This window comes from Triplophysa dalaica, chromosome 1, assembly GCF_015846415.1.
Source record: "Triplophysa dalaica isolate WHDGS20190420 chromosome 1, ASM1584641v1, whole genome shotgun sequence".
NCBI lineage: Eukaryota > Metazoa > Chordata > Actinopteri > Cypriniformes > Nemacheilidae > Triplophysa > Triplophysa dalaica.
The window spans coordinates 31,051,674-31,340,031 of NC_079542.1; the positions used below are offsets into that span (position 1 = coordinate 31,051,674).

At 37.6% G+C, this 288,358-nt stretch overlaps 12 protein-coding genes across 27 annotated transcripts in view; 5 read left to right on the forward strand and 7 right to left on the reverse strand.

The window, feature by feature from the left end:
- Nucleotides 1-6,906: 6,906 nt before the first annotated feature.
- immp1l (inner mitochondrial membrane peptidase subunit 1) lies at nt 6,907-17,034 on the reverse strand. Its single transcript, XM_056749493.1, has 6 exons — nt 16,940-17,034; nt 11,061-11,191; nt 10,556-10,644; nt 10,061-10,187; nt 7,888-7,998; nt 6,907-7,424 (listed from the first exon to the last, which is right to left on the reverse strand). The coding sequence occupies exons 2-6, from the start codon at nt 11,163-11,165 to the stop codon at nt 7,362-7,364; spliced, it is 495 nt and encodes a 164-aa protein (XP_056605471.1). The 5' UTR covers nt 11,166-11,191; nt 16,940-17,034; the 3' UTR covers nt 6,907-7,361.
- Nucleotides 17,035-17,095: 61 nt separating this feature from the next.
- Nucleotides 17,096-71,779, forward strand: elp4 (elongator acetyltransferase complex subunit 4). The gene is made up of 10 exons (XM_056749492.1): nt 17,096-17,301; nt 17,700-17,735; nt 21,464-21,585; nt 23,861-23,992; nt 25,639-25,772; nt 30,298-30,382; nt 36,833-37,021; nt 42,602-42,710; nt 45,251-45,357; nt 70,943-71,779. The coding sequence occupies exons 1-10, from the start codon at nt 17,133-17,135 to the stop codon at nt 71,051-71,053; spliced, it is 1,194 nt and encodes a 397-aa protein (XP_056605470.1). The 5' UTR covers nt 17,096-17,132; the 3' UTR covers nt 71,054-71,779.
- Nucleotides 71,780-73,064: 1,285 nt separating this feature from the next.
- On the reverse strand, nt 73,065-86,095 carry pax6b (paired box 6b). 2 transcript variants are annotated; one of them, XM_056756107.1, is made up of 13 exons: nt 85,976-86,095; nt 85,662-85,798; nt 82,826-82,879; nt 79,717-79,847; nt 79,357-79,395; nt 79,052-79,267; nt 78,666-78,831; nt 76,375-76,533; nt 76,163-76,245; nt 75,929-76,079; nt 75,452-75,564; nt 75,184-75,325; nt 73,065-74,504 (listed from the first exon to the last, which is right to left on the reverse strand). In XM_056756107.1, the coding sequence occupies exons 2-13, from the start codon at nt 85,672-85,674 to the stop codon at nt 74,419-74,421; spliced, it is 1,353 nt and encodes a 450-aa protein (XP_056612085.1). In that variant the 5' UTR covers nt 85,675-85,798; nt 85,976-86,095; the 3' UTR covers nt 73,065-74,418. The 2 variants fall into 2 exon arrangements, with proteins under 2 accessions (XP_056612085.1, XP_056612088.1); XM_056756110.1 differs by lacking the exons at nt 79,357-79,395; nt 85,976-86,095 and having other exon boundaries at nt 85,662-85,869.
- A 24,418-nt stretch (nt 86,096-110,513) lies between these two features.
- Nucleotides 110,514-115,729, forward strand: rcn1 (reticulocalbin 1, EF-hand calcium binding domain). 3 transcript variants are annotated; one of them, XR_008906911.1, is made up of 7 exons: nt 110,514-110,962; nt 113,261-113,454; nt 114,039-114,217; nt 114,308-114,368; nt 114,485-114,684; nt 114,817-114,976; nt 115,054-115,729. XR_008906911.1 is itself a non-coding variant. In XM_056749522.1 (6 exons), the coding sequence occupies exons 1-6, from the start codon at nt 110,742-110,744 to the stop codon at nt 114,922-114,924; spliced, it is 963 nt and encodes a 320-aa protein (XP_056605500.1). In that variant the 5' UTR covers nt 110,514-110,741; the 3' UTR covers nt 114,925-115,729. The 3 variants fall into 3 exon arrangements, 2 of the variants coding, with proteins under 2 accessions (XP_056605500.1, XP_056605501.1); XM_056749522.1 differs by having other exon boundaries at nt 114,817-115,729; XM_056749523.1 differs by lacking the exon at nt 110,514-110,962 and adding an exon at nt 111,929-112,363 and having other exon boundaries at nt 114,817-115,729.
- Nucleotides 115,674-133,455, reverse strand: fancd2 (FA complementation group D2). 4 transcript variants are annotated; one of them, XM_056749520.1, is made up of 44 exons: nt 133,348-133,455; nt 133,065-133,134; nt 132,591-132,725; nt 132,421-132,488; nt 132,219-132,322; nt 132,059-132,116; nt 131,912-131,964; nt 131,679-131,757; nt 131,432-131,556; nt 131,184-131,271; nt 129,949-130,053; nt 129,701-129,792; nt 129,485-129,587; nt 129,366-129,401; nt 129,123-129,269; nt 128,761-128,895; nt 128,169-128,300; nt 127,828-127,935; nt 127,636-127,745; nt 127,494-127,548; nt 127,306-127,425; nt 126,866-126,939; nt 125,365-125,511; nt 125,113-125,213; nt 124,857-124,972; nt 124,614-124,722; nt 124,321-124,422; nt 124,110-124,201; nt 120,853-121,020; nt 120,646-120,762; nt 120,355-120,483; nt 119,858-119,976; nt 119,510-119,620; nt 119,294-119,427; nt 118,415-118,514; nt 118,114-118,236; nt 117,938-118,031; nt 117,787-117,858; nt 117,478-117,516; nt 117,296-117,370; nt 117,050-117,124; nt 116,813-116,959; nt 116,638-116,715; nt 115,674-116,077 (listed from the first exon to the last, which is right to left on the reverse strand). In XM_056749520.1, the coding sequence occupies exons 2-44, from the start codon at nt 133,126-133,128 to the stop codon at nt 116,006-116,008; spliced, it is 4,311 nt and encodes a 1,436-aa protein (XP_056605498.1). In that variant the 5' UTR covers nt 133,129-133,134; nt 133,348-133,455; the 3' UTR covers nt 115,674-116,005. The 4 variants fall into 4 exon arrangements, with proteins under 4 accessions (XP_056605498.1, XP_056605497.1, XP_056605499.1 ...); XM_056749519.1 differs by having other exon boundaries at nt 133,065-133,224; nt 133,348-133,441; XM_056749521.1 differs by having other exon boundaries at nt 133,065-133,128; nt 133,348-133,433.
- An 877-nt stretch (nt 133,456-134,332) lies between these two features.
- Nucleotides 134,333-140,319, forward strand: LOC130420374 (E3 ubiquitin-protein ligase TRIM39-like). 2 transcript variants are annotated; one of them, XM_056747625.1, is made up of 7 exons: nt 134,333-134,455; nt 134,561-135,111; nt 135,199-135,294; nt 135,379-135,612; nt 135,732-135,870; nt 138,973-138,999; nt 139,128-140,319. In XM_056747625.1, exons 1-7 carry the CDS (start codon nt 134,440-134,442, stop codon nt 139,673-139,675), a joined length of 1,611 nt encoding a protein of 536 aa, XP_056603603.1. In that variant the 5' UTR covers nt 134,333-134,439; the 3' UTR covers nt 139,676-140,319. The 2 variants fall into 2 exon arrangements, with proteins under 2 accessions (XP_056603603.1, XP_056603607.1); XM_056747629.1 differs by having other exon boundaries at nt 134,386-134,437.
- A 225-nt stretch (nt 140,320-140,544) lies between these two features.
- On the reverse strand, nt 140,545-163,447 carry mctp2b (multiple C2 domains, transmembrane 2b). Of its 5 annotated transcripts, none has more exons than XM_056749486.1 (22): nt 163,317-163,447; nt 157,855-158,382; nt 155,794-155,847; nt 155,274-155,394; nt 152,684-152,826; nt 148,639-148,715; nt 148,448-148,559; nt 147,508-147,675; nt 147,294-147,424; nt 146,372-146,558; nt 145,923-146,016; nt 145,447-145,549; nt 145,258-145,360; nt 145,050-145,151; nt 144,832-144,906; nt 144,493-144,612; nt 143,020-143,133; nt 142,836-142,877; nt 142,601-142,710; nt 142,263-142,372; nt 141,900-141,997; nt 140,545-141,267 (listed from the first exon to the last, which is right to left on the reverse strand). In XM_056749486.1, exons 2-22 carry the CDS (start codon nt 158,302-158,304, stop codon nt 141,190-141,192), a joined length of 2,592 nt encoding a protein of 863 aa, XP_056605464.1. In that variant the 5' UTR covers nt 158,305-158,382; nt 163,317-163,447; the 3' UTR covers nt 140,545-141,189. The 5 variants fall into 5 exon arrangements, with proteins under 5 accessions (XP_056605464.1, XP_056605463.1, XP_056605465.1 ...); XM_056749485.1 differs by having other exon boundaries at nt 145,923-146,019; XM_056749487.1 differs by lacking the exon at nt 155,794-155,847 and having other exon boundaries at nt 145,923-146,019.
- Nucleotides 163,448-166,333: 2,886 nt separating this feature from the next.
- mef2ab (myocyte enhancer factor 2ab) lies at nt 166,334-180,783 on the reverse strand. Its single transcript, XM_056743106.1, has 11 exons — nt 180,682-180,783; nt 175,613-175,718; nt 174,848-175,029; nt 172,083-172,286; nt 169,246-169,380; nt 168,992-169,169; nt 168,856-168,914; nt 168,619-168,780; nt 167,846-167,963; nt 167,632-167,758; nt 166,334-167,344 (listed from the first exon to the last, which is right to left on the reverse strand). The coding sequence occupies exons 3-11, from the start codon at nt 174,899-174,901 to the stop codon at nt 167,020-167,022; spliced, it is 1,362 nt and encodes a 453-aa protein (XP_056599084.1). The 5' UTR covers nt 174,902-175,029; nt 175,613-175,718; nt 180,682-180,783; the 3' UTR covers nt 166,334-167,019.
- A 3,409-nt stretch (nt 180,784-184,192) lies between these two features.
- lrrc28 (leucine rich repeat containing 28) lies at nt 184,193-192,464 on the reverse strand. Of its 2 annotated transcripts, none has more exons than XM_056756145.1 (10): nt 192,362-192,464; nt 191,660-191,848; nt 191,542-191,582; nt 191,263-191,300; nt 191,031-191,168; nt 189,232-189,438; nt 186,398-186,500; nt 185,972-186,147; nt 185,598-185,745; nt 184,193-185,129 (listed from the first exon to the last, which is right to left on the reverse strand). In XM_056756145.1, the coding sequence occupies exons 2-10, from the start codon at nt 191,825-191,827 to the stop codon at nt 185,060-185,062; spliced, it is 1,089 nt and encodes a 362-aa protein (XP_056612123.1). In that variant the 5' UTR covers nt 191,828-191,848; nt 192,362-192,464; the 3' UTR covers nt 184,193-185,059. The 2 variants fall into 2 exon arrangements, with proteins under 2 accessions (XP_056612123.1, XP_056612113.1); XM_056756135.1 differs by having other exon boundaries at nt 185,598-185,748.
- A 398-nt stretch (nt 192,465-192,862) lies between these two features.
- LOC130420612 (apolipoprotein L3-like) lies at nt 192,863-213,713 on the forward strand. Of its 4 annotated transcripts, XM_056748039.1 has the most exons (6): nt 192,863-193,283; nt 193,440-193,505; nt 209,140-209,613; nt 210,414-210,440; nt 210,545-210,643; nt 210,749-213,713. In XM_056748039.1, exons 3-6 carry the CDS (start codon nt 209,264-209,266, stop codon nt 211,656-211,658), a joined length of 1,386 nt encoding a protein of 461 aa, XP_056604017.1. In that variant the 5' UTR covers nt 192,863-193,283; nt 193,440-193,505; nt 209,140-209,263; the 3' UTR covers nt 211,659-213,713. The 4 variants fall into 4 exon arrangements, with proteins under 4 accessions (XP_056604017.1, XP_056603998.1, XP_056604026.1 ...); XM_056748020.1 differs by having other exon boundaries at nt 192,863-193,505; XM_056748048.1 differs by lacking the exon at nt 193,440-193,505.
- Nucleotides 213,714-214,730: 1,017 nt separating this feature from the next.
- On the forward strand, nt 214,731-215,842 carry LOC130417514 (erythroid membrane-associated protein-like). Its single transcript, XM_056743117.1, has 4 exons — nt 214,731-214,784; nt 214,883-215,021; nt 215,130-215,156; nt 215,286-215,842. Exons 1-4 carry the CDS (start codon nt 214,731-214,733, stop codon nt 215,840-215,842), a joined length of 777 nt encoding a protein of 258 aa, XP_056599095.1.
- A 231-nt stretch (nt 215,843-216,073) lies between these two features.
- Nucleotides 216,074-288,358, reverse strand: part of igf1rb (insulin-like growth factor 1b receptor) — a 73,350-nt gene continuing 1,065 nt past the window's right edge. Inside the window, exons 2-21 of the mRNA XM_056743750.1 lie at nt 284,280-284,840; nt 235,422-235,725; nt 235,084-235,220; nt 234,849-234,993; nt 233,782-233,990; nt 233,572-233,698; nt 232,967-233,211; nt 232,092-232,259; nt 231,603-231,807; nt 228,288-228,568; nt 228,077-228,210; nt 227,817-227,982; nt 227,521-227,620; nt 227,272-227,342; nt 226,294-226,523; nt 226,103-226,210; nt 225,607-225,766; nt 225,123-225,252; nt 222,967-223,101; nt 216,074-219,620 (exon numbers count right to left, since the gene is read on the reverse strand). Of these exons, the coding sequence (XP_056599728.1) occupies nt 219,176-219,620; nt 222,967-223,101; nt 225,123-225,252; nt 225,607-225,766; nt 226,103-226,210; nt 226,294-226,523; nt 227,272-227,342; nt 227,521-227,620; nt 227,817-227,982; nt 228,077-228,210; nt 228,288-228,568; nt 231,603-231,807; nt 232,092-232,259; nt 232,967-233,211; nt 233,572-233,698; nt 233,782-233,990; nt 234,849-234,993; nt 235,084-235,220; nt 235,422-235,725; nt 284,280-284,840 (4,061 nt within the window). The 3' untranslated portion in view covers nt 216,074-219,175. The remainder of the gene's footprint in view (nt 219,621-222,966; nt 223,102-225,122; nt 225,253-225,606; nt 225,767-226,102; nt 226,211-226,293; nt 226,524-227,271; nt 227,343-227,520; nt 227,621-227,816; nt 227,983-228,076; nt 228,211-228,287; nt 228,569-231,602; nt 231,808-232,091; nt 232,260-232,966; nt 233,212-233,571; nt 233,699-233,781; nt 233,991-234,848; nt 234,994-235,083; nt 235,221-235,421; nt 235,726-284,279; nt 284,841-288,358) is intronic.

A 288,358-nucleotide genomic window follows, 5' to 3' on the forward strand; every position in this document is an offset into this window, starting at 1 on the left:
CGATGAGCATGTTCGAGAGCGTCTATGTGAGCCTCAGGGCTGTTTATGGAAATATTGAATTTAATAAGCTCATCTCGACACCTTGTCACTGATGTATTTGTGTGTGCGCGCGCGCATTAAGAACGCTCCACTGGATCAGTCCATTATGGATGACCCGAGTCTGCATGTCTGCATTCTTCAAATACTACAGAATTATTTGCATTTCTAACAAGATTTGTCACAACATCTGACTGTGTGTGCTTATGTCATTCACGCTGGAAAACTTGAAGAGGAAATGTCTGTTTGGTCGTTGAAAATATATTTTTTAAATAACATTAACAAAGATGCATAAATGCTGTAAAAATATGTCATTTCATGTGAGCTAACGCAGTAACCATAAATAATTTAAATAAAAAAGAGCTTATTGAAAACTGAGTTACCAAATAAAACAGAAGGATGTTTGCACATTGTTTGAATAAAGTTTTTTAATCTTATAATTGGCAATAACAACTAAATAAGCACGAAATTTCAAATTGTGTAAACCAGTGGATCTCAAACTTTTTTGTTGTATGGCCCCCATTGCCCCAAATACAGACTTCTAATCTTAAACTTAGAATTTTATTTAAACCAAAAACCATATTCAGTTATTCAATGTTGGAACATCAATTCTTTTGGTTGGTGGTCTTATTTTTTATGTTTGATTGCATAGAATCTATGATGAATTTTTATATTTCATAAAATGCCAAAAAATCTGTGGCCCCCCAGATCCATCTTCGGGTCCCCAAGGGGGCCACTGACCCCATTTTGAGAACCACTGGTGTAAACTATGTCACAAAAATTTGTCACTAAGAAAACTGCCTAATACTGTGTGACGAAGGAATGAATAATAATAACAACATTATTAATAAAAAAGAAATACACATAAAATAAAGTCAAATAATGAAAAAAGTTATCTTAACATTTTATTAGCCAATTGAGCTACCTAAAATATATCAAATGACTAATTTTATTCCTTAAAAAATCACACTTGTGGTCCAAAATGACAACCATATGAAATGAAAGGGACGTTATGTCTGATTACTTAATCAAAATGGAACAAACTTTGTGACTTTTGTGGCACTCGTGAACATCAAAATCAATAATGGAGGTGATTTGTAAAGACTACTTTTCAAATCATTCCTGAGCATCACAGCAGATGAATGGCAATAGATCCATGTGAATGGAGAGAATATATCATAATTGTCACATAAATATTGCAAAAAACACACAATTCCATACAAATCTGAAATATCAAAAATACTGTATATTAGGCCTACATTGATTTAACAAAACGTTTTAGTCATTCGATCACTTTCTATTTCACTGACTTCTTAAATAACATGTACATTCTTGAGAACAAGCTATGATTGAGATTTGATTTTGTTTCTATTCATTTTTTCTCTCTCGCTGTTCTTATCCTGTCACTCTTTTGGCTTACTCATCTCTCACACCCATCTGCCGTCCAGATAAAACCAGAGTAGACTCAGAACCAACCGATGGTCCCTGGTGGCTTCATTCAATGGGCTTCGCCGGAGCCCACTGCAGTCTTTTGGAAGATTGATGATGGGCCTGTAACCAGCCACAGCACCAGTTTTTCAGAAGGTCTGGATTCATTGGTCTGGTAAAGAAAGGGCAGCCCAATTCATGGACTGAGCCTGCTGGAAACACAGTCATGCATGTTGGCCCAAACAACTGCTGCCCAGAAGAACCAGATGATGAATTTCATCACCCTTCAGTTAACCTGTCTGTGGCATCTGACACTTCAGTTTGTGTTAAACTCTTTAAAACACATTATCACTACTTTCTCAATATTCCAATGATTTACACTAACTAGGAACGTTAAATAAAGTCCAGTGTATAATTTTTTTGAGTCTCTATTGAAAGAAATTAAATATAATATACAAAGACCTTAAATAATGAAGCGCTATGTTTAATTACCTCAGAATGAGCTATCTCTATCAACATACACCGTAGTACTGTGTAGCCATCGTAGTGCTACGAAAAGATGGGAAAAAGGTGGAGTGAGCCGTTGGTTGCAATTCATAACCTCACCGCTAGATGCGGCTTAATTTTTATACACTGGACCTTTAAGTCTTACACCTTGCAATATAGAAAATACATTTTACTGAAACTAAACATAGTTCATTTCGAAATGTGGAGAGTTGCTGCTTTATTGTGCTCAAAAGAAAATAGCATCAACTTTGTGCTCTCTCTCTCTCTCTCTCTCTCTCTCTCATACACAAACAGAAAAAGGAACTGTTAAATGCTCTGTCAAAATAAAGTAATCACATCAGATTCTAGTAACAGACACTAACATTTTAGACTGGGTTTGGCAACTAGGTAATGGCAACACCTGTAATTAAAGTGTGTCCGGTGTTCAGCATCTGTCAGGTGAGTGACAGGTGAAGCTGTGGGTGGCATGTTGTGATACCATCTTAAATAATATACAAGCACTCCCCTGTACATATTCTGTGCTTGGAGACTGTTCACATGACACCATTTTCAACTAAAAGTAGCACACTTTTTATACCTTGCCTGATGTTAAACACAACAATAGCATGTTGAAAATAATTTGAGTAATTGTATAATGTCAAATGTCTATCAATTCAATAATCAGGGATTACAAATAAAGAGTTGTTTTGGTCAATGTTTCTGTGGTGGGAAATGGATCACAAGTGGTACAATTCTGCATCATAAAAACAGACAGACATGTAAATTGAATTACATATTTATATAAGACCATTTATGGCCAGGACTAGTGGTTGGAATTTATAGGCGGAGAGATCAGGTGACATCATGAGTCCATGTTTTCTGAGACAGATATGTTTTTTTATTCAACGTTATCATTTTGTTTTACATCATACAATATCAATGAACTAAAATGATTTTTCACTGCTTGCTGTACTTATACCTCAGGGATTCTAGAGGACTTAACACAGGAAGCCGTGTTAACGTGTGTGTAGTCTTAACTTGAAACTTCTCAGGTAGTCAATGCAATCCTCTCCACCATGTCTGTGAAGGCGTATCGGTGTCTGCGCGGCTTTTAAGGAAATTGAATCAATGAATGAACATCAAAGTTGTGTTAAATGTGCCAGAAGGTCTAATGCCGTCCTTAATTAAACGCCGGATCGGTGACCTTCTGTGAAAAGTCTGCTGAAGTCTGATAGCGGTCACTCTCTATTAAAAGTTTTGTTTAACAGAGTTTTTGACCTTTTTTGGCTTTCTACTCTTAAGGGTTTGTAATGGCAATCATTTAAGAAATATGTGAGTCATAGTGTCCAGACATTATTTCAACATACTGTGCATTTCATTAGGGAAATAAACCCCGGCATCACCATGCTCTTGCTACTGACCAACTACGCACAGTACATGCATTAAAGGACAACATTTTTGAAAACAAACAAGTGGAACCCAAATAAGAAAAAGTGCATGTTTTCATGGCATCTCGATTTTAGATTTCTTTCAAAACTGTTTTTTTTGGGCAAGTGTAGGCAGACCCACAGGGGGTATGTAGGTCAGGACTGTCAGCTACCGCCCGCTTTTACACAAAGTGATGGTTTCTTTTGCCCCCCGACCTTCCCCCCCATCTCTAGCCCATCTCTTCTGGCCTTGGGGAGAATGTAGAATGGCGTCCATTAGAAGTCTTCAGTGTTTATTCTTTAGTATTCCTGCACTATTAGTTGAGGAGAGCGACAGTAATGGTGTTGAGTGCCTGTGGCGTGAGGACAGTGACCGTCCCGCACTGCAGCTTCACACAGACCTCAGAACGTTAGATCTGCCTCAGATCTGGACATTTTTTATTACGTTTTTAAAAGGTGTCTAATTCGTACAATTTTGTTGGCCCCATAGCTTAGTGTCTCTCTTCACTGCCATGCCAATTTAAAGCAGTAAATGCCAAATAAATAACTAGCACATCAGGTTGGATATTTAAGAAATTTTACACAGATTTGAGCTGTCTGACATTGTGCTGTAAGAATTTATGAATGGATGATGAAAAAGAAAACAGAATTTTATTGTTATATTTTACCAACCTGATCTCATATGAATTTGTAAGCTGTGAATTGTACACAAACTTACTAGAACAAAGTAATACTGAAGGTAATACTGGCGCCAAAGCAAAGCGTACTGAAATGTACTAATGAAATTGTACATGTTAGCTAAAATTAGCCACCTTGTAGAATTGTTACGTGAGATTTTGTTCATTTTACAGAAATATACTGCGAATTTAGATCTTTCTAGTTGGGTGTAAAATAACGTGAAAAACATGTCAAATTATTTTACAGAAAATGTTATTACTGTATGTTTTTTTCTGATGCCCCAACCGCCTTTAATTTTAAGCCTAGTTCACATTCAATCCAATGGCTTTGATCAGTAGGTTTTATCTATTGATTATCCTCACAGCTCTGATCACAACAGACGTAACACTCGGTGCAGCAGCCAATAGTCTGTCTACCCCACAATGCCATCTGTCTGGTATGGATCCACTGGGGGGAAAATCCAATGTTGGCAGAGGCTTCCCTTTTGCACTGATCTTACAGCAACCTCAGTCTACTTACTTATAACAACAAACAAAAGAACAAATGACCTCAGATCAGCACTCGAAAGCGAGTTTTATCCAAATGAAGAGGCTGGTTTCTTAGAAGAAATGGGGAGCAACATCTCACATGTGTTTGATGTCAGCCAGGCCTCTTACAAAGACAGACACATCCCGGACTCAGATCAAATGACGCTGTGAAGTTTTAATTAAAACCTTGATTAAAGACGGACAGATTCTGTATTGGATAACACGAGAAGTCAATTCCTCATTACTTTAAATGCACATCCAGACAAGCAAACACAGAGAGAGAACGATCTACTCAGGGAGTTAAGTCTTTGAAGAGGGAGGTTGGAAGACTCTTTCGAGTGAAATTATAATTAAGATTATTCATCTTCTCAGGTGTGATTAGATCCAAACTTCGAGGTTTACAACATCAACTACAACCTGTAAAGTTACACAGAGGACATTGGGATGCAGCAGAGGAGTCAAGCATCTGGTTTCTCCACTTTGTAGTGTGCAAAAAGTATACCAAATGGATGGCACCCACGAACATGCAGTATTCAGGAAACAATATCTGAATAAGCTTCTGCATTTTCAAAGATTCTGAAGTGTGCAACCACTAGATACTTTGGCTATCCCCTAAAGCCGTGGTAGGTTTTGAGTTGTCTGCTTTTAACACTTGAAAAAGAAAATGCAGGTGCAATGTGAGATGAGCTCTTAGGGGTCAAATGCATTAGGTGGAAGGCTTTTCTCATGGCTAAACTGTTCCCTAATTGATCACATCTCTGTGTCTAGTTAGGACAAGGCATTTGTGACCCGCACCACAAAACCAGGCATAAATAGCACGGGTATATTTGTGGCAATATCCCAAAAATACATTGTAAGGGTCAAAATGATCAATTTCGCCTTTATGCCAAAAATCATTCCAATATAAAGTAAATATAATGTTCCATGAATAAATTTTGTCAATTTCCTACTGTAAATATATCAAAACTAAAATTTGAATATAGTTTTGATTTAGAACAATAATATTTTTTGTGAGTGGATCGCTACGAAAATTGCCTACAAAACTTTGCTCTTTTTGTATTGTATTACATGTTTGCTGTTAGTATGTCATACAGCAGGTACATTTTTTTACAAAAATAGTTTTAATGGCTGAGATCAAAAACAGTACATACACTGAAAGTATGTGCGGACCATTCCGCTAGTGCCAAGAGCCACAATCCAAACTCTTTTTGGATGAAGGAACATTTAAATGGCTTAGTTGACTTTATTTTGACATTGAACAAAGCTAAACACTTTATTTCAAATGATGCAGAAGCCAAAACTTCTGTCCAATAAATTCTCGGTTACAATACACATTACGTTGAATCTACAGTATTTTGGCCAAAAGTGATGTCCAGGGGGTATATTTGTGCAAATATTTACTTTTAATATTCCTCGGGTTAGATTAAACAATATATCAAAATATAAGGTGTATGGCACAAAATGGACAAAAAACAAACCTAGAGAACATGGGTTTATACCTATAGTACATACAAAAATGTATCATAATTATTTATATTCACATCATCTGAAAGCTTAATAAATAAGCTGTGATGTATGGTTTATTAGGATAGGACAATCTGGGCGTGATGCAAACTATTTAAAAATCTGAAGGTGCAAAAAAATCCAAACATTGACAAAATTGTCTTAAATGTAGTCCATCAGAGGCATTGTAGGAGACCGTTGCCAAGAAGAAACAGGTTTGTGTTAACGCTCTCAATTGGCTTACTGCTGTAATGAAGTTTTGGAGAGTAGATAAATCTGAAATTCTAAGCTTTACATAGATTTCAAACTTGAGTGGATAATTCTCAAAGAGCGGCAGCAGCAAGCAATGTTTGTAGCTGTGTTTCTGGCACATTTTGTTTGCGATCTTGCTGCATCCACATACAAAAATAAAGTTTAGATATGCAGTATTTTCAGCAGGAAGTTTACCAAATACCTTCATTGAACATCATCTTACTTAATATCCTAATGAGTTTTGGCATTTAAGAAAAATCTGTAATTCTGACCTATTCAATGTATTGTTGGCTATTGCTACAATACTGTATAACCCTGCACGGTTTTGTTCTCCAAGAACACATGTTGGTGAAAGATGTGACTTACGGGTCACCATCTTTTATACAGAACTTGTGACATGTTATTATCACGATAATATGTTATTATCACGTATTAATCATATTAATTATGTTATTGTTATAGAATTCACTGCAGTCAGCAACATGTAAAAATCACTGAATTCATTATTTGAGTCTTAATATGAAAAATGATGATAAACATAAAACTGTAAATAATGAAAAAGACATGAATTATCATAAATATGAATTTATTAAAAATAATGCAAAAATATTATCACAGCAGGGCTCTAGACTGCTTTTTCCCACTGGTCGCACTAGTGCGACACACTCTCTCAGTTGGTCACCTTACAATTTGGTCGCACCCTTTTTAATAGTAATCATAAAGACCTTGCATAATGACCTTAGTTGTTCAATCATTCCGTTAATTTGTCACTCTGTATTTTAAAATAGTCGGCTATAGACCACTTCATATTTGAACTTCAACACTTGCGAGCCCAATAAATCCAAAATAAATGCAAAGAAACTGTCTAATATAACACCTAGGTCTTCAACTGTTTTAATTTTACGCACTCGCGCCAATTCAACCCTGTGATATGTTACATCGCACGTTATAAAAAAACGGTTACATATGCAAGCATTTTGGTCGCAGTCTAGAGCCCTGCACATACAACACAAAGACATTTTCTTCATAAAATGCGTCCGTCATTAGGACTATCAGCCAATCCACCGAAGCATTGTGGTGGCCACAACTGCAAAATAGAAAGAGAAATGAATAATGATGAATGACTTATTTAAAAAAAAAACTTATAGTAATTTCTAACATTTTGGTGTCATGAGACTTATTAATTTATAAATAAATAAAAATTTGCAAGACCATGTGTTATTTGCCGCTGAATTTTCCATTCAGAGGCTTACAGAAGGTGAGGGACCTCTTAACAGGGTCACGGGCACATGACAATTTATAAGATGACAATAGAAAACAGTTTCAAATGCAAACAGTTCCTCAGCTACTTACTGGATCAACTTAGTTTAAACCTATTCAAATTAATGTGTGATAAAAAAAGTAAATTTTATATTTATATATACCAAATCTTTAAAAGCAAGTGTTTCATCTTAAAAAACCCTGTACATGAACAGGCCAACAGATTAAGAAGCTTGTAGTTATACTTCAGGCTTAAGTGAATAGGTCAGATGGGACCTTATCCTTGATACCTTTAAGCAAACGCGTCCTCGGATCAAGGCGTAGGGAATGGGGCCATAGCTTCGGGAATCTGTGGAATTCCGAAGGTTATCGCCTTCAAGCCAAACATGCCCTCTTGGTACCTAAATTATGGCAAAATGGAGGAAATGTCTAATAAATGATGTGTAACATTTATCCCGACTGTGATCACCCCAAAACTAAGAGTGCGCTCATTGCATCAACAATAAAAGTGCTTTAAAAGATGACACACTGTCTTGTTCCAACATTTCTTGTTTCTTTTACAACACAAAATAAAGACGAAACTCCTAACACTGAGAAAGTTCACAAGACTTATTTATTTCTCTGAAATGGGATCGTCTTTACTGAACACTGACACCCCCCCACACCGCCTTATTCTTTCGGTTAGGGGTGAAGCCACACCTCCCTGAGCTGCACCATGGGTCTAGACCACGGACAGACCTGCCAGGCTGAGCGGGCAACGGAGCGGAGTCTGATCCATACTGACATCAATTAGGAATAATCTCATCACATGGGGAGAGTGGGGCTGTCAAGTCCCTAATTAAGTCCCCTCCACCCCCTCTATATGTGAAGCTGGAGTAAAGAACACATCGTGTTGTCATTATAAACATAACAGTACCAAGATACCAATAATTTCTCTGCTTTGTTCAGAGTTTTCCAAACAGAATTCTGCAGAATTCCTTGGATCCGCTGCATCCCAATTTGCCAACTAATACTATGGCCTATAAGTATATAGTGTTTTTTTGTGTGACTATATACATTTGAGTGTGTAGCAAAAGAGTATGCAAGTACTGAGACATATTGTGGCACAGTACATCACAAAGCAAAACAAATCTGATATGTATTGAGAAGCTTTTTTTATGATATGAATCTAATGTTATTAATCTACCAACAAATGACCTGCTTCAACATATACACTGTTTTTATGTTTTGTTTATGTATGTTTTGTTGATTTCTCATTAAAGCATTAAAAGAAACCGTACAGTGTGTAACTAAACAATCACACCTGATATCACATGAAACAATTTCATACATTAACGTGTGAAAATGACCAAATGTGACCCAAACGATGATATCCTGACCTTATGTATTGCATACAAAAGAGTCTCTGACGATGCAAAATAGCTTCGATTGTAAACATATGTCAGCATGTAGTCTTCTCCTAGATGACTCTCATTAGCATGTTAACATATGTCAGATCCCATCCGCGAAAAATCTCAGACCGCCATCATCTGCTGTTCAGAAGTGATGCTTTTGTCCTCACAGCCTCGGTGTCGGTGAGAAATCACACGTACTGTCACCAGATACAAGCCTTCATTTAATCTTACAAATATATTTCTAAAAATATACTTCTCCATATTTGAGTAAATATTAAAAAACAGCTCAAAGCTTTTTCTTGTATTAACAAACCTTGAGTCTTCTTGAAATAAGTTGGTATAAAGCGTCTGCTAAATGCAAATGTATAATGGGTAAATATATGCAAGTATGTCTGCAAATACCCATTTAAAATAAAAAATACTGGCATTAGTATGACAACAACTTTTGATAATTTGAATACTCAACATACTGTCGACGTGAGTCAATTGTAATGTCTTCAAATGTAAAAATAATAATAAGCAGCACACCTACAGCTCAAATCATCCAAAAAACAAAATGTGAATCCATATATAAAGAGGTTTGGGCTGAATAAACTTCAGAAAGTTGTGGAGCCTTCATCTGGCTGAGGGTTTGAATGTCCGTACCTTACTCGACATCTTTCGTCTCCTCTTTCTCTCCATCACTTGCTCTACTCAACTGGCACTAACACTAACAGCCTCTGCAAAAATTACAGTCCAGAACCGCAATAGCCAAGGTGAAGAGTGAAAAAACAAGTGATACAAAAGAGCAATAGCAGCTATTTCAGTGACAGGGTGGCTGCACTCTTTCTAGGCCAATAATAACTGAGAAACAAGCATTTGTAGTTGGCAAAGGTAAATATTTTACCCGTCATAAGTGAATTCATGGGAATTTCAAACACACACTGTGAGGGTGACCGCATAGGGCGATGCGTTGCAGACTTACCATAGTATAAAAGTGATGCTTAAAATGAACAGAAAAATGGGCAGAACTGAAAGGACGTAGGTGAAATATCTGGAAAATGTCTGTGGGTTAATGGAGTAGACTTACAAAAGTGTGTGTTTTAAAGATGTCAGATGGTCCGCTGGTACAGATTTTGTCCCCCTCAAGTCCGATCACTCGTTTACAAATGTTCATCTTTGGATCAAAGTGGCTTTTGGCTATGACTATGTCACCTCTGGAAAAACATAAAAGGTAAAGAAACAATGTCCTTTTAGAGATTGACAGAAACTTCCTGGCACACAAAAACACAGATTTTTTTGACACCTTAAAGTTAACATTTCAAATACCAGGGGGGGCGCTTGGTGTGGGATAAGGGGTCGAAACCCAGAATGTTTTAATAACCAAATACGAATAACTTAAGGGACGTTCACAATTGTCATCTTTTGCTGCACAAGATCGTTAAGTCGAGTGGCAAGCGTGGTAAAATAGAGAGCAGCTGCGCGTGTTTTTCGATGTGTAATGCGCATTGTAACACATGGATGTCTCTGGGCTAAGCCCCAGATAACTGCTCACCCTAGAACCGCCCCTGGCGAACACACTTACTTCTGAATTTGATAGAGGTGACGACTTATTTTCTCTGAGAAAACCACATCGTGGTTAGTGATGGTCGGCTCCATGGAAGGTCCTGAACACTGTATCAAATTAATTTTAAGTAAAAAAAAAATGTAGTTGTGAATTCTTTATTTCAAGTATTTCTCTTTATTTAATCAAGGATGTGTTTTGAGTACATCCAAAAATTAAAGAATCTGTCGTCATCTCTACACCCTCTTTTTGTTTAAAACCTATTTATGACTCTTTCTTCTGTTAAACACAAAATAAGATATTTTGAGAAATGTCTCAGTGGCTTTATGTCTGTATAATGGAAGTCAATGGGGGCCAATGTTGTTTGGTTGCCACTGTTTTCTTTCATATATTTTTTCGTGTTCTACTGAAGAATGAAAGTCATACAGGTTTGGAATGACATTAGGGTGAGTAAATAATGAAACAATATTAATTTTTGAGTGAACTATCGCTTCAACCTAACAACTACATTGTCTGGGAAACTTACCGACACAAATTCCCCAATATACTCAAAGGCACAATGAGCGATGCAGCCATACTGGACGGTGTAACCAACAAAGCATAGAGCTTTCACAGCAAAACCACGGAACATCCTGTAACATCCACTTCTTACAAATGCTGCAAAAAGAAACAAAAAGACAGTCAAGGTTCACCATGAGATTTGTGTGTGAGTGCACATACTATAACATACAACGAAATTGGTGGAAAGAGAAACTAGGCAAGAAATCGCAAACATGTTGCAGGCCAGACTCAAACCTACATAACCCACATAAGCAACATGCTTGTAACATTTGCTAACGACAGTTCCAAAACAATTTGGAAATATGTATGTTTTTTATTTACAGAAAATTCTGAGCCACAGACTCTCTACTCACAGCTTGTGTCAAAGGGCAGAGCTTGTTTCGAAACACTTCGTCAGGTGATATTGTTGCACCTCACACATTTAATGGCTAACGGTTAAAACTGTGAAACCAAAGTGATCATTGAGATGGCACCATCTCTGGTGTTTCATTCTCAGGAACGAGACGCAATGACCGACCCGTAGGCGTCTGACCCCGTCTGAGACAACCAAATCTACACCTGTGTGAGCAGGTGACGGTAACGCTATCGCCATAGCAACAGAACGCCAGGTTCTTTGTTTGTCCTCACCCTGGCACTTTAACTGATAAAGCTGCAACGCGTTGTCTGAATAAACAGTCCATCCCCTCTCAAACTATTGACTTTTCCTTGGTCATCAAGCCAGCAGATGAGCAGGGCGCGCGAGTCAATAAAGGTCGTGTTTGTACACATCCATGAAACCTCCGATAGAAGGCAAAAAGCCCACAATAAAACAAACACTTCATGGACGTGCAGTTTGTCGGTCTTTCAAACACTTTCTAAAAACTCAAACGTATCTTCAAAACAACCCCTGCTGGATGTCCAGCCAAGGAGAAACCTTTCATTCTCCTTCAATTTCAACTCCTGATACAAACCAAAGGAACTACGAAGATCCAGCGGAGCAGAAACTGAACGAAACCAAACCCTAACCAAAGCCCTATTGCCTTGGGAATGACATCTCCAATACGGGTCGGAATTAATCCTACATCCCTACTTCCTCATCCCAGGCCAGGTGTATCCCTGTGCCACTGAAAGTGGAAGATCTAATCTCATTACCCAACTACCATCCCCTCGTCCCGTATCTTCATCCGTTCCAGGCAGCCATTGAATCTACACCTTTAAATCCTCATAATTACATCCAATACCCAAACACATTTCAGGAGACTTTGCCATCTATCCGAAGACCTGAAGACGTTTCTGCCTGACTTGATATAGATGTATTTTGTGACGGGCTGCAGAAGTCCAGTGTGGGGCTTCGACCAAGCTACCTTTGCTGCCTTGTTGTCCTTCCTCTGCAATCTATTATTTTAGTGTTATAAAGCATTTCATGTTTTTGTTGAATTGTTAAAGGGACAGTACACCCCCCAAACAATCTGTAATTTTCCACTCTTGGTGGTTTTCTTTTTTGAAGCATTTCATAGAAAATTATTTACATCTGTAATTGTTTCTAAACAATAAAAAATGATTTTTACTAATTTCTATAATTAATAAGCTAATAAGGACTGGGGTCTTAAAGATCTAATACTACAAATAAATCGAAAAAATTTGACAAAACCGGTTTACAAGGAACTTTTTGTGTTGGCTTTGGAAGGGTGACTTTGTAGGAATTTCTTTAACATAAGGACGACATTTTGGAGCGGCATACACCTCGTAATCCAAGAACAACAAATCCAGGAAGATGTTTATTCTACAATCGACATTATTCCTCAACTTCTCTCTGTATCTCTCGTTCACTCTCTTTCTGTGTTCGAGACACGGATCATGCCTACATCACAGACATATCTTGGCAGAATGTGTGGCGGGGGCTGGAGAACACAGGAGCCCAACAACCGTATCCGACATCCGTTGTCCAATCACCAGCATAGTCACTGTTGTGGATGTCCAGCATAGGTGAGGATTAAGGATTTATCATAATAAGATTACATGGCCAGTGAATGATATCAAGAGACAGTCCATATGCGGCCGCCTGGTTTTCCACTGGCACGCTGTGTGTGTGTGAGCGAGAGGCTGGGTGAGTCAGCTGCTTGGAATCAAATGGAGTTTAGCCAAAACCAGAACAGACAATTGAGATTAAATCTCTATTTCTGACAATTCCCCTGTGCATTTGAAACAAGCAGTAGACTTTCTGCCCTGATTCCCTGGATGGGCAGGTGAGGGACTAGCATGATTTTTGTATAACAATTGGATAATTAACTCAAAGTCTCGCTTAATCCAGGATTACACAGTGCACTGTATATGAATTTGCTACACAGGGTCACACAGGGTCTCTCTGGAGAGCCATCTGTGGCCATGGACCCCCAAAACCCACAAATTTGCAACAGAAGAGAGAAAGGGTTCTTAGAGAGCTTAGAAAGCAGGTGGCATTAAAATGCTCTTTTAATCTTTTAAAACAAAACAAACTACTGATGAAGGCTGGATCTAAATCAGTTTTCAATTTGCACAACTGCTCATAGTAAAAGATAGTTTACAGACTAAAAGTCATCCATAGAGAGTCATCCACAATAAATCATAACAAATCAAGAAGTGAAAATATGTCCTAAAAAACTGTATAACGATAAAATAACGTATCAAAACACCAATAGTCTAAACAGAAAAATAATTCACCTGTTGTCCCATTTATGCCATTAAAGGCAGGTCAATGATGGCAATTGATCTAACACCGTGTCTACACATGACGCGACCAAAACACTCGAATCGAAACGTGTTAGAACTCATTATCATTTTTATTTTGTCCACACTGAATGCGGCGCATCCGGTGAAGAAAATTAGATAACACACTGCAAAAAGGTTCAATTATGCATATTTCTGCATTCTCATTCTCACAGTTTTGTTATGAAATACAATAAAACAAATTCAAATCAAAACCATCCCTTTCCTGGTAATAAATAATTAACAAAAAAAGTTAAGTCATTAAAACATTTTTTATCAACAGATTTGAATGTTATTAACAAGCCAAATATGTCAGTCCATCATACACGTGTAATTTATGCCATGAAAAAACTATAGCATGTGTTTTTATAATTACACAAAAATCCAACTTAATTTACCTCTTAAGGACATTATCACGTCAAAACCTTAAACTGACTGTCCGTTGGAATAATCACTGAACAAATCCCTATCATATGAATATCATGACACCCATGTCTGTCAAAAAAATAACATGCATAATACACACAGACGTATTTATGGGATTTCACATTTCATGAAAAACTTCTACGCTGTTTAAAAGCCTAACTGATCAAAGCTTAAATAATTGTGGCTTCATTTTTTTATTACTGGTAACTTTTACATAATTTGTAACACTTAACTACCCATTAGCAGATTTTAACTCTAAAATGTAATGCTAATGTAAAACCAAATTCTAAATATATATACATTTACTAAGTATTGCTCAAAACACAAACTAATAATAATGACATAGCATTTAAATTAATTAATGCAAAAATTCATTGCTGTCTATTGATATGCGTTAGATCCTGAATGTGTTATTCAACAAAGGATCTCATCAGTGAAGATACAAACACCTGGATACAAAGAAAAATGACGAACAGCCATTCAGGTGTTGAGACTGATGCTGGAAATGTGTGAAGGTCAATACAACCAATATCATGTGACAGTCCCCTGACCTTCTGAGATCTGAGCTGAGAACATCAACACAAACCCAGACGTCACTGCCATTCCGTAGCAGAACGACTGCGGATCGTTTAGAACAATAAAAACAAAAGATCTTTTTTTTTTTTTTTTTAAAGGGGTCCATATTTCTGTTAGCAGTAACAAACCAGAAGACAGGTGACTGATCCCATTAGCTATGAGTTTGGAGAAGAGGAACAGAATCCAAAGGCCTGCTTCACAGCTTCTTATCACAGCATATCTAAATTGTAACAACACAAGAAGCTCCAGTCTGGCGGTTCTGCGGGATGTAAGAAGATTACAAAGATCCAAATAGTGTTAACTAAGATGGCTTTCCCTGGAGAACCCAGATGGAAGGATGCTGTATTGGGGAGGGGTTTGGGCTCTCTTATGTTCTTGTTCTGTGTGGCAGAAGGCAGCTGAGGGGCGCTGTGATCACCATCTTTGTTCTCATTGGTCCTTCATGTCGCGTGAAAGAGATCAGAGAACTTTGGTAGACGATGTGAAGACTATCAGGGTAGCTATCAAAATCTGGCTGCTGGATGGTGACACCTGGTTGGTTGATGAAGGACAGATGTCGGAACACACGACATCACATCTCCATCACTTCACTTTTACAATAGTCCAATGGAAATCCAATGAATTTTAAAAGGCGGATAATGATGAAAGCCAATTATATAGTCGAGCCCAGCAAATGTGAACAAAAGGGAAACGTTTCCAAAGGAAGCTGAGCTCGTGTTGTTACAATGATGTGATATAAATAGACTAATCTTTATTGAAATGACCTTTGACTGCAGCCTGAACCAAAGATGGAGCTGAAAGTCAAACAGATCTTATCGCATGTGCCGAGAGTCTGAGGCCTTCTGTTTGGGCTAAAAGCAAAACAAAACAATTCTCCATTGAGTCTGTTCCCATCCGTATCAATTGCTTTTTTAAATGAGTCTGCTTTGTTTTTGCGTGACAGACATCCTTCATACAGAATATGAATAAAATACAGATTAATGCTGTTTTTGGAAGGAGAGGAAAGAAATAAAATGACCTTCCTGCAGATCAGAAATAATAGCCACCACCACAACCCTATAATTGTCCTTGGATCCAAGATTATTACTTTCCTTTCAACAACTCTCTGCAGATGACAATCTAACTTCCCTTCTGGGCAACACGACTATATTCATAACCTCAGATTGTAGTAGCAAAGAGAATCACATTGGGGAAAACCAAACATGCGGCTCAGGAAACAACTGACATGTTATGACTGTTAGCATTAGCACTTTGTGGAACAATCAGATACCACAAGTCAATAAAGGTGACATCATAAAAATAACACGAGCTTATCTGTAAAAAACAAAAAGAGTGCTGTTTCAATGAGCCTAAATTAGGATGTTTGATGGCAAATAAAGTGAAAAGAAAGTAAAAAGGCTTTCTTGAAACTACAGATATATCGTGTCTATTAAAGGGATAATTGCACACCAAAATAACATTTTTGTCATCATTTATTCACCCTCATTTTGTTTGAAACCCGTATATGACTGAAGAAGATATTTTGTGAAAAGTGTCCACTGAAGTCAACAGTGTTGTTACCAACTTTCTACAAAACATCTAAACATTTAAATGATGAACAAATTTTATTTTTTGGGTAACGTAATCTATCCCTTCAATCATACCAAATGGACACATTACTATCTGTTTGTTTTTATACCGGTTCAAGTTCAACACAAATAATAAAGAAAACTTTGTTTTTGAATGGTTACAGCTAAAAAAGACAAGAATCAGTTGGCACTGTATGTCTCGGGCTCATCTGTATATACAGTATAAAATCATGTGTATTGAGTTTCTAATAAGTGCTAATGCGGAAAATATTTATAGGCAAGACATCATGTGTCTCTGCATCTAACATGACCGCACACAGTGTTGTTTACAACATAAATAAATTGAAAACCATTTGACCCTGAGCGGTTTATAGTGGTTACAAGACCGACGTTCGGGGTTCAAGGAGACTTTAGCGTTGTATGACGCGTGACGCATCTACAGAAGGGATCTAGATACGAGATCTAGCGTATGAATAGTCTATACATATCGTTAACGGAACAGCTCTGAGCCATAATGAAAACGAAACTGTCATTTTAACTGTAATCTTACCTCATTCATGTCCACTGACAGCGTGCTGTTTGTATTCATAAATTATATGTCGACAACCCAGCCGCAGACACCCTTGACCTCCACACGTCACGACCCCTGAGTATACAGCGTTACGATTGGCTCAGACGCAGCAATCCAGTCGGCCATTGGCTGAGGCACCTTGCGTCACCGTCTCCGCTGTCAACACAGGAAAATGATGGCGGCTCCTGGGAAAGGCATGGCCGGACCTGCCGGTGTAAACACAACGAGTTTTCAGAAAAAATCCCGCAGCAAACTAGTGTCTATTCCTGGAACCAGACCGTCTGTACAAAACGGGCAGCTCATTGTTTCTACGGGGGTCACCTCGCTTGACTACGTGATCGGTTAGTGCAGTTAACCTGGTTCAGTCTCACTGCCAAGTGCACGCGCACTATAAACTGTGTAGGCACTCAAACATATTCAACTGTTGCATTTTCTGGATAGATAATAAGTCCAGCATTTACATACGTTGTCTGCGCCGTTGTCACGCTTGCGGAACGTATACGGAAAGCTTCACATCTCATCAATAATATATAAACGAGGTTTAACTCATTTAACAGTATAAGTAACGTTTCTATGGTATAGTAACTCTTTAAGAAAACAGGAGTTACGTATACGATCAATTTATAGATGTGTTGCGTGTTATGTTGGTATGTTATTTTGTTATGTATTCGTTGAATACGATTCTTCTTCAAAGGTCTTTTTATAAAACACATTCTTATGCACTTTCTCTCTTTCATAGGTGGTGGGCTGGCAGTGGGAACGCTGCTGCTTGTGGGTAAGCATTGATGCACTGTTTTATTTATGTTTTGTGGACTTCATGTGGACCTGTGCAGAACAATCGGATTATGACACCGAAGTATCGCGAGAGTAATTCGAAAGTCTACCGAGTTGTCCGCTCTCGCGGTATTTTATTTTGTATAATGCAAAGCACAGTATAATGTTGAAAACACCTAATGAGGTTGTTTAGGACATTCGCCTGCATCGTTTGATTAGACTGTAATGTTTCACATATATTACTATATAAATGTCGGTCTTAAGAAAACTAACATTCTATTGAAGAATTGCATCACATAATAAAGAAGAGCAGCAAACAACAGCCCAGAAAAGATGGAAATTTGGAAATGTGGGAAAATATTAGTTAAGAATTAGTGACCCAAACCTTATGCACCTGTAAGATAAGTTTGTCATAAAAGGATAAACATGTTCAGATTCATATATACAACATTCACTCAGATTTCACAAATAAAAATGATGGCATGGTGTATCTGTTAATGTGTTAAAAATAAAATAAAATCGATTGTTTCTTCATAATGGCCCTATGAGCTCTTTGTTAGCTCTGATCATACGATAGATTCTGCTGAATTGGCAGGTGTTTTTCTTATGTTATTGTGGCTGATTTTCTAACCCTCACTCTTATCACATTTTGAAGTGAAATGTGTATGACTTCCATCAATTCTTTGGGAATGACTAAGTTACTTTGGCAAACCCTCAACACAATAACATCTATCTCACTGTGGCCCGTTATTTTCAAAACATATATTCATGAGGATTTTATATCTTTAACTCCTAATTTCTATTCTTTTGTTCCCTTTACACTTCATTGTAAGTGGATTGTTCACGGTCTTTTATGATGTTTCGAGTGCTGTCTAGCTCAATTATCTCCAAACAGGGGCCCATAAAAAATATATTAGTGCAATAGTAATGTAATGCAAAAAGAAATGCTAGATGTTATGGCTCAAGAGGTTGCACATTTAATTCCGGTTTGTACCACTGGTGCCATTGTGAGTCATTGGAACTTAGACGGCAAACATATGGAACCAGGAGGGCAGAAGTGTTGACCCAAATTTCCCCTGCAGCTTTGAATGACTGACTTACTGTGTCACAATCACGGGGTCCTACTGTCTTACAAACACGCTACTTAAACGATTCTCCCACAAAAAGAGCAAAGAGACTGTCGGCAGGAAAAAGAGAGGAAATCTCTTGACGTCCCACCTCTAGATGTTCTTGAGTGACTGATATGTGCCAAAGTCTCTATAGCGGAGATATTCACCCCCAACACATCCCATCCCACCCCTCAAACACCCCCGCTAGGCTAATAGCACCCGCAGGTTTCATTTGTAAGGCGCCATAGAAACGGCACCACAATAGGCCCCATCTCGAGTGGGCCCATCTGGGTGTCTTTGTCGGGGCCGCCGAAAGCCACAAAGGCTTGCTGACCTAGAAACACATCAATAAGAGTGAGGGGAGTTCTTCCAATGACAAATTGAAGAGCTGAGGAATTTTTCCCTTTTTTGCTGGAGATGGAATATGAGAGGCATCCAGGTTTGTAGGCGAAACCAGGAAGCGGACGTGATGGCCATCATTCTCTCCTGCTGTCAGAGGAATCTTTGAGAGGTCAGGCAGGTGTGGACCTTTGAGGGTGTTCGTCCAAAAGAATGAGAAGATAGAACTGTCATTGTGTGTGTGCTGGGGAGGAAGAGGATGAATGTCAGTTTCCAAGTGGCCCATATATGTAAATTCATGACAGGAAGTAAGAGCTGAAGTGTCGGCTGGAAAAGAAGGATTTTATATAGGAGAGTATTAAAAGCCTCTTCTTGTTGGTAGCAAGTGCCCAAATTTGCCACCATGTGTGGACAAAATAAATGACGTACAAAGACCATCAATTTGCAGTCTTTACAATTAATGTTTCATTTACTTCAATGATAAATGGTTCTATGGAAGCTTGTTTAACATCTCAGAGTCTCCGAGGGTCGTAATATGTTACATTTTACTTCAATTCTCTTCAATTATTGAGCCCCGGTTTCACAGACAAGGCTTAAGGCTTGTGCCAGACTAAAAGGAATTTTGAGCTGTAAAATATCTTGCCATGACGTATCTTAAAATATGTCTTTGCCATTGTTTTTTCTCAAGATGCACATTGGTAATGTTCTTTCTAAGGCATTTTAATAAAAGCGACCATATCCTTTTTTGGTTTGGTTTCTTAAAATAATTTATTACCATAGACCGTATAAAATATGGACGTAGTGTCCGTGACTTCATCTGTAGGTTTGTGAAGAGTAAAAATTAAGCCTAAAATAGGCAGAGGTGATTGCGCCATCTTGGCATCACGTCATCACGCGTCACTCCGGGATAATTGAAAATGGGCAAAATGGCGGCACGTGGTTAGAGCTGAGGCGCCTGGTTTGCTGAAACCACTTGTCACTCCAGTGGCAATGCACCTAATTTTAAGACTTAATATAAGTTAAATGGGTGAAGTATAAAAAAATTACCTTCCTCACAGTTATAATAATAGTCAAAATAATATTTTGGACCATGCTGTAAACTTGTGTTTAACATATTTAACCATTTTAACATGGAACTCAAGGAGATTGTGCTCTCTTTTGCAATTAAAGTCACTTCCGTGTTGGCTTCACGAGAGAGATCGGAAGGTTGCTCTTCGGTTATTACACAAGTGCACTAAAATCCAGAATTGACAAATGTCTCATGGCAGTTCATGACATAATTTTTCACAAGATGCCTAAAAGCACCCCCACGCAAACACTAAAATCACAGCCGCAAAGCCTAATTTTGCTAAAACTACGCATTTTACGAGGTGGCTTAGCAACGATAAAGGCCCACCCTAACCCTGCCCTAAACCTATCGTCAGGGGCTAAGTGAAAACATAATAAAACGTAAGAATGAGACCGCAGGAATTTACCATATGTGCCACCTTTTAAAATAGGTACGAATTACCATCAGATTGCGTTGATATATATAGCGCATATTAAAATACATGAAATTAAAGCCGTGTCCATGAACACAAATTAATAGGTGCTACATTTCGTGACTATGTCACGAATTGCCTTGAGACTGTGTTGGCAAATAATAATGATTTATACAGTAAGTTAAGCTATTGGATGCGATTTTGCTGGAAATGTCAGCTCAACATCATTTGACTTCAGTCCCCCTAAAGAACGTTAACTAACCTGCAATTTTAGTTTTCAAACAGTGATGGCGATATATCTAGACTAAGAAGTTCCACATTGCAGCTTTAACTTTCAGTATAATGTTGATCATTCATACCGGAATATCTTTAAGAAGACAAACATGAACTGTTGTTTACTGCTCTTTCCCGCAGTTGAGCTCTGAAACTGACATATACTTTTCATCCAAACGAGTGTTTTTCGACTTTATACGTGTTGCGTTCACTCATTGTGATGTAGCCGGCACTCACCTTCCCATCAGCCCCTGTGATGATGGAGTGAGCATTAAATCCATTACACTTCAGCTTCAGACATACCGTCCTCCCCAATCTTACTGTCAGTTATGACGGAGGCTGAAGCGTTTGGCATTACTAGCAACCAGACTGAGTAGTTTCTCTTATTTCATCTGAAGTCGTTCGCAGTCTCTCCGTTGGGTTTCTGGTCTGATCACAGCTCTCTGACCATTCGTCTGTCAGGAGAAACGTCTGGAGATCCTAATGCTCTGTGTTTTAAAGCAATTGTGCTTGATATGTTTTTGCAGAAGAGGACCGCTATGACAGCTACTCACGCATGCTGCTGAAGTACTTCCTGGCAGAGGGCGTTGTGTGCGGACATGAAGTCTTTCTGGCATCTGCCCGGGATCACCCTGATGAGATCATGCAGGTAAGAACAAAGCACGCTTTACTTCTAACGATGAAATCGAGTATTCACATTTGGTGCGTTTGATGCAATGATCCAAGTTCTGGAAAAGTTTGGACGTATTGCAACTTACGACCCGCTGTTTACATTTGAATGAGTCTTCAAAAGAATAAAACATGATACATCTTATCTTCAGATTTACCAAAGAGTAGTCAGGTGTCGCAGAGGATCACACAATGCATATATGAATTATTCCAGTTCAAGACAACTGACAAATTTGGTTTTGTATGTTTTATTTCTGTATTTATTTTGTAAGTCTATGAGTGCTTTAAAGCAACTACCTTTACTTTTATGTCCTAATTGTCCATAAAAACATGCTTTACTACACAAACTCATGTCTGTAGCATTTGTATTAAAAGTATTGCATGTATATTTTGTGGCATGCACATGTTTTGTATGCATCGAGAATCCCAATGTCCCTAATACTTTTGCCAAAATCAGCAGAAAACAGACAGATCACACTGTGCTTGTATTTATCCCATAATGCAATACCCTCAAGTTGACCTTCCATTTCCAATGTGACAAGACAAACAATCCATAAGCAATATCCGCTGGGATTTTTTACTCATACGATCGGATAAGACATTTCACTGGTACATAACCACTAAATTTCCTTTTGTTGCGTAGTTCACACTTGTTTTCAATTTTTTTTCTGGTCATATTTAAAGGGATACTCAACCCCAAAATGAAAATTTTGTCATGAATTACTTACCCTCGGTGTTGCTCCAAACCTGTGAACATTTCTTTGTTCGTTTGAACACAAAGACAGATATTTGGAACAGTGTTAGCAACTGACACCTCTGGGGTACAATTGACTACCATAGAAGGCAAAATTAGTTTAATATTATTTTGTTCTGTTCAACACAAATGAAGACTTTTTGAGGAATCTAGGAAAGTAAACAGTTCTGGGGCACGACTAGCATTATATTTTTTTCTACTATGGTAGTCAATGATGTCCCAGAATTATCAGTTACCCTTTAAGAATTATTTACTGTATACTACAAAGTGTGCACTGTGCAGTAAGTTGTGCGCTAATAGTATTTTGCATATAAAAGATAGCCAGGGTTCTCTCTCTCTCTCTCTCTACCTCAATCTCTCTCTCTGCTTTACCTGTTTTTGTGGGTGTTCAGGGAGTTACCTCCAAGTGTTAACGAGTTTCACCTTAATGACTGTGGACAGGAGTGTCTCTGTCTTTCTCTCTGGCCCCTGATTGGCTCCCAGTAAACATGAGTTTAATGAGGTCCTGTTGTTGCCCTTCACACTGTACCTGCATTGACCTGTTGTTTGTGAAACAGTCTCTGCATTCTGTTTTTGCAAGTCTGTATGTAAATTCCCCTAAGTGAGGCAGACCCCACCTTCATTCTGACATTTCTTGCCACTACTGACTTCAGCATCAACTCTGTTGTTGAAAAAACAAGACTTGCCCTTTAATATAATTTTGAAACGACTGTAGAAATCAATCATAAATGTATTTATTCAAAAATAAAAATGTGCCACATATAAACCACTTTTCAAAATGACAGATTAATAGACATTATTTTATAAATCATTATTTTTTTTAATCTCTTTGCCAGTAAAGGGAAGAAAATGCTAGAAGCCAGTTCACACATGGGAGCATCAAACTGTATTCCTAAATAACATAACATATTAATGTATTATTTAAAAGTTAATAATTAAGTAAATTTACATCACTCATGTCTTTCAATATTGTTACAATATCTTGAAGCATTTCCAATATTAGCAACATTAATTGCATGGTTCTCTTAATACATAGCAAAAAATATTTTTTGAATATAAAATACAGGGTTTGTAAAGCATGCAGACATAAAAACTTTAATTTAAATGATGTCTTTGTGATGTCTGCTAAATGTTATTTAACAAAATATAGTTATGCAGTATAGTTAAGTAAAGTTTACTAAGAACATGAGAAAAGATAATCTTTATGTACGCTACATTAAATCATGCAAAGAACATTTTCTGAAAATAATATCTTTAATATTGTCTGAGTAAGACAGTAAGAAATTTATATCATAGTGAAATTAATTGTTAAAATTTAAACTTGGATTCTTGTCATCTCATAAGACGATATCATGTATTCTATGCCTAGAATTAAAATGTTATGCACATTTTGTTGTTGTCATTAAAATTCAAGTAAAACCTTTTTTTAACTAAAGATTGTAATACTGTATTCTGGATATGCATTAAGTAAATTGTTATCTATTTATGTTTTAATCTGTAGGAACTTCCTTCCCCAATTGTGGATGAAGTTGGCAGTGTAAAGACGAAAGAAGGTCAAGCTCAACAATGTGACCAAGAGAACCAGGACACCATGACTATCGCCTGGCGGTACCAAAACCAACCCAAAGTTCAGGTGTGTCCCATTATACCGTGCCACACATTGACAAATGAACTCTTCTCTTGAAATGAAAAAGGGCTCTAGTCAATGATGGCAATAATGGTAAAGACATCAGGATTTAGGTATTTGCACTTTCAACAGTTCAATCTACTGTGAATTATTACTAAACATGCACAAGATTTGAATGAGCTCTTAAGAATTTTCTGGTAAAGTCTGGAGGCACAAAATTCAAATTAGGGTTCTGAATTTGGTGTTGTTGTAGAATTTATCATTGATAATTTCAATGTGAAATTGATGAATTGGATTTTCATTGTTTTCCAAGGACCAGTTCTATCCAACACTTTGTTTTGGTTCCCTACTTTTCCGAGTCTGTCTTTAAGCATCGTCTCCATCACAGACGCTATTTTATTCAGGCTGGCCTGGGAAAAATAGCATGCTGTAATAAATATATCAATTCCTTCCCACCCATCGCTTTGAATGGGCATTGCCTGCTTTCATTCACAGTTTAGGTGGATTACTCACGCTTAGCTGGTTATAGGTGGATTTAAAACCGGAGCAGACAAGAGAACATGGAGGTTCTATTCAACGCCAAAGCCTTTACAATGAACCAGCAGCCTCCAGCACCCCCAAATCCCTTCACAGCCCTCGCCGTTGCGTTCGCGCGCCCCCTCTTTCTAGCCGCTTTGAGAAAAGACCCATAATCATGATTGCTATGGAGATTAGGGGGACCCCAGTCAGTCCCCGAAAATTTCTTGTTTTTTGACGACTTTCACAATTTCTGCCACATCTCTTGTCAGTTTTTTTTTTCACTCTTATATGATGTTTTCCAACTTATTTCCTGTTTCTCAGTCAGCCATTCCTCCTCCGTCTCAGAGGACATACTTACCCTGCTTAACCTTTCTCATTCCACAGTCTTCTTCACAAAGCACCAGTAAATCTAGTAAGGGATTTGCATCCCAAATATAAAGCTCCCCCTCCTTTCTCTTCCTCAATGCAGACACCAGATCAAAGTTCAGGCAGTCAAAACCCGTCCCGTAACGTTAAAGGGGTCGACCCGACCCGCCCGCTAAACGAGGATGAGCGCCAAGCTGTCAGACTCCGAAGGAGGCGCTGGGACACAGAAGAGTCGCTGATCCAGATCAGGAGAAGATTAGAGTCTCACCTCACACCTCCCCGCTCATTAGAAACTCTGGAGGAGAATCCAGACCCCCTCAGAACTTCAGGAAAACATCTGCCAGCGTGCAAGTGTGTTTTTCTAAGCCAGAGCGGTCAGTCTCGTCCCAAAGTGATTATGTTCTCAATGGCTTAGTGAATCAACAGGGTTTCTTACAGACCAACAATGGTTGAACCATCAGTGGTGCCACAGTTACAGTCTTTGGTATTTTCATTGACTTTATTTATCTTTAGCTGTTGGTTTAGTACGTACTTCTCCATGCACTGTATGTGATACTTGTAGTAGTCGGTTCAATGTTTGTTCTTTCCAGTTTTCCTTTTTTTTTTTTCATTTGGTACTTTCAGAGAACTTTCAATTTGGATTATATTTATGACAGGAAATGTTTTATTTTAAAGTCTAATTAAAAATAATTGAATTGGCGCATTGATTATTTTCAATGTTAAATTGATGCAAGTATGCACTCTTTTTCCTGTCATCGCTTACTAAGAATGCACTGGCTTCATCGGTGAGGTTTGGACATTACTATGACGTGTCAAAGACAATGGAGCCCGAGGTTCGACAGGCAGTCAAGTGTCACAGTTTTTATGCACTACAGGAATCACCAACAACCACAGAATCAAGGTGAGTAACACTAAAGGTTTGTACTCACATCCATATTAAGTACAGGTGGACAACATTCCTTTAACCGCGAATTTTAATGTTATTCAATATATATCTCATTGTTTTAGCTGTGGCAAATTAAACATGCAGATTTTCCCCCATTTAAAAACTGGGATATGGATAGAACAAGCAAAAGGTTTCGTGCAAAACAAGGTTCTTTTAGTTAAATAAAATTAACTTTGAAAACATTTCTGTCGTTGAAATTAAATTAAATATTGACCTAATCATTGGAAAAACTTCTAAAATCTAAAATGTTGCCTAAAAACTTAACTGAAATAAGTTTGAAGCACTAATATTTTTATAATTTATAATAATAAACAACAACTATAATAGAACTAAAATAAAAATGTATTAATATTATAAAGCAACATAAAAATAGCAAATAAATCATAAAATGGAAAAAGCATAAACCAAAATTGCTAAGACTTTAAATAAAATTACCATAAAAACTCAAATCTAAAAACAAAAGCTAATTTTAAATATTAATAAAACTAAAACTTATAAAAAGTTTTAGTACTTGGCACTCCAAAAATATTCAGCTAACAATTAAACCAGTCAAGCCAGCTTAATACCAGGCCTGCTTGCATTATAACATTAACACACTTAAAATCTGTAAATAATAAATTAACTTACTCAAAATGAAGAAAGATATTATGAAGAAAATGCATTTTTTAGAAATTAGAAAATTTTGTAAATTACAGATGTAATCACTATATGGTGACCTTAACAGAAAACACTGTCTTAAGTACTTGAAGTGAAGGAAAGTAAAATTGCCTTTTTGTGCCGTCTTTGGTACACGAGTCTTCGTTTTCAACAATATTCTAAATGTACTATATTCTGTAATCTTGTATCTTAATTGCAAATATTAAATTAATATCTAGAATCAAATATATTGCTGATCCCAACAATAAAGATTACTAGTTCTGCAATATTTGTATTATATGATATTGTATTGCTCCTGTATGACCTATCGCTTATTGCTCCCTGAACTCTCTGTAAGTCGCTTTGGATCTGCTAAATGTAAATGTATGCCTTAAATCTAGGGTGCTGGATCTACTGACACTTAGTAAAGCTTGAAGTTACACCAAGTTTTAAGGTCTTCGCACATACTGTCCGAAGTTTTCGTATGCGTTTTTTTTAATAAATATTCGTCAGGCGCAGAAGCTTTGCACACTGAGTCCGATGCGTATTATCAAATCCGTTGTGAAAAATATTGCAAAACAATAAATCCTGATGCTGCTGTCGCTCTTCCTCATCTCTCCTTTCATCCCTTGCTTCTCTCCATTGACAGTTACTCACTAGGTCGGCTATCCTCACTCGCTCTCTGCCTACGTTTTCTTGCATTCCTGTCAACACTCACGTGTTTTTTTCAAGCCACCATCCAACCGTTTTATCATTTCTCCTGTTAAACTCCAGTATTTCAGCTTCTCCAGTGAACGCAATCGTGAATGGACCGAAGGACCCCGTGTGTCTCCTGGATTTTGGTCACGTTACCAAAATGTTGAGGTATGGTCTTCTTGGGTTTGGTAGCGTGGCTAGAAAATCAGTACATACTACCTTGTTATCAAGCTGTTCTGCGATCATCTTCCACAACCTCTTTGAATTCTATCCCTCATATAGTGCTGCGAGACGAAGTGGACTCCGACACCATCCTCAATTTAGCGGTCGCTTGTACAGTGGCTCTGAATTGTCAAAACATTTGGGACTGTGTGTGCAAAGACCTTTAAGGACTGTAATTCAACTCAGAGAGTTAGAATTTCCAAATTCCTACTTCGAAAAGTTTAGTTGATGTAAAACATCCATCTTAGAAACTCAAACTTCAGCATTGTAAGATGTAGGTGTGTGACATGAAGCTACTTGTGAGACATACCTAGTAAATAATAAAACTTACGTTTGTACTAATAAAGTATATTATTGAGCTCAAACAGTCAGAAAGTATGTTTAGAGAAGTTTCAAGAAGAAAATGTTCCCCTTCTCATGTTTCTCAGGAATATCTCTGCTATCTCATTTTATGGTAGGTCTCCGACCTAATAAATGTTTTGTAAAAACATCCCTGAACCTTCACGTGTTTTCCGAATATGGGGTTGGTTTTTGAGCGATGTTTGTGCTGCGTTTTTTATGGTTGCGAGGTTGCTCGTGGAGAGCGGGCAGAAGTTTGGTTACATTAAAGTCTTCGGCAGAGCAGCAGTGCAAACAAATCAATCTGGAGCCCTTGCTACTCTCTGCTTTTTATGTCTACAAACAAAGAGGTCTTCTAACTGTTTATCTGTTCCTGAGCCGTGTTTACTCGTGTCGTAAGTGTGTTCCTGTGTGCCGAGACCATCGGTGCAACAGCTTGCCCCATGACGGCTTCTACGGTTTACATAAATGCCGCTTTTGCAATTTTAGCATTAGTTCTTCCTCTGCGTTTCCTTGCATCATTTTATGACGTGTTATAAAAGCTTTTAGCCATTAGCTCTGTCAGCGTGGCCTTTAGAGACATAATGCTGAAGAACTCATCTCAGCAATGTCGCCGTGTAGCTGAAATCCAGGCAGGAGTCAAAACCACCTTGAAAAATCAATTAATCAGCAGGGATAAATAACAGCCAAATGTCTTGAGATGCAAAGAAAACCTCATTGTCTTTCCGCGTTACACAGTTCAAAGAATAAAAGCCCCATGCCGTTTCCAGACTGTTAAATCGCTCCGTTTCACTACGTACCGTAATTGGCACAAATTGCTCTCTAGGTGAAAGCGAAGCCTGTTGTTTAAGACGGATACCCGCCCCCCTCGTGCTGGAAGCGCTGTGATCTTAATTAGCTCACCTGCCGGCCATTACCCTCTACGGACGCCACCTTAAGCGATCACGCTTCGCTGGACTGCTGTTCACCCGGCCTCTCATATCCAATGGGGGCGTGGCCGTTTGATTTCTGCCGGCCCTCCACCCCTCGAGTTTTTATTTATAAAAGGTAAACACACGTTTCTCCCCATTACAGGGACAGTTCACCCCAAAATGATCATCGTTCATCATTTAATCACCATCATGTCATTCATAACATGTATGACTGTCTTTCTTCCTATGAACACAAAAGAATATATTTGATCGTTGGTTACCCGTTGACTTTTATTATGGACACAAATTAAAAAATGGTTGTGAGCAAGGGCCAGAAGTGGGTGTGAGGTTTTGAGTTTCATATTCACCTCTGGATCTCCGCGAAATTGATGGCTATCTATATTACATGCAGAGCGGCTCAGTGAGGTCATTACAGCATGTCGTGAGCCACAATGAGAGAGAAGACCTCACAAGTCCCATTGTCGTGCCATTGGCAAATGAATCGTTTCGTAGCAAGCCAATGGCTGCTCATAAGTGTCATAATATTGTGCTGAAATGTAGAAGATTCTCATATATTAGAGTGTGCTAACAGGTCAAGTGCTTTGAGCGGTCTTGTTAGGAAGTCACATCTCACCCCTGATTGAACAAAGAAACGCTGTGTCAGTACCATGAGAGTCAATGTCCCGTTAATACACGCTCAAACTCACCGCAGACCTCAAGGGCCTGCCGAAGCTGACGGAGGTGAACGAGTCTTTCGTTAATTTCATTTCATTTGATTTAATTAGTGCCGTATTTCCCCGCGTCCACATATAGGGGACGGTTGCCAGGGTTACCGCCTGAGTCAACAGGCTTTTGTGATATCCAAGCAATTCTCACTTAATGTCACTGGCATGTGCCCATAAATTGAAGCGTGTGCTGATATCATCAGGGTTCGACCTGCGTTGAGTCATTACGGTTCCTTAAATGGACCCCTTGTGTTAAAATCAAAATAAATATAGTACGAATAAACATTGTCATCATTTATTTACCCTCATGTACAAAAGTGGCCAAAAGTGATGTCCATATTTGGACAATTGACGTCTTCTGTCTTTGTTAAAATATAAAATGCATGAAATGTTGCATAGTTGTTTCTGGAGTGTAAACTAAAGCTTTGGGAAACATTTAAGGAGGCTTTTGTAAAAAAAACAATAAAAATAGTTATAACAGATAATTATATTAAACGTTTTCTTAAAGGGACAGTTCATTTAATAATTTTAGTTTTGTCTTGGTTTACTCACCATAGAGTTCACCATGTTAACTGTGGTAGTCAATGGTGTCCAAGAAGTGTTTGGTTAAAAGCATTCTTCCAAATATCTTACTTGAGAAATTTATACAGATTTGGAACAACTTGAGTAAATGAAGACAGAATTTGTCAAATAAACCACATTTTCCTTAATATTCTTTAGTTAGCTTTTATGTCAAATCATTTTGTCCTATAAATACCTCAAGTTTTGAGGTTTGTCCATTTTGTGCCATACACCTCATCCTCTAGATGACACTCTTTGCCTCCTTCTTTTTGTTTCTTTTATCTGCTAAATGAATGCGTCTAAATTTTACTCTTTGTCATATTGTATTTACACACTCAGTTGCCATCTTGTGTGTAATTTGTATGTTTTGTTCCTCTCTGCTGTTCTCAGCCTGTTATCATCACCCTATCATGCTCTCCTCCAGTCCATCCAGTCGGTCATCCGGAAGGAAGGCTTTGACGGATCCACACCGCAGGTTGGTCCACTCGTTTTATTTTGCTGTTTGTTCTTTTCTCCCGTTCTGAGTAAGCTGCTCGTCAGCTGTCGGCTCATACTGAGAAATTTGAACCCTGAAGCTATTAAAAGAGCTACAATAAAACGCACAATTAACAGGGTCTTAGGCCTTCACACCTCTGAAACAATGGTGACATTATGCCTCAGGCTGTGTTTTTACAAGACCTTTCATTTGTCGTTCTATTGATTGGTCTCAGTTGGCGGAACATCTCTTTAATGCGGCTGATTTGTAATCATTAGCAAAATACAAGTAATTCAAGCGCAGCTATAAAAAGATTTTCCACCTTGATTCCTCTGTTTTCTCATCCTCCTGTCACTTTCACCATGTTGTGCTGGGATTGCTCTCAGGAGGGAGACGGGGTCCCTTGGGTTCCTGTTCTTTAAAGCTGAGTCCTATTAGTTTTGTGGTAAACAGGCCAAGACAGACACTGGGCAATATGCCCTCTGTCTGTTCATATTCATTAGCTCCTGCTGAGAAGCAGGGGAGCTCGGCCCCTCTGGGGACCCCTCTCATAAAACGGCCCCATGATAGAGCCTGTCTTGACTTCCACATCAGCACTGCATCTGCTGAACTGCTCCTGGGACCGGGCCGCTGGAGGTTACACTCGCTAGTTTTAATCAGTTTCCAACTTTATGTAGCTCTCATGTGACTTTGGTCACGTGCTGAACTCAAGACATCTTCTTTTGACCAAATTATGTTATTACTATGGCAGTGATGTTTGCTTGAGGGAGCGTCTTAAAATGTTCTTTATTGTTTAAAAATGTTTAATGCAGTTCAAGTTTCTGTTTGTCAGTCTGTCTGTCTGTCTATATATATATACAGTATGTTTATATAAATATATACACGCACATATATGTGTGTGTTTGTGTGTGAACTACTAGCAATATTTTTATCGAATTTCAAATAAATGTGTATTTACCAAAAGTTCAAAAATTGTTTTTTAATGTGAGAACCTCGATTTTTATCACAGTTTTCATGTGTCTTGTCATTCTGTCAGTCTTTCAAATTGCTGTTTGATGACTTTGTCATTCCTGAGGTTTGATTTTGTTGAAATTGAACAAAAACTGGAGTGGGATGGCCGAAATGCTGATTTGAAATTAAAATTTGGAATGGTCTCTTCAGTTTTTCAGTGGCTAAAATCATTGACATATATTAAAATACATAAAACATGAAAAAAAAAAAACCTTGTAATGTTAAATACACGAAACATAGGATATTTCGCTGCTGTCCTTCTGAAAGGAACGCTGCCGTCCTTCGCCATATTTCGTTATTTTCATTTTTTGACATAAATCAATGTTATCAGTCATCATTTTTTGTCACTGGAGAAAATATCTAACCAATAAAAAGTATTGAAAAGTGCTTGTTAACATTGACAACAGAGAATGTAATCATTTAAAATGTACAGCGTTTATTCCATTTCCTAAAAAACAGCAAATTTTCAGAAGGACAGCGACGATACTGTAGTATTTCTTTTTTTAAAGTGTGCCTCAGCCTGAAAGTCCTCAATCACTTGTCTATTTGTCGACTGATGAGTCGCTGACAGTGTTTGTAGTAATGCGTTACAAAAGTGATGTATTACAGTCACATATTACGTTTTGCTGTAACGCAGTTGTGTATGGCATTTCTGATCAATTTTCAGTAATATTTAACTTATTACATGTTCAGTAACACTTGCGTAACAACACACCCGCGTGACATTAACAAGTAAGTTCTATTTCCTGTTCGTGAATAGACGCGTGTGGTGTCATTCATCTCCCTCTGGCTGACATGATTTCAGTCTCTGAGCTTAACAGTCCGAGGCTATTGGCCTCGCCTGGTGCGCTGTAAACCTAGTGCCAGTGTTGCCAGGGTTGAAGGTTTTTGGGCTACTTTCATAATATAAAAATACCAAAATGTTTATTTATATTCTGAGGATAAATGTTAACTGATGAGATTCTTAATGTGTATTCATACTCTGATGAATACCTGGCAACTCCAGGACCGGCCCGTACTCAAAAGTGTGGGGAATGAGACAGACAGGCAGGCTACAGTACAGGGAGGGACCCGGGAGCTCAGCTCAACCAAAGAGAAAAATATAGCGGTGGTATAAGACAATGCATCCTAATGATGTTTTTACAAATGTTTCGTCAAGTGAATGTCACGTTGCTCAATGAAAGAAATGACTCGTGAGTGTACAACACTTGATCCTCCTGGCTGTAAATAACACGTTTGAGCAGAGCTATACGCAGTCTAGAACAACTAAAACATTGACGTGCTTGTGTACATCATACATATGCAATACATTTAACCATGCTTATTTCTTAAGCAAGTTTTTCTATGTCTTATGAATAGAAGACATGTTTCTCGTTCATTTCCGTGCATGGCCTTGAGCACACATGGATCTTTCTTAAAAGGACACCCAACCCAAAAATGAAAATTCTCATATGGATTCCTCACCCTCTAGTTGTTCCAAACCTGTATAAATGACTTTGTTCGGTTGAACACAAATACATTTGGTAGAATGTTAGGAACTGAATATTGTTTGGCATCATTGACTACCATAGCAGAAAAGATCATACTAGTAGTCAAAGGTGACCCAGAAGTGTTTGTTTTCCTAAATCCCCCAAAACATCTTTTGAGTTCAACAGAACAAAAATATATACAACACCTAGAAAACTATTCAGATAAGCAAATACAGCAATATAAACGTCTTTTGGCTGTTCTTAACTTGGATTTGACACCAGAAAATAATTGGGCTAGTTTTCATTCCCTTTGGATGGGTTTTGAGGGGACATTTCAGGAATCTAGTTAGCAAGATCCCTATGACCAGCAGCAATGACAAGGTAAGCTAACGTTTACATGATGACCAGCTAGAATTCTATATAATCCAGTTCAGTGATGGGACTATTTTGTGTTTAAATACCTATAAAAAAAACATATTTAAATGTGTTTAATCTTAGTATTTTTAAACTAAAATACTTTTTGCCAATCAACCTTCTTATTAGATTGCAGTGTTTCAAATACATCCATTTGAAATACAAAATACTATTAATTTAAACAGAATTTTGTATTTAACTGCGTTTAATCTTAGTATTTTATTTTTATTTTTTTCGTGCAGCCTAGTTGATAAAAAAAACAGCAGTCTAATAAAGAGGTTGACTGGCAAAATATATTTTGTATTTTGAAAATACAAAAATACAAAGATTTTTTTAGAATGTTAAGTCCTACTTCTGTAGTTATTTTGGTGAGAGTAACTCAAAAGTAATACAGTAGTGATGTAACGCATTACAATTCTGAGACATTAATGTAAGGGATTACTTTTAAATAACAGTAACTAGTAACCTGTAATGTATTACGGTTTGGAAGTAACTTGCACAACACTGGTCGCTAACATCATCAAACAGCGCTGTGGTGTTGGCAGAGGTCACAGAATGTGATAAGGTTGAGAGCACATGGGCACAAATGCAAGAATGCTTAGAATGAGCTCGCAGGGAAACAACACGACTGACTAAACGTTTGTCAGACTGGTGACTCAATTCACTGAAATTTTGCAGTGTAACGTATGGACTAACAAGTAATGTATAAATGAACCTCAAGTAAAAAAAACATTTTATTTGTTAAAGGAACAGTTCATCCCAAAACGGAAAATCTCATAATTTACTCACCCTTATGCCATTCTAGATGTGCTGTATGACTTCCTTTCTACTGCTGAACACACAGTTTTTAATAAAATATCCATCACTTTACATGCAAATAAACTCTAGGTCTAAATGTTGGAGCTCAAGAATGAAATGAAAGGTGCGAGAGAGAAATCAATTGATATTGTTATTAAAAATCGAAACCAAAAAAGCTGCAGTAAATTCAAATTTGGCGATAATTAGAGGTAATGGCTGAGATTTATGGGGGGACTTTAGTTGGGGGCATATTTTATATTTTTACACCATAGATACAAAAAATGGCAATGTTTCTGTAGCATTTGGAGGCAATTTTAGGATAAAAGGGGTTTGCCTCAAATTTTCCTTGCAACCACCCCCCTCCCATTCCCCCATTTCCAGCCCGGTAGATAACTTCAAATCTCATTGTTTCTTGTGTGTCTTGTAAAAAAATATCATTCAACAAATAATCTAGAGACATGCAAGAACCCATGAGTTTTGAAATGAGTGATTCAATTTAACGTTCTTATGCGATAGTATTAGTTTCATTTTTATACATTTGCGATGGTTTTCTCCAACACACCCGTCATCTTGCTTCAGAATTCATTATATCTCTGGAGTCAATTTGGATAAATTTTTTGATCCTGGATGAAGAAAAAGAATGGAGGTCATTCACATCTTCAGTGAGTGTGAGAAAATGATGAGAGACTATCGGTTAACTATTAGTGTAAGACTGGTAAAATCAGTACTTTTTTATTTAGATTTCTAGTTTGAGATTTTTCCATGTTGTGAGTACAACATACACATGACAGAAGGAGTGTGATTACAAGTTAGCTTAAAGAAAAGAGGAAGCAGGTTCCTCAGGAACACCCTCCTCTGGAAACGTCAAGCTCAACCTTACAGAATCTTTGGAATCACAGTCAAACAATAACGTTTATTTATCTTAAGATGTTTGTGATTGTTGAATGGCGTGTAGGGTGTTAACTTTAGTGGACAGATGCTTGGCAGTGGACAGTTCCAAACAATGATCATTTTCAGCTGGATTCCAGTTCATATTTATTTATAACCATTACCAAGATATCTCCAACGTATGCCTTTGTTAAATAAAAATGTACATATTAAATCATATTACTGTATGTAGAAATCCAAAAAAAACGAATTTTGTCGCCAAACTTCCCTGAACGTTTTGTTTCCATACAAAGAAAATGTATTTAGAAAGTGTGAGTCTGTAGAAGTTTCCATCTTCTGCAACCTCGTAAATATGACCTTATTTTTGAGAAATTTAAACCTGTCTATGCCATTGTGTCACCGTTGAACTTCTGAGACAGGTGTACTCTCTCTACTATAACCCAGATGAAGAATCTGTGAATAAAGCCTAAGTCTCCGTCACTTTGTCCCAGGCTTTGTACTGTAGAGAGGACACAACGCTTACCCATGGCCCCTCGGCTTGGCTAGTGTTGGTGAATAATGTGCCAAGAATTTGTTGGCACTTGTTGGAAGCAGACATTTTGGCTCTCAGGTTGACAGGCACATTGTGGTCGTGTCAGGCAACTGTCCTGATTGGAAGATGCCGTCCAATCACTTTTTAGCTAGTGTTCTGTCTGACCGTGCGTTGAGCACTCTTGGCCGGGCTGTTTGTTTCATTGGTTCGAGGTACATGACCCCTCACTCCTGCAGACAAAAGACTTTTCACTACAGACAGGATTCCACTGCTGACTTAGTTACACAAGTCATTGCACACTTATGTTTGACATACTATTTGTGTGCTGTTCTGTTTGCTTTTCACCTCTCTCACTCTCTCTCTATCTTTCTCTCGAGATCTGTAACTAAGCATCAAATAGTGAAATTGTCTAATCATTTCTTGTCGAGAGGCTCTAATTGACTGATTTCTTGGGTAAAGTCCACATGATAACAAAGTGAGACCCTTTTGGTCTCATTGTGCATGATTCATTGATGTGTTTGTGTTGCCTATTAAAATAAAATCTTTTATTTAATAATTTTTTTTTCAAAACAGTCATCCACCTGTTGCTTTTCTAACTAATGTGACCTATTATAGGCATCACAAGCGTTGAATAAACTCAATTTTGGCAAACTACAATTTGGCCCTTATACAGTCACTTTGTATGATTCTAACATTTCCTGAGAAAAAAGTAATGCGCCAAAATTGTTTTATTGTTTAATATCTTATTTAACACCAAAATTACAGCGTTTTTTAAACCTTAAACCATGTATACACATCTAAAACAAATGATAATATTCGGTTTGGCCGTGTCATTTGACCCTTTTAAAAATCCTTAGAATACATTCAGTTGAATTCAATGTTTCTTCTAAAGCACTTTTGACAATATTGCATCATTGCAAAGCAGCAGTAAATAAATATTAGTATAGACTGTAGAGACATAACAATGAAACAGTCTAGAAATAAGGAAAAACTGAAATCATTAAAAACATTCTGTAACAACTGTAACAATATAAAAAGCACTACTATCTGTCAGATTATTGTTATATATATTTATGATATTCATGTAAGTGGTATATTAGAGATAAAAATGCTTTTTGAATGGAATGTAAATAGACAACATTTCTAATACCCGTTTATAATATGCCTTCTAGCTTTTGGAAACAATAAACTTTACATTTAGGCATTTAGCACACACTTTCATTCAAAGCTGCATTGATTTTTTTTATCCTAAGCGATTTCAGATCTTGTTTTTTACAATATGTGATGTGAAACGTTTTTATCACTAATCTATTTTTTTTATCTCCCTCACTTCTATAGTCTAAGGTTCGAAATGTCCTCCGTCTGGGTCTCCACTCTCTAGGATCTCCATTATGGGGAGACGATCTGTGCTGCACGGATAACCCCGCCCACTGCCACGCCCTCACCACCTTCCTCTACGCCCTCCGAGGACTCTTACGCACCTCACTTTCAGTCGCTGTGGTGACCGTACCCTCCCACCTCATGCAGGTTTGACCCAACAAACAGTTTCTCAGTTTGTATGTTGATAAGTTTCTTTGCTCGGGTTTCTATGAAGAGTGATTGGATGACCCTTAAACGTGCAGTGTGTAATAAAAGGAACTACCGACAGAGATGCAATATAATTAATATAGCTGTGTTCAGAGGGATATAAAGACATTCCACCGTTATGTTTTTATTACCTGAGAATGAGCTATTTCTATCTACATACACAGCGGGTCCCCTTACATGCAATTCACCATGTTGTTTCTACAGTAGCCCTAAACGGACAAACTGCTCTAGGGGATGCCTTTCGTAAAAACGTTATGTCCTTTAACAAAGTAGCAAAAACATGATAATATCTAAGTTCTGTGTCAGCCACCGTAGTGGTGGAATGAGCAGTTGCTTGCAATTCGCAACTTCATCGCTAGATGCCGCTAAATTTCATACACTTTCAGACACTTTTTATTAGTGGTGTTTGACAAATACGAACAATTATATTCGTTTTATGTTCTCCTAAATCCCTATGATTCAATATAAAACCTAAAAGGGACATTTTTACTGTATGTACTTGGAACACTCAACCAGCCATCATGGTGGTAAGTTTTTCACAAGCAAGAAAACATTTATTTTGTTAATATGACTAAAGAGTAATAGTTCCCATCAATACTTGCAAATACACAATACATATTCAAGACAACAGAGTTTCTTTCATGAACAACTTCCAGAAGGAATCCCATAGATGAGTCATATATTCTCAGTGTTTTTTTAAACTTGACTGTCAGTCACATGGACCGGCATTGAGGTCACCATAAGTCCGTCCACCCTGGCACACCATAGTCACCCCATGAGCTGGAGTCAAAGAGTCGCCCCCCTCTATTCTGTGAATGAGGTTCCGCTTGGCTGGGGTTCAGGGGGCCTGCGTGTGTATCTGTTTGACTACATGTATGTTTGGCCTTCAGAAGAGCGTCTTCATTGGGGCGTGAACTCGCATCTTTTGTTCGAGGCCCTCAACTTTGCATTCAGCCAGCCAATGGTCAGTCTTGAATCTTTCTGGGCGCTTCGCTCATTCAGAGCCTCTCGGTTCCTGAGAGGCCCTTTTCTTTGTGCCTCCATTAGCCAACGAGAGTCAGACTCCGGCCGCTGTGCTTTAAGAGTGCTTCAAAAGACAAGATCTCGCTGGTCTTTGTCCGATTGGAGACAAAGTGCTAAAACCCCTCTTGGGAAGACTGGGGGGCACCCTGCGTATTTTATTTTACAATAAAAGGGAGGATGTGATTGGTTCGAGAGTGGTTTTGTGTGACAGGTGTGTTGTGAACATGTAGACATTTTAGTAAGTGTAGTAAATCTTCAAGAAACACAAACATTTACAGATGAGGCCTTATGGATAAACAGTCAAAATTCACAGACATGCAGAATGTGATGAACTTCAAATGAATGTTCTCAACATGTTCCCATTGCCTTATAGTGTGTTTGTCTACTGTGCCCTGCTGGACCATAGGTTACCAAGCCCTAAAATGTTTTCAACACCCACCTATAGGGCTATATACATTGCATATGCGGTAGGCCCATTATATATTAGGATTACTCAATAATAAGTCCCATATTCTGGTTGGGATGCACAGGTTATAGAAGGTTTCAGCGGCAATAAAGAATATTAAACTGTTGAGTAGTTTTAATTTAATTTAATACAATTGACGTGCAGCGAAATATCAGCCAATAATATGTATTGTCGATAAAACCGATTTTTCACATTATGCTGCCTATCAGCTGATAATATAATAACAGCTATATCCTGTCAATCAAATGAGGACAGAAAAATGCAATTAATTTGTGCCCGGTGAATATAAAATGTTTAGAAACATCCCCAATTACGTGTTTAATATTGGTTGTCATTATATGAATTAAAGGCAGGGCATGCAGTGTCTGGTAGCTGATGAGGAGGTCTCAAATCACTAAAACAAACACTATCCCAAAAGCAGGGCTGTACTTTTTTTTTCACATAGCACCGGTGCTACAGAGGTTTCAAGTTTTGTATCACAGGCCAAGTGCAGGCCATCACATAAATAGACAGGTAACTTAAAAAGGACAGTAACGTTATACAAATGGATAAATTAGGGCCTCTTAGTTTGCCTCAATTTCGTTTTTAAGTTCTGTATTTTCATCTAAAATAAACTGCAGTGAAATTCTTGTGGAATATAGTATATTTGAACCTTACTGTAGTAAATTATTTTATCATCTGGTTCAAATTTCACAGTTCAACTTCAAACAATCACCAGCATGTTTTTGAGTTAACTAAACAATCACAGACGGAAGTGAAAAATTGAAAAAGTTTTATAAGTTTTGTAAATTTCTTACATATTTGGGCCAAAAACTGTGAAGTCCAGTCAACAAAATAATCCTTGTTAGAAACAAGTTTGGTCTCCTTTTGTCAGTGTTGGGTGTAACTAGTTACTGAGTAATTAGTTACTGTATTTTACTTACTTTTCCCTTGAAAAAGTAAAGTAAGGGATTACTCATATGTTTTCTGTAATTTAATTACAGTTACTTTTGATGTACTTAAACTAAATACTTTGTGAAATATATGCGTGTGCTATAGTGTAATTGACATCAAAATTCAAACTCTTACTTTAAAATCTGTGCTCACATTTGTAATACTTTGGTCAGTTAGTAATATTATTTATTTGAATGAATTAAATAAGCCGTTTCATGTCTATCCTTGAATCACTTAACTAATCAAGGTCAATGTAGGATATAGAAAGTAATTAGTAATGAGTAACTAAATACTTTTTGGACAGAGTAATTTGGACAGTAATCTAATTACACCATTGAATATGTAATGAGTAATTGGTAATTAATTACTTTCTCAGAGTATCTAACCCTACACTGCTTTTTGTTTACTATATGCAAAACAATCATTTTACTCCTTTAACTAAAATTGTATGTTCAATTACTTATTTATCTTTGTAGGGTTAGGGGTTTTGCAAGTTTGAATTTTTACAGTGACAAGCAGACTTTTATTTTTGGTGGGCCGTTGCAAAGACGCTTGAGTTTCAGTGTGTTTGACAGTAACTTCACTCACAGTGAAAAGCTTAATAAATTTACAACAGCTCTGTGGATGAAGTTTATTTGTTCTTGTCCTTGTTTAGTGAGATGCAGGCAAATCCAGCAGTGTCACGCTTGTAACATGTTAAAGTGTACAACTCATTCACTCATAGACATGCAGAACAAGCAGAGGACATAATTAAATAGAAGTATTCCACTTTTGTAATTCCTTTCTATGTATTCCCACATCACGCACATTAGGGTTCCTAATCAATTGACTCGATGCAGCCGGATTTTATTTTTTTACAAAAATAAACGAAAATAAATAGTGGAGCACCATTAGTTAACCCCACACACAAGCCAGCACAATGACAGACGCACTTCACACAAACAGCGTCTTTTTCTAAGTTCAGGCCAGCATTAAGAGTGCTTGTTATAAAGCTACTTTATTTGCATGATTTTATTTCACTCATCATTTAAAGTTCATCAGAACAGAATCTCTCAAACTCATCATGTATTTTTCATGTGGCCTCAGCCCAACTGAATCTTTAATTAGTCTAAATCAAATTAAATATGATTTGGTAACACTTCACAATAAGGTTGTATTCGTTAACATGTAAATGTGTTAACTAACATGAACTTACAATGAACAAACTGGTTTTTATGTTAATATAAGTGCAGACAATTGTTCTTGTCAGTTCATTGTGCATTTACTAATTTTACAGTTATAATGTTTGATTTTAAAATTGTATTACAAAATTCTGAAATTCATATGAACTAAGATTAATAAATGCTGTGTTTATTTTTTTATCTGTTGCAGAATGACATTGTTCTTTTATTGAGATTTTCAATCTCAAGTGTCCCTCTATGTTTTCTAGCCTTAATAATGAATTATAAATAACATTAAAAATAAAAAAGATAAAGAATCTCTTCCTGTAGCTTGAATTAATCTATTTTCTAAACACCGTTCTGTATTGTGACCTTTGATAGTGTATGTTAACGTAATCATTGTGTTGTTTTATTGCATTGTTGAACATGAATGTGTTATCTGTGTTGAAGATTTAGCAATGTGATAATGTGACGTTACTAGAGACCGTCGCCAGAACAGTAGCTTGGGTTTAAATGTTTTATGCGATGTTTGGGGGTCACAGCTGGGCACACGTCTTCATACACACATGCTCTCAGGGTACACTGTACTGTAAATGAGAGAAGGAGAAGACTGAATGAAGGAAGGAGGGAAAAGAGGACAGAACACAGATGCATGAGAACTGCATTAGCTGCTACAGAGAGAGAGAGAGAGAGAACGTATGAAATATTCAAGAGCGGTGTAGAGATACATTTTTCAAAACTCTTTTCTTACGATCGCCCACTCCTCTCTCACTTCTCTGTTTAGTATTTGGCCAGGAGGAGGAGCTCTCTGTGGACATCTTGCTCGCTGTTATCATTGCATCTGTGTTATTTTCCCCATCACTTTAAACTCTGTGTCAGCGTTTTTTGTTTGTCCAGATTTATCCATTTGTATGTCACCTTTTAATAGTCCAGCTTGGTGTTTTTAAAGGGATAGTTCGCCCAAAAATGTTTTTGTTGTTGTACACTAAAGAAGATATTTTCTAGAAGTGAACTGTTCTAGAGCACCTTTGACAACCTTTTAAAAATGTTCTACTATTCTACAAGTCAATTCTACTACTAGTCAATGGTGTCACAGAAATGTCATTTGCTAGCATTCTTCCAAATATCTTCCTTTGTGTTAATAAGTAATTTATACAGATTTAGAACAACTTGAGGGTGAGTAAATGATGCCAGAATTTTCACTGTTGCGTCAACTTAACCTTCTTTTCACAGATTTGGTGAAAAAAATATGAAGGACACGCATCACTAATCTTGCTGCCTTGTTGTGAGCTGATTCAATGCGATGAACCGAAATAGTAGCCCCAAGCAGAAAGACATATTTAAAATGCTTAAGATAACATTTTTTTCGCCATTTAAACAACAGATATTTATGATATGTATGAGTTATACCTGCTAAACAGAGAAATGGGATCCATCTCTGCCCTGATTTAGATTAACTTTGGATCTTTCTTACGTTTGTCCAGATTTGTGCCGTATGGCGACACTGCATGAGTCGCTCAGCCACAGAAAGAGAGACAGACAGATTTTGAGAGCATGTGTTTCAGAGAATCAAATGCACAAATGTGTCCGAGTGCCAAGCGTATGTTCTTCTCTGATCTGATTGATTTCATGTTACATGAAGTAAAGAAGTTACGTGTTGAAGATGAAATGCTAGAATAGTCTAGAAATGTTTCGATGTGATGAAGAGGCTGATCCACGTTTTATTAACCGTGAGTGGTACTTGTTTGTGCAGAAGTGGCAGACACAATGTAAAGGGGATTTGGGACAATATACGTACAGTTCTTTAACCATTATTCAGTATAAGATGGTTTGTCTCCAGAATGTTTTTAAAATGATACCGATGGTGCATATTTTATTGGACTCTTCCCATGTAATTCCTGTTTCACTCACGTATTTCCCTGTGTCTCTCACCCACAGAACAAATCCGTAATGGGGCAAATAATTCGGCTGAGTGACACAGCCATCGCTCTGGAATCATTCAGAGGTTCAGAGAAAGAGACCAATCCACTTTACAAAGATTACCACGGTGAGCTACACAGTACATGGGCAATTCTAGCATTATGGATGTGACGTTTTAAGTCAAAACTTGAAATATACACTCTCAGAGAATGTCTTTATAACCAGTAGCCTATATTGAACCATCTGTTTATATATTCCTAAGAATCTACTGACTTAATGAAAATAATAAGTCTATGCACAAGTCTTCTATAAAAGAAAAGAAACATGTGTTATGGATGTGCTAAGAGAAATGCACGTAGAGACAACATACTTTTTAGGATTTTTGTGAATTAAAATGTACAATCAAAAAACAATAAAACCCAACAAATGGAGAAGGGATTGTTCTTCATAGAACATAGAATCATTGTAATGTTCCCATTTATGAGGAATAGAGACTGTATGACCTGTATGACTTTCTTCCTTCCGCAGAACACAAAAGTAGATACTTGGAAGAATGTTGTTAACATCCCCCCATTCACTTGCTTTAGTTACAATAGAAGTGAATGGGGGGCTGTGCTGTTCTGACACCAACATTCTTCAAAATATCTTCTTTTGTGATATCTAGAAGTCAAACAGGAGCTTGAAGGTGAACTACTCCTTTAAAACCAATCAGGTCACCATAGCAGCTGCAAAATAACGGCATGAGGGTGGCGAGTTTTGTGTTGAAAATCTAGTTCAAAAGCTGTTTTATTGCTCTTTGGTTTTTATGCTTTTTGCATCATCCGTCACACGTGTGTGTGTGCGCAGTAAAGTGCATTAGTAGAGTGGGGCAGGCAGGGTGGACCTCTCTCCGACTGTCAGCTCGTGTTAGTGTGACTCTGTTCAATCAGACGTGCTCCTTGGCAGACAGGCCGGGGGGGGATTCAGCTGCCATGACACACACACACACATAGAGAACACAGACCCCCCCTCCTCAACACAAGCACCCAGTTCGGCCCTCAGGGGCCACAGAGTTGCAGAATCAATATTTTCATACTGGATAAAATCTCTCTGTGACCAGAGTACAGATGAGAGAGATCTTTCCGACTCGAACTTTCTGTCTTCTGTCCTTTTTCACCTGTTTTTCCTCTTTATTTACCTGTTTTCATCACACGGTCGATCTTTCTTCGTGCTGCATGCGATATATTTTCAGCCCTCTTCGTTCGGTAAAGGTCAGTTTGTTTACAGACGATCCTCTCTCTCTCTTCTACTTCTTCACGTCCTCCGCCCTGTTTCTTTCCCATGCACGAGGAGGTGTGGCTTACAAATACTAATGACCTCATAATTTATCTTTAATTGAAAAAGTTTTAAGGCCACTATTACAAAAACACAGTTTTCAAATTAATATACAATATTACAAAATAATTTCGAATAATTTACAAAAATGTGCATTTTCATCTGGATGACGTTATTTTGAGAACATTTGTTTATTATCAGTACGCCTGATTACAACGGAATATATAACCGAAACATTCCTTGTAAAACGTATAACAACATTCAGATGTTTTTCTCATTGTCAATGATTTTGTTATGTTTTTCATATTTTTTTCAAAAACGAATGCAACTTATATATGAGAATAACATGTTTTTTTTGGATTGTGTTTTGACCTATATGTGCTTTTTTAATGTCTTTCAGTATTTCAGATTTTAAACAAACAGTAAACACCACCAAGTCCTACACATTCACAGATCTCTGACATGTATTTGCAGAATTATTTTAATAGTTTGAATTGTTTTTTTTGCCATTAAAATGGATTTTTACCACATTTCGTGAACTATTGCTTCGCAATAAGGTCTTAAAGACACATTAGTGAATATGAAGATGTACACAAGGCTTCTCTTTCTTCGGTGTGGTGCGTTCAGAGCACAAAGCATGTTGGGAGTCCTGTCACAGCGAATCAACTCAAGCAGAATCAGCCTAGCGCACGGGTCCCTTTGCAAGCAGGCCTTCACACACACACACACACACACTCATCCTGGTCCTCTGTGCCTCTTAATTTATGTCATCTTTCTACAAGTCGCTTTAACTGAGAGAAAAAGAAAATGTGGGAGGAATTTAAGAGAGAGGGAGAGCGTAAAAGGTTTTTCTCTTTCCAACACGCCCCTGTGCCGAGTGACCTTGTTTTACCCCCACCCTCGTCTCACCTCCCTCTCTTTCTTTCCATCAAAAACCTGTTTCTCTCTTCCTTCCCTTATACTCCATCTCTCTGATGTTTTGGTTTCTGCCCATTGGTGCAGCTAATAAAATAATGGTTGATACAATGCTATAGTGACCAGTGTGAAAGGCGATAGCGCACTGCAAAACTCTCAAGTCAATGAAAGACTGTACAAACACTTAGCAGGCAAAACAAAACCTGGTCAGCAATATTTTATGCAGAATGTTTTTATTTCCCTCTGGTGCATTAGGTCATATATGGTATAGATGTAATAGAAGGGATATTTCTGGTCCTGGATGCTGATCGGTTATTACAGTTACATTATATGATATAGTTACACCTTCTTTGTCATGACTCGTGAAAAACCTGATCTATATTGTGTGTATCATTACAGTAAGCTATTTAATTGGCGATCGATGTTATCTGTGTTTAGGTCTCTTACATGTTCGCCAAGTGCCCCGTCTGAACTGCCTAGTGTGTGAGGTCCCAGATACAAAAGACTTGGCTTTCAAACTCAAGAGAAAGCAGTTTACAATCGAGGTGAGTGAACAGTCATGATGTCATAATAGAAAAGTCACATTTTATTCATGAGGAATTTTTTGTGATATTCTCCATTATCATAAAAATCCTAAATGCACATTTTTGTAAATTCATTTGTACTGTAAATAAAAACATAATTGTTGATAATGATTTTAAGTTAAAAGTATATTTCCACCCAAAATTCTTAAAATTCATAAAGCGTCTGAAGTGATTTAATTATGTGCTAATTAGTCCATTTAATTGCTAATTTTAACCCCCCCACACACACACATCTCTCGAACCAGTGCACATATTAAGTGGTCATGAGTATGAATTGACGTTTTCATTTGCTACACTTCACTAGTTCCTGTTTGTTATTCTGAGCTATTGAGTGTCCGTTGGAAAGGTTGAAATGATTGATTTGAACTGAAGCTGTTACCGCTCAGCTCAGAATAACTTCAACAGCTTTCAATGTTTCTCTGAAGGTACATTAATGATTGGAGAGTCTTTAGTGCTTAACTTATCTTCGCTGGAATATTGCGGTGCTCAAATATGTCCAACCCCAAATCATTTGCACACAACGTTCTCATGAGGAAATGTTTTTTGGGATAAGTTGCTGTCGAAATTACTGTTTTCTAACGATCTATCAAAACTTTTGTAAAGAATCCTAAAATCCATATTTTTTCAACTATATGTACCTGTAAAAAAGTCAAAAAGGCAAAATTCCGGCAGATTGGGCGCCAAAAAATTACCATAACAAAGCATTTTTAATGTAAAATAAATGTGATACACATGGTTTTCATGTTGTTATGCATGTCAAACTTTAGTCTAATTCTGTACATTTCATGTACATTCTGTGTATTGCAGCACATGTGTAAAAAATTGCCATGAAAGCATTTGAGCTTTTTCCCACAGAACACATGTAATGATGCGTCTTGAAAATATTGGTCATTGTTTAGTAAAATTATTTTAAAAAATTGTTGTAAGAATTTATTGTAAAGGCATTTTTAGGTCAAGAACATTAACTTAATTTAATAATTTTCAGTAGGGATGAACTGAATGTTCGTCAACCGAAATTATTCGGCCGAAAATAGCAAAATAAGTGAAATATGGCCGAATACATTTTACCAAAATAATGTCCGATGCGATCAAGCCAGCAACCAGTGCGGAGAGAGAGACGCGCAAAACATGTCGACAGCAAACATTTCGGCAGTGTGTGGAACCATTTTTAAGTGTCAGAGAAATACATGGGACTTGCCGTGCGTTTTTTTACACTTTTAAATGAACTACTTTGTTGTAGGCGAACAGAGTACATTACATTCTTTATGCAGTCAGTTAGTCCATTAAATAAGTAGAGGGCTCAATATTTGTATTTACTTGGTAGGCTCAATTTAATATTTTCAGTTCAATTATATTGAAAAGCAAGACAAAACATTAAAAGCACATTTTGTTCATTAACTTCATCCAATAGTGAAAAAATTGGCTAAAATATAGAGGAAATGCAAAAAAAAACATCTTCTGCATTCAGCCAAGTGTTTCATTTTTATTCGGCCAAGAATTTAGATTAACTGTCTGTGTTTTATTGTTTCTTAGCCAGAAATTAAACGTGCAACAACGCATCTTCCAGGCAAGTTGAAAAAAATCTACTTTAGCGATAAATTTGCGTAAAGAGCTGATTGCCACCTACTGTTTTAGGTAAAGAACGTTAACATTAGAAAGGTTAGACCCTATCTCACTGAGAATGGTGCACAACTCCTTGTCCAAGCCCTGGCGATCTCAAGGTTGGACATGCAATGCTCTCCTTGCTGGTCTTTCTGCAAAGGCTATCAAACAGCTCCAGCTGGTTCAGAACGCAGCAGCACGAGTCATCTTCCAACAGCCAAAAAGGGCTCATGTGACACCCCTTTCTACTCTCTCCACTGGCTACCGGTTGAAGCCCGTATCAGATTCAAGTCACTATTGCTTGCCTACAAGAATATCTGTGGATCTACACCGGGATACCCTCCTGCACTCCTACACACCATCATGATCACTGCGTTCAGCAAACCAGCGGTGTCTTGTATTGCCTTCTCATAAGGGCAGTAAATCGCTTTCCAGCTCATTCTCATTCACAACTCCTTCCTGGTGGACATTCTTCCTAACTTGGTCTGGGCAACCACATCTCTCACAACATTGAAAAAACTTCTTAAAACCCATCTCTTCTGTGAATACTTGACAGACTATTAAAAAAAAAAAACTCTCTCTCTTTCTCTCAACAGGTAGTGGTCTTGCTTTTGTTGAAACCAGTAACTTTGTAGTGGTACCTATTCCATTATTGCTCCTGTATGACATATCGCTTATTGGTCCTTAAACTCTTTGTAATTCTCTTTGATTTGTTTATTTGATGAGGTAAGACCAGAAGGTTTATTTTATTTTGCAGTCTTACTTGCAGTTAGTGTTCAGTTTGACCCTTAGTTGTATGTTTACTATCAATACAATCTCTTCAGTACACACACACAAAGGTTATTTTAGTTAAGTAATTTTTTTTTACTTAAAAGTATTGGACAATATTTAACTTAAGGAAAAATTGAAGTGTTGCCTCACAAATAAACGGATATAAGTTTGAAGCACTAATATTATAATAATAAACAAAAAATAAATTAAAACAAAATTGTAAATACATTTATTTTATAAAGCAACATAACAATTCAACAAATAAATTATAAAATGACAAAAGTATACAGCACATTTGCTAAACCTTTCACAAAAATTAACATTTAAACTGAAAATCTAAAAATAAAAGCTAATAATAACAAAAAACTATAATAACTATGACACACACATACACAGAGTCCGGCCAATAAGAGTCTGTCCAACAAGTGGTGAATGAAAGGGTTCAAGCTCTTTCTAAAGACCCATCGTTGGCCCGTCATTAAGCAATCACTGTTAAAACTGTTAATAGTTAATCAGGAAGTGTATTGTCTTTGAAGAACCAAAAGTCTTTTTGTTTTGAATGCTGTGTAGACCGAGACCTCTCATCCACTCCTTGGTTTATAGAGTCAATAAAGTCAAGATGCTTTCCCTCAATAGCTTTTTACTGAGCTGACCGATTGGCGTTTGTGGACGGCCTTAAATGAAGGGCTGTGTTTTAGCTGCCTTGAATAATTTGTTTGCTGGTGTCCTTTTGAGTGTATGTGTCCTTTTGAAAAGAGAGTTCATTCGATTAAAATATATAAAATGTATGAAGAGTTTGGTTCCAAAATGAGATAACAAAAATGTTTTTATTGTGCATTCCAATTAAATTTAATCAAACCGCAGTTGGTTTGTTTTGATTTAAGCCATAATAACTCAAAATTACAGTTAACTAGCAAAATAAAACACAATATAAAACGGGATAACATAAAAACATGATTTTTGAAAGCCATAATAACAAAACAATTACAGCTAACTAACAAAATAAAACACAATAAAACATGATAACATAATAAAAAACATGATTTTTGAAATTTCTCTAATTTTGGAACCAAACTCTTCATTTATACACATTTGAACATCAGTCTGCTGTTAAAATAATAATTATATAGTTAATAGAAATTTCCAGTAAATTGTTTGAGCATTTCCCTTTTTGATTTTAACACCCGGATCTAGGATATAACCAACAAACAGGTCTTCGAAAAATACTGTACAGCAGTTTTTCACATACAAAACAAATATGCTGTGAAGCGACATCGGGTGAAAATAAATGTGTGTCTACGACTTTGCCCAGAGGGGTTCCAGGTAGCATGTGTGTTTTGTCTGCATCGTCCCGGAACTCATTTGTGTTTATTACACAGCTTTGATTATTTTACTTTAATAAACAATGTCAGGAATCTTTGTTCTGAGATAACACTTAATGAAAACATGCTGTAGCGTAGATAAATCAAAACTTTGATTGAAATTCACTCAGTAAAAACTGTATAAATGCAGTTATACACGAATACGGACAAAGATGCATATCATTTAGAGGAATCTCAACCTCAGAAAGCATGGATTGTTGTGTTATAATAATACACAAGAGCTGGGATCATGATTTCTGTGAGCCGTGCCATCATTACAACCTTTATTCCCGCAAAGAACGACACATTTTTCTTCACCGATGAGTCGGTGTGAATCACAGGTCATGTGCGTTCCGTGGTTGTGTTTGAAGGGTGATTGACACGCCAAGTGTGTGTCAGTCAGGTCGTTTAAAGTGCATGTGTCAATCAGAGATCGACCACGTCATGGCAACCTCACGGCAGAAAGATGGGTTTGCGCAAAACTTTGCAATTCTTACACAATACTCAACCAACTCAAGCATGTTTGTTCTGAAACATAGAAAACGGTATACTGTATGATAACTCGTTGTTGTGGCTGTTGAATATCATAGAAATGAAATCGAATGCCACTAAACATGCTTCATGAGCTCTGACTGTCTGCCGAAGCAAGTGTCTGCGTTGTAATGTAATTAATACAGGCTTGTCTACATGCTGTCACTCATCTACCAAGAGGTGCAATCGTCTGCTTGTCTTTGACTGACTGGTAAGTTCAGTTGGCGGTTGATGAGTAGTCAATTACCCAGAATGCCTTGTGGCCGGAATTAACCCCTGTCCCTGCAGGTAGAGGCAGGGGGGGGTTACGAGGAAGAGCGTGATTAGCAAACGCTCACGCATATGCACGCATGCCGGTCGATCGCTCGACAACGAGTGGGGTGATCGGGTAAGAATTGAGGCGGGAATGTTGGAGTTATGTCATTTAACTGTACTTACCCCTGAATGACCTCTGACCCAGACTTGGGCCAAACACACCTTGAGGGTTGTTAGGGGTCGTGATGGTGATCTTCAACGCAGGATTTGGGTAAAATTTGTCGTGGCTTACGGATCTTGAGATAAGGGGTGTTTTTTATGGCAGTAGCTCTATTGTTTAACTTCTATAATATATATTGAACTCTCAGGAGGCGTGGGCATATTTCAGACTTGTGTAGGCATATTCGAGACAGTGTGTCACGAAACATCAGTTTTGTAATTCTAAACACACAAGCATTCCTTTAGTAATTGTTTTTTTGTTGTCCTGTCATAGTTTAAATGTTCAGCTCCCGGGGCGAGATCTTGATTGATTAGCTGTGGGTTTGGGTGGATTTTTTGGGCCAAGGCCCTGCTGCTCATTGTCCTAAAAGTCTTGTCGATTTGGTGTGAAGTTCTGAACATGGCACGAAATATCGTGAAAAACATTTAATAGAGCCATGGTGATTTTTTTCTATGATGCTTGATTTATCCTATTGGTTAAGCTGCCATCATGTGACCTGCGCTAACATATACAGTATATACAGACGTGTAATTTTTTTTGAGACCATTTCAAAATTATTTTCAGTTCTTCTGAATTTACAATTTATAGGTATGTGTAAAATTATTATTTCGGTTTCATTATGCGAACCACTTACAAAATGTGGGTGTTTCTCCCAATTTTTAAAATAAAAATGTTGTTTCTATGTGCATTTTTTGCAGAAAATGGTCAAAACTAGCATTGCAGTTCGGAATCAGAACTGAAAGGTTAGGAATCGGATCGGAATTGAAAGGAATAGGAATCGGATACTTGAAATTAAAATGTCAATTCCTCTTATCAATTCCTGTGAGCATATTTTCAGATTGTGCATGTTAACTTGTAACTAAGCACAGGAACCACACATTTACCATAGTTTCATAATAGTAACTACAGTTTAACTATGATGTAGTTAAGCTATGGGAATGCAAATTGGAATAAATCAGACAAAACGTGGTTGCTTCATGTTAATTTTTTGCAAACCAGTCAATAAGCAGGCTAAATGACCATACAGGTTGATATATCTAAAAGTTTTACTTCAACTGTGGAATTGAAACTGGGAGTTGATAAGGATGGGAATCGATAAAATTCAACAATACCAAACCCTAGTCAAAACAACATAACTGATGATCTGTATTTTTTAAGAACTCAAATATTGCACATATTTACTTTAAAGCAATACAACAGTAATATTTGTCCATGTATTTAGTAGAAGTTCAAAAGTTGTTTTTATGTGATAACTTTTTATCACAGTCTTCATGTGTCTTGTCATGCTGTCTTTTACATTGCTGTTGGATGACTTAATGTCACTCCTGAGGTTTGATTTTTGTCGTAATTCAACATACGACAAAAATCTGGAACTGGAAGGAACACAATACATCTAGATATGCTGATTAAATGAAAATTTGGAGTGATCTCTTGATTTTTTCCATGGCTGTATATGTGTAACTTTTATGTGGAATTTTTAAGAGTACTAAGGTTCGCTTTCCTTGTTCCTATTAAGTATAACTTAATACTAAAATTTTGTTTAATTTTTCAGTGACAGACCTATTTAATTTCTATGTATTTATCCATTATATGGAAGGTTCAGTTTAACCCTAAATGTTTCAACAACAAATTTTATTTTGGGGGATTTTTTTACTGTTATTTAAAAAGCAGTGTATTATACAATCTACAGTAAACAATTGACACACATGATACCAAATGTCACAAAATGTGACGTACATACATTTGCTAAAATTATTTGAACTTTTCTTTTAAAACTCTTCTTTAAAACTCTCAACACATTGATTTCTTTTATATATGTGACCGAATGAAATATGGATTAAATAATGTAATCGTCGATTATGATAAAGTCACTGTCATAATAATTGGGACTGGATGTTAATAATTCATCCAGTGTGAATATATGTGACAGTGGATTTATTTCGCATATGTTTCTAGTTTGGACCTGACTGAGCTGTAGGATTGGTCTGCACAAGCTCTGTCATCTGTGTAATGCTCTATTCATTAGATCTCTATATAATTCATTTGACAGCACAGATACTTACATACTAAGTGCCAGACTGAAATCTTGATCAGAATTTCTACATGTACTCTACAGTGTATAATTGCCAAGCTCATCAGAAACTAGCTACAACATTACATATCTGTCAGAGTAACGGTGTGCATATCAAACTATAGACTGTTTTACTGCGCATGCACACTTTTGTGACCCTAACTGAACATCCTATAGACATTCACAAACAACAGAGTGCCTGTAGATTATTTCTGATAGCAATCAAAAGAAACCGAGAAGAACTGTAACTTGGCTAAACTTGTCTCTCCAATAGTTAGAATTTAGACTGCGATACCAAGCTCAACCTCTAGATGTTAATGTACCATATGGTTTGTTTAAATGAGACCGAACTACAGGACCCATTCAAAAAATTGTTTATTTAATACCATTATTAGACAGTAAAATAATCATACAAATTAATATTAACATAAATTAAATAAGATATAATTTTTTTATATTATTAGACACTAGCCAAACACAACCTGGAAGTTAACTGGTGGTCAGGCATGCGTGCGTCCGATGAAACGGCCTATAGTTTACTGTACATGTCATGTGACCTCACTACATTAATTTCAAGTGGCATCCAGTTAGCATTTTAGAAATAGATCTAGTTATTTTTATGTCAAATTTTTGGGGAAAATATTCCACATCCAAATATTTGATTATCATTTGTATTTGATTATTTTTTAATCCTTCTGACAGCTTACGTTCATTATATTTGTGTGTGAGTGTGTGTATATATTCTACAAAATATACAACTCTGGGAAAAATTAAGAGTCCACTCCAATATTATTTTTTAGCTTTTCTGAATTTACCATTTATATTCTTTGAACTAGTGACAACATTTCAGCTACATTTTTAATCAGAATAATGTTGTTTTATTTGCCATTTAATTTAATGATTAGAAAATTAAAACACGACGAAATGGTGAAAATAGATCAAATGCAGTTCAGATTCAGACCTTGAATATGTCAATGAAATTTTTACTGCAAATCGTATTCATTTTTAGACAGCAACACAGTTTTTCAAGTGTTTAAGAAAAGTCTAGGAATCCTGTGTGTGATGGGATAACCCATTTTTAGTCAAAGATTTATTTTACAAAGACACTTTGGATGACTTTATGTGACTCCTGAGGTTGGTGAAAGGGACACAATATATGAAAAATAGTGGTTAAAGACAAATTTGGAGTGTTATACTATTTTTGTGGAATTTCTTTTTTATATTGTTATATTGTTTAGTTAAATACTACTGATCTAGTCTGTGCTCATTGAAAAACTCTCAATGTGACACAGTTTGAGCAAAACTTGCCATCATCAGCACAGCTCGACCAGTGTCAGTCACATCAAAGGTGGAATTTTGATCCCGAGCAGGAGATGTCCGTGTAGAAGTGCTCAGGCCTTCACTGTTGGTTCTGGCATGACTGCTAAAAATAACTTTCCCACACTCTTGAAATGCTCCAAGGGCTTTTGGAGAACCTGCTTTCAACTGTCAGCTGCTTTCAAAACTGAGTAAGCATAGCTTTGCGCATCATAAATGTTAAAAGCGGTTTTGCAGGTAAAATCTTTTGTATTATTGTATTATTTGTATTGTTAGGGATAATGAAATATCTGCAGCATGTCCTGCTTGTCGCTACATATGGTTTTGGCACCTGGCACCGATAACAATACAGCATTTAAAAAAGTTGCATTATGCTTCTTTGACTTGAATTTGGATGAAAAGAGTTCCTTGAATGGTCACGTAAATCAAAACGCAGTCTTTAAACAGTCATAGTCAGTGAGCCACTAGCTATAAAACCTTTTTAAATTTTATGGCCAGCTTTACCCCGACACCTAAAGCTGGTCGGCTTTTCAATGCAACCCAAACAAATGACCGGGGTCATTGGAAATGCATATTGATGAGAACTCAATGCACTTTAATGTAGATTTAATAGATTATTCATGAGTTACGAGTGGGAGGATCCCCAATCCAAATTAAAGAATGTTGATAAGACCAGAGCCCAGACCTTTGGTGGCCGAGGTTGTGTGACCTTAGCTTTGTGAAATATAGCTTAGCTTGGTTATTTCTGCTTTAGACAAACTTTCCCATTGCAGTCGATGAGGGGGGTCATGCTGTGTTAATGGGGGATATTTGGAGGGGGGCGGAGCTTCAGTGTGTCAATGCCAATCATGTCACTTCTGCAATGACACTTACAATTCAAGTTTATTGTCAAAACATCACAAAAGAACTATAATGAAACTTTAATGTTTATATTAATAATTTAATCCAAATTATTGGTCATTTGCGATCATTAGCAAAACTAAGAACAATTTATATGATTTCAAGGTTGTAATTTATAATCATAAAACTCATCCTCATCCATTTTTCTCCCCAGTCACTCTGCATACCTTGACAGCTGGTCATTTTTGAGTTTTACGTGTTTGTATTGACGTGAATTCCCTTTGACAAAAACTATTGAGATAAAAGGTGTTGGCGTAAAAGTTTTTCCCATGAGGCAACAGCCATATGTCGTTTCAGAGAGCTGGTAGAAAAAGTTTCCCATCGCATTCTCGCCCTAAAAGTCTCCACCCACTTCCCCCACCCACGCTCTTTCCTCGTTTCGCCACAGCGATGATGTTAATAACCAGTGACAGCTCACCTATCCCTGGCATCCCTCCAGTTCGCAGAGAGGCTCGCATGCACACTGCTGTAATCACGCACATTTTCGGTGAAATCTGGAGAACAATTTGCTTTGATCAGACAAACTTTTGTATACATGTGTGAAGAAATCGAGTAGTTTTATTTTATTAAATTGTCCAATCAGATTCAATTTGTTATATGCTCTTAAATGTTAATGATTGCTTTAATTTAAAAATATGAAGTTAAAATATAAAAAAGATCTGGTGCAAAGGTACCAGAAAGTTATTTTTTGACTTGGCTAATATTTAAATAATAAACCAAGCAAGAAAATGACAGCCAATCAAAGTGTGTGATTTTAATGAATATAATATAAATTATGTAAAATATGGCTCTATAGAGTGTGATTGATGCTGTGTTCACAACGGACTATTTGTTCTATAGACCACTTTTGGAAGACGTAAACAAAGCTGGTCCAACGCTGGTCCAGAGCGACTTCCTGTTTCAGTTTTCTTAACAACTTTAACTATGTATTTAAAATAAAATGGTAAAATAAAAATGAAACCAGAAGTGCTTTTGGTTCAGTGTTTACGTTTTGCGAAGAAGTCTATTGACTTGAATAGTAAATGCAAGCTTGCTGCCTTCCAAAGGTCAAGTTTGGTGAACTCTGACCTACGGATATTATCATGTGACGACTTGTGATCAACAGAAGATCGATATGCCAACGTAACATTTTCAGAAAATGCTGATAATAAATTTCCACATCCAGTTTTGTAATATGCAGCTTTAACATTACAAAGACAATAATAACAGTACGAATATGTCGGAATTAGGGCGGTGAAATGATTAATCACGATTAGTCGCATCCAAAATGAAAGTTTCTCTTTGCATAATATATGTCTGTATACTGTGCATATTAATTTTGTATTTATAAACACATACATGTAGATGCATATATTTAAGAAAAATATTGAAAATTAAAGTTAATAAAATGTAATATGTAATTTCAATTATTGCTAAATATAAATACATATTTCCTAAATACGTATGTGTATATGCACAGTACACAGACATATATTATGTTAACAAAAGCGTTTATTCAGGATGCGATTGCTCTTGTCGGAATTCATGACGCGTACATGAAACAACTGTTTTTGTCAAAGATTTTTCTGGTAACTTTGGTTGCTACTCATTTATGCAGGGCTGTGCATAGAAATTTTGCGTTATAAAGTTTAGTATGACTTTGACATTAGATCTTAGTTCACACTGGGCGGGACTTCCTGGTGTGATGTGAATATGGATACTAACAAAATGTCAAGCTCTTTTAATCAGCCAATGAAAGTGTACCTTACGAATGAGACCATTTTTTTTATTCATTTAGCATTGTCAAAATGTTTGAATTTTATTGACTTTATTTAAGGTATTATTTCATGACGGCTGGCTGGATCTCTGTTTCCGCCTGAAGTGGCACAGCAAAACGCTGAGCACAGAGCACTGAACACAAATACCTGATTAAGATGTAAATTTCCCCATAATTGGAATGTAAATTCTTACATTTGGATGAAGACGTCAACTGTCATGGTGCCATATCATTATTTCCCCTTTCCCACTCTTTTATAGCCAGCCTTCGAACAAATTAGGATCCCTCTGTGACGTTTCAGAGATGATTTTTCGATCTGGTTTAATATTTCCGGTGTACCTTTTGTTTGGTTTCGCGTTCTTATGTCACCCGTGTATGATGAGGTTGCTCCCGTGAGAATTTGTGGGGAAATTTGCGCTCGTTTGATTGTGCATCCATTACTTCTGCTGAATATTCCTCAATGCAAATAAGCCCGGACTCACCGAGAGCTACGTGTATCTGCTATGATTCATTTCCCTTTGAAAGCAGGAAACCCTGCCTGGAACAAGCAAAAAAAATTGTTTCATTAAGGGGTTTTAGCAGGGGGCAAATTAATAGTTTTTGCCCCAAACAATATGGCCACATAGGGGGCTATCTGCAGTGCTTTTGGCTTTGGTCGACTGCTAATCAATTAAGGATGCAGACTGGCTTTAGCATGCAAATGTCATCGTTACTGTGGGTCAGGCTGGCTAGACTGATGCCATAGTCTCACTTCTGCACATGTTTATGCTTTTATTGACTGGGTGTGGTCTGTTGTTAAATTTGATGAGGCTGTTGTTCGTGTAAAGAGAGTCAATTATTTTTCCCAAACGCGTTTTAATGTCTTTCAGCTGCCTGTACTTGGGTGAATTTCATCAAGAATCATCCAGGGTCATTTCACCTCAATTTTAAAATTATATTTTGCATAAACGCTATTTTGAGGACAATTACGGTTTTGTGCGTTTTTATCATTTTCATGGCACATTAATGTAATGCAAAAACATCTCACTGTCATTAATGAGATGGATAATCATCCTGTCTAGACGCAAATATTTTGTTTGAAAATTAATATTGGCATAAAAAAAGCATTAGGTTAAAAGCAGTATGAATACTTGTGTAATCACGTTTACATTTTTACATTGAGACACCCAGTTGTGCAATACACAAATTAATTTCCTTTAGTATTTCGTAAAATATCCAGGTTTAGTATTTTTCCTGTCACGTTATTCTATCATATTTCCTCTTACTTGAAAAATCTTGCCTGTGCATGCATTGATGCTGATCACTAATTGATGTCTGTGTCGATCTTCGTGCATGTTTACACGCACAGCCGCCCCAAGCGCATAGGAAAGATGACACAGTTCTTAGTTGCCATTCTGAACTTAGGTTCCTGAGAAACTTTCACAGACAAAAATTATTTTTTCCTTGATTGTTGGTTCACACACTGTCGTCTGTGAGTTGAGTCCGTTTTAAAAATGCGTGAGACCTTAATTAATTAATAAAATTATATTTTTTTAAAACAATATTTTATTCACCACTCATAAGCATTATAATCAATTCTTAACTTAATATTAACTGTTAACATTTGAAACGGATTTCATTTATATAATCATATCTCCATGACAATTTACAGGAAATAAAATGCACTGCATTTGCACAATAATGTAACATTATGTTGACAAAGTTCACAAGCTCTTTTCAATACTTTTGACTTTTCAAAACCATACAGACAAACATGAAGCTGAACACAAAAGACCTTAAAAAATAAAAATCTAGAAGAATAAAAAATGAAGGAGATTCAAGGTTTTAGTCCGACATCGATGATTTTAAAAAGAGACAATGCGTGAGATATGTGTGTTTTTTTTGTCCTCATAGCAAACATATGGAAACGTAGAGGCCTAGTCAATTTCAATGAAGTAAGATCCATTTGAATCATATGGAAAAATTATGTTTTTTTAGTGGTGAAGCTAGTTAGCCTACATATATAGTTTATAAACTGAGGGTAATTTGATTCAATTGCTATATGCAATTGTTTTGATGTATGTGGGGTGATACTCTACGTGGTCAACAGTTTTTGTTTTACTTGTTAACTTTAAGAAACATTGTACTGATAAAAATTGCTTATGAAAAGCCTGTTTCTAGAAATCTTGTCTTTAAAAAACCTGACTATAAGAAGTCTGGCTATATTACACATAGCTGTGAGAGGCCAGACTATAAGAAACTTGGATATGTGAAGCCTAGCTATAAGAAAAGTCTGGCTATAAGAAGCCTGACTATATGAAGACTGACTAAAAGAGGCCAGACTATAAAAACCTGACTAGCTATAAGAAGTCTGACTATAAGTGGTCAAATTTATAAAACCTAGCATTATTACGCCTTGCTATAAGTGGCCAGACTATAAAATGCCTGGATAAAGGAAGCCTAGCTATATGAAAAGTCTGGCTATAAGAAGCCTGACTATATGAAGTCTATAAAACCTGGCTAGCTACACGTAAAAAGGCTGGATGTAAGAAGGCTGGCGATATGTATACTGACTATAAGAGGTCAGATTTTATAAAACCTTGCATTATTATGCCTAGGTACAAGAGGCCAGATTATAAAAAGCCTGGCTATATGAAAACTGACAATAAGAAGCCAGAATAATAAAAACCTGGCTATAGGAAGCCTAGCTATAAAAAAAAGTCTGAATATAAGAAGCCTTGCTTTATGAAGTCTGACAGTAAGAAACCCGGCTATACTGTAAGTGCACTGACCATAAACCTGTGAAAATATGTCTGTGGATCTCTACTCCGTGAGAACTGCTCATGGAATGCCATAGTGACAGGCACTTGTTGTATGCCCAAAGCCAAGGGTGGTGCTCATCCACAGGTGTGCGTTTTTTAAAGGTGTTCCTTGAGGCGTGGCATAATTCTGACAATACCCGAGATGCTTTGCAATTAGTTGTCAATGGTACAGGAGATTTGATGAGCCCGTTCCATTTTTGTTGTCAGTTCACATCTGTCAGCGTCGCTCAGCCGCACAGGACGTGCTCCTCGTCAAAATCATTAGCTCGGCCACGAGCAGCCGCGCGCCTCCCACCTGGTGAATGGTCGCGATCATTCATGCTCCCGTGAGTGTGATTGGTCTCTCGCTGAGCGGGATTTAAAAAGCGGTGAAGTGGGAACGGGCTTTTGGCAGGTGCGCTGACTGCTCATGTGCTGCGGTGTTAGCATGATTATGATCCATTTAGATCGAAGATAGATAAATGCCCCTTCTGTTCCACAACCAAAGAAACATGCTGATTCCTCGCCTCACTTCCTGGTACTTCTGTGGAACACGAAAGAAGATATTTTGAGAAATGTTGCGGTGGTTTTGTGTCCATTCAATGAAAGTCAATGGGAGAATTGTTGTTTGGTTACAAACGTTCTTGAAAATAGCTTCTTTTCTGTTCTGCAGAAGAAACGACATGGTTGAGTAAATAATGAAAGAATAAAATATTTTAGGTGAACTGCCCCTTTAACTACATTCATCTAAGGTGTTTGTTAAATAATAAATGAAAAGATGTTCACATTTCAATCTACAAACAGATACTCATGCGCGTCAAATCCGCTCTTACTTCATTGTCCGCTCGGGCTTTATGTCATTGTTGTTGCCAGTAGGCTGTGTGTATTTATTTAGGGGTAATTGGAGGGAGAATCTAGTGGGTAATGAAGTGTATCCACTCATGTCTGCTCCCCTGCGCGGAGGGCTCAGCGCCTCAGCAAGCCAGCGGTACGTCGCCAGAATGCTTATTTTATACCCAGGTGGACAAACACAATTACGGGGCTCGTCCTCATTGTAGCGGCCCAGGGTTCGAAGCAATGGTTCGTGCGCGCGTGCGAGCGCCAGATTGGCTGTTCAGCGGAGCTCGAGAAAGACCTTTGAGTGTCCCCGCTGTTCTCTTGCCTGGCCCTCCGGAGCGGCCGTATGATTTCTCTAACACCTCCAGTCTTTAACTCTGTCGTGGAAAAGCAAGCCGGACGCTGTTCATGATTTACATGTCATTTGGTGCCTCATATTGTGTGAAATTCAATTGCACAGAGCAAACTGTAGCCAAGCACTCGCACTTTCTCTGTCTCGCCGCTTCTCTTTATATCTCATTTGCTTCTTTTCTTCTCTTTTTTTGTCTCAAAAGGAGGTGGTTGCTTACATCTCTCTTATGAGACTGTTTTAATGCTTTTGATTTCAAAAGAAAAGTTTTCAGTCGGTTAGATGATTTTAAATTATGAGTTTTTCATAAATTTTTAATAACCTTTCTGTTTTTCTGTACAGTCAAAAAGTCTAAACACACACTTTTTATTACTGCTTCCCACATATTCACACACATTTGACATATTGTTTATAATTTTGAAATGAGAGAGTGTAGAAGAAAGGTTTAACCAACCAAAACATACATACTCCCCCAAAATAAAAGATTTCTGCAGTTTTGCTTTTATTCGGAGTTGCTGCATGTATTGTGGCAGTTTCAGTCCAGTGTGTTGAATTTCATCAAAAACAAACCTCACAGTAGTGTGAAAGACTGAGAGAATGTAAAGATGCTAAAGTTGTGTACTTTGGTGCAGATTTTCGAGATTTGCAAACATTGCATCTTTTTTCATTTTCACCAATTGGTCACGTTCGGTTTTCTGCAAATAAATGCATAAAAACATTATTGTCATTAGGAACATGGGAGAAATGTTGTCACATGTTCACAGAATGGAACAAAAATTCTCTAAATTTCGAAAAAACTTAAAATATTTAACTTAAAATGACTCTAATGTTCTTATATCTTAGTTTCTCAATACTTAAAAAAAATCTTTGCACAAGGTTCCAAAATAAAAGCTTCTCACACTTAATATCCATTACAGGATATTCTTCACAGTCTCTTGTTTCTCAAGTAACTATATCAGGTGCATTCTGGGAAATGTTCAAAACAAATGGTTTTTAAAATGTTCCCATGTTTACTGGAAACTTGTTGGATTCTTTTACTTTAGTCCTTTAGTGTTTATGAACTTAACATAGACGTAGCATCGGACGCACGCGCCTGGCAGAAGTTAACTTTTTGTCTGTGTTTGTTTAAAATATATCAGTTTATTTTAGATTAATTTATAATACTTTATATTCATGTTTTGTGGAATATTCTTTGTTTTAAATTAAATTAATTATTTGCGGAGGTCTACCGGAAGTTCAGCTTGGACCACATAATGTTTCTTTATGTTGTTGGTGCTGTCAGGGATTGTATACAAAACTATATGCTCTTTTCTATATGCATGCTGGTTGATGACTTGTTCGCTAAAATCTTAGCTGGTGAAGCCAATTCTGCTCTCATAGGGCTGAGGTAATTTGTCAACAAGGATGTTTACTATAAATGCATTAAAATTTCAGCGAACCGACAGCACTACAGCTGAGAATTGTTGAGAGCCTCTATGATCATGCCTCGAGTTTACTTCGTTTCTTATAATATTTGTGCACGTAGCTTGAAATGTATAGCTTGAAGCCTTTCCCCTTTTTTGGTTGTCGGTGTATGATATAGTGTTTGATGAAGTGTTTGAATAAATTGACGTTGTTGACCGCAAACGGCCGTTCACATTATAACGATAAATATAAATAAATAAAAATTAAAGATCGTTCTTCATTTAGGAGGACAGCGGTGTTCACATCACAACTCTAGAGATAAAGAGAACGATATTGTTGGGATCACTTTCAGAACAATTTTTTCCAGCTTACATACTGTCTAAAAATATCTGCCAGGTGATCACAACGAGGGATTTATGTCCGAGTTAAAGACTGTTGTGGTCAGAAAGTGTGTATAGGTATAGTTATCATTATAATGTGAACGGCCCTTAATCCCAGCTGCATCTTGAGTGAAAACGTTGCTGACTGACACAAAACAAGTGTGAATAGAGTCTATTGCAAATATTTAAGCACAAGCCAAGAAAGTTATAAATCATTTGATAGTGAATGAAGGGGCCAAGCAGTTTGGTTATAAGCATTCTTCCAAATATATTTCTCTGTGTTTATCAAAACAAAGAAATTTATGCAGATTTGGAGCAACTCGAAAGTGAGTAAATGATGAAAGGACTTTCAATTTTGGGAGAACTTGCCATTCAAGCTGCACTTTATTAGCCCTCTTAATAGCTGCTTCAGATGCATAAGATAGTGATGTGAGGTCCAGGCCCCACACAAGTGTGACCGCAAACAACTCGAGGGCCACTCGAGAGCCTCTTCACTCTGAATAAACCTGCTGTGATGTGACAGACAGAGAACTTGAGCATCCATGTCAACACACAGGATTGAAGTTTTAAACTACCCTCATGGGTAACACAGACAGACAACAAGCACCTTTTGGCCAGGAGTCACCATCCCAGTCGGCTTGGTGTTGTTGGTTAAGGACATACTTATGACTTTTGATGTGCAGATTTTGGTTCTATGGGAAGGGGGTTACTAACGGCAACACCTCTTCGGGCCTGCAGTATGAAGTCTTCAGTATACCCCTCTTTGTCCCCACAAGTGCTGTCCTTTCGGCTAAAGGGACTCTTTCTTGTGAAGAGTTACAACCTGTGATGGATTACCCCCCCAATTCATTAACACACTATGAAGCACTTAAACACACTCTCTCCCTCTCACACTCGCTCATACCCAAAGTTCTCCTTTTGTTTAATCTACACCCTTTCCCCGTCAGTCTCGCGAAAGCCAAGTCATCCACACAAACCTCTTCTTTATCTGCCGTTTTCCTAAAAGAAATATTTTCCTTCTGTCGTTATCTCCCGACTTTCTCTCTTTCCTGCCCTTGCTAATGTGCCTCCTCCCGTGTCGTCCAGATAGTTGAAAATACCTGCCGGCTCATTAGCTCCTTCCTCACGGCTCTGCACACGAATAAAGGACGGGGACGGCTGACAGCAGAAGCCTTTAGCTCGCTGTCACACTCGCACAAATGCTCACACTTCTCCTAAGCTTCTGGGATGCTCTTACTGGGCCGAGTGATTGAGTCCAACACCTCTGTTTGTAGCTGCATCAATTCCTTTTTTGTATTCTATTAGATGTAGGGAAAAAACGTGACACCTACTGTCTCTCACACAAACTAGCATGAACAACACGTGCAGCTTGGAGTGCGAGGAAGGGGTGCCCGCCGCCTGCCCGGCCGGTCAGGCCAGCAGAGGAGGTGGCACAGTAACCCACAGCCGACCTTTTTGCTACTGCAAGTAATGTGTTTAAACTGTGTGTGAACCCCTCTTCTGGTTTGGGGGAAGGGAGGGAATGGGGGGCTTGTTTTTGTTGTGGAGGAGGAGAACAGAATGGAAGGGTCCCTCCCTGCTTCTCAAATTGGGCTTTATGCGAGATGGCTTTTGGGTTGGTGTAAACTCCTGAGAGAAAAACGTAGAAATGTGCTTGCATGTTTTGGTTTTGTTGACGGTGGTGCACCGTATACCCTTTGAGACAAAGAGAAATTTAATGGTTTGCGAAATGGATACAGAGAGTATTAGCAGCATAACTATTTTATAAGTTAAGTTATACAATTTGATTTTGATTATTCGGAAAAAAAACTCTTAACAGTTACTGAGGTAAAAGAAAATTGTACAAAAATAAACAAAGTAGATATGTGGGTCAATGACAAATAAGAAAATGTCAGGTGGTGCGACCATATATTAATTTAAAATAATATACATTTAATGTATTTAGCACTGAGTATTTTTCCCCTCATATATAAGAAATTTAACATTAAATCATGCCAAAATATTTTATTAAGAATTTTATGGAGAAAATTAACATTTATTTCTCAGTTTTGTTCTCTGTTTGTATGTTCGGACGGTCGCACCACCTGACATTTTTGGTCTTTCAAACACCAAAACTCAAAAAATCTATTGAATTTTAATAAAATGAAAAGGGTTTCTTATAAAGGACATATTGTAGATCCATTTGATATATGACATGTATTTATTCAAATTCTTTTTAGGAAAATAATGAATTTGGACACAAAAAATACATGTCACGTCATTGACCCATGTATGAATGAGCACAGATTTGCAACCTCATGCAATATACAATGCTTTATTATGTAAGGTCTTTATACACGTCTAAAGTCGCCTACTTCTAGTAGGTGAAAATGAGTATGAGTCATGAATAGGATGTCTGAAACCTCAGTATGCCAAAAACAGTAGGCGATTGTCTACAACTTAGCCGAGATTCGTGAGTGTAGATCGGATGGACTCTTCTCTATCCCGTGATGCAACAGGAGCTGAGCAATGGTCAAATTTCAAAAGTAAATCAAATAAATATAGCGGAAAACTTTAAGACGGACATCCGTTTTTAATGTAAGTGCCAATAAATGAATTTTATCGAGACTAAATTATGTTTTTATTTACGCTCACGTGTAGGTTGTTAATAATACGTCATGTCTGAAATGTATTCATACTACTCCCACTCATACTATATAGAATGTACTGTTTTAAAGGCCAATAGTTACTTATTTAAATTCAGTACGTACTGTAACAGTATGCGATTTCGTACGCAGTCAAAGTTATGTATTATATTACATTTTGGCAATAGATCCTCCAAAAAATGACATACAGCACCTTCCTGTTGGTTTCCTGTCCTCTGCTAAAGGGTTCAATGAGGATTTGTGAATGCTAGAGAAAGCAGAGGTGGTGAATAATGTCATATCGTATGCACCCTTCATCTCTCAGCTCAGCCAATCGCATTCGAAAGCAGCACTTACATGTGTTTGTCCTCTGCGCCTTATGTACTACAGTTCACCTCAAGGGCACCTGCCCAGCATTCACATCCCATCCAGCCAGTTCCCAAGGGCTCTTTAGACCCCCGGCCTACACCCGATGCCCATCCAACAAGACCCGGGGTCCATTCGTGTGTCACCTCTCCAAATACGAGTTAACAGAGAGCAGTGAAAATTACCCCCAGACTCACCCCCCTCATTTCTGACCTCTGCGGTCACTTGCCTAGAGATGGAGAGCTCAGTGGACACAGCTGACCAGAGGGGGAAAGGCATCGAGAGTGATAGTCGTTGCAGGTTTTGGGATGTTTTTGTTACCTTCGCGTGTCCCGTTTGGATTTTAAATGACAAGCAAAAGGATTATGGTGCCGTAATGTGATAATTAGAGCGCGAGTGCCATATATTATCACTTCACATTATTTCATTTCCGAATGGTTGGAATATCGTTGGCTTCCAACTGGGGGTTATGAAATAGAGCTGTATTTAATTACGCTTGTTCTTGGTACTTGTTTAAACACGCTTAATAAAAAGTGCTGAAGTCACAAAAGGAAGATTTGAACGTTTTTTGTGTGTGTGTGCGTTGTAACTTATGTGTTTAAGTATAGTCTGCTTTTGAGCAGTCTGATTTTATGTTTTTGTATGATTCCAATTTAGTTTTTTAAGGACTGAAGACTAAATGACCCCGATTCATCCGTTGAATCTTGAGATCAGATTGTGTTTGGTGCGAAGTGTCTTTTTGAAGTCTCCATCAGTTCCTGTTCTTTGGGTTGTAATGCTCTTAAAACACAGCTGATGACTAATAGCACATAATGTTAGACTAGAAGCAGATACCCTCTATACAGAATCATGTTACACTGTTTGAGAGGTAAATGAAGGTGCACTTTGTTGGAGGTAATGATGGTCGCCAAGTTAATCTTCAGCGTCTTCTCCAGTTTCATCCGAAGAAGGTTTACCACAGCGTTTCCAGTTTAAATTTAAAAGGTTTTGCTTTGCAACGTGTTTCCCAAGAAAAAAGTGGTTAGGCGTGTGCAACGTTGTTGCATGGAAAGTTTTGAGCAAGTTTAAACCAAGTATTTCATGCTTTCATTGTTAATTTAACAATTTTTACCTGGAATCCAAGGCTCGGTGAGAAATATAGAAATGCTGATGAAGAGAAATCAAAGATTATACAGCACATGTCTTAACACTATTTTTGCAGTTGGAATAGTATATGAATTTGATAAAGATAGTTCTACAATCTGAATAAATAATACAATAATATAAAAAACAATAAATAACTAAAAATTACCATATTACTGTACCATTACAATGTGATAATTTTATATGTTTTGTTATCCTTTTTTATTTTGAATATAAATTACATATTATAGGAAAATTAACTTTTTTCTTGACATTGTGCTTACTTTTTTACCATTCATATTCTTATCCTCACATTTGTACTTTCCGTTAATACATTTTCTTTTAAACTCATTTTGGCACGTAGGATTTCACTCAAATCATACTTCCTATGACCACATAAATACATTTCCATTTAGTCATTTAGCTTTTATCCAAAGCGACTTACAAATGAGGTAATCAATGGAAGCAATTGGAACAACATAAGGAGAACAAAAAGCATAAGTACAATAAAACTGGTCTCAAATAGTCTACCACAGTATATACAAAGCTAAGGTAAATTTTTTGAGGGGGATAGAAAGAGTAGAAAAGAGATTGAAGTCAGATCTGAATGGTCAAGTGCTGGCAGGATAGATGTGTTTTCAGAAGATTCTTAAAGATGGCTACAGAATCTGCAGATTTTGTAGCAGTGGGTAGATCATCCACAAATGTGGAACCGATCCAGAGAAGGTATGTGAGAGAGATTTTTTTCCCCCTTTTTAGAATGGCACTACAAGACGTTGTTCATTTGCAGTGCGTAGGGATCTGGCGGGTACATAACTATAAGGGGTGCCCTACCAGTGGTGGTCTTGTAGGCCATGAGCAGAGTCTTGAATTTGATGAAAGAGCCAATGTAACTTAATGAAGAGAGGAGTGATGTGTCCTCTCTTATGTTCATTGAAGACCACTCTTGCCGCTGCATTCTGGATCATCTGTAGAGGTTTGGTTGTGCAAGCTGGAAGTCCAGGCAGAAGCGCATTGCAATAGTCCAGTATGGACAGAACAAGAGCCTGGACTAGGAATTGCGTAGCCCACTTACCATCTTATCCGAAAAGTGTTTCAACACAAAATCTCCTCTAAGTCCTGATGTGATTCTTCACAAGTGCTGTTAAGAGCATCAGGAAGTAGCTGCAGGGCTTTGGAGCTGCTACCGGTGTAAGGTTTTGTTCTGTGTGGAGTGTTATTAGTAACCCTCTTAAGAAAAGCCCTCTTAAGATTCCTTTCAAGAGCCTCTTGAAGTGGTTTAAACTAATTTTTAACAAGCGAGATGTCGGCGGAAACGGTCGCTGGCAGATAAACGAAACACTTCATAACAATGATTGTCTCTTAATAATCCACTCACACAGTGAATGGTTACATAGATACAATGGCAAATGCATTATGGGAGTACAGTCGCTGTATCGGGCTCAGCGTGATCAAGTGTGTCATGCTCAAGTCCTCTTAGTCATCTCGTATTGATTGGTCCAGCTTGTGTCTGGGTTTAATGTTGTTTGTAAGGGGCTGATGAGGACATTTTTTGTTCCCACGCTTTTGTGTTGACGGTGTGAGCCACTAAAGAAAAATGTTTCATTTGCTTTCCTACTCAGAGTTAACATTTAATGCTGGAGTCTTGAGTTTTGATCAGTGTTCAGGATTTTCTGTTTGAATGTTGCATGGCTTTTGGTTGGAGACAGGAGAATAAAATGGAAAACAACGTAATGAAAATTTGTTGTATTTTGAAAATAAAAGAGGAAAAATGAGAATAGTCACAATAATATGAGATTAAAGTAGTAGCAATACAAGTTTAAATTTTTTAGATTTTTGGAATAAAGTCAAAATTACGATAATTAAATCTAAGCAAAATTAAATTAAGGTCATAGTATTTTTAGAATGAAGTAAAAATTGTGGTTAAAATTGTAATATTTTGCGAATAAAGTTAAAAGTACTGTAATGAAGTCACAGCAAAATGAAATAAAGGTAGTAATATTTTGAGAAAATGTCAAAATTAAGAGATTAAGGTCGTAATATTTGGAGAATACAGTACAGTCGAAATGAGAGTAAAATCGTAGTATATTTAGAATAAAGTGAAAATTACGAGAATAACATCAAACCAATTTTAGATATACTGTAATTCTTCATATTTTGAGAATAAAATCAAAATTACGAGATTAAATTCGTAACATTCTGAGAATAAAATCAAAATTATGTAAACAAAGTTGTAGGAATATTATAATAAACTTTTCAGAATATTACTCCAACCACATTCACGTGAATATTAGGGCTTTATTCTCAAAATATTGAGTTTTTATTGTATTGCAGTGACTTTCCTCAATCTCAAAATATTGGATCTTCAATCTTGTAAAAAAATAAAATAACGTAGCCCTAATCACTTTTGTATTTTGGTGCTTGTCCATTTATTTTATTCCTCAGGAAATTGAAACAGCACTCTGTAACTCTATAAATAAAGTCTCTGATTGAAACATAAAAGCAGGTTACTTTGCGTACATATTGTTAGACGGGGTGAAGTCAAATGATGCAAACTGACATTTGGGGCCAAATAGTACTCTGTATCTTTACCTATAAATCATTAATATAGGTTAAGATGGCAAATCAGGTTAAGGTAAGAAGATAGTTTTTATCACAAATTTTCTTGCTAAGAAAGGCAAAAGCTATTTTGCAAATCTGGTCCTTTCTTTTGCCAACTTTTCTCAATAGCCAAAAAGAATTTCCCCTTTTTCTGACTGCAACGATCATCCTGGTCCCTCTTTGACTTGCCCGCTCTGATTTAAGCCCAAATCTGTACTTCGCTTCTCATGTTCTTCAGAATACCTGATAAGCTCAGAGATCTTGATCCTGGGTGCAACCTGAACGGGCTCCATCCTGCCTTGAGGGCTTTGAGATCTGAGTCTTCTGAAGGCGTGTGGAAAAGGCTCACAGAAATTACAGATTCTCTTGAGCTTTCAGGAAAACAGCTTACCTCCTGTTCCACAAACAATAGGTGCTTTGGAAGAACATTGTCCGCTAGGAGATAAACATCAACCCAGAGACAATGGTCGAGGCTGTTGCGGGGTGAGAGAATCCAGCGGAAGATGAGGAAGATGAATTTGCAAACTTATTGAGCTTGTGACTAGTTGCCAAACAGTGAGCCAAAAATAAAAATTCTGTCCTTTCAATACATATTCTGACATGTCATTCAAGAACTCTTTCGTATGTGGAACACAAAAGAAGATATGTTGAGAAATGTGATTTTGTGTCCATAAAGTCAATGAGGTCCCAGATTGTTTGGTCACTTACGTTCTTCACAATATCTTTTTTTGTGGTATGCAGAAGAAAGAAAGTCAGACAGGATTGCAATGACATGAGGCTGAGTAAATGATGACAAAATGTGTATTTTAATAACACACTTGGTTTGGTAGAGATTAGATTAAAAAAATGTTCGATTCTGATGCGCAGCTGTAGCTCTACACACATACTCATCTGCCAAAAAAGCCGAGCCTCCCTGAAGGGTTTCACTAACAGTTACACTTCTCGGACCATTTAAGGTGCATGACCGAGCGTCTAACGTGATTTGTGTTCACACACTCGGTTTCGTCTGGCAGTAAACATGCAATGTTCTCCACCGTCTTGAGTCTGCAGGTCTTCACTGCAGATGCTGGCAGGTAAATCAGGCATCTCTAGCTGAAATTATGAGACAGATCTGAGATCAGCGCTTACAGTGTTAAATGGATATTTCACCCAAAATAATAATTTCCTCACATTTTAATTACCCTCAAGGCATCAAATGACTCTCTTCTTTCAGAACAATGCAATCAGAGTTTATATACCATGTATCTTTTTACTTCCAATCTTTAGATTTTGAAGCTCCAAAAAGTGTATCCATCGATCGAAAAACTGCTCCACGGGGATGTGGTTTTAATTAAGGCCTTATGATGCGAATCGATCAGTATGTTTAAGAGAAATACCCACATTGACAATGTTATTAACGATAATATCGAACTTTCGTTATTCCTTACCTGCGCGTGAACCAGAGGCTTGTTTTTCCAGCAAATGACGCAAGCGTGTGTCGTAAATTCCGGCGACGAAAACAGCATCTTTTCGTTTTGTTTGGCGGCCACCTCTATGCTGCCTTTTTATTTGGACGCATCGATTCGCATCAGAAGACCTTTATTAACCCCACGGAGCCGCGTGGAACAGTTTTTCAACCGATGGATGCACTTTTTGGGAGCTTGAAAATCTCACTCCCATTGGAAGTAGAAAGATGTGTGGTATTACAACTACGGCTGCACTATTCTGAAAGAAGATGATCATATAAAAAAAGTTGAAAAATCCAAGTCAATAAAATGAGAATGTAGCTGTTTTACCAAATTTTTGCGTATGCAATTTGTTTATTTTTTTACTATTTTATGCTAACTAGAGAATTGTGTTAAGAAAACTTAAGAAAATGTAGTAACCATGTGTAACTATATTTATACTACAAATAAAATATAAAATAACGAAATTAATAAATAAATTAAGTATTTTTTGTTTTCCAAAAAAATCTATAAACCAATTTAATTAAATTAATAAAATTATGAATTTACTACAAAATAAAAATCCTCACTAATTCTTATTACCGAAACCTACCATGATATTACACAATATCATAAATAATGGTGGATATGAATTCCTACATTTCAAACATGGCGGGACTTTGCACTGTATTCCAATCTACGATTGTTAAACAAAAACCATAATATACAGTTTTCATAGCACCACAACACATTTTTTTCGTGAAGCCTGATTTCCTTTGGTTGTTTTATCACTTGCCATAGAGATTATTTAAAGCCTCTTCATTTACATTCTCTCTCTCTCTCTCTCTCTCTCTCTCTCTCACTACTTCTTACAGAGACTCCATTTGCCTCCAGATCTGTCAGAGACAGTGAGTCGGGTGAGTAAAATAGAACTGGCAGGAGGATGTGGCACCACTGCCACAGGCAACAAGCACCTAGATTTCTAGCGTATTCCCAGACGTCCTGTACCACCCCCTCCAGTGTGATGTTGAAGGGCAGGAGTGTTGGAGCTTCACTCCATCGGCGCTGGGTCACACCTGTACACTCATAGTTACATGAGGATGGTACTGCATTAAGTGACCACACAACAAGGAGAAGAGATGAAATGATATCCATTGCTCCAGTGATGCCATGTAGATGCAGAACTACAAGAAATCATTTCAGTTCTTTTACACATTTCTGAGCGAGACACGTTTGGCTTATCGATGTTAATCTCTGTTAGATGGCCAAAAAATATCTGCTCAATAAATTTTGTTACAAAAATGTCATGTGTGTTTCTTAATTATAAATCTGTGTGACCGTCTTTTAGTTCATAATCTTCCTCCATCCGGGACGTAATTAATTAAAGCATAAAATGTTTTTTTTTGAAAGCATTCACTATACTTTAGATCTTTTGTGTCTATTTTGCTTCTTTTCACGGGCCAGATGAAGAATGCGTGTGCTCACATTGTTCTCGGTCGCTCAACAGATGGACACCAGTGAGTGAGACATTAGTGCAAATCTAGGAGCTCATCAGTGCCACCAGCAACACTCTTTGTGTTTTTATGACAGGTCCGTGAATTAGGTCAGAGGTTGTCATGGAAATAGATTCAGATACAGAACTGGGGACATTGTTTCTCTCTTTTGCGTCGGTGAGGTCATTTTTTAGCACTCTGCATTTCAGAGTTGCCTCAAAACTTTGTTTTTCATAGTTTTCTTCCATTCATCATATCATTTTCTTGTGTGTATTTTTTTGTATTAAATATACATATCACACAGCTATATTCATGAAGTATTTCCACAGAGGAATTATTTACCTGTTTCATATATAATAAATATTTACTTTATAGTTTTGGCTCCTTATTTTTGCGTAAAGAACTTTTTTTTCAGACAATTAAGAAATGTTTTACATTTTTAATAGTTTTATATTATAATATCTATTTTGTAGATTTTTTTATGTCTTTTACATAGAGCGTGTTCTGTTCGATGTAATACAGATACATATCTGTGTTTCAATTTTTACTTTTTTAATTTTTTTAAAAAGGTTTTATGTAAGCAAGAAAGTATGTTTATTAAGTTTTTTCATACTTTTACATTTAGAATTTTTTAAGGCTTTTGTATGCAGGACTTTTTCAGTACACTTAAACAATCATAACAAAGGTTTTTCGGGCCTTAACACCATGTTTTTTTGTCTTGTGCTTTTTCTATTTATATAAAATCTAAATCCAGAAATGCAGAATACCAATACATTTACAAAAATAAAAGTGTAGTGAAATGAAAGGGTAACACACATTTTTCCGATCTGTCCCTGCACAGCTTCAAAAAATATTTTTTATACTTTTAAAATGTCAACATCGCTTGCATTTCTATCAAGTGGAAGTGTGTGTTTGTGTTGTGAGCGACATTTCCGATTGTCCTTTTCCTTAAATCCCACAGACCACCACCTGACCCTGCTAGTCACAAGGACCAGCCTCACCCCTGAAACACTTCCACACGGACACTTTCCCCCATCCCGTCCCACCCCTCTAGCTCCCCGCTGAGATAGCAAGTGAGGCAAAATAACTAATTCTGCCACACAATCGCTTCATCTCACTCTCTGCTCACCCCGGGCTCGCTCGGGCCACTTTATTCTCCTGGTTTCTTCGTGCTCTCTCTCTCTCTCTCTGTCCTCCCCCCACGCTCACTCGCTTTTTCCTTCCTTTTAGACCATCGTAACTCTACCAAAACAAGAGCTGGCAGTTGTGAATGGTGTAGGCCGTTTCTATTGTGTTGTGTTTTTGTGATGTCTGAGTTGTGTGGAGTCGGCTGGTGTCTTTGTTCACCAGCTCTTTGGTGGTTATGAGGTATGTGGGAGAAAAGAGAAGTTTTCGCACGTTGCTGCGCCTTTAAATGTAGTTTGTGGTCATTTGCTTGGTGGAAATATATTTTAGTTGAACTTTATGGATGAGCCCAAGAAGAGTGTGACAAGAACTACTGTACAAAATTGTTTTTAATAGTTCTCACAAAATACATTTAGAAAGCTTTTAAATAAAGTTAAAATTGAAATATCTGCAAGACAGGGGAAGACCTTTTCGTTTTCCAGAGCGTCTCCCCGCCACAAAACCTTTACAAGTGTTGATGTTTTAGGTACACAACAAAACGCAGAATGTCAACAGCTTTTCTAAAACCACAAATGGTCGTCGATCATAAATAAAGGACCGCGTGATTAATCCGCAGTCAAATATACTTGAAGCCGGTGTACTAGAATGTAAAATATTTTGTTTTACAAAATCTCGCAACACAAGACTAACAATAAAAAAGAGGAAACTGTCGTGTGATCGATGAAATATGAAGGCTTTGGTCTGTTTTACAATCAACAATGGTTAAAATCTGATATGTACTTGTAAACAACTGCCAAACACGTACGTTTTAAAACTCTGTCAAGCTTTTTTTAATCAATTATTTGAATTAAATATTTCTAGTCTCACAAAATGATGTAAAGGAGTACACTATAATACAACTATACCTAATAGACCATATGTACCTGACCTAAATGCTTTTCCTTTTTACTGACGTATGAAAATCAGTGTAAAACATTTATAGTTTTTACGGGCATTAAAAATTAGAATATATTGAAGTTCGCAAGTCTATGTGATTTTTGAGGACAAAGAAGTCTCAAACAAGTCATTTTTGTGGTACAGCCTGCAGATTTCTTGCTTTTTCTTTACAGTTATAAATTATCAAACACAAAACAGCCTCCGAATCAGTTTACCCAGCAAAGGTTTTGGTCAAAACCCTCAAACACAGAACTGCAACGTGTTCACATAATGGCTGTTGTTCCTTTATAGATACAATATTGTGCACTGTCAATTGAATCCTTTGTGGGTACGTTGACTTGAGCCTTGTCCTTATAGAGGGTAACTCTAAAAAAGTGAAAAATCAAGTGGGCAAACAGAGGTGCTCTCTCCATGGTGGCATACTGTATGGATTCTGACCCATAATCCTGATATGAGGTCATCAGAAAACAGTCGCATTGACTTGTGTTCTTCCATTTAGATTAAATGAAAGACCCTCATATATTTTTTGGCTGTCTAGTGTCTCTCATCGTCTTTACATACGAATGCCCATGTACAAATACAACAAAACTGGATATTAAACATGTGGATGTAGCAGTGGTTTGTTGTTTTTGTTCCATTAAAGTTTTTTGAAACCGGGATCCGCTGTTGTGTCACTGTAACCGTCGCGTTTTCTTCTTAAAGGTACTGCCTCAAGTTTTCAGTGTGTGTTTGTGGAATACTGCTTGTCTTTCTTAGTCTCTCAGTGAGGAAGTCACAGGGCGAAGTAACTCTTTTCTTTACTGTAATCTTGACCAGTACTGAGACATGTCGGGTTCAGTTCCAGGAACTTGAACGGGGACTGAGACTCCGGGGGAGATGAGTCCTGAACACAAAAAAAGACAGACACACAACTTAAATCATCGCTGTTATAGGAGAATTTTTGAAAGAACAATCACTTGAATTTGACAAGGATTTTTTTATACAGTGCTTCATTATAATGTTGAATATTAGCTGTGATGTATTGCATCACATTATCACATCATCACTATTAAAAATTATGACATGTATTATAAGTACACTCTTAAAAATGCTGGGATATGTCAACCCAACGTTGAGTCAAAAATGGACTACCCAACTGTTGGGTTATAAATGAACCTATACTTGTTTGTTTTAACTAAAAATTCTGGGTTGTTTTAACCCATTGTGGGGTCAAATATAACCATATTCTGGTTTAATTTAACCCGACTGTTGGGTCTGTCCATATTTGACCCAACGATGGGTAGAAATAACACAACATTTTCAGTGTAGAATGAATAAAGAAAAACATGATTGAAAGAACAAAAGTGTTACAAATAAAACATTGTGTGAAACAAAAGAGAACCACAATTAAAAATACAATAAAATCATGCACATAAAATTTAATGGTTGAGCATCTTTTGTGCATATGAATATACGGTATGAACAAAAATAACAGTAAAGGTTTAAATTAATACCTACAAAAATCTACCAAGTGATCTAAGATGAGCGTCACCAAGCCGTACACAATGAACTATTCTGCCTACCTGTTGAGGCGGTACCAGAAGTTGCCATTGATTGGCTGTTCATGTGTGCCTGCATATGAGGGGGGGTGTAAGTGTCGTAGCTCCGCCCATTCACTGACGGACTGGTGGGCAGCATGCAGGAATAGGAAGATGTCTGGCTTGGCTATAAGAAAGAGAATAGAAATGTATATATTGTTCCTTTGAACATATGGAAATAGTTGATGAGGGGCAGGGGCGGGGTTTAAGGAAGCATCACACGGCACCTGCAGTAGTGTGGGATGTTACTTACTTGCATAGGAAGGTTGTTGGCCATCGTGAAGCTTGGCATTGGAGGCAGACCGGCGTATGCGTTGGTTAGGGCGGTGTCTGGTCTGCCAAGCATTGATCCTGCTGTAAAGGATACTGGTGGGAGAAGATTCGTGCTTTAGTGTTGACTAAATGTTTTGTTTTATTGTTTAATAAATAATAATAATTAAAAATATTTTTTAAATACAGTTTTGGTCAGAAACCTCTGCTAAGGTGTAATTTAAAAAATATTTGGAAGGATGTGTGCAACCAAACAGTGCCGGGGCACCAATCATTACTATCGTAGAAAATAAAACTACTGGGGTACTCAATGTTGCCCCTGAACTGTTTGTTTTCCACATTCTTCAAAATTGTATTTTGTGTTCAGCAGAACCAGGAAATTTAAACACATTTGGAACACCTTTATAATCACAATATGACAGCTGCGTTATAGTTAAAGTGTGTTTCTGAAAGCATTTACCAGGAGTGCTGGGTTGTGGGATGCCCTGATAGATGCTGGTGTTGAAGCTGCTGCTGATGGGAATGTGGCTGGAGGAGTTGCTGGCTTGTCTTCGCTGGTTCCGCAGTTTCTCTTCTCGCCTCCATTTGGCTCTTCTGTTGGAGAACCACACCTGCAGGCACAGAGAAGGTCAGTCACAAAAGCTGTCTCAACAAACTTCTTCACACCATTATCAAAGCAAAGATATCAGCTCACCTGTATTCTTGCTTCTGGGAGGTCGATTTTCGCTGCAAGTCTTTCTCTCGCAAAAACATCGGGATAGTGGGTTCTTTCAAACTCTGAAACCAATGTGAACATGACAAGTTATTTTCTGGCCCTCAACCAGATGAGATACATGGAATCAGTTTGTGTTTCTAGTTATCGAACCAATAACCTCGGCATCGCTGATTCTTTAGCAGGACGCTCACCTTTTTCAAGAGCTTCGATCTGCTCCTGCGTGAACGATGTTCTGTTTCTTTGCAGCTTTCTTTTCAGTTGCAGTCGCATTTGAGTCTCATCTGAATCTTCTCCGTTCGAGCTAATAGAGTTTGTGTTCTCGCCACCGTTGTCCTGCTGTTGGCTGCCATCTGTAAATAACACACTATTGCGGTAAATCTTTCCTTTTTGAGGGCAAATGGCTTTTCACACACATGTTTAATGCAAATAAATGACATCATATCAGGCATTGTGTTTTGCACCAAATCTGTTCACTTCAAATCATAAATGAAGGACTTTAAAGAAGAGATGTGGCCAATGCAACCAATCAGTCGCATATCACCGCATCCATAACAAAGTTCCCAAAAGAATCTGTTAAATGAACCCCAACCCCGCTGGACTGTTTAATACCTCAACATTCTCCAGCACGTATAATGCATAGAAAGTCTTTAGGGCTATTCACCGTATGGGAGTCTGGGGACCCATTGACGTGACCACCAACCCTTGAATAGAGAGGCGCTTTTCTCTATGACACAATACCGGTAGAATAAGGGAAACCATTAAACTGCGCAGACAGGGATGAGCTGCCAGCCCTTTTTGCGACGGCCCGAATTCTCCCGCTGGCACAATTGGACGGGGAACAACAAAAAGAGGCGTGCAGTGCTCAGCATTGTACGACACAAGGATCTAGTCAACAGAGCTTTCAGTTCAGTATGTTAACCTCTATACACCCTGTCATTAATCAAAGAAGCCCAGGTCGGCACTGTTAAATGCCCGTTAGGGTTATACGTTCAACATGAGATGACCTCGCTTGCTTTAAGAGGGCACGGAGAGGCTCTCCAATCAGATTCCTGCTGATCTGACTGGCTGTGTTCAGCAAGAAATGCAACAATACGATATTGCAAGCAAATGTGCTGATATTGTGTTGTTTGATGTGGAGAAATCTGAAAGAAATTCTTCAGGGACGACATGGTGGTCAAAGACTAAATATATTTGCTGAGACTTTTGGGATCATGAGATCGTAAAGAGAAACTAAGATAATCTTTCCCTTCATTGCAGCTCTTGCAGAACTTTACATGAACTATTTTGTAAAAGTATTTCGTTTTCATTTTTACCATGTGGATCGTACAAAAATATTTGTAACGATTGCTAAAACAGGAAAAATAGTCAAATCATACTAAAATAACCGAAAAATAGTCTATGAACTACAACGAAAAATCCATCTTGTGTAATGAATTATGAATTGCCAAAAGATTGCATGATCTATAAATACAGAATTTATTTGGGGGTACAATATAGTTTTAAACTAGATTTTAAAAATGTTTCGAGCGTTTTTATTACTTTTTTAGTAGCAAATGGTATTTCGGATCAAAGATTTATTTTTGTGATCATTCAAACACAAGATTATGTGAAGGCTTAAATCAACCTAATTAAAAACAAACTATTCATTCAGATTTACTTTTTTCCTGTAACCAAAAGCCTGTGCATGTTCTTTCCAAAAAAAGACAAAACGACCTCTAATGAGCAATTACAGAGGACAGAGCTCTGCCTGTCACAAATTCCTGCATGTGACAGAAACATCTTTTGTCTGAGGACCCGTAGCGCTTTTCTCTCGCTCCCCATGGGGTGCAAATGATGTGGAGGTTACTAGAAGGGGGTGGGGGCAGGTGGAGCCTCGTGGACACCTCCGCCGAAAACTCTCTTCCTAGTCACGCAGGTCCAGGGCCCAGACAGAGGCCATATTGAAATGTCTGATGAATTACTGTTTAATTGGCACTAACTCTTTGGTTAATGAGTGTCCATTTCTCTTCAGGGCTTGTCAATGGCACGCAATCCCTGACTATAGATTTTCTGATGTAAACCTCATACGGTTTCTCCTTAATGATTTACATTTAGACCAAATGGCTTCTGTGGATTTGCAAACGTTCACATTCTTTCATTCCCCCCCAAAATTTAATGCCAGATCTACAATATATAATTATATATAAATTGATTAAATATTAAATTATACACTTTATTGTACTACTTAAATTATTTTTATTAAAACTTTTTATTATTGAAGTAACAAATTCTTTATTCATTATAATTGCATTATTTATTATTACATTAATATTACAAATTTATAATAAAATATTTATAATTTAAATAATCAACCAATAATCCTACTAGTGATTCCTGTTGTTGATGTGCCTTTGTGATCATTATTTTGCTTATTGTTTCTATATTGCTGCTGATAACCGTGATGATGCTGTTACGTTTTATTATCACTAATAGACTGTCTCACCTTGATTCGGTTGCCCTGGCACAGATGTGCCGGGGTACCATCCCGGGCGCGTCCCCCACGTGCCGGTCTGCCCGTTGAGCATCCTCAGCTTGTCGTACATACCATCTGCCCCCATCTGTTGCTTTTCGCTCGCCAGGTTGCGCAGGACTCGGTTTATTGACGATACCTGAACGGTGTAAAAAGGATTGTCAGTCGATGCTGTTTGCAATGGAATTCAAGCTTTCAAAAGGACTTTTTCCGACTACAGCTTCAATTGTTAACTTATAATTGAGAAACAAAGATCTGCTCATAAGTATTGTCTGATGTATTAATTGTCAAAAAGTTAAATGTGTAAATTAGTAATAAGTACATTTTTATTCATGAAAGTGGCACATTTTTGCACTTACGCTGGGTATGTTATCGTTGGTGCAAACCACCTCGGACAGTAGTCTGTCCCGAATTTCCCAGGCAAAGATAGATGGGCACTCCCTCTTATACAGTGCTATTCTGCTGACCACTTCGGGCGTCGCTACCCTCGGCTTGCTGCCTCCAATAGCTCGTGGTCGTATGGAGCCGGTCTCATAATATCTCCCCAGAATCTTACTCACGCAGCCGTTCGACACCTGAATGGACAACAATGTGCACAATTCACATACATTATTGACGACTAAAGGGAAATAATGTAATGTACTTCAAACGATTATACGCTTACGTTCTTATTGTCCAGTTGGACTTTTGCATCATCATGGGTCTATGAACACAGAAAATATGCCTTAAAAATGCTAGGATGATTTCGAAGGAAATGTTCGATGCCTGTCTGCCAGCCTGTTATTAGTGATAACTGCAGAGTAACTCTTGACATTAGTATAATAGACATACGATATTATATTGTGGTACTGCAGGGAAATTTGTTTGTGTTATTTCGACTGTAATTCATTTATAATTAAGTTGTACTGTGGTCATTATATGTGGCCATGATAGATAAATAAAATCACTGAGAATGACTTGAAACCATAACTATTGACAAAGACCTGCAAAGCTTGTAGACGTTCAGATGATTCTAAATGGTCACCTGTAAAATCCTGGATATGTCGCAGGGTCGCGCTCCGCTGTGAGCGAGTTCAACGATTTTCTGTCTGGTGGAGTCCGGTAAGGGTCTGCCGTTCACAAAGACCCCGCCGAGCTGGTTGACGCCGCTGTGACCTGTGGCACGTGGAGACATAACAAATTGGCTCGTCTTTCGCCTCGAAAACCTTTTTCAATAGGTGTCCCATTGTCAGGAGTAAAATGTCACGTCTTAAAGCTGACTGTGTCAGATTACAGGGAAAAACAGAGTAACACTTCATATAATAGTGCTCATATTATTTGTAAGATGTTATGTAGGTAACTACAGTATTAAAACTGTAATAATAATGTAATAATTCTGTAAAAACAATATAGGATGCATGTTCATAATGTGGAACAAAATAATGCCATATCAAGTACATTAAGTAAGTATTCTGAATTTATATACACATTGCAAATACACAACATAAACACAAACGTCAGCCACGTCAACCTTTACGTTTTGTAACCTATTAATTTTAAATGCTGTTAGACACGGGTCAGTATGCCCTACATAGTCGACCATCTGAATGCCATTTACTGGACTCGATCAATACAAGCAGAGAATCGACTGACCTCTAAGTCAAAACAACTCCATTCAAGTGCATTGAAATTTTTATAATCACATAAAGAGAGCGGGTGTGGAAAACACCATGTGCCAAGTGTTAAGACACTGCACCTGATTAACAAATCCCTAATAAGGACACTAATGTTAAAAACAAACAGAGCTATCAATGAACCACAAAACACACTATAAAGAGACTAATTATGACAAAGCATATGTCAGTATCCATGTAACCATCATTACAATAGCAATCTGTACAATGCATTGTTAATACATTGTTATGTACCCATCAGCTTCAGAAGGGTAACAAATGCACATACCAAGTGAAGAGAAAGTCCAATGAATGTCAATTCAGAACCACCAAAAAACCCGAACTGGATGCTGAACTACGGAAAGCCTCCCTGGAGTGTGTTTGTGTGTGTGTGTGTTCTAGCCCCGCTCTCCTCTCTTCTGACTGCAGGAGCCCGAGCTCCTAAGCAATAAATAAGCTCCAAATATAGCAGTGGAAGAGGGGGGAAAATATGATGAGACTCTCTGACATTTGTCTTTAGAATAAAGCTAGCTGCACGTCAAGTTTGAGCTTAATTTCTGGAAATAGGCGGAGGTCGCCTCGGATCACGCATGCAGGCTCATTGAAAAGATCAGCTGAAGCGCTTGTGGCAGGACTGTCACATTATATGACACCGCTCTGCCTTTGAAAAACGCATCGTCCAGACAAATAGTAGCATGATAAAACGACCCTTTCTGTCTGCATTTGGATATCAGACCAAACTGGACTCTGCTCGTGCTGCCTAGGAGGAGGACTTTGTTTTATGTGTAGCTGTAGGGGCATCGCGCCGGCCCGAGAAAGGGAGTGTGAAGGTTTCTAAACATATTAAAACTGACAAACCTTTTTTTTACCCATCAGACTGTTTGGATTTTGTAACAAACCCCATATCTAGTCCTGTTGTGCTAAATTGGAGAAATCCACAATCCTGAAGATGCTTTAATTTGATCAAAGTACACTGTAAAATTGTAATAGTAAGTACTTTTTTCTAAGAATTTGAAGTTGCTTCATAGATATATTATGATGACTAATGTAGGCTAAGTTAATTTAGATGTTACAGCATGAACCAAGTTGTACTATACACCCCTAAAGTACAATATTTATGGACAAATTATATTAAGCGTTATTTAAGCAATGACAGCTTTACTGTTATGTACAACAAAGGTGTGGTAATCTGGCCAAATCTAGTGGAATAATCCAGTGTCATCATCTCCATCTTTAAATCATTCCTGGATTAGTTGGATTTAAAAGATTTGAGATTGTAAGAAGGCGTGCAGGTTTATCAAACGTGTCCATTTGATCGATGTCACATCACATAGAAGATTGACCTGGCGTATCATTTTAGGTTCAGGGGTTAAATCTTAATAATGATGCAATTCCCCACAGTACAGAACTGTAGATGTGACCCGATGGCGCTCATAACGAGATGAGTGTTTTATTGCTTGTCTACTAATGGGGAAGCATATGTTGTAAATTACGATGCTCCTAAGGCTAAAGGCGAATCCAGACGAGATCCAAACGAAATCTAAAGATTTAAACCGAAATATCCTGGTTAAATAAATTGCATAAAATTAATAAATAATTTATCTTTTAGCTGCGACTCTTCGTTTTCATAAAATTATAATTTAACTCGCATCGAATCTCAGGATTCTCAACAATCTTTCATAACTAGCTATTTAAAAACAAACAAATTCTACCAATCTTGTTTTGATCCCCTGAACATTATTTTTCCGTTCTATAGAAACGTGTTATTATTTATTATTTAACTTTTTACTGACAAAAAAACCATACTTTTGCCAATACATCCAAATATTATAACAGAAAGAATAATAATACCATTAGCATGTTTAATATACGAGACGTTTTTTCTTTCAAGTGACAAATGTCATTTATTCAGTTTCCAGAATAACACAATTGTTTTTGTCTCATGAAATGAACAGGGAACTCATGAATAGCCTATATGTTTTGTATTAGTTTGGACGGCACTGTCAGGTCCTTTATGTAACATTTTTAGTAATCATTCAGACAGAACTGCAATTATTTGTTACCGATAACAGTTGTAATAAATGTGTGATCACCATCAACATTTAGTTTATTTGTACGCTATGATATTATACTAATAATATAATCGTGTTAATTAATGTAATTTGTTAGGGTATTCATCTAAATATAAATGTATGCGCAAAAATATTTGTAATTGAAAATTCTTTATTAAATGTATGTAAAATGTAAAATGCATCCTATTCCATTTTTTTTAATAATTTATGTTTGCACTTCATAGGTCGACCAGTTTCTCCCCTCTTAAAAAAGCAATGCAGTTCAGATTTGGGTGGACCTGCAAAGGCGAAGAACTATTCTTAAACTATTCTTGGAAAGCATGTGTTATTATTTCCAAGAGACAAAGTAATTTATTAAATCTCACAGTCTGAATGTACACACGAGTGGCTTAATAAGAAATACACTTACTGTTTTGCATCATGGAGGCCACTCCAGATTCCCACGTGGTTTGGTTATGGTATTCTATTTATGAAAAAGAAAATAAATAGGGTTAGTTTGAAATCAGTTTATTAGCAGATTGTAGATTGCAGATGCGTTGGTGCACCTCAAAATTACGCTGTTGGTTCTCTGGTAGATTACGTGTTTAGGAAAAATAATTTCTGCAGAATTTCAACTTTCAAAACAATTCTACTAACACGATTGACGGTCAGTTTAAAACAATTTAGGCTTTATGCAACAATTAAGGTCTTTCCTAAAGCAAAAAGTAATATTACATTATTAGCAGTATGGCTTCATATAATAAAACATCTACATAGCTGGTTTGTATAATATTTATTTTGACTGGATTGATTGTCTTCAGCAAAGTATTTATCAAATGTGCACGCAGCCCCTTCATTCAGCACCTGCCAATTTGTAACGTATTTTTTCTTTCGTTATAAATGTTGTTTGTTGTTGTGCGCATACGTGCGCAATCTTGAGTTGAGCAATGTAATATAATGTAGGCGGATGAGAGTCTCTCGGTGGTCTGTAAAAATATTTTCGTCCTCTTTAGATCTTCTCGTCAAAAGTGTACAGTGACACACGCTGTCTACTTCGCATCACTGCTCTGAAAAGTGAGATCGGGAGGGGGTGAGAGTCCTAACAAAGCCTGCTGGAGCTCAACAATGCGCTTCTTTTTACCTTCTATACCCAAACCCTGCGAGCACAACTCGGCCTCTGCAACTAGCAACACAGCCTCCCACTAAACGTATACCAATACTTGCCCGAATACAAAGAGCCGAGGGCACCCTACCCCCCAACCGAACGCGCGCACACACACATATACACCCACGACCACCACTGTCACTTTCCTGATGTTCGTGACCCCGGTGCCCGAACCCCAATGTGTGTTTCGTTTGGGGAAATGGAAAAGTAATTTCGCGTTATAAATATCTGAAGGTGATTGTGTAACGGGTGTGGGTTGTTAGGGGTTGTAAAAGGATGCAACAGCCCTGTAGGGTGCTCAATTGGAAAAAAACAATTGCAATAAAGGATCTATTCAGTCAGATTGCTAAAAAGGGGCCCGGCGAAGGAAAGTCTTTCGTTTCGTTTTCTCCCCCGAAGCTGCAATAACAAAACTGCTGTGTCTGTTTTCATTCGCTCTCTTCCCAGGACTCGAGAGCAAGTGTCGGCCGACAACCTTCCAAACTTTTACAATTTAATCTAAAAGTGTTAGAAACTCGTGTGAACTGTAGCCATATAGCCACAAACAGGAAACAAAATAAATGTTTACACAATTCATACTGGTTGTGTTTTATTGTGAATCTTTATAAATATCAAGTAAATAAACTCGTGCTTTTAAAAGACAATACCTGTACGTAATATATCTATTATCAAATTAGATTAAGCTGCTTTTGAAATGTTTTTGTTTACATTTTTACAATAGTAATAGTTTAAAGGTCTATATTTCTGAAAACATTTAAAGAAGCTGCGAACAAGAAACAAAGTTATAACCTTTACAGCTATCAGTGACATATTACGATCAAGGCCTTTGTTGCGAACACAAGTTGCTTTTGAAATGTTTTTTTTTACATTTTTACAATAGTTATGGTTTTAAACGCTAGTTCTGAAAACATTTAAAGAAACTGCGAACAGGCAACAAAGTTATAACTCTCACATCTAACGGAGAAATATCACGATTAAGGGCTTTAAAGAGAATTGTTAATTGTATTGTGCACTTTAATTTGCAAGCTCTGTAAGTGCTTTTAGGCGCTGTTAATTATTTATCTAAGATTGTATGAGCGGTTGTTGCTGTTTATGAGGTTAACTAGGACCCAATCTGCATTTCTTTCGTTTGTGTAATCCTTAACTACAATTGCTTTAATTAAACATGCTTATTCAGGAAACGGGGTTCTTCATAAACATCATTCACATGCAGACATGCATCTGTATCGCCACAAAGGCGCAGTGGGAAGTTTTTAAGGATCTGACATTAACATGCTGTAATCATCTTATAGTGCTATAGATGAAAAACCTTTTGTCCTTGGAGCTACATTTATTTAGCGAAGGTTTATGGGGCTTGAGCGTCCTTATCGCTAATGTTACAGATGCAAACTTATTGTTGTGTAGCTTAAAAAATAGCTTAAAATAACTTTTAAAAAAACTAGGCCTGGTAGACTAAATATTTGCTGAATGCTCAAATAACTGCGACAGTTAATATAAAGTTTTCAAAGTGAACGATTTTAAATTTTATGGTTTTATTTATTTAAATGCTTCGGTAATTATGATTTTTGGTTTATATTATTTTATTATTATTTCCGTCACTTAACATTTCACTTAAGTATTACAAATAATATTTTTAAAAAAAGTAAAATGCGTAAAATATCAATTTTTACCGTACAAATGCCCAAAAAGCTGGCCCGCATGTTCTTCAGATGTAAGTGAAACTTGGTCAAATAAATTGACACCTTGTCTCAACGGATCAGTGCATTTCCACACACTCATAAGAACATAGTTCAGGCCTAATGTGACTCCAAACTTGTTCTTGTTATAGATAAACATTTTACTTTTCTCAGACATAAAGACTATTCTGCAAAAAATAAAAATGGCAAACAAATAATGGCACGCGTTCGCATAATCTGACAGCAAAGCTCCATTTTAATGTTACAAACATATTTACCCATTTAATTTTTCTGATTTAGGCAAGAACAATCATTTCAATAATAAGAGTGAGGAAAAAATGTTTTTGTCCCTATAGTAATAGATTTAAGAAAAACGGGAAATCGCAAACCAACTTTTATTTTTGGGATTAAGCAAACGCACTCACCTTTTTGAGGCATTCTGCCCCACCGCCAAGGCCCTTCCAGGCGAAACAGCAAAACTAAATAATAAACAATTGATGTCCAACCGTGTCTTCTCAAAACGTATACTTTTCCAGCGTGAATCTCTCTGAAAGGGAATCCCCTGCGAAGGAGACACAGATTGACAGTGAGCTGAGATGTCAAGGCTGAGCAGGAGCCGAGAGTGTGTGTGCTCCCTCGTTAGTGTGTGAGTGAGTGAATGAGCGAGAGAGGGAGTGAGAAAGTGAAGGCGCACGACAGAGAGAGGGAGAGGGTCGTAGGGAGACGGGGTTGAACACACCTATGCTGATTGGTGATAGTAATGATGCATTAGTCTGTCTTTTCCCGGTCGCAGCTCTTAACCGGCCCATTAGAGAAGCGCTGACCCGCTGTCAGCACAAAACAGGCCCTTAGTGCGTAAAACAGTGCGCGTTTGAATCAACTCATCAGTCCGAAAATATAAATGCCGAGCGCCCCCTCTCATGCGCACTCAATATTGCTTAATGCAATGTTGAAGTATTCAGTTCGTTCCTAAAGATGCAATGCCTAAATCACACCATATTAAATAAACGGGACGTGTGTGCTTTAACCCATTGTTTCTTTTATCCTTTTTGTTTTCTATTGTTAGCCGGGTGCGAAATTTGAAACATGGCATAAATCATATATCACTCTTTACATTTAAATGTTTATTTTATAATATGTTTATACAAACAGGGTTGCTGAATAACACAATAAATGTGAAATGTTTGCATATCTTATAAGATATTTTATAAGTGTTCCCGGAATGTTGTAATTACACAGACGTGTTCCCAGTTTCCCCACAACAGGGTGTTCAGTTCTACGAAAATTAAAATCCCTCTATTCCGAATATTTCGAGATTTACTGAGTAAATAGTTGGGTGCACGAGACTTTTTTTAAGTCCTGAGAGATCGGGTCCTCCATGACACTGATAAAAGAAAGCAACCTGTTGACAGCTGTGGATTCAAAAGGAGAACCTGTTTGCTCTGTGCATTAAGTGCACTTGCAAATGGTCCCAGTAAAACAAACGCAAACACTCTCCACGTGCTTTTGTTGACACTCTCGCACGCACACATCGCTTTGCCACCTTATCTGAGCGTGGAGGTTACCCCCGTGTTCACGAGCCGCACTTTTGCCATTATTTCACCGTCCACTAGTTTTACAGCCTTTATCGGTGCAGTCGCAAATCATGACCATGATGTGACTGTTTCTGTTCTCAGTTTCAAAACTGCGCAATGTATGTATTTATGCGAGGATATGGGCTGGATGTACATGAAATTTGAAAACGGTGGCATTGCATTTGTTTTTTTCCCGAAACGTGGAAAGTTAAGCAAAGCCGGAGCTCATCCATAAACGATATAGAGGTGAATGAGAGCCCCTGGGAGCCATTGCGTCCCTGACTGTGTCACGACACTGCCGAGGAGTAAAAAGAAGTCTCAATGGAAAAGGATAATGAACAACACTGTCCCGATGGACCCTGCGGAGTCTCACTGCAGAAGGTGCTTTGACAAATTAGCTCTTATCCATGGTTGAGTCTTTTTTTGTTGTGGAAGTATGAAAACCCTACTTTTCTTTCATGTGATTCAGCAGTGACCACCACTATGACACGACCGGATAGACAAACAAAGTTTCTAAAGCTTTCTTTAGTTGAAACATACACACAACATTTGTTTTACAAAATAAAATAATAAAATAGAGAGCTTCATTTAGTCTATTTATTTTTAGACTCACTTTGTCATAGGCCTATTTGGACTACTCATGTGTATTAGATGTTTAATTGTGGCTAATTAATTATATTTAGAAACTTTATACGCAAAATGTAAAAGGGATTTACGAATCCTGCTTTAATGTTAATGTAAAACATAATTCCCTTTGTAATTTAGCGGGAAACAATTCACCCTGTTGATTTCTTTTTAGATAACTTGTAAATCCTCAGTGCGTTAATGAGGTGTAATTAGGATGAGGGGGCATCACCCTCAAGGCCATACAAACACACCACATCACATAAAGGCTGGAGATTGCAATTTTACACGCAACGCAATTAGCCTTATTGGGATTAGTAAATGCTAATAACAATTCGTGAAAGGTAATCCCTAATGTTGTCGCTGTGTCGCTCTTGGCCAAAGTGGTCACACTGTATCTCCTCTGTAACACGTAAAAAGGAGGGGAAGGAATGGGGGTGACGTCATTAACAATGGTGTGAGTCAATAAAAGGATAAAATAAAAACGTGATCAGAAATAGCGATATCATTTCATATCATTTTTCTCTTGATGTGTGGCAATTACTCAGGCTTAGTTTATACATATTGACAATTGTGAAGGTTTTTACTGTGTTGAAGACATTTTTGTGTTTTTTTTTTCATTTATTTTCCTTGTGTAGCCTATGCCTACATTTGATACTTTATTAGGGGCCTATCTGTTTCACAATAAATCCATCTTGCATATCCTGAACTGAAACAAGAAAATCACAAGCTTTCTTAAAAAATTGGCGAGAGCAAAGTTTTTATTAAATCACTTTGTATTTGTTTTAAATTACTGTAAATTACGACACAGTGGACAATACTAAATCTCCTAGAAAAAAATAAAAAATATGGGCTACTTTTGTTAACTGCTACAGCAATTTTATTTGTTTTTGCACGAGGACAAAGTGGTGATGCCAGAGGACGTTCGACATAACAATAGAACGTATGCTTCATTAAATGAAGTTAAATAAGATTAAAAATAAGAGTTGTTTTAGGTACAACAACAAAATGGGTAGCATTAGCCTTTAGCCTAAACGTTCTTTTCCAATTCCTGAGCAGAAATCAATGATTTGGTTAATATGAATGTAACATGAGTTTTTTTACTTAATAGTCTTGAGATTCCTGGCTTGTGACAGATGTTAAAAATAAAAAATACAACCGAAAAAATTATTCTAAAGGTGTTTTCATTATTAGGATACAAACGTCGCTTACAGTTTCAACGAGCTATGAAACATGATTTTTTTTAACTCATTAAACTAAGACGTAGAGGAACGTATAGTGTCCAGTTATGTAAACAATTTTAAACCCTTACTGTCATTGACATATAATATCCTAACCGTCAGAAAAAGTATAAAAATAGATGTATTTTCTGGTACTGAAGACAGGCTATAGTTAATAGTTAATTGAATTCCTTCATAAATATGCACTACTACCATATGCATTACAATACAATACAGGGAGAAACATATTTAAAGAAACTTACTGGGATATTCCTGGCTTCGTATCAATATCCAGCTGGTAAAGCCCTTTCTGTGCCACTCATGAAGAAACACGCTTGAATAAATTAAAAAGATCTCTAGGGTCCAGATTTTTGTCACGTTTGAATCCCTGACGAGGTGGAAATGTCACTGGGAATGAAAAAAAAAACGCTGTAACCCTCACTCACTGTAAACTTTCTCTTAATATCAGCTTAAGGTCGGCGCTGATTGGTCAGATAATTCACTACGTCACAGAAAAATAGCTCTCATATAACTATACACGTAACACATAAGCTCGTGCAATTGTTTTTATACACCTGGCATGATTATTAAATATCAGGTGAAGAATTTGGAGTTTTAAGTTCTCTGTTAAGTCATGATATATGTAAATAAATACTTTTAAGTAAAAATTTACAAATGTAAAGCTTTTTCATACTCTTTAGAAAAGTGATCAATCTAGCCTTACTGTTAGTGTGTGTTATAACAATGACGCGATGCGATGATAATACACTTAAATGTAACAAAATAGTATTGCATCATTATATATATGTTAGCAATTTTAAACAAAAATATTTTTTATGGAGCATATATTTTTAATATAATTTCAAGAATGTTGCACATAAATTCAGATTTGGTTCTGCCACCTTTGTTATTTAAGAAAGACGCATATTTTAACATAGAGAAATGTTACTAAGGACCAAATCAAAGTTGGAATCAAATTTCTTTTTGAAACTTAAGCGAAATGTCAAGCGTGGTTTGTCTGAATCTCTCTTGTTTTATCACAGGCTGCTTTCCCTGCGTTAAGCAAATATTAGCCAAGGCGTCACGGAGATCTTATTTACCGAACTCATTCAGCTGGAAAATCAAATGGTTAACCTGTACAACAGCACGTTTTGTCATAGTGTTCGTATCCATCACTGCTTGTGTGATGCATTCATTAATGTTATGTAATGTTATTTATTTAACGTTCCCTATCATGAAATTACATAAACTTTATTCACTTCAAAGTAAGACCTCATTAAAGCAAGGCCTTGCAGCACAAATCTTTTAAAACATGTGGTGAATGTCAGCAAACCCATACATGTCATTGTCCTTATGGAGAGCATGCAAATGCGCAACCGCATCAGGGGAAAAATGAATGTTGGTTCTTCAGAGGGTTGAAGCATTTTTTAGCCTTTTGTTTGACGTAACCACAATTAAGAGGCAGAGAAACCGTGCAACGCTGCAGGGTTCTCCAGGAGATGCTGGAAACCGCACGCCTTATCTTGCTGTCAATAAAGAAGACGCTGCGCAGCGGCCGGGCCAGGTGCATCCGTTCCCTGTTTCACTACGCGCTGCTCTCCAGAACCCGACCAGGCGTGAAGAGAAATCTGTTCAGCCGGCCTCTCTCTCTTTCTCGTTCTCTCTCTATCTCTCTCTCTCTCTCCATTCAATTTGTCAAGATTTGGTTTGTGCAGGTCCTTTAAAAATAATAATCAACTAATAATATCCTTAAAACATCTTGTTTTTATAGTAAATAACCGTTGTTTGCTTACATTGATTTACCATTTGTAAACTATTTGTGCACCATAGATTTACTACAATTACAATGGTTAGTGGTATTATAGTGAGACCGTTTAGTAAATTGGTGGTTACTATGGTTTTACGAATAAAATGTAAATACTAAATGTAAAATATATTTTAGTGCATTTTTTTATAATTCTTCGAAATACTATTTAATTGTTTTGTTAATATAAAATGTTAATTATAGAACTTCAAGTCTGAATCAGAAAGAGAAATATGCTGCACTCGTCTTGCTTTGAGAAATGCCTTCTGCTTGTTCTGCTAGATTTCAAATAACTTCTGAAATGCGTTAACTCTCTATCCATGCAGAAGAAGCACATGAGCATGTCATGCATCTTCTGTTTACTGCTGCCGCATGCACACAAGTTGGGAAGCGATTGTCAGGATTACGTGTCTTCAACGTTTTTTAGGTTGTGAATGCAAAGCTGCGATCAGGTAAACGTCCGCTTTTTTAACGATTACGCATGTAAAACTAATGCATGATGGCATATACGCTATCACCTTGTTTTCTTGTCAAAGCCGCTTTAAACTGTTTGCAATTCAGAGTATTTTGTCTGTCCAAATTTCCAATTTCAAAAAAAGATTAAATTGTATTTCGTTTGAGCCCTCTTACCTTTAGGTCCCTGAAGTTTCCTCGGAGATGCTGTAATGATCTAATGTCTATTTTGGGTTTTCAGCTATATTTGATAATATCTTATTTGATTAATTTAACCACCCCGTCGCTCTAGGCGGAGACATCATCTGAATCCCTCAAGATGATCGGGATGAATTTGTCCGGCATATCAGAGCCCTGGATGTTGGTACACTTTGTCATAATGTCACAAGCTTGAATACAACCCACAATAATAATTACACGTTTTATACAAACTTAACATGAAAAATGTAAGACTTTAATGGTCAAATAACAGATAGATATCTCGTGACAATGTCATGTAGTCCGCTTTTTGACAAGCAAAAAGTTTCCAAATACTAAACAACGTCATTTGTAAAAGTTTCCAAGTATTGTATTCCTTTCAAACAAATGGTTTACTATTTTGTTATATTATTTGATGCAACGAGATTCATGATTCATGCCTTTCTAAGTCCGAGTACCATTTTAGTGCAACTGTAAAATATTAAATGATTAAAAATGTATGATTGACAGCTGCCAGCGGTGATGTCGTGCTGGCAACAATAAGACGGTAAATGACAAGCGGGGGACTCGGTGTCCTGACAGGGCAAAATAGGAGCTAACGAGGCTTTCAGATGATCTGACACGACAAATAAAACCTCGTCACTCTCACGATGTACTTTAAATGGAAACGTATATTACACGAGCCATACCGAATTTCTCGTCTATGAATTTTAGTCATATATTTTTTATTGTGATTGAATATGTTATTGAATTAATACATTTTGAATATAATTTTTGTTTATCTACATGTCATGCTCATGAAATGCATTGTGGCAGATTCAATCTTTTTAAGATCTTTCATTGTCATCATTAAAGTATACTTTTTGATAGGCTAAAATGATTTAATTTCGTTTTTAAAGATCATTTATACAATTCCAGGTTCAGTTCATGTCCTCACTTTGTATTTGGCATCTCTGCACTGTTGTGACTTTTCTCCCTGTCGATTCTTACAGTAACAGGAAACTTTTTTGACCTGACAATGAGCTGAACACAGTCATTCATAAATTATATCTATTTTTACTCCCTTGTCCACGTGTGGAGCAAAAAATCATTTTTACGCTCAATTGTGTTTAACAAATGATGGTATCATGGCAGATTAGAGTTAAACAAAAGAACCTTTAATGACCATGATGACCTGAAAAATGAACAGAAACATGCATGTGGTCAGTCAAGTGTTTAAAAAGGAGAAAGGTTGTGTGTGTGCGTCTTGTGTCTTTAGTCATTATTTTACATTGTGGGGATAAAGACTTTTGCTATAACACCTTTTTCCCCTCAAAACGTCAAATTGAGTCAATTATTGTGTTACATTTTAATACAGTTCTGGTGTTAAATTATTTCTCCTTTGGATTGGCACACAGAATCCCAACTGTGTTTATGTTTGTGTTCTAATCTTGTGCTCTTAATGTAAAACTGAGGTGTGAATGTCGAGGCAAAGAACACGTGAAGGCCTCTTGGTAATAAACTATTAAAGAAACGTGGCAAAGTGACCGCCGCGTTTAAGTGCGTCACAAGCTGGAGTATGGTCATTAAAGCATGCAACAGCAAATGTTCGCTCTGGGCAACAGCGTGTGCAGAACTGCACCTAACAAGATATATTCGACGTACGTTACATTTAAGTAGATCCTGTGTTGCTAACCCTTCCGTGTTCGACAGCTCGCACTAAATCAGGCAATAACAAGAGCAAACCGTCTGGAAAATAGACTCGGCACAGACCCCACTCATCGCCTTTTACATCTGCCTGACACGTTCTAGTGTAGTGTGTATTTTTAAGACAATCACACTGATTGCTGGGTACGAATTACACCCTTGAACAAGTGAAGCAAGGGGAACGAACAGGCCTTGCATCTTTTCACATGTATCTCATTTTAATGAGAACGTAAAGCATCAATGAGTTGCAGAGTGGATTGTGAAATGCATGATGAGAAAGTAAAATCAGGACAGATCTAGATCTTTAATGTCTTATTTTGAGACACATTTAAATGGATCATATGCGTGATGTTCAGTATTGGAATTTAGTTTTCAATTGATCTTTTTTAGTTTTTCAGTTTTATAAACACGTTATATGATCTTCTGCAGTGATTTCTGGCAATAATATCACATTTATTGGTTCCAAAGTCCTAAAGTTTAACAAGTGTGAGATCGTGGTCTAGTAGGTTAAACCACTGAACTGGTAAATCAAAGGTTGCTGGTTCGATCCCAGCACAAGTGTGTCCTTGAGCAAGACACTTTACTCCATGTTGCTCCAGGGGGATTTGCACTGTAAGTCGCTTTGGATAAAAGCGTCTGCCAAATGACTAAAAATGAAAATAAATAAAATAAAAAATAAAATGTTGTTGTGCTTATTTTGTATTTCCTTTGAAGCTGAAGTCCGTAACTTTTTACCTTTTTTCCACCATCTCTGTTTGAAGCATAAAATTGCAGGTTATCTGTGGGAAAATCGTGGTCTTGGCAACCCTGACGACATTATTGTTACCTTACCGCTGTGAATCGGTCGGAAGTAAATACATTTCCAACAATGATTGTTCATTTTCTTTTTTCACAACTGAATTTAGTTTACTTTTAACAAACATAATCCCTCTATGAGACATTGCCAGATCTGCATAACAGAATCTAGCCCAAATTTGCCCAAAGCCCCAGACCAAATATCAAAACTCAAAATACTATAATACCGTCGCTAGAGGGGTGAAAGGTGGTGACAATTCTACGGGGCTCCCCTGCCCAGAGGTCTCACAAAATCCAACAGTAATATTATAAAGTCACCTGTTTTGTAAATATTTTAAAAATAATTTTAATACATGAATTATATACAGTGGGGGGCATGGTGGTTTAGTGGTTAGCACGTTCGCCTCACACCTCCAGGGTTTGGGGTTCGATTCCCGCTTCCGACTTGTGTGTGTGTGTGGAGTTTGCATGTTCTCCCCGTGCCTCGGGGGTTTCCTCCGGGTACTCCGGTTTCCTCCCCTGGTCCAAAGACATGCATGGTAGGTTGATTGGCATCTCTGGAAAAAATTGTCCGTAGGGTGTGAGTGCGTGAGTGAATGAGTGAGTGTGTGTGCCCTGCGATGGGTTGGCACTCCATCCAGGGTGTATCCTGCCTTGATGCCCGATGACTCCTGAGATAGGCGCAGGCTCCCCGTGACCCGAGGTAGTTCGGATAAGCGGTAGAAAATGGAATGGAATGGAATTATATACATGAGATTTAATTGATGTTTTCTTAACAAAGTTTGGGAGGAGCATGCGCAAATAATTATGCAGCTGCCCGGCATTAGCAATCACGCAGCTGCCCAGCATTAGCAATCTCGCCACCTATCCTACCAAACCAGAGCGAGCTCTATAAATAGTGAAATTGCCATACCTCCTCCACTCAACATTTTTCGCAGCATCTAGCAAACATGTCTGAGAACGAGATCTACAACAGCGACAACAACAACGACGATTCCTCGGCCGCCCAGGGTCCCTCAGAGAGCCCGGCCGCTAGGCGAAGTATCAGCGCCGGACAAGAAGCCCCCACGGCTAAAATGGCAGAGACCCCAAGAGGCCGCCGGCCCTCCCGCACCGTCTGCCGCACCCCGAAACGACGAAGCAAAGTGATGTCATCTCCTCGCCCAGGCAGGGCTTCGGCAGCTTCTTCTGCTTCCTCCTACACCTCAGACCAACGCTCGATTCCGGAGGTAAAGAAGTGGACCGTCCTAGGCTTAAGGCTGGACTTAGAAAACCCAGACGTCCCCTTTTCCCGGAAGGCAACCAAAGCCGAGTTGTACAATCTATATACTTCCAGCCAGCTTGGAGTTCCCATAACCGCTCCCATTACGAAGGCAAAAGCTGCCCATCCTAGCCACTGCGAGGAAGAGGCACCGTTCACAAAGCCAAAGAGGACAGCCCTCGGCCAGTGTAGGCCGCGCCCCAGACCACGCAGACACCAGCAACCAGCCTTCTACAGGATCGTCAGAGTCTAGCACCTATGCCGTCTCTACGCCGGTCCATAACCGCCTTGGCAGCGCGGGCACGCGCCCACCAGCGGTAACACTGCCTATCCAACCTTCTGACTATCAACTTTCTAATTTTCCCTCTGGTCACTGGCCTGGCCTGTCAATTGATAGCGTGAGGCTGCCTCCGTTACAGGCACAGACGCAGGCCATTTCTCTCCATTTCCTATCGTGAGGCTGCCTCCGTACGCGGCTCCAGCAGCCGCCCCTTTCTTCCCACACACCCTATCCAGCTCCCATGCCGCCTTCACCCTCTACTCCGGTCACCAATGGCCATTCCCCCGAATGCTCCAGCCTTGGAACCTCCTCCAGTAGCCAGCAACATCTGGGACCAGATCCTAGCAGGTGCGGACATCGACCTCTTTACCCTCATATCTCCTATCCCTCGGCCCCCCACCGACTGCCAAATTAATTGCAGCGACTTCTCCGTCACATTAAAAAACACTGCACAGAACCGCTCACGTTTATTATCATTCACGGAGTTCACAATTGCATTCACAAGATACACAGAAATAATATCCACCATCTTCCCACACAGGAGACGCGAACTTAGCCCTTGCGAACTACCTCGCAATAGTCGCTGAGCTCGCGTTGTCATACGGAGGCATCCACTTTTACACATACCACGAATTATTTTCAGCCAAATGCGCAATCAGGGTCGCCCAGTGGAACCAATGCCACTACTGGGGGGCCCTAGACACAGAACTTCACAACAGAATATTCCTAGGCTGCCACAACAGCTCCTGCGCGGTCCGCAGATCCCTCACCCATTCAACGTCAGCATGCCCCGCAATTAACCCCTCCATTCCTCCATGTCCAGAACCCAGCGGGAAAAATCCACCAGCTACGTCCCTCACCCGATCACCCGTGCCGCACCACAGGCCAACTACCACCACCGCACCAAGAACCAGGTTTGCCTGAATTTCCACCATAGCACGTGCACCAGGCAGCGTTGCAAATTCATGCACATTTGCGACAGCGCTCACGCCCGCTTCATATGCCCTGTAAAGAAGTCTGCAAAGAAAAATTGTAGAGATTACCCTTTGACTTCAGTGAATGTTTCTAACCTTTCTCTAGAATTGTCACAACACCCTGAAACCAATTTCACAGAGTTCCTACTGTCTGGCCTCAAAAACGGCTTTAACCCCGGCGTTGAAAGTCTCCCATCCGACAGCATCATCTGCACTAACCTCCAGTCCGCTATCGCCGAACCTAAAACAGTCAATCGTCTAATCAAAAGCGAAGTCGATGCAAACTTCATGATAGGCCCATTCCACGAACCCCCCTTCTGCGTTTTCCGCATCAGTCCCATAGGCATCGCAACCATTAAAAAATTCGGTAAAAATCGCTTAATAATCGACCTCTCATCACCACACAACTCCGCATTCCCAAACATCAACAGCCTCATACCGCTCGACGAATTTTCCCTCCATTACCATGACATCGAACAAGCCATTACCCTGATTAAAAAAGCAGGTTGCAGCGCTTGGCTAGCCAAAGTTGATATGACATCCGCCTTCAAAATTATGCAGATTCACCCAGATTTCTGGCACTTATTTGGCATTTGCTGGAACCAAAAGTTTTATTTCTCCGTTCGCTTGACCTTCGGATGCTGAATCAGCCCAAAAATCTTCGACATGCTGTCAGAAGCAATCTGTTGGATTTTATCCAACAACTACGCAATCCCACTCATCATCCACCTAGTAGACGATTTCCTAATAATATCTCCCCACAACTCCGTCCCAGCCACTGACCTCTGAACGGTCCAAAAGCTTTCCACCAAGCTTGGGATCCCCCTCGCACAAGAGAAAACCGCAGGACCAATCACATCAGTAGAATTTCTAGACATTCATTTAGATTCATCAAAATTCCAGGCTTCCTTACCCAAAGAAAAAATCAACAGGATTATCCTGGTCGCCACCTCTCTCGTAGACAATGCTAACTGCTCTAAATGCGAACTGCTATCTATCCTTGGCCACCTAAATTTCGCCATACGGATCATCCCGCAGGGTCGCCCTTTCATCTCCCACCTCCTCTCTCTCTCGTCCTCCGTCCTAGCACTCGAGGACCAGTGATCCCTGACCAATGCCTGCCGCAACAAGCTGAGTTTGTGGATATCCTTCCTAAAACAATGGAACGGACTCTCTTTTTTCTACAATGATATGATTTTGCACCCGGACGATATCCAATTATTTACCGACACAGCCCCATCCGTCGGTTTCGGAGGGTATTACCAAGGTCGCTGGTTCGTATCCACATGGCCATCCCAGCTGCTAAATCTCCCCCAGTCTTCCTCGTCCTCGGCGCTGTTCGAGCTATACCCATTAGTCATCGCAGCTTTTCTGTGGGGAAAAGAATGGTCAACCAAACAGTATCTCAGTCTACTGTGACAACGAAGCAGCCGTGCAATGCATCAACAAAGGCCGTTCCCATTCCCCCGCACTAACACCTTTGATAAGAAGACTAATTTGGATATCAGCGTGCGACCAATTTATCTTAACCGCAAAACCCATTCCCGGGTCAAAAAAACAAATAGCTGACTCTCTCTCCCGCTTTGTTTTTCAGAAGTTCAGGCAGCTGGCACCAGAAGTGGACCAACCCCCCACCCCAGTACCTCCCTATTCGGAACTAATATTACCCTAGACCACCCACTGAAGCCCCTCCTCGACGTCTCTCTCAGCCACATCATCCTCTCAGTCTCCCCCAAGACCCTTCAATCTTACCTCACAGCTTGGAAATGCTTCAAATCGTTCCATGCAAGATACATCCTAATATTCCCAGACTTCGCATTGCTAGCCATCACCTCATTCATCTCCCACCTAAACACCTAAAAAAACTTCCAAGCCAGTTCCATTAAAGGATACCTAAGCGGATTACAATTTTTCCACAAACTCCTATTCGGATCACCTTCACCCCAAATAGCCAGCTCACAGACCTCCATGCTAATTAAAGGCATCCAAAGAGCCCACCCCTTCCGCCCGGACCCCAGAAAACCCTTAACACTAGAAATAGTGCATAAATACTCTCCACCAAGGCTACCACTCCACCCACACTGCCCGCACACTGGATGCAATGTTCATATTAGCTTTTTTCGGTTTTCTCAGATGTTCAGAACTCACCCTCACATCCAAATTCAATCCAGATATCCACCCCACCATCTCAGATCTCTCCGTAATGGACCACGACACAATATCCTACTTCATTAAACAGAGTAAGACAGACCAAACAAAGAGAGGCCATCTAATATACATTATTAATCTCCTACCATCAGCTCTCCAACCATACCAAACCCTCCAAGCCTACCTCCAGCTCAGAAGCGCACAAACCCTAATCCCCTCGGACCCTCTCTTCGTAGACGACTCCAAACACCCCACCACGCGTTTCTGGTTCCAGAAACACCTCAAGTTAGTCCTGATCCAATCAGGCATCCCAGCCGATAACTTTTCCAGCCACTCCTTCAGAATCGGAGCAGCCACAACAGCGGCCCAAAAAGGACTCTCTCAGCACCAAATACAAACACTCGGCCGCTGGTCTTCAGAAGCCTTCAAAAGCTACATTCGTTCCGATCGTTCCCACATTAAAGAAGCACACCGAACCCCTTCTCAACCCTCCTCAAGCAGGAGCCTTAATCGTATCTCCCACCGCCGCAGTAGCGTCGACCCAGCAGAGGCCTTTACCCATATTATCCATTTCCACAGCGGTGTCGCTCCAGCAGGGGCCTCTATTCGTTTTTCCCACTACCGCAGCAGTGCCACCCCAGCAGGGGTCTTTATCCTGTTTCCCACCACCGAAGCAGTGCCGCCCCAGCAGGGGCCTTTATCTATATTTCACACTGCCGCTGCAGTGCCGCTCCAGCAAAGGCCTTTACCTGTATTTCACACTACCGCAGCAGTAACACCCCAGCAGGGGCCTTTACCTGTTTTTTTCCCATTGCCGCAGCAGTGCCGCCCCAGCAGGGGTCCTTATCTGTATTTCCCACTGCCGCAGCAGTCCCACCACAGCAGGGGCCTTTACCTGTATTTCACATTGCCGCAGCAGCACCGCCCCAGCAGGGGCCTTTTTCTGTATTTCACACTGCTAATGCAGTGAAGCCCCAGCAGGGGCCTTCATCTGTATTTCACACCGCCGCAACAGTGCCGCCCCAGCAGGGGCCTTTTCCCGTATTTCACACTGCCACAGCAGGACTGCCCCAACAGGAGCCTTTATCCGTATTTTACAAAGCCGCAGCAGTAACACCTCAGCAAGGGCCTTTATCCGAATTCCCACCGCTACAGCAGTACCGTTGCCCCAGAAGGGGCTTCCATATGCGTTTTTAAACCGCGGCAGCAGCGTCTCCCGAACAGGGGCCTCCATCCGCATTTCCCACGACCACACCAGTATCCATACCCCAAAGATGCCCACAGAAACCAACCCCCCCAGAGGCCCCCTGCCGGGACCCTACTCCAAACGAAGGCCAGCAACCCACCGCTTTAAGCTTTGCTATATTTGGGGGGCCAATAACACCCAGCCTTGGCTGCTGCCCTGCGCTAGTTGCATTTTTTGGGGGGAAGCGCTCGGGGCACGGGCAAACACAGAGATCAGAGCCCTCGCCCCGAACCAAGGGGGAGTGCTCCGGGGTCGGGAGAGAATTGCGACCCGGAGCCCTCTCCCCGGACAGCTCGCCAAATACGCATACTAAATACTCAGCTTAACTACGCTGCCACCCATTTATTATTTACTAAGGTAACCTCGTGAAATGAAATCCACAAAAGAATGCAATTTGAAAAGGTTTTCTTAAAAATTGGGATTCCCCTCCCCAAAAATGGTTAATGGTTTAGTCTGAAAGTCTGACACAGCTCATGTACAAAACCAATCAAAGGTGAGACGGCAGGCTTCTCAGTTGAACTTATAGACCAAGGCTGCGTTCAGCCCCAACAAAACGTTGCAAAAGTTTTTTAAACGGAAACGGTTGAGTTGTTGAACACCGTAGAGCAGGGGTGTCCAATGTCCGTCGTGGAGGGCCACAGTCCTGCAGAGTTTAGCTCCAACTTGGCTCAACACACCTGTTTGGAAGTTTCTAGTCTGCTTTTTGAGACCTTGATTAGGTGTTCAGGTGTGTTTGATTTGGGTTGAAGCTAAACTTTGCAGTACAGCGGCCCACCAGGACTGACTTTGGACACCCCTTCCGTAGAGCTTGTTAATCGACGTCACGCCGAGTTAAATGTAGCGCCATCTTGGGAGGTTGGCTGCTAGCAGTGTTAGGTTTAATCAGTTACTAAGCAATTAGTTACTGTCATTATATTACCTTTCTCTTAAAAACGTAAAGTATGGGATTACTCTTATTTTTTCTGTAATTTAATGAGAGTTACTTCTGATATAAATGAACTAAATTATGTCTAATATATTCAATAGTGGAAATGCCATAAAAATTATAAGTCTAACTTTAAAATGTATGCTTTAATGTATCCTTCTCACATTTGTGTACTGTGGTCAGTTATTAAAAATTGTATTATACGGTTTATTTTGTGGGGCTTTAGAATAAATACATTTATTGGCTTTATTTAATTATATATTAAGCAAAACCATATTATTTTCATCAAACGTTAAGACTTTAGAAACATTTAAGTGGTCTATTTATTTATTTACATGACTGCATTCTTCAAAATGTTTTCATGTTAACTTCAGTTATTTGATAACAGAATGATTGAAAAGACTATTAGCCTATACAGTACTGCTGGTCATTTTTACAGTTTTATTTATTATTATTTAATAATGTATTGTCTTATTATTCGTTTATTAGTTTCTTAAAAGTCTTCATGCATTTCTTTAAGACAATGTTTCATAAGTTCATATAACACTTATAAACGTTTAACTTTTAAAAAGGGCTTACAACAACACTATACCAATCTTCTGTTATATGTAAATAGTCTTCGTCAAAGTGCATAAGATATAAAACTTGATATAAAATGTCCCTTTAAACGTCTATCTTTTACTTGGAAGGCGTTGGGGGCCCACATCATTGTTTTGTAATATTTCCCGCCAGATCTGCATAACAAAATCTAGGCCAATTCTAGCCCAATAACCCCAGCCCCAGCACCAAAACTTAAAATATGTAAGTCCTCATCCCAAAAATATATATATCGCATATGTACTCTTATGCACGTCCACAGTTTAAAAGTAGCCCAATTCTGCATGAAAACTATGGATTTACTAACTCTGCCGACAACTCAAATTATTAAACCTTACTGCAGTTTATGGTGTAAAGACAGTTTTTACCACTGATTATTTTTGCACTTTTCAATAAATGATTTTTATTTTATTTTAACAAAGTGAAAAGCGTCTAAAAAGCCATTTAATTGTGGCTTAATAACATGAAACATGAGATACGAGATATGACCTGAACAGCATCATAATACAGCCATGATGTGTCACCCTACCATCTGGTCCGGTCTGATCTTTGCATGAATCACTGTTGTAATTAAAGACTGCAAACCATAAAGGCCAATCATTGAGAATTACACTCCCCGAAGCCCAAGCAGATGTACGGGGCTCCGTCCACAGAAAGACTGATATAATGGGGGTTTGAGGGGTAACTGAAGTTTGCATTGGATTAATCCTGCAGTCTTGAGAACGAGAGCACATTTGCCGTTTAGTAGCAAGTGGGCCGCTGGGCTTCGCTGTGTTTGGCCTAATACTTCGCTGACATCTATTGATTCAGGGACAGCTGTAGGGCTCTGTCGCAGGGGCCACCGGCAGTCACAATACATTATCCTGATGGCATAACTCGACCTCTAACAGGTCCAGATACTGAGAAACGGGAAAGTATATGACCCAAATAATCCAGCATTTCTTAATGTCATAACCAAACAAAAAGGTCATTCGTCAAGTGAAGTTTTAAGACTTTTAAACTATACAACCCTACAATTAAACGTATAGCCTAATACATTTACACCCAGTATTGGTTTTATTGTCTAAGTCAGATAAAGATCAGTGCTGTGTTGCAGGCAAATAACTTTTTCAAATATATATTGTGTATTCTTGTTGTCATTACGATATAATAACAGTGTAAATAGCAGCATAGTATTATTATACATTACAGTTTACAACATAGAATATGATATGGCACAACATTGTGTTTAAGACGTGGCTTTTTGACAACATTATGTTGCTTTATATGCTCTTTATCTTCGATTTTTAATCAAATATCATGATCATTGTGATGCTGTTTATCTTGAAAGAACGAAAGTGAATAACACTGAGGCTCTTTTAACATTTGAAGAGAGGAGTCTGATCCCTTTTGTTGATGTTGTGTTACTGCGCCCTCTGGTGGTTATGTGAAAGAATTCGAGCGTTTTAATTCGATCTGTTTGAATGATTTCAAGGTAAACTTATCATATTGAATTTTTCATTTGTTTTTGATAGATATATTAAATAATGTAGCTTTGAGGGATATAAACCAACCACTAATGGATGCAATGTGTCGGGAGAAAAGATTGTGTCAGGAGAAATAATATTTTTTATCTGTAAAGAATGTTGATATGATATCTGTTTTTGACATCATTATTATTCATTTTGTAATGAAGGTACCAAAGCACACACATATATATATATATCACTGTTAAACCAAATGCCATTTTAATGTTTTTTAAATGTCGATGAACATCATGTTCTAATGAAGGACCCTGATTATTCCAGTGATTACTGTGAGAATAAATCCATAATGCTATATCTAGAGAGGTGTGTGCTCTCGACTTTGTTGCAAATGTTTCCACTGCATGGTTTCTGAATTCATGTTTCAGCATATAGTGTAAAGTGTGTTACTGCAGCAAAGAAAGACTTACTCGCTGTAATGAAATATTGAACTCAGTAAATTAGATAGGTAATACCTCTTAATTGCAGGAATCAAGATATCACAGCAAGAATTTACTTTGATCGCAAAATGAATTCATAGGAGCACCTGACTGAAGTGAGACACCTCTTATCTGAAACCACAAGAAGCTGATCAAACATAGATTACAAAAATCCAGCAGCGTGGGGAAATGTCAGTGCCACCAGAGAGCTTCATCTTCATTTTCCAGTCCACCGTGCACATAAGACCTAGCCTAGCGTGGTATTCACTTAACACCATCACTGAGCTCGGGATGAAGCTGCTTTCTTTCTTATTGTAGTGAAGATGACTTTATAATTGAACACAGAAGGGCGTGACAAAATCTAACTGGCATCAACATTGCATTTCTATTTGGATACCTGATGCTATCAAAAATGTTTCATTTTTTAAGATTGAAATGATAAACATATATTTTTTTATTTAGTAACACTTTCTAATAACTTTTATTAATAGCACCCTTAAACATTTTTTTTATATTTCCTATCACCTATCCTTTCTTCTTAATCTGGACCATTAACATTTGCAAGACTTTGTGTAATATGTTTTTGCTTTACAAAAGTTTTTAAACCATACCAGTTTAGCTGACAAACATTTGAAGAATACTGTATCTGTGACATATTTTCATCCTCAATCATTCAACAAAGTGACAAGTCAGTCACTGACATATAGTGTAAACTGTGTTTTGTCAAAACAAATTTTTTTGGACGATTTAACAAGCGATTAAACTCAAAACCTGTCACTGTGGAAGACTGGCCCAAGCTCCACCATACACTGATGATCCACGATTGACAACTTCTCTCAAACATACATTCAATCAATCATGTGATAAGAAATGGTAAAGACTGGGGTTTGCCATCGGAACAACATTTTTATCAACTTATCATTTACTTTTGATTTCATGGGTGGCTGGTAGTAAGGGTTGAAGCAGGTTGACAGGAATGTTATTCCAGGACCAAACCAAAATAAACAAACTCACAAAATGTCAAGACTTAGACATGTGAGAGAACGTATGGAACAAACAAGATACATTCTCAATGCATGAGTACCAGACATTCATCTAAAAACATCTATAAAAATAAACCATGATGTCTATGTTATAAAGAGCGGTAATATGCATTAATTGCATTTCTGCTTGACCCAACAATAATTGGTCTTTCCAGTCAAAGAACCCTTGAGCATTGATTAAATTTGAAAGTTATATTGATTTTTGGCTAGTTTCTTGCTTTCTGACGTCCATCACAGCTGTACCTGTTCTCACAGTTGTTTCAGGCAGTGCAAATCCTGCCATTTTCTGAGCCTCATCCATCTGTTTCCCAGGCTGCCATCACCTTTTCTCTATTTCCCTCTGCCACACACAGTTACCTCATCTCTGTTAGCCTTTACATATTTACACAATACACAGCGAGGGTCCATGCCAAAACATTTTGTGTCCAATTTAAATATTTGACTACAACATTACAGCAACATCTTGTACTGTGAGTTGGAACGCTGGAGATGTTGGCCGAGTGTCTTTTGGAACAGTCAGGTGCGTGATCCAGTTGAGTTTGTCATTTTGTCCATCCGATTAGAGCAGGAATAGAACCGTCCAGCGTGAGCATCTGTCTTTGGATTTTTACAGCTGCAGACACCAGAAGGTCGGACCCGCTGAGAATCTTGAATTTGGTGTACCCTAATTGAGACCAGCAACTTCTTTTTGGAACAAAGGCAGAAGCGCTAACACACGCAAGTGATGTAAAAATAACAACAAAAGAAATGTCAGAATCCATGCAACCAAGGTGACAGCTTTACTCAACATTGACTTTCAAAGTAGATTCCAGGCAGGTACCACAGTGTGGTAGTTGAGAGACAGATTGGCCATGCGTCCCTTTGGTGATTGTGACCTTTGATATGGCAGAACTAGAGGCTCTGAAGACGCTTATTAATGTGGACTAATCAGCTATTAATCCTCTGACATTGCTGGAACATTACAGAGGCCGTGGGGGACTCAAGGATGCGTCACAAGCCTCAAATGTTTTGGTCACAGTCAATGGTGCCAATTTTCTTAATTTAGGCTAGTTCGTAGCATCTGCTAACGCAACGTCACTATTGCTCTTATGGTTAAAAGTTTCTTCATATCTCTGATACTAAGTATTAGAAGTCATCCGCACGGACGTCTGCTGTCGAATGTGTTTTTATCAAGAACACCGTAAAGCATTTGAGTCGTCATATGGAGTTGGCCGGATCAGTTGGCAGACTATACAGAGAACGTCTGCGTTTCAGTCCAAGTCTGATGGTTATAATCAACACATCAGTCAACCTCCACAAAAGCACATCTTGCTTGCTATTGTTCTCCCAATCATTTTTGCATCTTATGCCACTTCCAGTTTTCAGGAAACATTGTTGTCAACCGCTCATTATCTCGTCCTGTTCCATCTTGTCCTTTGAAGATCAGATTTTCTCAGACCTCACTGACTAGATATTGAATAACAGTTATCATCTTGATCGAAGGTTATGAGTGTGCATGATGTTTGAACCTTTGAACAATATATTCAGATACTTGCTACTGTAAAAGAGGTGGTTTTATTAAGCTTGGAGTGTTTATTTATTCAATATTAGCTATGACCTCACCACGACTGCATGATTTATATGAAATATCTACTAACTTAGTTCAAATAACTAATTGATTTTTCATCAGTTTATTTTTTTCTATCAATCGCTAAGACGGAAGTGTAAATGTTATTTAGTTGTAGAGTTTCACTAGGAATCAATCTATCAGACCTATTTAATGGCACAATTAAAATGTGTAAACAAGTTTCTTACGTCACTGCAATTTGTTAAGGAAATGCAAAAACAAATAATGTCCATAAATGTTATTAGTTAAAGAGATAGTTCACCCAAAAATAAAAAGTCTCTCATGAATAACCCTCAAGTTGTTCCAAACCTGTATAAATGTCTTACAGATATTTGGGAAAATGTTAGCAGCTGAGATTTCCGAGGCACCATTGACTACCATAGTTGAAAAAAGGTTTGTTTAATCGTTTGTTATGTTGAACGCAAAATTAGATATTTTGAACAATTTAGGAAAACAAACAGTTCTGGTGCACCTTTGACCAGTATTTACATTATTCTACTATGGTGGTCAATGGTTCACTCGGCATCTCATCCCTATAGCTAAAACTATCATAACATTTCTGTTAATTATTATTTTATATCAAATTAAATGTTGGTCTACATTTTATTTGAAAAACTAAACAAAATATTGTGTCAACTATGAAGTGAAATAAGTTTAAGTTGAGGTAATAAAATAAACTGAAAAAAGTGAAATACTGAATAACCTTAAATAAGAATAAATTAAATGTATACAGCAATGTAAAAAAATATATAATGCATATAGAACCATTTCAAAATATATATATATAAACTAAAATTAAAATGAATAATTAAATAAAAGCTTTACATTATAAACTACAACTAATACATCAGTCGTTTCATTTTTCTAATGAATCCAATCAAATTAAGCAGTGCCATGTTATTCTATTAATGAAACATTTGTGCTGGAAGCCAAACTATGAAATTGTCACGTCCTCCAATGAGATGATTAATAAGACTTTCAATCTTTATTTAATCTAAGAACCCCCCGGGGTCTTTACTTAATGAAACAAATGCACTCAGAAGATGCCAGTAAGAGTTTTGTTTTGGACTTATCTAAATAGAATGAAAATTTATTTACTTATCCTTAGGGTTGTCACGGTAACATGTCTTACTATAGGATGCCAGCTGAAGTATCTCGATACCTAGCAGTATCTCGATGCTGTACCATGTTCATAATTCAAATCTATACAAAAAACACAGATTTAGATGAAACATTTTGTTTTTCCAATGGTTTACTGTATTATACTTTGCACTAGAATATGTTGATATATTAACTGTAGTAATCGGAAAAATTGAAGAAAATACTGTAGCAAACTTAAATATTTACTATGATAAGACTCAAAAACACTAGTGTCTATGAGTTTAAGTAGTTATATTTGTTATAAGTAGATAATTTTTCACGTGGGAACTAATTCAAATGTGGGACAAATTTCATTGATACAGCAATCCCCTTTAAAAAGGGAAATATTAGGCTTACTTTGAATGCAGAACTAATACTGCCAGTAGGTGGCGTCAATTTTCCACTGAGTTAGTAAATCATTTAAGCAACTCGTACAAAACACACATTCATTCAGGAGATAAACACCGCAGAAAGGCAGATGTAAATGTTTAAATGAATATTCATGCCCATATGCAACATTAACTACTTACTACGATACTACCGTTTCAAAAATGGAGATGCATCGCTCTAGTATAATATGATTTTACGATACTGTTCACTTTTTTCAAACAATTCAGTTCGTTTAAACACCATTGAATTAGGTTTTATGTTCAAAAACAAATTGCATTTTATTAATTGGAATTAAAACAGTTATGCTTTGGCTTAACTAAATGTTTAAATTTCTAAATACCATGTTTCAATCAAGTGGTCACAATTGATGCTTGTTCAATTTATTTAAATAAATCAAGTAAACACAACACGATTATCATGAGTTATGTTCACTTAGAAAAAATTAGATATACTGTAAGAGGGTCCACTAGAAAATTCTATATTATTTGGCAGCCATTTATTTCCTTTGTAGAAGGCATGGCAGCTACTAACATATCTATGTAACCCAATTGTGTGTCCATATGTGTGTATGTGTATATGTATGTATGTATGTTTATAATTTTTTTATTATTTTTACTTATTTTTATTGAGGCTGTCTTTTTCTCTTATTTACCTAGATATTGGAATTAAATATGTATGAAACTGCAGACTCATATTTGAATATGCCGGGATGCATGGAAATTTGCTGAGGGTCCAGAACCTGTGGGTGGGGGGCATTGGGGAGTTGTTTTGTCTGTTTGTATGGACAGGAACTAGACTTGACTATTTCATGTGTGAATTGTATATCTTTTGTTTGTTATATATTTGAAAATAAAAGAGACCTTGAACAAAAAAAACACAACACGATTATTTTGAACTACTTTGCTTAAAACATTCGAGATACATAAATGACTTGTAGCAGCATAGAAACAGGATTTCCACTTCCCATCAGGCTTTGCACGGTCATGGTTGTTTAAATTTACTCAATTCACTTTAGCTCATCATACATCTAGTATTTGAGTAGATAACATATTTCTGTTATGTTAAACCACTGTCCGTAATTGAATTAAGTTATTTTAAAGTATAATTTTTTGAGTGTGCATGAATAATTAGTCAACACCCGCTTTATAAATGATAAATTATGTTTCAAGTCTCAAAAGTTTGTCTAAGCCATTTGAATGTGCAAAGATTTTGCACAAATACTACAATAAAAGACAATTTCTTTAAGAAAAATGTGTTTCTCAAAACAGTGCTTTCTGTCCGGCTCAAACATGAACTTGTGTGACGCTTGCCAGTGTAGTCTTCTGTCAAAAAGAGAATAGGGAACGATTTTCATACTTGTTTATTCACATATTAATAAATATTTACATATGATCTAGATTTTTATGGAATCATGTAATGTACTATGGGAATAACTTGCTCACAGTGTCATATCTAATTCCCCTCTGTAAATCGGAAACGACATTCATTTTTGTCTTCCGTTATTTGCATAATACATTGCTAAAACATGCCATCTTTTAACATAAGTTGAGTGTCACAGCTCTCCATAATGGAAAGCGCCTGAAGCTATGAGTGATGAATGTTAGTTTCATTTATGGTTTATCAGTCAGTTTGAATCAGCTTAGTTTGAAGTGGTTAGGAAAAGGCTGTATGAATCGCTGTCCTCTTACTAAATAAAAATGTCTGACGTAGAACCCGGTAGACTTGTTTCTACCATCAGACCTTGATTCTTGGTCATCGGCCTCATTTATAAGATATGCAACTGCACAGATTTAATCGTAGAATACACTGTAAAAATATATTTTTCTGACAGCTGGGGGGCCAAAATTAAACCATAAAATAAAAAAATTCGTCCTATAAAACTACTTTTCCCCTCTTTTTCTTGTAAATTTGCGGTCTTTTCTGTCATTTGTGTATGCTAATGACCAGGGCAATGTTTAGATTTATATTAACGGCATGGTGCCACTACGTTTTCTTTAAGCCCCAAATTTACAGGTCGGGGGAGAGGACCCAGAAGGACTTAACTGCCTCATTAGCATAACAGTGCTGAGAAGTATAGGCCTTAACGTTCATCATGAACAAAATTGTAAAATAAGTGTAAAAAAAGTAGATGGGGTGCCATAAAATACCGTAAAATAGTGTGAAAAAATACTTAATTGAGTAACCCTAGTACCACTACAGTACAGATGTCAGTGCTATTGACCACAGTATCCTCTTAAAAGCACCTGGAAATCTTGTTGCTTTTAGCCTGCAGGCTTCACTAAGTTCCACCTAATTGATTGCTTCCCATCAGCTAGCGTAAATAATGATCCCTTTGAAGGTACAAGGGTCAATTATACTGACCCTGAAGGATTATTCTTAAAGCTCCAACTGTTTTCCATTTGCAACATAACTCACAAACAGTGTTAACTTTCACTGATTCTTTCATTCTGGTTCAACACATCTGTTCAACCAGAGAATGTGCCATGATGTTTTTAGACTATACTAAGCATTCAACTCAGGACTATTTCCAGGCTAAAGAGTACGCCCTCTTCTATTCCAAATCTGTCGGGTAATTCCAGTGAAAACAAATCTGACCCTACACCACCCAATGACATTCTATGGAAAGTGTGCTTTCATCTGGTTGCGACAGTTTTGAGAGACTTTCGGTTCCAATATGGTGGAGCCCTGTGCACAAAGCCAAACTATATTATGAAATCTGCTGTGGAAGAACTTGAACGGCCAGCACAAAAACCAAGACCTGAGCTGGTTTGAATTGTGGCCTTTATATATAAACATAAGGCTACGTATAGTCCCCAGCTAACAATTTTGGGTTCCCAGAACGTCACAAGAGCGTTATCGTTTTTTTCAAGAACGTTTCAAGAAATTCCTTACACTAAAGGTGAACTAAGCAAATTTTTTGGGACATAAAACGAACGTTCCGGGAACGTTTCCCTAATGTTCAATCTGGCCCCTCGCGCGTCAACTCATGGCTACTTACATTTAGACATTACTGCATCATTAATTTTGTAATTAAGTTTTTTTTTATTTCATAAATCTATTGCACATTCAGTTTAATTTCAATTTTTTTGTCAAGCATTACTTACTAACCACTGATGAATTACAACCAAGCTAAATCAGGGACGATCTAATGGTGACAGATAGGATATTAGCTCTCCACACTACTCCAGCCTCCTGCCACAGGTCACACCACGTAACATTTGACATTCCTGAAAGAAGGCAGCGGCCGCTCCAGCGTGTCATTTTGCAACGTGGCGTCCACGCCAATCTCGAGTATCACACAAGCCCCTGACCAATAGCAGACCGTCTAACAATCACGTGCTCTGTTAGCTGCGACACGATTGGCTGTGTGTCACAACACGACCGCTCGGGGTTTGGTTGTAGCGCTTTGTGATCCGCCGGGTATGTTTGAATCGACTTGTACTGTAATCATATGACGTGAATCGTTTAACGAGTACTTTACACGTTAAAGAGTGTAACGCGTCTTTCTGGGAACGGCGACGTCTGCGGTGCGTGACTTCATCAGTAGAATAAGCTCGATTACACGTGTATTTTAGTCCGCATTTTAGATTGCATCAATCATGGACGCGTCCATTTATTTATGTGTTTTCTCGCTCTGCACGTGTCTTGCTTTCGGTAAACCGACTATTAGGAAAGAGCGAGTTCACCACGAGCCTGAACTGAGCAGACAAGAGCACGAGGACAACCAGAGCTACCAATACGATCACGAGGCCTTTTTGGGCAAAGAAGAGGCGACCACCTTTGATCAGCTCACCCCAGAGGAGAGCAAAGATAGATTGGGGTAAGATTCTGGCGTGCATGAAAACTTGAGTCTTTGGTCTAAGCTTAGGTTAGACACCATAATTATTTGCATGTCAACATTTACATATTAACGTTGTTTGTCACTATAAAGTATGTTGACATAATGGGTGTGAGGTCAGCTGGCTGTCAAATTCTCGTCAAAACACGTTTGTGTTGGTTGTGAGTTTAACGTTTCGTTTATCATTATGGCAAGTTTTCCAGTATACACATATGAATTAAATGGGCATGTAAATGACGCATTATGATTGGAGCTCTAGATCAGCTGGCTGTAGGGGAGGGAACGTCACAACGTGGCATTGCGATAAAAATACATTTGCAGTCTTCCGTTGCTCAGACAGAATTTGAGTTGGGTTGCCTGTCAATATCATGTTTAATAACATTATATATACAGCAGAATATGGTTTACAAAGCAGTGTGTTAAAGGGACAGTTGACATAAATGTAAATTCTGTCTTCAGACATTTACTCATCATTCAGCTGTTTTGGACACAAATAAAGATATTTGGAAAAATGTTCTATGGCAGTCAATAGTACCCCAGAACTTCCCACATTTTTCAAAATATCTTCTTTAGTGTTTCACAGAGCAAAGTCATTTATACAGGTTTGGGACAATTTGAGACTGTAATACTAATTTCACGATAACAGCGGATTATCACTTGACATTTTTCATTTTGTACGCTTTTATTTACTGGGATATTAATCAAACCCATGACCAACCAATCAGATTACTTAACATTACACAATGTTTTCACTAGGGATGCTCCGATCCGATATTTGTATCGGAAATCGGCGTCGATACTGAATAAAATTCTAGATCGGGTATCGGTGACAAATTGCACCGATAACCGATCTAGCTTACATAAAATTTCTGCTAGGCGATGTAAAAGTTCATGGAGACACCGGCGCTTAAACTCTCTCGTGGCTGTGCTTTGCGAAGCGTGTGACATCATACGCTAGCAACGTGCTCTGTACGTAGTGCGCGTGAACAAGCGAACATAGCTTACATTGAGCAGCGAACAGCATGGAGCGACAAAAAATATCTGCCATTTAGATTTATTTTAGAACAGCTACGCCAACAAGTTACACCGCTGTTTGCAATACATGCGAAGTAAATGTTCCGAGGGGTTGTGATAAAGCTGTTCATTATAATACTACTAATTTAAGCACGCCGAGTTCAATAAGCTGAAGAAACTAAAACGAGACGGTACGAAGCAGCTAACTTTGGAGGAGACAACGAAAATAATTCAGAAATTTCCATCTGGTAGTGTGAAAGCAGCGAAAATCATTGAAAGCATTTTGAATTTCATGGTAATGGATTTGCAACCGCTGTCCGTCGTTGCGAACAATGGCTTCAGACTCCTTATAAACCACCTGGAGCCGCGGTACGACATTGTGAAGCGTAACTGAGACCTGAACTGTACCAAAAAGTCTGCAAACATGTATACGAAAAAAATAAAGATGTCAATGCGCTGAGTTTTGGGGATAATTTGACTTTGAATTTCTATTTGCACCGACTAAACTATTATATCTTTTTCCGTTTATTTTTACATGTGCAGCACAAGCTAGGGAAGCTAGTGTTTTATTTATCTTTCGGTGTTTGATGTTAAATTTGATTTCCACTAAACTTTAGCTTAGTTTAGTGGACTTTGCTTTAATGACTAAAGCATTAAAAAGAGCTGATTCCTGTTTGAATATCTAAAGCAGTGAAGCTATTGCTTTTTTGCTCAATTTCAGCTGCTTTATTGTTTATTGTGCATTGATTTTTTAAATTATATTTGCACATAACAGTTATTAAGAGATTTTGTTTCCATTTATTAATACTTGTCTATCAAGCTAGTGAAGCTGTTGTTTTATTCAGCTGCTTAATTTGCACTTTAATTTTGAATTTCAAGTTTAAGATAGTGAACATTTTGTTTTATTTTGCTGGTTTAATAAATAATTCACAAAATTTGTGAATCATTTGTTTGTTATTTTGTTTTACGGGGTCAGGAAATTAATGTTAAGTCCAGCTTGATGTCTTGCACAGCAATGCACACAGTTTATTAAGTAATTGTGCACTTTAAAAATGTTACCTCAGTATCGGATCGGTACTCGGTATCGGCCAATACTGAATCTCAGGTATCGGAATCGGTATCGGAAGCAAAAAAGGTGGATCGGAGCATCCCTAGTTTTCACAGTTTGCTACTTTGTGCCAATTTTTAATTTTCACAGATTACACAAGATTAGTTAAATCAAGCAACAATTAACCAAGAGGTTTTGTTTCTTTTTGACTTCTTCAGAAAAATCGTTGACCGCATTGACAGCGATGGCGATGGATATATCACCACCGAGGAACTCAAGGCCTGGATCAAGAGAGTACAGAAACGTTACGTCTATGAGAATGTGGCAAAGGTCTGGAGTGATTACGACCTGAACAAAGACAATAAGATCTCATGGGATGAATACAAGCAAGCAACCTATGGCTACTACCTGGGTGGGTCCTATAACTCTCGATCGACCTTTGATAATGATTTTGTATGTTTGTGATCGTCACCTTAAGTAAAAATGTGTAATGATCTTTTTAAAAAGATATTTCACCCAAAAATGAAAATTCTGTTTGAGTTGTTCCAAATCTGTTTACATGTCTTTGAGAGAAACATATTTGGAATAATGCTTATAACCAGACAGATTCTGTGCCCCATTGACTCCCATAGTAGGAACAATTTCTTAAAAGAAGACATTTTGAAGAATGTAAGACAGCAAACAGTTCTGGGGGACTTTTGACTACCATTGTATTTTTTCTACTATGGTAGGTAATGGGGGGCAAAATATGTCTGGTTACAAGCATTCTTCCAAATATCTTTCTCGGTGTTCATAAGAACAAAGAAGTTTTGGAACAACTTGAAGGTGAGTAAATGTTGACAGTTTTTATTTCTGTGTGAAGTATCACTTTAAATAATTGGGGATGTTTTCAAGAGGTGGATGACCTTATAGTAAGATGTCTTGAAACTCGCTTGGTCGCACATCTGTACAAAGTGGCTCCTTACGATGTTGTGATGTGACATTATCTCTTTTCAGCCAACCCCGAGGAGTTTGAGGATTCGACTGATCAGTTCAGTTTCAAGAAGATGCTCCCTCGGGATGAACGCAGGTTCAGGACGGCAGATTTGGACAGTGACCTGGCTGCGGAGCGAGAGGAGTTCACAGCTTTCCTTCACCCGGAGGAGTTCGATCACATGAAGGACATTGTGGTTCTTGTACGTGTGATATGAAATTGATATTAAATCTGAAAGAACTGAAAACAGGTTGCCAACGGTTTCTCTTTGTGCTCTGTATTCGTCTGCTAGGAAACTCTGGAGGACATTGACAAGAATGGAGATGGTCATGTAGATGAAGATGAATACATAGGTAAATGTATTTCTCATTTGCGTAAAAGCCATCAAAATATATACATTTTTGGGACCATGTTGTGTAGTTGCCTTATGATGGAAAAAAAATGTTCAATATATTTTTGCCACTTTTAGCTGACATGTTTGGAAATGAAGATAATGGTCCAGAACCAGCCTGGGTGAAGACCGAGAGGGACCAATTTTCAGACTTCAGAGATATCAACAAAGACGGGAAGATGGACCAGGAGGAGATTCGTCTATGGATTCTCCCACAGGACTATGATCACGCTCAGGCCGAGGCCAGACACTTAGTGTACGAGTCGGACACAGATAAGGTAAAGATTCAACTCACTCCAATTTAAAGGGTTAGTGCAAAGAAAGATCTTTTATAATTGACTCCTCAACTGAACATGTGCGATGTACAACACACACTGACAAATCTGTATTCGTGTTGTGTCATTCCTCAGGATCAGATGCTCACCAAAGAAGAAATTCTGGAGAATTGGAACATGTTCGTAGGCAGCCAGGCCACCAACTACGGTGAAGACCTGACCAGGAACCACGATGAGCTGTGAGCCCAACTCAAGAGGATGAGACTCTAACCGCATAAAGGCCTAGTGAGAACAAGTGTGTCCTGGCCTGAAGCTCTGTGGTATCTTTGGAACCAATCAGAAGCCATTTTTACTGACTGATCTCTATTGCAGCTCTACCTCACAGACTGGACATAGAGGACCTGAGAGTCTGAAGCACTGGTGACCATGATCCCACATCCAGATCTCCTATACTCTATGTTCCTAATGTGGGTGATCAAGAAGCTGCTCTTGGTTGAACAAGCTGCTACAGACGTCTTCAGCCAAAACCAAGTCTTTTCTATCATACACATTTTTTTGTTTTGTTTGGAAGCAAACAAGCAGTCATAGGATGAAACCTGTATCCGTGGTGCCCAAAATTGTGTGTTGTCAATGTATTGGAACAAATGAGAGATATGAACTGTATTTATTTAGAATATAAATGAGATGAAATGATACAGCCACGTTTTTATATTGTTGATTTAGACTTTTTTTACACTATTTGTGAAATACTAATATTGGCCAGTATCACTGTCACACTTTGCTGCCTCGGATGCAATATGTAATGAACTTTTACTGTGTTTTTCCCCCAATGTGGTTTATTTTTGGCTTATGTTTGTCTCATTTCATTTTAATTGTAGATCCACTGATACACTACACAGCCAACTGTTTGTCTTCAGAAATTTTATTAGCCTGCATGTTTGGTTAGTGCTTATTTTCTATCTTGGCTATAAGACAAAGTATTACACAGGCAGTTTTAACTATATACTTGTAATTTATTAAAAGAGGTGATCTAATGTGTTAACAGTTACAGATTGAAGATTTTTTTTGGAAATAACAGCAGTATTTTCAACCACTTAAAACAGTCAATTTAAATCTCATTTTTTACATATAAAACAAACATGAACAAGATTTCTAATAATTGATTGACCAGTCCTCATCTTAGACGAAATGTTAACAAAACAAATGCATATTTATTAGCTTTATCTTTTAAATAAAATCACATATTCAGAAAATACATTACATGAAGGTAATAATAGTGTATTGATAATATATTAACGTAAAGCAACAAATGAACAATCTTATTTCAATCAGATTCATTTGATTCCTCTACATCTTCATCTGGCTGTTGATCAGTTATCTCATCTGATTCGCTCTCCTGTATCAAAACACACTCAATTTAACATCCAGAAAGCATGTGCATGAGACGAAAGTCATAATTTTAACTTGTCAGAGGTATTTTGTGTCTTGCACTCTTGTTTCAAGTCAATTAATTAGTAGTAAACTTTTATTCTGTAGAGTGAAAAACTACAGCTGTGCACTGTACACGCTTGCATGCTTTGGCTCGGAAAATATAGTATTGTGAAAAAAGAATGCATACTTAAGAATTACTGGTTGAAAAAGTGTTTATGTGCATTCTCAAATTGAACAAGATGGCTCCGATGAACTTTTGGGACGCCAGATTCGGCAAGTTATTCACGGTTATTTTTAGAGGATGAATGTGTATTTTTCTCCTCATATTTACAAAAAAATATTTGGTGGGTCTCAAGATAGATTTTACCTGTCTAGATGGGTCCTGGAATGAAAAAGTTGGGGAATTCCTTGCTCTATACATCATACTTATATAACCTATATGACAACATAATCCAACCAACCTATCTGAGGCCAGCATGAGTTACCTTTAAAGACAAAACTGAAAAAAAAAAAAATGTTTTATACCTCATTGTCGCTCTGCACTGGAGACGATTCTTCTTGCTCATCAGCGACCTGTGACCTCTGTGAGAGAATTTCCTCACCCTAAAAAAACAAGCACATTTTGAAACAGTAAAACAGGCAAAGAACCATGAGTTCGAGACTGGCTCGAATTCAGCTTTCCTTATGTTCCAGCACTCACCTTCAGGTCTCTGTTCTTCAGGTTTCCCAGCCAGAAAGCCTCCTGGCAGTGGTTCAGAGTGAGCATGGCCTTCACACGATACACAAACTGTTCCAGACTTTTCTTCAGGGCTGGGACGTGATTGGTCAGGCCTGTATCTTGCCTGATCTGAGAACAGCAAAGCAGGGGTTAGAAAAAGAGACGCATCCAAATGGTTAAAATGTTAGTGTCTAGTGCGTAGTAGATGGTGCTATTTACCTTTGAATGACCACACATGTGGTGGAGTTGTCTAGTACTGAGCTGAAAGGTCTTCAGTAGACTCTGAACTTCCTCCTGAGAAGACACATCCATGTGGAAAGAAAATGTAAGTTTTTTTTTTTTTTAAATGAGCATTGTCTTTTCGTCTACATCTTTTCGTTTACATTTCATCTAAGCACTCTGGATATAAAAATGGGATGCATGTTCCGGTAACACATGTTTAGATTAATGACTTGAAAAAAATACCTTGTGTTTTTTAAAGCTGTAGTCGAGCAGAGGCATTCCCAGCTTTAGAAATGATTCCAGAAAAAGACGGCCATACTGAAGAAAAATATGAAAGCATTAAACAAATAACAGTTCAATTACATTATCGTCATAAGGAGCCATTAAATAGATGTTAGACTCTTGCACACAAACACACATCTCACCTTTAAACACACCGTCAGTACAGGTCTGGTGTCAAACACCTGCCCCAAAAAAGAATAAACTTTAAAGAGACAGTTCATCCAAAATGAAAATGATGTCATTCACCCTCACCTTGTTTAAACGGTCGGTATGATTTTTTTCTTTCTTGAACACAAAGATATTTTGAGAAACGTCAATGGGGTTCAATATTGAATGGTTAGCAACGTTCCTCAAAATATCTTTCTGTGTTCTGCAAAGAAAAAACGTCATACAGGTTTGAAATAACATGAGGGGAAAATGGTAGCACAGAAATGATGTAATGGTCTCTGTACCTTGACCAGGTTTAAGAGAATGTGGAAATCCTGCACAGCTAGATTCCATGTTAACAGTTTCTCGCTCTGCACCTGATGAAAGACAAAGATGATCTTCATCAGTTCAGGACAAATAAAAGCAATATACTTTGTTTTCTTTAATGGTACACACCTCTCGGTTATCGCTCTGTTTGCTGGGAGGAATCTTGCGAACAGCTCTCTCCAGCTCTGCCATCAAGCTCTTGTAGTACACCAGGAAGGTCTGCCTGCAGGTTTAGATACATGAAGAAATATCACAGCTGCTCGGTCTGTCCTGAAGATGAGAGGAAGTGCAGCTCTTCACAGTACCTGTTGAGCGTGGGCCAGCTGCGAGAGCTGGCATCTTTAGCAGCATTTAATAACTCTGGAACTCCTTCACCAGCAATCTCCTCCACGGCCTTCAGGACGTCATCAGTGTGTTCCAGATATATACTACAGTAAAAAAGTGTTGACAATCAATACGATTTTTTGGAATTTTGTATTTGTAACTTGCGAATCACATGAACCTAAAAGTGCAAAAGTGCAATTTTGTTTTATTTGGTATTACTTAGGATCTACAAATGACTGTAATTTGGTCTGATAGTATTAATGCATTTTACTCATCAGGTACCTGAGGAGGGTATGAAGCGCTTCATTGTATTTGTTTCCTCGCTCTCTCTCTCCACTCGCTGTAACCCACTCTTGACACAAGAAATGCTTGGCCAGGGATGCTGGGAGGAATCACAACAGTCAGAAATCTATTTTAAACACATTGCACCACAACTAAATTAAGAAATGCTAAAGGTAATTCATATCTGTTCTTGCAAATACATATGAAGAGTTTCGTTAAAAAAAGAGACAACTTGACAACATAATAAAAAAACAGGTTTTTGACAAAAGGGTTCTCTTCATATACACACATGGTTCCTGGACAAAAATGACCATCAACTGTAACTGAATGGGAAATAAGGTAATGTGGTATTGATTTTCACTTCATCAAAATTGTACAAAACCATATTTCACGTGATTAAAAACAACTATATGGCCCTGAAAAAAAATGACACTTTCTCCTGACCGACATAATTGGAACAAATTTTTAGGTAAAATGGTATCTGATGACTATCCATTCCTGTTTTATATTGTTGTTATTTTTATTATTTAATAGCACTAGTTTAATTTTATATGTATATATATATTATGTTTTTTCTTTTTGCAGGGGTCTATAGAGAGAGAGCTCTATGGCATTGCACATGTTCTTTATTTTTACCCCACTAGATGGCGCTAAGAAGAAACAAAAATCTGATTTGGAAGGCCTTCTTTGTACTTCAACCGGAAATATTGCAACTGACAAACAAAACAGGCAAAAATTGCTGGCCAAGAAATGTACCATTAGTTATGAATGCAGGTGCCATTGGTTTCGCCAACATTTAAAGCCTGAATACTTTTATGGCCCACTGTATAATGTAAACCCAATGTGTTGAGAGGATATAGTACTTTACATCAAACTCACAGATCTGCTCTCTGTATGTCCTGTGGTTTGATCCTCCGAACTGTGTCAGCACAATGAGCAGCTGGGTGAGACACAGGGCGGTGTTCAGACTGGGCAGAGAGCTTTTAAAGTTCTGCAGATACTGGAAAGCGTGCCTGAGTACATAAAACACCAAAGACAGAATTACACTTCAAACTCTTCAATGACAGAATGTACACATATGACAACTGATCTCACCTGCTGAGCTGATCAAGGGTCAGATCAGTCTCTTCTTCCTTCAGTCGACAGGCCAGAACTCTCAGAGCCTTCTTCAGAAGAACACGTTGCTCGGGAACAGAGAAGCCAGACCTGAAGATCAACATCAGGTTAAATGGCTTGAAAGAAACCACCCTCACTTTATTTAAATATTGTTATATGCAGTGTATGTTACATAGTTCTTATCTACCTTAAATGTATTTGTTAAAAAACAAAAATACAGACTACTGCCACCAGCTGGTGTTCGAGTTATTTTCAGTCACACAGGTGCTGATTGACAGTATATAGAGCTGAAACAAACAGGACAGACTAAAGTCTTTCAGGTCTCACCAGCTGAACGTGGTGTGTAGCACTTGCAGGAGAAGCTGATAGGCTGATGACATAAGCTGCTGTTCCTTCACATCCACACCAGAGGCATCAACAACACCCTGATTCTCTGTCAGCAGAGTCTGTGTGGACAAACACATTTAAACGAGTTTGTTTGACAATACAATTCTCAATCAACAAAGTTATAAGTGTTGAGCATTGAAATGAGCCTTGAAGGCAGGTTAAACCAGTAGCGAAGCCAAGAGGGGGCTTCATTTACATGTACGGTCCACTCAGATTTTTGATAGCTTAAAATAAAATATATTATCAACATGTATAGAAACCTATACGTATACATAATGGCCCCCTCATTTACAGACAAGCCCCCTCGTAAAGAAAGTTCGGCTACGCCACTGGTTTAAACACAATGATAGTTGGCATTAAGATTTTATTTCTCAGAAAATACATTTTCTCAACATATTTGCTGTAATCCGATCAAATGTCATCAGAAATATATGTACCTGAAAGTGATTGTGACAGTTCTCTAGGTGAGTGCAGAGGGTGGGCAGCAGCTCGATGCAGCAGGTGGCGATTTCTTTGGCGTTTTTCTGCTGCAGGTGTGCAAATCCTACAGTTCTGTCTGTCTTACTCTAAAGAGAATCACAATTTTCAATAATCGTGATATAGCATGTGTGTGTGGCATAACATTATTCAGCCCAGTCCCCCTTAAATCAGATGAATCCTAAACCCTAAAACATGATTGGCTGATGATTCAGGTGCATCTTGTATCACATAAAGCTGTGTGTGCATACTTTGAGAAACGGGGCCTTCTTGGCTAGAGAAGAAGCCAAACTGAAGTCCATTTTTCGCCACATGTCTTCCAACAGGAAGTGCAACTCTGCGGGGCCCAACTGCACTTCTTCTCTCATCTACACACACACAAAATGTATCAGAGCACATTGAACGAAGAAAAAGTATGTGCATGCTTGAAACTGAAGTACATCACAGTGTTGATTTACTTTACTGTGTAGCTCGGTGTCCAGTAGCGTTCGAGACAGAAGGCCACACTGTAGCACGCTCAAAACCTCAACATCCAGCTCTCTGAAGAACGGCCAATAGGAAGCCAGACTGACCCCTGATGCGGTCTCCTTCTCTTTCTCCTTCTCGCTCTCTTTGTCTGGATGGTCCTGTCATAATACAACGTTAATGCTGTGTTCACACCATCGCGTTCGTTACTCTTTATTACTGGCAGGATTAGTTTGTAAATTTCAAGCGCGACGAGGTGTGTCTTCACGCATCCGGACGTGTTAAACGCGCAAGTTTCTGGCTCAAGTTGAGGTTTCTATGAGTACGCATCTTTGCATTGACGTCGTATGTCCTTTTCTTGCGCAAATCACTAAATTGGTGTTTGGTGTGAACTTAGCATAACAGTACAAATGTCCACTTTTCAAATCTTCAAATAAACCCAAGAAAAAGTGACTGAAGTGCCTTTCTAGTTTTTTTGACCAGTGAAAATGACAAACAGCATTTCAATGGCTTTACCTCAGTCCCTGTAGGATTTTGACATAGCAGAATTTAACGCATAATCAAACAAACTCCGCAAAATGTGCAGCAATTTGCATTTGTAGAGATTGTCGTCGATTTTCCACATAATTTGGCCAACGACATGGCATGTGGCGTCCAGTGTAACTAACTTGGCGACTTTGTTGCTAGATTTAGCGACTTTTCAGACCCCTTTAGCAATATATTTTTCAAATAGCGACAAGCGAAAAATCTAGCGACTTTCTGAATAAGCCTTGGCGTCTTAGCGAAACATCCTGCTTCACTTCTACTGCCCCGCGAGAGCAAGTTTTTACAAAACTTATTACAAAAATAAGTAAGAACTTCTTTAATTGTGCATTTGGGTGTATTGTTTTAGTATAATACTGTATACGACAACTCAGAGAGTAGAGATAAGAAGCAGACCTGAAGCGCTTAGCTCGTCAGATACGACATGATGACGTCACTGTTATGCAAATTAGCGCTTGAAATCATCTGACAACATTTAGCGACTTTTCGGGCAGGCTTTAGCTACTTTCCATGGAAAATAGTTGGCAACACTGGTGACGTCATCGCATCACACATTCCATCAAAACCTGATCCAAAAGTCAATCAAAGATACTATTGAAGGGTGTGTAACACTTACAATTTGCTAACAACATCCATTGCCATCTATAAAAAAAACAGCCTGTCGTCTCATTTCCTTCGTTCCGCTGATGGCATTAGCCGTTACGCTTTTTTGGCTAAGGGTTGCAGGCTAGTGGCTTTGAGTCAAGACAGCCTCACTGATGTGTGTGTGTCACGTTCTTAAATAACACAACTGGAAACAACATAAAGCCATCTGAGAAGAAGAAAGCTGTCATGTTTATTTCGGTGTCAATGAACCTTCAACCCAATCAACTAAACGCTGATTTTTTTTAAAGTATACGAGGTTCATGTGATAAATTCATAAACGTTATCGCAAAGACATTTCCAAACAAGAAGCGGCATGAAACGAAACGTGATTGGGTGCATGACCTGTCGGTCAAATTTCCATCTTTGGCAGGCCTTAAACTTAAAGCGGCCAAGGTTTCCAGACCTTCATAATAGGAAATGCATAAATAATGTTTTCACAGGTGGTATTTTTAAAGATCCCTCTTTGCCAATTCAAGTTGCATTTGTAACTTTTTCGGTAAAAATAAAATAAAAATTTGAATAAAGCTGCTGTAAAATTAAGCATTTTTGGCTGCAGGAATCACAAAAAAATCTCAGCAAAATCCTGTGGGGACTGCTTTACCTGTTTGTATACACAGGGTATCTGCAGGTTTCTGAGAGTTAGATTTAAGACTTTTTAAGACCTTTTTAATACCATGCAGAATGAAATTTAAGACCAATTTCATACTGAGGTCGAGGGACATGAGAGAACGGCGCGAGACCAGTTCAGCTCACAGAGGAGCGGAAGCATAAAAGGTGGAGCGATGACGCTGTTTCAGTTTGGGGTGGTCAGCAGTCGTCCGCGAGGGGCTGCTGGCTTATACTTTCATTTTTGTATTTGTTTGTTTATTTTTTTTAAATTGTTGAATGTTCGCCGGTTCCCGCCTCCTTCCCATAACATCTTACCTGATTACACATACCAACAAATTTGCAAACAGCAAACAATACCACCAATTACGATCATTAACACACATTGTTTATTGACATATTGAAAGCGTGAAAGAACAATAAATTGCAAAACATAGTGCAAAGACTGACTAATCGTTAGGCAGAAAATTGACAGCCAACAAAAAAAAAACTGCACAGCAGTAACATGAGGAATGTACACTGCATGACAATAACCTGAACATTGGGTTTTTACTGTACAGATCGGTTAAACATAGTTCGAAAAATGTCCCCGACAGAGTCGTTAGCGTTATAGGACTGGTGCTTTGTTACAGTATGCAGAGACCACAGTACCTCTGCTCTGAGTGTTGCGGTGGCGTCAAACGTTGTTCGGATGTCTGTTGGCGTAGAAACCGCGGTGCTTGAAGCTGATGCAGATGCCGGAGTAAGGCATGGAGCAGTGCTCAGTGGTACTGAGGAGGGCGCAACGGAACAAAACATCTGGTGAAATATCTGGTGTTCTCCGACAGGTTTCCGCAGCCGCTTTGTGTTTTTCGCACTGCATGTGCGTTTCCAAAGATTTGACCCCCATGTTCCGAGTTTTAAAACTTTCTCCAGAATATACACCTGACTTCGAAAGCATTGCCACAAACTGGTCTTAACCACGGCGCAAAATTAGGGTTATGTAACCAGTTTTCATTATATTTACACTTCCCCACGGTTAAAGCGAGAAATTGCTTATATCCAGTCCACGCGCCTAGCAAATAACCCCACAAACTAATGTGTTAGTTGCGGTTCCGCCTATTTTTTTTTTTTTAGAAATAGACGTATCCTAATAATGACATGATTTAAAAAACGAAAATACATATATTTTTATACGAAAATACCAATACATTTTATGTTGTAAGTCTGATTGGATTTTTAAGACCTTTGAAACGCGGATTTAAGACATTTTAATGCTATTTAAGGCCTTATTTTCACATTATGGAATTTAAGACTTTTTAAGGACCCGCGGACACCCTGATACATTATTAAAAAAACGTGGCAGTTTGGAGTTGTCATTCTCTTTTATTATCCAAAATAACATTTATTTAACGACCACTATAATCAATAGTCACATGTCACCAGGTTATTGTCAAAATGTGAGAAATAAATGTACCTGCTGGGACTCTTCTGCCTCTGCGGCCCCTTCCAGCTCAGATTTGTCAGCTGAAGTGTTCTTATTCACTGATGCCTTCCTCTTCTTACCAACTGTCCCCAAACACACACAAACAATGCGTCCAAAAAGCGTTTTGTACCATTCTAATCGGTGTGACACAATCTAAATAATAAAACCTAAAGTGAGAGGAAAATCTCTTCAGCTGGTTTACCCTTGTTTCCTTTCTTTGGCGGAGGGAGGGAGGAAGAAGGTACGACCCCTTCAACTCGATCTCCATCGAAGTTTGCCTGAGGTGGAGTGTAACTTGGTGTAGCTAACAAAACACACAATGTTACAATATGAACCTTCACAGGAAAATAATATAAGATTTCACAAGAAAAAATCATATTTGACTCATAACTTCCAATATTGTACATATACAGTAAATGTTAAATGAAGAGAAAAAATTAACTACATTTTAGCATAGCTCTCAATATAACAGTGTATAAAGGTTCTCTCTTGTACCTCCTAGGCACGTCTGCAGTAAACTCTGAAGGTAAGTGATGTTCTGAATACGAGTAACAACCTTCATTTTCATCTCTGTATCTTTCTGCTTGCAGAAGGCATTAACCACCTTCAGCCACACAAAAACAATACATATCATAGTTAATACCATTCACATAGTGTTCTCTATATAACAGTTTAAAATGGAAGATTTAGAAGACATATTAAAAACACAATTTATAAAAAAAAATATAACACGCCGACCTCTCTGAACCAGTTGATGGTGTAAAACAGAAGAGAGCAGAGAAACTCTCTCTCAGTCCTGGACAAACTCTCAACCTTCTCCACCACCTCCATATCAGTCAGGATCAGAGGACAACCTGAAAGAACACCGCAAACCCCTTATAACATGTATTGTTTCACAAAGACAGACATCAGACACAAATGCTGACGTGACCTGTAGGTTCACGGTAAAAGTATACGAACAAATGTCAATAAAACATAACAAGTCAGATCTGACCTAGCAGAGCATCAATCTCCTCCAGATCTCCGTCATGCTGAACTTCCTCACACAACCTCAAAAGACGAAAAAACGAGAACAAACACAGAGGGGACACACGCCTGTAAGAGAGAGAGAGACGAGAGTGAATGTTTATGTTTGACAACTGTGGAAGGAACCATTCAATTCTCTTACCAAATATAATTTATATTTAATGTTTTAGAGATGTAATGTTTTGCGTGGTCTATAAGTGTGTTTTTGGACAGGTTTGACCTCTCTCTCTTGACTCCAGCGGTTTGTGCCATGTCTGATTTGTGTTGCTGGTCTCGAGCCATCACAGGCAAGATATTGATGGCGATTCCTCCCTGACTCTCCTCCTCATCCAGATGATACATCACACATGCCGGAAACACAAAAGAACTGAAATACACACAAGACAACTTACAATTTTAATGTCTATCTTACATGAATCAACCTGCATCTTTCTTCTAAGGATCAAAGAATTATGTTCGGAACTGAGAGCATTAGTGACTTTCATTGAATCTTTTCCCCCATAAAGGTGAATGGTGACTGAGGCGGTCGGACCCCGTGTTTGGTACATTAACAAAAATGTTATATGGGTTTGGAAATAGTTGAGGTAAGTAAACAATGACAGAATGTTAGTTTTTGGTTGATTTGTAGATTTAAATAAACAAAGACATCCTGAATATCATACTGTTAACTGTCCATCTTAGACAAATTAATACAACAAATACTATGTATATATATATATATATATATATATATATGTATAGTATGATATTCAGGATGTCTTTGTTTATATATATATATAATGAGATTACTGATAGGCTTGTTGAGATAGTCGTGTCACCGGTGATATACAATGTCCACCCGCCTACCAATAACATCACTTGTCCACCGCAGCACCAACCCCCATGTCATTATATATTTTTTAAATAACTGTTATCAAGCTGGTTAAATTTGAATTTTATTTCTGTTCTAATTTTCAAAAGCGGATGCTTTGTCATTTATTTAACAAACATGTGCGCCGTGATTACTGGTTTTGTAGTAGGCAACTTATCTAACATAAATGTTTTATTTTTCGTTTCTTATTTATTTTTTGCTTGATGTGTGCTGTGATTATTCGTTTTGTAAGGTATGTTTCTAATATACGCTTAATGTACTTTTTTATAGTTTTGTGTGTTTTTATTAAGAAAGATACTGAACACACATTAATTCAAGCAATCGCCATTCCAGAAATGCCGCTATCTAAAAACTGAAACGCATCTTCAACCACCCCACAGCAAACCTCCGGTGTCACCGGTACAACCGGTGTTTTTACACATCCCTTAACCGGTGGAAGAATTTCATCACCGCAAAATCCCTGAATACTGAATAATTGCATTCAGTATAATTTTCTTTTAATAATAATTCTGCAAAAATCTTCTACACGTGTCTGATCTTCTACTACAGATCACAAATGGTTGAGGCTCAGTCACCATTTACTTTCATTGCATTTACTTTTTCCCTATACGTGTGAATGGTGACTGAGGATGTCAGCCCCCATCTGTGGGGCATGGATTAGAAAAAGTTAGTCACGAGGGATTAGAAACCATGAAAGATTTTTGTTTTGTTTGCAGATAATTTATAATAAATAAAACACAAGGCTTTTCGCAAGATTGTCTAAGTTACTACTGCATTTATATGGCCTGTAAACTTTGACTAATAATGTAAAAAATTGAAAAATCATTAATGAAATCCTGATGGTTCTTACCTTGTTGTCTCTGGTCCAAGGTCAACGACAAAATCTTCCTGGAAATCTTCTAACACCCTCTTCCCTATCCATGCCTTAAGATGCACAACACCAGCGTATGTTAATTTTTTTAGTTTGAACACCCCAAAAGGAACCTTCTGTGATTGTTAACTCACCCTCTTGTCCTTGACTTTCTTTCTTCAGCAGAACACAAAAGAAGATATTCTAAAGAATGCTGGTAACTAAACAACGGCGGTATCCATTGACTTGCATTGTTTTTTTGCCAATACAATTAAAGTCAATGGGTACCGTTACCGTACCGTTATGGCACCATTGTTCCGTAACCAACTTTCTTTAAAACATCTTCTTTTATGTTCTGTGGAAGAAAGAAATGTTGACAGAATTTTCATTTTTGGGTGAACCGTCTCTTTTAGAGCACATTTACTGACATACAAACACACCTGCACTAGAGGGTCCAGTTTGCAGGTCTGCAGAAGGTTGGCTAGCTCATCGTAACACAGAGCGGCGGCCTCAGGTGAACTCTCACTGCATGAACGCACCAACTCCAACAGAGCCATCACCTACAACACACAACATCATGTCCAAACAGATCTATACCAATCATCATATTACCTATCAGATCACTCACCTGTCTGTTTGTTTCTTTAGGCAGCGTTCCACCCTGAGAGCAACCAGGTTTATTTCTACATTAAACAGAAGAAGAAAGCTGAAGATCAGAGATCACAGAGGCAGCTTTTTTGTGCTGATGGTGTCTATGGTGGAGAGTTTACCTGCAAGCCCCCATACTGCCCACCATCATGACCGCCCCTATGATACCAATGCGCTTGTACTTTGGCACTGTGCTGGACAGCTGCTTACGAATCACGATGTGCATGTCGTCCTGGAAGCAAAAAATCATATTTTTAGCTCATAAAACATGTTAAGAAATAAGAATTATCCAAAAACTAGAACATGTTTCTCACTTGGATGTGCCCTCCCTGCTGCTCTTGTCCAAATGCCAGGAGACTCAACAGGTGGAAGAGACGTCTGATCTGCTGCGATGTCAGGTTATCCATATAGTCCAAAATACCCTGCCAAAATAAACATTTACATTAAATAAACATACATTCAATTTGAAGACAGTTTCAACTGAATCAACTTACAACAGAAGTAAACCAAATACCCACAATTCTCCACAAATCACAACTGCGGATGGGTTACATTTACACTATTATCTTTCCATGACTTTTTTAGACAAGTGTATTTATACGTGGCTGTATTTTAATGTCAGATAACGAAATGTTTTGAGAGGACTCTTGCGCACCTTCACAAAAACAGTGAACTGGCTCATCTCTGCAGGTCTCTGTGACACAAGCTCACAGAGAAGATCCAATGCAACATCCACCTCCCCGCACACACCGCTGCACGCGTGTGTGACCAGAGAGCCCACCACCTCCTACACAACACACACATGACATTCACAAACACCTGTTTCAGCTTCAAACGTAACACATTCAGATCTACTCAATTAAAGGGACAGTGTCCCAATTTAGACAATTTGGTATATACAATATTTACAAACACACACACATGCATATATATTTAGGAAATATTTAGATGCATTTAATTATATTTATCAACAATTAAATAATGTTAATTATTTGTTATAATTTCCTTAAATATATACAGGTACGTGTATGTGTTTATAAATACAAAATTACTATGCACAGTACAAAGACATATAATATATTAACTCAAACCTTTACTCTGGATGCGATTAATCGCTTGAAAGCCCTCAAAATAAATATGAGCGAAGACATGACAACAGAATCGTATGTGCTTATTAAAACAATATTTTACACTATTGTTTGTTTTATGAATAACTTAAATGTCAGTGTACAGTAAGCGTATATTACCTGCTGGCAGTAGGAGTCAAAGGCAGTGAAAGCTTGTTTGTACATGTGACCTCCACAAGGCACCACACAACAGTCTGGAGAACGCAAGAGACCCTGAGCTAGAGCCAGAATCGAGGGGAAATAACCTCGCATAACCTGTAAAACACAGTTGCAGCACATTGCGTTTTACATGTACACGCATGTGTGTAAAAACATTTATTTATCCACTGTATTCATTTGGATGACTTTGATGATGAACTATATAAGGACATGACAGGATTTAAATATAAAGTCCATAAGAATAAGTAAATATGAGAGAATATTCATTTTTTCTTTGGGGAACTATTCATTTAAAGCATGGTGCTAGATGTGCCGGCACTGACCTGCGCATGACCCTTGAAGGTCTTCTGCAGTAGAGTCTCCTGAATCAAACCCTTGCGAACTTTGACCTTCAGAACTCGCTCCGCCCCCCGCCTGCTGTGGTTTGCGTTAGTGGCGTGCAGAATGAACAGTACCAACAGATCTATCACCTGAGAGACATAACAGGTCAAATCTGTTCTTGAATTTTAACTGTCAGGCATGAAATCTAACAGCAATGACTATTAGAAAATAAAAGGCAATCGCACCTTATGGTCCTCCGGCTCATCAACGTTCTCTATGGACTACAAAAGAAACCAAACTGTTACTAAAATAATATTTGTTTGAAGATGGCGAACAGTGCAGATGATGTGACCTATGAGTTTACCTTAAGCCAGGCCTCAGAGATGGTCTTCTGGAAGCGGATAGCCGACTTTATGACCTCCAGAATCAGAGCCACGCTGTCCTGACCGCTGCTGCATGATGAGGCTCTGTTTATAAACAGTCGGCAGGATATCTTAGTCTTTCTAACTCTTAAGGACAGAGCAATGGATCGTCGCAAAGAAAGAAAATTAAGAACTTTAATAAGGAGCAAAAATCTCACCCTGGATTTTTTTTGTTGCTCTGGGAGGCCTGCAGGACAGCTGGCAAAACACACTGCTCCAACTGTAGCTTCTTCCGCAGGTCACACACCACCTAACCACCACAGACACAACACAAGCAAAATTACGCCATTACTACATAAATTAATTGATTAAAAACGGCTTTATACTAAGGACTTTATACTAAACGGTACTCTTCAGGTGAGCAAGTCACACTGGTTTGAAAAGAGAAAAGGTTGAGCGATCTGACCTCATTAGCATCAGATGTAGAGATGGAGTGAAGGATGAACTTCACAACAACAGGAAGATCCTCTAACTGTACAGCAGAGAGAGTTCTCATCACTGCCTCACGCACCTGACGGAAAGAGATGTAGAGTTAACACATTTATCCAATTTGGTTGTAAACTGTTTCTTTATGTTGTTTTGTTGATTTCTTGACAAAATACTAGTGCTGGGTAAAAATATAGATTCTTTAATATATCTTCAATTTAAAGAAATGCTTTTCTTAATGCACCTGGCTCAGAGAATATTATCTTTATTTCGCCTCTCGTCCAAAAGATGGTGCCATTATTCGAGTTGAATTTAGAAATCTGTTTGATTAGTTCACTCAAAAATGAAAATTCTGTCATCATTTACTCACCCTCAGGTTGTTTTAAACCTGTTTACATTTCTTTATTCTGCTAAACACAAAGAAAGGTATTTGTAAGAATGTTAGTAATTTTCAGATATGTGACATCATCCACTATTATAGTAGGAAGAAATATTGTATATTTTTTTGTTCTGTTGAAAACAAAGTGAAATAATTTTTAAGAATTTAGGAAAACAAATCTGTACCATTTAATTTGGTCTGGCAGTCAATGTCACAGAATTGAAAATTGCCAATTTTCTGTGTTTTTCTGAGTTTCTCTGTGTTCATCAGGTATACAGGTATAAAATGACACGAGGCTGAGTAAACGATGACAGAATTTTCATTTTTGGGTGAACTAGCACGATCATTTTATTGTTGCACATTTACAATGTTTCATTTTTAACTGTAATGTTTGATTACTGAAAGTAAAAAGTAATTTAAAATATAATTGTCTCTGTTTCTAATGTAAATGTGCATTTGATTAATATAGCCGAGTAGGAGGATTTCAGATACCAGCATATATTTAAATATGGATGCCATGTCAGCAAAACTATTACGTAAAATGAACTACTGATAACTAAACCATATTGAATCAGATCAAAACCATATAAATAAGAATCGAATCACCAAATTGGTCCCAAACCCCAACCCTACAAAACACAGTATCATATGACAACTAGTCATGAGAACCAATGAGATTCAACGTTATCAACATGACGCCATATTTGAATTTAGTACCTTCGTGGCCTTAGTTTTCATTTCAATATTGCCAAATAAACTCAAAATAGTAATCATTTTTGAGATTATTGGGATATTTTAATTTTAGTTGCATGCGCATGTGTTTTAGAGTCCTGTACCTCTGACAGTAAAGCAGAGCTGAGATTCAGGCTGGACAAAGCATCCAATACCGGCACAGTGAGCTGAGTGTTCTGCTGGAGTAAAACACTGTGCAAGAGAACACAGACTCACATAAACATCTCATCATCAATACAAACCATCACAACGTAATAACATAAAAAGAACATGGACTCATCCATTGCGCTGGGTTACAGCAAATGAACAAGGAATAAATCACCAGCATCAAACTCAGTAAATGCTGACGTACTTCAGTTCTCTGGCCATGTCTGCGTGCTGCGAGTCCTCAAGGATCTCAGGAAGACTGGTGATAATGTCCCTCTGGATTTCTACAGGAGCTACTGACACCATCTCCATCAGCTTACTGCTCAAATCCTACACACATGTAGGTGGAGCAAAACAGCTTTATGTCAGTAATTCAAATATTTTCAGCTGTGATGACCTCTCTGTTTTGTGACCTCCCTCCAAATCTCAAGCTGTTGTTACGAGTACAGTACCTTGCAGTCTATGATTCTGTCCAGCCATTTTAACTGATTGATAATGAGACGGGGAACATTGAGTCCATCCTCAGTCACACTGTAACAAAACATTAAACTCACTGATGTAACATTGATAAAGAGTAATAGATTATTATAACTGTTAGATGCTAGTTTAGACCAAAACATGCACTTAAAATCAACAATAACAATGCAGCCATGACTATAGACACTTACTCCTCAAACACACTTACCCCTCAAACATGAACTCTGGAAGCTTTTCAAACAAAGTGTTTATGACGGGGGTCTAAACGTGGGGGGAAACACAACTTAGATTTCCTTTGTTTGTGGTTTTATACTCCAATCCGTGAGGTGCAATAGGTATGTTGAGATTTTTTTACCTGCAGTATTTCTATTCCAAGCAACAAGCGCACCAGACTCTCCTGATAGCAACCGGAACTGATAATAGAAGAAAAACAAAATTAAAACATAATAACTGCACACGTCATTACACTGCAAAAACAATTTCCGTCTCTTTTTGTTTTAAATATAGCATGTTACTTGTTATCCTGTTGAGCAGCCGGCACACAGGGAAGCAGACAGTTTCTGAATCTCTCTGGATCTTCGATGTATACTTCCATCCCAGACATAAACTCCTGTATGGTCTATAAAATAATAACCCATGCGACACTGTAAATATGCATACTGTATGTGCACACTTTATTAAAATAGTACAAAATGTAGTTTATTAAAAAAATCTCACATTTGGGAATCTGGGATTTTTACGTAGATGCTGCTGAAGTCGTTTCTGAAATATAACTTGATCTACGGCTGTTAAAAAAAGGGTTCATGGTATCAACATGTGCATGAACACTATGTTTATCATAATATATCAATTGTATGTTGTATCCACTTTCATATCTGTCATCAAACCTATTTCATTAGCTGTATTGACAGGTGTCAAAGTGACCCCAGACTCTTTGAGTAACTGAACAAAGATGGAGTCCGGGTCAGATTCCTTTGCAGAGGATTTTGAAGGTCGCCCAGTGCTCTTGGTCTTTTTTGACTCTGTATAAATAAAGTGACATCATAAACATCAGCAACAAATCTAAGAGGGATCACTTTCTGAATAAACATAAGGACATGGGTAATATCTAGAATAGAGTAACGTTACTAGCTTAATACATACTGTGCTTATATCATAAGCATTATGCAGAACATGCAACATTTCAAATACTGTTGTCAGGAGAAGCGCGCATTGCTTTATGGGGCTAAATAATACGTGCAAAGTGTTGCATATAGTGTAAACTATAGGTTATCTGGATTTTCCAAGCACACAGAATATCTCCATCCGTATGCTATGGTTTAGTAAGCCATAGCTGCAGAGATGTCAACATCAAAACTTACTTGGAATATCAAGTGTGGATTCTTCGTCCACTGTAACAGATGAGCGCTTCTTCTTCCGCATCATCTTCACCTCAGATTTGATCAGATGAATATATTAAATAACACGTATCAGTCCTCCGGTCAGAGGTCAATGAACACAGCTGACTAATATCAGTCCTGACTGAGAGGCAGAAATGATATTCTGCTGCAGTCAAATGGTAAGCTATGGGCTAAATGGACATAAACAAACGCTCCTCAGAGTTATCATATATATATATATATAGCCTAAATCTCAAATGTGTACCTTAGGGTCAGGATAAACGATGTCGTTTAGTCGAACTGTAACCAAATGATCGTTTAAGTTTACGTTTTTGTAACTGCGAACTGACTTACGCAAAGCTTCCCGCGCCTGTGTTTCGTATACTTTAGGGATCATGGTAAAATTCTCTGAATTTAATAATTCCTCAAAATGACACTAAATATTTAAGGAAAATTCAGCGAAGATGCTGTATTTGTTAATTAACTTTATATGTCTTTGTAGGATTAAAAAGAGGAAATGTTCACTTATTTGGGGGGAATATCCACAGTTAAATATATTCACGTAACTTTGGGACACAGCGTTTTGACTACACTCCCTAACATTGTAACCGCGTGGAATGTCCCACATTGATTGGTCGCTAGAGAGCACACCGCTCCCCCCATATTACATTTTTTACAGGTGAATTGTACCCTTTTTCCTTAACTTCTTTCAGATTATACAGTATCTCTATTTCATATATTGTTCATATTTAGTGAAAATTAATTATAATTATTATGGTGGAGCAATTTATAATGACATAATTTTACATCCATAGAGGGTGCAGACATTACAGGTAGAATGACACCGGGGCAAGATCAAAGACAAATGACCGTGACTTTAGTTAGATGGGAGGGTGTAGATGCTGAAATCTGTGAACCAGTGAACACAAACACACATTATACAGATCCAGGGGTGCCGCCAGAAATTCTGGGCCCTATGGAAACCAAAATTTCTGGGCCCCCTACAAATAGGAAAATAAAAAGGGGGTCTGCTCTTCTGGGCCCTAAATCAGCCTGGGCCCTTAGAATCGTCCTAACCTTCCACCCCTTTACAGCGACCATGTACAGATCCGCATGTTATCAGCTTCAAATGCAAAATAAAATGTGGGAGGACTTTGATATCAGATGGGTAGGGCTTTCAGTGAAATCGAAACTGAATTGATCTGCTCGTCTGTACTCTCCTTTTCTCTTTATGTTTGAAATATTGCGTGGTTGGGGCAGGTGTGATGCTAATGTGATTGGTTTTGTGACTGTTTATTAAAGGGTTATTCCAGAAGACGTTTAATCACCAAAACTAAGACTGGCCAGAAGAAAAAGTATGGAGACATCTTTATGTAAGTTAACAACCATTGTATGAAATTAATATGTAAAAACTTAACATTTTATTATTGTAAATGAATGTAATCAACTGTCAGTGATAAATTTTAATGATTTCACAGCTCTGTTATCATCCAGTGTTTTTCTGACTGAGGAGCTTCAGTGTTCTGTGTGTCTGGATCTGTTCATTGATCCAGTCAGCACTCCATGTGGACACAACTTCTGCAAGAGCTGTCTGAAACCGTACTGGGACAACAGTCACATCTACTCGTGTCCAATGTGTAAAGAAACATTCAGTAAAAGACCAGACCTCAAGATTAACACAACACTTAGACAGGTCGCACTGCATTTTAAAGAAAAGATCAGTCTGAGAAGATCCGAAGTTCTCTGTGACATCTGTGATGAGAGAAAGCTGAAAGCCCTGAAGTCCTGTCTGGTGTGTCAGGCATCTTACTGTGAAACTCACCTGGAGCTTCATCAGAAAATGAGTTTAAAGAAACACAAACTGATGGATCCTGTGGAGAATATAAAGGACTATATATGTCAGAAACATGAGAGACCTCTGGAGCTCTTCTGTACAGATGATCAGACATGTGTGTGTGTGTTTTGTACTGATGGAGACCACAAGACTCACAACACTGTTCCTCTAGAGGAGATGAGTAAAGAGAAGAAGGTTTGAGTCAATAACAACATTAAAACATGATTTAATAACCTGTTTACCTGTGATACAATGTATCTGTGTGTTGCTGTCCGTCTATAGACTCAACTGAAGAAGACACAGACAAACGTTCAGCAGATGATCCTGGAGAGAATCAAGAAGATTCAAGACATCAAACACTCAGCAGAACTCAGAAAAGTGAGCTGAAGATGTTAAATAATATGTTTTAATTTCTCTTATAAATAAAGATGATGAATGAGAATGTAAACCGTATTGTTTCAGAGGAACACAGATGAGCAGAAAGCAGCGAGTGTTGAGGTCTTCAGCGCTCTGATCAGATCCATTGAGAGATGTCAGACTGAGCTGCTGGAGATGATGGACGAGCAGCAGAAAGCAGCAGAGAAACAGGATGAAGATCTCATGAAAGATCTGGAGCAGGAGATCACTGAGCTGAAGTGTAGAGACAGTGAGCTGGAGCATCTCTTACACACTGACCATCATCTCCACCTCATACAGGTCAGTCTCTCTCTCTCTCGCTCGCTCTCTCTCTCTCTCTCTCTCTCTCTCTCTCTCTCTCTCTCTCTCTCTCTCTCGCTCTCCTCATACTAAGGAATATCTTCTCTCTTCTACTGTAGATTGACCCATCCCTGTACAGACCTCCACACACCAAGAACTGGTCTGAGATCAGTATGAAGACTGATGTGAGTGTGGAGACTCTAATGAGAGCTCTGACTCAACTGCAGGAGACTCTAGACAACAAACTCACTCAAACTGGTAGGTTTAAATTAGTTGGCAACATACCCACATATTGAGAAAACGTCTGCTATAAAAATAAAATAAAATTTGTCATCTAGGAATTGTAAGGTTCTGTGTGCATTCTGAGCAGTTTTGAGATATTGAACCTCAAAGTTTTTGTGTACGATTTGACTTTGTCGATAAAACCTTAATATATATAATCTTGATTTCTATCAAAAATACAATTTAACTTATTTTGTTTACTCTCAGTGACATTCGTGATTTTATACAACCAAACACTTGTCCAATATTGTCCTCATCAATATTTTTTTATTGACTTTTATTGAAGTTTACATGAGAGTGAATGTATAATGTGTTTTTCTGGGAGAATTGTCTAATAAGGGATTGTTACAAAACAGTTATATATGTTCGAAAAAAACCTTACAAAACCTGTACAATCGCTAGGGGAGTGTATCTAGCACACAAATACTACGTAATACGCCCAACTAGTTTTTGACAAGTTGACCATATTAAGCATGAGAAGACTGCATGTTCAAGATTTTAAAGAAGTCAGAATGCTTAAGACATCATTGCAGCACCCATTTGAAAAACTTTTAACACTTTCAACTCGTTTATTCGCAGACAAACATCAAGAATCATGAAATGAATCTCACATGGTAACATGTTTCATGCTGGGGTCTCCCCGAATGCATTGCAGTATGAAGCATTTCAACGTTGTTTAGGTTTATCTGTGGATTCTTGATGTCTGTGTGTGGACAAGTATGACAGGATCGGCCTACTTTAAAGGTCTCAAGAACTGGCCTCGTTTATAATTTTATACTGTTATATGAGGTCTAGTTATGACGTTTGCGTGGTTTTTTACTAGTGGTGGGCATAGATTAATTTTTTTAATCTAGATTAATCTAAAATGGCTCATTTGAATTCTGCCGAAGGCATTCAGAATATGTGTGCTACCCAAATAATGACTAAAAGTAAGTCTTTGAGAACGGGTTTCTCAAGCCAGGTGGCGCATTAGACCAGGGGCTCATCTCCTGTTTCCAAAATGCATCACAAACTGCTTGAGAAAGCTGTTCTACTATGATAATTGGTGATGAAAATTAAATTATGTTCAATAAGATGAACTTGTGTTTACTTCCGCATTAGCTAAGGGATGCTTTGCGTTTAGGTGGTACTTGAGACTGAAAGAGCTCCTACAGTACATTTACATTTAGTCATTTAGCAGACGCTTTTATCCAAAGCGACTTACAAAGAGTGAGGGAGCAACAAGCGATATGTCATACAGGAGCCATAATACATTAGATCTCAATACAAAGTTACTGGTTTCAACTAAAGCTAGACCACTACCTGTTGAGAGAAAGTGTTTTTTTTAAACCAATTCCGCATTGCACAAGGTGCAAACAACCTTAGTCTTGTCGATGTTTCTATTGGGAAGCTTCTTAAAAATTAATATTCCCTGAAGCAAACCCGGCGGCTTCATAGCTGCATACATGTTAGCACGTCACGTTTGATGCGGTAATTTCACAGTAACGTTATGTTGTGTTCAGACCAAACGCGAATGGCGTGTCAAGCGCGAGTGATTTATATGTTAATGCAAAGAGCCAATAGACCTACTTGCTGCGCGAATCGCGCGAATGAAGCCCTGGTTATGAGATGATAAGGCGGCGCTAAGGACGCGAATGAAGCCCTGGTTATGAGATGACGAGGCGGCTTCTGCTTCCGCGAATGACGCGAATCACGCGAGTTGAAAAATCTCGTTCTCGCCCCGTACAGTGCAGTTAAGCTGGTATACATCCGCACTAAAATATCAAGGTGAAGGTCATCATAGCTTGCGTAGTATAGACCCAGCTCACAACCCAACTTTGAGAATAGATTAACGGCGACATTTTTTTTATCGCGCGATAAGATAACTTAACTGCGTTAAGTTAACGGCTCACCACTATTTTTTACATTCAAAAACAATAAATAATAGGCTATTTTCTACACAGGTTTTGAGGCCAGCTCTGCAAACGCTCGGTTTTAATGGCCGTGCCAAATTGAAGACTTTATTAAGGAAACGCCCACTGCTTAGATTGGAAAGCAGTTTGCATAGTTGTAGCATTCTGTGAATATTGTTTGAGACTGGGTATGAGATATTGGAATGTTTGGTTTCACACAGAATCAGTATTATCTGGAGACCTCCTGTGATTTATAAATGAACTCCCCATATCATTATTTCATGTGACGCATTCGAATGGGATGATTTTACTCAAATTTACTGACTTATTTCCCGGATGTGATGGCAAGGCTTTGTGTATAGTTTGTACCCCTATAGTTGTATGGTGTTTAATGATATATGACCGTACATTTCAGCATTTAAGACCCGTGATCGCTAACCAGACAAAAGATCACCACGATCGCGGGTCTCAAATGTTACAAGAGTTTCCATGATGAATAAACAAAGGGGAGACTCCCAGATACTTATGGATATCACCCAGCACCCAAAATTAAACCAAAACACTACAAAGCAGCCTCCATTATTCGCAAACGGTGGATAAATCCTTGTTAAATTATATATGTGACACCAAATCACAGAGATGGCTATTCACACAAGCTTAAGATCACAGACAACCATTGTTTCCTCAGAAGTTCTTCCTTTGGTAGTTTAAATAAGATGCTGTTAGTTTCACAACGTAGAACACAGGTTTCAGACGGTACACGCATCACGAATGGCGACAGTGTGTTGGGGGAGGAGAGAATGAAGTTTTCGCGGCAGTCCAAGCAAAACATAGCCGGGGTCCATGTCTAGTGATGTAGATACGCGGCGGTTGGAGACTCGTCTCGTTTGCGTGATTCAGAGTCGACTCCCTTTCTTACAAGCCAATAAACTATTATTTATTCACCTTAGGACTTACAACTTGGCAGACTACTTACTTTCAAACACGGCAACATAACACACAGCATGAAATGTAATTTTCATGATCTAATGCTACTTACTCTTTAACTAAATTAAGACAAAAACGGATAGAACAAGATAGAATACATAATTCCAAGGCAATGATAATGCAGTACTTACCCTTGTAATCTTTGCTATCCATCATAGGTTTTAAGTTTCTTTTAAAAACTTGTGATTTGTGTTGACAGTGTTGAGGAGGATGCAGCAGTATGCAGGTATTATGTGTGATCTTCTCTGTTCTCTCACATTCACTAACATTAATACTTTACATACACATACTCACTTCTACAATTATAAACCTGCAACATCTTTAGATTGATTCATATTCTCTGATCTCTCTCAGTGGATGTGACTCTGGATCCTGATACAGCTCATCCAGATCTCATCCTGTCTGAAGATAGAAAACAAGTGAGGGATGGAGATATTGAGCAAAGTCTCCCAGATAATCCAGAGAGATTTGATTATTGTGTCAGTGTTCTGGGAAAAGAGGGATTCTCTTCAGGGAGATTTTATTTTGAGGTGCAGGTGAAGGGAAAAACTGAATGGGATTTAGGAGTGGTGAGAGAGTCTATTATCAGGAAGGGACAGATCACAGCGAGTCCTCAGAATGGACAGTGGACTGTAGTTCTGAGGGATGAGAATGATTATAGAGCTTGTGCTTCACCCTGTGTCTCTCTGTCTCTGAGAGTGAGTCCACAGAAGGTGGGGGTGTTTGTGGATTATGAGGAGGGTCTGGTCTGTTTTTATGATGTGGAGAACAGATCTCATATCTACTCTTTCACTGGTCAAACTTTCACTGAGAAACTCTTTCCATCATTCAGTCCATGTCCTAATGATGAAGGTAAAAATTCAGCACCACTGATCATCTCACCTGTTCATTACAACAAATAAATCTACACACAGGATATACAATATTTGGAACTTAATCCTGGTAGAGTTAGCAGAGCGCAGACAAAATTCACATTTAGAAAAAATAAGCATTTGAAAACAGGCTCACACATGCGCTCCAAAAGATCTAGAAATTTCCTGAAATCGGCCTTTCGCAAATTTCTTGTCCAATCAAATGCTATTTAGAATCCGAAGCATATCACCCCTCTCACTCTGACCCTGAAGCAGCGCTTTAAATCTGCCACTTGCTCACACATTGTGTTCTACGTGGTGAATAGTGCACTAGATAGTAGATAGGGATTAACTAAGACAGTGTTAACATTGTCAATTGGGGCGATTGAAGAGTTTACTAAATTATAGCTTTGGTATTTCAAATTATTTTAAGTTTAATCAACTTGTACTGAAGTACTCAACTACAAAATCGCAGTATGGTGATATTTTAATTGTATTTCTTATGTGAAATGACTGGAAGTAATGTATTTATTAACCTCTCATTTCCTGTGTGATGTTGCAGCATCGTATAATTTACACAAACCTAAGAACAGTTGTTTCTTTACACATTCTGTTTACCTGATTTGTATGTATTTCAATGAAGTCCCAATCTGTGCATTGTCTTTAACAGTTGGAAGATCTTATTGGAAACACAAACCAATCCATCTTAAAACATAAGCATCTCTCTCATCAAGTATAGTAACTGTATTCTGTGAAACAATTATGATGCCAAATGGAAATGTTTTGGTTCTTATAATCCTATAAAATATTCAGATAATATCTGTGGCATACGTTTTTTGCATACAACTGGAAGTAAAGAACAGAAGTAAATCAGTAGCACACAGGACATACATTTAATCCTGTAAAAATTGATTCGTATCTAGAAAAAACAATCTATTCAGAATTTTATTATTGCACAAAATAGATTCACTTATAATTTCTGTAATATTGTTTTTGTCAAAGGCACTTTTCATGCATTCAAGCTCAAGGATATGTTTATCATAAACATTTTTTTTTTTTTTACAAATAATTAAAAATTAAATAGGCCCAAAGTATGTCTTTACAAAAAATACAGTTGAAAATCGTATACACAAAAATAATACAAAACATATTATTCTTTACAAAACCTATTGTACACGTCTGACAAATGTGTATAAAATTGTACACTAACGGCATGAGTGACTGCAGAATTTATATTAGACTATTGACGGAAGCTCGTGTAGAACTTTCAAGATCAATTCAGTTCATGAGAGAGTTACTGTACGTTGCTCCACCCCTGACTGTGACAAGCTGACCGGAGATGTACAGTAAGAAGTCTTATTGTTTATCTGTGTGTAGGTTCATTCAATAAAATCCGGTATCATGTTCTTATGATGTACAGACCTCCAGCACAAAGGATTTCATTTCACCCACATAGAAACAAACACATTTGCATTAAAATATACAGATCACCTGCAATCTGCTTTATAAAGTAAAGTCTGTATTGTGTGTCAATGCGCCTCCAAATGTTCTTCACACAAATATTCTCAGGGGTCTTTATGGTGGGCTTTTCTTCTCCTGTAAGGTCTGTGAAAGCTACAGCTGCTGAGCTCTGTGTACTGCGCCTGTAAAGATTTATTCAAGATGATCAAAATGCTTTCATTGAAATGCACGTTCGTTTGAATGTTTTCATCATGCTTATTACAATGAATCTGGTCAAGTGACTTTAACAAAGCGGCTGGCCACCAAGAGGGGGCGATCAGTCTTATGTACAGTATCGTTCCTTGTCAGGTGACGTCACACTCGAAGTGCATTATGGGTATCGCCGCCATTTGTAAGGTATCAAATGTTTATTTTCTATCTTCATTCAATTTTGCATCATTTTAGAGATAAAATGGTATGTTATTGTTGTGTAATATGTTGTAATACTAAGACACATGATAGAAACAGCCGAAAGCTTCACCACTAGGAAACAAAATGAGGTTTATTGGTAACGTTAGAATACTTTCAGTTCAGTCCTCAATGCAGCGATACCTCCAAAATGGCGCCTCAGTGCTTCACACACAATAAACCAATGTGTCTGACAAAGTTATGTAGAGTCAAATTTTGACTTTTACATGTTACGTGAGGTTGAAAAATTATGTACCTTAAAATATATTGATATCAAGTGAGACAATGATGAAAACATTCAAGACAATTATAACAAACTTGATTTTAGTATTTAAATATCAACATCAAAAAATTCTTCGCTTATTACCATTTGGACATCTGAAGGCACTCTGGAGAGAAAATCCACCACCTCATTGTTATCAATTGCGTACGGGTTGCGCAGTTTCTTTGTGAATTTATGTATACCTAAAAAAAACATAACACCAGACATTGAAATCCTCTCTTCACACTCCCAGACACCATAAAATAAACTGCAATTGCTTTACTAATAAAAAAAGAAAATAATACACGAAAGATGTGCAGATATTTTTGTAATATTTTATGTGTATTTTTTTATCGTGCACCTGGCTATGTTTTGGGTTTGCGTATCTTAACCCTTTTTTGTGACAAAAAATTATTTGCTTTTTCATTTTCTCTAAGGTGCAAAATAATATAGTATTGGATGTCTTACCCCATAATAAAACAATGTACCGAACTGGAATAAAATATGTGATGACTGTGGCAATGATGAGAACCAGGAAGGCCAGATTAGACAAGAATGGCACTGACCAGTTGAACGTACTGAGGAGGAAAGAAGAAGATACATCACATTTATTAGAGAATGTCCTTTATTCATTCATTCTTATGAAAACTTCTAGCATAAAAACTAGTTTACTTAGCGTTTAACTATTTCAGAATATCAGTGCATTACCATAGACACCAAGTTTCATTATTAAAAAGAAGTCATTTAAAATCATTGTGAAATATGGTGAAATACATCTCGAGTGAAAAGGTGAACAGAACACACACTTCTTTATTCTTTCCCCAAAGCACGCAATCTCCTCCAAAAGGTTCTGGACCGTAATGACAATCTCCTGTACCATGTAAATTTTCTCCATTATCCCTTTCTTTTCGGACTCCTACAGCAGCAAAAAGAAAAGAAAAGAAAAGACAAAATCTTCACTTGGTTTCAAATACGAATGAAACTGTGGACTTCTTTAACAAGCACGATCTTGGAACAGTGAGGAAAAAAAGCATGTTTAACCTTCTCATCTTCATCTTCTTCTTCATTCATCTCCATGGTATCCTGCCAAAAAAAACGCCTGATTGAATATCATTCAAGTTGACAGATACCAGATACCAAAATGTCTGAAGAACGCTCATTGCAAATGGGGATTTTCTTCCAAAAAGTTGATTATGTAAGTCTCTACTGAGGGTAGTTCGCTCACCAGGTCCCTGCTGACTCTCTCGGAGGCAATCTGAAGATAGTTCCACGCGATGAGTAAAACCAAGAACAGAGGCAACATGTAGAAATCCCAATACCACACAGTAAGAATAAAGACCTGCGGGAGACAACATTTAGACTCAATGAAGATTAAGTTTCCCGAGACGCCCGAGAATAACGCTACGTCATCCTTAAGTTATACCTAAAGAGTGGTAGCGATATATTCTTAAGAACGACGTATTTATGCGAAGTTTTTGGGAAACCCAGCATATTTCATCAGATGCAAAAACGAAATAATCGAGGTATAAGGATTATTGTGACACATTCAATTTTGTAAGGATCCTCTCTTTTGTGGTTTAAAACCACAGCGCCCCATTCCTTTACAGTGGTTCAGCTGTGCTATTTCTTTACAGTTATTCTTCAGTTGAATTCTCAATTTAAAAGCAAAGTTAATTATGTTCTATGTTGTTTTAAAAGTTAATGAGTAATTGTGTTAAATAATCGGGATCTCAATATTGGCCAAAATAATCGTGATTATGTTTTTTGTCATAATTGAACAGCCCTGGTATAAAAGTACATTTTCATTCAGATGGCCAGAAAGAGGGCGGAAAATTGGAAATACAAAATTATGAATTATGACGATAACTTGACATGAGGTGAAATATAAAATGTATAGTTAATTATAAAACAAAAAATTACACTGGGCATTGAGTTTATTACCACTGTATGATACTTAATGCAGCATTGTCACAAATTAAATCTTGATCTAAAATCTAAGTTTTAAAGCAAAATCTAAAAACTTACTCAAACAAGAACAGCAAATTCTTTAGCCATCTTTAAGAATTGGCTTAAGACACATCTCTTTCGTTAACACCTGACACAATAATACTAACTATATTCTCTTCTTTGCTCTTCTATTCCTTTCAAAAAAAATGATGTGCTATATGTATATGTGTGTAGGGTCTACAGTGGTTCTCAAACGGGGGGCCATGGTCCCCTAGGGAGCGCTAAGATGGATCCAGGGGGCATTTTATGAAATGTATTATAAAAAAATTAAATCAAACGTCAGAAAAATAAGACCACCAACCAAAATAATTGATGTTCCAGCACTGTATAATTAAATATTTTTGGTTTCATTAAAATTCTATGTTTATGATCATGTTTGAGTTATTTGGGGGGCCATGAAGCGATACACCCTACACAAAGGGGGGCTTACAACGAAAAAGTTTGAGAACCACTGGCGTAACAGTATGCCCTTTTTTTGCACGGATTTCTTCCATTGTTATCCTTCATTTGTAAGTCGCTTTGGATAAAAACGTCAGCCAAATGACAAAATGTAAATGTAAACATAAATAGCCAATAGAAAATTCTAACTTTTTGCGGCACCTTTGACTCTGAAATGAACATAAAGCACTTTTTCTGGACTTTAAACACACGTCCTGAGATGGAGAATGTATTGTTGAAAGATTTGTCTCACCAGAAATGCTATAATACTCCTCTGAAGACTTTCCCACTGAAAACAACTTTTGATGAACTGGTTCACGCGGCACACGGCTCGATAGAGGTTCCTCACGCGAATAACATTCCTGGCAAGAACCTGTTGATATCCCATTTACATTAAGTCTTTAAGCAGACACTTTTATCGAAAGCCAATTACACATGAGATTTGACAAACAACACAGCTGTAAAGAATATAAAACACATTTTACAGGACACACAAAGATTTTTAGAATTTATGTTACTGTGCTTTGACCTTGCATGGTAGCATACTGTACTATATTATACTACACAATATAAACACAAGTGAACCTCGTACCTTCTTAGAAAACTTGGCATTGTCCTCAATGAACTTTTGTTCTCTAGGCATGAACGTCCTGATGCTTGCTTTGACCTAGACAATGGGTTATAGAGCCAAAATATAAATGATGAAACATATCACAAATATACTGTAAGTAGCGTATTCAATTATAATATTATATAAACTATATTAATATAGATTGAAACAGGAGTCTGTTGTGCTTAGCCCACACTTACAGAATTATAGATAACTTCAAGCTCCAGTAATATTGTTCCTTTGGATTGTCCTCCCAAATTCTCTTTTCTCAGAGGACAAGCCACTTGCTGGCCATTATGTACCTGTTGCAGAATAAATGATTATAAATAAATTGGTTTATAGCAACCAAGTAACTTCATCATTGCTCTTCGTGGTAAGACAAATGTAAATGTTCTACTGTACACTCACCGAGAGTAAAGGAATGGCCACCTTCCCTAAGAAATCAGGAGCTTTGTCTCCATCCTCATCGAACACAGTTATTTCCAGAACTTCATGAACGTCCTTCACTGGACTGCTCAGGAAACAAACAGAACGATGAGCATATTTAGTTTAATATCAACAATATTAATGTACTAAAAAAGTAATACAGATACTAACAAAGTGAAGACTTTATTCCACTCCGGGTTGAGGGTTTTGTAGATAGTGTGAGTCTGGAGTCGGTTGTTTCCCAATTCAAGGACACAAAACGGATCGCTCTTTCCTAATGACACAAGGAACACCAGTAAAAATCACTGACAACCTTCATTTGCATTTACAATTCACAAATGAAGGGACAGTTCGCTCAAAAATAAGAATTATTTCATCATTAACCCCTCATTTCAAACCTGTATGACTTTCTTTCTTCTGTAGAACACGAAAGAAGATATTTTGAAGAATGTTGGTAAGCAAACGACACTGAGCCCCATTGATTTTCTCTGTATGGACAGAAAACTACTCAAAATCTCTTCTTTTGTGTTTCACAGAAGAAACATTCATATACTCATGTTGTAAGGAACATGGGGGTGAATAAATTATTTTGTTTTTAATTTGGGTGAACTTTCCCTTTAAAACTTTACATAAAATTAGCCAATCACCATTCAGATCAGCAGCCATGAGGTCACAGGCCTTGATCACTTTGACCTGAAGGAAGCCAACATCTCTCTTGTCCTTAAAGCAGTTCCTTAAACTCTGCTGAGACGAAAAAATAAATGCTTTTGTAAAGAAGTAAGCTCATGAATATCAAATGTTACGTGATGTTACACAACATGATGAATGCGTTAGATAACTTGACATTAACAGTAAACTTTGTTTAAAAACCTGCGATATTGAGTTGATGTATCTAAAAACAAAAACAGAGACATTCTCAACTGTAAAAGAGTATCTCATTTCTTCTAAAATGTATATCTGGTGGTTTTGACAACCAAAGGCTGCGCAATGTTGTATTATGTAAAACTCATTGACCGTGGGACAGCATCTGAAAAGTTGACCTTTTCAAGATGGTGGACCTGCATTCTAAATTACACATCGATGGATGTACACCTACGTATTTGAAGCGCATGTTTTCTCTCTCGTGAGGTTCCTCCAGAGGTGGAGCTACGAGGTCTGTGATGGAAACACCAGTGCAGGGTGTGGGCGTCACGAGAAACACAACTTTCCCTCGACAAGAATCCAGCTCCGGTGTGAAAAGAGTGGACTCATTCAACGGCAACCCAGACAAGAGGACCTCACACCTGAAATGTGTTACATAACTTCATTCATAAACTAGCATCCTGATAAAATGTAGAGTTTAAATGCACTGTTAGTCAAGACTGTCAAATGTTCAAATGTAAAGAAAATTGTGTCATTAACTTCTAATGATAAAAAGTAAAAATATGCCGCTTATCTTATGATACATACATTATATTGTAAAAAAATCTATGCCTTAAATTTCAACTTTTTAAATGTTAAAAGCTACAACAACTCACCACTGCCAAAAATGTAACATATTAGGTAGAATCTGAATTTACTTATAAATGTAAAGGGATAGTTCACCCAAAATAAATATTCTGTCATGAATTATTCACTCTCTACTTGTTCAAAACCTGTATAAATGTTTGGTTGAACACAAGGAAAGATATTTGTAAGAATGCCTATAACCAAACAGATGTTGCCCCCCATTGACTCCAATAGTAGGAAAAATGACAATGGTGGTCATAAGTGCCACAGAACTGTTTGCTGTCCTACATTCTTCAAAATATCTTCTTTTGTCTTCAAAGTCCTTTTCCTACCGTGGGAGTCAATGGGGTCCAAGGACTGTTTTGTTAAAATAAATTTATACAGATTTGGAACAACTCGAAGGTGAGTTAATGATGACAGAATTTTCAATATTGGGTGAACTGTCCCTTTAGGACACTAAAATGTTTGCATTGTATAACATAACATATACAATTTCCTCTGTAAAGTCATTCACAAAACCTCAGACTCACTGTCCATAACATTCCTCATATTTCCGTCCCCCTTTTCCCATGACTTCGATCTCTAGAATGTTTGATCCATCTGGGAACTGGCTGAAGTCGAACCTCTCTCTCCACTGTGGCTTCACCTTCTTAATTTGACTCTATGAGAGTGGAAGCATAAAAAAGCATTGATATTATGTTATAACAGAACAAACTTTTGATGACCATTAATGGTCCTCCATACCTTGCTTTTATACTTCTGATCCCCCAGTTTGAAGCGTACAAACACGTCGGCCTGTCCGTCCAAAGGAAAGTCCCGACCCTCCACGAGAGTGATGGTGAAGACTCCAGTCCATAGCTGGCTTTTCTTCATGGACTCTGTGAGACGTCTGTGGTGTTCTGGTGTACTTCCCTGAGAAACAACACACATATTGAGAAGCGATATTACACCGGACACCGGTGGCTCCGGATAACAAAATGCAAATGACAAAATGCACCTCATACAAAAAATCAAGGCGAGAAAAAAATGCTTGATTCAGAGCTAATGCAAAAAAAGCAAAGCTTAAAAAATTTGGGGATATCAATTTCAAGTTAAAGAGTAAGTAGCATTAGATCATGAAAATTACATTTCATGCTGTTTTCTATCCATACACTGTATATAACCTGTAAACCGTAATCCAGCAATAATGGTAGGCGTTCCATCTGCGACACAATTTTTTATAAAAAATAAACAAACCACAAAACGAAAGTAAAATCCGATACCCGTGCAACGTGCAGCTGACACTCAATATCATCACTCGCTCTAGTCCCGCCTTGCTCGTTACAAACACGTTTGACCAATCACAGCAGACTACAGTCAGTCAAGAACTAAGGTTAGAATAATGACCTATTATTCGAAATAATAGTGTTTATTCACCTTCTATGTACATAAAGTTGTTGTTGGACAATCCATAAACCAAAGTAGGACCTTAAAAATCATATGCTACTTACTCTTTAATAATCAGACGATTTGTAAGAGATTAGGGGCATTCGTGCTATTCTAAAACAAATCCTCACCGTAAAACTTCCTTTTTTCTTCGGGACAAACCTCTTCACAATAAAAACAAAATGTTAAGACATAAGCAGCAAAACAGCAGTTAGTAGAGTTAGTAGCGGTTGCAGAGAAAAAAAAAGTTTTTTCATACATGTTTTTTGTTCCTGCTGTCTCGCACGGATAAACAGATGTCGATGACTATCACACCCATATCGTCCTCCAGGCTGTTAGGGTCATCCAATGGCAACACCATTTCACTAGTCCTGTTTCAACGTTCCAGACAAAAAAAACATGAGAAACTAAACTCAAGGTATAATATCAAGAAAACATAATTCGACTTACTTTTCAAGTTCAAGTTCACTGAGGACAAAAGCACAGGAGCCCATGAAATCATCCGTGGTCAAATCTCGATCGTAAACCTGAATGATTGATGAATGAATGAGTGTACTCATATTATATGTTCATATATTTATACATCTTTTTAACATCATGTGTCATAGGGGTCATTCTCACGAAACCACTACAACATCATGGCAGTAAGATTTGAATTATAAAACACAAAAAATTATCATAATACACATAATGGTGTTCTCTACCTTGCACAAAGCATAATATTAACATGAATGAATTAATTCATATATTTGCTTTTTCTGCTGAAATTCTCACTACCGTGACGTGTCATAATTTGTCTAAATGCAATTAGTTAAAATTAAATATTCATAAAAAAAACAATAAAATAAGATTACATGTTCTTCTAGATGTTCTCAAATGACCAAAACCATTGACAGAAAATTCATGGAAAATGAATAAAAGTGTCCAGGATATCTCATTCTCCATATGACAAACAAAGATAAAGTTTGGTTTTACTTTTTTTAAAGAAGATTAAAAGCTTAACCTTCTCATGTCACGCTGTGTAAACGACTAATTGTCATAACATATGCAGGTAGTTTTCCGCATTTGAACCCCCAGATTGTTCCACACCTGTATAAATGTATTTGTTCTGCTAAACACACAGGACAATATTTGGAAGAATGAAAAATCTCATCCCCCACTGACTCCCATAATATTTATTTTCCCTACTATATCAGTAAATGGTGGATGAGATCTGACATTCTTCCAAATTTCTTCCTATGTGTACAGCAAAACAAAGAAATGTATACTGGTTTGAAACAATCTAAGGGTGAGTAAATGATGAGTATCCCTTTAAAATATGCTTTATTAGTATTAATGTCTTGTTATGTATGATTGATAAACGTAATAACTTGCGTATGCATCATGGCTTCACGTTTTTGGCAAACATTCAATGGTATTGACTGTTTTAAATGGTAACAGAACTTTTAAGGCCTTTTTTTGTTTAAAAAATGATCAAAATTGTGTAAATCACGTTTTAATGTGAATGCTTTTAAACATGTCCTTACTTGTTTTTAATGAAATGCGTGATTAAAGGACCATACAAAGCCACCCTACTACCGCCATTGAACATGTCAGATCATGATTGTGTTCATCTCATTCCATGTTACAAGACTGAACTGAAGAGGGGAGAAGCTCAAACAAAAACTGTGAAATCTTGGTCCGATGATGCGATTAATGAGCTAAAAAGATGTTGTGACTGTACTATATGGAATGTGTTTATAGAGTCATCAGTGGACATTGATGATCTTAATGATGTTGTTAGTTCTTGGGTGACTCATTGTGTTGACTCATTGTAAGCCTTGGGTGAGTAAGCAACTTACTGTAAGTGCTTGCTAAGCAAGAAAAAAAAACAGCTCAAAGGGGGGATTTGGATGAAGTAAGCAATGTTCAAAAACAGATAAGACTTAAAATCAAGAGGCAAAAAAGGAATTATAAGGATAAAGTTGAGTTTGAATTAAGAACCAATTGTATGGGCTCAGTATGGGATAGTTTAATACAAACTTAGTGTGGACAGTACCTACATTTTTAATTGGTCTTTGGAACTTCGGTATGTACCAAAACTTTGGAAACTTTTTGGAAATTATTATTGTCATGATCCTGTCCCTCTTGTCCGGAAATTTTGAGTGTTGAGGACAGGGTCATGACAGTACCATGTCTTGTGTGTGTGCTATGTCTTGTGTGGAGACAATTGGCTGTTTGTAATCACATTGCGCCACGTGTCTTGTCTCGTACTTTGCCCCCTTGTTTCACCGCCATTGTCCCATTAGTGTTTCATTCCTCTCACCTGCCCCACAATCTTCCCGTTAGTGTTTGATTCTCCTCACCTTCCCCTTGTTAACTTCCCTCGTTAGTGTTCCCTTTTTGTAGTCCCAGCTTCTCTTTGTCCCTTGTTGGTTCGTTCTTCGTACCAGTTCGTGTTTTGTCCCTGTCCAGATTATCTTGATCTTGCCTCGTCCGTGCCTTGTCCCATATAGTGAGGTTTGTTTGTTTTTGCTTTAGTTCTTGTTTTGCCCTCTAGTGGGAAGTTTTTGTTTGCCTTTTTGAAAAGTCTTTTGTTATCATGTTTGTTCCCCAATCAAGGGTTTTTGTTTGACATTTTAATAAATTGTTGCCATGAAAGACTTTTATTTGGGGACTTTTCGTCTGCATTTAATACGATCCACCAGACTTGTTGGTTAATAAGCTTCGATTGGATTTTGGCGTGTATGCTAGTATGTTCGCTTGGATATTACAAATACAAATAGGTAACAGAGGGTAAGGATCTAGTCCTATTGTTACAACTGTGGGCTCCCCTCAGGGATGTGTACTTTCTCCTCTCCTATACATCCTTTACACTAACAAGTGTCGTAGTCAGTTTGAAAATCGGCACATTTCGAAGTTTGCTGACGAGACAGTGAAAGTTAGTTTGTTGGTCGGAAAGGAAGGGGACCACGCTCCTATTATTGATTATTTTTCAGGATGCTGGGATGATTTTGAATGCAGAGAAAACTAATGACATATGTATTGACTTTCGTCATAATCAGACTGCAGTGTCTCGCACAGATAATCATCAAATTGAGTTGGTTGAAAGTTATAAATACGTAGGCGCAATAATAGACAACAAATTAAACTTGGGATAGAAAATAGGCCAACAGATGCTTTATCGTTTTCGGAAGCTAGCCGAGTTTAATATCGACAGGACATTGATGATTGTTTTTTATAAAGCACATATTGAATCGATTTGAACTTTTTCATTACATTGTTGGTTTGCTGCCTTGAAGCTCAAGCAAAAAAATGCATTGGTTAAAGTCGTGAATAACTGTAGTAAAGTAGTGGGTGTGAAAATGACGGGGCTGTCTGACTTGTACAACAGGTAGCTGTTCAAGAAACCGAGTTACATAATATCGAATAGCTCTCATTCTCTCCATAATGCATTTCAGACACTTCCTTCTGGATCTTTGTATAGAGTTCACATAGCCAAGACCAACAGATTCAAATTCTCATTTGAACCTAGTGGCATAAGCTTGATCAACGCAAATAGGAAAATATGTGTTTATAATATTTATTTTTTTGTGAATTTACTGTGTATTTGGTCTTGTATTAGGTGTGTGTTGACTCCATGCTGCAGAGTAAAAATTGCCCCTAAGGGGAACAATATAAAAGTGATTAAGGCCACGTCTACACGTTGAAAAGTTTTTCCTTTGCGTATTTGAAAAGTTTCAGGTACACATTATAGCGTTATCAAAACTGTCTGGATTTACACGGATCCAGGTGTAAATAACTGAAAATAACGCTGTAGTATGCACTCAAGGCCAGTGGATGGCGATATGGTTGTGTAAAGAAACAGGACATGCCTTGGCACATACACATGCACAGGTATAGGGCAAAAGTGCTTTTTAATACCGTTGGTCGATGTATGTATGTTTAAAGCCTGGGGAATGTTAATAGTGGGGAAGTAGCACATTTTGCTGGGGAAACTTTAATAGATAGTCAAGCAGTGAGAACTCACAGTACGGGAAGCCGACATTTGTTTTTGCTATACTCGCGTGACTGAGCGAGTAACACACATGCGCGTGATGTCATCATCATCGGAAAGATCCATCTTGCTGTTTATATGGAAACGAAATGCTAAAGCAAAATGTGGATTTCCTGCACCAATAAGACCAGCAGGGAGACACAATACTATCATTCGCCAGACTTTAAACACACATTTACGTCGACCAACGGTATTAAAAAGCAAATTTGCCTTATAACTGTGCATGTGTATGTCCGTTTTCTTCACACAACAACATCCCCATCCACTGGCCTGGCGTGCATACTGCAGCGTTTTTATCAGTTTTCCTGGATCCGTGTAAATGCAGACAGTTTTGATAATGCTGTCATGTGTACGTGAAACTCAAAACTAAGACTAAGATGAAATAAAAAGATGCGAGTGTTTATAAGAAACCAAGATTTCGTGAGAATCACCCGTTGAAGTGTCAGAGTAAATCTGTACCTTGATGAAGAGTTTCTGGTCTAGCTTGCGGACTGGGAAAGAGAAGGATTCATTCCAGACCGGATTCAGATTCTTATACACCACTTTACTTTTATAAAGGGTTTTCCCATCCAGTTTGAATTTCACATACGGATCGCTTGTGCCTGAAATGAAATAACAGCTATTTAGTGACTTCTTTAAACGTAATTTAATATTGTTCTGTAAATGATGTGATTATTGTCTTTTTCATAAGGTAAAAATAAATAAAACATTTATTAACATTTGCAGTTGACTAATCAAAAGGGTTTGTGGCATAGGCAATGTGCCACCAGCCATTCTGTTGTCCAATGAGAACTTGAGAATATAACAAACCATACAACAGGAAATTACATCTTTGGTTTGCTAAAGTCAGTGTCTAGTTTCCTAGACATATCATCTAATACAGTTCCAGATTTTAATGCAATAAAAATCTGAGTTTTGGCGGTCTCAGAAATCTAAATCTCCACTTCATTGATAACCATTCTGTGACCTGCACATACATGCAAACAGGTGCATGTTCAATCAGATCCGTTTCATTGAGGCACCGCAGACATGCAGCAAACTCAGTTTAGTCACTTGTGTGGGTTAATCCTCCGATGAGGATGTGGTTGACACCTCAGATCAAGATCAATTCATGACAGCAAACCAGCATGTTTCCTGACTCAAAGTTTTCAACAACTGCCCCCGTTAAAGGACTGTTTCAACTGACCCCAAAATATTTGGACTGCCACTGAAATACTTTAAATTCCCCTGACAGAGAATTGTGTCAACTGCCCAAACCGGTCTTTTTGGCCCTGAATAATAAAAAAACGTTTGAACCAGTAGGGGGCAGCATTTAGTTTTAATTCAGAGTTGTGTTCTTAATAGTCCCTCATTGATTTCTTATCATTCATACTTAAAACGCCAACATGATATTTAAATGAATCATCGCCAATAAAGGCGTGTGTGGAAAACATGGACTGTTATATGCAAACACACTGTAAAACCTCAGGTTGATCTTTGATATCAAAGACACGCAAAGCAAGCAATCATCAAAAAGTCAGTTCTTCATATGAAGAGTTTGGTTTCAAAATTCAGTTTTTTATTATGTTATCATGTTTTAATTGTGTATCTATGTATTAGCTAGCTTTATTTTTGTAGATATTATGGCTCAAATCAAAACAACTGCAGTTTGATTGATATTAATTGAAACGCACAATAAAAAATATGAATAACATGTTTCTTCTTAAATGGAGTTATCTCAATTTGGAACCAAACTCTTCATATTTAGCTGTACCCTTTTGAAACTCTTTCAAGGAAAAACATTCCTATGAAATTGACACAAAATAGGTCTGAAACCTAAACAATTGACCGCAAATTACAGTCAAAAAATACACAGACTGATAAACAGGAAGGGTGTTTGTTCAATTGGATTGGTACTGATACGTAGTACGCAATACAGACACATATCCAAGTTTGCATCTGTCTGCTGATCTCCTGTGTGTTTTCACATGTTTCAGACGAGACATAAAATGGAAATGAATGATCTGGGAGTATAGGTGTGTCCTGTCTCTGAAAGGGTGTGACCTCAGACAGGTTTCAATGTGCTTTGAGGAATGTTGGTTAAACTATGAAGACAATGTTAATGCAGAGATAAAGCAAAACAAATACAAATCGAACTCCAACATTGTTCTTCATGTATTGTTGGTGCTGGAAACACTGGATTGGTAGTTTCATGCGGTTGCCAGGTTGATCATTTAAAATTTTGAGCAATGCCATTTCGTTGAAGTTTTGTTCTTTTAACTACTAAGATAAAATATATTTACAGTACATATATTCTCCACTTCCATTACTATGAATGGGAAGGAATGCAATGCACAATATGGCCGCCCTATAGAAGAAAGTTCTGCCTTCCAATAAAATGACCCAATCGATAAATTGATCATTCATTGGGACGGGCTCTTGCGAACCTGTGCGCATGTGCAATAGCTGAAGTGACCTTAAACAAAGTTATTTTACTGCAACTGTAATCTTTGATGTCAAGATTAACTGTTGTACAGAAGTATGCTATTTATTTGTGATTTTTGGAAATGTCAGTCTCGCCCCATTCAAGTAGATAGGACTGTTGTCTTGCTATGACTGAAATAGCTGCCACAGAGTGGCATGACTTCCATATTTGCTAATAACTTAACTAAAAGTAATTTAGGTTCATTTACATACATTCTGGATGAGTGGACTTTGCCATGCAAAAAAAACAAGTAGCCCCGCCCCAAACTCGTATCATTGGATGAGCAAGTCAGACCACTCAAACGCATCTGACGCAGTGTGAACACACTGGAAAGTCTACAAACATTTTCCCCAGAGGAGGAAGTATTTTACATCACCTTGCACACACAGAAGCTTTAACACAAGATTGACAGCACTACATTCAAGTTATACATGAGTTTACCCAATCCTATGGGAATCAAACCACAGAACCGGAAATTTTTATCTTGCAGGTACACCTTAACAAACAGTCGCTTAATTGTCATTCAAATGTGTGTGTATTGTGTTTCAGGGTGTGGTTTGGTTATACACACATATCGACACCTACCGCATCGGTCTCTTATGACCAGCCCACGTCCCTCTTTCAGGCATATAGTGAGCAGGTACGATCTCTCGGGCTCTCTCTGATTCGCGCCTGCTCCGGGTGTCTCTTGCCTCATGTCCAAAATCTGCAAATAAAATAGAAATAATATCAATAACTTCTTCTAAAGGTCTAAAAAAGTTAATACCAAAACCAGTTAAAGTATCTTTAAATATCAACTTTCCGTTAAACAGTTATATATATTTCCTTTACAAATTATCTGTAATCTTAAATGTAAAAAAAAACAATCAAGGGCACTCTATGGAGTTTGCTCATGTTTGTCACGCACTCAAAAGCACATCCACTCTGTATGGCGTTCAAACAAGATTAAACCTTGAGCTTTCAATGCCAGCTGAAGACATGACACTGACATGCACAGTATGATCCATTTCATGGGCATTTGAAAAATAGAATTAGCTTAACATATCATTTCATACGGGACAACAAATAAAAAACAACACACATATCAGACACATTAGAAACCTACATTATTGTGCTCGCCGTCATGCATGAAGGACGTTTCCGGACCATTTCTGATCGACTGTGCATTGGGTTTCCCAAAAACAAACATAACAAACGATCATTTGGATGTCATCAGAAACAGTAATTCACAATCTACAAAACTGGTGTGAATTATTTCCTTCTTTTGCACCTGCCGGCTATACACTTGGTCATGGTCACTCTTAATATTAAAGCATAATGCTGAGAACAGCCGGTCTACATAGCTTTATTAAAAAATTCCTTAGCTGCAGGGAAGAGAAATCTTCATAAAGTCATATTACAAACAACAGAGGAATTTGGGAGTATTTTATCGTACTTAACAAAGCAAAAGCAGTCCTGGTTTTACATTACTTTACCTTTGGTGGGGCAAATACGCCCTGTATAAAGAACACATCACCTGCAAAACCCTTAAAAAGGCTTTTAAGACCCTTTTAAGATGCTGTATAATTTGTTTTGAGAGGGACACAGTTGGGTTACTCTTCCTTACTGCAAACCTAAAGTTAATCTCTCTATGTTTAGCGATTAAAGGTTTATGCTTACAAACCAACTAAAACACCTTGAAAACACAGTTTACTCACCCAAACACATACGGTAGCAATCACATAGTGTCCACTAAGTAGCGGCCATATAAAAAAACATTGTTAATGTAACAAAACGGCTAAAATAAAAGAGAAGGATCACCGACACAACAGAAAGAAGACAAACATACAGTAGCATCCATCTTCATCTGACCATGTGATCTATAACTGTGTACTAACATTTTGTGGAATTACAGTACCGTAGTAAAACACTTCCCGGACGATCATTTGCATTTTAAGCAAATAGAGAAGCGGCGGCATGCTCTTAATGTTGATTACCACATTATCTGGCATAGAAATGTTTTGGCAAGTTCCTGTACCGATGACACTGATGTTCAGAGGAAGTACATTACACAATAGAGTCATGATGCTCTTCCCTTAAGGTAAGTAAACAAAATAGAAGAAGATCTATTTCATTTGCTAACTTAATGTTAACCTTTTAACCAATATAGCTGGGTTGATAATCCCTAAGGATAACTAACTTTTTGTTGTTATTATACTAAAAGGTTCTATGTTTTATAGTATAGGTTTTATTATAGTAAAAGTGTACTAGCCATGTTATTTTTGTCGACCCTTTGTATTACTTCAAATCTATTGGTTAAACGAAGGTTGCTGTAGTAAAACCATGGTTCACTGTCATAAGGGATGCCAAAATTGTAAAAAGTCCAGACCTGTGTTCGTATCGTATCGACTAAAACATTTAAACATATAACTGTTAATTTAAATTCTATTAAATATTGACTTACATATCATTTGAAAAAAATGACTACTTTTAACAACAACAATATTATTATTATAATTATGTTTAAAATGATAAAGAAATCAAATAAATTATGTGTACCTATAATTATAGAAGATTTAAATATTACTTGAAATACTTAAATTAAACACCCAAAAAACATGTTGCCTTAGCAAAAAAATGTTGCCTAAGTATTAACTGAAAATAAACAAAACTAGACTAAAATAAACATCAATTAAACCAAAATCGCAATATCAATATGAAATATGACTACTACTAATAATAATGACCACAGCAAATATAAATGGCAATATTAATATAAAATATGACTACTTAAAGCACGTAACATTTGTTATTTTTAAAACTTCAATACATAAATAAATGAACTCTGAAATAGCAATAGTTTAGATAGATCAAGCTAAACACTGGCTATTCCATAGTGCTTGTAATGATGGATTTAATGCAATAAAATGCAGAATTTATTCTCACCTGAGAAAGTACTGTAGTTTAGTATTTACTTTAGTAAACTTCCTTCAAACTATGGTGTTTTTGAACCTTTCTATAGTATTATAGTTTATAATAGTGACTACTGTATATTTGCTAAAGTAAATATAACAGATACCAAACAAGAAAATGTTTGTGTAACACAATCTTAAGAGTAAGCTGCAATAAAAAGTGGAGCTATTAAAAACTTCCTTCCTCCGGCATCATTCATTCATATCAACATTACCTCAGTCACACTCTCTGGTGAGAGAACTTGCGTGTCTCCTAGTTTTAGCATCTGTTCAATGTTTTCTGAAGCCTCAAAGAAGTCCTGCTCCTCATGTGCACCATCAGAGTCTGACTCCTGCGACGGCCAGACCTTAGAGTCCACCAGCATGTTCAGCGAATCAGCATGCCCGGTGACGGCCCCTCTTCTCTGCACATTCATGTTGGGAGGGGTTGGCGGTTTGCAGAAAGAGGAAGGCCGAAGGTTAGCTGGCTGCTGGTGGGAGTGGCTCAAGGAGGAGGATGTCCGATGATGGGGGACATCTTCTTTAGACGTTCTCATCCGCTGGTCCAGCAGACTCTCCTCCCTCACCTCTGGTTTGTTGGGGTGTTTGATACTGCCAACTCGTGAAGTTCTAAAGAGTTTGGCTTTTTGGCGCAGGGTGCCAATCACAGACCTTTTGTCCTCCATGACAGGGCCGTAAGAGTTTACTTGAACTTCCCAAGTTGGCCGTAGAGGCCTCTCTCTCACAGGCTAGAGCTCCAAGACCTGCAGGGATGATAAGTGAGCAAACAAGATTTGTCAAAAACTGGCGTAAAGTTAACATCATAGATCATATACACCTAGGATGACATGTGGGTGGGTGTATTAAGAAAGAATGTCACTTGACTTTTTTTGACAAAGCCCTCCAGCATGTGAACCATCTAAATCAGCTAAAGACCACCATGGACCTATAAACCATGTTTCAAAACACAGCTACACTCCTACGCTGGTTTTAACTGGATCAGAAAAGCCTAAGAGAAATAATTTTCTTCAATTTCTAAAGCAAAAATAATTCCAGGTTTATGGGTTCTGTAAGCCAAGTGAACAATGTGGTAGGCGGAGCCTCCAATGCGCATGTCTTAATGTGTTTCCTTTCACTTGTAGAAAATCACACATTGTATGAACACACTTTAAACTGACACAGAAAAAGACAGACATTCCAAAAACAATTTGAGCATTATTGTGAAACTGAAAAGGTTCTCATGTGTCAAGAAACATGCAAAACGCGTTGTGTCCAAAAATCAACAACACTTTTTTAGGAAATTGTAAAAAACTGTAATTGTTTATTAAAGTTCATATTACGGCTTTAACCCTCGGCCTTCTGGGTCTTTTTGACCCGAAAATGACGTTTGCTATAATAAACAAAATTGTTCTCTTTGTCCAAATGGCATGATTCTTTGTAAAGTGGTCAATACTTTCTAGATCTACAAATAAAAAAATGGAATGATTTCTTGATCTTGAATTTATGTTAGTGTGTAAAGAAAAGTCACGGTCTTGGGGTCTCTGGAGATTAGAAAATGGACAAAATTAGTCCTCAAAATTGGAAACAACGCAGACCAAACATTGACAGTAATAAAGTGGCACACTTCCAACAATGCAAAAAAGATCCACAATGCAAAATGATCATGCTCACACGCGTGCACACACATACTCACAGGGACAGAGAGATAAAAGGATGAGACAAAACAATTTAGCACACACTCACAGTTCTCTTACAGTTAGTAACTGTTGTTTAGATTAAATTTGTAGAAAAGCCATGTTGGGTATTCGCCCTTCGGTCAAGTGTTTCATTTTCAATCGGCTTCGGCCAAGAATTTTCATTTCGGAGAACTCTAAAGAAGGCAACTCTTCTCTTTGTAAAACCTTGTTCAGGTTTGATTCTAATCATATTGTAACATTATTGATAAACAAGAAAAATATTGTTATGTTATGTTATCATATGTCATAATATGTATGAATAATATGAATCCAATCCATTATATGAATCCAACTGAAAAACCTGAAAACATATCTTTTAGTTGGTCTGATATAACATTTCAAAAAGTGGAGCTCTCAAGCAATCTACTGGTAAAAGTGATTTTTCCAAAAGATGGGCAAAAATCTTACACTAAACCATGTCAAATAATCCATGTTATCCCCATGAACGAATGTTAGAAATGTGCGTCTTTTATAAAGTGAATTTTACATAAAAATTTGTTATTGTATATAAATTTTATATAAATGTAGAGTAAGATTACATTTATTTAAAAAAACAATTATTTTGTTACAAAATTATATTTTGTTGCCTGGGGTGTACACCCCAAACGAAGATCGCATAAGGGTAAAATACTGTATGTTCAGACACTTAATGTGGCATTACACTATTTACATTTTAACAAAATCAAGCTCAAATAGCGTTACGATCCAGATAGCACATCTGTAAAAGGTCTGCTAAAGATCTGGAAAACATCTGCTAAACGTCTTAGAAAGGCAGCTTTAAATAAATTCTAAATCATTAACATCTTACAGACATCTTCTGGGTGTTAATATGACATCTGACAGGAAACGTCTCAGAGATGTTTTGCAGATGAGCAACCCATCCAAAACAATATGTCTTGCAGATGTACGTAAATGCAGACATCAAATAGACGTCTCCCAGATGTATTGTGTACTATAAGGGGAGATTTTTGACAGGCATAAATAAATAATAGACAAAGAAAAACCTTAAATATAATGAAGGAAAAATACATAGAACAGAGTTACTGTCTGCCTGCCTGCCTTAAGATTCTGTATAACTGTGTTTTGTTGAAGGCTCAACATTTTATAAGACGACACTTTACAACAAACTGCATTAAACATTTAGTGGGCAAGCATCTGTTGGGCTTAAGTTGTATTGATTTTTTTAAGCTGTTGTGAAGGTTTAATTTACTGTAAACACTTGACAGGTCTGTTCCTTGAATTCGACGAAAAACTACTTCTTCGAGAAAGCTGCACTGGACAGCAATAATCCGATATTAAAACGATTAAGACAACACTCTGAGTGGGAATGAAGCATGCAAACAGAGCTTTTTGATAGCGCCTAGGAACTTTCGCGGTACTTTGTGACATGTTACGCAGACGCATGGCAGTGGAGAGCCATCTTGATTATGCCAAACAACATGGCTTCAAGCAAGAAAGCACATTTTCGGTCCGGGCCAACAATTGTAGAAAATAAATGAAACACCAAAAAACTGTGTGTGGTACCATAGCGAAGACGAAATATTTGTTGATACTTGAAATAATGGAGGGAACGTCAAACGGCGTCGCTTAGGGACGTAATGACGTATGCCATTAATCGAACTATGTATAACATGTAAAAACGGGAACATGAGAGGTATATTCTTAAAGCAGTTATGTAAACACCTTCATCGTAATATTAGCTTACTCAGAATAAGGAAAATAATTTGATTACTGATGTCCATGTAAACGTGGTAAGTGTAATTCAAGTCCCATGATGTCACCTAAGGGATGTGTTCAAATAACAATTTCATTTGTTTTAAACAGGCCCAACACGTTTAACGCCTAAACCCATGAACAGCCGCACTCAAGCTCATTCCATGTCTATGTGTTGTGACATACTGTAATGTGACCTTGCAGCTATTTACTGCTAATGGACAGAGGACACATGATTCATTTTTTGTGTGTTAATTACATTGCTCATACTTATTGTTATGGACTTGAACACAACCCCTTAAACCAGTGTAGATGATTTTTTTAGACCTTGGCCAATGAGTAACCAACCAACCACTGGCCTGATCATCCAACAAGATTGTTCACATGCAAGCAACATTCACATTTACTTTCAATCCTTCACTTATGTCACATGTAAAACATGTGACATAGCTTTACAGTATGTGTTTGGTTTGGGAGTAAAAACAACTTATATCATAAAAAGCATTAGAAGAGGGGACTGAGATGTAATAGAATATTCTAGAAGTCCACCAACACAGAGGAAATAAATCTGACAAAATAAATCTAATCCTTTAAGCCGCACTGTCAAAATAGGCCAGTGTTTGTGTCCGTGCAATACTTGTGCAACAACAATAATAATACTATTTTATAAATCAATTATTATGTTTTTTTTACTGAAAATCATTGTATGATATAAATGATTTAAACTATTATCATTTTTGTTGTTAGGTATTATGAAATATTCTCTATAATTATATTTCTATATTTGTTCATGTAAATAATGCATTAAAACCATAAAATTACTATTACTTCTGTGAAGATTAGAGATTAAGTGTTATAAATGTTGTTAATACAGTAACTACAGGACAGAACTTTGTATCGATGTCACTCTACAACACTGCACAACTTTCTGCATGCTGCACTCATACACTTGACCTGGACTTCATCTCCCTCTGCAGTCAGACCCATTATCTGGGGCTGGACCAAAGCCAGCACACCATTCTGCGAGAGGAAATGGCTGAGTAAATATCAGAGTTGGGTTTCACGCAACACCTGAGGCTAGTAAATATACATGACCACATTTATAACATCTCTATTCTTTGAGCACAGAATCATTTCTAAGATCACAAAAACAGAAGAATAAGTTTCCTCTATATGTTTTCATTCAGCATGAAGTGCTTTACTCTCTGTCATAATGTTATTAAACTTTGAGGAACTTCGAAAAGAAAATCTGATTGCTATTTCACACTCACATGTTAAAAGAGCGGCATCGCAATTTCAATACCACACAATCTAAGTAACACATGCCAATAAAACAGCTAACAACATAATAGCCAGGCCTACATCAACCAAATAAGGCGTTTGATACAAGCACTTTCTAAAACTGCATGTAATAATTTACTGTTGTGTAAATAAAGCCGGCTGTAAAGCTAAGCTAATAGTTAAGGTGGAGCTGTGCAAACATCATACAAATCTTCAATAATGTTCCAAACACACGTGCAAATGAGCTTCCGTGGGTTTCAAAGCCATTAATAAGCTCATTTCACTCATTTTCACAGTCAGACACCCCTGCAGATTACAGCAGTGGTTCTCAAATTGGGGGGGATTCCAAGATGGATCCATGGGGGACCCACAGATTTTAAAGCATTTTATGATATATAGAAATGTATCTATCTATAAGATCTATCTATCGGGTTCCCACACCTTTTGACCAATGAATTTCCTTGATTTTTCCATGACACCCCATGTTTGGGAACCCCACTCACCTCTTCTGCTTTGAGATAGTAAGGCAGTTTAAGACAATACATAAAACATCTCTTTTAAAGCTTAAGACATATTTCAGCATATTTTGTCCCACTCAGGTCACTCCTGACATTTGTCAAACCAAACACACAATAGTCCCCGAGCCCCCCCCCCCCGCCACACAGAACACAATGCATTGCACTGACAGCTCCATTAACTTTCACAAAGGGAGAAACATTCCCTACGAAAAAACGAACAAAATGTCATTAATTCAACATACACACGTTCATTATAATCACCTGTCTGACATTATATCTTATGTCATGGAAGACTGAGAATAATTATGGAAAATGTCATTTAATACATTTAAGTAATTTAAACGAGCTCATGTGCTTGCGGGACAGTCCCAACATCGACATCATCCGAGGTTTCAATAATTTAAATATATTAACAGTTATTTGAATAAATAACATTATCAGAAGTGTTACCTGACGTCCAGCGTTTAAAGCATTTTCAGGAGCACGTTTTCGGCGATCACGTACTGGACCGGAGAGAAAACATCTCATCTGTACACTGGTAACTTCCTACTCGAGTAACACGAGTACAGTGTAAAGTAAAATACCTCATTGATCAGAAATAGAGAAAGTGGGAGAGGAGCAAATCAGATGCATGTGGGCGGAGTATTGGTGGCCCAAAACGCAGGAAGGTGTTTCTAATTGGCCAAGTAGGCTATTATGGGGTTTTCTGTTTAACTTGTTCTCCCTTTATAATATTCTTATATTAAAAAACTTTTTTATTTTTTGTGCTACTAAAGTATCCATTGGTCATTTCCAGCCGTTAATTTTGATCCAAAACGTAACCTTGGCATTTCCGGAACAGCGGAGAGACGGCGTGTCACGTGATACCTGTAACTTTTCTCAACACTAGGTAAGATGGACCAATAATCGTCGTTTGTGATAACATTATAATGGCGGCGCTTTTAAACGATTATTATTTTCACAAAATTCGGGCTTCCGTATTTTGAATCAATATAATTGTAATCGTTATAGATTTTATTATAGAAACGTTAAAATAAACTTCCAAGGTGGCTCAATGGAGAATTAGGACTTCGGAGCCACCAGGCGCCCCCTGGTGCAATAAAAGGGTTTCGTGTTAAAGTTTTTTTTTAATTCATTTTGTACAACACGTATAGTAATCTCGGCCAAGGGGTTCGATGCATATTGCACACAAAACTGACAATTTTGTTGATAATTAAAATATATATATTGTGCTCTATTCATGCATTGCAGAATTTAAAAAGGTCATTTTTGACCAAAAATGTTATACACAGAGTAATATTCAATGATTCACTGGACATTCTTTCCACATTAGATGGCACTTAAACAATGAAATATTCTACTTCGAAACATTCGTGGAAAAATAAATAATATTAGAGAAAAGATATTACATAACTGAAAAATATAGATCATGATGTCACGAATCGTCAGGGAAGAGAACCCAAATGCAGGAAGCGGTGAAGGGGAACGCGAATACATTTATTAATAAACAAAACACCCACGATGGGAAAGACGAAAGGAGACAAAATGCAAAAACAAAGACGTCCCACAAGGGGTCAAAAAATAATAGAGACAGGGTAAATAAACGTACACGAACTAAATACAGGACTAAGGTGACACGGCAACAAGACAAGGTAATCCACAAGAAGTTTGAGCACACGATTCAGACAAGGTTACAATGTAACGTTTAAAACAAGCACAACGAACGAGCACAGCACAATAGACGAGGGCATTATAAAGGGATCTAAATCAAAAAGGAACAGGTGCGGGGCATGAACTAATTAACAATCAATAACGAAAGGCGAAAGGGTGGGAACAGAGACGGGACCGGAGAGAGCATATGTAAGGACAACAGGGCCAAAATGCCTCTCTCCACATAAAACAAGGGATCCTGCCATGATTCTGCCCCAAGATCAAGAAAGACATGACATGATGAGGCAGAATCATGACACATGATTTGCATAAATATTAATTATAATCATGCAATTCCCAAAAAGCAATCAATATTCGATTATAATGTAAATCATTAATGATAAACATCTCACAGAATTGAATTAACCTGCATTATGTAAAAATTCAGTCAACATCAAATAATGCACATCTTATTTACTACCCATTAAAATTCTAACACAGAGGTTAATGACACAGATAAAAATTGTACATACATATACGGTGTATATATAAAAAACCTGTAGCCTATACTACTCCAAAGCAGCTAAATAAGTGACAGGCAGAGAGGTGAGTAATATGATGTTTATTGCCATTTCCTATGCTGTATAAGCAACAAAGGTGTCTCAGAAGTTTGATTTTGTTGAATTTGAAAATGAGGCAAGAGTTGTACGGATTGTATTGGCATCTTTAAAAAAATCTTTTACATGGCATTTTGAGGCCAAGGTGAAGAACAGCTGCAAGATAAACCATGGCATTAGCAAATCATCTAGTACAGGCAAACCTCTCAAGAAGTCTTCAACAGCAAAAATTGAAAACGCTACATTTGCTCTTGATCGTCACAATTGAGTTATGGTACAAACACGATACAATTACAATATTCCTATTACATTCGGACTGAATAAAGAATATAAAAGACACTATAAAAGACATTTAATTATGCTTCATATATATTTTAAATACTCGTGTAATCAGAATTTCTAAAGTCACTTTACAATATTTACATTGTGTAGAGTTCATCAAACATCTAATTCACAACTAAACCATGATACTTACCGAGGAGTGTGATAGTCTCTTACACGGATATTGTGGTTTTTTTACTTCACATGAAATCAAAATCTTCCCTTAGATCTGTAACCTTTGGTTAAAAATAAACAAAACCACATACTGAGCATTAAAAAATTCTGCTAAATAAATTACACAATGGTTGAGGTGTGCGATTTCGTTGGAAATGTCGTTTTAACGTTATTTGATTTCAATCCATGAATGGATAAGTAAAGTAACCTAAAATTCTATGTTTCAAACAGAGATGGCGATAGAGAGGCGAAGGAGATGGATTCCAGCTATAACTGAAATGTTAAATTTGGCTTTCTTAATGCACATTCCTGGTCTTAATGTGCACTATTTGCCCGTGCACTTTATTCCAAAGAAGAATTTATTTAGTTATCCCATAGTGTTTGTAGTTATTGTTACTATTTTGTTTCATGCAGAAATACATCACATTATAAAAGTAAAATAGATAACAAACATTTCATCATGTTTTTCCTACAAAATAGTAATAATAAATTTAAACTGCGGTATTGCCAAGTTTAAAGGAGCAATGTGGAGATTTTACCGGCACCTAGTTGTGAATTACAACCAACGCCTCACTCCCCCCTTTCGAAGCACTATGGTGGCTGACACAGAGTAAAGAAGTCATTGCGTTTCCAAGCTTCTGTCGAAGGAGATAACGTACGAAACGCACTCTGTAGAGCAGTTTGTCCGTTTAGGGCTTCTATAGAAACAACATGGCAAATTCCATGTAAGGGGAACCGCTGCGTATGCAGATAGAAATTACTCATTCTAAGCTGATAAAAACATGACGCTTCATTATGTAAGGTCTTTATGCACCTCTAAAGACATAGTTATGTATATTATATTGCAATTCTGTCAAAAGATCTTCCAAAAAATTACACACAGCACCTTTAAGTGACAGCTGATGAAACCAATCCAGTATCGTCAAACTTAGCGGAACTAAAAGTGTCATTTGAAGTTCGCCAGTTGATATATACCTGAAGTTCACCTGAAAGTTACCTGTAAGTAACCATGCCATACATTTTCTATTTTATCAGCTGTTAGTTCTCATAAAACTTCATAACTAGGAAATCAACTCAAACACGCTGAGAAACAGTTAGTGTCAGTCAATATAATTATGTTGCTCTGATAAAGGAATCACAAGATAAAATTATACATTTGGCTTGTAAATAATACGACAAGCTAAAGTTACAGACACTGAATAATTTAGTTTGTTTACCCTGTTACCAGTATACAATTACGTGAACCGTCTTAGTATTTCCTCTTCAAAGAAACATCAGTTTTTAACGAATGTGTCTTCACATTATTTGCTGCACAACGCAGGATACAACAGCAGCGCCCATATTTGCAACACAAAAACTTAATTTATTGTTACTTCGAAGCAGTCTTGGTCTTAAGTCACCCAGCTGTCAGTTCGCATGCGTTTGAATGATGGGTCATCCTGGTCTTCCGTACCTGGCGATGATCTACTCCCATGTCTCTGGGTCACAGTAACTGGGAGAGAGTCCACCCGCTGGTCCTCACGGTCGCTACCCTCGTATGAACTGCCAGAGGAGCTGAAGCTGTCTGCAGGAGAACGTCCTAATTCCTGTGTGGTGTCGGGAAGAGGCACGATGTGGATGTTGGGGTACAGCGAGTGGGCATGTTCTCTGGGTGGAGAGGTTGGCTCTGATTTGATGATGATGGAGTTTGAATCGAAGGGTTGTGGATGTGTGGTTCTGAAGATGAGAAGGATGTGCATCACATCAATTCCAAAAATAAAAGTTCTTCGCTAATTTATTTGATTTTTAATCCCTCTCCTTTAAAGAACGAGTTTACTGATTTTTTTTATTTAAATGTATTTACACCCAGAATGGGATGACTGCCTTTACTCAAACACGACTGTCGAAACATCATATTTTTTATACTACACGTGGCCAAAAGAATTTAGGATAACAATATTATCGCAATATCTATGAAAATGTCAATGGTTGTGTAGATGGCCGAGTGACATTATGTATCTCACCTTTGAGTACTGAACCCTGTTTGAACCGACTGACAATGTTCCCATGATGACTCTGGACCTGACGTGATACACTCTGGTGAACTGAAGCCATGTAAAGTACTTGGTTCTGCACTGTTCAGGGCAAAATCTAAAAGAAATGAAACAGTCGTAGTTTCAGGTAAATGATTACCAGTTGTTGAGCTGTCCGACAGGATCTGGGATGTGGTTTATAGACCTGTATCATAAGATGAGGTCATGGCTGAGTAAACAAGGCCCTGGGGATGCAGACTTGGGGTTGCCACGGAAACCACTGGCGTGCTGAGTGATTGGTTGGATTGGGGGCTGTTTACTCTCTGAGGTTTAATAAAGAAAGAGAGTGGTAAGAGAAAACAAATCGATTTGTGTAGAAAATAAATATAAAGGTAAAAAGTGACTGTGCAGTTTTCAAAGTCTGAGCTAATAAAATGAGTATGAGATTTAAAAGATAAACTGTAATATACAAATACAACTGTAATATACTTCAGTACAAGTTGTGTAAGAAGAGAATAAAAATGAATAACATTAACAACATACATTTAAACAAAATAATTTAAGATTTATGTTTGGCTGAAGTTCATCATTCAACCACTAGAGGGACACACAACATATGGATGGGACTAATGTGTGTGCTCAATTTGAAACAGCAGGGTTCCTCAAATCTTACCCTGGAGGTACGGAGCACTGCAGAGTTTAGCTCCAACCCCAACAGCCTACCTGTGATTTTCTAGCGATCCAGAACACCTTGATTTGCTTGCTCAGGTGTGTTTGATCAGGGCTGGAGCAAAACTCTCAAGGGTACCTCAAGGGTGAGGAACCCTGTGATACAGTGCAGCAAATTTTAATAAAAAGTTTTTTAGTAAATAAATTATCCAAACCAATATACCAAATGTTAATCACTCCAGAACGTTCCTGAAAAGGCATTTCGCCATGGCATGATTTTTGTAACGAGAGATGACGGTGTAAACTGACCCCTGGAGAGCCGCTGCGAACAGGAGGGATGCGTACTTTCAGCTCAGGTCTTCGGCCCGTCAGCAATGAAGATTTTTGCTGTACGGCTCTTCCTTCAGAACTACCGATGGAGCCGTTTGCTGAATACAAAAAGTAGAGACTGGTGCTGAGTTGGATGAAACTCTAAAACATCAATGGGTCATTTTCTGTGTTGCCTGACAAGATGCCACATGCCATCTTTTTTCCTTTCAAACTTACCCACAGGGGGGAGTGAACACCATTTGGAGATGTGGCAACGGAGGAGGTCGGCACACCATCTGATAAAAAAAGTAATAAAAATGAAAACATACAGTACAATAAAACAAACAGAACTGCCAATGATATAGATACTAACCCAGGACAGGGGCAGAATCAGTGTTCTGGAGACCACTAGAGGACAGGGACAGTACACCCGTCCCGCTGAGAGACGCCGGGGTGTCCAGTGAGCTGTCCGTACTGTAGGAGAGTGAAGCCGGGTTGCTAACGGGCAAAGTGATGGGCAGACAGAAAGTCTGCTGGCCTAAAACAGCCGGCTGGTTGAAACAGAGAAGCCAAGATAAAACAAACGGTTGTGAGGTGAACAATAAGGAATTAAAGATCTCTGCTTACGATTTTATGATTTCTCATCATATTGTCAAACTCTTCGTTGATCTTCTGATATTTCTCTTCTGTGTGAGGGGTGATGACATATGAAGTGTCCGGGTCTGGGCTTTCACAGCCTCTCTGTTCCTTCTTGTTTAACACCTGAAGTGAGGAGCAGAGAATGATACAACGTGACCGTACCTCTAGTCTGGATACTGATGGACATTGGAAGGTAGTACTAGTAAAACTAAAAGTGTTGATAAGTTTCTGTTCATTGTATCTAATAAAGTCAAATAAAATATTGTCATTAAATATTATCATAATAATATAATAATATTAATTAATACAGTTATAATGTAATAACAATTATATTTCTTCTTTTTAATTACATTATATTAACAGAAGAAAATTAACTAAAACGGAAAAAAATATATTTACAGTTGTAATAACAAATTATACACAAAATAATGAAATGTCAAAAGAACAAAGCTGATTAAAATTTAACCAATATTAACATAAAAAGTTAAAATATAAAAATAAAACCTAATTTTAAATTTTAACGTAACCGAAAGGGAAACCAAGCTATAATACTGTATAACAATAACTCAATCAAAATAAATTTACTGTAGTAGATACAATTATGACTTCAGGACAAGAGGTTTGTGAATCGTATCCTGAACAAAGTCTTATTAATCTCGTGTGAAATATATTTAGACTTCATTCTTTTAGAGAAGAATATATCACATTCACAATGGCAATGCCAATCAGAGCTTACATTTTATTGCTTGCCAATACAGAGCACATTGTTGAGCTATATCTGGTAATATGAAGGTATGCTTCATATAAATGCTTGGATTCAGAATCACATTCCTGGTGCACGCAGGTCATTTTCATTCATGCATGCTAATCGCAACAGACAGACGATAGTGCTAAACCTTTGACTGATAATATTTCCGGTCTCTGAGTATGAATGTAAGATATAACTGTGTCCTTATTTTTAGCTACAACCAATTAGCAGCATTTCCAGTAAATCTGTCCACGTGCCTTTAGCAACAACATATAGCTACAGAATGATGAATAATCAGTTTTCTCTAAAGGCCCATGAAAGCTCTTACTCAAGGTTTGGTAGCTTTGTGGTCATCCATATGCAAAATAAATGTGCCATGTATGGTTCCATAAAGAACCTTTGACATTCGTAGAACCATGTGCTTCTTGTTAAAAGGTGTTTTAGTCTATAAGAAGGTATGAATGGAACGGCTCTTTGGGGATTCAAAATGGTTCTTTTATGGCATCGCTGTGACAAACCTTTTGGAGTGCCTTTAATTGTATTTTATATTGCTCCTAATGATAACATTAGCAGCTCTACATATTTATAGTCCTTCTCTTCTGGAAAAAAGATTCAAAAGATTGATGATTCACCGCTTGCTTATTACAAGAGAATAGCAATTGTACGTTAGTGTTTGGTAACGAAATCCAATTAAATATTTTTAAAACAATGTTCTGCGCAAACTAACTGTTTGCAAAACATAAATACAAGAAAATAAAAATGTATAACTAATTTCATGTTTTTTTTAGACATTCACAGTCAACCAATGACACCTCATGCAATTTTGTGCAGGTTCTGTTTTGGGGTATCATAGAGAAAAAAAAGGTGACCTAAAAGATGATTATATTTGTTGATGTATAATGTAATGCAATAAATGTATTTTATCAGCACGTACAGTTTCCAACAGATGAAAATAATGCCACTGCAAATTGTAAATTGAAGAATAAGCTCAGTTAGCTTCATATACTGAAATGCATTTGGAGATGCACATGTTATTCGAGTGTGTGTCTCAGAGAAGACAGTGATCTACAATTACACCGGCTAGCGCGGTCCAAATGCGGCTCTTCTCTCTGCTAACTGTATTACAGAGGCAGTAAATGCAGACTGCACACCCAGATGCTGCTGGCACTATATGCATTAGTGTAATTTATCAAGGGCTGACTCTGTGATATCCGGTCAGGTGCAGGCCCACATGCAATCTGCACGCCTTTACTGCCTAGATTCATTTGGTAAATAATTTGGATTATGGGAAATTTGACAAGAAATGTTCATATAAAAAAATATGGACTTTGAATTGCAGACTTGACAAATCTGAGCTCAGTTTGTGATATTGTTAAGATCTCTTCTGAAACTTTAGGTTCAAGATGAGCCCTTTTAGTGTCAGCAGCAAAAGTTCCGCAGGGAAGATGTAAATTTGTAGCCAAACCCACAAGTGAGCACCGCACTGGTTAATTAGAAAGCCTAAATCTCTTTCCCATAGACTTTTGGAAGATTGTAAAAAATATAAGCTCTGTGATTAACAAAGCTTTATAATATTTAATATAATTTTTACAATTGAACATACTATTTATGAATTTGGAAGCCGAAATACAATCACCAGAAGTAGAAAGCTAACAGGTTATAAACAGACAACACAATGGTTGCTCAACATCAAAGACATCACCACCACACTCTAAAATATATTTATATAACATATTTATATGTTATGTGTGAACTTTATTCACAGTCCCCTACTGTGTTCGGACAGATATCTTGTCTGTGATATTTCTTTTACATGGACCGACCTGGCCCAAAATTTGAAGTTTCAAGACCACTACTTATTAGAAATCTGTGATCAATACGACAATTTTCTTTAAAATATCACTTTTTAAATGAAGCAAAGGTTTCAATTAGTCTTTACAAACAACCCATGTAATACCGGAAAGTAAATCAGAGCAAATAACTAATTGAGATTGATGCTGTAACAAAATAAGATAAGTAGAAAAATGTATTATTCTGCTTTTGAATTTAACAGCTTTTTAAACGTGTAGCCACTTACTTTCACGATATCAGAGTTGGTTCTGCTCTCATGGGGCTCATTGTATTCGGTGTACTTGAGTAACACCTTGTCCATGTCCGTGCTGGCGTACTGGAAGAGCTTATTGGAACTGTTGAAGATTATCAGGGCTATTTCACAGTCACACAAAACACTGAGCTCGTACGCCTTCTTCATCAGACCGAACTTTCTCTTTGTGAAAGTTACCTAAAAAAAAACACATGCCTTCATAAGCTTATAAATAATGCTATTATATACAATGATAAAAAAACAAAAAATGCATAATGAAAATTGTTTAAAGGCATCAAATTAATCAAACCAATAAGCTTTTTGATGCTAATGGCATGCTCATATTGAGCAATATATATTTTTACATTGCACTCCTGAGCAGTGGATCCGGGGGGCCGAAGAAGGACGTCTAATATATAGATGGGATTTATTGGCATTTCATAAAATATAGAAATTTATCACAGATTGTATGCAATCAAACATCAGGAAAAATAAGACCGCCAACCAAAACAATTGATGTCCAGCATGTTCCAGTTCATAACTAAATATGTTTTTGGTTTAATTACAATTCAAGTTTTTTAATTAATATCGAAAAAAATATTTTTTATTTCAAAATAATGGTACTAGTTTAGTACATTTCCAAAAACCCATGGTACCTCTGTGATACTATATTGCAAGAGGAGGATCATAAATAGCATCAGAAAAACTCATTCTTTGCTTTGGCTTATCATAACTGTCAGGGTGGGCCGAGCTGTCAGGGTTGCCAGATCATCTCATGTTTTCTGCCAATTATCTGTTCTCCCGGAGGAATCCCACCACTTCACTGCTGACGACCAAATTCCTACAGCCGTGCATGTAACACTAACTAAGAACAAGCTTTTCTGCTGTCTGATGTCAATGTAACAGTGTAAAATCACGTTTTTACCGGGTAGCACGGTAATACCACGTGTCAGGGCATTGTTCCATGATTATCATGATAATATACCATAGTATTACAATGAAATTCTTAGAAGTACCTCAAGACTATGATGTTAATACCAAGGTATTTGAATATGATATTTATATAGTGGCATGAAATGTATCACTGGGTTACCATCTCATACAGTACCATGGTGTACAGGGTGTATTATAATCCTGTATTAATGATTCATTTCGGGAATTCATTTCTACAAATGTTTGTCTATGACTAAAACCATTTGTGTAAATTACTGATAAAAATACTCTATATGCCAAAATAATCTACCAGACAGGATGGGGTCTGTGACCCTGGTCTTAAAGTGTTAAATTAAGACCTTGGGTAAATTCAGGGCTGTCTATGTGGTTTTGTTTTGATTGATGACCATCAGATGTAGAGAGAGATTCTGTACAAGCCATCAGACGGTTAATGTGAGATGTGGAGCCCCGAACCGCCCAAATTACAGCGACCACACCGCACAGAGACAGACCCAGACAACAGCTCCTGTGTGAGAGGTGAGTCGACCTGAATCCACCCGACAAACCTGAAGTCTGTCTGAACGCTCATTAAACAAGTTTCAGAGGAATTCTGTGCTCCTGTGAGGTCATCTGAACAGACATAAATCATCTGGGCTAGGAATGAATGTGTTCTATAGGTCTCGGGAAATGAAAACTAATGGAAAAGAAATAGTGATGCCTTAGGTTTGATCTAGTTTTTAATTGAGGGGTTTGGGAATAATTTTGTTTCCGACTCAATTTATGTTTTTAAAACCCTCAATTTAGTAACAATTTAGTCCAAGTCAAGAACCTCAGATTCACAAAAATGTGTGAATGTAATATTTTTAGTTTTTAAGGTACCCTGATATTTTGTCCCATGAAGGTCAATTCAGACTGCAAACTCACAAGTAGCAAAGCATCACACCATCAAAAATGCAACTAGAATACTACAAATTATTAAAAGACTGTAACTTTTAAAAAAAGAAATTACATCCGGATTGCCAATCTGTATGTTGATGACAAGAGAGCAATGTTACAGATGTCTCATTAACATAATTTGTATGAAATTGTAACACATTATATACTGTGATATTTACATAGAAAAGAAAAGAAAACAATATTTACTTCCACTACAGTGTATAAAATTTTGCTATATAGTGGTGAGGTTGCGAATTGCAACCTAGGCTCACTCCACCCTCCCCCTCCCTTTTGATGCTCTATGGTGGCTGACACAGAACAAAAATGTCGTCATGTTTTTGCTTCTTTCCCCAAGGAGATAACGTATTTACAAAACACGCTCTGTAGAGAAGTTTGTTCCTTTAGGGCTACTGTAGAAACAACATGGCGCGTTCCTTGTAAGATGACCCGTGGTGTTTGTAGATAGAAATATCTCATTCTGATGTAATAAAAACATAACACTTCATTATGGTCTTTATGGATCTCTGAAGATAAAGTTATGTATGTCATGTTGCATTTCTGTCGATAGATCCTCCAAAAATTTATAATAACAATTCTTGTTTTTTAATGACGTAAATTAGACGACTTGGGCGGAGCATCCGCTAACTCCTCCCCTTCAACTGTCAGTATGTTACACACCACAAGCCAATCATTTTCTCCTTTGAAATTTATTTTTACTCGGAAATGTGTCAGAATATGGAAATGAAAAACGATCGCAACTTCCAGTTCATGGGGAGTTTAAAGCTAAACTGGCTATCGTTTGTCTCTCTACCACCATCTGCGTTTAAATCTTAAAATAGCTTGCATTTTTATTTTACTATCTTCATGTGAGTTTTGACCACAGTTCTCACCTGTCGGTTTCTCTCATCCATTATGCGTGTGATCTGGATCTTCTTTCTCCCCATCGTTCCCTTAGTTTTCACTTCGACAAACAAAATCGTCTTTATTCTCTAGTGATTATGAGAGATTATGGTTTGGTTTTATTGCATCGTAAGTAACCAATTCCCCTCCTCATTCTTCACCGTACTTTAACCTGTGAGTGACATAAGGAGAAATAAGGAAAGAAGGACAAAATATTTCATGAAAACTAACAGAGCTAAAATATCACAAAGAGAAATTGAAAATACGAGTAAATGATGACACACAGAGGTTTAGCATGCAACGATTCAGGTTTACCAGCCGTATTATTAAAGAAACGTTTTTGAAGCCATCCATTTTAGAGAGCTCTTTGTAATCTCATTTGCTGGATGGTGTACAATGCAGCGCAATGATACTAAAGCCACGGGATTACAGAGGGCAGGAAAAGTCACTGTGCAAAGTGTCTCCAAGTACAGTGATACAGGACAAATATTGGCACTTTGCTATAAAGTATCACAGTCCAAATCACGTCCAACATTAATTATCAAGCTGCCTTTAAAAGTCCAACATAAAGCATGCCATAATAAAACTTACCTTCAATAACCATCTAACAACAGGCCACGGCTTACTTTAAGAAATATTATACTTTGTCTTTTCTATTTAGAGTTACACAATTCAAATCCAAAAGAAGGACGACAATTTGCTTGTACTTATCCTTGGTTTGGAATTGTCTCAACGTATTAAAAAAACTGTCTCACCTCTTTTTTTTACTTATACTGGACGTCAGAACGTGGACCACCTTAGAAAATAGTTTTGAAGAATCTTGCATTAAGAATCATGCAGGTAGCCTGCAGGTCTTGAGATCTAAAAGAAGACAAAGGAACGACACCCTCATTCCTGCACTTTCACACCTTCCCGCTCATCTCTGCAGTTACCACGGCAACCGATGAGATGCCTAACATATGATCTATCAGCTGTCTAAGTGTAAAGACGCCTGTTTGAAAAGAGAGGAAACCTTCCGAATAGACAGAGAAAGAGACAATACTGTTTATTTTAGATGTTTTTTAACGATTCAAATCTAGTTTAAAATGAAAGAAGTATTTATTATACATTTTATTAATTAACTTATGAATATAAACTTTAGCTACAAGAGGCATTTGGTGAATTTCTATTGTTTTCCAGGTTTAATTGTAAGACTTATCATTGTAAGGCCTAATTATAAAAGAGAGCTTTATTTTGTACTGTCTGGAAACTATTAGTGCAATAAAAATTTGACTTGTGATAAATTTGACCAAATCGTCATATAATGTTTTGTAAAAATATTTCTTACAGACTTTGTTTGTCTAATTTTATACATTACTACATTATAGATTTTATATAAAGATGAACTGCATGATGATGTGTTGACATGGCAATTGTACAATAATCTCATCCAAGACTGTTTTATAATTTTTCCATCATAACAGAATGCTGACAAAGCCATGTTCACGTTCTGTTGGAAAAACATCTGGATTTGGGGGAATATATTTATTATAGGCTATTCCTTGTTGAAAAAATTTTTATACACCTGTTTTTGCTATTCTGTGTAATTGTTCATTTATGAACACTTAAGTGACAAGGAGGAAGAACCCACGCCAAAATGCCTCATTCCACATTAAACAAGGGATCCTGCCATGATTCTGCCACAAGATCAAGAAAGAAATGGCATGATGAGGCATTTGCATACGCATGTCCTAAATGTAAACACTATACTATACTGTACAACTTTGGAGGTGAAACAATCTTTTGAAACTCAATACTTTGCATCCAGTAGTTGGTATGTTTAGTGTCTGTCAAATAAAACACTTCCATAAAGTAATTTCTCAACATAATCTCAAGGAAATTGTAACTATTTTACAAGGTGGCTAATTTGTGAATTCATACGATCTTATTATTATGTTTTAGTACAATTTGATTTCGCACCAGTGATGTAAGGTGGGTTTGGGAAGGGGCTTCACTTTTGCTTTTTTTCTAATAATAGTAAGTTTTTGAATGATTCACATCATACACATTTAAACGAATTTGCCCCCTTATGAAAAATTAAGAATTCCTATGCGATTGTGTTGGAAAATGTGAGAGAAGGTTAAAATTTGCACACAAAATCATGGCAAAACGTGTTTATTAAATGTATTTATACATTTCATAAAATAACATTTTTAAAAATGATGAGTAAAAAGTAGCAGTAAGTAGTATGTTTGATAAATAAAATGTACTTATTGATTTAGAGTTTTGCGTTAATTAAATACTGTAGTGTTTTTAAAACTCATTAAACTGTACATTTTAGTGTACAGGTGCAAATACTTACTTTACAAGTTCCCAAAGTAAAATCTACATGCTCTCAAGTTTTGCTACAGATTTATCTTCTTATCTAGCAGTGAGGTGCAAATTGCAACCAAGGGCTCACTCCACCCCTTCCTTTCGAAGCACAACGGTGGCAGACCCAGGAAATGATGTTTCATGTTTTGGCTTTTTTGTCAAAGGAGATTAACGTATTTATGAAATGCACTCTGTAGAGCAGTTTATTTGTTAAGGGCTACTGTAGAAACAACATGGCGAATTCCATGCAATGGGACCTGTGGTGTATGTAGATAGAAATAGCTTATTCTAAGATAATAAAAACATAACGCTTATGTATTATCATCTCACATATTAAGCAGCTCAATTACCATAAACTTTTCATTGATGCATTTAACCCAATACGAATTTGCTGACTGTTGCCACAAACCATTTTCTTACAGACTTCTCACAGAAATTTCTGCAGTTCAGATCAGAAAAGTTTTTTCTTTTTGTTATTATTCTGTTAATTTCAGCAAAAACACAACTTCTTATTAATGTTATGACTATCATCCACAGAAGTATTGAACCCTTGCAAGGCTCCAGATTTAAAGCGATGGCTCTCCTTGACTTCATGTATGTTTCATGAGATCATTGAGCTCCCGCTCAAACGGTATAATCTTATATAGAAAATGAATAAGGGAATGAACTATATTTGCTAAAGGAAATCTAATAACCCAAAACATTTTGATGTGTTCACTGAATAGAGTCTTTAAATTACTGGTTGATCAAGAAGGGCCACAGCGCTCGCTGTCACATTTCCACAGGCAAGAGACGAGGTAGATAAAGGAACTGATGCTTACATTTCAGTGTGGAAGGGTAGAGGTTAGTCTCAAGTCTCTCTTGTAAGAAGGACAACAAGTTCCCAAATAAGCAACTACTTGGGTCTGATAGCATGATAACTACTTGCGAGAAGAACAGCAGGACGAGAAGAGGTGCCACTTATAGGCGTATAGCCGCCTAGTGGCCGGGCCCTAGCCTGAGTGATGGTCTCAACCACTGCCAGGGGTTACACACTCAGGATCTCCTCGTCCCTTCCAAGGGCCAGACATGGAGGTTCCAGAGGTCTGGCCTGGGATGCCACAACGTGCCCTTCGTCAGGATTCCATGTGTCCCAGGAGCCTCTGAAGTTGTTTAGGGGGACCGCTGACTGCTTGAAATGTTTCAGGCAGTTCAACACTGACTGAGTGCGTTATGTGGTCAGCCGCGCTGTCATGGAGACAGAGTTGAGTTCCATAGTGAGAAAGAGGATGCTTTGTACAGGGGAAAGCTTGCTCTTTTCTCGGTTGGTCTGTAGTCCCAATCGATCTAGGTGCCAGAGTACAAGGTTCCTGTGTGTACATAACAGATCTCGGGAGTGTGCCAAGATACTCTGATACTTATACAAGATACTTATTGGTGCATTCAAATTTGAATGCACCAATAGAATTTTTAAAACACAACAAGCGGTGCATTTTTACGAGTATGAGTACATGAGCTTAGTATCGGGACCGATACCGATACTTGTATTCTAACAGTGCATCCCTAATTTTAAATATTTTACTAAATTTACATTTAACATTTCCATTTATTCATTTGGCAGACGCTTTTATCCAAGTAGGAGAGCTAAACAGTACCATTAGTTTATAAGGCCATGCTACTAGGATGATTAAAGCTAGAGTAAGCAAAGGAGAGAACAACAACAACATTTGCCAGATTTGGTCGCAAATGACAAGCCGCTCATTTAACCAATACATAATTTATACATGTCCACTGGGAATTAAACCCATGACTTGGAGTTTCCAGCCCCATGACCTACCGGTTGAGCTGCATTTCTACTTGGCTACAGAAAAGACCAAGTCAACACAATACAATATAACACATGTTTACTGCCTGTCATGTATTAACTGTTTTCAGGCTGAGCTCATAAATAATACAGAAGAGAGGCCTCTAGTCCAGCGCCAACCTTCAAGCCACAGGTTTGGCTGCGATCACAGAATCTCAACAGTCAGTTTAATAAAGCACACGCATGTGCCTATTCAAATCTAATGTACAGCCTAGACGTCTTTACTTACAATCCACACATGCAATTTAATATGTCAAATGACAGGCAATAAGCTAATATTTAGAAACACTTAAACTTGATTTTTGAATTTATTGAGTGTCATTTCAGACAGCTGCTGAATCTGTTTAGCTTTGAACATGTGAGGTGGTCCGATAGCAGGCAGCCAGAGGTTTATGGCTTTGTTGTTGGACCTGACTCCAGGGAGACCCCACAGGAGTATACTGATTCCCTTGCAAAAAACATTACTGGGAAAGTCATAGAGCCCATTTGCTTTGACAATATAAATGTAGTCCAGTAATGTAGTGTGTAAGGTAGGTTAAATATGAAGTATGTACTACAATATGGACAAACCCAACCATTGATATAAGTTAACCAGGTCTGACCTACCCATGAAGGGTTGAAACAACAGCATTTTTAAAACATATGACACGTAGTGAAAGTGTACTCTTTACTTGTTTTCATGATTTCTGTGTCTAAGTAGGGAAGAATAAAAAATGTGTGACCCTATCATGGGTTGAAATAATCCAGCATTTTTACCCCTTAAGAAAATTAACCATGTTTTATTTGTGGTTCAAGTGTAGTAACCATGGATTTTTTGGTGCATTGATTACTTGGTGCAAAACCAAGTAGATCGTGGTTTTCTTGGTTTTCAAAACCATGGTTTTCTGTGATAACCATTTTTTATTACAGTAACCATGTTTTTTGTTTTTTACTATAGTAAAACCGCATGGTAAATTTTTGTACGGGACATTTAACAGATAGTGTTTATTAAAAATAGAATTCACACATTGTACATTCAGGGTTCCCAAACCTAAACTATTGCACCATACAGTGGTGTATTAATAAATGCAAATCAACAGAGAATAAGCCATGTGTTAACTCTCTACTACACATGATACTGTACAACATGCTAATTTTCATTAGATTACATTGCAATTAAGATCATTTTTTAAATCAATAAGCAAAAGCCATCTACTATTTTACCATCTTTAATAATGACTTTATGTATTATTGTGAAGAATTGACTCAGTGTGACGTCACAACAATGTACATAAATGAGATTACTTGACACAAATTGATCCCTTGCATACATACCATTTATGATGCTTTATTAAAGTTTATTTCAAGAACGTATTTAAATCGAATAGCACGCCTTTTATCTCGACGTAAATCTGTTCTTCTTTCACTTTTTATATCTTATTGTTTGCGTCATATTTCCGCCGTTTGTAGCCTATTTATATTTACTCTGTCAGAAAAAGGAGATTATCTGAAAACTGATGTTGAATAAAACGGTGGCAAGTGAATGTAAATTATAATTTGTCGGTGTAAATTTGTTGTGTAAGTTTAATTCTCCAGTAAGCCACGTTATATCCGAGAAATGCATAAGTGTAAATGTGTTCATTCACTTACCTTAGTCTGATGTCACTCGAGTAGAAGACAGAGGAGCAAAAAATGAGCGCAAACCAAGCGAACTGGTTTCAAACAGCGGGATGAAATCTGTTATAATCTCGTAGTCATCGCTTGACTCTTACACGAGCTCCGCTGAGATGTGAGGAGGCTCATCTGGAGCCCACAGCAGCTCCTCCCAGTCTCATACATCAGTGTCCTTCAGAGACCTTCCAGCCCACTTCACAAAAACACTTATTGATTCTGTCTCCTGTGTCAATGGTCGAACTGAGAAACATGACGTATTACACAGGGCTGGGTTTCAAGTCAGACACATAACAACACAATAACTAACAATAATACCAAATAATAATAACAATATTTATTATTAATAGTATGTTACATTAAAACATATTATTGTATTTACTATAGCAAACAGCAGGTCATTTTCTAGAGGCATACTATACTAGTACTTTTCACTTTCCACATCATGCCAATCACTACAATAATGTTAAAATGATAATAAATTCATTTTTAACTTTAAATTGTACATAATCTGTAACCTTAATATAAAACTAGTAAAGGCCATGAAAACATAATAATGCATAATAATAAAAAAGTGCAGCCACTATATTGGACTGGTTGAACGCAATTGAATAAAATAGAAAATAAACAGGGATTTCCTTATTAACAGTAGTTGTGTTTATGTTAAACAAATAGTAATATATTTATTTTATTATTTTGATAAATAATGATACAATTTTCTTGAAAATCTTTAATGTATCTATTTATAGGATATTACTATTTTGATAACATCAAAGGTTGTTGCTACACACTACACTGTTAACCCATAACCTGCTGTTTCTATAGTTACATATTGGAAACAATGTTGCCAGCTAGTTATTGTTGGTGTTTTACAGAAACTACTGCAATGACTGTTTGAAGATACATCATTAAAGTAATCTATTTACTCACTTAAGTCACACAGTCTTAGATGAACATTAAGTGTAAATAACAGATGAACACATGAACTCTTGTCAAGTTCTCACCGGAGGAGAATTAAACACAAACATCATTAACATCTTCACTTATTACAGACACCACATTAACTTTATTTCTGTCAATGTTAAAGTAAGTGTGATTTATTAAGATACATTTAGACACTTTACATACAAATCTCATCAATGGTGACAAACAATCATGAATTGTGCACAGTGAACGTTTTTTCACTATGCACCCAGCATGCATTGCAACATGAAGCAGTTCGGTTGATTTTAACCATTGTTAAGATTCATATGAATTGTGATGTCTTTGTGTGTATGACTCATTCTCGAAATTAGTCTTTTGTCTATGTATTGTGAGAGCACCTTCAGAAATTAAAATACTACACATTTTTCTTTCTGGTTCCCATCACTTCATCACAATTGTCCCACCATATGGTTAGTTTTAAGCATGATGTCATTTTCCAAAACAAACATGTTTGGGGCATACGGTCAGGAACAGTTTATTATAAAAATGAGAGCCAACAGTCCAACTAAAAGAAACAATGTTGACACTAATGGTGATTTTAAATCTATTTCAACCTCAATAAGATGTTTTTGTAGATGTGTGATCTACAGTAGCTAGCTGGCAATAGCGTTGGCAATATATTACTGTAGAAAAAGCAGGTAAGGGATAACAGTGCAGATGAATTGTCTACTACCATCCTTCAGAAATGTCTGGTGAGAAGATGAAGAGGCAGCAAGAGAAACTCTGTTGGCCTGCCGCTGGGAATATTGTGTCTGAGACAGGAAAATATATTACAATAAATGTTTCATTCAGTGTGATTTATGACACGTCTAAAGACAGCAGTCTGGATGTTTCAGGGACGTCAGATACATAGAACCTCTTTTGCAGACAGCAGTATAAAGAAAAGACACAAACTCATAAAAATCCCAGTTCCCAATAACCGAGCAAAGTCTTAATTTGCCTCGAAAGTCAAAAGCATTTGTCCATCTGAATCGATGTGGATAGTGCTTTTCTTTTTGCAGTAAGTAAGTTGACACATCCCAACTTACTTAAGGGACTTACTGAGAGTCCTTAATTTGCCTATGGTTAGACTCACAAGAAAAAGGCTGAACACCGTGATGTCTTTCACTTTAAAATAAGTAAAAAAGGGGGAACTGAATTTACTGTCAAGTCATCCAATATATATAAAAAGTCAGTGATTCACATTTCATTGGAGACTCTGAACGATCTGTGTTCCCTGAGCACATTGCCTTTCCAACAATGAGATTTCCAGATGATCCACACAGAGATTGTACATCAAGCATCACAAGCATTACTTTCTCTAAGCGTCTGAATATGTCTTTACACTTCCAAATAAAAAAGATTTATGGCCCAAAAGCCCCAAATAATTTATCATAATCTACTCACCCTTGATTCATTTCCAAACCAGTATGACGTTATTTTTAATGTGTACTGGAAAACCTCAGATGTTGATTTAAAGGCTGCCATGTAAATGCCTTGGTAAAATATGTCAGCATTGACTTAAACTTCACCTTAGCCTTGACATCCAGCAGGCGGTTTAATCTGCTGGATATCAGACTGGTTTCTCTTTAACCTTTCAAATTAAATTCAATGCAACTAGATGAATTTGAAATAAGACACAGCACAAAAAGATACTTTTTAACCCTCTGGGACTAATTTGTACAGGGGTCACGCTTAGCTCTTTCGCAGTCAAAGTGATTAAAGCCTTAAAAATGTAACTTCTTTTATTCAGTAAAATTAATGTAATACATTTTTCTTCAATATTGTTTTTTCTTTAATATTTTTCGAGAATTTGATGGTATACTAATTAATATTTATGCAATTATTTCTCATTTTTATCTGCTGAAAAACATCAATATTTATTTTTTAAGAATTAAAAAATTCATGCATTATTTTAGGCTAAAACGTAGTCCACGCTATTAAAATCTATTTTTTTATTTTTGATTATAGCCTCAAGTTGTGAAAACCGCAAAAATGTGTAGTGGGATGTGTAATGGAGTAACCATATGGTTCCAGTATAGCCCAGAGAGTAGTTTGTGAATTCCTAGTTGTTCAGATATGATCTAGGATTTGATTGTATACTTAGACAATCTAAAATATTTTTTTCAACTTTTAGATATTTTTGGTTAGATAGTACTAAGTTTTACATCATGAATTCGGTCAAACAATAATATTTTGTTACAAAGGGAACAAATGGACAGCTTTTGTATTGGATAATTATGATATCTAACAAAATAAGGAATGGACAGTGCATCAAACACTTTACACAAAATTTTTCCATTCCTTATTTTCATTTAGTTAACTTTGCCTCTTCATTTAGGGACTTTTCTTCAGGAAAATCTATGTAATACATTTTTGTTCAAAATATTTCTTACTTTGCATTTTGAGAGAATTATATGGTACTAATTGATATTTACCAATTAATACATATTTTCAAAATCAGAGTCACATAAGCGGTTATGTAGTTAAAATTGTTAAGAGTAGAAAACAAGAACATTATGACACCTTGACTGTCCCAATAAGTCTTATTTTTATAATCTGTATTTCTGTAGATGAGCACCTATACATATGAAAGATGAACAATTGTTAGTAGTTCTTCTTCAGGAACTACAGTCAAGATCTTAGTGTAATATCTGCTTATCTCAATATAACAATTCAAATGTTATAGTCTTAAAATGTAATTGTCTCAAAATATTATTTTAGACAAAAATAGTTACTCTCACTGAGAACAATCAATTGCAAGATTCACACAAGGTCAGTTGGCACTTTCATAAACAGCATCTTTCGATAAAACAATAAACATTAAGACTTCGTCATTGCTAAGTAATTCCTCATCACTTTCAACAACACACATATGTTTATGACACTCAATGTGATCATTTTGCAACTTGGTGGCAATTTGTAATGTCTAAAAGTAATTTAAGTACTTTTCAACACAAATTAGGCTTGCGTCATTCTGTATTACAGATAAATAAAAATGTAGTTCAATTAAAAAAACGATTGTTTAATATAATATAAAATATCTCTCCCCATATTCCTGTTAGATCCAATCAGTCTTAAGTATATTTATCATCCGTCTTTGGATCTTATAAATATATAAAGTGCTTTCTTTAAAAAGTCTGCTCTCCATTTCAACATTTCTCACTATAGACCCCTGTGACCGTTCTGCTAACTGTAAACTGAAATAACACATTACTTTATTGTTTGAACAGGCCCTTCATATTCTGAATTCAATTCAGAAATGTCATCAGGTTTAAAGCAAGTGCTGGCTTTGTGTGTGACGTGAATTTGACATCTAGAACATCGTCAGAAGTCAGCTCATGATGTTCCTCGGCACTCGACGAGCAGTGATGTGAAGTTATTGCATGAAACATCAGCCCTGGAGGTCAAAGGTCATCAGACACTGGCTGGAGCAGCAGTATGCTACAAAACTCACAGTGGTTCTGGTAAAGCAAATCAGAGAATGCAATGTACAGTATATGATTAGATCCTTCAAAGATGGCATGTGAGTGAGTAAATAATGAGAGAATTTTCCTTTTTTCAAAATGTACTTAAAATATTCTTCTTGTGATAGTTTGGGGGTCAGAATAAAACATTTTAAACGTTATTGTATTTATATCTGATGGAAAAACACAAATCTCCACACAGCGCATGAACATTCTGGGTCAGAGGGAATAGGTGGGTGGATTCGATCTCTTAATGCATGTGAAGTGGCAGTGTGGCAGGTTTATCGAGTTATGCTGCTGGATGTTGATACCAAAACCACAGTGTTGCTTTACAGATTGAATATGACATGCAGAGCTCTAAACCCCCCGCTTGATATTTCAGCCAATCGCACGGGCAAGAAAATGAGGAGAAAGATGAGGTCAATCCTAGTATTCAACTGCAGCAAGAGTAAGATATGTTCTCACCTCTTGTGCACTCCAGCGAGTGGCGTCTCTCTGAGAGGGAAGAGTTTGGGGTAGACGATGGTGAACATGGGCTGACTGCAACGGTGACAGTGACCCAGAGGCCATCGTACAACGTCTAGAAGACTCTTTGGCAACAGGAAGTTGACATCTCCTTAAAGGACGACAGACTAGTGGATTAAGAATGTCTGGAGCTTCATGATGTCAAACATTGATCAGTTATGACCTACAACTTTTAGCTTGCCACAATGCATGCTGGGATTGTCCTATATGTGATGGTCCCCTTAAAATGCAGACTAAAAAGGCAGCTCACTAGATTGCGGAACCAAGCCTTAATGTTTATCACCAGCATTTCGACACATTGGTAAAACTCTTACCTTTGCCCGACTGGTCACCATCCGCTTGCAGGACTCTACATGCCAGCTCTTCCAGCGGCAACACGCGGTCCGTCTCCAATCCGATGGCCTTCACTTCAGAAGGGAGAGGGATGGTCATAGCTCCAAGGCCCAGAGAGAGATGCTTCACATCAGATACCTGAGCAGCAAGACCGCATCTGTCGACAAGCAAGCAAAGACACATGTTTGCACGTTACACACACACGCACACAAACACACACACAAAATTTACGTACCATCTAATGTAATGCATTGTGATTTTCTCTTGGGATGGATAAAAATCTAACCAAATATTAACACAAGTGTCTGTGCCGTCTCTCACAGAGACACAATAGATTTTAATGAGATACAGCTATGTTGAATGATACTCTGTTTTTTATGGGATGAAGTATGAAGAACAAAACTTACCCACTGCAGCCAATCACTTTATTATAGAGGTATGATGGCAGGCCCTTCAGAACAGCGTTGTTGTCCACAAAGACAAACTGCAGCTCCATGGAACGTCCAAGATCTGACCATAGAATATAACACATTTTTCAAAATATCTTTTTTGTGTGTTTTGAACAGAAAAAAAAAATAAGACCCGTTGAAATGAGGTTAAGTTATGTTTCATGTTTAGGTCAGTTATTACTTTAAAAGGTATAGAAGCAAAATCTGTTTCATCTTGGTGTCATTTATAACATGTATGACTTCTGCAGAACACAAAAGATGATATTTTGAAGAAAGTTAGTAACATTGGCCCGATTGACGTCCACTGTATGGACACAAACTCAAAAGACATTTTTCAAAATATTTTCTTGTGTGTTCCACAGAACAAAAGAGTCATTTTCCGGTTTTGAACTACATGAGGGTGCATAAATAAAGACAGAATTTCTAATACTATCCATTTAAATGTTTTATAAAATACTAATTTTGGACAGATAGATGGATGGACAGATAGTTTGAGGATGAGAGCTTTGAGCTGTCGCACACGGCAACCAAACAAACAGACGGTTGGTAAGGATGGCAGAGTACTCAGACTCAAATGATGGTCAACAGATGTCATCAACCAGAAGAACAACAACACTGACATCATTACCCATGACACTTTTCCCTGGAATACAGCACGATTCCCATAATCCTCCTGGACAACAACACTCAACCAAAGACTTGAGTCTGCACTTTATTTATGTAAACTAAAGTGAAATCCTACTGTGAGTTGAGTTGAATACGGCCTTAATTGGGTGGACTGAGGAATATGATGTTAGGTTTATATCTATAGTCTATACATAGTATAGTACATATTAGTAAAAGCATTATCTCTGCATAATATCAAATATAATTTATTATTCATTTATAAGAGTTCATTTATGTTTAGGACTACGGCCTTTTAAATATTTATGTTCTTTATTATTATTATTATAGGTACTATTTAATCTTAGTTGTTGTGGTGACTATTCGTTTTATTAGTTGGGTTTATAAGTTTGTTTTTCTTATTGTATGAAATTGATTAGTGTTCATAAATGTGAGCCACTGGATGTTTGAAATGCATGAATAAAGTATACAGCGAGACAAATCATTATTTTATTTTTTGTTTGCCTGCATTACAAATAAATGAAGGGTCTATCATTTCTATGGTAGGTTTATTTTATCTGATAGAAACCGAATATCAACAAAAAAATCTGGAAAAAATATATAAAGGTTATAAATTGATTTGCATTTCAGTCAGTGAAATAAGTATTTGATCCCCTACCAACCAGCAAGAATTCTGGCTCCAAAGATTGGTTATGTGCCTATATGGACCACAGATTACTCCTGTCACTTTAAGAAAGTTTCCTCCTTAGTCAGCTTGTTATGTATATAAAAGATGCCTGAAAACAGAATCTGTATCTTTCATTCAACCTCTCCACCCCCATGGTCAAGACCAAATAGGTTTTAAAGGATGTCATGCACAAGATTGCAGACCTGCACAAACCTTGAATAGGCTACAGACAGAAGCTTGCTTAGGAGACAACTGTTGGTGCGATTATTTGGAAATAGAAGAAACCCAAAATAAATATCAAGATTTCCCCAATGGAGTAAAGATTATTATGAGAAAGGTTAAGCTTCTTAATGATTTTAAGACAGTTGAGACCACAGTTAGCAAGCAAACCATTAGTAACATGTTATGCCACAATAGATTGAAATCCTGAAGCGCCTGTAAGGTCCTCCTGCCCAAGAAGGCCCGCCTGGCTCATCTGAAGTTTGACAATGAACATCAAGATGATTCAGAAAAGGTTTGGAGTAAGTGATTTGAGACCACAATTGACCCGAAGAGAAATGTTGACTCTGACCAGACGAAAAAACATCCCTACAGAGAAGGACAGTGTTGGAAACATTATGGTTTAGGGCATTTTCTCTGCTATGGGAACAGCATGACTTCACCGCATTGAGGGGCTGAGGGACGGGCCAGTGTACAGTAAATTCTTGGACAAGAACATCCTCCTCTTAACTAGATCATTGAAGATTGGTCGTAGATGTGTCTTCAACATAACAAAGATAACCAAAGACTGGCTTAAGGAGAAGCACATTCAGCCACTGCCATTACAATGAATGGGGAGGAATGCAACACTCAATCTGGTCGCTCTAGCGAATGAAGTCCCGCCTTACAGTGAAACAAGCCAATCGTCAATCAATATTGACAATTTGCACCCTAATGTGCATGTGCAATAGATGAAGCGACGTTGAAAACTTTTTTTTATCACAATTTAAGCTTAGCAAACCAAAGTTATATTACAGTTCATGTTAGGTTTAATTATTGATGTGTAATATTCTGTTTAATTGGTATTTTGGCCAGCGATTTAAAAAATATCTGCTTTCCCCCATTCAAGTAGAGAGGGCTTGCTAAGACATGAATAACTGCCCGGCGTTGCAAACATAGCTGCTGAGTGGCACAATTTCAGTAAACGGAGTTTGATAATATTATATAAAAAACTGTTTATTTTAAAGTGCTTCAACTTCTCATTCTAAATCTAATATAAATGCAATTCTACCTCTGTGGCATTTTAGATTTGTCCCTGTCTCCAAAATTGCCAATTACTATTCTGTTGCATGCAGAAACATAAAAACAGTACGCAAGAAATACCAAAATGATCTGCTGCTTCCAGATTTGTAAGCATGTATCACATTAACACTTCCTTAAAGTTCAAAAAAGTACTATAGTTTAAATAAACATAATAATAAATTAACACTCTTAGTTTTTGTGATTTTGTGTTTCAGCTCACCTAGGGGGAGAGAGGTCAGGCAGTTGGCAGCCATTGAGAGCTCATTGAGGTCAGGTAGTAAGCAGAGCTGACGGGGGAGGCAGTACAAGAGGTTACGGTCCGCCGTCAGACACTGCAGAGACACACACTGATGCAGATCTTCCGGAAGAGTCCTCAGGAGATTCATGGACACATCGAGAGTCTCCAGCTCTCGAAGATCTCCCAGTTCTACAAACACAAATCTGTTATATACAACAAGCTTGCTCCCTCAGTGCCAACACAAGGCCTGATGCATTGTGGGATTCTGAAAAAGAATCAATTACTTGACACTCTCTTTCCTACACAACATTTATGTTGGTTAAATCATATTACAAAGCGTTTGAACAATGCGTTGTAAAACAATTTCGTCATGGTCTGAAATTTATGACGGAAAGATTAAAGCCATGAAATGTGTCAGTTTAAGATGAAACATGACTCTTGGAACTTAACAATAAAAAGAAATATACATTTAAGTGTTTTGGAGCACAGCGTGTCAAAAACAGTTAGTCGGTTTCCCACAAACTCTTTATGACAAAACAGAAGAGAGCACTTTATTATCATTTAGTGCTCTAGTCTAACCCTATTGTTCAATATTCCAGTAGTATATCTCTTATTTTACTCCCTCCTGTTTCTGATATGTTCATATTTATATAGGGTAGACATTATATGAATATGAATATATATATACAACAGAGAAAAAAATTAAGACTGTATTCCTGATTTTAAAAGTTAATATTTATAGGTATGCATTTAGGTAAAATTAACGTATAAGTTTCATTCTGTGAACTGCTAACAATATTTTTATCCAAAAAATCTTTTTTCTATTTGCAGAAAATTTTAATAATAACAGAAAAGACGCTCTGTTATTTTTCCGACCTCAAATATTGCAAAGAAAACTAGTTCATATTCACTTTTAAGCAATACAACAATAATAAGTATTTAGGAACTATTTTTTTATGCATCTTGTCATGCTGTCAGTCTTTCAGATTGCTGTTGAATGACTTCTGTCACTCCTGAAGTTGGACTTAGTTGAAGTTCAACACACACTGGACTGGAATGACCACAAAACATCTAGAAATGCTGATTTGAAATAAAAATGTGTTTGTCTCTTAATTTTCCCACGGCTATAATATTCATCATGTATTGAAGGGGTAAAAGTTTTGAAAAAGGACAGATCTGATTATATTCTATCTGACACTTCAGTGCACAGTATATGTTTCGTCAAAATGTTTGACTCTTTTTTGATTGGTTAAAAAGTGCCACATTAAGCTGTAACAGGAAAAGAAATAGCAAGAAAGTGAGAACAAGTCTTGTGTTCTTTTTCAGAAGCCAATAAACCAAAAGCCTACTATATGACGCGGCACTGTCTACTGACGTTTAAAAGTGTCTTGTGGTGTTTCTTTACACAGTTTGTGCACAGAGAACTAATGAGATGCAATCAAACCCAACTACACAGAAAAGCTTTCTTTCGACATGAAAAGAAATCTAAAATTACATGTAAATGACGTCCTCATGTATTTCTGCAAGTAAACATGGAAGGGTATTTTGACATATGAAAGAAAGTCATAAATTTTTTTGACGGCATGTAAGTTATGATAGATTGATTTGGGGCTGAAATCGTCCTTTTAATTGTATTAATAATCGCAAATATTTTGATCTTTTTAATATTTAGGAAAGTATTGCTTTTTTTAAGAAGAATTAATGATTACAAGACAGACAGCAGCCTATTAGATGCTCAGATGAATAATGTTAGATGGGAAGTCGGGATGTGTACAACACACCTCGTGGGAGAAATTTCAGTTGATTATTGGCCAATCGCAGGTGTCGTAAAGAACGCAGCTGACCAATCTCTGGGCAGATGATTTGCAGGGCGTTGTCACTCATGTCCAGTGATTGCAGCTTTACTAGGCTGCCAATTGCTGTAAGTAATAAAGAAATGCATTGTTTGCAAAGTAACCTGTAGGCCAATATTATATATAAAATTATATAAAACTGTTTAAGTGAGAAAATTACCTTGAGGAATCATGGCAATGTTGTTTGAGTGGAGGTATCTAAATAAAACAATTGACAAACTAAAGTTTCATAATCATATGTGTTTAAAATCATATCATTTCAGCAAACTAAGACTCAGGCAAGCTATACTACGGTATATTTTAACTTGGTCAAGTTTGTGAGGATACGTCCATGCTTTATAATCATTGAGGGTTCTCTACTGGACAACAGATGTATTGCATTTTAAAATACTGAGTTAACATTTCACCACAAGTTCTGCCAAGAATACTGGATACTCACAATTCTATCAGGTTGGGGAGTTTCTGCGCTAGATTCTCAGGCTGACAAGAGGAATATAAATAAAAGGTTAAAAAACATGACATAATTAATAATAAAAAATTTGAGACAGAAATCTCACCAGCATGGTTAGAGAGTTTCTCTTCATGTAAAGTCTCTCCAGGAACTGCAGACCTTCATCTTTGAGAAGCTCGACGGGGAAGTTGTTGAGATTCCTGTAGTTCAGGAAAAGATTCTTGTGTCGCTCCTGTTTGGCCATGAAGATGGTTTCATGGAGGTCTGAGGCCATATCTGTTCTCTCTGTCAAACACTGAAAGAAGGCATTTCAATATATATAGTGGGCTTAAAGTCTCCTGCAAATCTTTGCAAGCATTTGTTTTAATTTAACACAAAATGTATTTGTACAAAACATGTTACATATGCATCAGTATAAGAATCTGAGTGAAAAGCATGAATAATAAAGTCATTATTCTGTTTTCCTGTGTAATTTCAGTCTTTTGGTTTGACTAATGACAAATATGTGTTGTCCTAAGATCACAGCGTTTACTAATCTTATAAAATGTTGGAAAACAGAGAACTGGATTGATCCCAAGCTTAGATGCCAGAATGCGATACGTTCCAGTCAGTCTGCATCCGCAAATCAATGTAAATATGCATTTAGAGTTATAAGTTAAACTTTAACTTGAATCGTCCTGTAAATAATGGACGGATGTTGCTTTCAGGTTGTGTGAATATCAAAACTAACGCATGCAATTCAACACGCGAAATAAGTTATCAGATAGTAATAATTATTATAGATTTTTTAATAAATAAGGTTTTCTACCTCACATCCTTGTTTTAAAATAAAGGATAAATCTCATTTAGCGAAAATTCTGCAGTTGTTTGTGTATTCTATCGGCAATGGATTCCGTCTCACGACAAATGCGTCACTAGATTGCGTTACAGTGACGCGACGCGGGTAAAGAGCGTAATGGGAAATGTAGTTTTTCAAAACAGGCGGCGCTGACTAGCAAAGCCGTAATAGTAAAGACGTACATGACCATAGCTGATATATGGTAATGCACATAAGAAAAAGCGTAATTTGGGATTTTCAAAATAAAAGCACTCTAAATCGAATAGACAGTTATGTTCCTAGATGTTTTTAGTGGCTGCTGAGCTTTTTTAAAGCATTTTTTGTGTTGATGATAGAGTGTTGCAATGTATTTACTATGCTGCTCCAGTTGATTTCCAGGCAGTTCTAAATAGGGGCTAGTCTGTTGCTTGCAGTGTGAGTCTTGTTAAGATGTTATGGGCAAGTACTTGGTGGTTGTGGGCATGGGCGCCGTAAAGGGGTGGAAGGTTAGGACGATTCTAAGGGCCCAGCCTGATTTAGGGCCCAGAAGAGCAGACCCCCTTTTTATTTTCCTATTTCTTTTCTCTTTTTTTAATACATACATTAAATATGCTAGGGCCCCTCGTGCACTAAATGTGTATTTTGTCCGTTTTGACCATAGATTTAATATTTAAAAAACAAATAATGTATTTACTGTTTCGGTCACAACCCTCCCTGCTCCCTCTCACAATGGTTCATTCCACCTGCGCTCGCTAGTGTAGCGTCTCTTGCTTATTGGACTTGCCGCAGACAGTGACACACGCAGACACGTCACATCAAAAGTCAGGGAAACAAAAACGGAAGGAAAAGAAGTCAAGAGAAGACAGAGAACGCCAAAGTCGACAGTATGTCACACAGTTTTTCAAAAAGAAAGGTAGCTTGCCATATTCCTGTATTCCAAAACTTATTTTTGTTGCTACATGACCTGCTTTTATCTAGCGAGCTTAGTAAAATAATTACTGAATTATGATTTACATCCAACAATAATAACATCTCTGCTGTCTCCGGGACGGGTTATCATGTCTCGTAGACACAGATTCAGCGGCTGCTGCACACCCACGTCCCCCACCCCCCGTCCCCGTCTCAGCCGAACAAGGTGAGCCTGAGCGCGAAACTTCGCGAAGATTGAAGCCTCTAAACACGTCTTATCTACTGTGTTCGCCACATGATGATAACTTCGCAAAACAAAAAGTAATCTACACGCTTCAAAAATTACAAAATTAGTTTGCCGTGTCGTGTGTTCTGTGAAGTGACAGTGCGGCTGCTAAGATCGATACTGTCAAACTTGACGTTCTTAATATGAATAAAATGCCCCAGAAAAATATAATATAAAATTGAATAAAACATGTCTCTACTGTAGCTGATGTTTCCTGAATGAGCAGTTTGACCCAGCTAAAGCTTGTTCATGTTAAGTATATGTCAATACATAATGTTCTCTTGTGCTTGCAATTGCAATTGAGATAATACATGTTCTCCCTTTTATGTAAACAAGTACATATTTCTAAAAAAAATTCTTGTTTTTGTAGGCTTTGTACTCATCTTTAGACATTTTAACTATGCAATGTGCTAAGTATCTTTTTTTAAGTATACAGGGCATGTTTATTGGGTTAAATTTTATCTGTAAAAAATGTAGGGGGCCCAGAAATTTTGGTTTCCATAGGGCCCAGAATTTCTGGCGGCACCCCTGGTTGTGGGTCCTATGCAGTTGCTTAACTTTTTTGTCGGTTGGAAAGACAGGCTTGTTGTTGAAATAAAAACATTAGGGGTTCAAAATGGCCTTCTATTATTTATATAATTAAGATAAATATTATGGGGTGGTATTGCGGGAACACGTGTTTTTCTGTGTATTATGCATATACATTTTTTCGGTCATACATATAAGCTCGATGTGTGCAAACACACCTATACAATACTCGCACACAGTGGAGGCTGGTGCTAACATTTTTTGGAGGGTGTCAATGATGGTCTTCTGCACAACTGTCAGGTCAGCAGTTCTTCCTATGACTGTGATTCCTACTGAACCAGACTGAGAGACCGTTTAAAGGCTCAGGCACCCTTTGCAGGTATTTTGGCTTGGTTAACTGATTAGAGTGGGACACTTTGAGCCTAAAATATTGAACATTTTCACAATATTCTCATTTTCTGAGATTGTGGATTTGGGGTTGAAGCCATAATCATCACAATCAGTGGCGGCCGGTCAATAGGGGGCGCTGGGTCGCCTCCCCCATAAAGTTAGCCAGAGACGAAAGCTACTTTAATATGGCAAAAATAAGTTAATATATCGCAAATTAATTATGAAATAACATTGTTTAGTCAAACTATTACACTGTTCGACATATTATCTTTTATAAAAAGAAAATAAAACTGAATTTTGTTCAGACGTGTGAGCGTTGCGCCGGACAAACGAGTGTTTAATTAGGTGCGTATTTGAAAGCATGTGATTTGAGGCTGAGTTCTAATTGGCTTGTTTCAAATCGTCCTTGGGAACCCTCCTACTTTTGTTGTAAGCGAATCAATATTGTTTTTATATTTTTGGCCTCATGTGACTGGACCGTTCTCAACGCGTCTCAGTGCCGCTCAGGAGCAGATTGTCATTTGACTGACAGGCACTGATTAATGAGTAAGCAAGCGAAATTATCTCGAGATGAAAGAAAATTTGGTTTTATCTTTACAAGAATACCCGTTCAAAAGGCGTTCGGATGATGGAAAAAACGGTTCAAGGAGTTTCGACCAGATCGACCCAACTCTCAAATTCAGCACCAGTCAAGTGATCGCGGTCGATTACACTTGATGCTTTTACGGCACTTCTTATGACATTTATTATAAAATAAATTATATTCTGCGCTGTTTAAACCTGCTGCTTCAGTAATGAAAACGGAATTAATAGGCGAAAGGAATAATATAAAGCAGTGATTTCATCCTCCATGTTGTGTGTGAGGATTTATTTTACTTATTTTAATTAGATTAGACAAGCGATGAATAAAAGCACACCATAGATAGATTCATTACTGACGTGTAGGCCAAACGCACCCGAGAAAACCCAGGCTAACGTATTGGGAACGTTTCTTTCCCAGAAAGTTTTGTTAAGTTTTGTTTTTGGTTATCTTTACGGAAATAAAACGTTAGGTTCATGGTTTCTATAACTTTCGAGTAACGTCCCAGAGCGTTATGAGAACCAGAAAGTAACTTTCTATTACCGTAAAGAAAACTTACCTGGAGAACCAAAAACGAACTGTAGAAAATTACTTTTCACATTAGAAAGCACTTCCATCCATCCATCCATCTTCTTCTGCTTCATCCTGGGCCGGGTCGCGGGGGCAGCAGTCTAAGCAGGGATGCCCAGACTTCCCTCTCCCTAGACACTTCCTCCAGCTCTTCCGGGGGGACACCGAGGCATTCCCAGGCCAGCCGGGAGACATAGTCCCTCCAGCGTGTCTTCCCTGGGGTCTTCTCCCGGTGGGACATGCCCGGAACACCTTCCCGGGAAGGCGACCAGGGGGCATCCGGAAAAGATGCCCGAGCCACCTCAGCTGGCCCCTCTCGATGTGGAGGAGCAGCGGCTCTACATTGAGCTCCTCCCGAGTGACCGAGCTTCTCACCCTATCTCTAAGGGATCGCCCAGACACCCTGCGGAGAAAGCTCATTTCGACCAACTGTATCCGGGATATTGTTCTTTCGGTCATGACCCACTGCTCATGACCATAGGTGAGAGTAGGAACGTAGATTGACATGTAATTCAAGAGCTTCGCCTTGCGGCACAGCTCCTTCTTAACCACGACAGACGGTACAGCGACCGTATAACTGCAGAAGCTGCACCGATCCGTCAGTCAATCTCCCGTTCCATCCTTCCTTTACTCGAGAACAAGACCCCCAGACCCTTGAACTCTCCACTTGAGGCAGGAACTCTCCACCCACCTGAAGTGGGCAAGCCACCCTTTTCTGACTGAGAACCATGGCCTCGGATTTGGAGGTGCTGATTCTCATCCCAGCCACTTCACACTCGGCTGCAAACCGTCCCAGTACATCATGAAGGTCCTGGTCTGATGGGGCCAGCACGACAACATCATCCGCAAAGAGCAAAGATGAAATTGTGTGGTCCCCAAACCCGACGCTCTCCGGCCCCTGGCTGCGCCTAGAAATTCTGTCCATAAAAATTATGAACAGAACCGGCGACAAAGGGCAGCCCTGCACCGGAGTCCAACATGCACTGGGAACAAGTCTGACTTACTGCCGGCAATGCGAACCAAGCTCCTGCTCCGGTCGTGCAGGGACCGGATAGCCCTTAGCAAAGGTTCCCGAATCCCATACTCCCAGAGCACCCTCCACAAGATGCCGCGTGAGACACAGTCGAATGACTTCTCCAAATCCACAAAACACATGTGGATTGGTTGGGCAAAGTCTCATGAAGCCTCCAGCACACTTTCCCGTGGAGGCTGAGAAGTGTGATCCCCGATAGTTGGAGGGAACACCTCCAGGTGTCACTGTCGCTGCTCATGTGGGCGTTGAAGTCCCCCAGCAGAACGATGGAGTCCCGAGTTGGATCGCTTTCCAGCACCCCTCCCAGAGTCTCAAAGAAGGCCGGGTACTCTACGCTACCGTTTGGCCCATAGGCGCACATGACAGTGAGAGACCTATCCCCGACCCGAAGGTGCAGGGAAACGACCCTCTCATTCACCGGGGTGAACTCCAACACATGGCGGCTGAGCTGGGGTACTATAAGCAAACCCACACCAGCCCGCCGCCTCTCACCATGGGCAACTCCAGAGTAGTGAAGAGTCCATCCTCTCTCGAGGAGTGTGGTTCCAGAGCCCAAACTATGCGTAGAGGTGATCCCAACTACCTCTAGTCGGAATCTCTGAACCTCACGCACAATCTCAGGCTCCTTCCCCGCCAGAGAGGTGACGTTCCATGTCCCTAGAGCCAGATTCCGTGTCCAGGGATCAGGTTGTTGAGGCCCCGCCTTCGACTGCCGCCCGATCCACTAAGCACCAGCCCTTAACGGTCCCTCCTGCATTTGGTGGGTCCACGGGAGGGTGAGGCCGGCCGGACCCCATGGGGGGAGGCCCGACCACTAGGCGCTCGCATATGAGCCCCAACCCCGGGCCTGGCTCCAGGGTGGGGCCCCGGCTGCGCCAAGCCGGGCGACGTCACGGTCCTCAAATTTATAGGCATCGTAAGGGTTTTTTGAACCGCTGTAGTGTCTGGATCAGTGTGAGGAAAGCCATTCGACCTCTCACTCCCTTTTGTTTTGGTTTCAAGATAACATCTTCAAAGACCATAGTAAACCTGGCTCCATGGGGTCTGGTTTTAGGGTTTAGACTCTCAAAGATAGTGGGATAACCATTTGGTTTCCCTGTAGGATGTTAACGACTCATTTGCTTCAAAGCATAAGTGATTAAGTCTGTGTCTCATCTCTAACTTAACATCTGAGGCTAACCAGAGAAACTTCTCTGACAAATAGGAACTTATGTGATTTAAACTATCCTTTTTGTAAATCTATCTAAATGTCTAGGTTGTGTGTTGCCGCTCATGCTATTTTATATACCCTGTAACTGTTAGATATGCAAGTTTTGATTCAGGGTTCATTTGACGTATTCATACGTTCACAGTTCAATGCCTTGCATGTTTCATATGTAACTACACATCTTTGAATTCCCTATATGATGAGCTATGTTATAAAAACATAGCACACATCATACTATGTCCATAACTAAGTTTAGGTATTAAATGCAAACTGACCATACTGTCAGAGCCATGCAAATGAGGTGCAATGAGAAACAAAGGAACCTTCTTAGGCCCCCTTATCACTTTCATGGCATTGGCCCGCAGACCATCTGGGGGCAGGGCAGGTATGCATTTAAAACACCATCACCGAACCAAGTTTTAGTTGACTTTTTGGAATCGGAAGGGAAAAGAAAGAGGACGAGAAGGACATTCCAACGGACACCCCCTCTTGGGGCTCCCCTCTGGGGAGTCCGTTTAGGCCATGGAACTTTAGACTCAGAACTCAAACTCAGCATTTCAACAGGACTGCATTCAGAAACCATTCAAGATTTCCATCCACGCGCATACGGATATTGGTCCAAAAAGGAGATTGCAAGTATCCGTTTCTAAATATAGATTAGCTGCGTTAAGAGCGTGCCTCTTTGTTAAAGATGATTTTATTGGTTTTCAGACATGTTTTACCTGCCTCGCGGCCATGCCCTCTCACTCACTCTCTCTCTCTCTCTGCGCATCCTAGCGCGTTTGTGTTTCATGTATTTGTCTGTCGTCATTATGTTTACCATGTAGAGTAGAGTTTAATAAAAACCAGAAAGGCATTTGTGATTGGTTCTCTGTGTTCACGCTCACAAACTTGGTCACTTAAACTGTGTTTCGATCTATGCTACCTCTGCTCTTAATTCTGTTTGGTAAAGTCACGTTACTTATAGTCATGAGATAACGTTAGTGTCTAAAATCATTAAGGCATTTGCTGGACGAATACATATAGGATTTTTATCACTATACTGCTAATCAGAAATAGTAAGATATGTATGTGTAATGACGATTGTAATACATATTTTCCTTTGAGCTAAACTAATTCCTTGACTGAAATTGACATTTTAAATAACTCATTTCATATATGTTTGATCTTGATAGATCTGGTGGAGAATCTTATTTGTTGAGTAAACTCATCCTTAATTTAACCTGCAGCTAAAAACGCTACACCGCTCTTAGTCTGACCCGTCGCCTAGGACCTGTTTGCCTTGGGAAACCCTACCAGAGGGATATACCACCAGACAACATAGCTCCTAGGGTTTTTCGGGTACTCAAACCCCTCCACCACGGTAAGGTGGCAGTTCAAGGAGAGGCGCACTTGATTTTCATATGTGTTTGCTTGAACATCCAAAAGTATACATGTATATGTGAGAAATGTATATATGTGTATGCACACTTTTATATATGTTGTGACGGGCGAAGCAACGACACGCACACAAAAGTACAATTTACCACCCCCGAAGGGTATTTTTTTTTAAATCTAGACTAAAGACGCATCTTTTTAATCTTGCATACACTACACTTCCATAATATTAATCCTCAGAGGATCTAGGCTGCATTATTTAGATCAACCGGAACCAGGAACACATCCAACAACAAATGATGTACCTGTTGCATCAAAGATTGCAGAACAGTACTCTACTCTCAGCCAGTCTTGTCTCTTTGTTCCAAGGTTACCGCAGGATGAAGTTCATGCCCAGACCTGATGGCAGAGCTGAGAATGGGAAGCGGTGACCTGACAAGAGCTGAGATGATAGAGCTGGATAAAGGATGCGGCAACTTGACACGATTTTCCTACAACATTTCAAATGCTATTAGATTGTTAATGATAATCTTAAATCTATAATTTACCTTATTACGTTTTTTTATTTTTTATGTAGCCTTGTTGTGCAAGCACTGTTGAGCTTGTGCAGAGGCAGCAGCTTTTGCCAGAGGGGAACTGGATTCCCCAGGTTGGGCCTGGGTTCTCCCGAAGTTTTTTTTCTCGATTGGAGTTTTGGGTTCCTCGCCACCGTTTGCATATTGTTTTGCACTATTTGCCTGGCCGGGAGGGGGCTGCTTTAGAATTCAAAATCAAATCTCAAATGTGTGCTTTCACTGTGTGTGTGTGGGAGTGTGTTTGTGTGTGTGTGCGTCTATGTCAATGTGTGTAAGTATGCATGCATATTGTGTGTGTGGACCAGTGGCGGCTGCTGATCTTTTAAAGAGGGGAAGCTCATTTTCGGTCTAAATCATAAAAATTGTCCATTTATTTATATGTCAATTCTGCCCTACGTTCCTTTTCAAGAAAATGCTCTGTAACCCTGTCATACCAACTAGGCGTCTTTTCCACTGACTTGACCAGTGTCCTCTCAATGCCCAGCAGAGCTAGGCTGCTTAAACGTCCTTGGCCCATTGTGTTACGGGTGTAGGACTTGAGCCGCTTTTAACAGGAGAAGCTCCTTTCTACACCTGCAGATGTAGCTCCAATTGTTGCCACTAATGAGAACAGTTTGTAAAGCTGAGGCATTGCACTGTCCAACTCCATGTCTTTAAGGAACACCAATTAATCACACAGCTTTCCCCTGTTACTCTGCAAGTCCTGATCTGAATACAGGACTTGAAGTTCAGACCTCAGTCTCCCTGAATCAAAGTGATGGCCATAACTTTTCAGGACTCCTCTGGAAATGCTTGTCTCATGTCATCAAATTTCCCTGGATTGACTAATTCTAAGAAAAGCATACTTTCCAAATTTGAAAAACGTTGAGGAATCTGCTCCAAGATGTTATCAAGGATGGCCATGTACAGATTTCTGTAGCGCTCTTGGGGATCCTGCAATTGGGTCGGACGGCGCTTTCTCATGGGCTCATCTCTTGGGTCTGATGTGAGATCTGCTGCTTTGGCATAAACAGCTTGGAAAGCCCCCTCTGACCTCTTCTCTTTGACAAATGCAAAAAGAGACTTAATTCTTTTCTTGCAGTAAAGAACATCCATCGCTCTCTGCTGGACAATATCAAAGACCACATCAGTCTCAGAGAAGATTTGTTCAAATGTGTACAACATGAACACAAACTCAAAATCCTCCAGTTTCCTCACGAAGCCTTTGGCACAATACAGTGTATCATCATCCATTGTCATATCTGAAATGATGTTATCAAATGTCTGCAGGAGGCCATCATAATTGTTTGCCACAGTGCTCACTATCCGTGATGTGAAATTCCATCGAGTAGGAGCGTTTCTGGGCAACCTTGAGCAGCCTGCAGACTCCAGAAAAGACTTCCTCTTTGTGGATTTTGAGAAAAATGTGGCAAACCCAGAGAGTGATGCAAAAAAAAATCTGCACTCAGGCAAGCATTTGGCCCCCTGTGACAGCGCCAGATTCAATGTGTGTGCATAGCAATGCACAAACATTGTACTGGGGGCTATTGCTTTCACTTTGGCCTGCAGACCATTGAGAGCTGAAGCCATGACAGCAGCCCCATCATAGGTCTGTGCCACAAGCTTATCCTTAAAATTGTAGCCCTGCATGTTCTCATTTAAAACATCAAAAACGGACTGAGCATCTCGCCCCCCAGAAACATCAAAAAATCCAATGAAGCGCTCCTGAATTTTACCTGCACTATCCACATAGCGAACAATGTTAGAGAGTTGGGCACGGCAGGATATATCAGTGGTTTCATCCACCTGCCATCCAAAAAAGGGAGCATCCTGAATTTCATCTCTGATCTGATCAGAAATGGTGGCTGCAAGAGCAGAGATCAAGTCATTTTGAATAGTGTGTGACATACCAGAAAACACAGTTGAGGACTCGAATTGTGTGGACAGGACAGAGTCATATTTAGCTAATGTTTCTGTGAACTCTCTGTAATTCCCCTTGTTGGATGATTCACTACTCTCATCATGTCCCCTAAATGACAGCTCCTGCCGGCCAAGCAAGTATTTCACATCAATAAGGCGGTTTAGGAAGGCCCTGTTTTGTTTAACAGTTTCATTATGTTTAGCCACTTGAATGCGAGCACCTTCATTGATTGCATGCTCAACCCTGATCCTGCCCATGCAACTTAATCTTGCACATGCACTCACATGTTCATTGCTATTTTCATGCCTTTTATATGCCCTGTCAAAGTTTGACAGATCTCCAAACCCCAATTTTGACCAAACAACACATCCATGAGATGGTTCAATCAAGAGACATGGCCAGCAGTACATTTTCTTTTTCACAGCACTTCCAGTCAGCCAGCTAACTTTGTCATACCAGGAGAGCTGAAAAGACCTGTTACTTTTCCCTATCTTTTGCACTAAATCAATCTTAGGTGTTTATCTGCCCTGCTGTTTAATTCTAAGTTTCTCCTCGTAAGGAAGACTTTCTAATGGCTTTGCCAAAATCAGGTCGACAATATTAGCACTGTCTGCCATCGTGTGCAGTTTGCTAGCTGGCTAGTTCAGACTATATGAATTAATGAACAAACGATCTAATATATATATATATATATATATATATATATATATTTAACTCAACGGGAGGAAATGTGGGAATTATGTTAAACTGAAACAATGAATGTGGTGAATTGTGTGAAATATACGATGAAGGTTGCAGCAGTTTGTCTTTCGACTACACATGCAAAATCCGCGATGGGACTGAGTTGGAAATGGAGACACAGAGTGATACGCGTCATAATCTGAAGACCACGCCCACGCCAACCGTCTCTTTGAATTGCGAGAAGCTGCCGCCTCCTTGTCATTTATGATTTATAAAAAAAAAAAGTCTAAAAGCTGATATGTGATATGTGATATGTGTATAGCAAACGAGCTAAAAAAACAAACAAGAAATACGTTTTTATAAGCTGTCGACCCCAAAAAACGAGCGTTTTAGGACATAAAAGTGGATTAAAAAGAGATGACAGACCCTCCAATCATCACGCAGACGCTCGGAGTCCGGGCCAGCCCACTCCTCCATTCATCCCAGAGACGATGAGCGTCCGTGGGCGGGACATAATCGCAGCATTATCCAATGACCGTCTTGTTTCTAAGCACTGAAAAAAACTGTTGAGTCCAAGTCAATGGACGCTGGGCTTCAACAGAGTAATGCACTGTACGCTACGGGAATGAATGAGAAGGAAATCGAGTCAGCCGACCTAAGTAGCTGATTCTGAACGAAATTGTTTTCGTTCGAGATGAACGTGTTTAACGCATTTTAAGTCAAGAAAATGTTAACATAATAGTACATATATTTGACCATTCATTTTTTGACAATTATAGGGGAAGCTGAGCTTCCCTTGCAGTCTTAAAGAAATCGCGTCTGGTGTGGACCATTTGTATGTCTGTCTTTGTTGTTTTCACGTTTTTCTTGTTTTTACAGGTATATGCCTTTAATTGTTTTACTTGTATTCAATGTGTCTCATGTACAGCTGCTTTGTAACAATGAAAATTGTAAAAAGCGCTATATAAATAAAGTTGAGTTGATTTATTATACAAGTTGCTTGAAATGCCACTGAGTTAGGATTGCTCCAAGACGCGTGGTTAACTGGCGTCTTTACATGCTTCTTGTTCCTTCTTCCTGAAGTACTATGAATCTGTCCTTTCGGGTCCTTTAACTCCGGGTTTGCTGGAGTGCTCCTTAGCCGGTCTTTAGACATCCGATCCTGTAGAACACAAGCAGAGATATAGCTCAGTGACATTCAAGTCTCTTGGAGACGTTGCTCACCTTCGTCTGTTTACCAGCGGCTTTTGTAGCCGCTGATAATTAGCATCCGGCTGTAACGAGTGCCAGCTGCGCCACTCCGATTGCCTCCGTCTCCATGGCGACGCTGATAGCGCCAGGATTGACTCATCACACTCCACCCCCCAAAGTGTCGACCTAGTCCTGTGGGGAGACGGAGAAATGTTTTGAGTGGGAGGGGGGTATCACCTGACCGAGATGTTCCTCCTGACCACTCCTCGACAGACCATCGGCGTTCCCGTGGGAGGACCTGGCCAAATGTTTCACAGTGAAGTGGTAGTCCTGGAGCGTCAGGAACCACCTCGTAATCCTGGCATTAGTGTCTTTGGATTTGCTCATCCACTGTAGTGGTGCATGGTCTGTCACCCAGGTAAAACTTCGGCCAAGGAAATACCTGAGCTCCAGGACTGCCCACTTTATGGCCAGGGCCTCCCTCTTCACCGTAGTGTACTGTGTCTCTGCTTGAGTCAACTTCCGGCTGATGTACACCACTGGGTGTTCTATCCTGTCCTTCAGCTGGGACAGTACTGCTCCCAATCCGGTGTTCGATGCGTCTCTCTGCTGGACAATGGGGCAGCCAAAATCCGGAGCGTGTAGGATCGGTGATGACGCCAGGGCTTCCTTCAGTGTCTGGAAAGCTTGCTCCGTTTCCGGATTCCACTTGACTTTGTTTGGCTGCCCCTTTTTGGTCAGGTCGGTCAGGGGACTGGCTATGGACGAAAAGTTGGGTATAAAGCACCTATAATAGCCCGCTAGCCCCAGGAAGGCCCGTACCTGGGATTTGTTGTGGGGTTGGGGGGCGTTCCGAACGGCTTCCACCTTCTTCACCTGGGGTTGGATTAATCCTCCCCCCACTCTATATCCCAGATACTGGGCTTCGGCGAATCCAAGGTGGCATTTCTTGGGGTTCGTCGTTGAGCCGGCCTTCCTGAGGTCCATTAGCACTCTCCGCAACCTATCCAGAAAATAATATCGGTAGAGTGGATGAAGGACAGAAGGATACCTCAATGTTTACTAAAGCCTCAAATCTCATCACAAATGAAATCTGTATTGGCTTGGATATCGATTTTATTTGCAAAGAAAGTGTAAGTCATGGGCCAATATGGACAAGTTAAATTAATTGTTCTGCAGGTGCGCCTATCAATAGAAAAATTATATATTTAAATTTCCAGCTGGTTACTAACACTAAACTTTTAATCCATTACGTTGTCACAACATGGCGAAGACAGGCAGATGTCGGAGGTGAGGGCTCCGAATCCGGCATTAGCCTGAACCCGGAACCCCCCCTTTTTGTGTCCTGCTGGAGACAAGGGGCTCCAGGTGAGGGGCCGGGGTAGTGGTGGGATGCTTGAGACTGAAGAGAGAGTGAAGGTAAGATGTCTTAACTATTTATAGAGGCTCTATCTCTCTTGAACAGATAGGTCATTTTCTGTGATTGGTGATAGCAATCTGACCTGTCGAGTTAAATATCTGCTCCTTCTCCTCCTGAACTTAGTTAATTAAAGATAATTTCACAGGTTTGCATATGCAGATAATGGTGTAGGTTTGAGGGTAAGTGTATTTGGTGTGCGGTCAGGGAGAGGCCTCTGAGCTCGTTCATTCTTCCGAGCTCAGAGCACTCCCCCCTGGTCCGAGGTGAGGGCTCTGAATCCGGCATTAGCCTGAACCCGGAACACTCCCTGCAAGAGATGCAACTAGTGCAGGAAAGCAGCCAGAGTTATGTACACATATACCCCCAAAACGAAGCTGGTATGGGCTGCGGGTGACCCGGTCTTGCTTGGTATGATAGCCGTTGTTGCAGAGTCTTGAAGAGAGTTCAGTTGTTACTGAACCGGGCACTGCTGAGGTTTCTGGAGGAAGGGTGCCGGCTGAATAGAGAGATGGAGGAAGCATGGGTCCCCTGTTGGGGTAGTCGCTGAGGCAATACTGGCTTCTAGATGAGACTGCTGTGGCTGAGTTTAGATGGAGGTACAGGCCTTCGTGGGGCGGTCGCTGTTGCGATGCTGGCCTCTAGGGAGGGATGTATGCTGCTGCAGAACATAGATGGAGGCAATGGCCCTTGTTAGGCGGTCGCTGCTGCGATGCTGGCCTCTAAGTGAGTGATGTCTGCTGCGGCACAATGAAGATGGAAGCACGGGCCCTTGTGGGGCGATCGCAGCTGCGATGCTGGCCTCTAGGTAATGATATCTGCTGCTCAACTGAAGTGAACACTGATCGCAATAATGGTGACATATAATAAATCTTGTTCATTGTCAAAAAGGGCTTTTGTAGACGTTTGTGATTTGGTTAATCAAAGCAATTGATGTGATCTCCTGTTTCTGACCATTTGTATGTCAATTCAAGCTCCTCTGAATAAGTCATATTTAGTGTTAAATTATTCAATATTTATCATTCATAATAAGCAGATGAATTTTTTTTGGTTATATAAACTAATATTACTCCATTTTTATAAGCAAGTCATATTGAGAAATACTAGGTAGACTTTATCTAATTTATTGTAGTGTGTCATGACTCATATCTGATAAATTTAGGTACTCTTTACTTTAAAACATAGAACAAAATCTGCTCAATCTAATTGAGTGGAAATCCTTGCCTCAATTTTATTGAGTAAATTCAGGAAGTTTACATATAGTTTACTTTGCTACCAAGTATATGAAAGTAAAATTTAACTGATTTGCATGGGTAATATTTACTAACACTCAAGATTCATTTTTTTCAGTGTTCCAGTCTCTAGTAACATGAAAGACAAGCGTTTATTTAAACTGTGAATAAACAGAAAGTCAGCGAAAATCATTATATTACATCAGACATTTCGGGGGGGTTAACCTTTAACTCATTTTACTGCAGTTGCGCTCATGTGTTTTTTATTGATTTCTACAGGAAGACCAATACAGCTGAGGAAGGGAAAGTAAATGCGGTAGTCCTGCATGGAAACCAGATCGTAAACCATTAAGATCTTCTAGTGTTCCTATTTTATGATTTTTCATTCCGGATTTGATAAAACAAAGCAGGCATGGACATCAGGTGAGTTGACAATGTCAGTTTGATATCTGCAGGCCTGCATGAGGACTTAATAGATATCCGCTTGGTTTTTCAATGAACACAGCACGGAAAATATATAAATTAAGGATTCAGGCTGATTTAAGCAGGCTAACGTTAAAGATGAAATCTGTGTTGCTTGAACCATATAACATCGGATGGGCCGAATATCAGCTTTCTCCAATATTTAGACGAGCTCATTGTTCAAGAAAAACAACACGAAAATACTGCTAAACATGAAAATGTCACATTGACAGTTATATTACAGAGTATTTTAAGGTACATGCAGTAGATCATGTTAGGTCTGCAGATACGGTTATATTTTGGATAATGTTAAGTCAGGATTTAAAAGGTGCATGTGTAACAATTTTGCAGTAAAATATTGCTAAACCACTAGGCTAGTCTTATATATTTTGTTCAGCAGAGTACTTTCAAATCTCAAATGTTGACTTAAGTATTATCAACATAAAAAAAAACCCATCTTTAAACTGTATGTTGCATACAGGCCTATGATGCTGTATTTCAAAGGCTCAAATGTGCCATACATGCATTTATAAAACAATTGTACAATGTTGTCAGATTAATATTATATTAAGTTCAAAAGTAAATTATACAAAAAACAAAATGAAAAGTACAAAAAGTTGTAGAGGCAGATGAGCCTAGTGCACAAAAAACAAGCACTCATTATTACAGAGGACTACAAGATTACAACAAAATCATTCATTGTTATCATTTCAAAATCTGAGCAAAAGTCTTGCAGTATGTTCCAGGCTTTAGTTACATGAAAGTCAAATCGAACTGTGAATGAATAAACAGATAGCCATACTCATTCTATTACGTCATACTTACATCGTATCCAGTGTCGGGTAAGCTAGTCTGAAAAAGAAATGAATTCATATTTACCGTTTACATATTCAATAGTGCAATTATATTACTGTACAAATTACTCTCTCCAAAAAGTGTTTAATTACTTAATAACTAATTACGTTCTATATTCTACATCAACCTTGATGTCACGCGTAGCGGGTAGAAGGTAGTGTCCAAACAAAAAGGTATCCAAAATAGGTACTTTAATAAAAGACCAAAAGGCAAACAAGAAAACAATGAGTTTACACACGTAGCATTAACAATAACCGACAAAGAATACACTTTAGGGGAGAACTTAAATACAACATATAACGAGGGATCAACAGGTGCTGGGGATAAACTAATCATGAGACACAAGTGAAAACTAATTAACTAATAATGAAATGAACAATGGGAGGAAAAAACAAACAAAACATAGAACAACCGTGACACTTGATTAGAATTGATTCAAGGATAGACATGAAACAGCTTTTTTAATTCATTCAGATAAATAATAAATAACTTCAGAAATTATTCTTATTAACTGACCGAAGGATACATTAAAGCATACATTTTAAAGTTAGATTTATAATTTTGATGTCATTTCCACTATTGAATATACATTATTACACTGTATTTAGTTCAATAACATCAGAATTAACTGCAATGAAAATACAGAAAAAATAAGAGTTACCCTTACTTACTTTTTGAGGGGAAAGTAATTAAATTACAGTAACTAATTACTTAGTAACTATTACTTAGTGACTCATCTAAACTTCTGATTGTTCATAACATGCAAGCCTTGTCTCTGATTTGTTGTAAAACTTATACTTCGAGATAACTCTGATTTAGGGTTTTGCCAAACTCAACGAGTGTATGTCTGGAACGGCAAACGAGGTGGGTTTCTGACCTCTGAGATTTTTTTTTTAACTTGGGGCAGATCGATGAACTCTGACCTCAGCGAGAGGCGTCATTTGCCATCACAGACAAAATGGCGGCTAGTTTTTCACAGGCTTATGTGAACCGCAAACAAACTTAAAACTATTTTACAACACGTAATATGTATGAACATTAATGTATCAAGAAACTATTTATGAACTAATGCCTGTACGTTTGAAAAGCTACTACTTCGTAAACATGCGAATGTGACGTGTGGTTGACAGTATTCAGATATTTTACTTCATATCCAAAACCAGTGTAAAAATATCCTGCTTTCAAAACACCGAAAATAAATCTCTGATGCGTGATTAGATCTGAACGACGTAATCGGGAGTTTTTAAGTTTCAGCTTTTGTTTTATATTTGATCATAATCGTGAAAGTAGTAAAACAATTTTATTTTATTATGCATTGGCATTTTTTGCAGGGGCAAACCAGAAGTTTGGTGGCATTTTTGAGTGCTCCAAGCTTCTGAACCTGAGAAAATGCACAATATACAGTATAGCCTTATATATATATATATATATATATATATATATAACTTAATATATATAACATCCGCACAAGCCTTTTGCTTACATATAGAAGCGAAGGTGGATGTGATGAATTAAAATTATTTTAAAAATTATTAATATCAATTAATGTTCATTGTTTTTTTGTACTGCGCCACAGGACACAGTTACAGGACAGGTTGATAGAATATGTTGAGGAAACACTCAATTATATTGAGACTGTGAGGGACTTCTGTGACCAAGAACAAAAATGGATCTCTGAGAGAAAGGCAGAGCTTAAGAAGATGAGAGACATTATGTTGAGACAAAATGAGGAGGAGAAGCTGGATGCCGTTCTCGCAGACACTATAATGGGGCTGAAGGAACTTGAGATCTTCCTGGATGCTGTGGAGAAGCTAACAGTGACTTCACGCCATGTTTTCAGTGAACATATCTTCCTACTGAGGGGACAGAGCCCTGAAAGTCTGAAGTCAGTCATCATAGCGGCAGGAGAAGTGGCTCCTCTCCTCATTCACTTTAAAAGAAATGCAGAAACCTTCTTCCGTCCTATACTCCAGAATGTGAATGTCTTGGTCTATCAGCTAGACAACTATGTACTCAATACAAAAAAGCTTTGTAAGATATTAAGACAAAGGTGAGTCATTAAGTTTCTGATTAAAATAACAAAATTGCCATCATGAAATCAACTTTATGTTTTTTTCAAACTAATTTCTTTTTTTGCAATGAAAAGATTGGGGACCAGCATTTTTGAACATTGAGTGCTGAAAATTGAGTGCTTTGAAAAAATCGTTCTCCGATTATGCTAAATACACTGAAAACGTGTAATGTCATTTAAATGCGTCAACCGTGTTTATTTGATAAGCAGAATTTTGATAGATATCTGTTTGTTTTGTGCATGTAAACGCACTCGTTGAGGGGTGAATTCACTAGTTGTGCCATTTCAGCAAATCCTTTTTCAGCACATTTCACATTTTCAAGTAGCTGAAATCTTAACCTTATGTACTAAATGCATTGGAGGAGCAGTAATTTCAAACCTGTATGACATCATTTCTTCTGCAGAACACAAAAGAAGATATTTTGAAGAATGTTCAACTTAAGTGAACGGTACCCATTCACTTGCTTTATTTTGTGTCTATACCGTAGAAGTGAATGGGGATCCTCGTTGTTCGTTTACCGACATTCTTCACAATTTTTATTTTGTGTTCTGTAGAAGAAAGAAAATCAAGCAGGTTTGAAAGGACTAGATGGTGAGTAAATGATGACAGAATTAAATCACTTTTAGACTCCATTTTGAATAAATACAAATTTCTTGAGAGCTACGATGAATGGTAAAAGTTTACAACCTACAATGCATTGGGTAAAAAAACAGGCCAAAACGTATCACTTCAGATTTGTACTAATACTAATAAATAAAACATTTTATGATGTTTTCAGTTCAGTCTTGTCAGGAGACATCTATAAGTAAGTAGATATGTTTTTTTTTCATTTAAGGTTGAGATAAACAAACGTTATTAAGTCTTACACTAATTCTTACACAAAGTTAATGACACTTAAATTCTTTACAGACATAAAATGGATCAACCTTTTATGCAGCTCATTTTGAACGCAGGTGAGAACAACATGAAACAAATGCTTCATCATTTGAACCAGTTGCGTGAAATCAGGTGAGACCTCATGCTATTTTGAAATCAAAATGGTTTGATGAAAAAGTGCCAGAGAGGTGGATTGTCAACTATTTGATCAAATTTGTCTTCTTTCTTCTTGTCCAGGATGGACCAGCCCACCCGACTGGCGTTCCTTTTTCAGGAACACGCTCAGGAATTCATTGACTTATTCAGTGAACGTCGCTCTAGAATGTGGAAGTTCCTGTCTGATCTGGAGAAGACAGCAGTTAAGCTGAACGAGATGAAGAAGGGGGCCAGTATATCTACTGTGGCTGGTAGTTCAGTGGGGATAGTAGGGGGGGGCTTGTCTATTGCTGGCATTATTCTTGCCCCTTTCACTGCAGGAGCATCTTTGGTTGTATCTCTGGCAGGGCTCGGTCTGGCGGGCATCAGTGGAGTCAATGCTATTGTAACAGGGGTCACTGAAATGGCAGTCAACAGTCACCATGAGAACAATGCACAAAGTTATTTTAAGAGTTACGTTGATGATATGAGCGAGGTTTTATTCTGTCTGAAAGAAGCAGGCAACAGTGAAAGACCTTTAGTGCAGCCTAGTGGAGTTGATGTTAAGGATGTGTTAAACATGGCTAGAGAAGGGATTGAAACTGGTGTGGATGCACTGGGTGTAGTTGCAGATGTTGTTGAGCAAAAAAGTACAAATTTAATTGCAGCAACCGAGATCACAGTGACGGACTTAGTCACTGAAACACCACAGGTGGCTATAAGCCTGTCTAAGGTGGCAAAAGCAGAAACACTGTTGATCACAAAGTCTGTTAGAGTCGCATCTGTCGCAGCAAATTTTCTTTTTATTGGCCTGGATGCCTATTTTCTTATCACAGAAAGCATGAGTCTTGCAGAAGGTAGTGAGAGTGAGGTCTCTCAGCTCATCCGCGCCAGGGAAGCTGTGTGGAAATCAGAGCTGGAGGCCTGGGAGAAAATTCACGATTCCTTATGCATAGGAATAAAGACGATTAGCGAGAGACAGATCACCTTGGAGAAACCATTTCTTCCTTAGATATCGAAATGTGCATGGGTATTTATTCAAATGCTACATCATATTCAATTTAATTATATCACGGGGCTGTTGACTGCTTCATTCTGATTGGCTAATGAACATTCTAAGATTGTACAATATTATTTAGTTAAACTCACATCTATGGAGTTTTTCCAGATCTGTCATCCAAATTACAGTTCCATATCAGAGTGGCAAGTTTAACTGAATAATGTCATAACCGTAGCCTACTGTCCATCCATTGTTTTATCTCAAGACATTTATATGGTATTTGTCCTCATATGCTCTGGTAGGACTAATTTCTTACTTATCGCAAGCCTGTATTCAGATATCAGGGAGCGAGAAAGAGAGAGAGAGAAAGAAAGAAAGAAAGAGAAAGAGAGAGGAAGACAGACAGTGCACATGCATTTGCTTCATACTCAACAGGCCTGTCATAAGAAAAGCACAAGAGGAAAAAACATTACTTCTAAATATAAAGCTTGCTATTCTGTCTCTAAAGCACCGTTTACTGATTCCACTGACGTATTTTTCACATAAAGCCAATCATTGAAGAAATTTAAGCTGTTGCTATTTTCGTCTTTCTTTGTATTTTATCTTTAACTTGCCCATTGTTTCATGTCATTTGCTGATACTTTACCTTTGAAATATGCCTTAACATTGTTAATATTTAGAATTAGGATTTCAACAAGTTTTCTCAGATAATTCAACTTGATGTGATTTTGTTTGTTGTTCGAAATTTTCATGCTAAATATCAACAGTCATATTTTCTCCGATAATACAAATCGCTGTGATTAAATTTTCATGCTAAATATGAAGTCACATTTTCTCAGACAATGCCAAACGCTGTCATTTTGTTTGTTGTTAAAAATGTTCAGGCTAAATATTAACAATAATTGTTTTCTCAGACAATGAAAATTGCTGTGATTTGGTTTGTTGTTAGATCTGTATTAAGTGATCAATGTCCTGTGTGGCATGAGCCGGTATGATATTTTGACAATATGATAACCTTTGGCAAAAGTGTCACGGTTTCACAGTATTGCAATTACAACACTACAATGTGTTATTTTCAAATGACTCTTTACAACTTTTCAACTGTACACAAATACATTTTATTTTTAAACAACATTCGTAGAACCTGTATGTCAGGTCAAAACAAAGCCTTAAAATTATAATACACATGAAAAAAATGTTTTGTCATAGCCTGTATGCAATGCCTAAACATCAAACATTTCATTACATGACTTGATTATTTATATTTGTATATAGCCTACACAGCTCATACCTTTGAAACGATATCTCCGAATTGTTTTGTGATTTTGAAACCTTCAATTAATCCTTACTTGGCCCACCTCAGAGCCATTGAGAAAGAGAGTCACGTCTTCTTCGTTGACTCCAATGAAACAGTTTTTTCACAGTTTCAATAGTTCCCGGAAGTTAACAGTAACGCATGGAGCTGCGACTAAACAGACCAACTGAGGTAAACTTCTAACCCATCTAACGACGAAAGCCATTTAATGAATACAAAAATTAAGAAAATAAAGCATTTAAAGAGAAAACATAACTCCCTGGAACTATCCGAAGGCTCCATGAATAGCGTTTCGGACTTCCGTTGGCACAACTCTCTCTCTCAATGGCTCTGAGTAAGTCAACCAATCACATAACTGATCTGGTGTTAAATTTCCAAGGGAAGCATATAACTTCATTTTGGTTCTACTGATGTCTCAATTATTTTTGCTTTTTTTAACATTTATTTAATTCTGATGATTTATTGTTTTTGTGTAATATTTGTGCAAAAAATGTTTGTGCAGGAACAATATTCAACTCTTAATTGTTGTTTTGTTTTTCCAAAGAATTGTTGTCCTAAATATTTATGTCCATTATATCAATATAAAGACTCCATTATCATCGAATATTGAAAAAATAAAGAAATTAGGCATATTTCAAATGGAAACTGCAAAAAGAAAAAAGCTTTGTCTGAAAATCTCTGTGTATTTAGAAGTATGCTGTTTGCTTTTTGAACCACTAGAGTTCACACTCTTATTAAACATTTTTATATTGCTTAAATGTCCAATGTGTAATTGTTTGGACGATCTACTGATAGAAATGCAATGTAATATATACATATGCATGGCTTCAGGGCAGGGCCGGCTCTAGGCATGGGCAGGGGTGGGCTGAGCCCACCTAAACGCCTGTCTTGCCCACCCAATTAGAATAAAAAATTACACCAATAATTGCAGTATTTCTTATCAGCTGAACACAATGTCAATAATGCAGTCATATAAAACACATTCTTAGCAGAAAAAAAACCGTATGAAATGGTCTCTTAATTTGATTAAAATAATGCCCATCGAGCAAAATAAGAACATGACTCAACAGCGACATCTCATGCTTATGAGAGTAACTGCATGCTATCAAACTTTACTGAAGACATGCCGTTTCAAGCCATTTAAAGAAGATGAACATAGGAAAAAACTGAAAATGTAGATTTTCTACATTTATTACAGATCTAAAGTTGAATGAAAATATAAATAAATTAATAAATAAAACATTACGTACTAAAATAATAAAATAGACGGTGTTTATATTAGTATTTAATTTAGTCATGTTACCTTCCAGTCATTACACCAAATCTTTGCTTAATATTTTCAGGGTCATAAAGAATTGATATAATTTTCAACAAATGATAAAAGTTGTGTTTAACATGCTGACCCTTATAAAAAAGATGTATACTTGAAGTTCATTTTTTAAGTATATTTAAGTAAAGTTCATTTATTAAGTGTACTAATATCAATGGACTAGTAGTATGCTTGAAAGTGTACTATTTGAATACGATTAGGTTTTCATTCGTACTATAGTCCATGTAAACTTGTTAGTTTACAAGTTCAAACTTTTAGCGCATGTTAAGTCTATGAAAGTACACTTTGAAGTTTACTCACAGTAAACTATTAGTTAAGTACTTTTATACAGCAACTTGTAGGTTATCTTTATGTGTACTGGTACTAAATTATTTGAAATTATTTGATATTACATTGGCTTTCTTCTAGCTCAGTGGTAAGAGCAAAGCTCAACAACGCAATGCTTGTGGGTTCAATGCTCTCACACACTGAAAATCATCTCCACCTCATACAGGTCAGTCTCTCTCTCTCTCTCTCTCTCTCTCTCTCTCTCTCTTTGGCTCGCTCTCTCTTTCTCCTCATACTGAGGGATTTCTTCCTCTTCTACTGTAGATTGACCCATCCCTATACAGTCCTCCACACACCAAGAACTGGTCTGAGATCAGTATGAAGACTGATGTGAGTGTGGAGACTCTAATGAGAGCTCTGACTCAACTGCAGGAGACTCTAGACGACAAACTCACTCAAACTGGTAAAACATCTGCTATAGAGACATAGTTATAACTTCTTGTCATCTGTCTTTGCTTATAGGTTTCTTAGTTAATATATTTATGATGTTTATTGTGATTTGTGTTGACAGTGTTGAGGAGGATGCAGCACTATGCAGGTACAATGTGTGATCTTCAATGTTCTCTCACATTCACTAACATTAATAACTTTACATACACATACTCACTTCTACAATTATAAACCTGCAACATCTTTAGATTGATTCATATTCTCTGATCTCTCTCAGTGGATGTGACTCTGGATCCTGATACAGCTCATCCAGATCTCATCCTGTCTGAAGATAGAAAACAAGAGAGGGATGGAGATATTGAGCAAAGTCTCCCAGATAATCCAGAGAGATTTGATTATTGTGTCAGTGTTCTGGGAAAAGAGGGATTCTCTTCAGGGAGATTTTATTTTGAGGTGCAGGTGAAGGGAAAAACTGAATGGGATTTAGGAGTGGTCAGAGAATCTATTAACAGGAAGGGACAGATCACAGCGAGTCCTGAGGATGGACAGTGGACTGTAGTTCTGAGGGATGAGAATGATTATAGAGCTTGTGCTTCACCCTGTGTCTCTCTGTGTCTGAGAGTGAGTCCACAGAAGGTGGGGGTGTTTGTGGATTATGAGGAGGGTCTGGTCTGTTTTTATGATGTGGAGAACAGATCTCATATCTACTCTTTCACTGGTCAAACTTTCACTGAGAAACTCTTTCCATCATTCAGTCCATGTCCTAATGAAGGTAAAAATTCAGCCCCACTGATCATCTCACCTGTTCATCACATCAAACATTTACTAGAATAATAAATATTCATGGGAAATTTGTATTATTTCTCCAAATCTGATATGCTGTATAATTAATATTTTCACACTAATGTTCAGTGGTCATCGAAATAAACAACTGAATGTAACATCCATTTCTATAGTTGTCTTTCAGCTTGTAAACTCTGTTTCACAGTTATATTTTTATATAAAATCCCTGCTCATGCTTTAGTAACTGTATCTTCAGATTTGTACAAAAAAATACATTCCAAATAAGAAATAAGTGTCTTTTTAATCAGAAAAGCAGACATGAACCACAAATTGTTCTCAATTCCTGATTCTCCCTACTATTCTGCATTCTTTTTATATCAAAGTTCAAAATCTCTTGAACTCGTCTCAACTGTTTAACTGAACAACCCAACGTTTTTCTATCGGCATAAACAGGTGAAGTAAAAACAAGGAATAACACAAAGCCATCATTAAATGTTCATTAGCACCAGATTGCGATCATGAACACCTTCTATGTTCTCTTCTATGATCTTCTGTACTCGTGGAGTAAACTGTAATGTCTTGACTTCACAAATGAATGTCATGAGATGATATGGAGCAGTATAATCATCAGCAGCAGGATGAGAGTCACTTGTGAGGACACATCACCTCCTGTCCCCATGATGTTCACTCTGAACCTTCAGTCCTGACAATATCAGCTCATAGACAACAATAGATCCGTCATCCAGAAATCAACCATCATTTAAATGATCATAGGAGCATCAGGTTGGTGTCTAGTGTGGTCTTGGACGATCTTTGAAAAATAAAGGATTTTTTACAATAGGCATTTCTGTCTTGATATCTAGATAACTGAAGAAAACGGTTTGCAATGTTATATAAAGTCTCACACAAAATCTGGTGATCTTAACCAATTCAAACATTCCTCATTTCCATATTTACTGCTTCATGTAATTTCAATGCCATTCAAATAGTTCTAATAATTGTCCTAATTGTTCATCATGTATATTGAAAAAGAAAGATATCAATGAAATGGAGAAACAAAGAGAGAGAGAACAAAATACAAAACAACACAAATCAGAAGTCAGAATATTGACATTCCCTCCAGCTGTCCAACTTACAAGATGAACAAAATAACGACAATCCATCACATTTGGAGAACTGTACTTTTATGTTTAATCTCACAAATAAATAAACAAATTTAAGCGAGATCTGATAGGAAAGAAAGCAGCTAGTTGTAAAAATTGTCCAGAATTTGTTCACTCCAAGATTGTGGTTTGTAGCGTTTGTGAGGTTTTCTCAGACACAGAGATCGCGAATATTGTCCTTCTCATGAAAAGATAAGATGTACTTTATATACATGTACATAAAAAAGAGTGAGGTAGATAAATGTTTGAAGGAAAATGAAAAGTCCCCAAAGTTGTCAAAAAACCACATAAAATATGTCAAATGTTGCATTTAATCGGATGAGATTACAGTGATTCTAAACATATCACACAATTAAATAAATAATGGAAATAAAGTCAGAATGGAGGTAAGAAAAAGGTTTTCCCTAAAAGATTTCTTCCCAAAAAATCCCCAAAACTGGCGCTCGTAGTCAAACCTGTATTTTAAATGTATTAAATAAACGATCTATGATACAAACACAAGTTCTGCATTGAGACACTGAATCATATCTGTGTTTCAGACTCTGTTTGGAAGAAAATAGACTCGAGTTTGTAACATCTGAAAACAGTGACAGGATCAGTCAAATGAAATGCATGACATGAGTTTCGATTTAAGAATTGAAATGAAAGCAGTTTTTTTCAGTCTCCTCGGCTTGTGTGAATAAAACAGAGGAATGAACGATGAGACTGGAAAACACTGCGGCGCTCTCAGAGCTTTGAGGAGTTTGACCTGAGAATATCTGTTACTCATAAATGTGATGACAGACTCTGTGTCGAGATGTTCAGAGACTCACGTTTGCCATCATTCTGGATGCTGGACATAGAAAAGCATCTCCATCAACAGATACCAACATTAATGACATAAAACCACAAACATGATGACTCGCAGGTTTTCTGACAAAAGTATGAACTTTAGAAAACTCTTATTATAAACAGAAGGCAATAAACAACTTTACATGGCAGAACTGAATTTCTGTACCTCACATCTCTTTACTTCTATAGCAGAACTATAAGCATCATGAAATGGACCGTAGTGGAAAGATGCAAAAGATTACACCTGAAGAACCTCCTCTTATATTTATATAATATTTATAAACCACAAAAGAAAAATAAAGAGTAAAATAGCAGCTTAGCAGATTTTTTCAGCACAGACATACAGATGATCCTCTGAAGTGTAAAAATTTACAAAAGTGACAGTCAATGTACACGCTCTGAGGTTCAACATCCAGCTGAAAGATCAGATAAGAGATTATACACAAACACACATCTCCTCCACAGTGCCACATTTAACCACCGAAAAACTCGAGAAATACTTTCTTTTAAGCCTCACTTCTTCAAAATTTATGTTGCAACATTTTGGGTGCCATGTTGATTTGCATTGATTCGCGACACCTTTTGTTTGATGTCAGAATGAAATCAAAAACCCAAATCGTTTCTAAGAGAAAGATAAAAAAGATGAAGGTTTGAAGATATACAGCAGTGTTAGAGTCTTTTTAGAAGTTGATGCTCCATAAAATCTCAAAATCTGAGTGAGATTGTGTTGAAGAAATGGGAAACAACAGTGTAGAATTTGGCAAAATAAAAAAGGAAAATTCGTTTGGGAGGTTTGAGAATTTGTGTGATGTGATTTTGGAAACGTACCTAAAATTCAGTAGGTGTTCGGGGGTGGAGTGGGCATCCCAATGTGTTTAATATGGGAGGAAAAGGAACTCAAGTTTCTCTCATCTGTGCTATAAACTATATCATCTCTACGCATGTCTTTGGAAACTCAAAGACAAGACCAAGTGATTTTCTGTCGCTATAAAGATATGCAGAGTGTGTTTAAATAATCTCACTGTACCACTACTGAATTGATAGACCTTCAAACCAGTTTAGAAGTAAAGAAAAGTAAAACATTACTAACACAGTCAGACTATCAGGTTTATGGTTTCTCAGTCAGTGATTCAGTCCATCTGCAGCAATAACAAAGCAGTTTATGTCAATCAATTCAATAGAAATACACAAAAGAGCAAAGAAATCCAAACATTGCATGTTAAGGTGATTGAAAATCGATTGATCAGACCTCTTATATCATTTTCTCTTTTTGTCTCTCTGTATTATTTTTAAATATATTTCTCCCGAGACCACACAGTGGCTTGACAGTCAAAGAAACATGTCCATGGGTCAGTCAAAAAAACGTGACCTTAAGGAAACGGGCCGCCGATCAGCAGGCCGACGACTGGGGCAAGGCACGCTCGTTCTTGCGGCATCCGTTCATGTGAGCGTAAGGCTCAGTCTCATCAAACGGGCTCCGGAGAACCATAGAGGGTCCGTTTGCCACGGGCGGGTACTTGTCCGCGGAACAGGGGGAGGAATGAGGAGATGACGGGCCGGCCGAGCCCTGGGGTCCGGGCGTACACTGATGAGAAGAGGACAGGGAGGAGGTGTGGGGTTGGAGGCTGGAGGACGGCTCCAGAGGAACATTCTCCATGGCTTTCACATTCTCCAGGTCCAGCTCTTCGGTGTCGGGGGGTTTGTTCTCCTCGCTGTGGAAGAAGCTGGTCTCTTTGAAGGCCGTATCCAGGTCGTCCATGATGCTGCTGATGATCTCCAGGAAGGACGGGCGCATTTTGGGGTTGTACTGCCAACACATGCGCATTAACTCAAACCTGAGAAGATACAAACATGGAAGACAAAGTGAGTAGAGTAGAGGCAACTCTTCATTTTTATTTTATAAAATTTACTTGAAATGTATTTATATAGCACTTTTGCATTGTCTTAAAACAGCTTTACATGAAAAGAAAACATTAAAAAAAAATTACAGACTGTGAAGAATACAATACAAACATGGTATACATGTGTATCCTTTATGTAGAACACATAGAATATACGTATTCAACATATATAAATAAACAATATAAGTAAACATTTCAAGTTGTTTCCACTGTTATGTGAAACCAACATGCTTGGCGACCCCACAGGGAAAACAAGCTTAAAAATGATTTTTTTTTGTTTTGACATTGTGCGCTCTCATAATAAAATATTTTATGGATTAAAGCTTCTGTACATGGAATGCCCACTATCTATTATCACAGTCCTTCTGAAACCTTGTATGTCCAAATTCTCTCTTTTTCAGAAAATGGATAATAAAACAATACATTTAAATGATTAAATTCTGTGTTTTTAAAGTTAACAAGCACTGGCAAATGTCAGATTGTCTGTTATTCTAAAGGTTGACTAATAATAATTATGGAAGACATCCGTACGAAATATAGAGATACGAGGTTTCAGAAGGACAGCAGCGATACTCAATAAAATAAATGCAAAAAAACGGGATCCTGTGTCTGTAAACTTGGTATTACACAAAGGCCTTCATCATTTTAAAGGAGTAGTTCACTTTAAAATAAGCCCCCATTGACTTTCCATTTTTATTTCCACTATGGAAAGTCAACGGGGGCATATTTTGAGGTGAACTACTCCTTTAACTACAGTAATTACATTCTGTTTGTGTAAATTCATATAAAAAGATCAGATTGTCTGTTAAGCTTCAAAGAATTCAACACTTGATCTGGTTTTACTGTTATTTTATTGTTTTCTGGAAGAGCAAATATAAAGAAAGGATTTGCCCATATTGTGTCTGAAGTCAAGATGAAACATCATTTGCTGTGTTTAAACCAGAATTCTTTTCTATTATTTAGTAAATATAGTATTAATAGTAAATTACCATGTATATTTTTATGCAATGTTTAGTTGCATCATAAATATATTCATTACATATATTTATACATCAGTTCTCTCTGGTTCTCGAATCTGATTGGCTGATAGCTGTGAGATATTCCCCTAAAATCATGACGGGAACATACCGTTGAACCGCTTTACTGACTGTTTGTATCACTCCGCCACTATAATAACTCGTACTATACTGTCCTCGCAACTGCGCTACTCTGAAGAAGTTAGATTGCTAGCAAACAAACACACAAAGCAGTTTATCCTTTCCAGAATGTTTATTTCTGTGAATCTTTCTTTTTTTTTTGAAAACTGGCATACAATAAACAAGTTATGAATATACTAACTGCACATTGATACATTTGTGCGATTGGACTTTGTTTCATCATCATTGTGCCGTCGAACTGATGAATAAATTCATTATCGCTCTCTTAGTCGTGTATGCAGGCCGAGTGCCGGTGGCCTAATCACAGCCATGAAGATATAAGAACACTACATACACTCCTACTCGAGCGTTGCATTAATATAAGATTACTAATCTATATATCCATCCATCCATCTACCTCTGTAATGTACTTCTGTAATATTATTTTTAGTATATATTTGAATAAATACATATAAAATATAATTTTAATACTATAATAAAAATTGAAATACACACACACAAAAAATCCATGTATATCAATTTATATCACAGAGACATTGTTTTATTTTATGAAAGGTGAACTCAAAATGTATGCTGACGCTTTATTTGGTCTGGGCATTTTTATAAAATGGTTACACAGCCAAGCAGATAGGCCTCTTGTGACAGTCTATTAGTCATTGGATATCCATTTTTTTGTTCCTAATTCGTTCTGAAACACACACATTCACAGCCCTGTACCTATGATATAATATCACATGAACAGTATGTGTTATCCCTATAGCGGACTCCTTTGACATACGACTGCGAACATGCCAGCACTCAAGTCCAAAAACAGGCATATATCCAGATGCAACCTAAAACATTCCACGCCAAAGAAAACTCAACACGTGTGGTTCTCACAGATCAACAAACTGCTTAATTTTAGACCACAGCACATTCTGGCAGGGGTTCCGTTTCATTCATTTCAACATCCAAAACAAATAACATCTGAACTCAAATAACTGTCCGGTAAATACCATTAATTCTCAAGCTAATACAAACTTCCACGTTTTCTGCCTTGTAATGCTACAAATTAAAGTCACCTGTACAAATCGTAAAGTAGCTGGCACACTTTATGATTCTTTCAAAATAAGTCCATGTCCCAAATTGAACCTCAAAATCAATTAGAAAAAAGAATGTACATTTATAAATGAAGCATTTTTAGGACAAATGACTTTTGCATAAACTGCTTATTATCTCATTTTCTATACCAAGAACGGGCATCATTTTTAGATCAGTGTCATTAAAGGTAGATTAATCTAATTTAAATCTGAAAGCATAACTGTTTAGCCCTAACTCACTGCTAGTTGGTTAGACTAGTTCTTAAGACACACCCTAATCTTAGTGGCTTTGCTTATGCAACCAGCCACACAATTGTCTGCATTATATTTCCTGCCAAATCTGCCATGTGTGTTTATTTATTACTTAATTTTGATTAATTTAAATGATGTTATTATTTTTATTAGTTGTACTGCCTTTAATTTATACTGATTATAATGTTTTAGGGTTTAAGGATTGTTTCATCCCAAAATAAAGATTCTCTCATAATTTACTCATCCTCTTGACATCCCAGGTGTATGACTTTTTTTATGCAGAAAATAAACAGTTCTTTTAAAATATGCCCATTTTATTTTTTAATGATCTTGGATGGTCCCTTCTGCCAGAGGTTTTCATCCTGTGAGGTGCTTACCCACTTTGGGAGAAACCAGGGTGGTGCAAACATACAGTCAGCTGTTAATGTGAACTTGAAAATCTTCAGTCATCCACTAGAGGGGGCTTTCTGACTAGTGTCCCATCAGATGACCTTTACATAAACTACATTTACACCAGAATTGCTGTGTGTGTGATCCGATATGCGCAAAAGGAACTTAAATCAAAATGAACCGGTGGCTTGTAGAAATGAAAAACAATGAGAAAATGACCAAAATTACACCTGTAAATAAATCGTATTGCATCTTTGTAATGAATTAGATTACAGTGCTAGGAGTCTAATGTGAATTATAAGAGAAATTAACTTTTTTAACGTATCGTATGAAATATGAACCAAACAAGTATTGTGGGATTCACCCCACTGCAATCAAAAAGACAAATAAAAAGAGACTTACACCATATCAGGACAGTTGTCTGGTTTGTCCAGCAGTCCTCCCTCCATGACAAACCGCAGTACCTGCTCATTGGACATGCCTTGATAGGGCTGCTCCGCAAGGGTGGCTATTTCCCACAACACCACCCCAAAAGACCTGCCAGGAAACGACACAAAAAGGTCATAATAGGTCCACAGCAACTGAAGTGTCAAATCAAAGACCGGCGATGAAAGTACAAGTGAATTCATGTGACCCGTGTTGTGTTTCAGTCGCTGGGGATTTCTGAAAGGTAAGTTGAATACGGTTTAAGGTAGGGCTGCACGATAAATCAAAAAGAAACCGCACGATTTGGCGGTTGGCTGCAATGTTTCATGCAAAGTTTGTTAGTGAAATCTTGATAATTGCAGCTGCATCCGAAAGCCAGAGGGCGCTCTCTCATAGAAACTCAAATGCTCCATGGAAGAAGTACCACACATATAACCAGGAAATGCCGTCTTCGTATCTGGCATCTTTCTATAACTGTTTTTCAAGCCTCCTCAGGTACTTAAATGATAATAAAGTATATTTATAAGGATTGTATTTGACGGGTGTTGCTTTTTTAAATGCACGTTTTAAGCGAATCAAATGCGCAGTGCTTTCAGATGGAGCAGCATTTCCCACAGAGTGCATAAAACGCCTTTGCGATATCACTATTGTGATACATCAATCTGATTTGACTAAATACGTTTGAGTCATATTTTTCTTCTAAGGTCATTGAGGCCTTGGAAGAAAGAAAGAAAGAAAGAAAGGATGGATATGGATGGATAGACAGGAGGAAATACAAATGAAAGAAAGAAATATAAAGAAAAGGACAGATAAAAAAGAATATAAATGAAAAAGTTACATGAAGACTGAAAAAAAACAAAAGACAAACAGATATAAAGAAGAAATAAAGAAAAAATACACGAAAAAAGATAAACAAAAGAAAGAAAATAAACAAAAGAAGGAAGGAAAAAGAAAAATGCATGAAGGAAATAACAGTAAAGTTAGAAAGATAGAAAGAAACAAACAAGGACACAAAGAAAGACAAACAGACACAAAGAAAGAATAAAGAAAGAAAGAAATACAAAACGAAAACGGAAAAACAAAAAATGAAGAAAGAAAAGAACAGTAAAGTTAAAATGAAAAAAAGAAACAAACAAACGCAGACTGGAAAAAACAGGAATGAAGAAAGGTAGGAAAAAAAAAGAAAAAATGCATGAAAGAAAGAACAGTAAAGTTAGTAAGAAAGAAAATACTTGAACAAAAGAAAAAGCATCAAAAAAAGGAAAACTAAATAAAACAAACAAAGAAAGACAACACAAAAAGAAAGAAAGAACAGAAAAGTTTGATTGAATTAAAGAATGAACAACTAGAGGAAAGAAAGAAAGAAAGAAAGAATGAAATCAAGCAAGAAAGAAACAATAAAAGAGAAAGGAAAAAATATTAAGAGCCTTGTTTGAACCCATTTTCCAGCCACAACGTTCTAACATCAGACTGAAATCGTGATGGCACATTTGTCATCTTTGATGATACATTACTCCCACCATCAAATTCCTGTGTAAAGTTCAGCAGACATTCCTTATCCTCAGGGCGTGTCTGTGACCCAGACACACAGCACACATGAAAACATTTCATCACCTGCAGGCAAACTCCAGGTCCAATCCTCTTCCTGAGGAGATCTGCTCTTTAACACAAGACTAATGGCCATACCTCCCAGCAGACACATGAAGATGAAACTTTGGAACGGCGCTCGCATCGGCCGCAGCTGCTGCAGTTTCCCTACAAACGCGTTCTCGACTCCCTGAGGTTTTCTTTGAAAGTTTGTCAGCATTTGACAGAAATGTTTCTAGCTCATATGGGGGCTGATGAGGCTTGATTCCCAGCTTCATTTGAAATATATGGAGAGACGTTGTGCCTCATTTCCCGCCGCATAAACGTATGCACTATGTGATGGAAACTATGTGTTGATGTGTGCAAGTGTGGTTTTTATTTTTGTTTCAGCTGGACGGGACTCAGCGGTGGTCAATGGGGCGGTCTTCGCTCTAATACAGACATCTAAGAGTGTCGCTCTATAGTTACGGAGGCTTACAATTTGCTAGAAATGTGTCTCGGTGGATATCAGATATAAACACACTGAAGAAATAACGAGAGCTTACCACACATCTGACATGGTGGTGAAGACTCCGTCTTTGAGGGACTCTGGAGACATCCATCGTACCGGCAGCAGTCCCTTTCCTCCTTTTCTATAGTAATCGGTCTCATAAATGTCCCGTGTCATGCCAAAATCTACAAATGAAAGATACATTTCTATAGTGTGACTTAAGATTTAGCAAAACAAAACTACGCACATACACTATTGAATCAACATCAATCCGTTAACTACGAGAAAGACAAAACATAAATATTATAAATTATGTACAATTAAATGTGACATTTAATAGTATATATACATCTATTGCATAATTTATAAGTTGAAAATATATTTTCCCTGCTTTAAAATACAAGGAATTTTTGAAATTTCATTTCATTTATAAACCTCACCGACTGTCTAACAAATACACAAAACGCAATAATTTATACAATAAATAAATATGTTTAAAAATGTAAATGCTTATCTGTTGTATTCATTTCATCACATACCACCAATTTTGACTGTAAAATCCTCGGCCACCATACAGTTCCTGGCTGCCAGGTCTCTGTGAACAAACTTATTGGAATTGAGGTACGACATGCCATCTGCGATCTCTCCTGCCATCTGAATCAGCTTCGACAGCGGTGGCAGAGGCAGACTGGAGGGGTTCTGAGAGAAGAGAATGAGAGAATCCAATTCTGAAATGTCTACATACAGTTTTATTTAATTCTATTTAAAAAATGTACGGCTTCAATTACAATGTTGTAGAAATAAACGAATGCCACATTTATGCAATAAAAACATAAGCAGTGAATATATGCGTATATATGCGTATATATGCGAATTCATGCTCATCCAGGAAAATTTCTTGACCGTTGCATTACAATTCCTCTAGAATTCTAGCTGGCAATTTTTTATTTGCTGTAATTTGTATGAAAAAGATTTTTTGCAAGAGTAATCCATAGCTATTCATACAGGTTTCAATGAGATGTATGTCTGTATTACCTCTGTGGAGCGTAGGGAACGTAGATAACTCTTCAGATCGCCACGTGTCATCAGCTCCATGATCACCAGGGTGGGCTGACCCTGCGAGACCACGCCCAGAAGACGAACCTATACCAATCACAAGACACTGATGTAGCATAACCCACAAATTGACAACATATTTAAAGAACGTTGAATGTTATTGGACTAACCACATGGTGACAGTTGAACTCCTTCATGACAGACGCTTCATTGAGGAACTCGATTCGTTCGTTCATGCTCGCCGATTCATTCACAGTTTTGATGGCCACCCTGGTTTCCGACTCGCCTTTGACGACGCCTTTGGCGATGCCCTCGTACACCATCCCGAAAGAGCCTTGACCGAGCTCCCTGCACAGGGTGATTTTCTCTCTCTCGACTTCCCATTCATCTGGAACATACACTGAACACAAACATTGCAGTAGGTGGTCACAAATCTATTGCAGAATGCATAAATGACAACTAAAAACATCTAAAGTACATTATAAGAAGTCGAAGAACAGAAATAAGGGAGACTAAGGTATTAATAGCCGCAATATACACTGTGACAGTATGTTGGCGATAACCATGATGTTAAAATAATTGGTTGGAGATGTCTTCATGGTTATTGTTTGTTATATTCCTATGATATTGTAAATTATTCATAATAAACAATTCACCTTTTTATTAATAATCGTGATACACGTTGTGACAATATTTCGACGATAACCATGATATTAAAAGAATTGGTTAGCAATGTTTTAAATATCATGGTTATTGATGTCATATTACTATGATGTGATTACATGGTAAACAATTCCTAATAAATATTGTTAAAAAATCCCCTTTTTTCTTTAAATAAAAGTTTTAAAAGATATCACGATAATATTCAAGGTTTAATTGTAGCTTCTGCATATACATAGAAAAAAATAATATGTCTGTAACTGAAAAATGATGACATATTTCTTAAATTAAGAAAGAAAAGTTAAGGAACACAAACCCTTAAGACAATTTAACGCAGTAAACGCAGAATAAAATAAAAACAATACAAATGAAAATATTATATGTTGACGTAGGTCAACAGACAACATATATTTAAACAATCAATAGCTTTGCAATACATTTTGTATCACAATGTATTGTAACACAGCTAGTATGAACTGAATACTCACTCTCTGCAGCACTGAAATATTCTGGATTAACCGAAGCATACAGGACACCATTTCCAAGCCTGTCACTGTTTCTGTGGATTTCACAACAATGATTTAACATTTCGCAGAAAACAAGCAAGAAACATTAACTTCAACAGTTACTTAGTTGTTTTTATTCTGGAGTTCACAGTAACTAGCAAAGGTTTGAGGCGCTGTTGTTACGTTAAATGATCCAGCCAAAGAGATGCTTGAAGTGTTTGAAAGCTGTACCGTTTCTTATTGACCAGGATGAAAGCCACTCCAGTGAAAACGGCCAAGATCAGGACAATGGGGATGATCATGAAATAAAGAATTTGCTCATAACCCGATTCTTCAGTGCGCAAGAAGAGAAAAACAAGAAGTCAACATTAGCATAGTCGACAAATCTGTTTTTTACAGTCACATGTGCTGAAATTGATCTATTTTTCATCACATCCGACAGATCACCCAAATGTGTTACGTCCTTTCATGACGTCTTTAAGAACAACAGACGAGAAATGAATTGAGATACAACGTGATAAACTTACGTTTGACCTGAAGCACATAGAAAGCTATAGGTTCCGTCCAGGATCCGTTACCAGCCAGCGAAGTCGCTCGCACCCGAGCCGAATAATTCCCAGCTCCCAGATTGGAGAGTTTAAATCCTTTGTGCTCCATATAGTGGTGCCGGGATACACACTCGTGCTTCTCGGGCTGCGTACAAAATCGAAAACACACATTCATAAATAGCATTTAACATCTAGATGCAACTACATAAAAATGACGCCATTATCAAGTAGCGTCTCACCTCAGTTCCCAAGCGGTAATGAATCTCATACAGCAAAATCAAGCCGTTGGGTTTCTTCGGCTCGGGCCATTTCAAAAACACAGAATCGTACAGACCTTCCCAAGTCACGGAGCCGGGAATGTCGTCAGCTTTTTCTATGAATAAAAAGAAGATTTGTGATGGAAGGTATGAAACGTGAAAATGAATCGTCAACTTTGCATCCTGCTCGTACCTGCCGGTTGGGTGCGGGAGAAGACGAAGGTGCCGGCACTGCAGTGTCGAACCTCGTCGTTGCACGCATGCAGGTCGATGCGGTAAATAGTGAACGGCTGTAGGCCGCCGATTTCTGTGGTCCTCTCTCTCACTTTCCTCTCGTGAAAGAGGAATTCACGTCTGGGTGGCACGTCGTCCGAGAAGTTTCCCACCGACAGGTTCCAGTTTCCGGGTGTCAAGGTGTGGGGAAGGGTTGAGTTGGCGACTCCAAACAGTTCTCGTCGTCGTCTGTCATGAGGCCTTTAATATACAAGGTTTTATTTTACTTTTTTACATTTTTAATTAAAACTATGACTTAAAATTGTTACTCTGACATTTGATCGAGTACTACAGAAAATCAAGTCTATAGGGAAAGACGGTCCATACATACACGTCCTTCAAGCTTTTTATAACTGATATATGTAAGCTTTCTGATGACTGATTAATACCACAGATATTGCATTGGTTTTATTATTTACAGTAACTATTAGAGATGCACCGATACTGAATTTCTCCACCGATACAGATAGGCAATTATTCCGTAATATCTACCAATACCCATTTTAGAGATTAACTTTATGAATGTTATTAATTCATATAAAGACTATTAATATCGATAATTGGCTGTTTTTAAACTTGCCGATAATTTGAAAATTAGATTTTATCGACCAATACCGATTATTGGCCGATATATCGGTGCGACTCTAGTAATTGTATATTATACTTAAGAATGTATACTATTATTAATAAGAGATAGTAAAATAAATAAAGGACCACTCCAAAATCATATTTTCTGAATTTACTATTTCTAGGTGCTTAAGTTAAAATATTTTCAACTTCTTTTTTATTTCCAGAACACTATAAAGGCACAAATGTTCAATGCAGGCAGATCTTGAATACAGCATAGAAATGTTCAAATTCATGTTTGAATAACACAATACTTGATTTCTTCTTTGATTTGGGAACCGTTCAACAATAAATACATGATGGAATAGGCTTGATTCTCTTTCACAACTTTCACGCGTCTTCACATTGCTGTTGGGTGAATCTATGTCATTCCTGATGTTTGTTTCTGTTGAAATTTAACAGGCGCTTGAATGGAAATGACACAATACGTGCAGAAATGCTGATAAAAGTGAAAACTGGAGTGGTCGCGGCTGTACTGTAAGAAGCAACCAAACTGATTATTTAAAGTAGCACAGAAACAATATCGCTGGGATCACTTTCAGGCTCTGCGACACGCAAACTTTGAATAAACGAAACATCATCCGATGGTGTGGATGCTAATAGTTATTGTTATCTTTATAGATATCGTTCTTGATGTGAACAGGCCTTCACTCGGCCCAAAGCAATCAGGAATTCTGTCCTCAGATTATCTAAATGTGACTCCATCACCCCCTGAATCCTTGCGCACACACACACACAGCTGGTGTCCATTCCTCGGCCTGCTAACACTCACAATGCGGAGCAGTTTCTCACTCAACTCCTTACAAGCTGCAAGTCCTTTCTCATCTCCTGCTAAAAAAACACATCATACCAGCACAGATGGGTTGTGTTTGCTTGAAAGGACGTGGCCATAAACACTGCATACGCAACCCTCTTGTAATATACACACTGAATATCGCTTTCATTTTCTCATCTTGAGACGATTACTCACTGTCACTTCGTTCCAAACATGTATGACTTTCTTTATTCTTCAGAAAACAAAAGAAGATATTTCGAAGAATACTGGTAACCAAAAAAACATTGGTCTCCATTGACTTTAAAGGAGCCAGTCTTTGCTGTTTTTGAGGCTTTGATTATGTTTTTAGGTGTTTAACAATCGAGGTTCATGTTTCTAATAAAACGCTTTATATTTAACATATTTCAACTCTATCGTTCACTGCTGTCCCTCTTCTCACTAAACGACTGGATTTCTTCCGGTCTATAAAGGCCTTCCTTCCGAAATGCTCTGATTGGTACAGCTGATCCTGTCTGTCGTGATTGGTTCCAATCTTTGAGTGCGTGTGTGAAGATGTCCCGCCCATACCATATCTACACGTGTATTCATAAACTTTGGCTTTGAGGAATAAATAGTAACAATGGCACTAACGTCACTATTTCAGTTATAAACATGCAGATAAAATTGACAAAATTCCATGACTTTAAATGACCTTCGAAAATTCCAGAAATTCCCCCATGGCAACCCTGATCCCTTTAAAGGAACACAAGCGATGCACTTCATTATGGGACATCAAGTGCTTCTCACAGCTTGTGTACGCTGCGAATACATCTGGACATCCCATTCACACATAAAATACTAGCACGCTAGCATGCTATTACCAATCTGACATTGTCTGTCTCTCTCTTCCCTCCGTGTTTAATTCAGTCCCTCTCTCTGTCCTCCAGCCCCCTCCGCGCCGAGCGGCGTTCATTGATCTCCGGCTGGAGGGGAACTCCCCTTTATTCATTGGTATTCCAGATGGAAATACTGTGCATTTCCTGGCAGCAGGGCAGTTGGAGCGGAAACATCCAGTGAATGGATATGATTTCCTCTTCCTCCTCTCCAAATCCTGAACTTCAAGGGAACACGGGGCACTTCCCTCAATATCTCGCTTTTCAATAAAAACAGGTTGTGCTGGCGTGGGTACAAAACACACTTTTCAGCAGCCTGACATATTTCTGGCACCACGGCCTTCTCAGAAAGCTGAGCAATGACAAAAATGCAGAGGGAAAAACGCCAGACAGAGCTCATAATTCAGTCTGAATCACGCGGAATGGAGGATCGATGCCGTTTCACGGTGTCCTCGAGCATATGAATCCAGATGCATTCATGACCTACGTTGAGTTCACACAGGTATAGTGCAATCCCCCCCGCGCTGTACTTGGCGCTCTCTGTGGGATGCATGTGATCCCTGCCCATTGATGGAGGATAATACTACACAGATGCTGGTCCTCATTTTAGCAGAGAACACTTAATTTGTTACACCTTTGAGATCAGAGAGAAACGAGGCTTACGTAGTGCTTTACATTTGGTTTACTCTCCCTCTCTATTTGGATCCGGCCCTGAGAGCCAATGCCACACAATTACCAAAAGCAGCGGCCGAGGGAAACGATTACTGAAGAACGCCTTCTAAGACAACATCTCAGACACGAAACAAAGAGCCATTTAGACATTGATCTCAACTGCATTGCATTGTGGACCCGAACATGCAGCATGGAGGGTGACACAGTGTTCATGGAGACGTTTTCAACTCGAATGAATGAAATGGACATGAGGAAATGGAATTGTGTGATAATCAAAGTCTGTCTATACCTGGGTGTGAATATGGTATTATGGAGGAAATTCTCGAAGACTTTGCGGAAGTAGATCAGTTCTTTGAGGATTCTCATTTCCTCCTCCGTTTTAGGGCAAGGACAACAGGGTTCTTTGTCCCGTCCCTCTGTTTCGGAATTGGTGGATTTCATGTCCTCTGTATCTGTCATACTTGTGGCTGAAATCCTTAGCGGTATCTTCAGATCTGTTGAGAAATATAAACAAACAGGGCTTGAAGCCATATCTATGGCTGTGATTAGCAGACAACCTACCAAAAACAAAACTAAACATTAATGTAATAAATCATTTCTGACATAATTTCCCAATACACTATAATGACAATTTGTATTCATAATATATAATATAACCATAAATGCTTAATAATACTGCACACCGTGACTGCAATGATTGAATGCTTTTCATCAATAAAGCAAATATATAGAGTATAACACTCAGAAAGACAGACAGACAAAGATATAACGTTTAGACCTTTAGAGCAATAGTTGAGCTGGTAGAGCTCACGATCCTCCACTTGCTGTTTCCAGCGCAGAAGGTAAAAAGTGTTGTTTCCATTGAAGGATGCGGGTGGAGACCACTGGACCACCAGCTTTGATGAGGAATTAGCGTAAGCTCGGACGTCTAAAGGCATCGAGGGGGCTGAAGGAGAAAAAAAGTAAGTGTGAAAATACTTCACTACTGATTCGGTCTTTGGCATTCAACACAAACGTCTGAGAGAAAGCTTTGCTCAGGGGCACGAAGTAAATGTAAAGGCCACAATTGAACCAAAAAGTTTTGGATTACCTGTCCAGTTTTTTAACCCCTAATCACCCCACCCCCTATATCTATTTTCTAATTAATATGTCTCTAAAAATAGTGTTTTTTTAATGGCTGATGCTGGTAAATATATTGAGAAAGTAATGTGGCCGATATGACAAAAGTGCAATTACAGTAAATGACAATGAGATATGTTACACCACAGATGATATTAACAAGAAGCGCCACTGCCGTTATAATGAATGGAGAGGATTGCGACGCTCAATATGGTTACTCTAGCAAAGATAACCCAACCTTCCAGTATAACGATCCAATCGTCAATCGATAAAGACAGACGATTCTCTGGGGGTGTGGTTACACGAGGCGTTTTAGGCACGTCTTGGTGAGCATCTTTTGCCCCGTTTATTTTAGCAATTTAACGTGTCTAATACATGCATGGGCAACTTCTAACACACCAAAGACACAGAAAAACACGTAATCGCGTCATTTGACCCACTTGAGCCTTCTATGAACTAATGAAAAAAATAAAAATAAGATAATCATTAAGAACAGTTGTTTTTTGCGCAGTGTAATTTTACAAAATCTATTACCTGATGCTTTAGTCCGGATGTACTTCACATCGCTCTTCGCACTGAGATACTGCCTGTATTTATTTTCCACGCTTAACATTATAGCTTTAACAAAGATGGCATACAGAGTCCAGGGCTTGAGGGAGGACAGTACAACTCCTGGATTCTGGGTTTCATTCTCTGGTAAATCCACATCAATAATGTTCCAGTTGTCAGATCCGCCGCAGCCATCCTGACCATCAAACTCTGTAATATTCTGGAAAGGCCTGGAAGACAAAACATGCGCAAGTCTCCTTCAATATCAAGCTGGGGATTGACAATAAGCTATAACGTCTGTGTAATTTTGAATGAGAATTTAAAAATGAAGGATTTGCTATATACATTATTTAGGGGAAAATAAGAGGAAGATGGAGATTGTTTTTCAATTTGTTAAAAAATGATATCAAAATATATATTTTAAATTTAATTGTATTTTAGTAATTTTGTAATTTCTTTTCAAAGGTTGCATATTTGTCAAATATGTCTATTATAATATGTTTAGTTAAAAATAACATACAGCTCAATTCGAACACCGTTAAATTGAACAAACCATGCACTACAAGATAGGAATGTTCATTGAGACTCACGCTTCTTTGTAGTACACGACAAAACTGACGATGTCTTTGGAATCTGGTGCCCGATACCGCTCCCAGGTCAAGGTGATTTGATCACTTTCCATACTGTTAGACAAGAGCTTCAGAGTCTTACTTCCACCTATGAAAATAGTCACTTTAAACATAAGGACTGCAAAAATGTGAGCATGAATGTTTAGATTTGAGAACAAATGAAATATTTACAGCTTGCATGGTCTCCATTATTGCTGAAGTCTTCTTCTGTAAACTTCTCCCTAATTCCCGTTTTGATCCACATTTTGCGGATCTCAGAAACGCAGAGTTTTGGGTTGAGGCGGAAGTTCAGTTTTCCGGCAGATATGGTGAGGTTGTGCTGGGACCAGTCCCACAGAGACTGAAGATGTTGATTATCCAACGCAACGAAGGCATACATGCTGAGGGACAGCAATAAACATAATACAAATCAACCCACATTCACATTGGGGGTGAACTTTATCCAATAGAATAGAATAGAAATCTTTATAATAATTCCTTCGTCTGTCAAAAGTCCGGTCTAGATATGCTTTGTAAGCGAGTTAAAATGCATGACTAGTAGTTTGCGTTAAGAAGACCTACATCTATATAGTTCACTTATAGACATAAATGAACAAAAAATTTAAAACAACTAATCAAGAGAATGTTATGGCATGACATGACAGCAAACCTGAATGTTTTAGTCAAACAAGCATTTACAGGTTTACGTTAAATATAACGCAAACGCTCTCTCACTACATTCACCGATTGACATCTGTTTGGCACGCGTGTATAGAATGTTAACAGAACCGATTTATAAATGTTAACTAAGCTGATTGAGAGCTTGTTTAGTTCTGTTTCTTAAAACCATCTCAGTGCTGAATTGAGTGTTTCGTAACAACATGAGATGTCGCAATCTGTCTTGAGAAAAGGCTAACAGTAAACAAACGGAGACGGGATAAAATTACGCAGCTCTTCTATGACGCACGTTCTGTTGATGTTGGTATGATTTGTAAACACTTATAACACGAGTAACTCACACTTTTGATGAGTGTGTTCGATTTGCTTGCTAAAGCTGACAATGTGTCTTCAATTTAGTGCGATTTATGACCAAAAAAGTATTTTGAAGAAAATCTCATGCTCTGTACATAAATGCATTTACGTGAGCTCTGGCTTCTTATTTAACCTGAATATACGTGCACGTCCACATCTCCACGCATGTTTGATTAAACCATCAATTTGTTAAAGTTTTAAAGTACACAGCCAAACTCAAGTCTTACTCTTCCCAGAGTTCCTCTCCGTAAATGTTTCTCAGGCTCTTGAGGAAGTTAAGAGAGGTCAGGGCGTGAGAGGAACGAATCTTTACGTATCCCGTCACGGTCTTGATGAGGCCGAGGTACTTCTCCAACTCTGAGGCTATATTACCTGAAGAATCAAAAGAAGAGAGCGTCAGCAGGAAAGAACGGAGGAAACCAACCGCTCCAGGGGTTATCATGTCAGGAAAACAGAACTCACGGCCACGCCGGATGTTGATATACAGGTTGCCTTTGATATAGGTGCAGTCCTTCAAGAATTGAGCCGTATCCACCGAGTCGATGATCTTTTCTTCACAGACCTTGTCACATGGACCCTCACAGGCCTTGCAGTGCATGCTGTCAGACACACAGAAAGAAAACTTGAATTTGAGTTCAATACACATAAAGATGTGTCAAGTAACTTGCAAGTTTTTGTTTTAAACAGAGAGGTCGATATAGAGGCAAAAGTTGCGCGTTGCAGCTTTAAAATAAACATTAAAACAGGAAAGACAGACTAAATGTTTTTGTTTTTCCAACACAAAATGAACAGTTCGGTACCTCAGGTTCTCGTCACGCATGAAGCCGGGTGGGCAGTCGGCCATGCACTCTCCCCTGTGGATTACGAATCCATCGTAATCGGGCAGGTGGACCCTGGAGCACAGTTCCATGGTGATGCAACGCCAGCCCTCAAACTTGAAGGTGTCGTGTGGGCAGTCCTCAACGCAGCAACCCTCGTAATAATAGTGCTGGCAGGCAGCACACGCCCGGTCGTTGTCGGCCTCGGTGCAGGTACCCAAACATTGGGGGTGACAGCACGCACCCGAGTCAGTGCAAGCCCGGTGACCGCAAACCTCTGGGCAAACTGGAGAAAAACACAGAAAGGAAACAATGATGTGTCAATTTTGTTCCACTTTGCTTTGATATTTTTTTTACAAAAAAGCTTTTTACATCTTTGAAAAAATTGGGTTAAAAGACTATGCAAATATATTTCTTTTTTTTAAACCTAAAGAAAATAAGGACTATTAAGGAGGGTTAAGATTTTATAAAGTTAAGATTTATAAAGTACTCGATAAATTGATAATAATAAAAAAATCTGATTTAATGCAACAAATCAATGCAACAGATATTACCATTATATACTTCACAATTTTAAATAATTTATCAAATATAAATAAAATACAACATTTTAATTATTTTAATAAATAATTTATCCACATTACAGTGTGAAATGTTATTACCGTAAGTACAAAAAGAAAATACAAAAAAAGCCTATATTAGCCCCATTGCCATGCGAAATATCCCTTTTCCTATTTGATTTTGTGACAGTTGTCAGGAAAAAACCCTTCTAGTTTTTTATGAAAGAAGAGCTGAAACCAGAAACATGTCGGTCACACAGAAAGATTACAGTGGTAAATAAACCCTGACAGAAAGCGTTTCTTTCTGGTTGCCATAAAGCTACTTGACAAGAAATGATAAACAGAAATAATAATTGTTCTATAAACACCATGCACTGTGCTGTGCTTTACATTTTCTGTGTTTTTCTCATTTTCTCCTGTAAAGCTGCTTTGGAACAATCCACATTGTGAAAAGCGATATATAAATAAAATTGAATTGAAATGAAATAACAATAATGGTTATGTCAAGTCACAGACTTGAGTTCAGTCAATATCCTGACCCAAGCGTAAGGTCAAGCACTAGAGCTTAGCAGCGTTGCATCTGAGTCATGTGACGACACATTTCTCTCTCTTACTGTACATATGCTTATGACCTCTGAGGTGTCTTTCAAGCATGAGTGATGGAGAGTATCACTAAAAGATGTACAGACCAAAACACAAACAGCGCTTAAATTTCGCTCTAGGTCGAGTGTTCATTTTGTACCCAAAAAATATTACCCAATCTCACACTACCAAAACAAATGACCTCATCAGAATAAAATGTACTCACTAGTTGAGAAAGACCATACAACATATTCTAAAGAAAGCCATCAAAGCAGAGTTTTTATATTATGATAAAAATAAAAGCTATAAAGTTATATTAAGTTTAGGTTAATTTTAGTTACAGTTTTAGCAATTTTGGTGTGGATTTGTCATTTAATATTTTTTTATTATAATTTTTTTTCCATTTTCTATTTGTTCCTTATTTCTACTATGTAACATTTTTAATGTTAATATCTATTATTAGAATTTTAGCACTTTAAACTTATTTCATCTTAGTTTTGAGGCAAAACAACCACTTAAGTTTTTCCAATAATTTTTAGGTCAGTATTTGATTTGATTTAAATCAAGAGAAAACAGAAAAGAAAAATATTTTTTGTAAAATAAATAACCTAGTATCAGTGTGATAAAAAGGATACTGTAGATAGGTTTAAGTGTTATTTTTTATTTATAATATGTGAAAATGAAAAGCTGCAGAGGACTGCATCCAGCTGTATAATCTTTCATACATTACGGGCATGACACTTCTTTAAAATGCATTCCTGTGCTGTTATAATATAAATAAAATATAAAAATACTAAAATTAAATTAAATTAAACAATTATAAATATAAAACTATTTATATTAAAAGTATAAGTGATACAAAATTATATAAAATAAATAATATGATTTAATTAAAATATAAATAATAAATACAATTTATTTATAATTGTAATATATATAATTATTATCATATATATATTGAAATATAAAAAATGAACATATGTACTATTCAAATGGTAGAAAAATATATATTTCCTATTAATCTAAAGAGGATTTTTGAGAAATTTTCCCCTGCGACCCACTCGGCACAAGCAGAGTAGCCTTTGAGTCCAGTTCCACTTTGGGAAGAAATCTAGTCCAAACATTCCATCCGACCGAGACTACGTATAATTTGAGCAGAGTCCTCTGCTATCATTCTAAATAAGAGCGCATTGTAACAGGGGAGAGGAAAAACTGATTCAGGTCAGAGCACCAGTAAGGAAAACACCAGCTTTAGCACAAGAATGCCCTACATTAAGATCAGAGAAACCCGGCCTGCCCGATCTTTCCTTACATGCTCATAATAAAGCCTGGAAAACAGTAAAATCACTTTCATGGATAGACTTCTCACATCTCAGTAAAGCCGGCTGAAGAGTTTTAATGTATCCGTTTCTACGACGGGTTGAGTGAGGGTCAATGGGAATGCACGCGTTCGGATAATGTTACGCCAAGTTTAAGCAAGGCCAAAGGAAAAAAAGGGACAAAAGCAGGAAGAACAACAACACATTCAAACAGTATCCAGTTTACATCAAACAGTCGATGCTTGTAACACGAGCAGCTGATAAGATTTAACTGCTGACGTATGTGTTGGCTCAAAACTACAGGTTAAGAGGACGGGTTTAATCTGTATCTCAAAGAGTTATGCTAGGTCACAAACTTCGATTAAAGAGCAACTTTCTATCCAAGTGAATTGGACACTTGTCCTTTAAAAAATTAACTTAAACTATTGTTAAGTTAAGCTATCTTTCATCTACAAAAACTTTCTGTCTAGTGAACAGTGCCCTGTTGTACACGGACAAATATACTAAGGTCATCATGCTGGAATGTCAGTTAGTCAAAACACAGAAAAAGCAAACTCAACCCTCTTGACTTTCTCTCTGTTCAGAAGAAGAGGTTACAACTTACTTCAATTATTACTTTACATTAAATGTACGTTAAATAAATGCATTTGCTAAATAAATAAAAAAAATAGAACAATTATCAAAGTGGAAGGCCAACCTGATGTTTAGTGTCTTGGTGAAGTGCACAATCTAATTACAGTACTTTTATATAATGATTAATCGAATCCAGAATAAAACATTTGTTTGTTTACATCAGTGGTGGAAAGAGTACAGGAAATTGTCCTTAGGAACAAGTACTGTTACATTGCTGAAATTGTATTCAATAACAAGTAAAAGTACTGGTGTTACAAAAGTAAATGAGTAAAAGTAAAAAATACTCTTCTCAAAACCTACTCGAGTACTAGTTACTCGTTACTTTTTAGGCGACGTTATTAATAATTCTTGAAGAATAATTCTTAATTATCAAATTTGGAGATCTGGTTCTCTCTGTCTGTCTATTATGTTTTCCAATTAAAACCATTTATGCACTTCCAACACAGTTCAATCACGTGTACTAGGCCCCACAATGTAGAAATTATAAAATAAGAGCCCCAAATACTGCATGCAAAAAAAATGCAAAACATTTGTAATCTAAATTGCATTGGATTAGCATTAACAGTCATATCTGTAGAGTATCTGGCTGATCAATTACTCAACCTCAAGCCATCCAAGATGTATGTGACATTATTTATTTGGTAGAACAATAAAGATTTTTACCTGGAGTTGTGGTCCATGGTTTTTCATGGTTTATGTCTTTAAAAGTTTAAGATACAGATAGAGGCAACATAAAAGTAATCCCTGCGGCTTCTTTCGATGTAATGACATCTTATTTGAGAGCGAATCAATCGAAACGTGCAAGAAACGTAATGTTATTTACAACATTATGACTGGTAATGCACAGTTTGCAAAACTGCTTTGCATGCAATTCAATCTCATTTGTCACGTGACAGGACTGATTATTCTGCTTAGCCAATCACATGAATATTAAATAGTATAAGTACCGATACGGCACTAAAAATGTACTCAAGTAGAAGTACACTGTTTTTAAACTACTTATTACAGTAATTTGAGTATTTGTTATCCGTTATATTCCACCACTGGTTTACATAACATAGGTATATGTACTGTGCATATTAATTTTGCTTTACATACACATACATGTATATATATTTGAAAATGAAAAATTAAAAAACATTTATATATGATTTCAATTACTGGTAAAGATAAATAAATACATGTCAATATTTCCCCTCTCTCTTTATATACACACACATGTATTTATATATCTTTACCAGTAATTGAAATTAATGAGCATACCTAAATGTCAGGCCAATCGCCTTTATTTTTCTGGTGAACTTCTTATCTATATGAAGCAGAGATGTTATGCGATGTGTTGATGTGCTGTCTACAGGCAGGCGTTGAACCAGCCGGCTGCTCAATTTTCCATGCCAACAAAACATGGCTTCAACTACTTGTATGCGTTTCTAGCATTCATCGAAAACTGGAACATGTGACAAAATAAATCCTTTTTTTTTTAACAAAAATTCTGAAACAAACCAGAAATTGTGATGAAGGAACTAGAGAGAATAACTAGCCCTATAGAGTTCAAATTCAACCTAGAATGCGCATAAAATGTATAGAATGATTTAACATTGCCATTAAAGCGTAGAGAAAAACAAACAAACAAACTTCCCAGACAAGCTTCCAATGTTGCCAGTGCATTCCATTCCAGACTCGATAAGACACGCTGGTACATGCATTGGACCGAAACCAGCCCCTAAATACTCGTACCTGGTACTGACAATGTCATTTCATTTCCATAAGGCCAATTGATAATTTTGATCAAACCATTCAAAGACATGCAGCATTTTATTACAATCGCCATAATTAAAACTTTCATTTGGCATGAGCCGCTACCACTATAAGCAGCACGTTCACCACAGAAATGGCGACGTGTGTCTGAGCCAAAACATCTTCCTGTCCTGCCAAACCGTATCCTACATTGTTTTGTTGCATTTTGCTGACGACTCACCAATCAGATTTGTTTTGAGAAATTCTTGGGGGTTTGTAACATTTGTTTTAAATGCTTTGTACAGTTTACTCGTCTCTATTGGTACGATACGAGCAGCAATGACATAAATGCAGTTCTTCATATAAACATTCACAGTTGGAAACATTTACAAAAAAAAATTGTGAAATGAGGAATTTGTTTCGGTACAGAAGGTTCATGTAAGAAGAATTCATACATGATGGAGATGAAATAATGGACAACAAACTGTTTAACAATATCATTTTTTAAAGATAAATATGCAAGATATGACATCTGTTTAATCCTATTGGTTGAACTGCCAGCATTGGACTGTTGTCAACATAGTTTTAATTTAGTTTAGTTTTTGTTCTTTAACTGATTAAAGATGGTCACTCTTCGGATTTAGCGTTCTTATTGTTTCAAATGTAGTTTTAGATATTCATTTTATTAATATACATACAGAAGGTCCAATCACAGCTTGAAACCTGACAAATCTTTAATCGCACATGTTTGGAAACAAAACTGTTATTTGAATTTAATTTTTTTAATTGTTTAAAATGTTGTACTATAATCGCTATTGTGAACCCAAGTATTGCATCTCATTGAGAGCTCATCGTATCATTACACCCTTTTACTCTTTAATAAATGACTCCGTACCAGCAGTGGGGAAAACACTTGAAATGATGTATTGCCGAGCCCTGTTAGATAAGCCCAGCTCTCACAGAAGACCCCTCAGTGGGCCGCCCGGGCCGTTCCCTGCATTAACCATCACGGGACCAACAGCTGAGGCAAAGAAAGGATGCCTTCAGGCTTTTTATTTTTAGTCAATATCGTCACCTCGGGCCCCACTTCCTTATTAATTCAGGAAACACTCCAAGTTCATCTGAGGTCGCTTCATCACGGCTGATCTTGGCTGCCACAAAGCAGCACGTCTGAGAAAAACAGGTTGCATGCGCTGGCACAGTGTGTTCCTTCTCTCTATTAAAGTGAATGCACATGATAGAATAGCAGCACACGATGTAAAAGAAGAACAATGTGTAACATTCTCGCTGATTTCTTCTTTTCAATCCACCAGGACAAGGGGAACGGGAACGTATGCTTCCAAGTCTTGAGATTACTTCTCAATTATTAAATCTCAAAGACATCTAATCTAATACCTAAAGGTCACATTTGGTGCTAAATGCAGCGGTGATGAAAAAATATGGCGGATAAAAGGATTTTGCTGGTCCCTAAGAAAGATACTTCAGGAGTTGTGTATGTGTGCAGTTATAAGGCATGAACCCCGGTATCTGTGTTTTCAAGCAACCGAGAATACCAAAAGATGCATCTAAGAGGCAGAAACATGCGTTATGTGAACATCTGGGTGCCACGCCACAAGAGTATGATCTAATGCGTTTTAAATGTACATCAATGCATTCGGCAGACGCTTTTATCCCATGCAACTTATTCTGCACTCAAGATATTTTTTACCATTGCGTTGCAGGCTCAAAGTTATATCAATTGAAGTACAGGAACTAATCACGATTAATCATATTTTAATCATGATAAATATGTCTGCCTCCCGCGGTTAATTAAGCATAATTGTGAAATGTGAATTTGTTAAATACTGTGTTGGAGAAGTTCAATAGTGGGAGATCATGTATTCATGATGAATTGACAGGCTGTAAAGTGTAATAAATATGTGGAAGTGAAAAAAAATGTCTTAACTGACCAAAAACTTTTTGAGTAAAGTAATAACTGTTACTTATTAATCGGGATTACAGTTACGGGCAAAACAATTACATAATCGCCAAAATCCTCAATTACAGTTACAGCGACCATTTCTGTACATTTCGACAGTATGTTTGGGCGCTGAATACAGTGGCGAATCAGAAAATGAATACGTTGACATGTCCTTTAGCTATTAATTTTGGGTTATACGTAACTGCCATGATTATTTGTCCTTTATTTTGTTTTGGAGGTTTATGAAAAATATGCCATGCAGCTGTGTCACAGAAAGTTATCGAACAATTCAATTCTTCAAAGTGAAATCTATTAATCAACAGTATTTATCGCAACTACAATATCGAGGTGAATATCAAACTGCTTTTTGCCATAATCGTAAAGTCCTATGCAGTGCTAACAAAATCCGTCACATACAGTTTAATTTAGAAAGTGTAAGTTTCAACTAGTTTTCAAACACTCCTGTTCATGGAAAATAACCTGGAGAAAATACTTCAGACATCAAACTATATATGACACCTCTTGAGATGTAATGCAATGTGTACACATGATTTAAGGTTAAAAAACGGTGTATTTTCCAAACACCATGCTTGTTTGTATCTCCTCTTTGCCCCGCCTCTCTGAAACGCCAAAATTTTTGCAAAGCTCATCTCTCAGCGAGGTGTGATATGATTGGCCAGTTAAACACTGCATAGTGATTGGTCGAATACTGCGAGCGTGTGACGGAAATGTAACGACCATCAGGTTCCAAAGCAATTGTACTGACAGGTTCGCCACCTTACTTGTGTATACACTTGGGTGGTCTTTGTCAAATCATACCATAAACTGAAATAGATTTGTGGGGATGGGGTTACCCGAGGCGTTTCATGCAGGTCTGGGCGAGCATTCACTTTTAGATAGAAGGGATGGGCGATATTATATCGTTTGTGATATACCGGTAGAAATTCCCCACACGATAGGAATTAGTTAGAGGTGCACCGATTGATCGGTCAGAAACCTGAATCGGCCGATTTTCGCATGATCGGCCGTGACCGGCCGGTCAGTCTCACTCACTAGAATTCACTCATATGATTTTTTACTTTTTATTGAAGACACTTCTTTTAGTACTACAGACCCAAGATAAAGAAAAGTTATTTAACATTTCAGAAAAAATAAATAAAGCAATGATAGTTTCATAAACAGAAACACACAAGATAAAGTTGAAGTATTTTACTGTTATCTTAGAGTTTTGTGAGAGTACAAAAATGAAAAAGGTCAATCAATGGTTTAAGTTTAGTTATATTTTATTATTTATACTTATTTCAGTCACAGACTTCTTCAATTTAAGAGTTATTTGGGCAAGAGAAGATTCTGTAATTTAATGCAGGTGTAGAACTGTATTTAGGGAAATTGTAATGTTCAATAATTTATGTAATGATAATAGAAGTTTGCACTAAAAGCTCTAAATCTCGTTTTGGTTGGCACTATAGATGCATCAAGTTAATTTTTAGTTTCACTTTCGTTTTATTTAATTAGTTTGTTAAGTATTCGTTGATAGTCATAATATGTTACACCACAACATTTAGTTTGGCTAAAAGTATTTCTTTAAACATTCGTTAGATGTTATGCGCATGTGTGCAAATTGTTTAATATGATTTCTTGCCTGTTATATACAGGATGTACGGAGCGTCCCTTGCACAGCTCGCGCCCACATGTGCCTTCATAGAGACACAGCGTGCACAACATTGCTGCCTCTTTACATACAGTACGAAGTGCGAATTTGTAAAACTTTATTTTAATTACATTTATGAGCGTATGATTAATTAATACGATTTCTTTTATCAGCAAATTTCTGTTCTCTTTCTTAACTCATTCCCCGCCAACCTTTTTGAAAAAAGTTGCCATCCTACGCCAGCGTTTTTTAACATTTTCACCCAAATTGAATGGCTCACAGTAAATTTTCTGTAAAGAATATATGGAGAAACAATATGTCAAATGAAGAACAGAACTTTTAAACAAGAGACACCGTATTCTTCTATCTTCATTTGTTCGTTTTTTATTACTCCGTAGATGTGGGTAGGTTTCTTCAAAAATGCTTCATTTTGATTAAACAGCTGAGATCATTAATGTTTTTCGTCAAAGATTCCGCCCAGATAACACTCAGAACAATCATTAAAAACAGCTAAAACACATACGTTCTAGGTTCTGGGATTCTGTACTTTTTCCCAAAGGTGTGTAATAGCGCAACCTGCTGTACAACAGTACAAACACTGATTGCCGTAAAAACTCGTCTTTGGCGGGGAACCGGTTTTTTGAAATGACGAGTCATAGACAGATTCAATATATGTTTCTGTGAGAAGAGAAGGTTCACACAGTTCAAGAAAGAGTGATTGACAGTGTGATGCGATTGTTTCCACCCAACAATAGGCTATATACAGTTAAGGTTTGACATGATGTGTTTATTGAGCTTTAGTTTATAAAAAAATATTTAATACAACCTTTAGAAGTCGAATGTCACTATTATATTTTATATTTACAAAAATACTGTAGGTATATTTTAGGTTTGATTTGGGTAAGTTTTACTTTTTGTTTAATATTTGTTTTTCTGAGGGTCTAGACTAAATGCAGTTTCTATGACTTGACGGAAAAAACCGTGGTGGCTGTTTTTATAGATATATCTTCGTTTTCATCGAAATCGCAACAACTAACTGGATTTATCGTGATAGAGTTTTAGGGCTATATCGCCCATCCCTATGATAGAATGCATCTTTTGTTCCGACACTTTATTTTTGCAAACGCATGTGTCTAATACATGCTTGGGCAACTTATAACACACCAAAGACACAGAAAACACATATCCGTGCCATATGATCCCTTTAAGAGATGAACCCGCTGACAATTTATTGTTGTTCTATGTGATTTCATAGCAGTTTGATAAACCGTTCAGCCAAAAATAAAATTCTGTCATCATTTATTCACACTCATGCCTTTCAATCTGTACATGACTTTTTGTGAGCGACACAAAAGAAGAGATTTTGAGAATTGTCTCAGTGGTTTTGCTTCATACAATGGAAGCCGTTGTTTGGTTATCACGTTTCCAATTACATTAGGATGAGTAAATGATCAAAGAATTTTTATTTTAGGGTGAAGTATTGCTTTAATTGGGGGAGTTGCAGTTTTCACAATCCTTATTTTTTTATTTTGCTTGTTTATTTATAACTTTAACACATCTTTTATCATATCTTATATTCTTAAACACCTGAAATGATTTTTACTTCTCTGAGACTTGAAAGGAACACTTCATAAAGCTGAATATTAAGTGGAGAGCGATGATCTGATGACATCAACATTAACAGCAATAAAGGGGGATGACCGAATCTGCTAGATTAATTTGTGCAAGCAAAACAAATAAAGAAACAAGGAAACAGCTTTAAACAATAATTGACTAGGTTTCAGTGGGAGACATCTCCAATGTTCTCGCCTCTCAGGTGTCGGTGACTAATACTTCGATTTTCAATGTTCTTATTACGGCTCTTGGTCAAACCTGCCAAAACTAACTCCTGTTTTACCTGACAATATTAGCATGTTGTAGACCTGTTTTGTCTCATATAAAATGGCCAGTAAAACCATTTTAATAAGCTTGAAACATTTCACGTTCGCTGTTCTGAACCCCGGCTCGTGGACGGAGTGCTGAACAGTTATTACAAAGCAGACAGTTGGCTAGGTAACAGGCTACAATAACATTGCCTAACAATTTCCAGATTTGAGACCTAAATACATGAAGTGTTAAGGGGCCATTTTCCCTACGAGTCTTGCAAAAGATTGGCTGTTTTTTACTTCCTCTGGGGGCCTTTTCATGAATTTAGAATTGAGACTCACTGAGTGCTCCTTGCGGCGGTAAAACGATTAATTGTGATTAATCGCATCTAAAATAAAGGTTTGTATCACAATAAATGTCTGTGTACTGTGCATATTTATTTTGTAAAACGATTAATCACATCCAAAATAAAAGTTTGTGTCATAATAAGTGTTTGTGTACTGTGGGTGTTTTTTGGTAAAACGATTAATTGCGATTAATCGCATCCAAATTAAAAGGTTGTGTCATAATAAATCTGTGTACTGTGCCTATTTATTTTGTATTTATAAACCCATACACATACGTGTTTATATATATATTTAATGTATTTGTTTGTATTTATTTACATTTACCAATAGTTTAAAAACATAAATGATAATTAATGTTTATATTTTTCAGATATCCATGTATTTGTATGTTTTTATAAATGAGAAAATAAATCGCAAGAGTTGTGATCTCTAGAATACAAAAAAAAACATTTTACCTTCGAAAAAAACGATAGCAAAAAGGGTTAATGAAGCAACATATCAATGCTGTTTATACTTTTTTTTCATAATATGTATTCACATAAATAAGTATACAATATGTTTATATTAATATATGTATACATAAATATAATTTACTATTGTTTTTAAAGTAACAAAAAAATGCAGTTATTAAAGGCAATTACGTATATTGTGCCCATTTGCGATATTTTGATCATCTCAATATATCTTGCCACTCTAGTACATGTAAAACTACACAAACATTCTCTCTTTTAGGTAAAGTTCAAAATCTTCTGAAGCAAACCCAAACACATAAAACAGTCCAGTGCTGCAATCCATCTGCAGCGTAGACATAAATTAAAGGCAGCATCTGAATGACAAGAATATTTAACTCTATTAAAAATGTATTCCTGTCACAGGACTGCGGTTTGAATCTGGAAAGGTCGGTGCTTGTCTTTTGCCTCACAGTGCTCGTGGGAGTTTGGGGTTCTGGGATGTTGGAACGGCATGACGCAGGACGCCCAGCTACAGCAGGCTGGCACAATAAGCCCAGCTTAGCTTGAACAGTACAGTACTTTACTGTCTGTCTCTATGCTTTAAAAGGCCAAAGGTGCTGGCAGTACAGTCAATCCTGCGGTGGCAGGCCTTCACTTACCAAGTCTAAACTTCTAGCGCATTTATTTGCTAATACATCTTTGCTGTCTCCCTCAGTTAGAATTCACAACTTGTGTTTAAGACATTTAACATCTGTTACACAAATGTCATTAAGTCCTAAGGATTACTGGGGTTGGCAGATTTGGATTTGTTTTCCAGCAGGTATCTGAAAATCAGTGCTCAAATGATATCGAGTAATCTTTTTAAACATCACAACTTGGTGACAGATGTGACGGAGGTCAGCATTGGAAGCATTTTGCCGTTATGCCAGCGAAATAAACTGCAATATGAATGTAACAACTTTAACAGGAATGAGGCCAAATCTGACACTCTGCTGTAAGGCTATTTTTCTCACTAGTGCATTAAAGCACAGTTGACTCTGGGCCCCTCAGTAGGGCAAAACACAAAAACATGAAATCCCATCCAGTGATGCCATCAGTGAAAAATGAGAGAGTAGGAACTGGGGGGTGTCAAGACCCTAGAGGAATAAGCCATGAGGGGCTTCAGAGTCACAGCTGAGCCAAACTGCACTGTAACATTGTCTAATAATACAACACACGTTTTATAGGACAGAAATCATTAAATCCGTTTATTTAAATAGTGAAATATAAAACTGTTTAGAGACCCCCCCCCAAAAAACAGTTATTTAAATCTCTGTGATCGAAGTAGTGATTGTTTTGACTTCAGTATTCTGACACATCACCAAGTGAAAAGGAATTTCAAACGATAAAACTAGTGGGCGTGGCTTGCGTTTTTTTACTGCGAATTGATTAGATGTATAAAAACAGCTGTTGAGTTTTGAAATGAAACTAGCAGAGACTGACAGTTGAAGGGGAGGAGTTAACGGATGCTCCACCCAAGGCGTCTTAATTTACTTCATTTGAGATGGATAATCTTTTCAGAGCATTCAGAGCATTTTTAGATTTTAACTGAAGATAATGAGGGTACATGAATTTTTAGGAGAAAATGACCCACATTGATAAGCTATTAACTATAAACGCTGCAATATTTCATGGAAAAATAAGAATTGTATTTTTAAATTTCGCTGGGACTTGAAGCAAGCACACAAGAAGTAAATGTTCAGAACTTTCGTCTTGCTTATAATGATTTATAATTCAACATCAGTGTGATACCATTTGACTTCATCCCACACACAGGTATGTAAAGGCACCTGCAATTTCATGTTTCAAACATAGATGGCGACAAAGAGGCAAAAGTTACAAACTCGCCTTAAATCAGATACAATTCGTAGAATGCGAATATTTACACAATTCTAACAAAAAGTTGAATGCCATGATTTGAAACAAGACTATTTGGATTTGAAGCCCACAGGGACTGATATAGGGACTGATATATAGGGACTATATCAGTCTTTATACGTGTTGACTGCTATCTGAAACACTAGCAGATGTGGTCGTAACATCTAATAACTGTTGCACATAGCTTAAAAACGTTTTCATGTCAATCCGTTCTTATCATAGCTTAAACTTTGTGCAAATTCGACTATGACAGCATTTGTAAATAGCCTATTTCTGCACTGGGTCCTTTTTAAAATCATACGTAAATATTGCAATGGCATTAACTGAATGATTTAATAAAATTATGTACAACTACGCAAAGATGCTCTGATACATGCAAGACCATCCACGAGCCACGACATTCTCATAGAAAAGTAATAATTAAATTAAAATTAACCAACATTAACAAAATTACTTATTGAAAAACTATATTGCTCAATGTTAGTTTGTGTTAGTAAATGCACTTAAATAAATACAATTGTATTGTTAAGTGTTAACGATACATCTCTACTGAGGTAAGGAAGAGACTACCGACCCCTGAGATTCAAAGAGGATTCAGGGATCTGGTATAAATAGCCCGCTGTGTTTATAATTCTGGATGCTGATTCATGACCTAATGGCCAACCCAAGGAACAATGCCAGTGGGTTAAACCGATCAAGCGAGTCCTTAGTCTTTCCACTTGGCCATACAAAGAATCAGATGTACTAGATTAGCCTCTTATTCTCTATTCACAATCAGGTAGTGACCCACTTCAACAGCTTGCTTGCTCAGCAGCGATACGAGAGTACATATAGATGCGGGGTAGAGGGTTTTAAACTTGCACCAGACAAGTGTCTTGATCATGACAGCTTAGCCAAATAGAAAGACCGAACACAATCAAGTAGAGCCTGGCACATTATTGGCACGTGATGGGTGTATACTGGGACAAGTCAACAAAAAGAACAGTATCTGAGGTTGGTGGTGCAGACATTTGCACAATGATGTTCTTGAATGTTGCCGTTTAGTTGTTTTTGTTTGAAAAATGAACCCAACTGGCGTTTAAAGCCATAAATCATTTGAAGAAGATGGACGTTAAATGCAACCCATTTCAGTCTATGTGTGGTAAAATGAATAACAGTTAATCAATCGTAGGTGTGGAAAATAATTTAAAAGTTGCATTACGAAAACAAAAAAACTTTAAAAAGTCCCCGAGAACTGTCACTTAATAGTGCGTTAGAATCTTATAATTTCTATGGTAACTTTACTAGCATTAATAGTGAAACCGTTTAAAATCAGAATATAGTTATATGTTAAACAAGAGAAGAACATGCTTCGGCCCGATTCACATTTTGCGCCTACAACCGTGCGGAAAACGCTCTCTTGGCGTCTGTCGTTGCGAAGCAACTATGTGGAAGATTTTTTATCTCGATTCAGCGTTGACGCGCATGAAAAAAAAGAGCGCCTATCACCGCATGCGCTTCATGACAGCATTGCCCCCTATTTCCCCGTGGCTGCCGCGGAAAAGACGCAAAATGTGAATCGGGCCTTATACCACCTGTTGTTCATTAATTTTCTGAGATAGCTTTTACAGCATCATCAACAGTGTAATACTTCATTTAAAATCAAAATGTAGTCGGTTAAACAGTGAGGCCTGGAAATGTTTTAGTTGTAAAAGAGACAGTTCACACAGAAATAACACAAAGAAAGTTTGGGGAAGCCATTGACCATATCAGCGAAAAAAACTATGCAAGTCAATGACGCTTTGATTTGGGAGAACTTATGCAAACCTAACTGGACAACATCACGCTCTCCAATTTTGTTGGATTAATACTATCCGTTTTTTCCTTATCCCAAATCAGAAAAAATAAAATTAAGTAACTCAAATTGCTGGAGGAAATGTGGCATTCAAAAAGCCAATCACTTTCACATTTTGTGGGATTGTTTTTGGAAAGAGATAAACAATGTCCTAGAAAATATTCTAGGTATGCCACTTGATTTTAGTTTTGAGGTACATAATTTGGATAATGTCACAATGATGTCTTGGATAAAAAGTAAGTAATGCATGTTTAAAATAATTATAGAATCAGCCAAAAAAGCGATAACTCGATGTTGGTATAAACCTAACCCTCCACAAAGGCAGGATTGGATTAATGTTTTATAGAGTATATGTATAACTGAAAAAAAAACATTTTATCTTTCTTTATTTTCCCCAATGATATGATTAAAACACCCCTTTTTTGTAAATAGTTTCAGTGTTGAAATAAAAAGCCCAAAGGGGTCCAAGGTTATTAATGCCATAATTCTGACTGTAATATTGACAAATTATTCGGTATTTAAATTGTGTAATGCGGACATTATCTGTAAATTGTAAAGATGTTGTCATAAACAGATGTGGTTGAATGTACCCCTTTGCAATAAAAACTGAAAAAAAAAAAAACATTAAACATGATGAAAAGGACACGAGTAGGATCCTGAAGGCAGTGAACAAAATGACACTTTACACAGCTGACAGATTAACGATAATGCCTGAGCTGGTTTATCAACAACCAGGGAGTTGCCATTCATATGGTGCATTTAAATTTTTTCAATATTTGCATGAACTGACCCCTAAACTAGGCTAATGCACAGTCTCCTTAAATGTGTCAAAAAAATGCCCTCAGCAGGTGTAAACATGACGCTTTAATTCCCTGAGGACTGATTTGTTTTTTGTCCTCAGCATGTCTCTGGCCGTCTGTGGGGTATTGGTTGTTTGTGAGGTGGCAGACATCCCACAACTGCAGTCCATTCCTCTTGACGTTTAAACTTTCCACTGTGGCTCTTACATGCTTAAAGCATGTGGGCAAAACATAATCCAGCAGTTTTTACATTTCCTAGAAAAGCTTTTCCTCGCTTACAGTCAGAGACAAAGAAAAGCGCTCTCTACGATCAGCGATTTCACATACAGATAACATAAGCTCTTAAACGTTAATGTCTGAGAAATGAACAAAAACTCAGCATCCACTTGTTGTGTCGTGACTACAAAGGGTTTGCTGATGTCCGGGACAACAAATCCACTGTCATTTCATTCATGTTCGAATCGAATATGTTCAGGAGCTCCAGGGCCCTCCAGCTACAAATTTTAATGCACAGCTAGGCTTCATAACATCATCCCTTTGTTGATTTTTCAAAGACGTGCTTGAGGGGAAAGCAGAACACATTACAATGCCAGAAAAGTATCACTCTTAAATGACTAACCTTTCCCAGACAAAAGGCTTATAGAAGCAGCTCTCTATCAGTTTTGGATGATGTCCTAGTAGGGGGGGGGACAGAATAGCACAAAGAAAATAGTTGCCAGGAGAAATCGAAAGGTCTGCTACTAAATTTCACCAACCCACTTCACGGAAACAATGCTCTGCTATCTCTGTACTCATCTCACCTGACTGTGGGAACTCACCTGTGCAAGCACATCATTTAAGAAAGCTTGTTTCAAATAGAAGTGCCGTGTTCTGTAATACCGTACACCAATGGTAGTAAAAATGCATGGTAGTGTTATTGCGGCCACGTCAAATCACGGTAAAGAAAACTGTGCCTCTTCTTTTCCTTTGACTGGATAAAATAACACTCCATTTATGATGTGTGAGCGCCATACACAAGTTCAGTCGCACCCTCTGATGGAAACAGCCTCACGTGGAGAAGAACATGGGGGAAGGTGGAGTGCTGTCGAAGTTGAAATATGAGTTATGTCACGCCACCTCTCATATTTACGTGTTTCTGAATACCAAAATTGATACAAATAGCCGAACTAAAGTGCAAAAATTACATGGATTATATTGCCATTTGCATTCATGACAGTTAATGAGTTTAGCTACACTAAACGCTAAAGTTTACGTCTCGTAATTTAGCAAATAAATACAGTAATCCGCTCATCATAGTTATGTAGTTAATAATGGCATTGTGGCAGAACAATTTATTTTGATTTGAAGTTGAAGATGAAACGCAACACAATCTTGCAACAGAATCTGCATCTGATTTCGCTCAATTGTATATTATATTTTTTTAAGTATATGCATTTATGTGTGCGTGTTATAAATATAACATTTGTATGCACAAAACACAGACATATGTTATGTAAACACAAACTTTAATTCTGGATGAGATAAATCGTTTGACAGCCCTAGTTGATATATTCAAAATAATATACAGTATATAATATAATTATTAATTATAATTTAAATTATATTTTATGACATATATTTATATAAATATATACATGTAAATATTTACTTAATATATACATCAAGTGTATGTAAAAATAAATATAGAACAATATTATGAAGGAATGAAAGGACATATCGGTATTGGACGATAAATTGTTGTTTTTAATGTTATCGCATAATAAAATTTTAGCCAATATATTATAGCCGATAAATCATAATTAATTTCCTCTGGTTAAACATCTTCAGCAGCACGCTGGCCATGGTTACAATACAGTACAGTACTACCTTCACTTACTGCTTTGAGCAAAACATGATTGACGTAGGTACAGTTTGCAATTCTGAATGTGTTAATTATAGGGGAAAAAGCATATTGCTTGAATCAGACTGCTGTCTGAATGCTTTCTCTCTTAAGACCTGTAAGATATGTGGCAATTAAGAAAAAAATTCTTGGTTGCTCTGGAGTAACATCTATATATTAAATAAAAAATATACAGAAAAGTTTGAAGGTTAAAGAATCATTTAAGAGATATTTCAGAGGAATAAAAAATGTCTGCATGTTTTACTCACCCTCAAGGCATCCTTTCTGAATATGACTTTCTTCTTGAAGACTAATGCAGTCGGAATTATAATACTACAAATTTTCTTCCAAGTGTTAGAACGGGATTTTTTTAAGCTCCAATTCGTCCATCCATCAATCAAAGAAATGCTTGACACCACTCCGTGGTCTTAACAAATGTCTTCTGAAGCAAATTGTTGACTTTGTTTAGGAGAAATATCCATATTGACCGCGCTACTAACGATAATGTCTAACTTGCATTATTCCTCGGCTGCGCGAGAACCCAAGGCTTGTTTTTCCAGTCAATTACGCAGGGGTGTCCTAAGTTCCGAAGTTTTATTCTGGAAACAATAGATCGTTGAACCGGCCTAGTAACTGGACTCTCTCATAAATGTGCATAACGATGACCTCTGACCTCACACATAAGGTGGATAAGCAATAAGAAGATTTTGATAAAAATGTCACCAGATTTTGATATAAGAGAAGAGCTAGAGGTTTTTGCCTTGCGTACATTTTGTTGTGTGAGCTTTACCATAGGCCAAGTGTGTCCAAAGTCAGTCCTGGAGGGCCTGTGTCATGCAAAGTTTAGCTTTAACCCTAATCAAACACACCTGAACAGCCAATCAAGGTCTCACAAAGCAGACTAGAAACTTCCAAATAGGTGTGTTGAGCCAGGTTGGAGCTTAACTCTGCAGGACTGTGGTCCTCCAGGACCGACATTGGACACCCCTGCCATAGGCCTACCTCATTCGTGAGGTCTGAGGTCACATACGTTTACAACCGCTACCACAATCCAATGTCTAAAGTTTTAAATAAAAGTACGGTATATTGTTTACTTCTGAAGACATTTATGAATCATTATGGAGACTTATTGATCACTTTGATGATGGATGCGCTTTGTTTAGATGATTGAAACTAGGTATGGGCATTTTTTTATAATTTCATATTTGAATATTTGAGATCATAAAAAACGAATCTTCATTAAATATTCAATTCAATTCAATTCAAGTTTATTTTATTTATTTCTATAGCGCTTTTCACAATGTGCATTGTTCCAAATATTCATAACGCAATTATATTATATCCTGTATATAGTTTTAAATGTTGAAAAAAAAACCCAAAAAAACATTATAACCGCAATGAAACCTTTGCGAGGCTGTATAATACAAAAAGACAGACAAAACACAACATATATTGACAGTCTGTGATTTATGGTTATCTCGTTTATTTTGTTTAACATGTTCTCGATAAGGAAAACAAGCATATAGGTCTATTTTACTCTAAAAAATACGGCCCAAAATTACCCTGCAACAAAGACGAAGCTGTAGGGCTTGTTTTCCCTTTTTTTACAGTATATAAACATTGTTTTCTTTGTCATTCACAGTCATTGTCTGTCTTGTTTAGCTTTGCCTAGCATTTGCATCAATAAATGCCTAATTATTTCAACCAAGGAAAGAATCACAGTGCACACACATTTTCATGTTTCAAGTCGTTGATATATTTTTTACAACCCCTCCGAACAAGTTATGGTAATAAATTAATCATTTTTTTAATCATTTAATATCACGCTAGTATTTGTATACCTAATATAAGTAATGTTAACAAATTCAAGCATAAAACGTGAAAAGTCCGTGAAACCCCCCCAAAAAATCATGTTTTGTTATTTACTGTTTTCTACATAAAATAATCCTAAATATTGTGAATTACATCCTGTGAAAATTTAAAACTGATGTTGTTTTAGTAAGGCCTCAAAATGATTTCTCAAATTCACCAATTAGGAAGTCCACGCCTTCTCTGCTATCAAAGGGTTCCGGTCATGTCTAAAAATCTCATAATGTGAAAGACAGACAAAGTTTAAAAAAAGAATCATGTACAAAATAACAAGTTTTCAGTTCTTTAAGTCTCCAGCGAGCACAAGGCCTGAATGACATCTGTGTCTGCCACTATTCCTGCTAACAAAAACTCTGCCAGACGTGACAGCGGGCGGCCGCACCAGGGCACTGCTGCGGCAATAATAAAGCAAGCACGAACAGAACCTGTCTCTTTCACACTGCTTAATACAGAGTGTGCTTCTCGATCTCTTTATCGCCAGAGAAAATTGGCAGAGCAGACATGACGCAGCAATGTGAGAGCGAGTTGTTAAGATAGGAACTTGAGAAAAAAAGGTCATCGCAACACACTTGATGTCTCCATTTCATTAACACGTTTAAATGACTAAACTCAGCCAAACGTTACACTACTTCAGAGAGTACATTTCTTTTCAAAGTGAGAAACTATTTTAATATCATAGATGTGAATATAGTGATGGTTTGCAATAATTGAATGATTTTAATAATTGAAGGTATGTATAGTCAAAATGTTGAGTCGATGCAGACAGGTTGTTTTAAAATGTGTTGTATATACTGTTAAAACTGCTTGGCAGAAGCTCTGATTTCTATATTAGGAAATAAACTATATTTTGTATATATACGCAAATACAACAAATATGAATACAGCCAATAGGAGCAGAGGACTGCTCTTGTCTCCGCCTCCATGCAGACAGATTGAAAATGCAGTTGTAACTTCTCTCCCCCATTCATAAAATCTCACTACAGCTGCTGATGTTGAATTTGGGAACAGTGTTATAAAAGCCTTTAATATCCTTTTATAAATCTTTCTGGTCTCTCTACATCGTTCAACAATGACGCTCTGATAACAGCATGGGTCTTATGTTACAACTCTCATTTCAAGCAGGATGAACGTGTAAAAAGGTACTAAAGAGGGCAGCTCGACATTTTATAAGGCCCACAGGAACAGATGTGCCAGTGGGACAGAAAAAAACAAGACAGGCTGTTTAGATCTCAACTGCAGCTAAAAAAAAGAAGATGCTTAAAGGACAGCGTAATTTCTGTGCTAAATAAACAGAATATAACAAAAACTGTAGGGCTATGAAATGTTAGAGTTAATGTAAAGGCAGCCGGTTGTTATCGCAGAAATAACCCCCGACAGTGAGAACACACTGAAATGTGAATTTGAAAATTTGTATTAGCAAACTTTTACCACATGCTGACATTCTGCGAGGAAAAAGCAGTTTTCATTCGTTTTTTTAGGTAAGAAACGGAGTTCAAATGTCACAAACAGGCAATTTGGTTTAATCATTTGTAATATATTTTATTAAGAGACATTCATATTTAATCCGTCAAAAAAAACTGTCAAAATGAATTCTGCATCCGGGTTACTGTGTTATTGGTTTTGAGAGGTTGTTATCTAGGAATAAAGAACCTCCAAATGTTGCCACTGGCCAATCAGAATGAAGCATTCCAAAGAGCCATGTAATAAAATATGATAACCCGATGCCCCGTAAAAAAAGCCACATTTACTTTTTACTTTACATTTTTCATTTAATTTTCTATCACATTGCATAAAGATTGTTAAATATATTTGAAAATTTAGACATTTATTATATAACCCATAAACATGTTTCAGCATTCTCACTGTCATCACTGTCTTCATCTCATCGGTCTCTCTATCTGAATATACCAAAAATTTTGACAATCCTTAAAGGTGTCATGAACTGTGCTTCTTTATTGTTTTATACTGTTGTATGAGGTCTACTTATGACATTCGCATGTTTTTACATTCAAAAACATCAAAATCAATAAATAATAGGCTATTTTCTATCCGGGTTTTGAGGCCGTCTTGACACATGCTTGTTTTTATTGGGAGTGCCACATTGAAGACTTAGAAGTAAATGCCCACTGCTATGATTGCATAGCAGTTTGCGTAGTAAACTTAGTTGGAGCCTTCTGTGAATTTGGTTAGAGACGTTATGTTAGGTTATGCATTCGCCGTATTCGCACGGGATTAGTATTGTCTGGGGACCTTGTGTTATTTATAGATCCACATCTGTATTTCATGTGGCGCATTCGTATAGAATAAGTGAAGCCTGTGATTTTACTAAAATTTACTGACTTATTTCCCTGATGTAATGGCAAGGCTTTGCGATAGTTTTGACCCAGCACCCGAAATAATATCAAAACACTTCAAAACAGCCTCCATTATTCGCAAACAGTGGATAAAACCTTGAAACATTATATATGTGCTGGCCAAATCACAAAGATGGTGATTCGCATGGGACTAATATTATCACAAGACCATGGTGTTCGTCAAAATATGGTTGGACATTTGTGGGGGAAATTTTACTTAACAAATTACAGATATGGCCGATTCGCATGGGATTTACATCACAGACAACCTAAGCAATGATTTCAAATGACTAGAGGTCCCTGGTAATACTTATCCCGTGCGAATATGGCTATTATGTGGGCATATCAAGCGATCTCTAACAAAGCAATAGTGACGCATAGTACAAAAATGTTGTACGCACAAAAGAGATGATAACATTTCAAAAATGTACAACCACATTTATGAGTTTGTGCCATGAAACTTGCATACTTTTAAGAAGTCAGCGTTTTATTGATTGTGCTGAATGCGCCTTGACTTTCAACGGAACGCAGGAAAGAAGACCAGAGGCTAGTTTTTATAATGGATGTCAACGGATGTTGATAGCCGTTACACTTTATCCAACTGTAAGTGTTACAGACCCTTGTATTGCCCTATAATAATAGTATCTCTGCTTGACTTTGAAGCAGGTTTTGATGGAATGCGCGATGTGATGACGTCTCGGCACGTCATTGGTCAAATTATGTGGAAAATCTGTGACAATCTCAAAATTTTGCAAGTTGCGGCAAACTTTGAGCTGGTGGTTTGATTATGCATTAAATTCTGCGATCCCAAAATCCTAGACGGACTGACTAAGGTGTAAGGGTTGGAAGAGAGCCAACCTAAAATCCCTCACACCCATACTACAACTTTAATGAAAGCCCATTGCGAAGCATACCCTTCCTCAATGTTATGACTGTAAACCAGCAGGGTGGATTGGTGGTGTCTGAGCAACCTCAAACGGTTATGAGGGGTTCACTATGTGCATTGACACACAAACTCGCACTTGGAAACTTTCATATATTAGTATAAATATTTTAGCTGCTAATTATGGTGAGGGGAAAAGACATCAGGCCACATTGAGTCTTTGTGTGTTTTCACAAATCAAGGCTACCGGGAAGGCCGGGAGAACAGTACCAACACAAAAAGCTTTTTCAAAAGGACGGAAAATGAGTCGAGCTCCAGGGTCTTTGTGGGAACTCCGTTTTGGAGCCGCACAGACAGTCCAGTGTGCTGAGAAACTAGGGCACCGTGTTTGTCACACCAGCAAGGTGAGGGGCCTCTGGGTAGACGAACGGAAGAGAAAAAGCAGAGCACCCGAATGACCCTGTCTTTCCACCCACTATCTGGCAAATGCACAGCTACACACTCCTAACAGATTCCACAGACCGACTTCGTACCTGCGCGAAGCCACGGAGAGTAAGGTTGGGCAACATCTACCAAAATGGCATCAGACGATGCCTACATTGAAACATTGTGAAGGACGTTGACATCGTGGGGCAGGCTATATCATTTTGCTGGATGCCATCTTCCAAAAAATTAAAACAATGATATCAGTGCTCCAGACTGCAACCAAAACACATTTTGTGATTTTTTTTCACAAGTACTCGCACATATACTCCCTGCAAATTTGGAATTTCATCGAGTTGTTATTTCATGTGGAAAGACGAGTAGATCGTGAGCCCTCCAGTGTAGGCTGTTTGTGTGATTAGTTAACTATCTTAAACTTAGTTAAAGTTCAGATCATCATTTAAAAGTTAACACCCAAACACAACACGAGCCCATAACTAAGATTCACTGTTTCCTTTACTTTCTACGTCCGTTTATGTCTCGCGCACACACACGTAGCGCAGCTTCCAAATCATACTCAACTGCAGATTAGCGCGAAATTGTGAATGGAAGAGCTCGACGGACTGCAGAATGTCAGTGTGGACTCAGCTGTCGGAATGTGCTGTACGTGGACGGATGACGAAAATTGCGTCATGCATGGAAATTACGATGCCGGTAGGGCTGCAACAAACCATTATTTTGATAGCCGATTAATCAAACTATTATTCTACCGATTAATCAACTAATTGTCTATTGTTTCAATGACTAATCGGTACATTTTTAATGATTATTCAGCGTTTGCAACTAGTTAAAACATTGAGTTATACATAATTTAGGTAATGAATAAAATCAATTCAGCTTTTGTTTCAATGAACTTGAACCAACTGGTACTCTCTTTATTCTGTCCAACTCGAATCACACAAATACTCTCTACAAACTTTTAAATACAAATAAATAAATAAGTCAGGTACATTACATACCAAATTGTTTTTTAAATGTAAACAAATCTCTTGACAGAAGTATTAAGCAGCATTTCTATGACAACAGTTCAGTTTAACTCTTTCCACGCCAGCCTTTTTAAAAAAAAGTTGCCAGCCTACGCAAGCGTTTTTTTTACATTTTCACCCAACGTTAATGGCTTACACAGTACATTTTCTGTAAAGAATATATGGACAAACAATATGTTCAATGAAAGAACAGAGTCTCTGGTTTTAAACAAAGGTAACAGTATTCTTCCATCTTAATTTGTTCTTTTTTAATCACTCTTTAGATGTGGAAAGGTTTCTTAAAAACTGCATCACTTTGATCAAACAGCTGAGATAATTAACGTCTTCGTTCCGCCCAGATTACACACAGAACAATCATTAAAAACCAATAAGAAATATACGTTCTAGGTTCTGGGATTCTGTACTTTTTCCCAAAGGTGTGTAACAGCGCCACCTGCTGTATAACAGTACAAACACTGATTGCCGTAATAACTTGTCTTTGGTGGGGAACCGTTTTTTTTAAATGACGAGATAACTCGTCAATGGCGTTGAAAGACTTAATGAAAAAGAGCAAGTAACAGAAGAAAATATTTTTTAAATAAAGGCAAGATATAAGACTCCTATCACTTAACCTCCCTCTCATGTAATACCTAATAGTGTTATAATAATCAAAACAGGCTTGACTCCTAAGCTCGATCAAAGCTTTATACGTTGCAAAACAAATAATAACATAACTGTAATTATATGATTATTGTTGTCATTATCATTACTATTATTATTGCATTCTCTCATAAAAAGAAAAAAACGATGCATTTTTTATTTTCAATTTGGTAAAGCTTTCCCACACTTTACTTGTTCGCATTTGTTTGTACTCCGCCATAATTCTCGCTGCGTGTCCTTCTACTGCGATAGCATTCTGGAAGGCTGCATTGCACTCTAGCGCTACAGTGCCGTAGCGGTCAAATTGTGATATTGAAGGCCCTTAAATAAAGTCACGTTATCAATATCAAACGATATTTGTTGTCAATTTTTTATCGATCGTTTCAGCCCTAGATGCCGGCCCAACATCGTGATGGCTGTCAGCTATTGGCGATGTCATCGTCTATCCGCCCAACCCTAATGGAGAGAATGCAAGAGTCAACCGCAAAAGAAGAGCTCGTGTCAGGGACATCCAGAGAACAGATAAGGGAGAGGAAGGTCATAACGCATTAGAAATGGTTTTTTTTGCAATCTTTGCAAGGACAGAAACCCAGAGCAAACGCATGCTCGGAATGTCTGCCTGACCGACATTAACTCTAAGAGATGGCTAAGAACACAGCTTTGCATCCTGCAAATTCCCAGAATTAAATTTACTGTAAGGCACACCTGGCTGTCAAAGGTGGGTGCATCATGGGGATGTGGGATGATTTATTGTAGGGGTGTAACGATTCACCGTAAGCCGGTTGAAAATCGATAATAATGTGTAACGATTCAAATCTGTTGAGGTGTGAACTGAATCGCAATACATCTTTTGAACAGCAGGGAACCCCATGTTCACTGCAAACCTAAACGTGGAAATGCTGATATTTCTTAAATGCTAATGCTGTTCGTAAAAAAACAGTGACGTTACAAATCATGTCAATTGTCAACACGTTACTATAAAAACTGTCAATGTTTTCAGATTTACTACAGTTTAATACTACAGATCTCATTCACCATTTACTCCCACATAAAGGAAAATAAATACAATGGGACTCAATGGGGGATGAAATCAGCTGGTTACTGGAATTCTTCAAAATATTTTGTCTTTGTGTTCAGTAGAACAAAGAAATCTGTACAGGTGTACACTATATGAGGCTATGAACGATGACAGCATTTTCATTTTTGGGTGAACTGTCCCTTTAAATGCATTATATGGATAAGAACCCTGGAAAGCTTTCCACAAAAGCCTCAATTTGTTTTGACCGAAGAAATAAACACAATGACAGCTTGTATGACATGTGGGTGAGTGAATTATCATGACTATCATAAGTGAACTACTCTTTAATATCTATTTTTGTAACATAAACTATTTTTTTTCGTTTTCTCTAACACAGGATTTTTAAATATACACTGACTGTAATGCCATTGTCATAATAATAACTGTATTTAAGAAATCTGCATCTCATCTGCATTACTCCAGCTGATATCAGCAACAGTTACTGAAAAGACAATAATAAAAAGTTGTTGATAAAAGTATATTAACAGTATTGAATATCAATGATATCTGTACATTTTTAGGGTAATCAGCTAACCTTGCTAAAGAAACAAGTTGGGTGTATTACATAGTATTTCTGTGCTTAATAATTTCCCCAAGCGATCGTACAGGTTTCGTTTTTTTATCGAACATACAAAACTGTTTCGCAACATTTTTTTTGTCCCTTATTGGACTACTCTCCCAGAAAAGCATGTGACACGGCCACACGAGAGCAGGAGAAGGCGCATGCGCAGACGTCACTTTGACTTGTAAGCAGGAGAGAGAGAGCATATGTTCGCGAAGTTCAGGCGTTTGTTTGTTGACTGCATTTGGATGATGAATGTTATATTAACAGTGGATATATCGCTGGATTTGGAGATCGTTTGAAACTTATACATGAAGCCATGCCATCGCTAAAAGATGCCGGACATGAACCGCATGCGGTCAGTGAAACTGATGTCTGTGTTTTGTTGACAATGGGTGCGCATGTGCTTTGGTTCAGCCTACCCCTCCCCCCGCACGAGTCGTATGTTGTCGGAAAAAATCTTAAAGCTGTATCTATCTTTTATAAATGTGATCAAACTAATAATCTTTGAAGATACAAAGTACGCAATACTACTCTATAGGTACTCAAGTTTAATATGAGATTGGCAAGAACCCTGTGTGTTATGGAAGCTTTAATAATAATAGATCTGTGGGAAGAAAAAAAAAACTTTTATTTATCAATCTGTTTATGTGATGAGCATCAATTTAGATAATCTTTGGTTACTAATTTTAAGCCATTTGAGTAAAGCGGCTCTCGTAATCTAATGAATGGCATAAAAAAGACTTAAACTGGATGCAACAGATTATCCTTGTTTTTCGGTTTCTGAGTGTGACGCTCGGACTTAACCCTATGCTTCCCTAGAGTCAACCTAACTCTCTGTATGAACTGATGGTATCAAAGCCTGAGCACACTGAGTACCAACCCAGACGAAAGCAGTAAATCACAGATGTAAGTAGAACGCAGAATATAAACTCTGTTCTCAGAGTACTTCAAAGGGATCCTCACTTAAACCTAAGTGTTTCCCCGAGGCTTTCCGAGTTTAAGACAGAGACAGGGGTTTTAATAAAAAGCATGAGGGCTTCATGACTGTAATTACCGAATGGGCAAAAGCGATAAATCCCATTTAAAGGCCTGCGCAGGGTATAATCCAGGAGGGGAACAGGAAGAAATCGACGGCACAGGATATGAGGCAAGACCCTTTCGATCTTTACTGCCTTCTACAGAGGAATTCACTGGAATGGCTTCGCTACACCAAACGATACATAACCAGTGTCTCCAATTTCAAGTGTAGATGTTCTATAGATCCGTGCGGCAAAACGAAGATCTCCAGACGGGAAAGAACTCCACAACAGTCTGAATGTGTGAAACGACTATGAAAGAGGTCAATACGACACTATAAATGAAGAGAACATACCAGTCTTTAATGGGCATTATTCTCATGGGAAAACCAGCCCTGCAGAGAGCGCAGTGGTCAGGTGCTTTCTGCAACAGTCACATCTAGTTTTCGCCAAGGCACAGAAAGGGTTTCTGGTATTCTAACGTAGCACAAAAAGCCTGAAAATGTCATAAAAACCTTATGACCAATTGAAATTTTGGCATCTATAAACGGGTCAACAAGTACAACCTGAATCCTTGTTGATACCCTCATTGCTCCTCAAATACTGTTAAGTGATACTGTATTCAGGAACATTTATCATGGAATCGCTGAATAAGCATCAGTATCTGTTGTTCACCTGATAGATCCGGTTACACCAACACAAGCAAATTGTAGAAATTCCTCAACTGTGGTCCCGAGGGAGAACGCTTTATTTAGAACACAAAACAAAGCCTATTATACCACAGATCTAAATTTACCAGACTTCGTTCACACGGGATTTGTGCCATATCTCAATAGTTTCAAAACATTAAAAAAAGCCTTTCAGACCATTGAGGACTTTCCAATATGTTAAACTTTTGAACGTTAGTGAATGAAGAGGAAGTCATTGCTGATGCTGTATCTTTTATAGTCGGCTCAAAGTGGAGGTTGTGGGCAAGATCATCCTTCGGGTTAATCCCAGTCTCCCCCATTCACCATACATGCAGCGTTTCTTCAGTTCTGAGGTCACTGTGACCTCTCGCACTGACAGTAAATGACAGACGTTTGATGCATCAGAGCTCCTTAAACCACTTTACTCAAAAATATAAGGCCGAGGCCAGACCGAAGATATGGCCGGGCTGTGCGATGAGCATTCCTCTCCTAATCCCTGTTTCTCCATTGTGGAGGAGTCAATGAGGGTTTTATTATACAAAGTTTGTCTGAGAATCCTAGAGGTCCTCGGATCAATACAGCCAAAGCTTTGGCAATCAACAGCAATTTCCACAACAAAGTAAACAGACCGTGCCTTTAACACAAAGACTGGCCTTGTCATGAAGTCTAACCTTGAAGACCCACAGATTATTCTTAGTTTAAACCAAAAGACATGAATGCAAATTATAAAACAATACATTTTTGGACAAAATGTTTTCTGACCATTTAGGAGTTACCGTATATACAGCTGCAGTTTCAAGATGTATTTACACTCCAGTCCATCGTCTGATGAATTTCAACAAAATCAGATCTCAGGATTGACAAAGTCATTCAACAGGAATAGTGAAAGACTGACAGCATGACAAGACAAAAAATGAATAATAAAAAATGCGGAATATTACACAAAAAATACCAATAATTCAAGGTATAGCATCATGAAAATCTGTGTCATTATTTTATACTGCAGAACTACAATCAGGGTTGCCAGGTCTGTTGTTTTCCCTTGAAATTAAGGCAATTTTAAACTGATTGTTTTTATACGTGTTAAAGGTGGATAGACTTTGCTTATCTGCTTATGAAGTTCATTTTTGATAACTGCTATATCGTGATAATGCGTGTTATGGAAAAAAATGTCTCTCCTATACCTAAAATACATATCTAGAATTCTGATATTTGGTCTGGGGGCCTTTGGGCTAGTTTAGGACTAACTTTTTTATGGCATTACGCTGATTTTGTTATGCATATCTGGCAACCCTACCTCCAAGAGGAAATGAGTGATCAAATTGGTTGCCAAGTCAATATATTATTGGTAGTGGACGTTAACCCTGCATCAGGAGTATAATGAGCCCCACTTTTTGCGCTGTGGTTAGTTTTAGCATCACCTTGCTACTCATTGGCATGGAGCTGAGCTCTGCGCAACTTTGTCACATCGCCAACTGTCATTACCGATTTATTATTATTACTAAATGAAAATGTACGACTTCTGGACACTTTGACGTTGTGAACCACCCAACATTAGCATCTCATAAAAGATGCCTCTATCAACTGGTCCTTGTATAAGGATAAACAACACAAGACGCCAAAGTGTAATAGAAGCAAACAGCAATCAGTTTTGAAGATTTTGTTTGTGTAATAAGTTGGACGCACTAGATACCACAGATACCATACCAAATCCTCTTGCGATTTACCGGAAAATGCCTTCCCTGGTGCCTCAGACTGTGCAAAGAATTTAACAGATTTTTTACAGTAACCTTTTTTATTTTCTTGCAAGGACAAATCTGAAAGATGTGATCCCCAGTGATGTTTGCTATACAGCCGCAGCTGGAAAACAAATCGTGTTTACTGGAAGAGGGCATCTATGCCCAAACTTCACTGCTCATCTGCTCGGTGTGGGCGTCACAATCCCCTAAAGGTCCTGGAGTTTGTTTACGTTTGCGGTGAGCAGTCCAGTCAAACATAGCATTTTTGTCACTCAATTGCCCGGTGCTAACCAGCCGTCCTGGCTTATTGACAAACCACCTCCACACCATCTGAGTGAGGGGACTTCCAGATCCACACACACCCGGACATGTTCTTTACACATTCTTTACCTAACACACTTTCACGTCAACATGAAACCGAATTCTTCTTTTGTAACGTTATGATGTTCTTGGTTGATACCAGATAGTCAACAGTCAAAAACATCAGGACTGCACTTTTGTCGTTTCTGATCAGCTCTCCACTACGTCATTAAAAAATAGAATTTACGACAGGTGAGAGGTGATTTAAAAATAAAAGGGCTTGGTGACATCAGCACAAACGTCGTCATTACATTTTGACAAACATCCAAAGGATGAAAAAACTTTCCTGTAACCAGATGTCTATGGAAAACACCAGGTGCCAAGAAAAAAACAACAAGCTTGATTTGTTTGCACGGACATGAATAATCATAATTTAGTTACGGTGTTCAATAACCAAATGTAAATGCAAACAGGCTTGCATAAACGAAACTAGTATCTCCAAGGTCAAGACAATGGAGAGAGCAGAAGCAATGGCACATAAGACCTGATTTATGACTGTAAACAACATGCAGTGCTATGCAGAGCCCCGTGATGTTCTATCACGTCAGAGGGGGTTGGCAGCCCCCCGTGCCAGACCCCGGCATGAGATCTTTAGCACCTGCTCTGATGAACCTGCGAGAGCTGTTTGAGAGGGAGGCTGTGTGTCATGAGCTGTGTAAACTCAACTACAGCGGCAAAGCCACTGTGTTCTTAAAGAGAACAGTTCATCCAAAATGAATATTCGGTCATTATTAGTTTTGTCAAACTTGTACAAATGTCTTTGTTCTGCTGAACACAATACAGATATTTTGAAGAGTGTCTGTGACCAAACAGTTCTGGGGCACCACTGTCTACCATAGTAGGAAAATAAACTACAATGGCAGTCAATAGTGCCCGAAACTTGTCTGGTTTCCCACATTCTTCAAAATATCTGAACAGGCAACAGGCTGAACAAATGTATACAAGTTTGGAATAACTTGAGGGTATTGGGGTGAACTATTCCTTTAAAGATAACAACTTCTAATGCGTAAAGTGTCGACAGCCTATACAGACAAAAAATACAATTATATTTTAAATATACTGTAATTCTCTGACAGACAGAGATCAACGCAAAGCGTTGATTTTATCATGAGCTAATGCTAGCAGTCACGGTTTTGGGTTAAGAAAGTTGTTTTTTGTCTGGGCTGTGTTTACATATTAAGTAATAGTTCTGTGTTTTCTATTATATACAGGTCACATCTAATCCAATGTTGACTTCAACAGTGGAATAAAATATTAGCTGACTTGCCTTCATTTGTTTTAATTGATCCCCCGAGGGCACAAGGTTAAAAGCGCAGAGTTTCAAAGAAGTTAAACGTACACAGAGATAAAAGGCAGGCTAGCGTGCAATCGTGAGCCTGTTAACTTTCCATCAACTGTGTCCACAACTCGAGTTAGTGAGCACATTAGGCAGGGTGAACGGAGAGGTGCTGAGCTATTAAACAAAGCCATGCATAAACACTCAAAACTGGTTTGGGTTGACAGTAAGGCTGGCATATATTAAAGTATGCAAAACACACATCACTGCATGAGCTTGACTACGCAAGTGTTGCCAATGAATACAAATACATAATCAGCCTAATAAATTACATTAACATAAACCAAACTTGCTCTCAACATGGACAATCAATGAATGATTTGCTGATCATTTCTTATGGAATATTTTAATAGGCATTAGGGTACACAGCGTGCTCTACTCCGCTATAAATATTATCTGATGATGAAACAGTAAAACCGCTAATACTTATCCTCTATTAATCTCTGACCTTATTGGAGCAAGATAGCAGGCACATCCGTCTTAGAGCCATGAGCTGCGGCTTTCACCTGTGGAATATTTCGGCTGAGAGAGAGAACACCTCCTTCGCCCTCTCACCTACTTCACAAATTAATTACATAATTCCTTAATTGCCAGCTTGCACTTCTGTACACCTAACAGAGATTGTGGTTGAGTTGTCAACAAATACATGCCCTACCAACAAATCACAGTAAGTTATTGAATTGCAACAGGCAAATATATCTAATATTACGCTAATCAAAAACAACACAAGGATTTTCTTTTATCAAATTAAAAAATTACACATGCAAATGTCTCGCTTCAGCTGAAAAATAGATACTGTCATTTTTGTTATCACCATTTTGATAAATATGAGTTACATTTTGAGCTACCTTCATTGCATTAGATTACAATAATTAAAAACAAGTTGATTATTTTATTTATTTAAATAAAAAAGTATTTTATATATAATTTCATTATTTATTTACTATTATTAATTATCAATATTTATTCATTTTTATTTTTACTCAAGAGACATAAATATATCTTAGATTACAATAATTAAAAACAATTTTATTTTATTTTCACATACTAAAAAAATATGATTTGGATTCATTTCCTTAATGTGATTAAATATTAATAAAAATAATTAAAAACCTGTATCGCTTGCTGTCACCACTTTCATTAAAACAAGTAACATTCAGCACTACTCATGAGATGTACAGGAACAGTAAAATCACTTATTGTTGTGGTTTTTGATATTCACAATATTCTGTAATCATCAACAAAATTCTCTGAATAATACTTTTTTCTATAGATGTTTTTTTAAGTAATAATGGAAAAAATAATACAGCAAACTAAAGGCTGAAGTATAGTTACCTATTCAAGTGTATGCGAAGGAGATCGTACAGTGCGCAATAAGCATGACGCACATTTCGTCCTCAGAATAGTATGGGCACTGCCGGAATTTTGTTACATTGCGTACAACGTACGTGCATGTTGCTCATGCGCATTCCATTTCTCGGAGCCAAAACCACCAGGTGGCAACCGTGTCCTGAGCACCGAATCAAGGTAGTAGAAGAAAACCCTGACCCCTATAGGCACGGAGAGGTATTGCAGCGCTCACGTACACGTAAAATAGAAGTAGGCCACAGGCTCAACACAATAAAAACATGATTTTAGAATTTTTTTAAATGGAGTTCTCTTTTGCTAATTAACTGTTTAATTGTTAAAAAAGTTATTTAGCATCCATCACAGTAGGCCCTTACGCTGCAGTCAACTTATAGGTACAACAACTACAGCACCCTTAAACCTGAATATCGGTTCAAATAAATGGCCCACTGTAAATCATCCCGTTGTTGCAGCTAACAGACAGAAGACACAGACAGCTTGATGGAGCTCTTCCAGCCACCTATGCCCATTAAGAATCGTCACTGACATCCGTAATGAGGGCCTGGATCAAATCGAACCATCCGCTCCTGCATAAGACGGAAATATATCAACGTCACAGCCAAAGATGATCCCTTTAAACACAACTGCTGGACAGGGAAGCACCCCGCTGTACCGAGCTGACAGAAAACTAATACTTTGACATAAGTCAACCACAAACATGGTACACCAAGATTCAAGATGCCTGTATGAATAGAAAACTCTACCACCAAGCCTCTGTGTTGAACAGGAAGGAGCATCACGGTAGCATTTCATGAATGAGACGTGGGATGAATCGGAGCTTCTCTGTACATCTACAGGAAACGACTGATTTCCCCTTTATGTGATGCTGTCGCACGAGAGGAAGGAACAGACGGAAGCAATTGATATCCGTTCCTCCGTGTTCCCGCACTTGCTCACTTGCTACGCTAGATTGGCCTTATCAGCAAGCCGGATAAGAGGTTGGAAAACAGACCACAAAGGATGCATGGTGTCAATTGATCTAAATTATTCGTAGAATTTCCAGTGTTCAAAATTTCATGAGAGAGAGCAACTTCTCTTATGAGTAACCGGCCTTTAAAAATTAAACACTAACAGAAAACATGGCCATATTACTTTTGAAATGATTGTCAAAATATGTTGTTTGTGTTTTTCTTACTAGTCAATGTTGTCCTTCGTTTGGAACTTGAGGGGGAATAAATGATGACAGAATTTTCATTTCTGGGAGGAATATACCTTTAAAAAACGGAATAATCGTTCTGTATAAGGCCAAGACTGTGTCTTACAAATGTAAATATTGCCAATTTACCCATAACATCAAAACCTACTTTTCAAAATCCAATGAAATCCAGCAGGAAGAACCAGGTTCCACCCTACATTATTCCACATATTGTCACAAAAAAAACTCACCTGACGTCACGCAGTCAGTATGCACGTTAAAACATCACGGGGCTGCGGAGCTTGGTCAGTGTATGACATCAAAAGAATCAACGCAAGATCAACGTGAACAGTGCCTATGGTAATATATATGAAGAGACGCCATTTGGTAAGGGGTGATGATGATAGCCTGACCACAAAAGCACTGAAGAAGATCAGCTTTTCGTTGTTTGTGGTCAAGCCTCATCCGTCAGCTTTATAAGGACGTTTGCGCTGATATTTTTCCATTTGATTTGTATTCGTATTGTTTAAATTATTTGCTCCACCTTTTGTTTGAAATATATTTGTTCTGAACCATTTAAGCAAAGATCTTAAAAGCTTTTTATTTGTTTGTGTTGTTTTGTACAAAAACGTATTTGTTTGTAGCCTGTTATTATTATTATTTTAAGGTTTGGCGTTTGCTGTGTTTATTCATTCGTTTGTTTTCTTTAATTTCCCTCTTCAATATAATTTTTCAGTTAAGTGTTCTTGCTATTTATTTATTTTGTTTGCACGGAATTGCACAAAGTTGTTTATGTTCTTTTATTTATTTGTTTTATTTATTTTTTCCCTTTAAAAATAACTAAATTTTCAGTTTATTTTATTCAGAAGGGTGTTTTATGTTTATTTTGTTGGCAAATTAATTTGGCATGTAACTGATGTTATAGTTTGTATTTTTGTTAACAAATTATTTAAATGCACAGGCAGTATCCTTGCTGTTTTTCCAACACATTATAATTATAACTTTTTCCGGTGTTGCTGTGGCTCATTTATGTGTTCGTTTAAGTGCTTTATTTATATTTTAAACACTTTATTATTATGTTTTAGCATTTCTCTGTAATATGGAAGTGTATTTGGAAGTGTACTTTTTTCTCAGCGGGTAAACCTAGACTATTCTTTTCCTTGTATATATACGCAAGTAATTATGATAATATCATAAATGTGCGATTATTGGACTAATTACTGAAATGAATGACTACTAGTCTGCAGGAGTCTTTTTTTCTATCATATTTCCGCAACCACTGAACATTCAAAAACATGAATTTTATTGCAACTACTTTCCAATAGATGTTACTTTTCTTTTTACAACGGGTGGATGTTACATCAAGGAGCATATCACTCCTTCATTGGTTGACATGGCGGATTCGGGTTGTGGAATTTTACATCACCTTCACATAAAAGGCAACGGTTGAAACCCCTCTTTACAACTAAGTTTGTGAAATTTCGATTGTTATACTGTACCTTAAATGTAAAATAACCTGTTCTGTTTGATCAAGGAATCCGACTGTGTCGTTTAAAATTTAATATACAGGTTTGTGGCTCTTCATTTCATTTTTTTAATTCACCTTGTAATCTGATGTAATCTTTTTTAGAAATATCTATAGGATTTGCATTAAATCTTTAATTTATAATTGAATGGAGAATCGAATCGAGGGCTTGTGAATCGGAATCGGATCCGAATATCAGAATCAATTCCCATCCCTAGTTAAATATCATTAACATTAGTCATGGCACGTCGGGGACATGTGAAAGTTTCCTAGATCAGATTAAACACAACCTTAAGTGAGTAAATCTGATTTTCATATAAACACAACACAACACAATTCATCAAATCATCTGTTTGTGTGTGTTGTAAGAAAATATGAGTGCTTTAGGACCCAGGAGAAAGCAGCATGACATCTGTGCTCAGAACAGCGCTCATGTAAGAAGAAACAAGCTGAACAGAGTTTCAAACTCATCATATCACATCATTTAATGGAAAATGAATAGAATTGATGGGTTTGTATAAAGAAATATGAAGTAAACGTGTCAGTATATCTAAATTTCCACAAATGTGCACATTTTTGAATTAAAGTCCTAATAAGTGAAGCACAGTCATCACAAACTGATAGGAGCAGATGTGAATAAACAGGTACGTTTCGAATTATTTTGTTCCGAATGTCAATACTCCGGACTCCTGATTTACTCTCCTGAAATTGATGAAGAAAAGCCACGTTTCTGTTGCATCCGTTATACTCTTGATCATCTTGTTTGATGATGGACAGGGTTGTAACACTGGTATGGTTTAACAGCAATTAAAATATGACGCGGTCATTCTAACCATTCGATGTTATTATCACGGTAAACCAATATACTGGAAATCATAACATGCCTAACCAGAATTAAGCTTTTGCACCCCCTACCCAAAACAAAGGAAGGATAACTTCCTTCAGCCATCACCATTGCCCAAAGGTTAGATCATTCCTTACATGTTTAGGCAACAGCCTGGAATCCTACTGGTTAAACAATCGGTGCCAAAATCACAGAACCCCAGACTGCTCTTGCGAAACCGACCCCTGCTATCACCACAGCAACACCACCCCTGCCCCTGTGACTTTCACACACATTCTTGTAGAATGATAGAGCGAGGCAGTCGTCCCTGTGCCGGTTTTCCCCTTTATCCTCGCCGTACAGCGATGACTAAGCCAGCTGGAATTCCTGCCTAATTATATAGCCACTTAAAGCTACAGATTCCTCTCTTCCCGCTTGTTCCGGCGACGCCACACACATAGAGCCTGATAACGGATGTTTTAGTTTGTCTCAGAGGCTGAGACACGTCTGCGGTAACTTTTAACAAGAGGCCTGGACGGGTGAATCTCACAAAGGAAAGTAGAGGCATTTTTACCCTAAAAAGTCACGTATGAATGTATTATTAATAGTAATAAATATTATTAATAATAAAAACAGCATTATTAATGTTAATATAGTTAACTAACTGGACCTTTAAAATCATATCATATTATATTATGACACAGTATATGTGTATGTGTTCATGACTTGCAGTGCGTGTGTTCACTAATAACTGGATGGGTTAAATGCGGAGGCCACATTTCGGTTATGGGTCACCATAACTGACAGATAGGTCACTTTCACCTTATATTATATTATATTAATACAATATTGCTCATGTAAGCTATATATCAGCACACCCTAAATTATCTTAATTTATATATATATATATAATTTATATATTATATTACATCAGAATGTAAATAATGACAAAAATAAATAATTATAATATAATATATATATATTTTTTCAAATATAAGAGTTCTCTTTTTTGCATTATGGCAATAATAATTTAGCTTACCATCATCAAACTTATGTCAATATAAAATTATGTCATTGCAAAAGAGTGTCATTTTCCATCGACAACTAGCATGCAGCAATTGAACACTTAATGCATCATCACATATTCCTACCTCTTATCATGAAATAATGTTTGACAAAAACACAACCTCGATGATTGCCAGGCCATTCGGCAAGATAGAGTCACGGTCAGACAGTGTCTTTGACCTTAACTCGCGGCATTGAGCAGCCCGTTGGAGACACAATACTACCGTGACAGAGTTAAACTCTTCGATGAGGTTAATGAAGTATTTGGAAGAGCCAGTACACAAAGAGGAAGTCTCACTATTGTGCTGCCAGGCCAGGCAGAAACCCAGCCTTTACATGTGGGCAGATAAATGGGCGGTAATTAAAACAAGGCCCCCATTCTCCAGCGGCTCCCCCAAGCGCTTCTTTAGGAGGCTGAATGTTTCCGGCCGCGGAGCGGATGAGATCACTCAAAGACAGCTCATTAAGCGATGAGTGCTTTGACTCCCGCACGGCACCGTGGCTCCTTCTTCTTAGAAAACACAGAACGGGCTCTTAACGTTTAAGCAAGCAATGTCAGTAGTATTATCATCGAACGCCCATGCTTTAACTCATTACAACTTATTGCTTCTTTGCAGTGTCTATTAGACAAAATATCAAAACCATAATTGTCCATATTATTTTTAGCATTTTATGCGAAACGAAAGAAAAATATTACAAATGAAACTAAAATTGAGCCAATTTAGAACACCCTCATTTTAAAGATGGGGTAACACACACAGTTTATGCAAATCTCATTTCAATCTTGAGTTGTATGACCGTACAGTAGTACAGCTGTACGATTATTTCCGGAAAAACACAAGCTGCTGGAGGCGGGCAGGGGGAAAGAACTAAAGCACGAGCACAAAACCCATCAACGCATTATCCCTTCTGTTTACATTATGCACATATGCACCGATTGCCAACAAAACACATGTGGCTCAGTTAGACTTACCGCTGGGACCGCACCATCTATCAGTTTCAAACGATCTCCAAATCCAGCATTATATCCACCTTTTATATAACATTCATCACCGAAATGCAGTTAGCAAACAAACACAGCTAAACTTGAGTCAGCCGAGTCAAGCGGCATTAATGGACATGCTGCTCTTTCTCACGCTAGTGTGTAGGCGTGGTCTTTCCCTTGAAGGATGACGTGTGGGCCTGCTTTTCCGGGAGAATGGCCAATAAAAGGAATAGGATCACTGTTACGAAAAAGAGATCCAGACTTGTACAAAAACTTTCTGAAGCAATTTGGAGTGCTTGGGGAGTGTATCGAGCACAGAAATACTACGCCATACTTCCAACAGCTCCATATCAGTTTCAAACGACCTCCAGATCCAGCATTATATCCACCGTTTAAATAACATTCATCAGCCAAATGCAGTAAACAAACAAACAAATGTATGTTCTCACCCTCCTCCACACAAGTGAAAGTGACGATTGCACATGTTCCTTCTTGTGCTCTCCTGTGGCCGTGCCGTGTGCTGTTCCGGGAAAATTGTCCAATAAGGAACAAAGAAAAGTTGTTACGAAACAGTACATATACATACGGAAAAAACCTTCCGAAACCTGTACGATCGCTGGTGGAGAGTATTGAGCACAGAAATACTACGTAATACACCAAACTCATTTTTTGACAAGTTGAGCATGTTAAGCATGAGAAGACAGCACGTTTAACAGTGTAAAGAAGTCAGAATTCATGACACATCGTTGGAGGTAGGGATGGGTATCGTTAAGGTTTTAACGGTACTACTACTTTTATCGATACCACTTAACGATCCGGTACTTTAACGGTAATCTTATCGGTACTTTTTGTTGTGTTTTTTTTTACTATTTAAAACATTCTTATTCTTTACATTCGTTGACCTAACATATCTTAATGCAGGTAAAAGATGACTGATACCCGTCTATTATTCATAGAGAATTAAAATAAAATGCAAGTGGTCCTAAATTTGTTTGTGTTTTTTGTTGTTTTTGTTTAATAATAATAAAGAAATGGTTTTTCAATTATGTGTTGTGGCTGGAGATCTTCTCTTTTGTGATGATGTGTGTAGTGTAGCACATATTTCCTTCATTTGTGTGTTTGTGCATTTAGTACTTATGATAAATAGGGACAAAATATGTATAAACACACAAACACATATCTGTATTTCATCGCTTCAAATAAATTTTTTAGGTAAGCTCTGCTTTATAATTTCTTAAGCATAATTTATTATTATTCATCCATTTTACATGCGGTACTTTGATAGCATTTTTTATGTTTAAGATTTATTTAGGCTACTGCTGAAATATATTTAGGCTTTTTTTATGTGATGTGTGTTTATTAAATTATTACATACTAATTTAAAGAAATCTTATGCAATGTTAGGCTAGCATACGTACCTGAGGACGTGGATGATGAACTATTAGCTAGCAGGCAGTCGAAATCTTTGCATTTATCTGTCTGTACATAATGCACTTTAGAGATATGTTTAGCCAGATTACTTGTGTTTCCGCTCTTACAGCAAAAGTCTTGTTGCACTTGTTGCAACGGGCATTATCTGCATCCACTCGAGGAAAATGTAACCAGACTTTAGAGCGTTTGGTTCTCTCCGCCAACGTCACTCTATTAAGCGCGAGCTTTCGTGTTGTGTGCGCGAGCTCTGTGTAGTGTTGGACAGACAGACATTTCGCGTGCGAGATTGCGAATAACAAAAATGCAGGTAAATGTCTTTAATATTATCGCAAATTAGAAATGGTTAGTCAGTTAGCAATACGAAATAGGAAATGTTTTTCTTAATTTCTCCAGTACCGACAGCAGAACCGTTAACGTCAGAGCTTATCGATACTTCGGTCTTTTATAATTTAGCCCCGAGACCGATAAAGTAACGAGTTTCGGTACCCATCCCTAGTTGGAGGGCTGCTTTAATTTAAGAGACGTTTAGACCAAGAACAATAACCTTAACTATAAATAAATCATTGAAAATGTAAGACTACTATAACAATACTGAAACAGGATGATATCATGGAGCAATTTTTTCAGCTGATTAAACAATAAAAGCCAATCAATTATATATTTAAAATGCAAAACTTTAACATGCAAGCTTTGAATAAACATAACATCCTTATCTGCTGGTGTGAACGCTACTACATTTATTGTTTAGTTGTATTTATAGTAGGGCTGTGCAGAAATGGATTTTTATTAAAGATTATAAATTATATTATTTATATATTTTTTTTCCGATAGTGGATCGATAGTGATACCTCTACGGTATCGATACATTTTTTAAATCATGTCATTTACAACGGCCAAGAGTAAGCGGAAGCGAGCGAGCATGGCGAAAAATATAAGAACACTTTAAGCTCTCAAAGCTGACAGGTGGTTGTGATTTTGTTTTAAAAATAAGTCAGGGAGTAATGAATTGTATAAAGCTAATGTTGTTTGTAAGCTTAGAAAGTCACGAACCACCAAGTCACTTGGCTATTGTGGTCCATTAGACAAACAGTTTATTTTAAAATGTAACAATGACATTTATTGTGCTTTCACCAATGAGAGACCGCCGAGACACTAGCCACGTTCATAGTTTTTACCGTAATGCACCAGAACATCAAAGTGACCAACCTTATTCCCCTGTGCTACCCATTTTAGGAGCACAACCCACAGTTAGGAAACCTTTGATCTAAATGTACATGCATCGCACATCATGGCCACTCTGCAGCAGTGTTGTCAAAAATATAGATATTTCAATAGGTATCGATACAGAAAAATCAGAAATGGTTCCAATACTCATATCGTATCAGTATCGATACAAGCTGCGCGTTCTCGCTCTCTCTCTTTTTTCAGTCTGAGTAACACACCAGGCGCTTGGTGCATACTCGTTTATGCTTCCAATGTTTACCATTGCACTCTATGTATATGCGGTGATCAATAAATTCATCCACCCGTTTCATTCGCCCTGTTTAAACGGTGTTTATGTTAGGATGAGGTACAGAGTCTTCGCAACAGTTCTCATCTTAAATGCACGCGATTTGTCTTTAGGTACGCTCATCTATGATTTCCTCCACTCATTTCATTCGCTCCCGTTAAGTTGATGTTTGATATAATGTCGGTCCGGGTAAAGTCTCCGCAACAGTCCTTGCGTGTGATGCACGTTTGCATGTCCGCTCTACACAACACTATGTATGTCTATGATCCACTCGTCTCATTCGCTCCTATTAAATGTTGTTAATGCTAGAAAGAAGGCTAGTGTGGCGTTTGCGTTTATGTCTCTATGATCAATGATTATATTTGAATAAAAGCCAAATAAAAATGTGTTAATCATATATAATGTATTGACTAACATTAACAAAGAATAAATGAGCAATACATTTGGACAAGCATTTAATCATCTTTTTTAATATTAGTTATTAATATTAGGGGTGCTCTGATCAGGATTTTTGGAGGCGATCACTGAAATCTGTATCGACCGATACCAATCACCGATTACAGGAGCTATTTGAAGCTTTCTCTGTACCATTATTTATAAAACTATATATAAAACCAATTTATATCAAGTAGTCAAATTAAGAGAAGAGAAAGTCTCATGAAATAACAAATTAATATTAGTAAGTAACATATTTACATAAAACATAGCAGCATGTGACACGAGTCCCAGAAACACTTTGTCTTCCACAATATATAGTGGCTGTGATCACAGCAATTCATTACATTAGACTTTTAATTGATTTATTAAATGTTTCTGTAGTCGGACATACAATAATAATCTAATTACAAGCAAATGTTTATGTTCGTAATATGTAAAATCAGTAACAACGACTGGTGCCTGTAAAAGCTGTTTTGTACTGACAATAAAGCTGTGGTTTGATCATACATGTGCTGTTTCTCTCTCTCACTGAACAGAGAAAACACAGAGAGACATTATTCCACTAACTGGAAGCTATTATTTATCCAAAAAGACGCTATTTTATGAGTGAAAAACTCTGTAACACGGCACCACAGCGCCCTGTGTGTATTCGTGCACGGGACACGGGGAGTGACGGATGCATATGCAAAACTTAACCGTCAAGCAAAAATGACCAGGCATTTGAGAGTAAGCTAATAAATAGGAAACACACGTCCCTTCGTGATAGCGTACCCTCTTTCGCTCACAATCACGTTCAGTCCATTCCCGATCACGTTCTAATGACACGAAATGATGAATAGGGGAATTACAAATGGTCAATTTTCGGTTGACGCGATCGCTGCAGCTGAGTGGCGCTCCTGTTGCTGAACTTTCCCATTCTCTCTAAGCGCTAGCTAACATTGAAAACTACTCACACTCCTATTCGTGACTAACCTTCAAATGTCTAATGAGGTTGGTGGTGTAAAAATGTAGAGGTCGACCGATGTGCGTTTTTCAGGCCGATACCGATACCGATTATTTCCATGTGAATTAGACCGATAGCCGATATTTTGATCCGATATATATATATATGGTGTAAAAACGTAAATTTATATAGAAATTAAGAACACAGGCTCTGAAACATTTGAAAGATATTTAATTCTGACTGAGAAATCTTAATCATAACACTTATATTAATAATAAAAAAAGAAAGAGAGAGCACCCAGCAGAATTCTGTGAACATTTTGTAAACCACAAGCAACGCAGTAAAAAACAACAAGGAACAAATGAAAAAATGAATTGAATGGAATACATTCTATTTATGGAAAAATATGTTCTAATGACTTAAAAATTGCATACAATACTAGAACTATTCAATTAATCATTTTGCTCATCATTGGATTAACTAGCAAAATTTGAATTTATATAATAAGTGTAAATAATTTAATTGCCTTCATAGCTTTATTGTGTATGTTGTTGAAAAGTCTGCAAATGTTTTCATGAAGCTATAACATTAAAAGCATATTTTAGACACACTTAGTTAGTACATAAGCCTATTCCTTGAGTGTATTGTCGGCAAGACGGGCATTTAATCACACCCATGTGTGTCTCTGAACATTTATGTGTTTAAATAAGCTGCGCAAAAAAACCCGATCTAACGTTTGTCGCGAGCAGCTTGAGATTGCGGAGCCGTGTGTGTGTGTGTGTGCGTGTGCATGAGAGTGCTCTGACTGAAGACCAGCGATTCAAGTTCTTAATGCTTTAAAATGGTGTAACTTAAAATGACGTGTAAAAACGCCAGCTCGATCAATTACAAGAAACACGTGTGCAGGGTGCTGCTCGCTTGCAGAGCAAAATCATTTGTTATACTATGGATGTGAATTATATCTACATGATAATAATGCGTAAATCATGTGGAACCTGCAGGAAACCCGCAAAGCTGCTCCGAAATTCAGGCACTAATTATATTGAAGTGAACATTTGCCATTTTCATACCGTGTAAAAATTTGTTTCGCCAATTTTGCGTCATTTGATCGGCTTTTCTGGATCGGCCGTTTTAGATACCACTGATCATACTTCCCAAAGTGATTATTGGCAGATTATGATCGGCGACTGCTCAATCGGAGCACCTCTAATTAATATTGAGCCTTTGTACCTTACTATAGTATAGCACAGTGTTTACTAGTATACTCTAATTTCTTTTAGCAAATACTACAGTATTTTTTCATCCGAGTGTTCAAGTTAATGGGACTTTTATTTTGACGGGTAGTCGGGAAGATGCTTTAGTCTGTGCTTGACGATAGCTTCACTCAAACAGTAAAATGCTCCAAAAATAAACTCTCAGAGCAACTTTGGAAATGAAGTTCATGTGTTTATATCCTCATACAGTGCAGACTCAGACAAACCATTGACATCACTCGTGTAGTGTGTTAATCTGTGCACACCATTCACTCAGAAATGCAGAACAGCCAGATGACATTTAAATAACAGGATTCTGCGTCCACATCTAGTTAAATGGACTCAATGCGTTGATTCATTGATTATTGTCACAAACAAACACAACTATGACAAACATAATTTACACATACACGCCGTTCTATCTAATACACCTATTCGTATTATTCATGGTACAGACCGATATTTTCGTAGCACAGTAATTATTATTTTTGTTTCAAGCTACTTGTCCAGTCGGGCAAGTAAAATTATCTCTCACTTGCCCATACAAAACAGACAAGTCCCAGACAAGCTTTAATGTCAAGCCCTGAAAAGTACATGAGCTTGGTATTAGGCGCATCCCTACTTTGTAGTAGGGCTTGGCGGTATGATCAAAAATTAATATAATATTAATTAATATTTCCCGGAGTATGGCGGTAATTTTTAACCACATTTTCTACTGATTAAGAGAAGAAATAGTTCTGTTGATTGACTTAAAATGCCATTTATACTGTCATGGTGACAGTGAAAGTATCCCCTATAATAACTATAAAGTTTAGACTTCTTAACAACTGATGCATGTGATAGCATGTGAAGGTAACTCGCATACTTAACATTTAAGCAAATAAATAGAGAACGTGGAACGAAATTAACTATTTCCTTGGAAGCACTTCAAGAGTTAGGAGCATCCACCCAGAAATTAATAGTTGAAAACAAAATCAGAAGAGCTTTATTTCAGAAGAGCAGAATAGTATCAATTGTACCATTAAAACATGCATGTGATGTCTGTTATGTTTAACATAGTCACAATGGCTTCATGATTTCCTGAAATCATATTTTTTAATAATAAAACAAAGCCTTAAATTAGATATGTGGGATAGCATCACGCTATCAATCCTCTTACTGACCCTTATTTCTCATCATAGCATATAGAGAAACAGTTCAAACTAAAACACACCATATGATACGCTTATATTGAGCAGATATGAGGGGAATCCGATCGTTTTTTTAAAATGTTTGTTTATGTATATATTTATTATAACTCTTTCACCGTCACTGACGAGTTATCTCGTCATTTAAAAAAAAAATGCTTCCCCGCCAAAGACAAGTTATTACGGCAATCAGTTTTTGTACTGCTTTACAACAGGTGGCGCTATTACACCCCTTTGGGAAAAGTGCAGAATCCCAGAACCTAGAACATATAAGTTTAGCGGTTTTTAATGATTGTTCTGAGTGGAATCTGGGTAATGTGGTTTAAAAATTAATATCATAACAAAAATACACACTGGTATTCGGTATGAACCAGTATATAGCCCAGCCCTACTTTTTAGTTTTCATTCTTGGCCTTTATTCTTCATCCAAACATAACCCAATCACTTAACATGCATATAAAAGAGAAAGCAGGACAATTTAGGAAATAAAAAAACGCCAAATACCTTGTGCTGTTCAGAGCAATGAAGAAATCTCCAGTTTCCTATATGTAACAAGACATTGTAATCTGTTCGGCTAAAGCACTTGACATTTTAGTGACATTTGCGTTTGGTCTCCACCCAACCGTGGTAAACAGAGAGATGAAAGAAAGCATTCACCTGTCACCTGTGAAATACTCCAAAATCTCACTACTTCATCAAGGAGTCCAACTTCTCTCCGCCGCCTCCCAAAATACCTTGCAACATACCATACTGCCAAATTCCTTTGTTGTACTTTTGCCTTCAAAGGACCATCCAGTCTGGATAGTTTCTCATAATTAGCTAACAAGTTTGTATCTAATGGAAATCAAGCAAAACTACACAACAGAACGCTCTTTGCTCTACCAAAAACAACAAAACATGACAATGTGAGGTCCACACCTTTATAAACTGACCTTAGCATAGTAAACACATTTTCATGCCATTCCTGTGCATGATACAATTACAAAATAGAAGACGTGTCCTGCTGCCAATGAAAACACCACCGTCAAACAGAGTCATGTTTCCCTGACGCATCTGTTACAGCGATAAATAACCTATCCACTTGACATTTGCAGCTGAGGTCAGTATTACGATCAAACTGGCCTATTGAAACAGTGTATTGAAAAGGTTGTGTTTGGGTTTGCTGAGTGTTGCTATGTAACTTACTGATGAGCAACTTTTTCCAAAAAGTAACAGAGACAACAGATTAATGTAAATAAGATTTCAGTTTTACACTTTCTAAAGAAAATTTAAACAGCAGAATGCCCTAGCAGAATGCAAAGATGTTTTGGGTTATTGCCATGGCAGTGCTGCGTGGTAACTAAGATGTTTGGAGGGATTCAATGCATTGCTTTGTGGTTGCCAAGAAGACCACTCTCTATGACATAATGGTTACGAGATTTGAAATGTTTTGCCTATTTCATCGTCCGCCAGGTGAAAATGAAAGTCATGTCACTCGAAAGTAACACCAAGACCAACAATTTATCGTTTATATAGAAAAGTTAATTCGCATCTTAAAGGGGTAGTTCACCCAAAAAATTCTGTCACCATTTACTCACCCTTTTGTCATTTTAAACTTGTATGACTTTCTTATGCAGAGTACAAAAGAAGATATTTTGAAGAATGTTGGAAACCCATAACCGTTGGTCTCCATTGACTTGCACTGGTCAACTGATGGTTTTATTTTACCATTCTTCAGAATATCTTCTTTTGTGTTTTGCACAAGAAAGAAAGTCATACAGGTTTAAAATGACAAGAGAAGTAAATGATGATGGAAGTTTTGTTTTGGGGTGAACAATCCCTAAATAAAATTTGAGGTAACAATTTGGCAATACGGTTTCATTTGTTAGAATTAGTTAACTCACATTACCGAAGATTAATAAATGCAGTTGTAATGCTAGTTCCTGTTATTTTCAACATTTGTTGTTGACTTTTTAAAGATAATAGTAATAAATTATTAAAACCCATTGCTTATTGTTAGTTCATGTTGGCTAATATTAACTATTTTTAATGAATAGAATTCTATTGTAAGGCACATTATAAATCATTGAATATTGTAAAGCAAAACCTGTATTACTCTGTTGAACACAAAATTATGTATTTTCCATCCGTAAAATAAAAGTCAACAGGGGTCAATATTGTTTGGTTACCAACATTCAAGATATTATAATATCTTATTTGTATTCTACAGAAGAAACTCATTCAGGTTCAGTAGGAGAGTGAATAAATGATATATATATTTTATTAAAAAGCAAGTTAAATCCAAAAAAGGCCTTTGGTATTCCAAATTTGATACGATTCAGGCACCGGGTTTAACCTTCCGAATATCGTACATCTTTACCAAGTCTTTTTGATGTGGGCTATTTCCTGTTGTCGTGCACATGTCTGCAGTCCGCCCGATCTACTCTAAATGTAGCTGAAATGCAAAGTACAAGGCTGCTAAACAACAAATCCTGACTGGGTAATTAAAGAGCCGGGAAGAAAAAAAAAGCACAGGCAGACTCGACTGGAAACCACTAGCAGCCCTTGAAGAAACATCTGTGTTAAAGGAAAACAAGGTAATTATATGGAAAGTGGGAGGAACTGCTGAAGTATTTTGCCGTCAGAGAGAGTAACTGTGTGCCACTGCAGCATCCTTCTGTCCAAAACGACCACAATAGTGGAAAACTACAACCAGATCTTCTCCTGTGGAGCGTTCTGCAAGTTCTTTGCATCGAGCTTTACCCATTTTCACTCCAGTGAAATTGCTGCATGTCTTTAAAAGAATTTGCGTGATTTTATTTCATCAACATTGTGTGGACACACCAGCCCCCCCCCCGAATTTTCGACCACGTAACATGAGGCCAGGCAAAAATTCCAAAAGTACACACACAGGCCCTGCCGCAAACTCGCGGTCTTCCCAATACCGAGGCTTTGGTTTGATATATTAGCAAGAATATGAAGGCTTCAGGGAAGGAATGGATGCTGGATGACCTCTCCAAAATCAACTGATAACACCCAGACAACAGCTTCACATTGGCCGACTGTAGGATTAATGTAATGACTGATCGACAAAAAAGACAGAAACTGAATCACGAGTTAGCAGTGGAAAGAATGTAAACTCTTTTAGCTATGTGAGCTTGGGTTCGCTTCGTGATTGGTCAGTCTTTCTATTAGATCAATTGCTGTGATGACGAATCATCAGTTGGAAAATAATTGTTTGATTAATATATTGAGCTCAGAAATCATTCGTTTGCGTATCCATGGCAACAAACCTATCATCATGGTAGGTAGTGATAGACCCGATATATTGCGGTGGTCAATAAATCGGACAATATTTGGAAGTTTGTAATTATCAACATCAGCCGATATATACTTCTGTTTGGCCACCAGCATTTATTCATCAAAATGCCACTAAGATGTAAGGCAGGCATTTGCCACTATGTCGTGGAAGGTGGAAGAGATAGAATTCATAAACATCTGGGATGGCCCTAGTGAATTCTGAAAAATAATTATTCTGAGTACTGTTATCTTAAGGAACCTCCTAAATTAGGAGTTGTTTCTAGCCACTCAATTGTCGAGCTGGCAACTTTACACAAGTTCTTACCTTTCTGACAATGGTTGGAGGTCCAGCATCTGTAATTAGAATTTCCGTTGAAGTTCGTCTTGATGCACTGAGGGTTGTCCTCCACGATTCCGGGGCAAACATCTCCACACTCCTTGGACGGTTTATTCTCAGTAATGAAGTTGTTAAAATCAGCATCCATAATGAGAGACCAGTCGACAGAATCCATATAGCACAGCTCAGGGTTCTTCTCGATCCGTACGGCACCCCGCGTGATGTTTCGCAGGTTGTACAGGCCGATGTCCTTCAGGCTGGTCAACTCATATAGGACCAGAGCGTTGTTGTAAAACAAGTCGCGCCCCTGAATGACAACGAGGTTAGGGAAGAGCGTGCTGAGAGTCTCCAGACCGGCAACGCGAAAGAGGAGAAGGTATTCCGTGATGACGGTCAGCTTGGGGAAACTAAGGGTGCGGAAGACCTCTTGGTTCTTATTGTTTTTGTCGCCGATGAGAAGGATCTTCAGGTAGCCCTCAACCACCGTACAGTTCTCCAGCAGCTTAAAATTACTGATGTCATTACCAATGTCAATGCCGGGACCACAGACTAGATGGAGGGAAAACAGAAATAAACAGATGTTAGTCTAGGGAAGAGCATTGTGACATCTAATGGTTAACAATCATGAGTAAACAAGCAGATGGATGAACAATTGCTGTGAAATTAAATATTGAACGAATAGTTACATTCGTAACAAAATTACTTTTGCAGGCTAAAATGAACAAAGTGCAAGTTCTTCTCAAATGAGGCTTTCATTATTTATTCCCCTTTAGGTCATTCAAAACCTGTTTATGACTCTTTCTTCTGTGAAACACAGAAGAAGATATTTTGAGAAATGTCTGGGTGGTTTTGTGTTCAAAAAACGGAGGTCAATGAGGGCCAACGATGTTTGGTCATCAACGGTCTTTAAAATGTCTCATGTGTTCTGCAGAAGAAAGAACATCATGCAGGTTTGACATGAGGGCGAGATAACGATTACATTTTTTTGTTGTTGAACCATACTTTTAAGGTCGCATTAGGTCATGTATACAGATTTTAGCAGATTTGTAATTAAATTAAATTATACCTACAAAAATGCCCTCATATATTTTTCATGCAATGCGTTAGTAAAACAGACTTAAAAAACTGATGATTTAAAAACGTAAAACACAGAACTTAAACCCAACTGGCGTAATAGAAAGACCTGTGAAAACGTTCGCCTCAATGTAGAGTATCTTGTGCTAGTGACACACTAGCATGAGCGTCGACAAAGGTTTGTTTAACGACAGGCATGTTGAGGATGTTGTCTCTCTGTTCACTTCCTCCTCTTAGGATGTTTGCTTTCCACAATGGGATCTAGCCACAGGCGAATTCCAATAATATTTACATCATGCTGAAAAAACGTCAAAATGAATCTTGAGAGTGTAAAATGATAATTACAGGGCTGCTGAATTATATAGCCCGAATGAGACTTTCAAAGATAACATTTCCTAGAACTTCGTAACCACATCTAGATAACGCCCCCTCGGGAAGAAAAACTTGTTTGCTTGTATTAATGTTTAAGATCCACATTTCACACTTGGTAAATGATTTACACTGCAAAAAAAATGTAGTTTATAAAAAAAGCACAGCTGCATCCAGACTATTTTCAGACTCACAATTTCACACTGCTGAGTAAACAGCGCTATCTTAATTGCTTTGATGGCTCTCCAAATCTCTTGTTTACATTTGATAACCCAAGTCCAGCCTGCCACAGCGCTCTCGTACTGTAGGTAGTAGAGTCGAGGCATTTGTGAAATTAGGTCATAAACTGATGTCATTGTTCAGAACGGAACGCTTCATATTCTATAAAGAGACAACTTTAAACATTGTTTCCTTTGAGCATAAGGTATGTGTGTAAAGAAACTAACCAGCATAAAGAGTCCTACAAAATGCTTTGGGAGGACCAACAAGTAAACAAACAAACGGTTGGAGATAAGTAAACCAGTTAACCCCAGGCTACGTTTGTAATCTTTAACGTTCTGTGCAAAGAGAGACAGGTTATACTTAGGATTTCCACTGAGCTCCTCTATTGAATACGCTGGGGTTAAGAGTAAAACCCAATGACACATACTTTCACAAACTCCTCACTCTTGCAATCAACAGAACCGGCTCTGTGTTGCTCCAGCGGCTGTTTTTACATGTACTATTTTAAAAACATGGATTTTTTTCTCGCTCTCTAGATGAATTGGATGAATCAGTGGTTCTTATTTGCAGTTTACTTGGAAACATGGAAATTTTGTGGTGGCCAAACATGAAGGGGAGCAATTTTTTTAGGGATTTTTTAGGGACGGAATAATGAATACTGAGTTTCTTGCATGTTTTCTTACATATAAAAAATAATAATTCTATAAACACAAAAAAAAGTACTGTCCAACATTGGATTTTTTTTTATTACAATGTATGACTTTAATGTAAATATCAATAACAGATACATTTTAGTCATTGTGAACTTTAGTTTCTGAGAGCTTTTTGTTTTTATAAACTGTTTGATGTTGTACACTTTATTGTATTTTTTCCTAATGGTGTGCAGTACTTTTTACGAAACTATGCAAATAATTGAAAGGGATGCTTCACTCAAAAATAACATTTTGTCATTTTTTCCCCATCCTCAAGTTGTTCCAAAATGGTATAAAAAAATGTTATTCAGCTAAACACCAAAGAAGATATTTTAAAAGAATGTAGGAAACCTAACAGAGTGGGATTCCATTAACTACCACAGAAGTTTATAGTGCCCCAGATCTGTTTGGTTATCAACATTCTTCAAAGTATCTTTCCATGTATTCAGCCCAACAACTTGAGGGTGAGCAAATTATGACCGAATTTTCATTTTTGGGTCACTTTAACACGAGATGTTGAGTTACAAGTAAACATCTAAAATCACTTTCCTTTACTGGGAACACCATGATTGGAGATAATCTGCAGCAATCTCTCATGTCGCAGACAAACAGATAAAGCTACTCAAACTGTGGTTATTAATCTGCCTATTTGTACAAAAAGGTGTTGCAAGAAAACCAATACACACATACGCCAAAATATAAAAATCTAACATGTGTGTATTACTAGGAAATGTTTGATTCTTCACGGAAAATAAGCAAAGATCACGAGAAGGTCTAAAGAACCGGCTGAACATTTGAACAAGTAATTTTAAAGTTTAAAAAAGTAAATCTGTGAAATAGATGTGATATACGTGTCAAGGATTGGCAAACCGGATTGAATATACATGTAGGTAAGCCATTTACCTCACTGACTAGCACCCTGACATCAACATGCCGTTGACTTTTTAAATACCCTGTTGGTCTACTAAACATTTTAGTAAGATGCTGACGTCAAACTCTGATATGTCAACAACACGTGAGGAAAGTTTGACCTAAATCACATTCCAGCTAAAATGTAGACGTCCTCTATGGAGCAACCATTGATTTTTTGTTTTATTTTTGGTAAAACCATAGCAAGACATGATTAAAGGGATACTTCACCCAAGGTGAAAATTTTGTGATGATTTTCTGTTTAAAACCTGTATAAATGGTGTTTTGCTTAACACACATGAAGATATTTGTTAAAATTTCAGATCCCGTCCCCCAGTGACTCCTTGATGCAGTGATACAGGTTTGCGACAATCTGAGGGCGAGTAAATGATGACAGAATTTTAATTCTTGGGTGAAGAATCCCTTTTATCAGGATTTAAATATAGAAAGTATAGTTTCAACATCACATCTGTAGTAATATATGATTTTACAAGTGTTTATGGATCCACCACAAATACATTCTTAAACAATTTACTATAGTTTACCTATAAAGGTGTACTGTTGCAATCAAACAAGCTGTTACTTTAATAAGCATTGTTGTCATTGTAATCATTTCTATGAAATGTTGCTGGCATGATTCCTCTTTGGTCTCACATTAAGGGATAAGTGACTGAATGACCCAAGTTGACTCTGGTGTTCTTTGACTTTGCATAGTCAAAACACTCCGCAGCTAAACCTGTAATGTGTGGATGTGTGTTTCAATTTCTTCCCTGTTTTTGTTGCTTTTACTGTGTGTAAAAG

Coding starts and splice junctions, on each gene's coding strand:
- immp1l (XM_056749493.1), bottom strand. CDS start 11,165: ATGTTCCGTGGTTTTGCTGTGAAAGCTCTATGCTTTGTTGGTTACACC. Junction 7,999..10,060: donor TCTTTAAAACACACACTTTT/GTAAGTCTACTC, acceptor GCCATAATTTAG/GTACCAAGAGGGCATGTTTG. Junction 7,425..7,887: donor GAGGACGCGTTTGCTTAAAG/GTATCAAGGATA, acceptor TCTATTTTGCAG/TTGTGGCCACCACAATGCTT.
- elp4 (XM_056749492.1), top strand. CDS start 17,133: ATGATGGCGGCTCCTGGGAAAGGCATGGCCGGACCTGCCGGTGTAAAC. Junction 17,736..21,463: donor GGGAACGCTGCTGCTTGTGG/GTAAGCATTGAT, acceptor ATGTTTTTGCAG/AAGAGGACCGCTATGACAGC. Junction 23,993..25,638: donor AAAACCAACCCAAAGTTCAG/GTGTGTCCCATT, acceptor TCGCTTACTAAG/AATGCACTGGCTTCATCGGT.
- pax6b (XM_056756107.1), bottom strand. Junction 76,534..78,665: donor GCCAGGGCAACCGAATCAAG/GTGAGACAGTCT, acceptor TGTTATTTACAG/ATGGCAGCCAACAGCAGGAC. Junction 74,505..75,183: donor TTCTGGTACCGCCTCAACAG/GTAGGCAGAATA, acceptor TTTTGTGTTCAG/GACTCATCTCCCCCGGAGTC.
- rcn1 (XM_056749522.1), top strand. CDS start 110,742: ATGGACGCGTCCATTTATTTATGTGTTTTCTCGCTCTGCACGTGTCTT. Junction 114,218..114,307: donor TGAAGGACATTGTGGTTCTT/GTACGTGTGATA, acceptor TTCGTCTGCTAG/GAAACTCTGGAGGACATTGA. Junction 114,369..114,484: donor AGATGAAGATGAATACATAG/GTAAATGTATTT, acceptor TGCCACTTTTAG/CTGACATGTTTGGAAATGAA.
- fancd2 (XM_056749520.1), bottom strand. CDS start 133,128: ATGATGCGGAAGAAGAAGCGCTCATCTGTTACAGTGGACGAAGAATCC. Junction 125,214..125,364: donor GCTGGAGTCAAGAGAGAGAG/GTCAAACCTGTC, acceptor TCTCTCTTACAG/GCGTGTGTCCCCTCTGTGTT. Junction 116,960..117,049: donor ACATGTGTGGTCATTCAAAG/GTAAATAGCACC, acceptor TGCTGTTCTCAG/ATCAGGCAAGATACAGGCCT.
- LOC130420374 (XM_056747625.1), top strand. Junction 135,112..135,198: donor AGATGAGTAAAGAGAAGAAG/GTTTGAGTCAAT, acceptor GTCCGTCTATAG/ACTCAACTGAAGAAGACACA. Junction 135,295..135,378: donor ACTCAGCAGAACTCAGAAAA/GTGAGCTGAAGA, acceptor GTATTGTTTCAG/AGGAACACAGATGAGCAGAA.
- mctp2b (XM_056749485.1), bottom strand. CDS start 158,304: ATGGAGGACAAAAGGTCTGTGATTGGCACCCTGCGCCAAAAAGCCAAA. Junction 145,550..145,922: donor CATGGCTGCTGATCTGAATG/GTGATTGGCTAA, acceptor TTGTGTCATTAG/GAAAGAGCGATCCGTTTTGT. Junction 142,711..142,835: donor AAGAAGATGAAGATGAGAAG/GTTAAACATGCT, acceptor TTGCTGCTGTAG/GAGTCCGAAAAGAAAGGGAT.
- mef2ab (XM_056743106.1), bottom strand. CDS start 174,901: ATGGGGAGAAAGAAGATCCAGATCACACGCATAATGGATGAGAGAAAC. Junction 169,170..169,245: donor TGATGAGAAATCATAAAATC/GTAAGCAGAGAT, acceptor TGTTTCAACCAG/CCGGCTGTTTTAGGCCAGCA. Junction 168,781..168,855: donor GTGTTCACTCCCCCCTGTGG/GTAAGTTTGAAA, acceptor TTGATGTTTTAG/AGTTTCATCCAACTCAGCAC.
- lrrc28 (XM_056756135.1), bottom strand. CDS start 191,827: ATGGCCTCAGACCTCCATGAAACCATCTTCATGGCCAAACAGGAGCGA. Junction 191,583..191,659: donor GAAACTCTCTAACCATGCTG/GTGAGATTTCTG, acceptor TCCTCTTGTCAG/CCTGAGAATCTAGCGCAGAA. Junction 185,749..185,971: donor TGGTGACCAGTCGGGCAAAG/GTAAGAGTTTTA, acceptor TCGTCCTTTAAG/GAGATGTCAACTTCCTGTTG.
- LOC130420612 (XM_056748020.1), top strand. CDS start 193,429: ATGTCTCGTAGACACAGATTCAGCGGCTGCTGCACACCCACGTCCCCC. Junction 210,441..210,544: donor TTGTCAGGAGACATCTATAA/GTAAGTAGATAT, acceptor AATTCTTTACAG/ACATAAAATGGATCAACCTT. Junction 210,644..210,748: donor AACCAGTTGCGTGAAATCAG/GTGAGACCTCAT, acceptor CTTCTTGTCCAG/GATGGACCAGCCCACCCGAC.
- LOC130417514 (XM_056743117.1), top strand. CDS start 214,731: ATGCTTGTGGGTTCAATGCTCTCACACACTGAAAATCATCTCCACCTC. Junction 214,785..214,882: donor ATCATCTCCACCTCATACAG/GTCAGTCTCTCT, acceptor CTTCTACTGTAG/ATTGACCCATCCCTATACAG. Junction 215,022..215,129: donor CGACAAACTCACTCAAACTG/GTAAAACATCTG, acceptor TTGTGTTGACAG/TGTTGAGGAGGATGCAGCAC.